This window comes from Geotrypetes seraphini, chromosome 13, assembly GCF_902459505.1.
Source record: "Geotrypetes seraphini chromosome 13, aGeoSer1.1, whole genome shotgun sequence".
Lineage (NCBI taxonomy): Eukaryota > Metazoa > Chordata > Amphibia > Gymnophiona > Dermophiidae > Geotrypetes > Geotrypetes seraphini.
In genome coordinates, this window is record NC_047096.1 from 2,667,699 (window position 1) to 2,896,948 (window position 229,250).

General features: G+C 45.1%; 2 protein-coding genes across 12 annotated transcripts; both read left to right on the forward strand.

The window, feature by feature from the left end:
• The first annotated feature begins 8,483 nt into the window (after positions 1 to 8,483).
• Positions 8,484 to 177,452, forward strand: NFASC (neurofascin). 5 transcript variants are annotated; one of them, XM_033917585.1, is made up of 33 exons: positions 8,484 to 8,660; positions 77,823 to 77,975; positions 82,699 to 82,804; positions 89,580 to 89,776; positions 90,352 to 90,474; positions 90,577 to 90,747; positions 93,642 to 93,692; positions 98,904 to 99,015; positions 101,829 to 102,013; positions 103,399 to 103,530; positions 107,827 to 107,970; positions 109,041 to 109,152; positions 109,453 to 109,619; positions 110,498 to 110,645; positions 111,394 to 111,518; positions 111,875 to 111,916; positions 112,429 to 112,530; positions 119,637 to 119,834; positions 123,141 to 123,211; positions 125,617 to 125,839; positions 126,959 to 127,074; positions 128,317 to 128,521; positions 129,580 to 129,702; positions 131,528 to 131,701; positions 134,611 to 134,628; positions 145,473 to 145,595; positions 153,204 to 153,320; positions 156,067 to 156,219; positions 159,792 to 159,923; positions 165,863 to 165,932; positions 167,071 to 167,082; positions 170,111 to 170,164; positions 172,663 to 177,452. In XM_033917585.1, the coding sequence occupies exons 2-33, from the start codon at positions 77,885 to 77,887 to the stop codon at positions 172,892 to 172,894; spliced, it is 4,029 nt and encodes a 1,342-aa protein (XP_033773476.1). In that variant the 5' UTR covers positions 8,484 to 8,660; positions 77,823 to 77,884; the 3' UTR covers positions 172,895 to 177,452. The 5 variants fall into 5 exon arrangements, with proteins under 5 accessions (XP_033773476.1, XP_033773477.1, XP_033773478.1 ...); XM_033917586.1 differs by lacking the exons at positions 134,611 to 134,628; positions 145,473 to 145,595; positions 153,204 to 153,320; ... (1 more) ...; positions 167,071 to 167,082; positions 170,111 to 170,164; XM_033917587.1 differs by lacking the exons at positions 126,959 to 127,074; positions 128,317 to 128,521; positions 134,611 to 134,628; ... (3 more) ...; positions 167,071 to 167,082; positions 170,111 to 170,164.
• Positions 173,890 to 227,273, forward strand: CNTN2 (contactin 2). Of its 7 annotated transcripts, none has more exons than XM_033917592.1 (23): positions 173,890 to 174,024; positions 191,679 to 191,783; positions 193,759 to 193,903; positions 196,934 to 197,106; positions 197,889 to 197,984; positions 199,120 to 199,329; positions 200,238 to 200,340; positions 200,671 to 200,954; positions 201,351 to 201,487; positions 203,485 to 203,614; positions 205,167 to 205,317; positions 207,666 to 207,793; positions 210,099 to 210,274; positions 210,686 to 210,806; positions 216,101 to 216,259; positions 216,342 to 216,491; positions 217,010 to 217,080; positions 217,712 to 217,946; positions 221,386 to 221,501; positions 223,092 to 223,278; positions 223,842 to 223,954; positions 224,274 to 224,442; positions 225,708 to 227,273. In XM_033917592.1, the coding sequence occupies exons 1-23, from the start codon at positions 173,979 to 173,981 to the stop codon at positions 225,800 to 225,802; spliced, it is 3,300 nt and encodes a 1,099-aa protein (XP_033773483.1). In that variant the 5' UTR covers positions 173,890 to 173,978; the 3' UTR covers positions 225,803 to 227,273. The 7 variants fall into 7 exon arrangements, 6 of the variants coding, with proteins under 6 accessions (XP_033773483.1, XP_033773487.1, XP_033773484.1 ...); XM_033917596.1 differs by having other exon boundaries at positions 200,776 to 200,954; XM_033917593.1 differs by having other exon boundaries at positions 200,241 to 200,340.
• Positions 227,274 to 229,250: the final 1,977 nt, after the last annotated feature.

The window sequence follows — 229,250 nt, forward strand, 5'->3', positions numbered from 1 at the left end:
CTTAAAGTCGGGCCTAGGGGGATGCATTAGGGGTGCAGAAACCCAAAAGAGCTGTATGGGACAGGGGGTGAGAGACTGAAATGCATAGACCAGGAGGGGGATCTCAGGGTTATAGGCAAGGTGGTAGCCGATGCCAGGCATAAGCATCAGAATAAAGTCCCTGGTAAAAGCTTTTGGAGAGTGCCAGGAACACAGGAGACTTGAAGTCTGCACAGCAAGATGAGAAAAGACCAAGGACTTGAATATCCTGGAGAAGAGGAGGGACAGATTTAAATTCTGGAAAGTTAGCCAACAACCTTTTCCAAAAGCCAGAGGACATGCAAGAAGGCAAGGCTGGGCGCAATACCATTGGCTCTGCCAACCCCACCCCTCTGCCATCAAACTTCCTGGGACAGTTCCATGCACTTTCCCACTGCCTGAAGGAGATGGGTGCTCTGGCTGGAAGAGGGGGTGCTCCATCCTGGGTCCCCCCCCCCCTGCAAGGAAGGAGACTTAAAAGCAAAATCAGGAAATACTTTTGCATGGAGAGGGTGATGGATGCCTTTGCCAGGGGAAGGGCTGTGGCTTAAGTCAATGACAGAATTCAAAAAGAGGATCTCTAGATGGCATAAAGATCGAAGAAAGGAATAGAACATTCCCACTCATACTTTAAAGGGAAAAAAGGCATAGAGCATCATTTACAACCCTAAAAATAAATCCGGGGGGGGGGGGGGATCTGTATGGAGTTATAGGTAGAATCCTGTTGTTGTTCTAGGCCGTTGTTCTAGGCCACGCTGCTGTCATTACTCTGTCACTATGCTAAAGGAATGGGAACAGGGAAACTGAGCCTGTCACCTGGAGGACTGAAAATATACCTCATGGGACCATCTTTAAGAGATGCATCCCTGAGTACTGATACAATTGAGCTTTTGTTAGTCATTTGTAACTTATCTTGAAAATCCAGCAGGATACCAGAAGACTGGAGGGCGGCCAGTTTTGAAAAAGAGTTCCAGAGCTGATCTGGGAAACTATAGAACAAAATTACCAAGCATATACTGTCACAGGGTCGCCCCTGTTCCTAGTGAGGAAGCCTTGCCAGAGAAGGGAAATAGGGTTAAAACCCTTGCAAGTATCCCAAAGTAGCCCCTAGGAATACTTATAAGCCAAGCCTTCCAACACTGAAACCTCCTAAAGCCCTGCCTAAAGCGGGCAGATCTGGTTTAGCTTTACCTAAGCCAGGTATAAAGAAACAAGTGGAAAGACTACATTTCCCAGCAGGCCTAGAGCCAGGGGCAGGAACGAGCAGGGCTGGAATACAAGCCACTTCCAATCAGTCCCAAATTGGTTTAGGCCATGTGAGGAGCTCTGTGAGAGCAGGCTACACCAACACACCTGCAGGGAGGATTAATCAGCTTCCTGCAGTGAGAGAAAAGGGGAGCTGTCTCAAAGCAGGGGAGCCAGCTCCAGAAGCAGTGGGAGCACCAGCCTCAGAGTACACACCAGCTCCCAACCCAGAGCCAGCTGCAAGCCACAGATTGCCAGCCCAAGGAATTAAGAAGCCACAGTCTACCAGACCAGAAATCACAGAGCGTGGTAAAACTGTGTGTGGGCAGGACGTTGAGTTAGCTTGAAGGTACCTTTTAGGATAAGGCCCTCCGTTAGTAGTGCAGAGACTTGAGGCAGAGACTGAAGAGATTTAAAAAGGCTTTTATTAAACATGCATATATGCTGGACTTCTGGGCAGAACTGGCTGCATAAACAGAAGACCCCGAGAATTTCGGACACAAAGGATATATAGGGTCCTAACCAGTCCAAACCAGTTCTAACCAGCTCTGACCAAAAGGTAACAGCAGAGAGAAAAACAAAACCATAAATCCATCCTATAATCTATACATCAATGGCTAGCTAACAGGCTAACATCCTGTTGCCTCCTTGCCGTGCCTGGCACTTAAGACAGATACATAGAACAGGCCTGTATGTATACGTGATTTCTCAGAGCAATAAAGTGGAGTCACAGGTTGTTCTTTGTACTAATTATGACCCACTGATCTAAATTGGAGTTTCTTCATCTACACCGTGACCCGGCTATGTCAGCTAGCTAGGGATCCTTCATTCCTAACTTTTCTTCTGTAGGCTAGCTGACTAGCTGGGTTACGGGAGGTCAGGGCCATCTGTATCAGAGGTGGGGACTGGGTGATAGGAGGAAAGGGCCAGGACTAGGGCGGTGGTACTTTAGTCAATCGTAGTCCTAATAGTACGGTTAAGGGTTTTCAATAAACATGGTAACAGGCAAGGAAGAACACAAAATATGACAGAGAATACCAGGAAAATTATGGTGAGGGCTTTAAAGAGTCCCGGTTTGGAGGCCCAATCAGTCAGTGAGTTGAGTCCAAACATATCATCATCAGCCCAAGTAGCAGGACCGTAGACAGCAATGATGCGCTCCGGGGGCCAAGTGTCTTCCCATTTACCAATCTCCAGGCTTCTTTCAGAACGGGCCCGTTGATCGAATACTGGGACAGCCAGATGTTCTCCTTCGGATAACGGGAGGAGGAAGAAGGCTGGTTTGATAGTGCCCAGAACACAAGTGCCAGTCCAATTTGAGGGTAGAGTGGGGTATGCCGTTTTCCCACAGATCCAGTAGTATCCTTCCGGTGCAGCCCAAGGGGCAGAAGCAGGCAGGTTGAGGTAGACATTTAATGTGGTAGCATTGCCAGTAGTATTCCATCGTCTGGGTATTTTTAACTTAGGATCTCCGGTCCAATAAGTCCAACCGGGCTGAGAGGTGCTGTTTTTAGTCCATAAGGATTGGCACTGCAGGTGTCCAACATGAGTGGTAAAGGATGGTCCGAGACGCTGTATGCAGTGTTTTGCCAGAATGGAGTTTTTCAGAGGCCAGCTGGGTGCCCCCGCAGACATAACAGTTTGTCAGATTTAAGGTGGCTCCTATGGCTTCAGCGAACTGTATGAAAAGGTTGCAGGTGGTGACAGAGGGCACAAAGTCTTGTTGGTCAAGTTTCATAAAAGTCTGGAAACACAATGCTGTGTTGTTCAGGGATTCGGTGTCTCTCAACGAGTTTGATGTGCAAGACAGTACCAGGGTCTGTGCCCTTACCGTATATCTGTAGGCCCACAAGATAGCGAGCTTTCCGGAGGCTATCATCGAGGTTCCATTTAAACGGCTGTAGGATAGTGAAGTTAAGTGGATTACAGTTCTGGAGGCCACAGTCAGAGGTAGTCACCACTTTGGATAATATGGCTCGGGTGGTGGGCAGTCGGGTCATACCCCAAGTAGCCCAGGATACACATTTCCAGTAGTTACAGTAGTAGTGTTCGGAAGACCCTTCACAGTGGGACGGCTTCTGTCTCGCCAGGCACATGTATTTATCATTGTGCATATATTCCCTCCTCCATGCTAGGGCACCACAACATCCAAGGAAGGTGGGGTTCTTGTCCATGGCATGGCAAGCATCAAAGAGGACTGAGGCCGGGACATGGGGATTAGTGACCAGGGTTTGTTGAATCAGGGGGCCCTGATCCCAGACTGACCTGACCTCTATCCAAGTATCCCTATCAGTTGCTCTGGGGTCAAAACAGATCTGTGAATCTCCATTATTACATATAGAATATTCAACCTTGTTATATATACATACAGGGGTCACTAGTTGACCCTTACACTCATAATTAGTTTGAAATCTAATAACATTTTCCGTTTTGCCCCCATTGTCCACTAGTGCCACACAAGGGGCACACCCAGGCATGGGAGGGGTAGGGGACATGGACAATGTTGGCAAGACGTAAATCACAAGCAGTAAATATACAACAGAGTTCATATTAAATATCTTGTCAGATCTCCGGATCAGACGTGCGTGATTACTCTTCCAGAGTGTGGGGCAGCCGTGTGATTTTCAGTTGAAGGTCAGTAGGCCCTTTTCACAAATATACTCAGCAGCGGGCTTCACACGGCTGTAGTGAATCCAAGACTCGTGGCGGGACAATTTGACAGCTGTGGGGGAAGCAAGTAAGACAGTGAAAGGCCCTGTCCAAAGGGGTTTCAGCGGTTCTTTCTTCCATACTTTCAGCCACACTTGATCCCCAGGTTTGTAGAGGTGGACAGGGGTTGTAATTGGTAGCGGGGCTCTAGAAATGACCCAGTTCTGTAATTTCATAATGGTCTTTCCTAGCTGCTTTATCTCTGCGTCTGTGATAGCGTTCCCTATCTGTTCAAGAGACTCAGGGTCTGGGCTGACTATCGGCGGGGGTCGGCCATACATGAGCTCAAATGGGGACAACTGATTGCGTTTACCTGGGGTACAGCGGATGCGAAATAGAACAGAAGGGATCAGTTTGGGCCATGGCAGGCGGCTTTCTTCTGCTGCTTTGCCGAGGAGGGTTTTAATAGTTCTATTGATGCGTTCAACTTGGCCAGAGCTCTGGGGGTGATAGGCCGTATGTAATTTCCAGGTGATTTGCAGAGCCCGAGAGACAGCTTGTGTGACTTGTGATATGTAGGCGGGGCCATTATCGCTGCCAATCACTAGGAGCAGGCCATAGCGAGGGATGATGTCATGGAGTAAAGCCTTTACTATTTCCCTACTTTTCTCTGTGCGCACTGGGTAGGCCTCTGGCCACCCAGTGTGGGAATCAATGAAAACCAGGAGGTAACGGAACCCATGGGAGGTTGGCAAGTGGGTAAAATAAGTAGAGAGGACTTGCATGGGGTGTGAACCGATAGGCTGGTGACCAGGAACGGGGGATCTGACAGAAGAGGGGTTGTGTCGGAGGCAAATGACACAGCGGAGCAGGACATGGGAGATGAGTTGAGAGAGATTCGGGATATAGAAATTCTGTCGGAGAAGAGTGCGGAGAGCTGGGTTACCGGCATGAGAAAAATCGTGTGCACGTTGGACAACAGTGAGGGCCAGGAGTTGAGGGACGTACAGGAGGGGGGTGGATGTGTGAGAGGAAGGTATAGTAATCCATCCAGATGGGAGGGTACAATGGCCAGATTGCTGCACGGCCCACTTGCGCTCGGGGTCAGTGTACTGGGGGGAAAGGGAATGAAGGAAAGGTTGAGGGGAGGAAAGGGATAACAGAAGAGGGGGTGTGGGCGGACCTTGGAGGGCCGCCTGGCGAGCCAAGCGGTCAGCCAAGGCATTACCGCGGCTGATGAAATCATGGAGGCGACGGTGGGCCCGGCAGTGCATGATAGAAACTTTGGAGGGTAGCAGGATAGCATCCAAAAGGTCCAGGATGAGTTGGTGGTGTTGGATAGGGGATCCAGAGGAGGTGAGGAAGGAACGCTGGCGCCAGAGGGCAGCGTGGGCATGAACAGCTAGAAAGGCAATTTAGATAGGAAAAAAACAAAAATGCAAAAAGGGAGAGAAAAATCTCCAAAAATGGCCAATGGTATGGTTGGTTTCCCTGGGGTACCCCACAAACCAAACAGATAGACAGCACAAAGATTACAGGGCATAAACAAACATAGAAAACACAAAAGGCGTGGAACTTTTCTTCCAGCTGGCAAGGATTCAGAGCTGAACTTAGATCTGCAGAGAAATGCACAGTGATACAAAAACAAACATCCATCATAGCACGAATCATAATTGGGTGCACACAGTGGCAAAGTAAAGTGCGATATAACACATGGCATAATAATCACATAATCATAAAAGGCATCTAAATGGTTACTGGAACGTCCGAAAGAGAAAACGTAAGAATGTTATCACTCTGGCTTGGTGCCCTGCCAATTACATTCATAAGGCAGACAGGGACGCAACTGCTAGGGTGTGCTTCAATCTTGAAAAATAAGCAAAACTTACTAGGTACAGTGTACAATGTTAAATATAGAGGTATTCTGAAGTATGGCAATGTCAATTCAAAGGAAAAAAAAGAAACATGTTAAATGTTAAGTGCAAGGTCATTTCAAGGTTACTGAAAGCAGAACATTGTCCTCCTTCTCTGGGTAGAAAAAGACTCATTGTAACAGGTCCAGAACAGCTCTGTATGTATGACTGCGAAGACAAAGAAGAGACATTTTAACGTGACACCACCCCTGAGGTCACTTAGCCATGTTCCCTGCAGGCAGACCTGGAACTCTTGTCTGCCATCTGGGTCCCACTACACTCTGAGGAGTGGGCACTGCTGCAGACTAGATGTAGCTACTTTACTCTGCACTGTCCTTACATAATAACTACCCCCTTCCTCTGGAGTTTGAGCTACCAAGTTTATTTGAAAGGTATTTCTGTTTCCAATTGTATTTAGATTCTGATTGATAATAACACTTTATACAAACATGCATGGGAAGAAAGAATTCATAAAGAACACCAGGATAAAGACACAATACGGGAAAGCAAGGGAGACTGTTAGCACAAAAGAAGTAATCTCAATCCATCCGTTATCAATAAAACTCATTCATAAAGGAAAAAAAAAAAGTTGACCACATTACACCGCTATTGATTAAGTCCCATTGGTTACCTATTAGCCACCAAATTACTTTTAAGATATTATTCTTGGTTTTTAAAGTTCTAGCTTTCAATGAGCCTCAATTCATGTCTAGAATGATCATTCCTTATTATGCCCCTCGTTCTCTACGATCATCATCACAAGACTTATTAACTGTCCCTTCCTTAAAAATTGTGGGTACAAGAAGAAATGACATGTTTTCTGTTACAGCGCCACAAACGTGGAATGCACTGCTACTGTACATCAGAAAAGAAAAAGATCTTATCTCTTTTATAAAACTCTTAAAAACTTTGTTATTTAACTTTGTACTTGTGTCTTAAAATTGTTTGTCCTCTAAAATATTGGTTTTTTGTTGTTTTTTTTTTTTTTGTTCAGCGCTTAGAATGTTTGTATAGGCGATTCATCAAATAATAATAAAACTTGAAACTTGAACTTGAATTATCAAGCCCATGTTTAGCAAATATTTCAATTTTCAGAAAAATATGGATACTTAACCTCTATCATTGTTAGTCTTGTACTTTAAATCCCCCAACACTGGGATACAAAGGCAGGGTGTGCCCAACACAAACCCCACATGTCTGACAAACGGTTGCTTTTTTTTTTTCTTCTTTTTTTTTTTTTATTACCAGCAGACACACTTTGACAACTGCGAGAACACGTAAACTATCTGGCTCAACTTTCTTTAAATTACTCACTGTCTGTAACAAATCCACTGCACGCAACATATATCTAAAATCACAGTCTTTATTCTCGTTCATCAGTGCGAACTCACATTCTTAATTCTGTCTTGATCCACATGCATTTTACCCTGTTAAGCAACTTACACTATCCTGTCTGCAACTTTCGGCAAAACAATCATGCTGGCTTGCTTTACCAACTTTTCCCAGGTTTCCAACCTAAATGCTATTTCCATCTCCCCGGGTAATTTCTCAACATCACCAATTTCTCGTTCTCTGTGTCTTGTCAGGTGTCCCCAGAGCTTTTGTTTTATTAATTTGACAAGTATGACAAAAAGTTGATTAAATTCCAAATACTAAGCCTTTGACAACAATAAAAATAAGGATGAAGAAAACAATAAAAAATCTTAGGGTCGCTATAATCGCCAGAAAAGGCAGTTGTAAAATATTTAAGCATGATCTGAAGGGGCTCGATGGTGTTCTGACCCATATTATACAATCTATATATGCACCCAACAAAAGTTCCAATTTCCAGAAACCAGAATCCTATATACCTCTCTGTGCTTCACAACAGATTAAGAAGTTACTAGACAGAAGAGATAGAGACAGGATAGAGAAGGAATCAACTTCTCACTTACCAAGACAGGTCCGGTACCGGCACAACAAAACCAGGAGCCAGAAATCTCCACCGATTCGTTCCTTCTCGAGGTGCAATCCGTTGTCTTCGACGAGAAACCGTTCCTGGTCAACCACCAGGTTAATGCCGGCTATTACGGGTCTCGTAGGAGGCAAGGTTTGAAATCCTCCGAGGGAGACGATCGTGCCAAACAGGCTCAAGTCTGTAGATCAAGTCCCTGTTCGGCTGCGCCAAATGAAGGTACCTTTTAGGATAAGGCCCTCCGTTAGTAGTGCAGAGACTTGAGGCAGAGACTGAAGAGATTTAAAAAGGCTTTTATTAAACATGCATATATGCTGGACTTCTGGGCAGAACTGGCTGCATAAACAGAAGACCCCGAGAATTTCGGACACAAAGGATATATAGGGTCCTAACCAGTCCAAACCAGTTCTAACCAGCTCTGACCAAAAGGTAACAGCAGAGAGAAAAACAAAACCATAAATCCATCCTATAATCTATACATCAATGGCTAGCTAACAGGCTAACATCCTGTTGCCTCCTTGCCGTGCCTGGCACTTAAGACAGATACATAGAACAGGCCTGTATGTATACGTGATTTCTCAGAGCAATAAAGTGGAGTCACAGGTTGTTCTTTGTACTAATTATGACCCACTGATCTAAATTGGAGTTTCTTCATCTACACCGTGACCCGGCTATGTCAGCTAGCTAGGGATCCTTCAAGCTGATGAAGACTTTGCACATGATATGGAGATAGAGGAAACAGAGCAGCCCATTATTGAAAGTATGGAAACAAGCTGATCTTTTCCTGTTATGGCAGCTGGGAGAAAATGTGGAATGTGGACTACCTTAAAGCAAGGCTGGAAAGTTTTTGGGTTTGAAGAAAGCTTTACATTAAGAACCAGGTGGGTTTTTTTGGTTTTTTTTCTCTTTTGAAGACAGTAAGCTGGGAACTGCCAGGAGACCAGGTGATACAAACCTGAAGGAGCCTCTTGGAGGTTTTGTTCAATAAAATATTCTTGAGAAATTGCACCTCTGACTCTGAACTGGTGGCTCTCCTCTATTTCAATACCAAGCTACCATTAGAACCTCACATAACCGCTCAGCTCAGGTTTATGTGCATTGGGTAAGGCCACTTGCTGAGCCCAGCTTGGCCACGCCCGGTCACAATACGTAAGCATGGATCAATGAGAGAAAGCCAACAGGGATTTAGTCAAGGGAAATCTTGTCTCGCCAATCTACTGCATTCTTTGAAGGGGTGGATGATCATGTGGCTAAAGGGGATACAGTCGAAATTATGTATTTGGATTTTCAGAACACATTTGATAAAGTACTTTATGAAAGACTTCTGAGGAAATTAAAAAGTCATGGGGCAGGAGCTAATGCTCTATTAAGGATTAAGAACTGGTTACAAGATAGAACCATTCTCGGTGCAGAAGGAGGTTCCCCAGGGTCTGGGCTGAGACCGCTGCTCTTTGACATATCCATCAATGGTCTCGAGATTGCAATAGCTAGTGAACTAATCACATTTGTTGATGACACAAAGCTCTTCAAAGTCGTTCAAAACTGGGAGACGGGGCAGACGTTTAATGTGAGCAGTGGCGTAGTCTGCCCCAGGTGCCATGTTGATGGGGGTACCAGCACCTCGCCTCCTCCCCAAGCCACGCGCATGCCCCCTTCCCTTTAATGTGCTCCTCATGATTGCATCATCTCTCCCACTGATGTCACTTTCGGTTGTTGCGCATAGGAAGTGATGTCAGAGGAAGAGCTGATGGGGGTGCATATCCAGCAGGGGGGATCGGGAAGGAGCGGGGGAGGGGCAACTTGGGAAGTGGTTAATCATGGTCTTCTCATTCAGCTGGTTTAGATTTTTAAAAGTGTTGGACTGGTACAAAGCGAGGATAAACTTTGTCCCCCTTGGACCTCTAATTGTGGGGTTGTTATCCGAACAGAGTCAATTTATATTTGCACAGAGGATATTTTCACCTGGCATCTAATGTTAATTCCTGCATCTTAAGGATTCAGGATTAGGCATCGTTAGTCCGCATGAAATGAACGCCACCAAAACAAAACGTTTATGGTTTGGTCCGAAATTGGAGTTTACATCTAATATCCCAAGTTAGTAATGTAACAAAAAAAAATGTTTCTTCAGTCGCAGAATGCTTAGACGGCTCCACCATTTGATTTTCCAGTAGCATTTTGCAGTTTTGCTTCAGGGTGCAGAAAGGAGGGGGGGGAGATGTTTATTTTAAAAATTTATTACCCACTAGATGCACTGGTTCTGCACAGTAATAACTACCACGTAAAAGAAAAGGGAAACCCCCCCAGATTTGAATCCCAAAACCCACCAATAAAAACGCTCCAGAAGAATTATGTTCTAACGTCTACTGGCAGCTCATTCCACAGCCATGAATCGAGAACGTCGTGTGATGATTAGTTAGTAGGCAATTCCGGTCCTCGAGAGCCGGAGCCAGGTCAGATCTTCAGGATCTCCACCATGAATATGTATGAGATGGATTTGCATGCACTGCCTCCTTGAGATGCAAATCTGTCTCATGCATATTTATTGTGGATATCCTGACAACCTGACCTAGCTCTGGCTCTGGCTCTCGAGGACCGGAATTGCCTACCACTGAGTTAGATGTTTCAAAGCTTTGAATGATTTTACTTCCAACCACAACTGCAAGGACCAGGAAGGCTGCGACATGGTTAAACGTTCAGAATCTCCAAAATGTCCCTAATGTGCCCCCCCCCCCTTTTTTTTTTTTTACAAAACCGTGAAAACAGTTTTTAGCGCAGGCTGGCATGCTGAATGCTCTGCGCTGCTCCCGATGCTCATAGGAACTCTGTCGGGAGCATCGCAGAGCGTTCAGCACGCCAGCCTGCGCTAAAAACCACTTTTGCTGTTTTGTAAAAGGGGGGATGGATATTGCTCAGAAATAAAAACGATTTTACCATTTCCAACGGAAGAAAATTCCAAATGACGACTGATTTGAAATACAAAGGAATTTTTGTATCTAATTGCTCAAGTTCATATAGTTCTTATATCCTAAAAGAAGGCAGAAAAAGGTTAATTAAATATTGCGGGTCCCAATCATGATAGATCATAAACAATCATATGCAAAGATAAATACCCGTCTTGGATAGCTCACCGTGAAGTGCCAGGCCGGTTCTAGGCAAAACACTCCCAGATTCACCCTTGCTTAGCAGGTAGCTGTCACTTGCTCAGGAAATGGGCTGGAAATCCTGCCTCCGAGGTCTTCTCAGACAATCTATTAAGTCTTCCTGTAATGTAATTTGTTTCTTATATACCGCTAAACTCCGTTAGGATTCTAAGCGGTTTACAGAAAAAATAGACAATAGGGTGCATTAAAATTAGTTCATCTTTTTTGTTAGTTGTTTGGAGGATATTTTCTACACTTGCAAAGTCTGCTGGTGTGGCCAACAGAATGATCTCTGATGTCAGAGATCATTCCATGTATCATTTAATTCCAAATGCTGCATCTGGAAGAAGCATGCTGGCTGCTGTAATGAGGCAATTTCCAGGGTAATAGCATTGACATTTGTGGGGTAAAATGATGAGGGAAAGAAAATGTCTTATGAGGCAGAGACGCACACGAGAGAGGGGGGGGGAAGGAAGGAAGCGCGGTGCGATGCTTTTCTATTTATCGGGGTTACCATGGCAATAATACTTCACCTTCTGTCCTCTTCTTGTTGTCTTAACACACAAACACACACACGGTATTGTATGGAATTCCTTATTTATTGTTCGCCTTATACAAAGCGAATCACAGATCCAAATACATCATGAATTTCAATATACAAACAGCAAAATAGATGACACAATAAAATAATGTCCCATACAGCAAAACCCAAAGAATCGGGCGCCCTGCGCCAATCCAGCATTGTACCTTCATCGCACAGAAAAGACGACGCTTTAGCAATTTTTAAAAATTCCATTCAATCCACTTGTCGTATGCACTGCGGAAGCCTGTTCCACGCCTCGGGACCAACGCAGGAAAACACTCCCGCCCACATGTTGCAGACAAGCTCAGTGTCCCCTCTATTGTCCCACAGCAGGGGTTTCAATTGTGCCACGTTATATCCCTTAATCCAAGAGTTTTCCTAGGATGCAAAAGCCACACATAGGTAGACCAATGAAAACTAATTAGGGCGTTGCATAAATATACTTATAGATGGCGTCATCTGATGACTCCCATTGATGGGAGAAGCTCTCGAATAGCTCAGAGGTTTTGTTTTCTCTCTCAGAGCGTGCCTGGTGATTTCCCCCCTTTGGTCAAGCTCAGGCATGTCCCCTTCCTTCCTCAGTCTCCTGCTCTACCCGTTGGCTGCAAATTATACTCTTCACCGTGCAAATTGGTCTCATGAATCCAGCCAGAAAGGTACCAGCACACTCGGGTTCAAGTTTTTACCTTGTTTGTTACTACAAATCCAGCCAATGTTGGACTCGGTTACAAATTTTCACCGTATTTGAGAATGACGGTACACTCGAGTTCATGTTACCTTGTTCACTTCTAGTAAACCAGTCAAGCTTAGGCTCAGTTACTGCAATAAAAACAGTTCCTAGAGCATAATTTTCAGGTGCACAAGTCTCATTTCCTAACACTGGCTGGCTCGACCGTCCACAACCATGCAAGATTAACCTGGTCAGACCAATGGTCCATCTAGTCCAGTATCTCGTCTTCAAAGTGGCCAATCCAGGTCACACGTACCTGGCAAAAACCCAAATAGTAGCACTGATCCAGGGCAAGCAGTGGTTTCCCCCATGCTGTCTCAATAGCAGACTATGAACTTTTCCTCCGGGAACTTGTCCAGTCCATTTTTAAAACCAACTACATTAACCACTCTTACCACATCCTCTGGCAACACGTTCCAGAGCTTAAACTATTCTCTGAGTGAAAAAATAGTTCCTCCTATTGGTTTTAAAAGTATTTCCCTATAACTTCATCGAGTGTCCCCTAGTCTTTGTAATTTTTGATGGAGTGAAAAATCGATCCACTTCCATCCTACTCCACTCAGGATTTTGTAGACTTCAATCCTATCTTCCCCTCAGCTGTCTCTTTTCCTAGATGAGGAGCCCTAACCGTTTTAGTCTTTCCTCATACGAGAGGAGTTCCATCCCTTTTATCATCTTGGTCGCTCTTTGAACCTTTTCTAGTTCGGCTATATCTTTTTTTTTTAGATAAGGCAACCAGAACTGAACACAGTACTCAAGGCGAGGTCGCACCATGGAGCGCTCCAGAGACATTATAACATTCTTGGCTAGGAAGTCACCTGTAACATAGGCTCTCTGTTGACAGCAGGATAAGTCAGCTAGACTAGCTGCTCATCTCCCCTTATGGCCGACCCAGCCCTGGCTAGAGACACCCTAAGGAAGGAAGGGGAAGTGTCTGGATTGAATAAATACATCTCTTCCACAGTCTCATTTCTGTTTTCTCCTTTTCACTGTGTTTTCCCTCTCTGTCCTGGAACTGTTGGGTCTCTTTTGTTGCTGACTGAGAATGATCAGACCTGGGCGCTCCAAACCCCCCTTCAATGACCAGTGTAAAATGGGGAAAATAGGAACTAGAAGGAAGCTCCCAGCCCTATGGATCAAAGCACTTCAGACAGTTTCTCTCCTGATACATGTTGATATGACATCACTGTACCCACAGAAATATCTTAAGCGTCAAGTTCTCTATTATGTTCCTGACTGTGGGTCTGAAGGAAATTCAGCGTTACGCAGTCAGCCATGGAGAATATAATAGCCTGCCTCTCTCCTTTTATTTTCTCTTTCAATTCTTTGGTCCTGTCATTGGGTGAAAGAACAGCCCGAGATATTTACTACAGGCAGTCCCTGGATTAAGAATGAGTTACATTTTTAAAGCTGTTCTTAAGTCAGATTTGTATGCAACTCTGAACTTGTAGATTTTAAGATTCTTGCTGCTCCCAGATGACAAAAAGGCCAACAGTCCCTACCAGTGTTCCCTCTAATCACACACTGTTCGGAATATTCCCTTCTATCATTCCGGATTCTGCCACTGGAAATACTGCTCGGTGAAATCAAATGAAGGCACAACCACGTTCTTAACTACGAGTCGTACTTAAGTCGTGCATCTGTAACTCGAGGACTGCCTGTACTTGACTCATATAAGAACATAAGAGTTGCCATATTGAAGGTCCCTCGAGTCCAGTATTCTGTTTCCAACAGTGACCGACCCAGGTCCCAAGTGCCTTGCAAGATCTCAAGGAGTAGCAACATTCCAGAGCTCATATTGTGATGTCATAAAGTCTTATTTCACCAATGCCTAAGAGCCATCCTCATCAGTGATGTCACAATGGCCTGATTCGCTCTTCTTTGAACCTACTTAAGAATGCCATCTCTTTTCCAAGCTGAAGAGCCCTAACCATTTTAGTCTTTCCTCATACGAGAGGAGTTCCATCCCCTTTATCATCTTGGTCGCTCTTCTTTGAAACTTTTCTAGCGCCACTATAGCTGTAAACTTGCCTTACTAGATCCCAAGAAGAGAAAGTTGCAGTAATCCATAAGAACGTAAGAAGAGCCTTACTGAGTCATAGCAACAGTCCTTCACGTCCAGTAGTCTGTTCTCACGGTGGCCAATCCAGGTCCCTAGTACCTGGCCAAAACCCAAGGAGTAGCAACATTCCACATAGAATCTCAAAGAGTAGCAACATTCCGGAACCCTAAATAGTTGCAACATTCCATGTGGAATCCCCAAAGAGTAGCAACATTCCAAGCTACCGATCCAGGGCAAGCAGTGGCTTCCCCCATGTCTTTCTCAATAACAGACTATGGGACTTTTCCTCCAGGAATTTGTCCATACCTTTCTTAACACCAGCTACGCTTTCCATTCTCACCACAATCTCTGACAATGTGTTCCAGAACTTAATTATTCTCTGAGTGAAAAAAAATTTCCTCCTATTGATTTTAAAAGTGTGAAGAAGGTTTATGATTTTTTCTCATGTTTAATCTATGGTTTAAAACTTAATTATTATCACAGCAAACTCCCAACGTGGTTGATCATTTGGAGGAGAGGGGCAGCAACCAAGTGCCAACCCTGGGCAGAGTTGTGAGGCATCTGGATTTACGTGACAGCAAAATGGCAGCAGATTTTTCAACACTTTTCATTAAAATTGAGCCTAATTTAATCATGATTTTCTTTCATAAAGATGATAATCATATCTGATGTAAAAAGAAAAATCAATATTCCAGGTGTCCAAGAACCTAGCCAAAGGTAGTAAATACAAATGAAAAAGAACAGATGATAAAAACGACCCCTGAAGGACTCCGAATTTTAAAACTTTTCGAAGAAAGTTCATTGTTCAAGATGAGAGTGTCCAATGGGAAAAGTAAGAACCGAACCACTCTAGCACTGCTGATCTCAAACCAACGTCTCTGCTTGCGGTGAGACACTGTAGCCAAGGCAGCCATCGAAACCCTGGTCTGCTTTCTCCAAGATCTCGTCGGTGATTTCAAGCAGCAGGAACTTGGTGTTATGATTGCTGCAATGACCAACACACAGGGCATTGATACGGTAGCGCCTAACGCCGTTGTACTTCAAAGCAAATTACCCTTCTCTCGTCTTTTTCCATATGGATACCCTGCATTGGTACCCTTGTGAAGGCCCCCTGAGGAAGGCATAAAATTGCTGAAACACCATATGTTATCTTGAACTGGGACCCTTTTGGAATTTTCCATAGGGTTCTCGTTTGGATTATGTTACATTCCATTTGGAATCAATACCAAATCACTTTTGTGACTGAATCAACTGCTTTCATCCAGAACACTGGCTCCATTGGGTTTGTTAATATATCAAATGCCAGGCCACAAGTATCTTTTTATTAATCAAGAAAAAGTCTGGGTAAAGATACAGAAAAGAGTGTACGAGGGAGGGCATATTCTCCTCAAAGCCATGTCAAGCTGCAGCACAGCCCGACCGCACTCACTCCCCCCCTCACGATTCAGCACAAGCAGTGTTCCCTAGCGCTCTCTTCTCTCATCCCAACAATCTCCCCTAAAGTTAAATCAAAAACCTTCCCTACTTTCATAGCCTGGAGTATGCCCTGACCATGAGATACACAAGCTCTGTTTGTTATTTTGGGTATGACAAGGAGGCATGACAATGTCCTTGGCTACAGATCTCAGCACCCAGGCCTGCTCTGGGTTGAATGCCAAGTGGATTCTGGCCCAGGGCATGGAAGAAAGTGATGAGAATAATAATCCTGCGGTCTCTGTGAGAACGAGAGACATTAGGCATGCATGCAGCAGCAGTAATTAAAGCGCTCCCACTGTGGGACCCGATGTCCTGTGTTTAGATATGGAAGCCTCACCAAGACTCCACTTCCGTTTGGGGGTTTTTGCCATCCAAATTCATCGTGAAATCTTGTGACATTCTCTACCTCTCATCTGGCAGGCAACGCTGTCTATATACTGACATCCCACAAATGTCTGTGGTACTGCGGAGGGAACAGTGAAATGGTGTGGTGGCCATTATATGTGCCCACTGGAAGTGCAGGGAGGGGGAGGGTGCAGGGCAGAAAAGAGGTGCATTGGCAGAGCTATGTGTGAGGGTCTCAGAAAAACCGCGAGTGGTGGTGACAGGACAAGAAAAACTACTAAGATATTTTGACCCTCATCCCCCGGACCTTACTAGGAAACCAAGAGTTTCTGTGCCCTAGCTCCTTCCAATACCCAGACTAAAAACAACTAAGGGGCCTTCTGTTCTTCCAAACACAATTGCAAAAACTTGCCAAAAATGGCAGTTGAGTAACTGGACAAAAAGAAAGGGGGTCCAAAGGGTTTATTTATAAGCTCTTTCTTCAGCAAGAGTTTCACAATTCTCTGCTCAAGAGAGGCTGAAAGGACGCTGCTTCCAAAAGAGGAATTCATCAAACGCTTGGTTAACAGAAAACCAGTCACTGAGGCCCAGCACTTAACCCAATTAATTGGGACTGGGTTCAACTACCAGCAGGAAGACTTAACACTGGGCAGAAACAGTGCCCAAGCTGTGGGAATGGAATCTGCAGAGAGAACCAGTTGAGTGAGCCGAAAGAGAGGTGGGCCCTGCTACCACACAACATAATTGCGTTTAGCTTGATCTATAAAATCAAGTACGAGGGATGTTCAATAATTGATCTGCCTGTGCATGAGTGAAAGTAGCAAGCATGTTGAAGTAAGTCTCTGCATGTTGTGACATGTCTCAAGGTGACTTACGCCCAGTTGCAACTCGGTGCGAGTCTAACATTCCAAGAGACAGGATGTCAGGAGAGTCCTCGTGCGAATCAAGTAAGAAGCTGCTAGATTTGGAGCACCCTTCAGTGATATAATTTCTCACAAAAGACGGGAAAAGCCAAAGGGGATCCATGAACGCATGACTGCAGTTTGTGGTGAGTCTGCCCCATCATCCTGCAAAGTAAAATTTTGAAGTAGGCAGTTTAAGTGGGGTAGAGGCCATTGAAGGTGACCCTCACTGGACAGCCTGTGGAAGCAACTTCCATAGAAAAGTGCAAGAAAATTGAGGATCTAATTTTGTCAGATGACTTAGGGGTCCTTTTATCAAGCTGCGGTAGGGGGTTTAACATGCGTAATACTGCGCATTAAGCCCGCTAGCGCTTGCATTGAGCAGGCGTTCATTTTTTAGCCGGCCATGGGGGTTATCGTGTGATGAAATGTCTGTGCTAACCCCACTAACGCGGCTTGATAAAAGGACCCCTTAAAGTTTCCCAAAATAGCTGAAAAAATGGGCATCTCAGCAGGTACAGTTTGGAAAATAATTCATGAAAAGTTGGGCATGTCCAAGGTTATTGCTGCTAGGTTATCAATTTGTCTATGCTGCTAGTTAAATAATTTCTTTCTGTCATTCTTAAATTGTCTTTAGTTTATAATCTTTTGTAAACCGCGTAGAACTTATGGTTACGCGGTTAAGAAGCACGATGTTATGTTATGGGTTCCAAGAATGCTGACACCATATCAGAAGGCCACGAGACTCTAGTGCTGTCAAGAGAACTTGGAGATGCTCCGTGAAGGCCAAGTGAATTTTTTTTTCATCTTTTGGTGACTAGAAATGAGACTCGAGTCTATCACAGAGATCCTGAGTCCAAAGTGGAGTCAATGCAGTGGAAGCACAAGTCATCCCACACCCCAAAAAAGTTCAAGACAGAAAAATCTGCAGGCAAAGTCATGGCAACTGTCTTCTGGGATGATGAAGGACGTTTGCTTCTGGAGTTCATGCCACACAAGAGAAGTATGCCAACACAATGATCGCTTTGTGAGAGTCAATCAAGGAGAAAAGATTAGGAAAACTCACAGACGGTGTGCTGATTCTTCACGATAATGCACCGTTGCACATGTCACGATAATCACAGGCTGCCATCCAAGAAAGTGAGTTTCAGCAGCTGAACCATCCACCTTACAATCCTGACCTGGCTCCCTCAGATTATTTCCTGTTCTGGGGTTTGAAGAAATCTCTCCGTGGACAGCAGTTTTCAAGTGATGAAGATGTCAAGGAAGGTGTAATGTCCTAGTTTGAAGATCAAACAGAAGAATTCATTGCAGGAAAAATGGATGAAGTGTATGTCCAACAGACCAATGGTCCAAAAGGCTAGTTTGTGGAGTTAGAAAATTTGACCATACCTTGGTTGAAGAAATTGCACTAGCTACCTGTGTGATTATGCATCATTTTCAAAACATTAACTTTGATATTTAAAGTCATTTACCATGGGATTCCTTGGTATCTATCACAAGCTATGGTAATTTACCGCCACTCAGAACTTTGCGATTGGCTATGACAGTTTTCTCAAAAATATATTATGAGAACACAAGAACATCTGTCATTTCTATCGTGGAAGTAACACTTGGAACAAATTAACTAGACCGCTAAGAGCATTATCAGATATTCAAAAGTTTAAAAAAATTCTTAAAACGACATTATTTTTAGAAGCATTTCAATAAAGTTGAAATGTTGAATGCTGGTTAAGATGAACTGTACTGTGAAGATCTATTTAAAATGTGATTATTCACCTGTAACCCAACATGTTTGTCATTCTGTACATGTTATTACTGTAATGCCACCTAGATATGGGCGGTTGATAAATTTTTAAAATAAATCAAACAGTGATTTGAGTACTAAATGGAAACGGCTGAGATCGAATCCCCATTGAGCTCCAAATCTTTACCAACAGGGATCTCAAAGTCCCTCCTTGAGGGCCACAATCCAGTCGGGTTTTCAGGATTTCCCCAATGAATATGCATTGAAAGCAGTGCATGCACATAAATCTCATGCATATTCATTGGGGAAATCCTGAAAACCCGACTGGATTGTGGCCCTCAAGGAGGGACTTTGAGATCCCTGCTTACCAACAATCATTGCTTCCAATAGAGCAGGGGTAGGCAATTCCTGTCCTCCGAGGGCCAGAATCCAGTTGAGTTTTCAGAATTTCCTCAATGAATATGCATGAGATCTATTCAGGTTTTTGGGTTAACCCTAATGAATATGTATGAGAGAGATTTGCATATAATGGAAGTGACAGGCATGCAAAACTGCTCCATGCATATTTCTTAGGGCTATCCCGAAAACCCGATTGGCCTGTTGGTCCTCCAGGACAGGGTTTGGAACCACTGCTCTAGAGCTCCTGCTGCCTGATAAACCTCTCCCACATGGACTGAACTGGGGTCCTCTCACCCAGAGGTGCTGAGCATCTGCCTGAGAAACTTCTTCTGCACTCACAGGTTGTATTAGCTCTGTGGTACCTTGGTAGTGAGTATCAGGAGGCAGGATTGAACAGCCTAAAGGGGATCTCAAGTGATTTATGCAATAGTGCATTTATTGTGTATTCCCTAAGTGTCCCAGCTTCTCGAGTGCCTAAGTCTCACATCTACATTGTACTAGCCAACCACTGTAGCTGCCACTTGTTACAGGAATAAAATATTTTATTTTTATAATACACAGCCTGGTTTATTGCTTGTCAGGTGTTGTATTGTTCAGGGGTTAGACTTGGATCTATGTGGAAAACATAGGTAAATAGTTATATCCCAGAGAGCCAACATATCATACCATTTCACAGTTATCCGTGTTCCCCTGTGAACTGGTTCTTAAAATGACCAGGAGCAATGGAAGAGTCCCCTGAGGCTGGTAATTCACTTACAACAAAATCAGCTGTGCCGATGTTATATTTTATTTACTCTCCCAAAGAAGACCCTTAATACAAAGACTTCCTTCCACACTGGAATCCTATCTCTCAGTGCTTGAATTTTGCTATATTAATTTTACAGTTTAATATCTTCTTGGGCTCTTTAATTGTCTTCCACAGGGCATCTGAAAGAAAGGTGTTGCAGGGCAAGAACCAAGTTCACTGGGAGAGCTGGCTGCTGGGAAATGTGCAATTCCCTCTCTTTCTGCAAATTGCGCTCACTGTCGCTATTGTAATGATCCCCAGCAAAAACCGGAATCTCTTGGAGACTTGGCTTTGGGTAAGATAGAGGTGGGGGGCTGGATGAGTCTTATCCACCATGTTTTTCCTGTTCCACCTTAGGTGGCTCTGCTCAGGGAATGGACTAAGCAGCTGCATTGAAGAAAATGTTCTGGTTTGTAACTAGTCACCTGGGAGATGTTGAAGATGGTCTTATGAAGATGTCAGTGTTTGGAAGCAAAGTCCAAGGAGGTGGGGGAGGGAGGCATCGACAATGAAATAGGAGGAGAACAGCCCTGAGAATCCCTTCATCCCAGTGTGTACTTATTTTGAACAGAGTAGCCTGGGATGTGCTGGGAATCCCCCCCCCCCAACTGCATGGCTTCCATCGCACTCTCTCTCTTTATTCAGTCTACCACATCATTGCAAAAACTCCCTTCCGGCAGAGAGCAGTTTAAAGGATTACCACAGTGGTTAGGAAGGAGTCCGATCCAGTGTGGTAATCCTGCAAACCTCCAGAAGGTACAGACCACGACTCCCTCTGGATCCCAATATACTCTACAGGGATGAAGTGTGAAGTAATAAAATTCGCAGACGACACCAAACTATTTAGTGGGGCTAAGACTATAGAGGACTGCGAAGGTTTACAAAGGGACCTGAACAAACTAGGGGAGTGGGCAATGAGATGGCAGATGAAGTTCAATGTAGAGAGTATTGGAGATAGCGGTGACCCTTGTGGTACATCACTGTCACAAAGTGCTCTTGCGTTTCTCATTCATTGCATTTTATATCCTTTTTAAAATAACAGCTCATTCAGGCACTTTCTGCCAGAAACCTATACAGTCCCATGGATCTGCATCATGTCACCTTTTATTGCTGGACAGAATCCCAGCTCGATTGTACTGCCTCCCTCAGTGTCCAAATTCATCATCGTTCCTCAGCATTGTTTAAATAAAGACCAGAAGTACAGAGAAGAGTCAAAAATAAGCCAAGCGTAAAATGCATCAAGCAAAAATAATTGCAGATTACAACAATCAGTTGGAAGCATGTAAATCGCCTCTGGGTCGGTATTAGACATGGTGTTTTCTGGCTCAACACCCCACACTCCCTCTCTGAAAGAAAAGGCAGCTGTGGGCTCCATTCCTAGTCATGACAGCGATTAAGTGAGAGAAATGGAGGTGCTTTAATGCAACAGAAAACCTTTCACACTGCTGGCCGTCAAGATGCTTCAGAAGGTCTGAGGAGCAGCAACAGCTGTTAAATGCATTTTGCAGGTTCAAGCAAAGTAAATGAAAGCATTCATCATTTGTAAAGGCCGAAGGATTTCTTCAGAAGAGCCGAGTCTGTGCAGAGAATGACTTCCTGTGATGGTGGTGGTGGTGGTTAACCTCAGGAACTCCTGAGATGGAGGTGGATCTGGAAATAAATGGGATAGAGCAGTGGGTCTCAAACCTGTCCCAGGGAACCCCCAGCCAGTCGGGTTTCCAGGGTATCCCTAATGAATATGCATGAAAGAGATTTGTATATAATGGAAGTGACAGGTATGCAAATCTGTCTCATGCATAGTCACTAGGGACATCCTCACAACACCTGCTAGATGAAGGTGAAGCAGGAACAGAATAGGATAGAGACCCCCCCACCCCCCCATGCGTTACTCTTGTTATTTGCTCTCAAGGACTTTCTGTCTTATGGAGTTTGTCTACTGTGCTTTAGATCAGGGGCTTTTAACCAGTCCTGAGGACACACCCATCTATGACTATGCATGAGACAGATTTGCATACAATTTTTTAGGTTTTATTATTTAAGTAGTTATATATCACTTATAGCCTAAGTGGTTTGCATTCAGGTGCTCAAGCATTTTCTCCTGGTGGGCTCATACTCTATCTCAGTGGTTCCCAACCCTGTCCTGGTGGACCACCAGGCCAATTGGGTTTTCAGGATAGCCCTAATGAATATGCATGGAGCAGATTTGCATGCCTGTCACTTCCATTATATGCAAATCTCTCTCATGCACATTTATTATGGCTAGCTTGAAAACTCGATTGGCCTGGTGGTCCTCCCAGGACAGGGTTGGGAACCACTGCTCTATCTCATGTACCTGGGGTAATGGGGGATTAAGTGACTTGCCCAGAGACACAAGGAGCAGTGTGGGATTTGAACCCACAACCTCAGGGTGTTGAGACTGTAGCTCTAACCACTGTGCCACACACTCCCTCAATGAAGGTAATGCATGCAAATGTGTATCTAATGCATATTATGGGTATCTTGAAAATCAGACTGCCTTGATGTATCACAAGGACTGGCTTAAGAACTCCTGCTTTAGAGTGAGAGATTTAAGTCAAATTTGCAGATCAGACCTGGGTACTAGGCAGAGTTTTTAAAAATTCCCTTGCAGAAATATCAGAGGGGCTGTGGGCTGATTCCTGTACTAGGAAGACACCTAGGGGCAAGTTTCAAGTTTATTTTTATTTTGATATACTGCCTATCAAGCCATCTAGGCGGTGACATGGGTGTTCAGGGGCCTCAAATACAAGCGTTAGAGAGAGACTTTGTACAGGAGGTAGGTGGGGAGAAACTAGAATAAATGCCTAATAACCAACACAAGCCACAAAATGAATGATACGATAGGAAGGGGGGGGAAGTCTTTGCAGAAGACAAACGAAATAGTCGAGACAAAAAATAGGGACATGAAATAGCGAAAGCATCGTTAAATTTCAAAAAAAAAAAGTCTTAAGATTAGATTGAAAGCTGTTCAGGTTATCTTCCTTTCTAAGATCATTCGGAAGGGGGTTCCATAAGTTGGAGGCCGTAACAGAGAAAATTTCTGGGAAGCATCGTAAAAAATATTACAAACTGACAGAACCGTGAGAAGATTTTGATCTGCCCAGCAGAGCGAAATAACTGGAGAGTATGGTATTAACAGACATTCGATGAATGCTGGTGTGTGTTGAGATTGCATTTTAAATGGTAACAATAGAATTTTGGATGTTATCCGATGGGTAATGGGGAGCCAGTAGAGGTGTGACCGTGGTCTTATGAATAATTTGAAGTCTTCTCATCAACTTTTGAGTAATCCCTTGGTATAGGAACCTAGAACATCTCTGGTCATATCTCTGCTCTTCCCACTGCTGTGGATAGGGTGAGTCCAAACCTCTTCCTAGGGCAGGGGTAGGCAATTCCGGTCCTCGAGAGCCGGAGCCAGGTCAGGTTTTCAGGATATCCACAATGAATATGTATAAGATGGATTTGCATGCACTACCTCCTTGAGATGCAAATTTATCTCATGCATATTTATTATGAATATCCTGAAAACCTGACCTGACTCTGGCTCTCGAGAACCGGAATTGCCTACCCCTGTCCTAGGGTTACCAAATGATTCCAGAAAAAGGAGGACAGATTGAGATATCCAGGATTTACTTCCATTGCTTTCAGTAGAAATAAAACCCGGATGTCTCAATCCGTCCTTTTTTTTTTTTTTTTTTTTTTTCTGGAGCCATATGGTAACCCTACTTCTTCCATCCCTAGCACAGACCATGAGTGCTGCTGAGACTGGAACCCAGTATCCTTCAATGCAAGAAAGATAATCTTCCAGGGTCTGCCTGTCTTTGGGAAGGGGTGGAAGGGAGGGCAGGATCTGGCATTGCTCTGAACTCACCTGAAGACATGCCACCCCCAGCCTGCACGTTTTTCAGCCCAGCTGAATTAGATCTCTGTCATTAGTGAATATGCAACTGAGCATCTCGAGATCATCCAGAGTCTGGGAGAAAGATGTAGGGAAGGCTTTGCAGGGCAATTACTGCTGAAGGGAGGATTTGGGGATCAGTGCAGCAGCCTATAAAAGTGGATTTATTCTTGTGCATTAACAAATCTCTTCACCAGCAATTGGTCTAGGAACTGAAATGGAAAATTCTCCAAAATATCATGAGAAAGAAGACAGACATGGAATATTGTCCTCACGTCCTACTGAATATTTGATAGTTTCTTCATGTTCATTAGAAATTACTTCCAGGCACTGGGCATGGGAATGTTTTACAGAATAGAACCCCCCCTCCCCCAATTCTGTGTCTGAGCCCCCTCCTCATTTCAAAATCAACAGAGAAACACATAAAATGATGAAATTCCATATTATCGTCTTTATCAGATATGGGGAAGTCACTGCTTGTATTGTTGCTACAATATGGAATATTAGAATCTTGTTACTCTTTGGGATTCTGGAATCTTGCTATTCTTTGGGATTTTGTTTGGAATCTTGATACTCTTTGAGATTTCAGAATGTTGCTACTATGGGTTTTGGCCAGGTACTTATGGCCTGGATTGGCCATTGTTGGAAACAGGAGACCATTAGTCTGACCCAGTAGGGACATTCTGATGTTCTTATCATTTTAGAGCACAAAATGTCTCTCTTTTTCTTTTTTTTCTAGGTCCTCCTCCATTTATTGAACCCCACACACATCCTCTGACCACTTTTCAGAGCAGGAAGTCAGAGGCATAGACTTAGCTCCTGCCTCTCTCCACGTTCAGCAGTCGCAAACCACTCTAGATTTGGAAATCTCACAAGAAGAACTGTGTGATATTTGGCAGTCACTTGTCTCCTTATTGACGTATCGCTTCATTTCTACGGCATTTTCAATAGAAAGTCCTGATCATAAGGTCCAAAAATAAGTCCATCTTACAGTCATAAAAACATAAGAATAACCTTCTTGAGTCAGACCAATGGTCCATCTACCCAGCAGCCCATCTTCATGGATGCCATTCCAGGTCAAAAGCACCTAACTTTCCATGCTATCAATCCAGGGCAAGAAGTGGCTTTCTCCATGTCTGTCTCAATAGCAGACTATGGACTTTTGCTCCAGGAACTTGTCCAAACCTTTTTATAAAACCAGACACATTAATTGTTTTGACCACATTCTCTGGCAATGCGTTCCAGAGCTTAACTATTCTCTGAGTGAAAAAATAGTTCTTCCTATTTGTTTTAAAAAGTATTACTATTGGTTTTACAAGTAACTTCATCGAGTGTCCCCTAGTCTTTGTAATTTTTGACGGAGTGAAAAATCGATCCACTTGTACCCGTTCTACTCCACTTAGGATTTTGTAGACTTCAATCCTATCTCCCCTCAGCCGTCTATTTTCCAAGCTGAAGAGCCCTAACCGTTTTAGTCTTTCCTCATACGAGAGGAGTTCCATCCCCTTTATCATCTTGATCGCTCTTTGAACCTTTTCTAGTGCCACTATATGTTTCTTGAGATAAGGAGACCAGAATTGAACGCATCATTGAGCAATACAGAGGCACTATAACATTCTTGTTAAAAAATTCCTAGCATCTTCTTTGCTTTTTTGGCTACCGCCACACATTGGGCAGAAGGTTTCATCGTATTGTCTACAATGACACTCGGATCCTTTTCTTGGGCGCTAATCCCCAAGGTGGGCCATAGCATCCTGTAACTAATTCAGGTTATTCTTCCCAATGTGCATCACTTTGCATTTGTCCACATTAAATTTCATCTGCCACTTGGACGCCCAGTCTTCCAATTTCTTAAGGTCCGCCTATAATTTTTCAAAATCCGCATGTGTTTTAACAACTTTGAACAGTTTAGTGTCATCTGCAAATTTAATCACTTCACTCATCGTTCCAATTTCCAGATCATTTATAAATAAGTTAAATGGCACCGGTCCTAGTACAGACCCCTGTGGCACTCCACTGTTTACTCTCCTCCATTGAGAAAACTGACCATTTAACCCTACCTTTTGTTTTCTATCTGTTAACCAATTCCTAATCGACAACTGAACTTTGCCACCTATCCCATGACTCTCTTTAATTTTCTCAGAAGCCTCTCATGAGGAACTTTATCAAAAGCTTTCTGAAAATCTAGATACACTAAATCAGGCAGCTCACCTTTATCCACGTTTATTCACAGTTTCAAAGAAGTCAAGCAAATTAGTGAGGCAAGATTTCCCTCGACTGAACCCATGCTGACTCCGTCTCATTAAATCATGTTTGTCTATGTGTTCCACAGTTTTATTTTTTTATAATTGTTTCCACCATTTTGCCTGGCACTGAAGTGAGGCTTACCGGTCTGTAATTTCCCGGATCTCCCCTGGAGCCCTTTTTAAACATCGGTGTAACATTGGCCACCCTCCAATCTTCAGGTCCTACAGACGATTTTAGCGACAGGTTACAGATCACTAACAGCAGGTCAGCAGATTCCGGCGAATATGGTGAAATCAGTTAGCTTAGCGGAGATGGGGGGGGGGGGGGGGAAGGTTAAAAGGTTTGGATAATTTCCTTAAAGAGAAGTCCGTTGGCCATTATTGAGAAGGCTTGGGGAAATTCACTGCTTATTCCTAGGATAAGCAACATTAAATCTGTTTTACTTCTTGGGTTCTTACCAAGTACCTGTGAGCTGGATTAGCCACTGTTGGAAACAGGATACTGGGCTTGATGGTGGCAATTCTTATAGTCTTATGTCCTTACACACATACAAATATATCTTTAACTCCTACGTCTGCCTGTTTCATGCTGGTCACTGAAGAGACTCCTCCAAAGTCCCTTCAGCAGTGATCGATTAAACATCAAGGTCTTGACAGGGTAAAGACATGGAGTGCAGTCTCACCCAGTTGTCGGAGGTAATTTTGATGGTAATTAGCTGAATCTGGGCTTAATTTGCTTCCAAATCAAAAGGTCATGGAACAGATTAAGGATGTCAATAGAGAGAATGCTGCGGTCACCAGATCTGGAGAGAAGCTGAGACTGGAAACACCCCAAGCAAAGGGGGGGTTACATTTTGTGCTAGGGTTAGACCTAGAGAGAGGGGCTCGGCCAGTCTGCTGGTGCCAGGGAGAGGGTCTGGAAGAAAATCCATCGAACCCTCAGATGCAAAGAACAGCTTAATGAAAGACAAGGATGGAGAAGCGTCTTTGGGGTGATGAATTGCATTTTAGGCTTGGGTGTATATTTGAGATTCAAATTTAATGCTGTTAATTTAATGACACAGGTTTTATATATATATATATTATGGTCTTTACTAGTCTAAACTGTGGTGGATTTCCCTGAGCCAATATTTTACACCCCCAATTCTGCCACATAGACGCTAAAGCCGATTTACTTGAGAAATCGGACAAGCGTCTGGCATTCAGGAGATTAAGTTTTGATTTATCGCTGGTAACACAGATTTATTCTAGGCAGAGGAGCGACTGTACATATCTGAACACAGTGAGAGATAAGCAGGAAGGGGGGGGTCCCTACTTTGACACATTTGGTCTTCTGGGGAGTTGTAGGACCCCCTGCTCAGCATTCACAGGCAGAGAGTGAGAAAAGATCTTTTCCTGGCAATTCATATGCATGACAGATACAATATAAAGTCCAATTCCTGGCCTGAATAAAGTGGCACCAATAAAGGTTTCTGGATTTGTGGGCATTCCAGTTTTACAGAGCATGGGCAGTTTCCAGAACAATCTTGGGCTTCTCAGGCTCCACCTTCATAAACAGGAATTGTTAAGAGGAATGAAACCCCTTTTCCAGGCCAGGGACTCTCTTTTGGAGGAGGAAGCTATAACTTGAGAAAAGTATCTTAGCCCAGGTGTCTTCCAAGCCAATGGCAAATGAATCCAGCGCAGGGTATAATAGTGAAATGTCAACGGCATATGACAAGATATATAGTCCCCAAGAATTTAAATGACACATGTTGAATAGCAAAGGAGAGATTGGAAATCCCTGTGGCCCCCCACAGCCTGGCTGCCAAGGGTCCTGATGAAAGCCACAGCATGGCGGCTAAAATGTCAGTTTCTACCTGACAAAGACATAGCGAGACCCAGAAACTTGCAACAAGAGTCCAAAATTCTCTATTCCCAGCCAGTCAGGTTTTCAAGATATCCCTAATGCACATGTACGAAGCACCTCTATTATATGCAAATCGGTCTCATGCATATTCATTGCTGTATATGATCATTTAATGTTAAGAGGGCAAAGCTGCACAGGGCTGGAATTAACACGGTCCTTCCAGATGTTAACAGAAGAGGAGGAGGAGGTCAGCTGCACCTCAAGCCATGTCCCACCCCTCCTGCAGGTGAACTGAAGTATTTGAACTAGGAGGCTTTACTCGAAGGGTAAGGGAAAATATTTGAAATCTGTGGAGAGGGGGGGGAGAGAGGGAGCACTGCGGGGCTCTGTGCTGGAGGGGTGTGCTATGGCTAAGTCTATGGGGGTATTGAGAGAGCTTTGGGGGGGGTCTGAGAAGGAGAGGGATAGATAGAGGAATGTGGGGGAGTCTTGCTGGAGAATGAGGATGTAGAGAAAGAAAGCTGGATGGGGGGGGGGGGGTGATCCATTCTCAAGAGTGGGCAGTGAAAACAGAGGTTGAACCAAAATCAAGCCTAGGATGGAATTCTAGCTTTACGGAATGAGACTACTGAGGGGTGGATCTAGCCTAAACAGGAAGAAAGGAGACTTGGGATAGGGAGATGGAATTCTAGTTTAAAAAAAAAAAAAAAAAATTGCAGAATTTTCAATGCTTTTGCATAGAATTCTTCCAGGAGTGCATAAGAACTGCTTTACTGGGACAGACCAAAGATCCATCAAGCCCATCATTCTGTTTCCAACCATGGCCAATCCAAGTCCCAAGTGCCCAGCTAGATCCCAAGGAGTAAAACAGATTCTAGGCTGCTTATCCTAGGAACAAGCAGTGGATTTCCCTAAACCATCTCAATAATGGCCTATGGACTTCTATTTTAGGAAATTAGCCAAACCTTTTTTAAACCCTGCTATGCTAATTGATTTCACCATATTATCGGGCAACCAATTCCAGAGTTTAATTACACGTTGAGTAAAGAAATATTTTCTCTGGTTTGTTTTAAATCTACTACCTAGGGCTCCTTTTACGAAGGCGCATTAGGGCCTTAACACGCGGAATAGCACACGCTAAAATGCCGTGCGCGCTAGCCGCTACTGCCTCCTCTTGAGCAGGTGGTAGTTTTTCAGCTAGCGCAGCTTCGTACAAGGAGCCCATAGTAGCTTTTTCGCATGTCCCCTAGTCCTAAACTAAACTAAACTAAACCTTGGGTTTGTATACCGCACCATCTCCATAGATGTGGAGCTCAGCACGGTTTACAGGAATTGTAATGAGAAGGAACTCCAAGGAAGGGCTAGATGAAGATCAGAGGGGAGAAGAATGATTAGAGTGTTAGGTTTTGGAGAAGAGCCAGGTTTTCAGATGTTTACGGAAGGGTTGAAGAGCACTCAGGTTTAGAAGAGGGGAGGTAAGGTTGTTCCAGAGCTCGGTGAATCTGAAGGAGAGGGAAGTCCCCAGTTTTCCTGGGTGGGAAATGCCTTTTAATGAGGGGAAGGATAATTTCGATTTTTGGGTAGATCTGGTAGTATTAAGATTTGAGGAATTCCAAGTCCTAGTATTTCTGGGAAAGAGTAATCAAGCGATTCACTTCTACCCTTTCCATTCCACTCATTATTTTATAGACCTCCATCATATCACCTCTGAGCCGTCTCTTCTCCAAGCTGAAGAGCCGTAACCGCTTTAGCCTCTCCTCAAAGGGAAGTCGTCCCATCCCTTTTATCATTTTCGTCGCCCTTCTCTGTACCTTTTCTAATTCTGCTCTCCCACATTCCCATGTCCCCAGTGTGTGCCTTCCTGCTTCCTCCCCTTCACCAGCACTTGCTCGCTTACTTCCTCCTCCAATATTCATGGATCCTGCCTTTCTTCAGTCCCTATTCCTACGCACCTTCCTCTCCACCTTCTCCTAAATATACCTTCTCTTCTTCCTTCCTCCCCACCCCCCCAGTGTGTCCTCCTCTCCCTTGTCACCTCGGCATCTACCTCAGTCCCTGAGACCCTCCACTAATCCTTCTGCATTTTCTGCCCTTTCTTAAAAGGCTTCAGTGCCAGCTCTAAAAGGGTTTTGTGTTAAGGGAAATAGGCACCAGAGCCCTATCACTCTCTCCCCTCATCTTTACGATCATGTCTTCTCTTTACTGTTTCCCCTTTTTCTTCCCTCATCTCTATCCCCTCCCCCCCCCATGCTCTCTGGTTTCTATTTATTCCCCTCCCCCCTCCATGCCCTGTGTAGTAATGTAGCGTGTTTTCATTTCTCTGGGTTTGCCTTCAAAATTTGCACCACAAAAACAAAAGAAAAGCAAATTTTAAGAGGAAAGTATTTTGGGGACACTTTTTCAGGCACAAATGATGCTGTTTGGGTGTGTGTTTTGGAAAATAGCTCTAGTGAAGCAGGCATTTTGGTTATCTTCCCTGGAGAGTGACTTGCCCATTAGAGACGCTGCCCCCTCTGACTTGACACTGCAGTAGGAGCAAAGCTGCAGCCTCTCCTTCCTATGCAGCAGCAGCATGCACTCCCCCCTGCTCCGCAAAGAAACCTGGTTCTCTACTGCCGCCTAGTGGGGACCAGCTGTATCAGCCTATTTGCCATGGTTCAGATGCCTGACTGTGGACGTTCGGTTGCCTGGAGACGATTAGCATTGAGGGGTGGGGTGGGGGGGGGTGTTCACTTGTAGGCACTAGAGACAGACAAAAAGGGGATGCAGTCTCTAGTTCGAGCTCTCCCTTCTGCAATGAGACCAACCAAGAGCTGAACTTCTCCAGGTACAGAGTGGCATCTCCTAGGGAGGCTGAATGTCCATTTTAAATGAGAGTGAAGTTACTTACCTGTAACGGGGGTTCTCTGTGGACAGCAGGATAAGTCAGCCACACATTGGTGATGTCATCCCTCAAGCCCCAAAGTGTGGATTTGCTCTCCTAGAGGGAGGCCTTTGGGACCTTCCGCTGGGCATGTGCCAATGCCTACTAGCCCTATATACCCCTGTTTGTTTCCCTCCAGCCTCAGAAGTTCCCTTAGCTAGATTCTGGGGAGTAATCCCTAGGGGAGGAGGGTGGGTCTTGATGGCTGACTTATCCTGCTGCCCATGGAGAACCCCTGTTACTTCAATTTCTCCATGGACAAGTAGGGATGCCATGCCATGGCACCCCCAAAAATCTCCCAACTCTCTGCTACCACTGTAACAGCAAAACAAAACATAAAGGCATTGCAGGGTCACTGTATTCATCCTCATGGCTGCCGGCTCTGCCCTGGAACTGAAAGTGATGTCAGATGGGGTCAGGGCCTGCAGCCATGAGGATGAATGGAGTTGGCCCTGCGATGCCTTTATCTTGGTTTTGCCACCGCTGGAGAAAGGGGGAGAGAGGGGGGTAAGCAACGGATGGAAAGGGGAGAAGCAGACACTGAATAGAAGGGAGGAGAGGGGGCAGATTCTGGATAGAAGAAAGAAGAGAAAGGAGTCAGGCACTGGATAGAAGGGGAAGAGAGGGTGAAAACACTGGATGGAAGGGGGAGAGAGAGGGGGCAGATACTTGATAAAGGAGGACAGGTCAGGCACTGGGTGGAAGGGGGAGAGAGGGAGGGTATTGGATGGAAGGGAGGAGAGAGGGGCAGATGCTGGATGGAAGTGGGAAACAGGGTCAAATGCTTGATGGGGGAGGATAGAGTTAGTGAGAGACTGGGAAATAAGAGAAAGTGAAATAGGAGAGCCAGAGTGAGAGAAAGAAATGGCAACTGGAGGCAGGATTAGCAAAAAAAAAAAGAAAAAAGAAGGAAACTGTATAGTAGGAAAGAATTAAATCTGGACAGAGGCAGAAAAAATAAACCTCTTCCTTTACAAAGCCACGCTAGTGTTTTTAGCGCAGGCCCCCGATGCTCATAGAATTCCTATCAGTCCGCTACAACCGGCACAAGAAACACTAGCGCGACTTTGTAAAGGAGGGGGAAATTGAAGGAAGCTGAGTGGAAAAGGAGAAGAAAGAAGATAAAAATGACAAATTGGTAGGAAATCTTGGCAAAAGAGTTAAGAGAGAAAGAAGGAAAGCAGAAACCAGAGACTGGGACAACACAATTAGAAAAAAAGTAAAAGACCAGACAACAAAGGTAGAAAAATGAATTTTAGGATCAAATAGTGTGGCAGCTGTTAATGGAAATAAGATGATATTTTTTTATTGGACTAATTTTAACCCATTTTTGATTAATGTTTGGAGACCAAACTCTCCTTGCTCATGTCAGAACAGGATACTATAACTGCTGTATACCATCCTGACCTAAGGAAAGAAGTTTTAACCTCTAAAAGCTAATTGCCGTCATATTACCCACATTTACCTCCTCTTCTATTAAACTGCGCTGGCAGGTTTTAACGCAGAGAGCCGCGCTGAACGGCCTGCACTGCTCCCAATGCTCCGAGGAACTCTATGAGCATTGGGAGCAGCGCGGCTCCCCGCGTTAGAAAACTGCTAGTGCAGTTTAATAGAAGAGGCCATTAGTTTTATTTGAATGTGTTAACCTATAGCGTCATGATTGGAATATGTCAGTTTTGGAGACTGATTTCTGCTATCTTTTCATTTTGCACAGTATAGGGGAAAGTGCATCATTTGTTCTCTTTCTCCAGTGTTGCACTGGGACTTATTGGGAGAGCATCAAGGAGGGGAATGTAGAGCATTAGGGGGGGACCCAAATGTTGTTTACAGCCTATTATCAGTAATAAAAGAAATATTTTAGGAGCGTGACAATTTTCATTTTTCAGGTGCCGCATGTGCAAAATGTACACATTGAACGGTGAGACCTTGACTAGAACTGTAGCAGAATGAGATTTAGGGGTGATCATTAGCGAAGACATGAAAACTGCCAATCGGTGGAGAAGGCTTCATCCAAGGCTAGACAAATGCTGGGTTGTATCCGTAGAAGTTTTGTTAGTCGGAAGCCCAAGGTCCTAATGCCATTATACAGAACCATGGTGAGACCTCATCTGGAGTACTGCGTGCAATTCTGGAGGCCACATTACTGTAAAGATGTGCTGAGAGTTGAGTCAGTTCAGCGTATGGCCACCAGGATGGTCTTGGGGCTCGAGGATCTCTCGTACAAGGAAAGGCTGAACAAATTGCGGCAATACTCTCTCGAAGAACGCAGGGAGAGGGGAGACATGATTGAGACATTTAAGTATATCACGGGTCGTGTCGAGGTGGAAGATGATATTTTCTTTCTTAAAGGGCCCTCGGCCGCAAGAGGGCATCCGCTGAAAATCAGGGGCGGAAAATTTCATGGCGACACCAGGAAGTACTTCTTTACTGAAAGAGTGGTTAATCATTGGAATGGAGTGATCGAAGCCAGCAGCGTGCCAGATTTTAAGAATAAATGGGATGCCCATGTCGGATCTCTAAGAGGGTAGAGTTAAGGGGATGGTCATCAGAGGGTTAAGGGGGTGGGTCAATAGAGTGGGCAGACTTGATGGGCTTTGGCCCTTTACTGCCGTCATTTTTCTATGTTTCTATGGTTTGTTTTCTAGATAAGGAATGGTACAGCTGAATGTAATATTGTTAAACTATTAGATGGAATTCCTATTAAAGGAGAGGCATTTTAAATAGAGGTAGAATGGGGTGGATTAGCCTTATTGTATTAGCTGCTTTAAGAGAGAGAGGAACATGGCATTAAGGAATGCAGATGTGTTCGTGTGCTTTGTGTAGTTTAATTTTGTGGTTACCATTATATATTGTTAATAAGATTTAATTGTGTGAGTATGAAGAATAAATGTTAAAAAAATGGCATTACAATTACTACTATTATTATGGGGGTGGAGTCTAGGGCAGAGCTTGGGTGGAGTCTAGGGCTGCCCCTGACCATACATGTATTTTTATATTTTGGCAGAGCTAATTACATATTAACCTGCTACGTAATGACTGTTTTATCCTGTTCACAGTGCCAGGGATCCCTTTTGCCAGCTATAGAGTGTAACTGCCTGATGGTTATCATGCCTTATCTAGGACTGTGTTTGTCATTTCCTTCTCATCTACCCCACCCTGTCTGGCAGTCGAGCATGTAAGAACAGGGGTAGACAACCACGGTTTTCAAGAGCCACAACCCAAATTTGCACAATGAATATGCATGAGACCTATTTGCATACAATGCCAACAGTATAGGCAAGTGAATCTCATACATATTGATTATGGCAATCTTGAAAAAGACTGTGGTTGTCCACCCCTGAACTAGAAGATCCTTCAATAATTCAACAAGCCACCACTGACCACACTGGACAGTCAACAGATGGAGGAACCAACCTGCCAGCCAGACCTGGTTCTTGTGTTTGGGGCAGTGATGGAAGAGAAGCTCAGTAAGTAGTTAGAGTACCAGGGTTCAAATCTCCTTGCTAGAGCCGTTTCATCCTCCATTGACTCTGGTACAAGAGGATTTTACTGCCTGAAACTCAAAGCGTGTGTGGGGTAGGACTTGCATATTGTCATTTTCTGGTTTGACCAGAAGATGACAGTATAGTCACAGATAAAAGGCTTTGTGTGTCAAACAAACAGTGAACACGTCATGATGCTTCTGCACTTCAGGATAGAAAGAGTAGGTTTGAAAAATAAAAGGATGACACAACAGACTTAGAAAAAAAGAAATGTATTTTTAATTTAATGATTGAAATTTATCTGGTAAAAACATAATAGCCTTACTGTGCTACCAATGCTGTCATGGGGGAAACACCTCACTGCTTCTGTCTCTCTGGTATTGCTCTATATGCAGTGTCTGGCTTCTTGGGGGGTTCAGATTTTCTTTTATACAGAAACATGGTGGCAGATAAAGGCCAAATAGCCCGTCCAGTCAGCCCATCCGCAGTAACCATTATCTCTACCTCTCTCTAAGAGATCCCATGTATCCATCCCAGGCTTTCTTGAATTCAGTCACAGTCTCTGCCTCCAGCACCTCTTCTGGGAGACTGTTCCAAGCATCTATCACCCTTCCTGTAAAAAAGTATTTCCTTAGATTACTCTGGAGCCCATCACCTCTTAGCTTCATCCTATTTTGTGGTTTCTTATTCTGTACTCGGTGAAGGTCTATTTGAGTTGTGCATTTGTGAAAGAGGCCAGCTATTGTATGTGTGTGGTGCAGTGGTAAAAGCTACAGCCTCAGCACCCGGGGGTTGTGGGTTCAAATCCCATGCTGCTCTTTGTGACCTGGGCAAGTCACTTAATCCCCCCATTCTCTGTGTGGATAGAAGCTCCATCTTCTCTTTCCCAGCTGGTCAATATTGCTTCCTCCTTATTCATTTTAGTTAAAAAAGTTTCATTCTGCTCTATCATAAATTTCTACACAGAACACAATTTGAAGACCAAACTTATAAACTTTTCCATAAATTTTTCATCAAAATGTTTTAAGTTTATTATTAAATTGTTTGATTAAACGCTTTTCCAATTTCAAAGCGTTTTACATAAAATAAAACAGAATTTAAAATGGACTCACTTATACATAATATTCTACTAAACGAACAAGGGTTACATCCTTTAGACAAGAAGAAAACTGGAAACAATGGGAAAGCGGGGAAGAAATACAATATTTGTTAAAAGAGTACATAAAAGGGAAACAAATTAGGGAAATAAGGGGAAAAAATAAGAGACCAAGAAAGGTCATAAGAATGAGTATTTATAGTCTATATAGGAAAAAGAAATTAACTGATATTATTGTAAAAGTAAACTATCGGTTAAAGGCTTCTTTAAAAAGAAGACACTTCAAATTCTTTTTAAATATTTGCAAATCTTGTTCTAATCTTAAGTACAAAGGGAGAGAGTTCCATAACATAGGTGCAGTAACGGAGAAAATTGAAGCACGGCGGGTTCCGATAACTTTTAAAGAGGGAACATTTAAAGTAGATTGTGAAGCTGACGAACTATATGGAATCAGGAGCCTATCTTTACACCTCATCCGATCCAAATCTAAATGGCTCATAGCTTTGCTTACAAAGGTGCCGTCAGTCATTTTGCTCTTGATAAATGACTCCATTCAGACACACCTGTCATTGGACAAGGCGACATTGTTGAGCGATTGGGAGCCGTAACCTTCACGGAATGAGTGAGTTGGAAAATAGGGCTTTAAAAATACTGTAAAGGAGGAGCAGCTCTAGACAAAAGTCTTTGGACCAAACAGTGGATGTTAAACTTCACTTTCTGACAGAGAGTAAGGCCCAAATTCTGTAGCCAGCGCCTAAAGTTAGAGACCTATTTCGGAGGCGCTTATCTAAATGGTAGAAGAAGCTTGATTGAAACCTAGGCGCCTATCAAGAAAAGTGCGATTCTGTAACAAGGCGCCTCTAAAAATTTGGGCGGCCTTCAAAGAAATAGGAGCTCTGCATGTTAGGCGTGGGCGTGACTACGTTTTAGGCGCCTTCATACAGAATCGCTGCTCTTAAGCATGCTTAAGCGCTCGCATGGGTGCCAAACTTTTAGCTGTGCCTGGAGCTGGCCTATTTAATGGTCACCTCCAAAATAGTTGCCGCTCAGCGTGATTTCACTAAACAGCAGCCAATTTTACTTGAATCGCGCTGAACGGTGCCTATATCGGCGCTTCTTATAGAATTTGCCCTTAAGTCAATAATAGAATGACAAAAGTGGGCTTATTTGGGACAGTAAGCGAAGAATCCGGGTACTGGAATGGATTCCAACTGAAATTTTCACCCGCAGACACAGTGGCGTAGAAGGGGAGAGGGGTGGTCCGCCCTGGGTGCCATCTTGGTGGGGGGTGACAGAACCCATCCTCCACCCCACCTTTAGCTCTTCGCTGGCGCAAGCAGCAACTCCAACCGGCTGTTCACACCAGCGTTGGCTCTCCCTCTGACATCACTTCCGGGTTCCGTGCCCAGGAAATGACATCAGAGGGAGAGCTGACGCTTATGCAGGCAGCAAGCTAAAGAGGTATAATGCAAGGGGCACATGCGTGTTGCAGGGGGGTGAGGGAAGGAGAAGAGGGCCATCACTGCCCCGAGCACCGCTCAACCTTGCGATGCCACTGCACCTAACCTAGGCACCATTTGTAGACTTGGGACCATTGTGCATTTCAAGTTTCAAGTTTTATTTAAAATTTGGTAAAACGCTTACCAAGCAAATTTCTAAGCGATTTACAAAAGTAAAATATACATTTAAGACCATAAATGACGGATAAACACCAGGGAAAAAAAAAGGTGGAACGACAATTTGTCAGGTAAAGCACATAGAAAGGGAGGGGTTAAAAACTGCCAAGAGAAATGGTTTCCCTGAAAGGACCTAAATGGAAAACATGAAAAGAAGATAGGACTTACTGGAAAAGACTCATTATTTTTCCAAAAGCGGCTTTTGAGAAAACCTTTGAATTTCTCTAAATTAGTTTCTGGGTCAGTAGATAGTTCCACAGTTGGGGAGCGTTAACCGAAAAGATTCCAGTCCAGTGGTGGAATGGATAAGAGGTGTTGGCTCATTGATCTGAGTGGCCTTGGGATTGCGTGTGGAATTAAGAGTTTATCTAAGAATGCGGGACGTTTGGGCTGTTGGATTTTAAAGGTTAGGAGGGCAATTTGATAGGAGATTCTGTGAGGGATCGTTAACCAGTCTGCTTTCTTGAGAAGAGGAGTGACATGATTAGGCCTCCAGAGCACCTCTCCGAGCCAGTGGGGCTTGGGAATCCCTGCCCAGCCATAACATAAATGCCAGCGTGTTGAGTGGGCCAGGACTATGCCACATGACCTATGTATAGGAGTGTAACAGAGCCTTCCAGCAGCTGGGGCTGAGAATTATAGATTATGTGGCCCAACTTCTCTCCTCTCCTTCCTTTTTACTCTTGACCTGGGCCACACTGACCGCTGAGTTCTCTAGTGAAGGAGCTTCCTAGGTCCATCAAGTCCGGCGATCCGCATATGCGGAGGCCCCGCCAGGTGTACCCTGACATAGTTTTAGTCCCCATATCACTCTAAGCTTCTCATGAGATGTATATCTAACTTACCCTTAAATCCTAGAACGGTGGATTCCGCAATTACCTCTTCTGGGAGAGCATTCCAGGTGTCCATCACTCATTGCGTGAAGCAGAACTTCCTGATATTTGTCCTGAACTTGTCCCCACTTAGCTTTAGTCCATGTCCTCTTGTCCGTGTCAAATTGTACATTGTAAATAATTTTTTTTCCTGCTCTATTTTGTCGATTCCTTTCAGTATTTTGAAGGTCTCGATCATATCCCCTCAGTCTACTCTTCTCGAGGGAGAACAACCCCAATCTCTTAAGTCGTTCCTCGTAATCCAGGTTCTCCATACCTTTCACTAGCTTCGTTGCTCGTCTCTGCATCCTCTCCAGCAGTTTTATATCCTTCTTTAGGTATGGAGACCAATGTTGGACGCAGTATTCCAAGTGTGGTCTGACCATCGCTCTATAAAGCGGCATTATAACTTTCTCCGATCTACTCGTGATTCCCTTCTTTATCATGCCTAGCATTCTATTCGCGTTCTTCCCTGCCGCCGCGCATTGCTCCGACGGCTTCAGGGTCCTATCGATTAATACGTCCAGGATCCTTTCCTGTTCGTTTTTTCCCAGAGTTGCACCTGACATACTATACTTATGTTCCTTATTTTTTCTGCCTAAGTGCATGACTTTGCATTTTTCCACTTTAAACGTCATCTGCCATTTATCTGCCCAGTTCTCCAAACGGCTCAAGCGGCTCTGGAGTTCCTCACTGTCCTTCTGCCATTTGATTGCCATAGTTTTGTGTCATCTGCAAGCTTGATGATCTCACTGGATGTTCCATCCTCTAGGTCGTTGATGAAAATATTTAATAAGATGGGCCCAAGTACCGAGCCCTGTCTGAGAACTTCCCATTTATGCCCACTCTCTGCCTTCTGTTCTCCAGCCAATTGCCTATCCATCTTAGTATATCTCTTTCTATTCCATGGCCTTGCAGTTTCCTGAGGAGTCTTACATGTGGAACCTTGTCGAATGCTTTCTGAAAATCCAAGTATATAATATCCACCGGTTCTCCATTATCAATTTGCTGTTCACTGTCTCAAAAAATTGAAGTAGGTTCGTCAAACATGACTTCCCTTTCCTGAATCCATGTTGACTGGCTCTCATCAGGTCGTGGGTGTCTAAGTGCCGGTTTATGCTATCCTTGATCAGCACCTCAACCATCTTCCCAGGGACCGACGTGAGACTCACAGGTCTATAGTTGCCCGGTACTCCTCTTGATCCTTTTTTAAATATCGGCGTGACGTTCGCTATCTTCCAGTCATCTGGTATCTGTCCTGTTTTGATTGACAGGTTGGAAAGTTTTTGCAATAGTTCTCCGATTTACACTTTTAGCTCTTTCAAGACTCTCGGACGAATTCCTTCCGGTCCAGGAGATTTGCCACTTTTGAGTTTGTCAATCTGGTGGTAAATCTGATCCAAGTCCACTTCTACTGTGGTAAGGCTGTCCTCTATTACTCCTTTGAACACTTTCATTGCTTCTGGTATTGTTGAGGTGTCCTCCTTCGTAAAGACAGACGCAAAGAAGGAATTTAGTCTGTCTGCAATTTGTTTGTCTTCCTTGATGTACCCTTTTCTTCACTGGTCATTCAGCGGTCCCACCGCCTCTTTTGGGTTTTTTTTCCCTTTTATGTATCTAAAGAAGGGCTTGAAATTTTTGGCCTCTTGCGCTATTTTCTCCTCATAGTCCTTTTTGGCATCCCTCACCGCCTTGTGACACTTCTTCTGATCATCTTTGTGTTTGTTCCAAGCTTCAGTCATTTTCGTACGTTTCCATTTTTTAAGAGTCCTTCTTTTCTTTTAAGTCTGTCCCCCTACACCTTATCATGAAGACCACACACCATTTTAGTAGCCTTCCTCTGGACCAACTCCATCCTTTTATATCTTTTTAAAGGTGCATCTCCAGAATTGTACACAATATTCTAAATGAGGTCTCACCAGAGTCTTTATACAGAGGCGTCAATACCTCCTTTTTCCTACTGGCCATACCTCTCCCTAGGCAACCTAGCATCCTTCTAGTTTTCGCTGTCACCTTTTCAACCTGTTTGGCCACCTTAAGATCATCACATACAATCACATCCAAGTCCCGCTCTTCCGTCGTGCACATAAGCTCTTCACTCCCTAAACTGTACTGTTCCCTCTGGTTTTTACAGCCCAAATTCATAACCTTGCATTTCTTAGCATTACATTTTAGCTCCCATGTTTCAGACCATTCTTCAAGCTTTGCCAGGACTTTCTTCATATTATTATCCTCATTCTGGTCATTATAAGGTACAACACAACAACGTGTACTTTAAATAAATTTGGTTCAAATATTTTTTGCTAATATATTTAAAAATTCTAAGTTGAGAAACATTTTAAAAAATTTGTGTGACATGAAAAATTTGAGTGACATGAGTGGAATTGTGAAGTTCAGTATAAATATCATTAATGTGCAATTGATTGGAAGATGTCTCTTTGGAGTAGCCCCCAATCTGGAATGGCTCCCTGAAATTCTTTGCTTAACACAGGGGTATCAAAGTTGGCCCTCGAGGGCCGCAATCCAGTTGGGTTTTCAGGATTTCCCCAATGAATATGCATGAGATCTATTTGCACATTCATTGGGGAAATCCTGAAAACCCGAGTGGATTGCGGCCCTCGAGGATGGACTTTGACACCCCTGGCTTAACACAAGATTAACTCTACTTCCAACTCCTCCCCTAGCTGAGAAAATATCCCAGCACCCGTCTGACCTCATGGGCAACTTCCCTTATTCTGTGACTCCAGTTGCTCGGTCTTATCTATCTATATGGTCCACCTTTGCTTACATTCTATACCAGTGGTCTGAAACTCGTGGCCCGCCAGGTACTATTTTGAGGCCCTCGGTATGTTTATCATATTCACAAACGTAAAATAAAACCGTTTCTTGATCAAATGTCTCTTTAGCTATAAATGACAATATTATTATTAAGACTCAGCCAAAAGGAAAGTTTTACCTCATTTCTTTAATAAGACATAAACTATTTTTTCCTGAGGCCCTGCAAAGGGTTGGAGTTGGAGACCAGGGCTCTATACTGTCCATTAAAATGCTTTATTGCATATTGTATTGACATCGTAATGTGGCATATTAAGTCCACGTCCAGGATTATTGATTGAATATTTAGACTACTGCAATTATCTCTTCTTTCCATACACTTGCTTGACTGAATTCCTTCAGAAAGCCGGTAAATAAATCCTACTATCAAATCCATTTCTTGGTGATTTTTAGAGATTGTCATGGGAAAGGAAAACCCCAAATCAAAGCTGCTTTGCACATTGACTCCAAGCTTCACAAGTGTGTCAGTTTATCTCCCGCCTCTTCACAGCGAATGTCCTGAAATCTTAGGGAAGGTTTAAGAACCTCTTCCTGTTGCAGAATTTCATCTCACGAACATAGTGAGACATCGAGAATCGTTTATTAAATGTCTGTACTTGCTCCATAGCTCTTTAAACAAAAATTGTATTTCTTCCCTATTTTCCCACTGTTTCCAGTTTTCTTTTGTCCAAAGGATGTTACCCTAGTTTGTGTAGTATAACATTATGTATAAGTTAGTTTTGTTTTTAAACTCTGTTTTTAATTTTGTAAAACGCTTTGAAATTGGAAAAGCGTTTAATCAAACAATTTAATAAACTTGAAACTTGATGAGTATTTTGTTTTTTTCTTCTTATTTACCTACATATGATGCAATCATGATTGTAGATATCTGGTCTCAGACGAAAAGAGAAATGGGATCCCTGGTTTTCTGTGTTTACAAATATTGGGGTTTAAGTCATTGCAATACAAAGGATTCATAAACAGAGAGAGAACAATGAACTCTTCCAAGTTAATTCAGGAGCTTGCGCGCGCTTCCCCCTTATGCTGGAACTAGGCGCCTAACCTGGAGGCGAGGACGTCGCCGTTCAAACCCATTAGCGAGAAGAACGGGAGCTCGCGCTGCCTAGTGCGAGGCCCACCCCTCCCCCCCGCTACCGCCGGGAGCGCGCCTGGGTGGTGCCTGCGCGCACGCTCGGTCGGCTCGGAGGAGAGCCAGGCTCGCGCACGGTCAGCCGCAAGCGCGTGCATCTGGCTCTGTCCTAATGCGGAGTCCCCGGGAAGGTACCAGAGAGAGCGGACCGGGACTGGAGCCCAGGTAGGGGTCGGGGGCCGCGTGGCCCCCCTTCTTGCTTGGCCTTGTGGTGTCCTGAGCATCCCTCTGCCTCCATTGTGCACTGCGACCAGGCCTTGCCCATCCCCCATCCCATCCTCACCTGCCCAAGCCTTTTGCCCCCTCTCCCCATCCCTTTGTTGCTAGTACTCCTTACCTGCCCAGCCCCCATCGCCTTGACTCTCTCTCCCTCCCTCTCTTTTGTCCTTTACTAAGTGGCATTAGAGGAATTTCCAAAGCCAGTTATCTCGGACCTTCTGGGAGGGGCTGGAAAGGGGAGGGGGGGTCTTGCAGCCTGTGCACTTGGCATTTGCAAAAGTACCCCCCTCTGCTGTTTCTGTGACAATTGATAATGCAAAGCTGCCCGAAGCTGGATTAGCTCCTTGGTCAGGAGTGGTGGGCAATTTCAGAGCCTTCTGCGGTCCTTTCTGTCCTCTTAGCCCTTCCTGGTACTGCTTTCATTCCTGGCACTGGTCCCATTTTATGCGTCTCTCATCCTTTCTCATCGCTCTGCCCTCCAAGTCTCTGCTTCATACAACCAACAAAGTGAGGGATTTGGGCAGAAGTGAGATTTTGCTCTGCGGAGCCCTTTCTGGATGAGACAAGGTAAAGCACTGTGCCAGGCCTCGTGGTGGGACGGTGTGGTGAGGATGGGATTATAGGTGGGACTTGTGGTGTGGCTTGGACAGAGGAGATCTAGTCAACCTTCATATTCACAGATTTCCTGGTAGATGTAACTTCTGTCTTGACTCTGTGTTTGAGTCACTAAGTGGGTTCTTAAGTGCCTTTGTTATTAATTGCAAATGGGTGGTTTTTTTTCCTCTTTCTTTCTTTTTCTATTTAAAGAAAATGTATTTTATGGTACTGTAATTTCGTTTTAATTTTAGAAATGTAATTTTGTTTTATACTCTGCAATTATGTATGTTATATGTATGACAGAGGAGTGGGAATTGGGTGGGATTGTATGTGATGATCTTAAGGTGGCCAAACAGGTTGAAAAGGCAACGGCGAAAGCTAGAAGGATGGCCAGTAGGAAAAAGGTGAGACCTCATTTAGAATATTGTGTACAATTCTGGAGATGCACCTTCAAAAACATATAAACAGGATGGAGTCGGTCCAGAGGAAGGCTACTAAAATGGTGGGTGGTCTTTGTGATAAGGCGCATGTGGAGAGACTTAAAGATCTCAATCTGTAGACTTTGGAGGAAAAGCAGGAGAGGGGAGATATGATAGAGACGTTTAAATACCTAAGTGGCGTAAATGCGCACGAGTCGAGTCTCTTTCATTTGGAATCAGAGGACATAGGATGAAGTTAAGAGGTGATAGGCTCTGGAATAATCTAGGGAAATACTTTTTTACAGAAAGGGTAGATGCATGGAACGGTGTCAGGTCAAAAGTGCGCCGGGACAAAGGCGCGCCCAGACAATTGAGCGCAGCGCGGAGGTGTGCGCCGCTCTAAATTACTGTTTTTAGGGCTCCGATGGGCGTGGGGGGGAACCCCCCCACACTTTACTTAATATACATCGCGCCGCGTTGTGGGGGCGTTGTGGGGGGTTTGGGGGTTGTAACCCCCCACATTTTACTGAAAACTTCACTTTTTCCTTGTTTTTAGGGAAAAAGTTAAGTTTACAGTAAAATGTGGAGGGTTACAACCCCCCAAACTCCCCATAACGCCAGCGCGATGTGTATTAAGTAAAGTGGGGGGGTTCCCCCCCACGCTCCTCCGTCAGAGCCCTAAAAACAGTAATTTAGAGTGGCGTGCGCCTCCGCGCTGCGCTCAATTGTCCGGGCGCGCCTTTGTCTTTCGCGCCGTTGTCTATGAACCGCATGGAACAGTCTCCCGGAAGAGGTGATGGAGACAGAGACTGTGTCTGAATTCAAGAAGGCGTGTGATCTCTTAGAGAGAGGAAGGGATAATGGTGGGAAGGGGTAAAACATGGACCTCACGGACCTGACGGACCTCGCGGGTCTAAACCCGCATGTCCATGCCACTTGTAGTTAGTTTCTGGCTCTGACAGACCTCGATGACGGATCCGTCTCAGCATAGGGAGGGAAAAGTATTAGAATCCGTCAGCGCTAAAATGTCATCGAGGTCTGTCAGAGCCACGGACCTCAGATTTTTATGGACGTGCGGATTTAGATCCGCGAGGTCCGTGAGGTCCACGTTTTACCCCTTCACGATAATGGTTTCTGTGGATGGGCAGATTGGATGGGCCATTTGGCCTTTATCTGCCATCATGTTTCTACGTTTATTTTTATGGAAACCACTTTGTTTAAAGGCAGTATATAAATTATTTAAATATAATTAAATAAATAAATAAGATAGGTACTAAAGAGCAGTGAGTCAGATTTTGAGGAACTCCTAATGAACATCCATGAGAGATTTGCTTGCTTACTGCCTCCATTGTATGCAGATCTCTCTCATGCATATTCATTAGTTGTTAGTGGGGTTTGAGAGTGAAGACCGAGGGAATGGGGGAAGACTGACGCTGTTTGTATTGACTGGTGTTTAGGTCTGACCTGGCTGTGATATTTTTGCAAGCAAAGCAATTTTATGTATCATGTTGGTTTTATTTTTTTGTACATTGCATTTGCTATTAAATCTTCTTTTAGACTTTAAGCCGCCCTGAAGATTTTCCTCAGGGTGGGATAGAATATTTTAAAGAAACTTGGAAAAGATGAATCATTTCACTGCTCATGTGCAGATCTTGAAGGGCTGCTGGCATTTTGGGGGGGGGGAGGCTTATACCAGGGATAAAGGACCAGCAAGTGCTAGCCTCCATCTGTTCTCTTATATCCAGGGCAGGTTGAGGGCTAGAAAATACCTCCCCCGCCTCTCACGTCTCCTCTTTGGATTTGGACAAGAATTTGTTTAAAGAATGGGTTGTGTGTATGTGAGAAACAGCAAGAAACTGAGATGAGGAACCAGATCTGCCACTTAATTGTAGCATGGATACAGAGGGACTTCTGTTCATCTCTCTGTGGCCAGAGCAAAGTTTTGCAAAGCCAAGACGGAGAGGGTTACTGTTGTTCTCTGCTAACATAACAGCAGATGACGAAATAAGTCCACTCTGTTCACCATTCGTCTTCTTTACCATCTACCTTAATTTATTAGGATATTACACTAAATTCACAGCAATGTATAAACGACAAGGCAACTGGAAACACAGAAGAAACCAGCCACCAAAGAAAGAGTCTCATTCAAAGAAAGAAAGAAAAGCCTCTTCCATCTAGAACCTGTGAGTGGGAGAAAGACCCAGCTCTGAAGAAGAATGAAAAAGAACTGACAGGAACTTAGTAGCCTCTTAACTCAGTCCTTATTTGAAGCAGTTGACAAAGTGGGCAGACGTGTCTCGTCGCAAATCTCGGCAGTTCTTCAAAGCAATCAGTTCAAACAGAAAGAGTTTCGGATAAACCCAAACTCAACAAAACTTTATTGAGAGGTATACAGTTTAGGGGGTGAAGACCAATAGTTGGCATAAAGTAAGTAAAGGGGCCGGGTAGATATTGAAGAGTAGAGGGGAGAGTATTGGTCCTTGTGGGATGCCAAAGTTATTTTGGAAAACCGTTGATGATGTGTTGTTGAAGGATACTACGGAGGTACAATTTGAAAAATAAGAAAAGAACTAGTTGAAGATTTGCTCAGAAATTCCATCCACGGCAAGTCTTTGGAGAAGTAATGAGTGGTCTATCGTGTCAAAAGCGGCTGAGAGATCTAAAGAAACACGATTTGTTCTGGTCCAGAAAGTATTGTATAGAAGTGGTTAGACCTAGTAATGCATGTTCCGTTGAGTGGTTTTTGCGAAAACCAGTTGGATTGGGGTGAAGAGCTTGAGTCAACCCAAACAGTAGCAGCAGTCCATGTCCCATGTCCTAATGGCTCTAAACCACGAACTATTCTCTGTACTCTTTTGAAATCTCTAATATTGTAAAGCTATATGGTGCCTGTTTATATATATATATATATATATATATATATATATATATATATATATATATATATATATATATATATATATATATATATATTATATATATTAATTCTTTAGTTTTTCATTTGTATGAACCTTCGGATATCAACTGGACCATGAATAATGCCCAGCAATCTCTTGTCTTCTTTATTTACTCAAAACTCTAAAATTCATTTCATATCATTTCATACTTATTCTTAATTTCATAATTCCATAACATTTCCTTACTTAATGTCTTTTTCTTCTAACTTAATCTTATTACTTAGCTACTCAAACGTTCATCAGTGCCACCTCTCCCGACATGCGTGTTTGAAACAAGGTTTTTCTTCAGGGTCGAGGGGAACAATCGAGATGAACATTTGAGAGCTAACCTCGAAGCTAAGTAATAAGACTAAATTAGAAGAAAAAGATATTAAGTAAGGAAATGTTATGGAATTATGAAATTAAGAATAAGTATGAAATGATATGAAATGAATTTTAGAGTTTTGAGTAAATAAAGAAGACAAGAGATTGCTGGGCATTATTCATGGTCCAGTTGATATCCGAAGGTCCATACAAATGAAAAACTAAATAATTAATATATATAATCTCTTTACAGTGTATATGGGGCCGCAATATATAAACAGGCACCATATAGCTTTACAATATTAGAGATTTCAAAAGAGTACAGAGAATAGTTAGTGATTTAGAGAGAAGTGGACTACGGACTACACTAACAATTGGTTCAGATTTATCAAGCCATGTCCTAATGTGACACACACTAGGTATGATCCATCCCTCTGGCTCTCAAGCCTTATCATGTTCCCATGCACACAATAAAGGACACGGAGTAGAAACATAGAAAATGACGGCAGAAAAGGGCCACGGCCCATCCAGTCTGCCCACACCAAAGACCCACCCCCTATCTACCTCCATGAAGAGACCCGACATGCCAATCCCATCTTTTCTTAAAATCTGGCATGCTGCTGGCCTCAATTACCTGTTGCGGAAGATTAGTCCAGCGATCAACCACCCTTTCGGTGAAGAAATATTTTCCGGTATCGCCATGAAATTTCCCACCCTTGATTTTCCACGGATGCCCTCTTGTCGCCGTGGGTCCTTTAAGAAAAAAAGAGATCTTCTTCCACCTTGCCCAGTATAACTCCATCATTGACTTTAAGCCAGGTTTCAGTAGGTCATTTAGTATTATGTCATCGTTATTTCCCGGTCTGGTATTCAAGAGGGTGATAGATAGGTTTGTAGTTGTGGTGGTGTATGAGAAAATGGGGATTCATTCCTCTTAGGTTGTGGGAGTTGAGGGGAGTTTTTGGGGTCAGCGTATCTGCCCTGTTTGATGACTGGGATAGGAAAGCACATGATGGGTAAGGTTATTATAAGTGGTATTGAATTATATTTTTAATTTTGTTACCTTTATTCAGTGTAGGTTGGATTTGGCTGGGTAACAAGTGGAGGGGGTTCAGGGTGATTGGTAGGTGAGTCTAGGGGTGGATGAGGGGCGGGTGGGCGGGCCTAGGCTGTGGAGACTATCTCGAAAGATCTTCTAGACTTTAACAAGAAGTAAGTGTCCCTGGTAGAGAGTCAAAGGTAGCAAGATGAGAATTGCTTTCCAGGTGCAAATAGTTGGCTTTCTATTGTTCAGTGTACAATAATGGTGTTATTTTCATTATCTGCCATAAAGCCATTGTATATAATAGAACAGTAGATAATGTTGTTACGCCTTTGTAAGGATCAGTAAACAGGGGCTACTGAGTGTTATCTCAGGAACTGGTGGCCCCGTCAGTGTCCATCTGAGCACACGGATGACCATATCAGTCTCTGCATTAGTTCTCATGTTTCTAGGTTCAAGGTTTATTAATATTTGATTTATCGCTGAATCTGTTTACAAAGCGATGTACATAAATAAAAGAATAAAATATAAAGATACAAATTAAAACTCAGTAACAACAGTTTTAAGACAAGACAAACTTGAATTGGGAGGAAAAATGGGGGAAAGATTACATCTGTTATATATAGAAAAACAAATACGGGAAAAAAACATAAGGGAACAGGGATAAGTAAAAGATTAAAAATTAAAAAAAATGTTAATAATGAGTATTAAAAACATCTTTAAAAAGGTGAGTTTTCAAAATTTTTTTAAAAGAATGAAGATCTCTTTCGTTTGTGATATGTTGTGGTAGAGAGTTCCACCATTGTGGACCCATAAGAGAAAACGTATCTGCTCTTCTTGTTCCTATTGTTTTAAGGGAAGGTATAACGAATAAGTTTTGAGAGGATGATCTAAGTGAGCGAACGGGATTATAAGGAATTAACATCCTTGATATAAACAGAGGCTCGTTATGAACTAGGGTTTTAAAAATGAGCAACATAACCTTATATCTCTGGTAGTAAAGTGCCCCGAGAGGAAGATTCTTGAAACTTACTGGGCCCTTAATGATGATCTCTGACTCTGCCTTGCAAATGTAGTACAACCAGGTTATTACTATGAAAATGGGCTCATCAGTATTCAAAGGAGCACTCCAGGTGATTCTCTATCATCGCCGGGTGATTCCCCAAGCGCGCTGTTGGCTTTTGGCAAGTGAAAATCACGTCTCAGGCATGTGTTTCTGGCTGTGGCTCAGGATAAAATTTGACCTAAAAACAATTGTTTGTGAGCTGCGTATGGCATTCTAGATGGTGCTTCTTATCTTCACACTTTCCATGTTGTCCTGATGAGATCTGAAGATGATGGTGATGACGGTGTTGCCTTTTCTGGCACATGTATACATTGAAGCCTCTTTTCGTGGTATATTCTGCACATGTGCCGATCGCTATCACCAGCGACTTATCACATGTAAATTTAGCGACCCTTTGCAAAACTCATTTGCATGCACATTCTTTTGAGAATGACTCGTCTTTTTGAAATCATTACAACAGCCGCATTAGCAGCCTATCAGATTTTTTCTGGCGATATTAGAGAATCTTCCTCTGAAGTAGGTCTTTTTGAGACACTGATACTGGCTTGGGGGTCTCAGGGGGTTTAGAGATGCCAAAGCCCCTTTTGCCCAACACTCTTAATGACCTAGGGCAGGGGTGGGCAATAGTCCTTCAGGGCCATACTCTAGTTGGGTTTTCAAGACTTCCACAATGAGTATGCATGAGATTGAAATTTGTATGTACCGCTTCCATTGTATTCTAATAGATCTCATGCATATTTGCCATGGAAATCTTGAAAACTCAGCTTGGATGTGGCTTTCAAGGACCAAAGTTGTCCATCCCTGTCCTAAAGCCAGCTGATATTTAATTTTTCATTTATTTATTTTAAAATACTTATATTTAGCCCATCCAGTGGATCACAGTGTAACCTAAGAAATAGCTGCCTGTTCACTCTTAAAGATTTGTTATATGATCTTTAAGATCTTGTGAGGTTTCTCACTTTACATCTCTGCTGTCAAGTTGCATTCAAAATCTCATCTTTTTCGATCAAATGACTGTCAGATCTTAAGCCACTGACAGTCCTCGAGGGCAGCAATCCTGTTTGATTTTTCAGAATTTCCTCAATGAATATGCATGAATAGAAATACAAAGGAAGCAGTGCATGCAAATAGATCTCATGCATATTCATTGAACTAATACTCGTTAGGGGACTCGCACTCAAATGTTTAGTAGCTCAGCTCTTAACCTTACTAATGACGGAAAAATTGATTTCCTGGTCCTATCGTATATTATATGGCATGATGATGGAATTGCTAATTGCTTGAGTGTAGTGAATGTGTAGGTGTAGATGGAGTAAGGTATCTATTAACGAATCCCGAGGAAGTAGCATGTTATAAGTCATTCGATGAAATATGGGCAACCAATGCGCTTTGATTACATGATCAAATTTTTATTTTTTTTTTGCTTCGAATAAAAGTTTTACGGCAGTATTCTGAATTATTTGGAATCTCCCGAGTTCTTTTTTGGCTAATTCCTTGGGAAAAGGCATTGCAATAGTCCAACTGAGAGATGACTAAAGAATGTATAAGGATATTTAGAGAGGAGGTTTCAAGGGGATTAGAGAATGGCTCTTCTTTACGGACGAGGTAATTCCTATTCTGTGCCCACTGTTGGTGGTTGACAGAGTCAAATGCTGCTGAAATGTTAAATTCAAGAAGGATGGCTTGATATTCTTTGCTTAGGGGTCCTTTTATCAAGCTGCGGTAGGGGTTTAACGCACGTAATACCATGCGTTAAACCTCCTGCCGCGCTACCCTCTAAAGCGTTAGTTTTTTAGCTGGCCGCGGGGGTTAGCACATGATGAAATGTCCGATGCGATAACCCCACTAGCTCGGCTTGATAAAAGGACCCCTTAGGGTTTGCTTGACTTTGGTAGTTTAGGTCAGTAGAAGCAGTTTCGTAAAATCCGAACTGCTTTTCAGTCTAGGCTGAGAGCTGTTTACTTCCATGTGGTATTGGGATGCCAGCTATAGGCCTGTAATTTGTAGGATTTCTTAGATCAGTCTTTGAGAACTTGGGAATGGAGGTGGTCCGAGACTAAGCAAGCTACTGTCCGTTCCATGTCTGCTTTTGTGGAACATCCTCCCAGGCAACGTTCATCACATCTCCTCATTTCTATCTTTTCATAAGTGTTTGGAGGCCGAGGAAGCCTTTGTGAAGTGAAAAAATAGTTTGTTGTATTAGAATTAATTGAAGAGATTTGTGATTAGATTGGTTTTACCTATGAGGTGATAGCATTGATGTATTAGGTTGTTTGTCTAATCACGGATATAAATGTTTTCAATAAATAAATAAAGATCAGTAAAGGGAAATCCTGTTCAGTTGGGTGAAAAGCTTCCAGGGAGCAACATGCTTTTCTCCCTTTCTAAATGGATCTGAGCCCACCGAAGTTGCAAAGGTCAGACCCAGTAATGGTAAAAGTGATGCTTTGGTTTCAGCGAGATGATGTCTGTCTTCCACTGAAAGAATTGCAATAACTCTCTTCTCGATTGTGGAGCAGATGAGCTGCTTGGTCTTTGTCAGACTAAAGGTTACATCCGATGTTTTGGCTCAGAATTTCAGGATCTTTATTTTGTGGTTGGGTGATTGAGTTCCCTGATTGAACTGTGCGTTCTGGACCAGAAAATGACACGGGGACAAATTTGTCCCTGTTCCTGCAGGAACACAATTTCCCTGCCCCCCATCCCGCAAGTTTTGTAACTGATTCTGTCCCTGTCCCATTCCTGTAAGCTCTGCCTTAACCACACAAGCCTTGAACACATGATTTTAAAGCGTTTGAGGCTTGTGCAGATGAGGGCGGAGCTTAGGCATTGGTGGAATGAGGCATTATGACATCACAATCTGAGCTCTAGGATGTTGTGATTTAGGATTTTAAAGCGTTTGAGGCTTGAGCGGATGAGGGCGGAGCTTAGGCATTGGTGGAATGAGGCATTATGACATCACAATCTGAGCTCTAGAAAGTTGTGATTTAGGATTTTAAAGCGTTTGAGGCTTGAGCGGATGAGGACAGAGCTTAGGCATTGGTGGAATGAGGCATTATGACATCACAATCTAAGCTCTAGAATGTTGCCACTTATGATTTTAAAGCATTCCAGGCTTGTGCAGATGAGGACAGAGCTTGCAGGAACGGGGCAGGACAGGAAAAGAACTCAAGGGGACAGGATGGGAAAATGAGCTCCCACAGGAACGGGGAAAAATGTGTCCCCATGTCATTCTCTGTTCTGGACCCCATAGCCCTGGATGGCTCCTGTGGCTGTAGCTGCTGTCACTGCCATGTGTCCTGATGTGTGGCCAGGTCCAGTAGACACTGTTACCGCCCGATCCACAAAACACAGAGTGTTCCCAGAGGCACTTAACAGCTCCCAGGGCATGTCGGACAGGGAGGCAGGAATCTTGGCTGCCTGCACAAATAAAGGTAAAAGACGGGTCTCGAGCAAAACCACAGCATGAGAAGATATAGATACAAAGCAAAATTGAATGATGGAGGCTGCAGTTAATGCAAGAATTAATATATGATAAATGATACAGTTTAACAGAAAATGTCCTTTCTTAATTTAACCATTTATTTAATAAATCTTCTGTCCCGCACCATCCAGTGTTCTGGCCAGCTACAAATAACATTCCCACTCTGTTAATACACCAGTTATACGAAATAAAGCCTGCTGTAACCAAAGTCCTTCACTCCTTCTGATCAGTGCTTATAAAAATGCTTGGTGGCAAAAGAAAGTCTTCACTTGCTTCCAAAAGACAGTAATTACACTTCTCCCTCCGTATTCGCTGTGATAGGGGATTAACAGAACCGCAAATACAGAAAAAACTGTGAATAACTTTTCCGCTTCCGTGGAGATGATGCGGTATATAAACTTAAGGCTTAGTTTAGTTTAGTTTAGTTTAGTTCATATGTTATTCGCTGTTTTCTATTAAAAACCATTGTGAATATGGTGAAACTGTGAATAACATGGTGGGAGACCTGGCCTGTTCCTGAAGGAGAGGCGAAACACGGTGAAGAAAGTGCTGGGAATCGGCGATTTCTCTATGCAAGCTGTCGTAATTTGGGGGGAGGAGCCAACATGCTAAAAACCGTGAATAATCGAACCGATCTAAGAAATCCTACAAATTGCAAAACACCGGACCAGCAATCCAAAAAGTGGTCTCTGTGTATCCATCCAACCTCGCTTGCCTGAGTAGGCTCTGCTTTTCTCTTCTAACATTTGCTAGTCACGTGACCCTTGGCCACTCGCTGTCCTTTTCGTCTGTCTTGTAATTGAGCCTGGATGACTGGAGCTTCGGACTTTAATTATCAGACCAAGCTTGCCAGATGTGACCTTTCCCCAAGGAGCCAACTCATTTAATGCCTGTCTCAAGCGATCAGTATCACAGGTTGTCATGGAGGGTCAGGGTAGTGAGGAAAAGGTTCCTGAAATATCCCTACAGAACAACAAGAGGTGTGTCACGTTGTTTCAGTCCAAAGGTCCCATCAACCCAGTGTCCTGCAGCAGAACCCAAAGAGTAAAACCTTTCCTTGCAGGTCTCTGCCTGGGTTGACTGGCTAATTATTGTTTAAGGAATTTTCCTGTAAGAAATCGTCCAAACACCATTTATGTATTTAATTTCTTATACACAGAACAGCATGCAGGCTATCAAAGGTGCCAGAGGTTGTGGGTAAGAGCAGATAGCGTAGCTGGTTTTAAGAAGGGTTTGGACAAGTTCCTGGAGGAAAAGTCCATAGTCTGTTAATGAAAAAGACATGGGGGAAGCCACTGCTTGCCCTGGATCAGTAGCATGGAATATTGCTACTCCTTGGTTTTGGGCCAGGTACTAGGGACCTGGATTGGCCACCATGAGAACAGGCTACTGGGCTTGATGGACCATTGGTCTAACCCAGTAAGGCTATTCTTACGTTCTTATGATTTACCAAAACACCCAGAAGAGCAACGGATTCATATGAGAAATTGTAAATGAAAATTTCACGTATTCAGTCATTTGAAAAAAAAGAATTAGTTAATTTTTTTGTCCCAGTCCATAACATGAATGCATCATCTATATATATCTAAACCAAGAATGCAATTTCTCTTCAAATAGGGATTTGAAGATCCAAACTTTTTCAAATTTATTCATAAAAAGACATGCTACTGAAGCAACTCCAGCAGCTTGTAAATATAACTCTTCTTTGTATATAAAAAAAAATTATTTCAAACAAATTCTTGCTAAATTTAGAATGAAATACGTTGGTACTTTGTGAGGTCTCTTCCTCTGTTCCAATCCTTCAGTCAACACCTCATTCACCTCCTCTTGTTTCTCTTCTTTCTATCCAGCCTCTGCATTCTTTCTCTGTACTTTCCATCCACTATCTGCCCTCTTCTCTCTCTTCCACCCACTGTCCACTCTCTCCCTCTTCCATATGACATCTTCCCTCTTTCGATGCCCCTTCCATAAATTGTCTATCCTGTGTCTCTCTTTTGTACATTATTCATTTCATCTTCACTCCCTCTCCATTTTGCTCTGTCTCCACCCCCTCCCCTTTGCTCTGGCATATCTCCTTCCTTCCGGTCTCTCCCCCATGCCCTGGAAATGGCATCTCTCTCCTCTCCTTCCCTTCCATCTCTCCCTCCCCCTCCATGCTCTGGTATCTCCTCACCTTCCTTTCCCCTTGGTCTGGCGTCTCTGTCTCTTTCCCTTCCCTTCATGCCCAGGCAACTCTTCCTCCCCTTCCATGGTCTGGCATCTTCTTTCCTTTCTTCCTTTCCCTCACTCCCTTCCCTGGTCTTCTTTCTCCCTCCCTCTCCCCAGTCAGATGCAGCAGTTCTCTCATCCTCTGCTCCCCTCCCTCCCTTTCTCACAGCCTGCCCGGTCAGCAGTGCAGCGGTCACAATTTGCTGCTCTTGCTGGCATCAGGCCTTCCACTCTGCCGTGTCCTGCGTTTGCAGAAACAGGAAGTAGATGGGACTGGTAGAGAGGAAGGCCTGAAGCCGACAAGAGCAGTGAATCGTGAATGCAGCTGCCAGAACAAGTTCTTGACACTAGTCTTCAGAGCACCCCCTGGTAGCCACTGCGGGAAGGTGAGGGAAAGGGAGGGAGGTGCACGGGTCGGAAGGGGAAGAGATTCCCGGACCTCACACCAGCACTGGTCACGTGAGGTCCCAAAAATATTGGGGGGGTGCTTGCGTACCCACAGAGCTAGTGCCTATGACTTATATAAAGGTGTAATGACATTCTCAGTTTTTCCATCGCTTTGCACATCTTCCCCATGACTCTGTTTGCTTTTTTGGCTGAAAATTCCAGTGAGTCCTAATACAGAACCCAGCATTTTGCACCTGTAATTGTGTGGTTTTTCCCTACTTGTCCTGTTAAATTTTATCTGCCATTTCATTGTTCACTACTTCTTTTTATTAAATTTTAAATTAATATCTCATTCAGGAAGAAAAAAAACCTCCCTGACCGTCTACGTTACAGAGAGAAAGGCACTAGCTGTGCTTCGTGTCAGGTGTAAAAGCTAACAGATACTTCTCTTCCCCTTGAAAACTACACCCACCCTGGCCCCTCCTCCTCCCCTGCCATCTACCATTTAAATCTCTGTGTCTGGGGCACTTGCTATTTGTATGGCGATGCCATCTGTTGTCATTTACACTCCTAGATGCTCCTTACTGTGGTGTGATGGTGAATTCCCCGTTTCCACCATTCGCAAACTCCAACCGTGGCTTAGCAGGGTGCAAGGGATGTGTCGGTGAGGGGTAAGTAGTGGCTAATGGTGTATGTGAGATTTGTTTGTGGGCCAATGTCTCTACGTGCAGTCCGATCTCAGTCTCTCAGATTTTTTTATTTCAGTATTTATATAAGTGGCTTACATTCTGGTACTCAAGCATTTGTCCCTATCTATCTAATGTACCTGGGGCAAGGGGCGGGGATTAAGTGACTTTCTCAGGGTCACAAGGAACAGTGTGGGATTTGAACCCACAACCTCAGGGTGCTGAGGCTGTAGCTTTAACCACTGCACCACTCTAGAAATCAAAATGTAGTAAAAGTGAGCCAAGTCTAGGACAGTCATGTCATTGTGACATCACTGATGAGGTTGGCTCTTAGGCATTGGTGGAATGAGGCTTTATGATGTCACAATACCAGCTCTGCTTATCAGAGGCTGAAACTTCACACTATGTATTCAATTTTCTGTACTGTTCTCTCAAGGGAGCTCAGAATGAGTTACATGAATTTATTCAGGTACTTCAAGCATTTGTCTCTATCTGTCCCAGCAGGTTCACAATCTGTCTAATGTACCTCGGGCAAGGGAGGGATTAAGAGACTTGCACAGGATCACAAGGAGCAGTGTGGGATTTGAACCCAGTACCTCAGGGTGCTGAGGCTGGAGCTTTAACCACTGTGCCGCACGTGTGACATAGTGCCTTTCTGTGCTAAAACCACAGCAGTGTACATACTACAAAGAGGTTACGGTAGGCATTTTCCCTGTCCCTAGTGGACGTACAATCTAAGTGGCGCGGTAAAGGAGTCGCTGGGTATTTTAACACAGTGATAAACTGGGTGACGCATTTTAGTGTTATGGGCCTTTTAAATATCTTTTAGCCTAGAGAAATTAGACAATGCAGCCCTGTCGCTCCAGGTATTTTCAGATGTAATGACACACCATCGTCTCTGAAAATAGAATACCAAACTCGCTGTGCCACAGCTGCCAGTTCTCAGGAGTGTGAAGACCCAGTTAGAAAACTCTCTGAAGTTAAAAGCTGGAGCAGCCCTTCCCATTCAACGCTGCACCAAGTCCCAGGCTTGGAATCCTGGAGTTGGTGGCCAGGGGCCGCGTGGGCTGGGAGGAATAGTTTAAAGCCCACACGATGGACTATTCTGAGAATTCTGGCTAATCTTCTGCAGCCAGGGGAAGTTTTCTGAAGTCGAGCAGGAGGGTCTCATGCTGAGAAACAGCTCCGCAATGATCCATTGTGAGTTGACAGGGGAGAGGCCGGGGACATTCTGCGTGCGTCCGAGGTCTTCCTTTGTTCACGGGATCAAGTCCCAGCTTCTTCGGCTCAGTGACTTGTCTAAGATTTCAGAGTTTGTTAAATATTTGATGTACTAAGTTCAATTTATTTGATATGCCGCAAATATAAACCCAAAGGTAAATCTAAGCAGTTTACAATAAAATTTAAAAATCTTTTTTTAAAAATTAAATAGGGTGGGGAACAAATCCCCCCCCCATAAAATATAGTTAAAGAGTCAAACCAACAAAGAAAACTAAGGAAAGGAGAGAATTGATGAGATGATAATAATGATAATAATAATAACAGTTTATATACCGCAATACCGTTAAGTTCTATGCGGTTTACAGAAGATTAGTGGAGTACAAGTTGAGTTGACGTACAAGTTGAGTTAACTTAAGGGATGTGGGAACAACGGGGAGAAAGGGCAAGAGAGGGGAAGGAGGGAAGTGGGTCAGCTGTCTAGGTATTTCAGGAATAGGTGAGTTTTGAGGCGTTTCCTGAATACCTCATAAGTGGTGGGCAATAGGAGTTGTTCTAGGTCTTTACCCCATAGATGTGAGAGAAGATGCTCATGGTGTTTTTTTAGTTTGCATCCTCTAACCGGGGGAGAAACGAAGTGCGAGTGGGAGCTTCTCTTGTGTTTGTTGGCTGAGAAGGAGAATAGGTCAGTGATGTATTTAGGGGTTAGACCGTAGAAAACTTTAAAACAGAGGCAGGCAAACTTAAACTTTACACGAGCTTCCATCGGCAGCCAGTGTAGCTGTTTGAAGTATGGTGTCACGTGATCGAACTTCTTTAGACCGAAGATTAGTCTGACCGCAGTGTTTTGCATTAGTTGTAATTGTCGCATATTCTTTTGGGGAATTGCTAAGTAGGCGATGTTACAGTAGTAGATACAATAAAACAGAAAAGGTTTGGGGAAATCATTGATAAGGTGGTAAAACAAATTTTTAATTAACTTGGAAACTTGGAAGGAATGAACAATATGGTTAGGGGAAAACCTAAAATTTGTTCTGCCACATTAGTTGAGATAAATCCAAAGATAGAACTTTAGAGAAAGGTTACCTAGAAAATGAAGGACAGAAAGCCAAGGAGAAGTAATATTCTTTTAATTGAGTCTTGACATTCGCAAATGATTTTTCTGAACGGAGATAGAAGGGCAGAGAATTCCAGAGAGTGGGAGCCATGACAGAGAGAGAAGAATTCCTATGAAAATCAAGGAAAAGTTGTTGGAATGAAGGAAGATCGTCATATCGCCCGTCGGCAATATCATCTGTGCGGTTCACAATCAAATGATATAATCTTTAAAAGCCCAAAAGGAAGTAGAATATTTATTTATGGAAGAGAGCAGTGCTTGTGCTGTGTACGGTGACCACCTTTGCCACAAGCCAAATGCCGAGCACCAGGAGGGGCCACAGTGTTAACCATCATATGCAACATGTAAAAAGTGATGAGAAAGATGATCCAAGCAATCGAGGCATACAGGGTACGAGAAGGCAGAATAGAAAGAGTTTATTTATCTACTAGAGACTTGTTCTTTTACACTCGTTGGTCCTCAACTTTGGAACGCTCTTCCAAATCACATTCGAATAGAAGGTTACTAAAAACATTCCTGTTTACAGATGCATATGATCAATGAAACTTTAAGGATGCAAGCGACGGGTCAGAATATGATCAGAAATGGCTTTTCTTTATAATTTTCTTTTCTTTACTACTGAAATTGTAGTTCCATCTTTTAATAATTTTTATGTAACACTTATATGTAAACCGCATAGATGTTCTTCGTTTGCGGTATATCAAGTGTAAAATAAACTTGGAAACTGGGGTGTATTTTATGTACCAAGGTTAAAATGATGTGGGGAATTGTGGCAGACATTTTGAGTCAGGGTTCGAGGTGAATCTTGTTCCCAGTGATGGGCTCCTGGGATCATTTTAAAAGTGGTGTTTTGTATTAGTTGTAAGCGTTTCATGTCGAGGAGTCAGAGACCCGTGAATAGTGCATTACAATCGAACGAGAGGTAGATACGGTGACTGCTGGTCTTAATATGCTCCATGTTTTGTAAATGTGCTCAGTGAAACGAGTTAAAGGGCCCAAATGAAGATTGTAATGTATTTGTCGTTCTCCCCTGTGCATATCTAGTTTTTAAGAGCAGTTCAGCTGCTCCTCCTCCTCCCATCTGTGCTGTGTGCAGGGTGATAGCAGCAGGTGTAGGGAGCCCGGTCTGACCCCAGTGTCGGGAGGGGGACAGCACCTGGAGGAGACTGGGGGCAAGAAGGGGTGATGACTAGGTGAGTTCAGTGGTTGGCTAGAGAAGCTTGCTTTCTTCTTTGCTAGATAAGAGAGCGTCTGCTGCTGGGAGGATTGAGGGTCTCTTTGTGTCTTTCCCCGGCAGCTGTGAAAGAGACAGCTGAAGGCGTTTGAACACAATGGACTTCTGCTCTCTCTTCGGCACAACCTGCCACGTTATTGTGTTATAATGCCACCATAATGGTGGGGAGGGGCAGGATAAGATTTCCTGAGCATACAACAGGCCACCACCGAAGCGACTGCATTGTACTGTGGGATCAGATAGCACTGCCTCATTTTCCGTTGTTGTTCTTGGCGGCCAGGGATCATCCCTAAGTTTGCGGTGCCTCTGACCCCTGAGTCACCTGCCTGTTAGTAAGTAAGTGGTGACCCGTCAAAAGCGCACAGGACTTTGGCGCTCCAACAAGGACAAGCGCAGCCCTGGCTCTTGCGCTAGGGTCTCTGTAACTGCACAGTAAGGAGTGAGGGAGAACGGAACTTCTCTGTCGTGACGCATGAAAAGAAAACATTGAAGTGGCTTCTCTGATGCAAAATGTGATGCACAAGGAGTAGAGAAGACTCTGCGAGTTAGGTCTTCAGAGCGCCAACCGCACAGTCTCTTGCGTGCATCTGGTAGCGCCATAGAAATAATAAATCGTAGGGCTGGTAGCTTGTGCTGTGCCTGTGAAGCTGGCTGGCTGTCAGTGGCGAGGCAGCCTCTGCACGTATGTATAAGCATGTGCACGTGTGTAGTGGGACGCTTGAGTTATGTTGATTTTTTGGTGTTTTCTTTTCGTGAAAAATGGACTCCTTTTATATCCCGATACTGTTAATTCAGCAGATAAGACAATAGCAGCCCTCCTGAAGTATTTATATTACCAAAAACTAGCAAAATACACAAAACTACCACTGGCGATGACATGGGGTTAGCGCCAGATTTGCACTCATTAATGCAATTGTTACCCACCCTGCATCCTTGTGATCTAATGCAGCGGTTCCCAACCCTGTCCTGGAGGACCATAAGGCCAATCAGGTTTTCAGGTTAGCCCTAGTGAATATGCATGAGAGAGATTTGCATATAACGGAAGTGAGAGGCATACAAATCTTCTCCATGCATATTCATTAGGGCTAGCCTGAAAACCCGATTGGCCTGGTGGGAAGCACTGGTCTAATGGCCCCTCCTCACAACCTAACCTGTAGTTTTGAGCGTCTGTCCAAACTCTCCCCTTCATTCCCTCCTTTCCTCCAATATAAAAAAAAATTGCTCTGGTGGTCAAGTAGCCTCCTCAGCCCCCTTCCCCTCTTAGCCTCAAACATGCCTACTCCCTCTGCCAATTTTGGGAGGGGTTAGGGGAGCTGTGGCTCTGGGGTGCCTGGTGCGGGGGGGGGGGGCATGGTATGGGAGTGTTCTACGTGTCAGGAGGGATTGGGCATCCCTCCTGCTATTTGTTTTGGGTTCGGCAGGGGGGACTTTGGCTCGGGGGCGCTGCATTTGTTGGGGGTCTTTGGGGAGGGCCATCAACGGTGGTGGGGGACTTTTTTTTTCATTTTTTTTTCAATGGCACATTGGAACATGGGCAATCGAGGGGAAAAACATATGGTGGGCTGTTTTGTGCATCTGGCTGGTAACAGCGATCATCTCTAAAGCCGTGACAACAGGTTTAGCAATGATCGCTGAATTTAGGGCATCTAGCCCAATAAGTCTTAGTGGTTTTAGGGTAAGAACATAAGAATTGCCGCTGCTGGGTCAAAGACCAGCGCCCCAACTGAGACTAGCTCTACCTGCGCACTTTCCGGGTCAGCAGGAACTTGTCTAACTTTGACTTCTCCTGGTACCTTTCCAGAACCATGGGGTGGGGGAACGCTGGACCCCCAGAGCATTTACAGGATTTTTATTGTTTGAGGAGAAGGGGTGAGGTGTGTGTGGCCGCGATGGGTACCGCTAGACACCAGGGAGATTTTGGGGAGGGATAGAGAAAGGTGTTGGTTTGGGGCTAAGAGACTGATGCGTGTGTCAGAGGGTTTTTTTCATGTCAACTTTCCAGTCAGGAAAGTTGACATTTGGCGCTGAGCAGCAGACGATTTTAACACGGCATTAATTTGCATGCTCATTACTTTGAGCGTGCCGCAGCAATTCTTCTCCGCTAGTTTCACGGTAGAGTGAAGAGTGCCCCTGAAGCAGCTGCAATTGAAGTGTTGATTGGGGGTGGGGCAGAGAGCTGCGTTTGGGCCTATCTTCGTTTAAGTCACCATGTCATGTAATTAGAAGGCTGGGTATAAACAGCCTTTCTCTTGTGGCTTTCAGGACGCTCTCCTTGTGTGTGTGGAGGCACAGAGAGATGATTGTTAGCTTGGATATGTCGAAATGCCAGTGAAGGGAGGAGGTCTGTCCGCCGTTGCAGTAGGTAGGCGAAGGAAAGAGAGGGGGGGGGGGTTACGTAACGTGTTTGTATAATGGGAGCAAGGGGCTTTATCCATTATGTATCAGTAAGCTGCAAAGGGTTCAGTCGTTCATGTATTTCACAAGCAAACCAGTGCTATTCTGCGCGTGCCGACCCCTAAGCCAGCTTTGCTGCTCCTGCAGAATCCGGCTTCATAGCAGACCTGCTCTTTTTTTTCACCTCCATTCCCCTGACATGAGCGAAACAGCTGTTTCAGCATGATCTTGCTGGAATCCTCAGCCTGTACGTCCTGGAGTTCATCTGAGTCTCATCTTCAGTCCTTAGTTTCCTGGCACTGGGGTTTGAGTTGCAGAGAACCTCAGATTCGGGACTTTAGCCTTTGCCATTGGTGGTTATTGGAACTCAGAGCCTGAATGGCTGTCAGAGGAGGGTCCTGCACATTTCCTGCTGCTGCTTTCAATGGTCAGCAATACCACACACACTGTGTTTTAGGGAAAAAGTGAAGTTTTCAGTAAAATGTGGGGGGTTACAACCCCCCAAACCCCCCACAACGCAGCGCGATCTGTATAAAGTAAAGTAGGGGGTTCCCCACACACACACCTCCTGTCGTAGCCCTTTAAAACAGTCACTTTCTTCAGCGTGTGCCTTCGCATTGCGCTCAGTTGTCTGCGCAAGCCTTTGTCCCGGCGCGCTTTTGACCTGACACCAACCCTAATTGTAGCCATAAGCTGAAATCTTCTGCCCAGTGTGTGGTGGGAGCCAAAAAAAGCAAACGGAATTATTAGGAAAGGGGTGGTAAATAGAACCGCAAAAATGATAATGCCTCAGTGTCTTTATCAGATACGGGCATCACGCCGATACCAACAAACCACGAATACAGCACGGAGAGCTGAGCATCAGGTCTTCTCAGAGTCCCCGTATTCAGAGGGATTTTCTGAGTTTGAGGCACGGAAAGGAATAGCACGGGGATTTCATTTAATCCCCACACTATGCATCTGAAGCTGAAAACTCCCCACTATCAGGCTGCAGGATGTTGAAAGGAAAAGTCCGCAGGGTGTTTGTCTTTGAAAAGCAGCTTACAAGGTACAGATATATTGTTCCTGAAGTCCTGCTTGCTGAACATGACCTTGGTAAAGTAAGAACACAGCACGGATGCCTGAAGTGCAGATTTGGGGATGAAGCACAAAAAAAAAAAAAGCCCCACTATGGAAAAGGTTCATAAAAAAACAAACATTTTCTCTTTCCAAAATATTAAAAAGAATTGGAATGAATGGAAGACTTACTGCAGTGAACCATTTTTTGGGAAGTGATATTGCTGAAGAGCTGTCTGGTAAGATTTGCCTCTCTGCAATAAGAGTAGATACCCTGGATGGTGTGGATCATGTGAGAAGAACCTAGCAAAGCTTAAGGCAGCTAGGATTTAATGCCAAGAACTCATTTTCCCATCCTGTTCCTGTTCCTGCCCCATTCCTGTAAGCTCCATCCTCATCTGCACAAACCTCAAACACTTTAAAATCATAAGCGACAAAACTCATGAGGACAAGGACAAATTTGTCCCCGTGTCATTCTCTAGGAGGTTTTGATGTCCCTGTATAAGACTCTGGTGATACCTCATTTAGAATATTGTATACAATTCTGGAGGCTGCACCTTCAAAAAGATATATAAAGGATGGAGTCGGTCCAGAGGAAGGCTACTAAAATGGTGTGTGGTCTTCATCATAAGGCGTATGGGGACAGACTTAAAGATCTCAATCTGTATACTTTGGAGGAAAGACGTAATGTAAATGCGCATGAGGCAAGTCTCTTTCAGTTGAAAGGAACCTCTTGAAGGAAGGGGCATAGGATGAAGGTGAAAGGGGATAAACTCAGATGGAAAGGATGGTGAATAACTGGAACATCCTCCTGGTGGAGTTGTGAAGACAAAGGGCCAAATTCTATAAATGGCACCTCTATCAGCGATTTCTACAAAACTGGACGTTGGCCACGTGAACATAAACAAGACGAAGATCATGAACACGGAAAATAATGACGATTTTGAGCTTGAAGGCAATAGAATAGAAGTTGTAAAGGATTTCAATCTTCTGGGCTCTTTTGTAAACAAAGAAGCAACTAGCAGGGAGGAAATACTCTGCAGAATAGCACTTGGTCGCTCTTCAATGAAGGTTCTCGACAAAGTATTCGAAGGCAAGGAGGTAACACTTCAAATGAAGATCAGACTTGTCCACGCACACATTTTCTCAGTGGTCAGTTATGGATGCGAAAGCTGGACACTATGGAAACAAGACAGAAAGAAGATTGACTCATTTGAGCTTTGGTGCTGGAGAACTACCAAATCGATTCTGGAAGAGCTCAAACCGGCTAAGTCACTTAAAGCCCAAATGATGAAGTTATGACTGTCCTATTTTGGTCACACCATCAGAAGAAAGAGATCACTGGAGGAGGACATCATATTTGGGACAATCGAAGGAACCAGGCGAAGAGGGCGACCTGCAATCGGATGACTGGACATGTTGACAACAACCATAGGGATGACGCTGGAGGTCCTTTCCGGACTATCACCAAACCAATTTCTTTTTAGATCTGCAATTCATCAAGTCAAGCACGATCAATGGCACCTAACAAGAACAACATCATTTCTTAGAGTAGTTACAGTTTGATTACCTTCTTTGTTTCAGTTGGATCACTGGTGATTTATATTCTCTCTTTAGTTCACACTTTATTCTTCTAGATAGAATCAAATTGGGTCAATCCTTTCCTTTATTTAGATTGCATTTCACCTTCATATTTCATCGAGAAAGCTATTTCATATTCTATTGTCCACATTATGTCTTTGTAATCAACAACACATTGTAGGAATCTTCACAGTCTTTTCCTCTCTGCATTCATTGGTTAATTGCTGCCATCACTGAGGTGCTTCATAGTCACATTAAGGGCCCCTTTTCAAAAACCACGGTATTGATTCTCCCAAAGCCCGTTCAGTTCCTTTGGGCTTCGGTGCATTTGCTGTGGGGACATCTTGATTTTTCTTTGCTATTTGATTTTATTTTTCGTCTGTAGGCTGGTTTGTACTTATTTATTCATCCTTTTTTTCCTTGTATGCAATACAGTGGTGCCTCACACAACGAACTTAATTGGTTCCAGGAGCAAGTTTGTTATGCGAAACGTTCGTTATGTGAAACGCGTTTTCCCATAAGAATACATGTAAAAAAAAATAATTCGTTCTGCAGCATAAAATATGCTAAGATGACATAAAAAAAGATAAATTTTTGGTTATTATTTTTATTTAGATACATCTAAAAACATAATTGTTTTTTAAAACAACACACATTTTTTAAATTTAAAGACAGACTAAGTAGAGTCTAATTTTACAGTGAGAGAGGGCAGAGTCTCAGCGGCAAAAACTGGGACTTAACTGTTCATTTTTTTTTTTTTTCTACCGTGTTTCCCCGATGATAAGGCAGGGCCATCAAATAAGACAGCCCCCCCTTTTTAGAAAAAAATGTAAAATAAGGCACCCCCCCGCAAATAAGCCACCCACCGATACCTGCGCTTACCCGAATCGGGTGGTACGGTGGGTGACTCCGTGTGGTCCCTGGCACCCCCGACACGATCGGGGCAAGAGGGAGCCCAAGCCCTCTTGCCCCCCGACTCCCCGACACGATCGGGGCAAGAGGGAGCCCAAGCCCTCTTGCCCCCCCCGACTCCCCGACACGATCGGGGCAAGAGGGAGCCCAAGCCCTCTTGCCCCCCCCCCCCGACTCCCCGACACGATCGGGGCAAGAGGGAGCCCAAGCCCTCTTGCCCCCCGACTCCCCGACACGATCGGGGCAAGAGGGAGCCCAAGCCCTCTTGCCCCCCCGACTCCCCGACACGATCGGGGCAAGAGGGAGCCCAAGCCCTCTTGCCCCCCCGACTCCCCGACACGATCGGGGCAAGAGGGAGCCCAAGCCCTCTTGCCCCGCCGATTCCCCAACTCCCCGACAATATCGGGCCAGAAGGGAGCCCAAGTCCTCCTGGCCACGGCGACCCCCTTAACCCCACCCTGCACTACATTACGGGCAGGAGGGATCCCAGGCCCTCCTGCCCTCGACGCAAACCCCCCCTCCCCCCAACGACCGCCCCCCCCAAGAACCTCCGACCGCCCCCCCAGCCGACCCGCGACCCCCCTGGCCGACCCCCACGACACCCCCAACCCCCTTCCCCGTACCTTTCTGTAGTTGGCCGGACAGACGGGAGCCAAACCCGCCTGTCCGGCAGGCAGCCAACGACGGAATGAGGCCGGATTGGCCCATCCGTCCCAAAGCTCCGCCTACTGGTGGGGCCTAAGGCGCCTGGGCCAATCAGAATAGGCCCGGGAGCCTTAGGTCCCTCCTGGGGGCAGGGCCTGAGGCACATGGTCGGGTTGGGCCCATGTGCCTCAGGCCCCGCACCCAGGAGGGACCTAAGGCTCCCGGGCCTATTCTGATTGGCCCAGGCGCCTTAGGCCCCACCAGTAGGCGGAGCTTTGGGACGGATGGGCCAATCCGGCCTCATTCCGTCGTTGGCTGCCTGCCGGACAGGCGGGTTTGTCTCCTGTCTGTCCGGCCAACTACAGAAAGGTACGGGGAAGGGGGTTGGGGGTGTCGTGGGGGTCGGCCAGGGGGGTCGCGGGTCGGCTGGGGGGCGGTCGGAGGTTCTTGGGGGGGGGCGGTCGTTGGGGGGAGGGGGGGTTTGCGTCGAGGGCAGGAGGGCCTGGGATCCCTCCTGCCCGTAATGTAGTGCAGGGTGGGGTTAGGGGGTCGCCGTGGCCAGGAGGACTTGGGCTCCCTCCTGGCCCGATCGTGTCGGGGAGTCGGGGGGGCAAGAGGGCTTGGGCTCCCTCTTGCCCCGATCGTGTCGGGGAGTCGGGGGGGCAAGAGGGCTTGAGCTCCCTCTTGCCCCGATCGTGTCGGGGAGTCGGGGGGGCAAGAGGGCTTGGGCTCCCTCTTGCCCCGATCGTGTCGGGGAGTCGGGGGGGCAAGAGGGCTTGAGCTCCCTCTTGCCCCGATCGTGTCGGGGAGTCGGGGGGGCAAGAGGGCTTGGGCTCCCTCTTGCCCCGATCGTGTCGGGGAGTCGGGGGGGCAAGAGGGCTTGGGCTCCCTCTTGCCCCGATCGTGTCGGGGAGTCGGGGGGGGGCAAGAGGGAGCCAGGCGGAGAGAGGGCAGTTAAGCGCAGTGCCTGCGCGGAAGGATGCAGCTCGGGCGACTTCGTTGTGTGAAACGAAGTTCGTTGTACGAATCAAGACATAAAGTTCGTTGTGCGCAGCGTTCGCTGTGCGAGGCGTCCGTTATGCGAGGCACCACTGTATGTAGATAACTGTGACTCCTGCGGCAGGCATTCGTGTTGTAACCCAGATCTATGTTGGGTTCATCTGTCAATGGTGCTATCTTCTGATGGACATTGTGACCTGAATTTATATGTTTCATTGTACCAATTTTTGACTGACATTAGATGAAATCGTTAGGCCTTTTTATTGTGATATGATTTTATTAGCAAAGTGTTGAACTTGGGGAAATCCGCTGCTTATTTCCAGGATAACATCTTTTGTACTCTTTGGGATCTTACCAGGTGCTTGTGAACTGGGTTGGCCACTGCTGGAAATGGGATGCTGGGCTTGATGGGCCTTCGGTCTGCGCTTATGTTCCTCTCTCCTTTTTTGTGGGAAATCCATGGTCCGTCCCTACTCTTGTTATTTGTTTTTGTCCCTCAAGGAAAACCGAAGAGAACAATAGTCAGGAAAATCCAGTCTGGGGTGTTGTTGCCTCCATTACATTACATTAAAAACGCTTTTTATATTCCGCCAGAGCCCTTATGAGTTCCAGGCGCGTTACAACAAACCCCGTTAAACAGATACCCTCTTTACATTGAAGGAGTTTTTCTGGACTCTTGAGTTTGCTGAGGCTGGTACATTGGCAGGTGCCCTTCGTGGATGGTATCTGGAGATGGTCATTTCTTCAGGTGTGTGTGTCTGAGTCACACAGGTGGGCTGTGGATTTCCATCATTTTTGGAGTAGCTTGCTGTGGACTTGCAAATTTAAGTTACTTATAAATATTTAAGGTATGGGCTGAAAGGTAATGCGATTGCACCCATTAAAATGCCCTCTCCGTGTGGGCTTTGGGTCCCTGCAGTGGTCATTATGGATCTGAGTCTGGACTGAATTGAGAGACACTGTTGAAAATGTTCAGTCCTGCAGAAAACCTTTTTCGCCGCTTTCCTCCATTACTGCTTTGTGCCTGGATTTCAGCCTATAGACATCGGTGAGGGGGATGAGATGGAGAGCTGACCTATGTGATAAAGTTGACCTCGGCTATTGTCCAAAGGGTCAATATTCTATTAGAGGTCAGAGCAGCTCCTCCCCTAGCAGCCAGGGTTAAATGGACCCCGTTGCCCCCCCTCTTCACACATGGCAGATGGATGCTCTGGCTTGGAGCTGCTGGAGATGTGTTAGGATGGAGAGTGCAGGAGGGGGGGAGTGAGCAGCTGCAGAGCTGTGACAGGTCCCCCCCTTCCCCACATGGCTTTCATTTCAGAAAACACTGAGGCTCTCACATCCTGTAGGAGGTCCAGTGAAGCAAACTGCATCCCTCTGCCAGAAGATCTCCTCTGCCTAGCATCTGATCTTACTTGCAAGTAGGTTTTCTACTTTCTATTTTGCTCGTTCATCCTTAAAGTGGAATCACTGCTGTATCAGATGAGCCTCAAGAATAGATTTTTTTTTTTTCCCTTTTGCTGACTGTGCGATTTATGCCTGGAATCATTTTTCTCTGACGTGTATGACGGATTGGGGGGGGGTGTGAGTGAGTTAAAGCATGGATCGGAGCAAGGCCTGGTGCTGTCACACCCTCCTGAGCAGGTAGGACCAGGACACAAAAGCCTGTAAGGAGAGAGTGATTGCACCTGTGGAGCTTGATTGTTCGATTATCACACAGTGAAATATTGAAACAAAGGGTGAGATGTACTAATGTCATGAACTTGCATTTTTAGTAAATAAGCATCATTGTGTTTTGGTAAATTATGCGCATTAATTGTACAACAGCGCATTTTAGTAACTGTAGCCCAGAATGAGTTCCTACATGTTTTTCCTACTTGAATATTTATTTATTGGGGTTTATTTAATGGTCTCACAGGATAGTCTACATTAGAGAATGACACGGGGACAAATTTGTCCCTGCAGGAACGCAATTTCCCTGTCCCGTCCCTCTAAGCTCTGCCTTAAGCGCACAAGCGTCAAAACACATGATTTTAAAGTATTTGAGGCTTGTACAGATGAAGATGGAGTTTGCAGGATTGGGGCAGGGACAGTATGGGAAAATGAGTTCCCACGGGAACGGGGAAAAATTTGGCCCCATATCATTCACTAGTCTACATCTGAGCTGGAGTCCCAGGACAGATGGGCTTATAAGGGTCCCTACATTTTTCACATGAAGGGACACAGAGAATATTTTGGCTCTCCAAGAGTGGCAGATGGTGGCAGGGTCCCCCTTGGAAAAGAGTTTGCTGAGGATGGGAGGTTGGGGACCATGTCTGGCCCTTTCACTGATTCCAGTGCTGGGGAAGGAGGAGCATTCCTGTCCCGCCCTCCACATCATGGCTGAGCAAGGGAGGCTAGTGGACGGGGTGCAATTTTGCCTCCCTCTTCTTGCTTTGCACCCTGTGTGCCCGTGAGTATAGCTAGGTACAGCTTGAGGCAGGGGACAGGGCTCCGAGGTGTGTGGCAGGAAATCTGACCTCCCCCTTTCCCCAGGTGGAGTTTGTGAATGACGCACTCTCCTACTCACTCCCTCCCCCCCATACACTTTTCTCTCTCTTGTCCCTCTCTTTCCCTTCCCCTATCCTGCAGTTCTGGATCCACACGCATTTCCAGCTCTGGATTGCTGAGGATGCAGCGCCCTGACACACAGCTGCATTGGTGTCAGGGCCAGATTAAGGCCAACTGATGCCCTAAGCACAGCCCAAAAACAGAGCCCTTCAGCCCTTCCTTTGCTTAACTGACATGACATTAAGACTCAATAAGTGCCGAGAAATTCCACTACTATGAATTATTTCTATAGAGCTACCAGACGTACACAGCACTGTACAGAGTCACAAAGAAGACAGTCCCTTCTCGAAAGAGCTTACAATTAGACAAAGACAGACAAACACGATGTCGTGGATACAGTTAAGGGGAAGGGTTAATCTGCTGGCTGGGTTGGGGGCAGAGGGGAGTCCAGGACAATCAAGCCATGGTGATATCACTGATGAGGTGGGCTCTTATTGGTGGAATGAGGCATTATGACATCACAAGCTCAGCTCTGCTTCCCAAAGACTAAAACTCTTCACTCTACTACCGTGAATGATTTCTATAGCGCTACCAGACATACACAGCTGTTCAGAGTCACAAAGAAGACAGTCTCTGCTCAAAAGAGCTTACAATCTAAACAGACAAGAGAGACAAACAGGATGATGCGATTAGAAAAACACTGAAATTCATGTTGGATAGTGGGGAGCAGTGAAAATGTTGAGGGTATGATAGGTAGGGGGAAAACTCTATAATTCCCCCTTCCCTTGGTTTCCTAAGCACATGCTTATTTTGCTTAAAGGGGAATCAAGGGCTGATTTGTGCATCCCAAAAAACCATAAGCACTGTGGCCAGGATCCCTTACCATCAAGAGCAGGGATCACCCCTCTTCCCCCCTGGTAACAAGGGCGTCCAGTGAGTCAGAGCTGAACTGTGGTCATGAGGATCTTCGGTGGATTGGCTTCTGGCAATTTCAGTGGCTATTCCAGTCAGTTGTTCTCTCACCGAATTCCCAGGACCAGGGGGAATCTGAGCACTCGGCAGAGAGATAGAGAGGGACCTTCTTGAAGCTGATTCTGGACTGCTGTCATCTAGCTCAGTGGTTCCCAACCCTGTCCTGGAGGACCACCAGGCCAATCGGGTTTTCAGGCTAGCTCTAATGAATATGCATGGAGCAGATTTGCATGCCTGCCACTTCCATTATATGCAAATCTCTGTCATGCATATTCATTAGGGCTAGCCCGAAAACCCAATTGGCTTGGTGGTCCTCCAGGACAGGGTTGGGAACCACTGATCTAGCTGGCTTAAATCACTGAACTGCAGGCTGGATCAGATTCGCAAGAAACATCATTTCCAAGGACTGGATGAGCAAGACAGACATGGGACGGTAGCATGGAATGCTGCTACTATTTGGGTTTTTGCCAGGTACTTGTGACCTGGGTTGGCCACTGTTGGAAACAGGATACGGGACTTGATGGACCTTCAGTCTGACCCAGTACAGTATAGGATAATCGAGCTATTGTGACATCACTGATGAGGTTAGGCATTGGTGGAAAGAGGCATTATGACATCACAATCTTAGCTCTGGAATGCTGCTACTATTTGGGTTTTTGCCAGGTACTTGTGACTTGGATTGGCCTCCGTGAAGATGGGACACTTGGCTGGATGGACCATTAGGCTATTCTTATGTAAACCCCTGGTCTAGAGCAGTGAACAGAGGTTCAAGGAAAGAAAGGCTGGCAGACACTGTGTGTGGCCTGGGCAGGGGCCTTTATCTCCCCTTGCATCAGGTGCATCTTCCACTTCAGACTCTAAAGGATGGACTTATCATACCTTTAAGACTTTTTTTTCTTCTTTCTTCTGTAGCTTGGTTGGAACTGGAACTGGGGACTGAGTGGAGTAGAACGAGTACAAGTGGATCGATATTTCACTCCGTCAAAAATTACAAAGACTAAGGGACACTTGATGAAGTTACAGGGAAATACTTTTAAAAGCAATAGGAGGAAATATTTTTAAACTTAGAACTGGAATGCATTACCAGAGGTTGTGGTAAGAGCGGAGAGTGTAGCTGGTTTAAAGAAAGGTTTGGACAGGTTCCTGGAGGAAAAGTCCATAGTCTGTTATTGAGAAAGACATGGGGGAAGCCACTTCTCGCCCTGGATCAGTAGCATGGGATGTTGCTACTCTTTGGATTTTGGCCAGGTACTAGTAACTAGGATTGGCCACCATGAGAACGGGCTACTGGGCCAGTGCCCCCACCAAGACAGCGCCTGGGATTGTCCACCCCCACCCCTCCCCTTTACCATTCCACTAGGCACATTTAACCTATTAGTACCACTGAATATCTGCATTTACCAGTCTGGGGGGCAGAGTTGGCACCTTATATGCCAGGCAAATTGGGCTGCATAAAACCCAGTCCTAGCTTTATCCTGTTTCACTCAGGAAGTTACGTGCTGAATATTACATTCACAAGAAAACAGGCGATGATTACTTCCCAAAACTCGGAAAGTAGAACAAACAGCAAAGACTCTGGTGCTCAATACCTTTTATTGATATGTCGTGACTCGATCGTGTTTCGGTCCAACAGGGCCTGCCTCAGGAGTCTAGTATTAGAAAGATGTAATATCTTCCTAGAAATGGCATAAAAACTTTCTCATACGGCGTAGCAAATGGCTCAGCAAGCTGACGCAGCAATTCGTAGTGGAAAAACTGAAACCACACTTTTCCTCCACGGGAGCAAAATGTGCGGAGCCATTTGCTATGCCGTATGAGAGTTTTTATGCCATTTCTAGGAAGATATTACATCTTTCTAATACTAGACTCCTGAGGCAGGCCGAAACACGATCGTGTCGAGTCACGACATATCAATAAAAGGTATTGAGCACCAGAGTCTTTCTTCACTGTTTTTTCTACTTTCCGAATATTGCACTCAACCAGATAAGAAATAGTTTCAAGTTTATTATAAAATTTGATTAATCGCTTATTCAAAATTCTAAGCGATGAACAAATCAATAAAATTACAAAATAGGGGGAACAAACAAAAGTAACAAAAAAAACAACCTTACAAAACAAATTGAAGACTAACTTAACAAACATAATAAAACGTGAGGAAAGGATGGGGAGAGAAATACAATTTGGTTGATAGAAGAAAAGACAGTTATGGAAGGGAAGGAATGAAGAATCTCAAAGAAGTTATGAAAATAAAATGAAGCTTGACCTGGGGCTAATGACGGCCCCCCAAAAATGCTGGCTGTCGCCACCTGAATATTCAACCTACTGTGTTTCCTCATTGGTTTTTAGTGAGGGGATGCTGTAGTCTGGTTCCTAATTTAACTTCTATTGCATTTTTTCTGTTCTTTTTAATAAAGCACACTGATTGGAGCCCTGGGTGTTTTCCTGTCTCCAGATCTGCGTTTTTTTCTACCTGAGGCAATGGGGGGGAGGGTTAAGTGACTTGCCCAAGGTCAAAAGGAGCAGCAGTGGAATTTGAACCTGGCTCTCCTGGTCCTCAGGCCACTGATTTAGTTACTAGGCCAGAATCAAAGCCCAGATGTACGGACGGTGCTAGGGACTTTTGGGTCTGCCTTGGACTGGTTACCACTCACCAATGTACAGTGCTGTGTACTGTACATGTAGCACACTATCTAGCAAACAATGCATATTATTCTTATGTTTGGACAATCAGGGTTATTTTTTGCTTTTTTTTTTTTTTGGGGGGGGGACTTTTCCTGCATCTCCACACATAGCTCTTTAGCGTTGTTCTTGAGAGGCTGGAGTTGTGCTCTGATGCCCTTCTCCAAATGATACAACCAGGTCTCTTGCTAACAACAGAATGTCTATCAGAGTCTGACAGCTGGCAGGGGAGCACACAGACCCTTATTGTCACCCTGACAATGAGTTGATAGTGATGGGAAGGCCAGATTCTCAAGTTAAACTTGTCCTGCCTGATGATTTCACTGCATCCCTTCAGGATCCTCGAAGCATGAACTGCTGAATCCCTCCCATGTGTACATGGAGTGGACAGGCCCATTGTGCACTCATGCTGAATGTCACGGTCACTCATAAGTGTGTGTGCACAGCTAAGTCTGGCACTTTCAGTTTGGGGCCTAGAGGATGGCAGTTCCTGTTGCTGAGGACGTTTGAGGGCCTTGTGCAACTTTAATGTTCAGGGAGATAGATGGAAGGAGGAGGGAGATCTGGCTCTGTAGTTATCTTTGAGTTCAGGAAAAGTGGGCTTGAGGGGTTCTCGACTCCAAATTTTTTTCCCCACTTTGGGCAGCTGAAAGAAGGGATTGTGTGGTGTTAGTCTGCATATTCTGTCTTATTTGACTGTTAGGAAGGAGAGGTGAGGCTGACCCCGCCCACATCCTAGGAATCAGATACACTATTATTTATTGGAATTTATTCTGTCATACTTCAAATTAATGTCGGAGCAGTTTGCAAATGTGAAGGACGGGTGCCAAAGGGTTCACAACCTAGAAATGTAAAAAGCCAAATCAAAAACCCATGTCTTACCCCATCCTGAATTTCTCTCTTTCCAAATATCGAGCGGAAGAACATTTCAAACTGATGAGGCCAAACAGCAGGAAACTAGGCAAGTGAACAAAACATAGACACCACCCCCCCTCTCCAGAAAACTTTTCTAACTGAACATTAAATCTTAGCTACCAAGTTTCAGAGCATTCTTCAAGCTTCGCCAGATCCTTCCTCATGTTCTTCACACCATCTGGGGTGTCTTCTCTCTTGCAGATTGTGGTATCATCCGCAGAGGCAAATCTTACCTGACAGCCCTTCAGCAATATCATTTAGAAAAATGTTAAAAAGAACAGAACCTGGTAACATCCCTTTCATCAGAGCGATCTCCACTGACTACTACCCTCTGTCATAGGATTACCAGATTTTCCAAACAGAATCTCAAAGAGTAACAAGATTCCAGAATCCCAACTAGTAGCAACATTCCAAACAGAATCCCAAAGAGTAACAAGATTCCGGAATCCCAAGTAGTAGCAACATTCCAAACAGAATCCCAAAGAGTAACAAGATTCTGGAATCCTAAGTAGTAGCAACATTCCAAACAGAATCCCAAAGAGTAACAAGATTCCGAAATCCCAACTAGTAGCAACATTCCAAACAGAATTCCAAAGAGTAACAAGATTCCAGAATCCCAAGTAGTAGCAACATTCCAAACAGAATCCCAAAGAGTAACAAGATTATGGAATCCCAAGTAGTAGCAACATTCCAAACAGAATCCCAAAGAGTAACAAGATTCCGGAATCCCAAGTAGTAGCAACATTCCATGCTACTCATCCAGGGCAAGCAGTGGCTTCCTCCATGTCTGTCTCAATAGCGGACTATGGACTTTTCCTTCAGGAACTTGCCCAAACTTTTCTTAAAACCAGCTATGTTAACCACTCTTACCACATTCTTTGGGAAAGAGTTCCAGAGCTTATCTATTTGTTGAGTGAAAAAATGTTTCCTAAAGTATTTCCCTGTAACTTCATCGAGTGTCCCTTAGTCTTGTCATTTTTGCTGGAATAAAACAATGTAACACTTGTACCCGTTCTACTCCATTCAGGATTTTGTAGACTTCAATCCTATCTCCCCTCAGCCGTCTCTTTTCCAAGCTGAAGAGCCCCAACCATTTTAGTCTTTCCTCAAACGAGAGGAGTTCCATCCCCTTTACCATCTTGGTCGCTCTTCTTTGAACCTTTTCTAGTTCTGTTATATCTTTTTTGAGATAATGAGACCAGAATTGAATGCAACAGCATGGAGCAATATAGAGGCATTATAATGTTTTTGGTCTTATTCAGCATCCCTTTCCTAATAATTCCTAGCATCCTGTTTGCTTTTTTGGCCTCTGGTGCACATTGGGAAGAAGGTTTCAGCGTATTGTCTATGATGACGCCTAGATCTTTTTCTTGGGCTCTGACCCCTAAGGAGGACCTAGTATCTGGTGCCTATGATCTTCCCAATGTGCATCACCCCTCTACAGAAACTTTTTTTTATCAAACGAAAATCTTTCATGCTAATTTGCATCGAAATACACATAATAAGTACAATTTTAGGCTATCAAACACGTACAGGGAAGCAGCGAGAAGTCTCCCTCTCAGCTCTCTCTTCCCCATGCATCTGTACCTTACTCCTATCCCACCACATCAAATATTTATTTCTCCCTCCCTAAGCCCAACAATTCTCCTTTCTTCATTTCCCCATGTGCACATCCCTCTTTCCTCTCACTCAGACACCCAATTCTCCCTTTCTGTTCCCTCCCCATCTCAGCATCTCTTTACCTTACTTCCTCCATTCTTTCATCCTGAGTCCCAAGTTCATGCTCCCCTCCCTCCCTCCCTCCATTCTGTGTCCCAAGTTCATGCCCCCTCCCTCCTTCCTTCTTTCCATCTTTTCTCCAAAGTTTGTACTTCCTCCCTTTCTTCTGTGTCCCAACATGCCTCTTTTTTCTCATGTCCTAACATGCCCCTCTTTGTCCTTCTCTAATCTAATCTAGTCTTCAATTTATATACCGGGTCATCTCGCAACGGAGCTTGACTCGGTTCACCTGTAATTAAGACTAGAGTGCATAAAAGAAAGAGAGGATAAAAGAAAAAAGAGCTGGATTATCATCAATTCTTTGATACTATAGTTAAGCCATTTAAATGTTGTGTAAACAGCAGAGTTTTCAAGGCTTTACGAAATTGTTGTAGCTGGCCTGGAAGTCTAATGGAGTCAGGAAGTCCATTCCACATCTCTACCAGTTTGAAGGCAAAAGATTGACTAAGCTTTCCTATAGATTTAATCTCCTTAAAAGAAGGGAAAGATAGTTTATACCTCTTTGTCCTTCTCTCCTTCTATTCTGTGTCCCACGTTCGTGTCTTCCTCCCGCGGGTGTTTACCTGTTCTGGTCAGCTCCCTCCTTCCAGCCGCACTTCTCTTCACAAAGCCACAGCTGTGGTTCCTACCCATGGCCTGACCCGGAAGCCTAGAGGAAAAGTTTTCGGGGCAGCCGTGGGCAGCATGTAAGAGCCGCTGTTCACGGCTTTATGAAGAGAAGTGCGGCTGGGAGGAGGAAGCCGGCCAAAACCTCAGGGACTGCATGTAATGTAAGTACAATAAAAATTTATGTGCATCCCAGTTCAGCATAGCCCACGGCCCGGTGGCTGGATACCCCTGTCTTAAATAATCTGATTTTTTTCCTGTTCAGTTGAAAGAGTAATCAAGAGGTAAGCCCTTGTAGAAATAACCTGGACATATCCAAAAATCTAAAGATTCACTGGCTGCCATCCCTTGGGCTTCTTTAACTGGTGCAGTTTGAGATATGTATATCAGCAACTGGAAAAATTCATATCATCTACTTTATCAGGCTATAATATCTCCTTCAGACAGAAGATGAGCAGGAGGAAAATTCAATATACAAATAGTTTTATCATGTAATTGATTTTGAAAAAATTCTAACTAGCTTTGCAAAACCAGGTTCTCCTGAATGAAAGATGTTGAGGCATTCTGCAAATTAGACTCTAAAAGATGGGTCTGAGACAATCTGGAGTCCATAGTAGGAATCTTATTATCCAAATTAGAAAATTGCTTACTGTGCTAAGGGGGAGATTTAATCCAGTCTTCAGTCTTAACTGCAACCTTCCAAATCTTTTATTTGAATTCATCATCTGAATTTGCTAAGTTAGGACACACCTCGGCTGTTGTGTAGGAACAACCTGAGGATATATAGAAGGGGTTCTATGGGACAGCCACACCTCAAATATTGGGTGCAATTCTGGTCACTTCATCTCAAAAGAGATATAGCAGAATTAGAAAAGGTGCCGAGAAAGGCGACGGAAATATAAAATGGGATGGGATGACTTCCTATGAAGAAGTACTAAAGCAATTAGGGCTCTTCATCCTGGAGAAGAGATGGCTCAAGGGAGATACAGTTTGATAAGAGATCTATAAAATTCTGGATAGAATGGAACTGGTAGATGTGAATCGCTTGTTTACTCTTTCTAAAAATACGAGGACTAGGGGGTATGCGATGAAGCTACCAAGTAGTAGATTTAAAACAAACTGGAGAAAATATTTCTTCACTCAACATGTAATTACGGTAAACTCTGAAATTTGTTGCCAGAGAATGAGGTGAAAGAAGCTAGCTTAGCAGGGTTAAAAAAAGATATGGATAATTTCCGAAAACAAAAGTCCATAAGCTGTTATGGAAATGGGGAAATCCACTGCTTAATCCTAGGATAAGCAGCATAAAATCTGTTTTACTTGTGACCTGGGTTGTCACAAGAACATAAGAGTTGCCATACTGGGAGAGACTAAATGTATGGCGACTCTTATGATAGATAATCACAGTGCTGGGAGGTAATGCCAACTTGGGAGGACCACCCGAGCAGGGGAGGATGGAGCGGAGTGGACCACCCCACTCAGAGGTTCCAGAGGTAGATGAATCATCAGGAGGGAGGAGCCTCTGATCTTCGGGATGCTAGTACCTTCAGCTTTCCCCTTGGGCTTGACCACTAAGAGGAAAATAAACAGGAGGCCTAGGTCCTCCTTGGCTCCCAGGGGACACACCCTGTAGCTGTATACCACAGTCCTGGTACTGCTTTTGTAAAGATTCCCCACCGGCAGCTGACAAATCCAGACGCCAACACATATCACATCCATATGCTCCAAAGGGGGTCCTGGCAAGATAGGGCACAGCTGCTCCCCCCTTATTTCAACTCCTCATTGTTCAACAGGCACTCAGGTTTCTTTTCTTTCTCTTTCAGAGCGAGTGAGTGACGGTCTGAAGTAACAGAAGCCAGGGAGAGGCGTTCTCTCTGCCTGCAGGATGGGGATGTGGAGGTTCCCGCTGTCACACGCAGGAGCGTTGCTGTTCTGCTTGTATCCCCTCATCACAGCCATCGAGGTCCCTCTGCATCGTAAGTTCTCTACCAGGCCCCTCTTGGCTCCTGCCAGCTGCCACATCGCGCCCATGTCATAAAGGTTGGACTTCTGACCTTGCGGGAGTAGTGGTCTTCTGTCCTGCCCCTGATTCCTTATTCTACACAGAATTCCTTCTCCCCCACCCCCAAACCCAGTGACTCGCCAGGCATGTTTGTACAAAACATAACAAAGGCTTCTGAGAGCCCCCAAACCACTGGTCTTCCCAAATAAAGTGCAGCTGTCTGGCAGTAGACCTGGTTTGTAATGAGTCATTTGGGTTTTGGAGAAGGGTTTTAACGCTCTGCTTTGGAATAAAGACCAGAAAGACATAAGCTGGTAACTTTTCTTAGAAAGTCCCTCTGCATTATTGAAAGTACACCCCAGGAGCTCAAAGGACAAGAGAGCAAGTTTACTCCAAGTAGAGACCTGCTCTTTTTCACTTCAAACACCTCAGGGATAGTGGGCACTTTAACTTATTATGCTAATTCATCCTAAAGTGTTATAGGGTGTTGAATCAGTAGATGGGAACTCGTTTAGCTAAAATCAGCTGGCAACCCATAGACTCAACAGCGGTCAGCAGACTAAGATAAGTTCCTCGACTTAAGGCTGAAAAATGGGATTGAGTATCACAGGAATAAGATAAATGATGCAAATTCAGAAGCGATATTAAATTATTGATTTTGAATTCTTCAATTTTATTGTTACAACACCAGGGTATTTTGGGCCAATCAGTAAGATTTTGTACAAATACAGATAAAAAGGAAAGAAAACTTAAAAAATTTTTTTTAGGATTATTAATTATAGATCTTACAATTAGATTGGTTTATAGGGTGTTCTAAGTGATGTAAGTGGGTAATGTCTGCCGGGCACTTCTGTGCTACTGGCGGTATTGAATCCTGGTGTACTCGTGAAAATTTTTTTTTGCTAAACGAATTCCCACCTACTGATTCAACACCCTATAACACTTTAGGGCGAATTAGCATAATAAGTTAAGGTGGCCCACTATCCCTTAGGTGTTTGAAGTGAAAAAGAGCAGGTCTCTACTTGGAGTTTCCAGACTTTTTTTGACCCCTCTTATTTAGAGTAAGGCTCGTATAAATTTGAAAGTGCCAGTTTATCTCTGCAAATGAAATTGACATTTTCCCTCTTAATGATCAGGTTTTGTAAACAAGTATCACCTTCATTCCAAACCACCTGGTTTTAGCAGCAACTCTTCTCTTGCCAATGTTGGTCCACCTACAAGCAAGGAGCAATCTCTACCGGATTCGTATTCCCACAACCAGTAAAAGCGCTCTGTTCCCTCAGGGCCCTGGCACGGCCTTGCTGCTCTTTTCACTTCAGAAGCATGACTTCTGTCTCCCGAGTCTCATTTTAGGAGTCTCATGCTGTCACTGGAGCTGGCAGGATGGCATATCTGCTAGGTTGTTCATCTCTGAATGCTTCTCAGCACTTCCAATCCTGCACGCTCCATTTCGGGAGGATGCATTAGTTCTCATACACTGGACCCCGATATTCAACTGACTTAGCCGGCCAGGAACGACTCCTGACTGGCTAAGTCCAGTTTGATTGGCTATCCGTCGTATTCAGTAAGAGACAGCCAGCTATCTCTCACTGAATATCGGGCTCACTGACTGGCTATGTTGCTCGATTTTCATCGCCTAGCCAGCTAAGGCATGCAGCCATATTGACCCGACTAAAAAGCAGGCCTGTCTTTGGCCGATAGCTTTAGCCAACCAGCTGATGAAAATCAGTTAAGTGCGAGCCGCTGAATTTTGACCTGGATAGTCAATGCCCCTGACCCCAGCATTGAATATCCGCAGTCACCACCAGGCTGCCTCCCGTAGTTTCAGCATCAGACCCCGGATATCTGTCTGCTTTTCATTTCTGCATTTTTCTTGCTCTGGATCTCTCAAAAGTGCAGCCATGGCTGGGGAGAGGGGGTATGGGGTGATAGGGAAGGGAGTGTACACTTTATATGCGTACTCGCACACTGAGCTGGGGAGGGTACTAGCAGTGGGGCTCATCTCTGCATATTTTGAGCCTTGGCAGCGCAGGGGTCATAGCTGCCGTCCTGCAGGCTGTGGTCAGCCAGAGGGCTTTGAGAAGACAGATGAAAGGTATGTGGTGCTTCTTTAGTGCAGTGGTTCATTGGTGGTATGGAGAACTCGAAAGGCAGCCGGTAGGTCCAATGGGGGGTAGTGCTGAGGATAGGCACTGGGAGAAAAAGCTGAGGTGTTAGCATTAACCGTAACCTTCAGGCCCTCGAGCAGTCTTCAAATCCACTTGTTTTTGAATCTGCTTTCAACTCCTAACTCTCACTCCTGCTGTCAGATACCTTGACCCGTTGTATCTTTTCCTCTTCCAGAATCGCCCCAACCCTGAGATGTCCTATCTTTGTCTGTCCAAATTAGATTGCACGCTCTTCTGAGTAGGGACTGTCTATTGTACGTGAAATATACGGCACTGCTTAGGCCTTTCAGCACTCTAGAAATGATAAATAGTAGTGGTTGTAGTGGTGGTCGGTGTCCAGCCCCCCCCCCCTCCCACTGTGCATCGCTTGTCACTCTGGACAGAGTTGTAGAGCTGTGCACTGTTGGGAAGTGGGATCCTTCGATGGTAGGATGACTGCTAGTGCAAGATTTCAGATCACCCCCTTTTCTGGTTGCTGGTTGACTGGGGTTCACACCCAAACTCTCATCACATTTCCTTGCCTCTTCCATCTGGGATATCGGTGTTTTCTTTGCCACGTCCACTTTTCGCTTATGGCTGGCGCTAGAGATATGCTCAGTGACTTTTGACAGGGCCAAGCTTTTGGTGGACTTGGCGGCCTTTTTCTTCATTCTTCCTGGCGTAGATGTTGACACCCTTACCCACCATGATCAGGATCAACAGGTGCTTCCAATTTGCATTCTCCATCAGAAGTCATCTTGGCCACTGTTTGCATGGCCTTGCCAGCAAGGTTGGCTTTTGGTGGAACCCTGAAAGGGCCCTCCAGAAAGATGGCTGGCAGTTGGCAGGTCGGGTACAAGTGGATCGATTTTTCACTCAATCAAAAATTACAAAGACTAGGGGACACTCGATGAAGTTACAGGGAATACTTTTAAAACCAATAAGAGGAAATATTTTTTCACTCGGAGAATAGTTAAGCTCTGGAACGCGTTGCCAGAGGTTGTGGTAAGAGCAGATAATGTAGCTGGTTTTAAGAAAGGTTTGGACAAATTCCTGGAGGAAAATTCCATAGTCTGTTATTGAGAAAGACATGGGGGAAGCCACTGCTTACTCTGGATTGGTAGCATGGAATGTTGCTACTCTTTGGGTTTTGGCCAGGTACTAGTGACCTGGATTGGCCACCGTGAGAACGGGTACTGGGCTTGATGGACCATTGGTCTGACCCAGTGAGGCTATTCTTATGTTCTTATAGACTCGGAACTCTTCAGGCTCAATGCTTTGTCACTCACAAGATGGCCACCCTCCAACCAATCCAAGATCAAAAGCAGCTGCTGGGGAAAAACCTGTCCCAGGTGCTCATGGCCTATGCATGAAATATCTGCCATGCTGCAGATGTGGAATCAGCGGTCATAAGCGCACATTGGGAGCAGCAAATGGGGGCTCTCAGTAGAATCAAAAATGGGAGTGGGTTAAGAAGTCGTGGGGAATTTGCAGAGGTGGATGATCAGGAAACAGCAGGAAATCTTCCTCCTGGAAAACCAGGCATAATAAACCACAGCAGGAAAAGAAGCTGATGAGAACATAGGTTGTGCAGGGATGCCGCATACTTCGGGTGGGAAGCTGGCATGAGTTCTTTAAACTAAGAGATAGGTGGTGCCCTTGCCATCTGCCGAAAACTTTCAGCTTTTTCTGCATCTGACTGCCCGGGATGGCTCAGTGATGACAAGGCCACAGTGACAAGCTGGATCACGGCTCACCCGTTCCACAAGCCCAGGCAGTGTAAAAGACTGGTTGGGGATGCAAGAGGCTTAAACCCTGACAGCAGGATGCCCTTTGCCACAGAGGGAGCAATCTTCTTGTCTCCTAGTGGCCATACTATTTGAGGGTCATGGGTTGGGGCACATTCACGGCACCAAGTTAATGGTTGGGAGGGGGTAATATATTTTGCCTCTTAACCCAACTGCTGGCGTTACAATGTGCCCATCCTTTTCTTGAGGCACAAATGTTCTTCCTTTAGTCTTTCAGGATTTCTCCTACACACGAATCAGGATGACATCGTCCTGTCTGCACAGAAACCGCTGCACCTCATGTATACTGGCTGAGAGGTGCAGAGGGGGTATATATGTTGGGGGATGGGGTGTGCTGGGGGGTATTTAAATGATTAATCTTTTTTCTTTTTTTCCTCTTTCATTTTGCTCACGTTGGAACTAACAGCAAACATTCAAAATGACTGTAAGTTTTACTGAAGTTTTCGTTGTGCAAATTATAGAGCTCTGACCCCGCATGCAGAACCACAGCGCCCTCCTCAGGCAGACTGATTTCAGTGCCCCATGAGAGGGCTTTAGGTGTAATGAATCCACAGTGCATGCAGCGTGTTGTTCTTCTCATGTTTCCCTCGACAATCATCTGCTGGAAGTGATCCCAGCCCAAGCTGTTCTGTGGGTGCCAGCTGTAGGGGCAGTTGGTTGCTGCAGGGAAAGCTGACAGGGTGTGAGGAACATGATTCCGTGCTTTCTGTGTGCTCACTCTTTTCCTTTCTCTGTTCCACAGTGAATCAGCCTCCAACCATTACCAAGCAGTCAGCGAAAAACCATATCGTAGACCCCAGAGACAATATTTTAATTGAATGCGAGGCAAAAGGGTTTCCTTTTCCCACGTAAGTAGTTAATCCCTCCAGCCCCACTCTGTTCCCCACTCTCAAAATGTATACATGCCAGAATTTAGCCTGTCGGCCAGTGATCTTAAAGGTGCTGACTGTGTCTGATTTCAAGAAAGCCTGGGATAGGCACGTGGGATCTCTTAGAGAGAGGAAGAGATAATGGTTACTGCGGATTGGCCATTTGGCCTTTCTCTGCCATTATGTTTCTATGATCATAAAGCTCTATGACCTCACAATGCAGGGGTAAAGAGCCTTAGCCTATAGGAAGAGGAGATGCAAATGTTAAGAGCCTTAGCCAATAGGGAGAGGAGGAGATAGTGGATGTGCGGATGGGCCATTTGGCTTTTATCTGCCCTCATGTTTCTATAACCATAAAGCTCTATGACCTCACAATGCAGGTATAAAGAGCTTTAGCCTATAGGAAGAGGAGATGCAAATGTTAAGAGCCTTAGCCAATAGGGAGAAGAGGAGATAGTGGATGCTGTGGATGGGCCATTTGGCCTTTATAATAATAATAATAATAATAATTTTATTCTTATATACCGCCATACCCGGAGAGTTCTAGGCGGTTTACATCAGTTACAGTAGTATCTGCGTTAACACGCAGATTTACAAACAGTTTGAACAATTTTCAACAATTTATCAGCAATACACAATTTATCAGATAGAAACAAATGTTAAAGCGGGGTTTACAGCATTTTATCATGTAAAGATAATTTATCCGATATAAATAGTTTATCGGATATAAGCAGTGTTAATCGAACTTAACAGAGGATGACTGGCGGAGGGGAGCTAGGGGAGAGGGGAGCAATTAAGGGGAGGAGAAGAGCGGGGGTGGGTGGGGGGGCGTGTAGTAATGTAAGCGGGGGGGGGGGGGTTGTTAGGGGTCTTGTTTGCCGAATAGGTAGGTTTTGAGTGATTTTCTGAAGCCTAGGTAAGTGGGGGCCTCGAGTATCATTTGTGCAAGCCATGGGTTGAGCTTTGCTGCTTGGAAGGCGAAGGTTTTGTCTAGGAATCTTTTAAGGTGGCAGAGTTTTAGAGACGGGAAGGCGAACAACTGAATTCTACGGGATTTCTTGTTTGTGTTGTAGAGGCTAAAGTGAGAATTGATGTAACTTGGTGCTGAACCATTTATCGATTTGTAGCAGAAGCATGCGAATTTAAAGAGGACTCTAGATTCAAATGGCAGCCAGTGAAGTTGGTGGTAGAAGGGGGTGATGTGTTCCCATTTCTTAAGGCCGAAGATGAGACGCACTGCGGTATTTTGGATTATTTTTAGTCTCATGGTGGTTTTCTTTGTGGCGTTGAGGTATATGATGTTGCAGTAGTCAAGGATGCTGAGGATGGAGGATTGTACAAGTAGGCGAAAAGAGGTGTCGTCAAAGTATTTTTTTATGGTGCGGAGTTTCCACAGTACGGAGAAGCTTTTCCTGACCATGAGATCGGTGTGGTTTTCTAAGGATAGATTTTTGTCCAGAGTGACTCCCAGTATCTTTAGCGTGGGCTCGAGGGGGAAAGTTTGTCCTTTTAGTTGAATTGAAGTGTCCTTGATTTTGTCCTTGGGGGTGGCTAGGAAGAATTTTGATTTGTCGGGATTGAGTTTCAGTCTAAAAGATAACATCCAGAGTTCGATCTGGTTGAGAATGTTTGTAATGTAGTTGAGTCGTTCTTGTGAGAAATTGGTTAGTGGGATGGCTATTGTGATGTCGTCTGCATAAATGAAAGATTTGAGTTTGAGGTTGTGTAGAAGGTTCCCTAGGGAGGCCAGGTAGATATTGAACAGGGTGGGTGACAGGGGGGAGCCCTGGGGGACCCCGCAGGTATTGTCCCAACTATATGAGAACAAGTTGTTCTTGAGCACTGTGTAGGATCTATTTCTTAGGAACCCCTGGAACCAGTTGAGGACCTGGTCGGAGATGCCGATGTGGGCCAGGCATTCAAGGAGAATGGAGTGGTCGACCAGGTCGAAGGCACTGCTCAGATCAAGTTGTATAATCAGGGCGCTTGAGCCCTGGCTAAAGAGGGTGTGGAGGTGGTCGAGAAGGGAGGCTATGATGGTTTCAGTGCTATGGTCTGCGCGGAAACCTGATTGATTGTCGCTTAGGATGTTGAATTTTTCAAGATATGCAACGAGTTCCGCCTTTACCATCCCTTCTGCTATTTTGGTAAATAGGGGGATGCTAGCAATTGGTCTATAATTAGCAGGGGAGTTTGATGGTTCTTTCGCATTTTTTATAATTGGGGTGATCATAATATGACCATGCTCTAACGGGAAGTTTCCTGTGGATAAAAGTGAATTGACCCAGATCATCATGTTTGCTTTGAAGTGGGGCGGGGCGGCTTTCATGATGTTTGGTGGGCATGTGTCCAGTTTGCAGAAGGAGTGTGTGTATTTGTTGTAGTAGGTATTAAATGTATGCCAGTCGATTGTTGCGAATTGTTTCCAACTTAGGTCTGTTCTAGTTCCTGTGTCTGGGTTCGATATGTCCGGGTCCAGGAGAATGGGGAACAACTCGAGTGGGTTGGGCCTGGTAGGTAGTGTTAATCTTAATTTTTGAATCTTGGTGTTGAAGAAGTCTGCAAGGGTGTTGGCGGTTAAAGTGGATTCTTCTTGTGTGTTTGTGAAGGTCTCGATGTTATATAGGTCATTAACCAATTTGAAGAGGTTACTACTGTTGGTTTTTATGTTACCAATTTTGTGGGAGTAGAAGTTTTTTCTTTTTTCGTTAATGAGGTTTTTGTAATTTTTTAGTTTTAGTCTCCAGGCCAGTCTATGTTCTAGGGTACCAGATTTTTGCCATACTCTTTCTGCTTTTCTGAGGTCCTTCTTTAATAGCAGCAGTTCTGAGTCGAACCAGCCCTCTTTGTTTGAGGTTCTTATTCTGCGTGTTTTAATGGGGGCGATCTCGTTTAATATGTTGGTACTATCCTTGATCCAGGAGCTCATGAGCTGGTCCGTTTCTTCTGTTGGGTTGGTGTTGATTTCAAAACGGGACCAAAATTCAATTGGGTCAATCTTTCCTCTGGTAGTGTGGGATATGGTAGTTCTGGTTTTGCTGTTTTGGGGGGGTTTATGTTGGCATCCTATGGTGAAGGTACATAGACGGTGGTCAGACCAAAGCGAGTCTGACCAGTTGCCTTGTTTCCAGTAGAAAGTGGGGTTGGTCTGATCCTTAGATGAGAGAGTCACCAGGTCTAACTGATGACCTCTTTGGTGGGTTTTGATGGGGGGGTGTTTGTCATAGCCTAGTTGGGTGAGGAGTGACCAAAAATCTAAGATTTCTGGTTGATCGGGTTGCTCGAGGTGGATGTTAATGTCCCCGCATAGGAGGTTGTAGGGACTTGTTAGAGAATTGGTTAGTAGGGTTTCTGCGAAGTCCTCTTTGGAAGTGGTCCATTTTTTTGGAGGGATGTAGAATAAAGTGATGGTTAGTGAGGAGGGCAGTGATTTTGATGTTAGGGAGATGGTTAGAATTTCTGAGTTGGGCGAAGATGTTGTGTTGAGAGTGGTGCAGTTTAGTTGGTCTCGGAAGATTATTGCAAGACCACCTCCTCTTCCCCATGTTCTGGCTAGTGAGAGAATTTTGTATCCTGGGGGTAGGCATTCTTTAATGATGATGTCTTTGTCTGATAGCAACCAGGTTTCCGTAAGGAGGACGAAGTCGGGGTTAGTTTCAATCAGCCAATCTTTGATCAATGTCGCTTTATTCCTCATTGATCTGATATTTAGGTAGAATCCAAGTAGTATTTGGTGGTTGGTGTGATCGAATGGGGAGTAGTGGGAGTGGGTCAGTTTTTTTAGAGTTCGTGGTTTTTTTGAGTGGGGCTTGGTTCGTTTGTGTGGGGGAGGGGGGATGGTGGAAGGATTGGTATGTGGATGGTCTTGTGAGGTGAGGAGGGTGTGTGTTGGGGTTTTGGGGTTTGCTGGTCGGTGTGTTGTGAAGTGGATGGGGATGGGGGATGCGTTAGAGTTGTCTGCGTTGCAGAGCCTATTGAGGAACAGGTAGAGTAGGAGTAGTGCAGCGCATTGGTGCGTGCTTGGCCAGGCCATTGTGAAGGGCTCGTCCTATCAGAGTGGGTGGAATTTGGGCGTTTGCGGGGGGGCGTTGAGGGGCGATGGTTGGGTGGAGGGTGTCGCAGTGTGCGTTTGGAGTGTTATTTCTTTTGGCTTGTCTCTTGGCTAGTAGGGGGTAATACTAAGAGGTGGGAAGAGGTTGGGGGATGTGGGTTACGTAGTTCGAGACCAGTGTGGGAAGACCAGTACAGTACAATACATTAGAATCTCAAGTTGTATCATACAGTGCAGTGTAGTGTCGTACCAAAATAATCCAGTGCAATACAGGACAGTATCGAGACAATGCAGTACAATTAACGAGTTAAAAATAATCCAGTGCAATACAGGACAGTATCGAAACAATGCAGTACAATTAACGAATTAAAAACTGACACAGTATCTAGGTATCTAGGTAGTAAGGGGGGGAAATGAGTTAAATTATTCCTATCCTTCGTATATTGAATATGAGGGTATGTTGGCTGCTGTTTTTGAGGATATGTTGGCAGCTGTTGTGTGGTGTAAGAGTACTGGGTGCTGTGTGGTATGACTGTATGCAAAGGTCTAGCAAAGAAATGCGGCAGCGTAATTAGGCAGCAGTTATACTTATCCGGTTGGACTATCAGGTCTGGCTCCGTGAGGGCTTGGCGACTAGAGAGTTCGGCCCTGTTGGGGTTGGCCCATGGTATGGAAGTCTCTTGTTGATTGATCCGGCTGTGTCTCTGTCCAGCTGCAGTGCCTATGCCTGTAGAAGGGATCTGTGGTTGGCACTGAGTTATCCGCGGTCTGGACTGTGTTTTCAGAGGTCTTGGCTGGGGTTGAATGGATTTGGATGATGGGGGTTCCGCGGACACCTGTGCAGTTGCCTCGCGCAGGTGCTTCGCAAAGGCGCGAGCTATACAATGTTTCTATAATCAGAATGTTCTATGACCTCACAATGCAGGTATAAAGAGCCTTAGCCTATAGGAAGAGGAGATGCAAATGTTAAGAGCCTTAGCCAATAGGGAGAGGGGGAGATAGTAGATGCTGCGGATGAGCCATTGGGCCTTTATCTGCTATCGGGTTTCTCTCTTTCTATGAGAGTCGTGGGCAGAAATTGAAATGATGCTCAGTGCTCTGCTTATTCTGGGCATCAGCATTGAACATTCGGGTCTTGGCTGGCAGCTGTAAGTTGTCAAGTGCTGACCCACATGTAGGCAGTGCCTGGATGGCTGCCAGATAAAGTTAGCGGAGCCTTTTTGCTATCCTAAGCTTGACTGGGCATTAGATTGGCTTGTGGTCTACAAATCATTAAGTGGGTAAATCCTAGCTCTCAAACTATCCCAGCATTAACCAGGTAAAGCTGTGACATCTTAGGGTTTCCAGATATCCGGGAAAACCTGGACATGTCCTCTGTTTAGAGGACTGTCCAGGTTTCTGGACAGACTTTCCAAAACCTGACAGTTAGTCCGGGTTTTGGAAAGCCCTGAGCTCCAGCCACATCTGGAGGGCCTTCAACAAGCGTGCGTGGATGACACGGTCTGGAGGTCAGGAAAAAAAGAGATGAGGCTTTTTGGGGGCAGGGCTGGAGGCAGAATGGGGCGGGGTCTGTGACGGAACAAGGCGGGACTGGGAGTGAAACGGGGCACAGCCATGCGTCCGAGCTTGTCCGTTGTTAAGTATGGTAACCCTATGGCATCTCCTCAAAATTTCAATAGCACATATTGAATTAAGTTCCACTGAAAATCCCCGGATCACCCAACCAACACAATTGAAGTGGGAAGGAGCGTTTCCTGCATGATTTAAGCATTTTTAAATATTGGCTCCAATACGTTTTAACAAAGGGCTTGAGGCACTGCATTGACATTGGACTTTGAGTAACTGAGGTTCTAAAGGGGATGGAGTTGGTTCAGAGGGTCGTTGCGCATTGGTCAGTGGTCTTCATCATAAAACAATTTTATGTGGTTAACATGGCTGGATAAGAACTGAATATTAGCACTTAACCACCAGCTTCTGGCTGTCCCTGGAACGCTGCCAAAATAGCCTGGTTTCAGATCGGTCCTGCTGAAAATTAGTGCTTAGTCCCAAACAGGCTATTTAACCAGCCAGGAGCTATTAATGGCTTGAATATTGACCCTTGAATTAGGAATTTAGAGGCACTCAGCCCCTCTGTACTGGGACAAATCCCTTAACTGGTAATTATTTAAACCTTTCATGGTGCAGAGAAATGAGACATCGTGTTGTCAGAAGTCGTCAAGAAAGAGGGATGTTGGAATTCCCATGAAAATCTCTTAGGTTGGACTTAGGAGGCTGTAGGGTAGGTTTGTATCATGTGGGACATTGGGAGCACTGTGGAGCCTTGTCTCATAGGCTGGTTGCACACTAGAGAATGACATAGGGACAAATTTTTCCCCTTCCCAGTGGGAACTCATTTTCCCGTCCTGTCCCTGCCCCATTCCTACAAGCTCCGTCCTCATCTGCACAAGCCTCAAACACTTTAAAATCATAAGTGTTCGAGGCTTGTGCGGTTAAGGCAGAGCTTACAGGAATGGTGGAGGACATCGACAAAACTCATGGGGACAGGGACAAATTTGTCCCCGTGTCATTCTCTATTGCATACCTCAATCTCTTCTGGTGATGATGATTTCATGCTCTGAATGTGTAAATAAACAATAATGGAAGAAGCTGTGTAAGAGTTTGTTGGCTTTGAGCCTTTTGCCGACCTTGAGCTGTGCTCCACAGATTCACCTGGACGCGTAACGGGAAGTTCTTTAATATTGCGAAGGATACTCGAGTATCGATGGCCCGCAGGTCTGGGACACTGAACATTGATTTCCGCAGTGGGGGGAGACGAGAGGACTATGAGGGGGAATACCAGTGCTTCGTCCGCAATGAGTTTGGAACGGCCCTCTCCAACAAAATCCTCCTCCAGGTCTCACGTGAGTAATCATCTGCAGGTCAGTGTTTCTGGAGAGGAAGAACCATAAGAGGCCAGGGCTGGATGAGGGTAGTGGCGGGCAAACGGGACAGGCCACATGGTCTTTATTTGCATTATTTTCTATTTCTGGTGTGAGGGGGGAGGAGATGGAGCCATTCAATGTTTAATTTGGGAAACAAAGTAGTCAACTGGGACTTTGACACCCGAAGCCAGCTTTTGCAATCGTACACCGACAAATCCGCTCCAATAAATGCACCCCGACAGTTGCACGAATGGACAAGTGTGCGCATGACAATTGTGGCCCATGAAGGATATCTGGAAGGCCCTGATTTGCTCAGACTCCTCAGGCCCCGTCCCTTGGGAGGAGTCTGAGCAAATCAGGGCCTTCCAGATATCCACTAAAAGGGTTCCCATAATCATGATTAAGCCTAACCCTAACCCTCGATAGGAAGTGAATGTTTTAAGTGTAGTGGGGGAGGGTAATTTGTTCACTGTTAAGGGGTTTCTCTTGATTCTCACTCAGATGCTCCTCTAATCACGACATGTCACAATTTCTTTTCTTGTGCTGTAATGTAGGGTCTTCCTTATGGCCCAAGGAGACCCTGGACCCTGTTGTGGTAGAGGAAGGATCTTCTCTGGTTCTGCAGTGTAACCCTCCTCCGGGACTGCCTCCACCAGTCATCTTCTGGATGAGTAGCGGTAAGTTGCAGGAAGCTCGGGGAAGGCTGGGCTTGTGGGGTGGTGTCTCAGTGGCTCTTTGTCGCCTCCCTGGCTGATCCAGATTTCTGTGCACTTTTTCAGCCATTGAGCCCATCCACCAGGATAAACGGGTGTCACAGGGTCTCAATGGCGATCTCTACTTCTCCAATGTCATGCTGCCTGACTCCCGGACAGACTACAGCTGTAACGCACGCTTCCACTTCACACACACCATTCAGCAGAAGGTCCCCTTCAACCTGAAGGTCCTGTCAAGTAAGTTTGTCTCTTGATGTTTTGGTCCAATACTGCTCCTAATTTGAGATGCGCCTCCCAGAACCCATTTCACACCTGCGCAGACTTCTGCTAGTGTATCACTGGTCTTTGCTGGACCAGTAGCGGGTGGGCCATCCTACCCAGAGATCTGTGTTTTCCAGGACCCGATACCAGAACTCTGCTCTGCCTGGCAGTGTGCTTTGTTCTGCTTTATTAAGTGTGGCTCTTCTTTTGTGGCGCTGCTGGCTGTGCAAGTGTATCTGATCCACTTTTCAGGTAGCAATTCATGAGCTCCATTAGCTGCTCTGTTCCACTTTGTCTTAAGTCCATCGTGTGAACTGTGGCAGGAGCACCTTGACCTTCCCTTCCCTTCCCTTTGCTTTTGGCTCCTGCTCTTCACACTGGGACATCTGTCAAGCTTTGCAGCAGGATGAGAAGGTGCGTCTGGGAGCGGGGATTATGTCAAATACAGCTTGTGGCTCATTAGGAAACTTAGACTGTGTCTGAAATGCACTGAGGTTAGACCAGAGCAATTCCAAGCAGGAGTAGAGGATGGTGGGGTTGGAGGGGAGATGCCTGGACCCTCTCTGAAGCATTGTGTCTGTGGTTAGTTAAAAATTGCCCTAAGCTGTACCTTGCAGAGTAAGCCTTGGTGGGAGATAGTGAAGAGTGCAGGAGGGCTCTTTTAAGGGACGACCCTTCCCTACTTCTTTACTGGGGCTCTGAGAAGGACTCTCTCAGCTTCACAACCCTCTCTTGGCCCCTGGTGCAGGCAGGACTCTCTAAGTGGCTCTCTTAAAACATGGATTAAAGCAGAAGTTTAGTTGTCTAAAAGGAGTCATCAGGGACCTGACACGTACCCATAACCTGTCAGTGCTAATCAGCCATTTACGTAGGAGGAGCACCGAGATTACACACAAACACACACACATACTTACAAACATGCACCCACACGCAAATACATGTGCACATGCATGCACATAGACACTGATATGCATGCACACATATACATGCAAGCACACATACGTGTACACACACACACTCTCTCCTTCACACAGGTGTCTTTATGCAGTGCACTCAAATCCCAGGACCAGAGGGATCACTAAGGGACCCCCCAGCAGCCAGTCTAACACCAGGCCACATATGTGTAAAAACGACTTAATCAAATTATCCTGTGTCCATTTTCTCCATCTCTTTCTCTGTTTTATTTTTCTGCCTTCTCTCCCTCCACCTCTCTTGTTCCGTCCTTTGGGCTCTCTCTCCCCTCTTCTCGCTGTCCCGTCTGTTTCATCCTCTTTTCCTCTGTACATCTCCACCCCTTCAGGCCCAGATTATACATAACCCAGTGCCCCCATCCCGGTGCTGGAGTCTAGTCGCATGTTGGATCTGCTACAGCAGCAGTAACATATTGCAAGAGTTTAAGTGGGGGAGGGGGGCTTTGGAGCCAGCAAGCGGTCTTGTTCGCTATGGAATCCCTGCTCCCTGCTATTTATGGGGTTCCTTCAGGATGGGGCTTGGAGTTGCACATGGTTTAGTAAAGCGCATTTGAAAGGGGGGGGGGTCAGTTATTCCACACAGTGTGATTTATGATCAGTAGCGTAGTAATGGGGGAGGGTCCACCTTGGGCGCCGTCTTGGTGAGGGCACCGGCCTCTGTCCTTTCCGCCCCAATCCTTCCATCGTACCTCTTTAATTTTCATGGCACGAGCAGTATCAAGAACTTGCTGCCCACGTCAGTGTTGGCTCTGTCTGATGTCACCTAGGAAGTGACATTATAGGGAGAGTCAACACGACGCGGGCAACAAGTTCGTGATGCTGCTTGTGCCAGGAGAATTAAAGAGGCACGAGGGAAGGAAAGGAGGGGGGTGCCACAGGGGTGGGGGTGCCACTCACCCTCACTATGCCACGTTTATGATTATGAATGCATTTCTTATAATCCGTCTAGAATATTAAAGATAGAGTAGAGAATAAATATTGAAATAAATAAATTTTGAATTATGTTACTGCTGATATAGCAGAAGAAGGAAGGGAAATGACAAAGCAAAAATCTGTGCACAGTCAATCCAAAGAAACAAAACAGCAGAGAAATGGACCACTGAAAGACCAGTCGTGGAATGATCATTAATCTAAACAAGAGCTGTGTTTCGGTCGTAAGGCTGCATCAGGAGTCGAATAACTTCTACAAAGCAAATTCTGCGATTTAGCAGAAGCCGGTACAACCGAAGACTTCTGTGTCATCTTCTGTGTGCTGGATGTGAACATCTCAGAATTTGCTTTGTAGAAGTTATTCGACTCCCGATGCAGCCTTACGACCGAAACACAGCTCTTGTTTAGATTAAAAGACGTGATCGTTTCACGACTGGTCCGTTTCTGGCCTTCTCTGCTGTTTTGTTTCTTTAGAACAGAATTTTTCAACTCGGACCTAGAGTCTCCCCTTGCCAGTCAGGTTTTCAAGACATCCACGATGCATATGCATGAAAGAAATTTGCATATAATGGAGGCAGTGTATGCAAATCAAGTTTATGCAAATTCAACGTGGATAGCCTGAAAACCTGACTGGCAAAGGAAGGGAGCCATATTTCCTCCCCCCCCCATACACACACTATTTTTTTGAGGGGGAGCACCCTGCCCAATGCCTGTAGGCATCCCTGCTCGTTCCTCATCTTTATTTTGATCATTCCTCTCTCTCTCTCTCTCCGTCCCTTTACATATCTGACAACTGGCGCTTACGGTCATGATGAAGAAGGAACTGTGGTGTTTTTAAATCCTGTTTTTGCCTCCGACGCGCTCCTAGGGACTGTCTGCATTGTCAATGGTTTTGAAGCTGTTCTTTGCTCCCCCCCTTCTCTCAGGTCTTGGCTTGCTTCGCTGTTCATCTTTTTTTGTTTATTGCAGAGAACCCCCGTAATGAGTCCTTCTTTCTGAATCACACTGACATGTATAGTGGTGAGTTGCCGGTGTGGCACCTGCAGGTTTTCCTGCCATAACCTAACCCCACTCACCCTTGCGCTAACCACCACTGCTGGGGAAGGCAGCTGCAGAGTTCATCGGTGGCATCAGGGACCACAGCAGCGGCTGCACGGCCACAGCGCACGCTCTCTTGCCTAGGTGTGCTCCACATTGCGTTCACCTGTGTTGCTGCTTGTGCAACACAACAGCGCTGGCTGTGCCGTGTTCTGCTTTGTGCGCATCTCATGCCCTGGGGATGAAGGTTTGCATTTCTCTCTCTTTTTTTGTTTTTTTTTATTTATCAAGGTCTTTTATTGATAACAAATGCAGCATGATTATTACAATACTGGGATCAAGCAATCATGAGCTCTCTCATATGACCACAGAGATCCAAGACATGTAGCAAACTTCTAACATAGCAATTGGTCTTAAAAAACTAATTCTGAGCTCCTAAAACTCCAGGGCATGGCAGCTCAGTATACTGTACAAGGAACAGGACCTGTCTCCTTTCTTCTCCCCATTCCTGCTCTTTTCTCGTAAACTTCCCTTTTCCTTTTCACTGGGGTTTCTCTTTCCTAACGAAGTGCACACTTTAGCTTAGCTTTTGCATTAATTGTGTGTGTCCTTTATATAAAAGTGAGTTTCCTGGGTGGATATTAATGCACTGCGCCTTTAAATCCACGCTAACGAAGCGATGAGCAATTCTGTGCAAGGCAAGAGAGCTGAGCACAGTGCCGGAGCTTGAACTGTGATGCCTTACTCAGTGTTAGAAAAATGCTATAGTTTGTGGTTTAGCTTATATATTTGGATAAAACTCTGTTCCTCATCTTTGTGAGGCAGCATTACAGAAGGCCTTAGAGGTAGGCAGCGAGTCCGATAGGGAAGCAGATCCAGCAGGCGTCTCCTGCGTACCCTGTAATGGAAGTGTAAGATAGGCTGGTCACAACCTGGCTACGTCCTGGGACCTACCCACAGCCTAAAAAATCCCCCACCTCCTGTGAGAAATGAGAAAAATCATGCCCCTAAAGGCCTGAACAACAAATTAACCCTTTACCAAACACTGCTTCTCTCTCTTCACCTCCACTGAGAAAACCCTGAATGGAAGGCAGAAACCGAGAAGATAGGCACTTGCCTTGCTTTGCTCTGCAGGCCTGACCTGGAAAATCAACAAGCATTGATACCAGTGCAGAACCATTTACTACCTACAAATGAGAGGACATTTTCTCCAGCTGGAGTGTTATGAAGTTTCAGATGAGATCCATCTCTGTGGCTAGATAATTTCATGCTCGTCTTCTACTCTAATCTAATCTAATCTAAGGCTTGGCTTTATATACCGAGACATCAGTCCAAGAAAGCTTGACTTGGTTTGCAATAATTAACTTAACAAATAAAAACCATAAAGAATAAGACTAAGTTTCGGAAGATTAATTTTCAAAGTGTTTAGCAAATAGAATGGTTTTTAAAGATTTACGAAAAAGTTGGAGTGAACCGGAACTCCTTAAAAGGAGTGGAAGATCATTCCAAAGTTGAGAGAGCTTAAAAATCAGAGATTGAGTTTAAATCTTGACTCCTTTTATCCTTTTCTTGGAAGGAAGAGATAATTTAAATTGTTGATTACCTCTTGCAAAGGAAAATCTGTAAACGTTCCAAGATAAAGGAAGGAGAGGAGTAAAGATACCATGTAGGATTTTAAAAACAACAACCCTAAAATAAACCAGGAGCCAATGGAGCCACGGAGTTGCGTGATCAAATTTGCGTTTCCCAAAGATCAATTTCGCAGCAGTATTTTGAATCAGTTGCAGTCTATGAAGACAAGTTTTTGTGATACTGAGGTAGATGACATTGCAATAATCGAGACGAGATATAATGGACTGAACTAATATGGAAAAATGTCGATGATGAAAGAGACGTCAAGTTTCAAGTTTATTAGGGGACTTGATCAATCGCTTAATCAAATATTCTAAGCGATGTACACTTTAAAATTTACAATTATTAAATATAAAAAAATAAAACAAACAATACAGTACATACAATTACTTAAAAAAATGGGTAAGAACTCTAGATTTTAACATTGATAAACATGGGAAAGGAGGGGTGAACTACAATTCATAAAGTAAAGAAGAAACATTGAGGGAAAACACAAAGGGAAATAGTTAACATAGGGCTCATATAGGAAAACATGATACTGAAACTAAAACTATGTTAAAAAAGCATCTTTAAAAAGGAAGGTTTTAAGTTCAGTTTTAAATTTTCCAAGCTCTTTTTCCTCTCGTAAACGCAGGTTAAAGAAGCATTTTTTGACCACAGAGTTGATTTGAGCGCACTCTGTCTCCAGGTCCTTCTCCGCATCTGGAGTGTTTGTTCCTTGCCAGGCTGCCCGAGTCGGGCGACGGGTTGGAGATATTTTTAGTAGGCCTTGTGTTGAGTAGCCCACACTAAATGCCGAGCCACCCATTCTTTTCCTAAGGAGAGACATGAACGCGTCAAATACAAGGAGACACTGCTAGAGATGTAATATTTGTGGAAAGTGGAAGCAATAGGAGACAACCACTTTTTTTGATTATTTTTGCATAATTGTTTAACTAACTTTACTGTTTTTAAAACACAAAAGGACCCCTTTACTAAACGTTAGCACAGCAATTCATATTTAGCTGATGCTAACGTTTAATAAATATAATATACCCCCAAATTAACAATGTGCAGCTCATATATAAGATTTTTCTTTTTTTTTTTCAGCTTCTAAAAATATATTGCCCCTGAAAATGCAGAGAAAAAGCCAATAAACATATATAGGAAAAAGAAACAAGAAAATCACAACAGCTACAGAGGACAGAGCAACAAAATCCAATCCAATCCTTAGGTTTATATATCGAATCATCTCCAAGTTTACATAATTAGTGTAAAGGAAAAGGAACGTTAGAGACGAAAAAGGGAGTCCAAATTAATTGGCCCACCTCGATACTAAGTAAACGGTTCAATTTTTGCAATCATCTAGAGACTGTTGGAAAAGATAAGTTTTCAGGGATCTCATGAGGAAGTTCTTTCCAGATAGTCACAAAAAATCGAGAGATATATTCCATAGATTTAACACTCTTAACTGAGAACCCAGTTGTCCTATATCCAGGTACCAAAAAAACTATCATCACATAACCCCAAACCCCTCAAAACCCCAAACCTACTGCAGGCAAAAAAAAACCAAAACATAGATCACAATGTCTTATCAAGCAGAAATGTTTCCAAATGACTGGGATCCTCAAAATATAGCCGTTCCGTTGGTGGATAACAGTACATTTACAGGGAAACTTCAGCTGAAGGAAGGATATGCTCCAACATCAAGAAAGAGCAGAATTCTACACCCACAAAATAAGGCCTCCTAGATTTGCACAATATAGTTATGACATTTCAAACTATAAATGCCTAACATTTATTGCAAATATATCCAGTGCTAGAGATCGACCTTCAAGCTGAAGGCTACCTATCGGAACCACAGCTGAAATTAGGAAGTAGAATTGTACAGGGATGGGATTTGAGATCTAGTCAAAGTGGTTTTCATGTTATACAGGTCCTTGTTTTGTACCTGGGGCAGAGGAGGGCTACGTGACTTGGGAATTGAAGCCAGTCCCCTTGGTTCTCAGGGAGGCTAACCCTCCACTCCAGTGATACAGCAGGGAAAATGCAGTTCAGTGTAAAGCACACTGGGTGAATCTCTTAAGCGCAGTTAATAAATGTTAGCCTTTGTTATCTAAAGTCAGAAAGATTTCCTGAAACCAGAATCATATTGATAAAAAGAAGGAATCCTTTCTTTTCTGAGTTCTCGCATTTCTGCAAAATTTACTGCTTTTCCATTTCAGGTCATGGGGTGAAACTTGAACAAAAAATGTTGGTTTCCTGAATTTTCCATTTCATCTCGAGGCACTGCAGGGTTCAGCTTCAGGCCCAGCCCTCGGTGATCAGGGTTACTGAAGGAGATTTGGGGTGGGGGGCTGCCAGACAAAGAGAGAGGAAAACGCAAGTGTATTTGGTCTCTGATGAAGCAATTCTATAAACTTAGACCCAACCTGTAAGCGCCCAGTGTCTCCGTAAATGTTCGCAATTCTCGCATATACAAGTGAGCCCTTTCACACGCTTGTGTCACTGTGCCCCCCTAAGTGCCATTCTGCAAATACGCAGCTACTTTGCATAGCGTGTATGAGCAAGTGGCATGCACCCATGGGCCGGGCTCCAGAATACGATAAGTTACTTGTGCTGTTGAGCTCCTAAATGTTAGATGCAGCAGTACTGGGTTACACCAACGTCCCTTTGTTCCCTGGTGGAATCGGCTCCTGCTTCCCACCCTCGGGGCTGTTGATAGAATTGCTCCTCAGTTAGTGGCTTATTAACAAATTACCAAACTAACACTGACTGGTCTTGCTTCCCGCTGGCTCCTCCTAGCTGAATTTCGCTCTCTGCTTTTGTTAGCGCTGGGTTGTTCTGAACTGGGGGACCCTCCTCTTCCTCTGTGGGATGTACAGAGGAGCATTGAAGCGCCCGTGAGCTCTATAGCAGGGTAATGTGATTGGACTTGAAGCGTCCCTGCCACTTCCCTCCTTCCTGAGCCTTTGGGATGAAAGTGAGTAACTGGACGAAGTATGTCTTCACTGAAAGGACGGCAGTCTCCTAACAGAGGTGCAGGAAAAGAGGGAAGTATCTGCTTTTAAGCAAACATGGAATAAGCCCAGAGGATCTCCAAAGGATAGCGGAGCAGGCAACATAGATGGACCTTCATCTGCTCCTCTCGTTTGCATGCCAAGTCCATTCCCTTTAATGCTCTTTAATGTCCTTCTTTGATCACATCACAGGGACTAAACTCAGGAGCGCTGCAAACGCATCTATCTCTTAGGGGCTCCCATGGTCTCTGGATTAGAGAATGACACAGGGACAAATTTGTCCCCATCCCTGCAGGAACTCAATTTCCCCATCCCTGCGAGTTTTGTCTCTGTCCCTGCCCCATTCCTGTAAGCTCTGCCTTAATTGCACAAGCCTCGAACACTTAGGATTTGAAAGTGTTTGAGGCTTGTGCAGATGAGGACGGAGCTTGCAGGGATGGGGCAGGAAAAGAACTCATGGGGACGGAGAAAAATTTGTCCCCGTGTCATTCTCTACTCTGGATGTCTTATTTGTCATTGGAAAAGGAAATTTACAAGCACTTGTATCTTGTTGCATTTCCAGCCCAGGGCATTACGGAGAAGATTCCCAGCTTCATGGTCCCCTCTGGGACCTCCAGCAGAAAGGTGGCTCTGCGAGGAGAAGACCTGCTGATGGAGTGCATCGCCTCGGGAGTGTACGTAGCCTACCTTTCTCTCTTCCTGTGGCGTCTTGAGTTTCAGTTGTCAGGGTGAGCGGTGCCTCCCACCCCCCTCTGCCTCGTACATACCCCCCTTCCCTTTCATCCGTACCTTTTAAACTTCTCTGGTGTGAGCAGCATACCTACATCGGTGTAGGTCTGCCCTTTGACATTGCTTCCTAGGCACGGGTCCCAGAAGTGATGTCAGAGAGAGAGAGCGCCAATGCCGATTCGGGCAGCAACCTTGCACCGGGAAAGTAATAAATGTACGGGGGAAGGCAAGGGGGCACGGCAAGGAGAGGAGGGGAAGGAGAGGGAAGGGGAGGATGGAGAGGGATGGAGGGGGAAGGAAAGGGGCTGGAGAGGGATGGAGGAGGAAGGAGAGAGAAGGGGAGATGGAGGGGGTGGAGAGGGATGAAGGGGGAAGGAGAGAGAAGGAGGGGATGAAGGGGGAAGGAGAGGGATGGAGGGGGAAGGAGAAGGATGGAGGGAGAAGGAGAGTGATGGGGGGATGGAGAGGGAAGGATGAGATGGAGGGGGAAGGAGAGGGGGGTTGGAGAGGTAGAGGGTTGCCACCCCCCTTACTATGCCATTGGTGAGAGATGACTTTTCCTTTCAATGATATTCTACAGGACAATAGTTCACTAACTTGTCCTGCAGAATTGCCAAGGGGGCCCAATCATTGAGAGGAAGGCTTTAAGCTATTTTGCCTGCCCATGCTTCAACTCCACCCAATCCAAACACACCCCTAGACCTGCCCACTCCATCTTCTGACTCCACCCTTGGCAGAAAATTCAAAAGAATCGGCAACAATATGAGGAGAGGAATGGGTAAGGAAGAAAGAAAGAGATGAATGGGTAAATAAAAGAAAAAGTGCTTATTACGGACTTACCTTACATAATCACAAACGGATCCAGTTTTTTAAATTCAGATAAGTTGGACTTTACCTGTGTTGTTCTGCATTGAACTTTCATGATATTTATTGCTACTTGTGATTTTGACACTTTTTTCTTACTATCTACACATTTGAACTTTGAGGATGCGTTGAAAGAGGGAGATGAATGAGTTAATTATTATATAGTACCGTATTCTATTTTTTCACTCTTAAGTTTGTTCAAGCACACTTTCAGCACTTAAGAGACAATATGATGTATCGAGCAAATTCATTGGGCCTTCAATAGCCATCACGAAGCTGTCAGCCTGGGGGATACTGTTTAAGAGCATTACATTACGTTACAGTTCCCCGATACTGAAGTCTCTCAAGTTTCTTCTTCATAGATTTTGCTTATGTAGTTTCCTTTATAGGCTTTTTATTTATAGTCCTTTTTGAGTACAATGGAACCTTGGTTTACGAGCATAATTCGTTCCAGAAGTATGCTCGTAAACCAAATTGCTCGTATACCAAAGCGAGTTTCCCCATAGGAAATAAGGGAAACTCGCTTTGATTCGTTCCACCTCCTCCCCCCCCCGAGGCTACCGGCGCTGCTCCATCCCCTCCCCCTTGAGGCCACCGACGCTGCTCCATTCCCCCCCCCCCCGCGATCCGGCATCCCCCCTGCGAACCAGCATCCTCCCCCCACTCGCGTCGCCCCCCTCCCCCACGATCCTACATCTCCCTTGAGCACCGCAACGACATTGCTTACCCCGATTGAGCACCGGCACCAGCACCAATGCACAGGAGGTGCCGGTGCCCGAAGATCCTCCCTCTTCTGGCCTGGGCTGGGCTGGGTGGTGCGACGGAGATCCAACTTCTTCCCTGTGCTGGGCTGGACTGGGCTTTGAGCATTTGCGCATGCTCAAAGCCTTCTGGTCTCGCTCTCTCCGAGATTCTGAATCTGAGAATCTCGGAAAGAGCGAGACCAGAAGGCTTTGAGCATGTGCAAATGCTCAAAGCCCAGTCCAGCCCAGCACAGGGAAGAGGGAGGATCTCCCTCGCACCGCCCAGCCCAGCCCAGCCCAGGCCAGAAGAGGGAGGATCTTCGGGCACCGGCACCTCCTGTGCATTGGTGCTGGTGCCGGTGCCCAATCGGGGTAAGCGATGTCGTTGCAGTGCTCGGGGGGGATGTAGGATCGTGGGGGGGATGTAGGATCGTGGGGGGGGGGGGTTCGCGAGCAGGGGGGATGCCGGATTGCGGGGGGTGGCGCTCGTAAACCGAATCAAACTCTGTTTCCGAGGCGCTAATTTTGCGAATGTTTTGCTCATCTTGCAAAACACTCGCAAACCGGTGCACTCATAAACCGAGGTTTGACTGTACTTGTGCACTTTTTCTTTTATTTACCCATTCATCTCTTTCTTTCTTCCTTAATTTATGAGTAGAGGTGTCCCCCTCTCCTCATATTGTTGCCGATTCTTTTGAATTTTCTGTTTGACATATGGCAGACTATTTGGTTTTTTCCTCCACCCTTGACAGACATCAGCCACAGCATGCCTGGGACCATAAGAGCTCTGAAATGTTGCGGTTCGTATTGTAAGGCTGGTCCCAGGGCAGCAGGAGATGACATCTTATTAATGCATCTCCTACTGCTGGAATGTTGCTACTACACCACAGACCCTGTATAATACGGCTCAGTATAATGCAGAACTGTTTACAATTTAGTCAAGGAGTGGACTTTTTTTGTTGTTGTTATTAATTATTCTTTGGACTCCCGTATAATGCAAATTCACTTAGAATGTGGTCAGATATGTTGGACCTTAACATCAGCGTTATATGGGGTCTATGGTGTATTTGGGGTTCTGACCACTGTTGGAAACTGGGCTAGATGGACCGTTGGTCTGACCCAATATGGCTATTCTTATGTTCATCCCTCAGGCCGGCACCAGATATAATGTGGTTCAAGAAAGGAGGTGAATTGCCATCTGGCAAGGTCAAGTTTGAAAACTTCAACAAAACGCTTCGCATCACAGACGTGTCAGACGAAGATTCAGGGGACTACTTCTGCATGGCATCCAACAAGATGGGCCTCACCCGCCATCCCATCTCTGTGCTCGTGATGGGTAGGATGGGGAGGGTTTGGTGGAGGGGGGGAGTGGTATCTCTTAAACTCAGGCTCTGGGTTCCTGAGCAGCATAAAGCGCTAGGCCCTGCTCTTAGGTGTTCAGGAATAATGACAATTGCACATATATTACCAGTCCAATATTGTTTATTAAAAATTAACAGAAATTCTCACATCGAAAGGCATATGTGCAATGGAGACCCGTCAGGCGTGAAAATTGCACCTCTCCTTAAGCAATACATGGTCTCATAGAGTCTATACTGGTGCGTTCCTTTATACCTTCACACTGACCAGTATGATATCACTCCTCATCGACCAATCAGCCAACAGAGGCTGTCCTTAGGTTTTTTGAACAAAGAAATTTCTTTTAACATAGTTACCAGCTCAAAGAAAAGTTTTACAATTTATACACAGCAATTTCTGAATATATAACACATTAGAGGAAAAATTTGAATCCAAACCCAGCTCTCTGTCAGGAACTCGTGCTTTGGAGAAATCTGACAGCTTCAAATTTCACTGACACACACAAGAAAAGAAAGACCCAGATCCCCCTTACTGAGAATTTCCTAATATGGGCTTAAAGGAGCCCTGAAACAGCCAACAGGCCTCCTGAAATGTCACAGAGTAGAGAGAATTGCCTAGCTTAAAGGTCAGATAGGTCAAACCGCAGATGCTGCCTCGCATGATTTCTCTAGGTTTAAAATATATAAAAATAATATTTTCAAAACCCATTCTATGTTTAATGTACATTCACTCACATAATCAAAACACTTGCTCATATACATCCTTGGGATCCCAAACATTTATACACAAGCAACACTCATATTTCATTCATATTCAATAATTATTGTTAAAACACATATAAATTATCCAATCATGTGAAACCCTATATCTTCCCTCCAACTGCCACAAGTCAGACTGAGAGGTCTGGCATTAATTAAACCATGAAGTCACTAACCAGACAATAGCATGATGGTCAGAGGGAGATAGACAACATCACTGCCCGGTTAAGTGCTACTAAATACCCTTCCTATCCTGCTGATAGGGGTTGAAGCAGGCAGGAGCCTCTCTTTTCTCTTTAAACCCTTGTGATTATGTCCCCACTTTGAAGGTGACTTATAAGGTCATAAGAATAATTCTGTCCAGTCCTGGCACCTTAAACATTCAAGAAGACATAATCGCATGCCTGAGAATCCCAGTGGTTGGGAATTTAAAAAGTCTAAAGGTTATTCTAAAGGGAAGTCTAAAGGTTATTTTTCCAAATTTCCTCAGCATCAAATGTTATTGGGGCCACCAGAGCCTGATACTGTTGTAATAAGACCATGCCAGGAGCCCACTTTGGCTTGTTAAATTTCATTTGTGGTGCATTCTTGTGTTTTATTTAAGCTGCCCCTTACTGGCTGGATGAACCCAAGAACCTGGTGTTGGCGCCGAGTGAGAGTGGAAGTCTAGTGTGTCGAGCGAACGGTACCCCCAAGCCGATGATCCAGTGGCTGGTGAACGGAGAGCCCATAGAAAGTAAGGAAAGCTGTGCTACCCTGCAAGGCCTTGGGGGGGAGGGAGAGATCATAATTCAAAAGGTAGAGAGAGTTCAGGGCCTCAAAAAAGAAAAAATGAATTTGTAGGCAAGACGGTGAAGGATGTTGAGTGTTGGTGTTTTGGGGTGGGGAGGAGTTTAGATTTGGAGTAGCAGTATGGTTAAAAGTCTTAAGTAGGAATATATTTGGCCCGCCTGTGTTTTGGCCTGATATAGTGCTGCTTAGAACAGGGCTTCGGAGGCTTTGAGTGCCAGCTGTGACATCGCATGCAATGGGAGACTCTCGGAGTGTAATTCTATACTAAACTAAACTAAAACTTAACCTTATATACCGGGTCTTCAACCAAAGGAAGCTCGACGCGGTTAACAATAAATTTTTTTTTTTAGTTCAAGAAAATTTTATTGGTTTTAGAAAGCATAACAATACAAAAACAAAAAGAGAGCTTCCAATGAAGCCCAGGTTAAGCCGGGTGAAGACACCCATCATGTATATGCCATCCAACTCATTTTACATAATTGGAAAGATTTTACAAAATTAGATTTCAATCAATGGTGGAACTCCGTTTGTCTCCACAGTAAATTTGAACGACATATGGCTGAACGCCATAACTCGATAACAACGTTTGACAAAACTTGGTCGATTTTGGCAAATCTCAGCACTTAGACCCTTGACCAACATACAGATCTTTACTTAGTTTTCTGGTTGACATATGTGTTTACTCTGTCCTCTATATCATATTATATTGGCATTTTAATGTCTGCTAACACTATAACATATCTACATGTACTGTTATTAGCATTGAATATATAATACCATTCTCTTTCTCGACATACTTTCTTCATTCCTCTTAGTTATTTGTATATTTCATTTCCTTACGTATTTATGATTTGCATACATTGATGATTGTTATAATGTTTTCTGCTCTTATAATTTCTGCTACTACCACTTCTACTTTGTAATAAATTTTTTAAAAAACCAAAGTAAACTGAAATACAAGAGAGTTAGTTTTTCAAAATGTTTAGCAAAAAAAAAAAAAGTTTTTAGAAGTTTACGGAAGAGTTGGAAGGAACTGGGAATTAGGGAAATTTCATTCCCTAATTGGAGAAATTTAAACGCCAGAGAGCTGCTAAAATTCTTAACTCCTTGAATTCTTTTCCTAGAAGGAAGAGAAAGTTCAAATCGACGAATGCCTCTCGCATATGAAAACCTATAAACATTCCATAGCAGAGGAACAAGAGGAGCAAAGACACCATGTCAAATCTTAAAAACAAGACATAAACACTTAAACTGAATTCTAAAATAAACCGGGAGCCAATGGAGAGAGAAAAGCAAGGAGAATAGGGCTTCGGAGGAACACTAGCCTGATAGGTCAGATGCGCACATAGAATTGAGATAGAACATGGTGTAAATGCTTGCTAAACTATAGGATTCTCTCATTCACCTGAGCCATAGTGCACCATGTCTACGCTCTGCCCCTGTGTCTTCAAAAGACACGCTATCACATTGAGGTCCCACGTTCTAGAATGGAATGTAGATATTTGGTCATTTACGCACACTCTGTGTGCCTCTTTACGAGGGGGTACTGAAAAGTTCTCAGTCCAACCAACTTCCTAAATTCCAACCATTATTTTGCCACTGTAGCCGAAAAGAGGGATATTTTATTTTGCAAAGTGCCAATTTGCAGGATTGTAATGCTATGATTTGGACATTGCTTCAGCACAAACCAAAGAAATGGAGTCCCAAAGATGTTTCAGCCAGGGAATTGAAGAGAGCTCAAAGTCATTAACAACTGAAATTAAGTCCTTAATGGTGTTAAACAAAGAGATCAATTCAACCCAAAATAGACCCAACACTGTCCGTGTTTCGGCTCAACAGAGCCTGCATCAGGAGTTCTGCAACAGAGATACCTATATATTTGATTGATGAAATTTAATGGCGACACCAGGAAGTATTTCTTCACTGAAAGAGTGGTTGATCATTGGAATGAGCTTCCAGTGCAGGTGATCGTGGCCAGCAGCGTGCCAGATTTTAAGAGTACATGGGATACCCATGTGGGATCTCTAAGAGGGTAGAGTTAGGGGGGTGGGTCATTAGACTGGGCAGACTTGATGGGCTATGGCCCTTTTCTGCCGTCATTTTCTAGGTTTCTATGTATGTTTCTATGTGCTTGATTGATGAAACTCTGATCTCAGCTACTCAATCAAATTCCAAGATTGGGGTTTCATCAATCAAGCATATACGTCATTTCATTGATTTTTGAAACTTGTTTTCATCAATTAAGTTTACAGGTATCTCTGTTGACACAATCCTTAACCCAGGCTCTACTGAGCCGAAACACAGACTATGTCGAGTCTATTTTGGATGAATTGATTTCTTTGTTTAACACCATTAAGGACTTCATTTCAAATTTAATAAAAATTTGATTTGATCGCAAAATCGTAATTCAATGCGATTTACAAATAATGATAAAATTGGGGTAAAAAAACCACATTAATCAAACCAAACAGTTAAAACAACTTTAGACCAGCCAAACTCAGAAGGTTAATGACTTTAAGCTCTCTTCAATTCCCTGGCTGAAACATCTTTGAGACTCCGTTTCTTTGTTTTGTGCTTGGCTATTAGTGTGGAGACTTTTTTTTTTTTTTTTACATTGTTTCAGATCATTGTTTGAACCATGTCAACAAAGTGTGTGGAATTTTCAAGAGTGGAACTCCAAGCCATCATGACGTTCCTTTTCCTGCAGAAGAAAACTCCAAAGGAAATTCATGAATGTATCAACTGAAGATCCCCTTCCCCTCAACAAGTCCACTGAAAAAAGATGTTCGACTCCACTTTCGAATTCCAAGCTCCATACATTTGCAATAAACTCCCTACATCTCTACGACAAATCTCCTCTGCTTCTGGAATTTTCCTTATAAGACAAGGTTTCTCTAGCCAATACATCTGTCTCTACTGATCTCTCTCACTTCATGCACTGTTTCTTTTGTTTAGCTGCGTCAAATCCTTGTTGAAAAATTGCAGGATATAAGACCTGTATAGTATATAGTATAGTATGATGCAAACATTGAGTGACAAATGCCCATCATACTCCACAGTGAAGAAGTGGTGTGCAAACTTTCAGCCTGGAGATTTCGAGACTGAAGATGCAGCAAGGTCTGGGAGGCCTCAAACGATGTCAACTCCTGAAATTGTTGACCATGTCCTTGAACGGATTTTGTCAGATGGGCAAATATTGTCTAAAACAATTGCTGAGACACTATAGATATCCAAGGAACGTGTTGGGTGTATAATCCATGACAGCTGGGTATGCAGAAGCTGTCAGCAAAGTGGGTGCCTAAATGTTTGAATGCTGACGAGAAACGACATTGAGTTACTGTTGATGAAATATGGTTAAACCACTATGATCCCGAGACAAAACGTCAGTCCGTGCAATGGTAGCACTTAGGTTCTCCAAGGAAATTCAAGTCACATGACCACAGTGTTTTGGGATCACATGTCACATGACCACAGTGTTTTGTATCTTCCAAAGGGCCAAACAATTAACTTGTGGTGCCTATTAAAGGAGGCATTGAAAGAAAAAAGGAGAAAGAAGCTGTGAAAAGGGGTTCTCTTTTTGCAAGACAATGCACCTGCTCACAAGGCCAAAGCAATGGTTGTTTTGATGAAGTTGGGGTTTCAGTCACCGGATCTTGCTCCATCTGACTGTAAAAGAGTTTGAAAGGTCGATAATTTTCAAGTGATTCAGAGGTGATTGTAGCAGTGGAGGAGTATTTCAGTGACTGGCCAGAGTATTATTTGGAAGGGTTACAGAAATTTTACACATGATGTGCCAAGAGGTGAATATGTGGAATAACTTGTAAGTTTCATGGCCGCATGTCATTCCCTTTTTGGTTGAGCTGAGAACTTTCCAGCACCCCTAGCAGTACCTCATAAAGCACCCCTGATCCCTCCCCCCCCTTCTTTTTCCATGACCCACAGAATCGCATGTGACCTTCTGCAGCTTAGAAGGACACGGTACATCTCCCAAAAATCTGAGGCAGTGCAGTTCTGAGGCTGTTCAGCAGGTGTCGCTATTCTCCCTCTTCTTGTCAGCCCGTTCATACTTCAGTTACTGAAGGTGACTCTGTTGGGATGGGATGTAACTGAATCCTGCAGCCATATTTTTAGCCCGTCCTAAAGGAGCTCAGAACGGCTCGAGCATAAGTGTGAAAACCCAGTGATGTTGTAGCAAGCAGAAAAGGGAGACTCAAAACCATTTTCCCTTCTTCTCTTTCAGTTGCCCCTGAAAATCCGAACCGGGATGTGGCAGGTGACACGCTCATTTTCCGAGATTCCCAGATTGGCAGCAGTGCGGTTTACCAGTGTAATGCCTCCAATGAACACGGCTACCTGTTGGCCAACGCCTTTGTCAGCATTCTAGGTAAGGGGCCATCTAGAGCAGGGGTAGGCCGTTCCGATCCTCGAGAGCCACAGGCAGGTCAGGTTTTCAGGATATCCACAATAAATATGCATGAGATAGATTTGCATCTCAAGGTGAAAGTGCATGCAAATCCATCTCATACATATTCATTGGGGATATCCTGACCTGCCTGTGGCTCTCGAGGACAGGAATTCCCTACCCCTAATCTAGAGCATCTTTTTCTGCTGTTGGTTTTATTTTTTTGTTCGTTTGTTTGCTTGTTGGTTCAATAAATGACTTTGCAGTTTATGGTACAGCAAATTATTGTTTTGGAGCTGAAGATAGGAATTCTACACAGGCTCAGCCAGCACTGAGTTCTAAGTACCTGTAGTTTATTGTAAACCGCTTAGATCTGTAATATGCTTATATCAAATGTTAATGAAACATAAACACTGGCACATCTTATGGCTATAGCTGACAGGGATTCCCAAGCCTCACCAGCTAGAGACTCACAGCATTTATCCCTCCCCTCTCTCGCTGGCAATCTCAAATGGCATCTGGTTTGTCAGCCCCTCAGCCAGCAGTGACTCACACATTCTGTCCACAGCCCCACCTATGCAAAAGCAGGAAGTTGCATCAGAAGAAAGGCTTTGGAGTGTGTGCGTCACTGCTTGCTGATGGCAACCTCTGGAAGTTTTTAAACTTCCCCCCAGGTGGGGGATGGAGAGGGGTCTGAGAGACCAGGAGAGATGCTGGACTGTGAATGGTGAGAAAATGTTGTGCCTACTCTCTTTGGCCATCTGGCTATGTGACTTTTTCCTGTTCCTTTGGGGTGCTTGCTCAGTCAGAACTAGTCTTTATTGGGCTACAAAGCCAAGAGCCTCTTTCATAGCAGTACCAGGTTTCAGTCACCTTCCCTGCTTCTGCCTTCCATAAATCTAGTCCACTCACTGCTGCAATGGTCTTTGCTGGGGGTCACGGACTGCGGTTCCCTCTGGTATGTGGGACCCCCTTCCCCCCCCCCCCCCCAACGAGAGTAGAAACACAAATGGCTGCTACTGATCACTACAGACAACATTCTTGTGTTTCAGACATGGCTCCCCGCATGTTGGGTCAGCGGAACCAGCTCATCAGAGTGATCGAGACCAACCGGACGCGGCTAGACTGTCCCTTCTTTGGCTCACCCATCCCCATGCTGCGCTGGTAAGCTTCCTGGTTGTTGGTGCTTGCTTGTGTAAAGCACCCCTGACCCCCCTTCTTTTTCCATAGCCCACAGAATCACATGTGACCTTCTGCAGCTTATCTCAAAAATCTGAGGCAGTGCAGTTCTGAGGCTGTTCAGCAGGGATCGCTATTCTCCCTCTTCCTGTCAGCCCATTCATACTTCAGTTACAGCCATATTTATTTATTCGATCTTTTAGCCCATCCTCATAAAGGAGCTCAGAAGGGTTATAAATCAGGTGCCACTGGGATGCTACAACTCACTTCTTCCTATTCCTGCAGGTTTAAGAATGGCCAGGGGAGCAATTTAGATGGGGGCAACTATCGGGTTCATGAGAATGGTAGTCTGGAAATGAATAGCACCCAGAAGGAGGATCAGGGAATCTACACCTGTGTAGCAACAAACATTCTGGGCAAGGCAGAAAGTCAAGTTCGTTTGGAAGTCAAAGGTAAGGGCTAAGTGCTTGTCAATCATTTTGACCCCATAATAGCAGCCAAATGAAATGGTGTGACTCTCCCCACTGGAGGTGCAGAATGATCTTGCACCTATGAAGAGCCCACCAGATTTGGGTTTTGGGACTTCAGTTGGGGTCCAAATCAACCGTCAGAAATGTGCACTCATCAGGGTAGTTAGCCTTACAAATCTCACGTACATAGGGTCTCTCTCGCCATTGGCATATGATGGAACAGATGGGCTTAGGGGACTCTGCAACCCTCACCTCTAATATACAGAGGGGCAGCTGCAGTTAGGAGACCCCTAATAGACCAAATTCTTCCAGTCCAAACAACTCTCTCCTCACTCAGGGCCACAGCTTTCATCTGTTGCAGCTGGGTTCCTTATCATAGGGACATTGTGCATCTTCCAAAGATGGAACTGCATTACACATATTCAGGGGGGTTTCCAACCCCACTTTACCCTTCTATGACTGCCACGTCTGTGTTTCCTGTATATATGCAGCCAAATCACTTTCTCATAGCAACAAAATAAAATTCATTCCTACAGCTATGATTGTAATCTTATGAGCAGAACATATATTAACATGCTATGTACCAATTTCTCTGTACAGATGTGCTGTGAATCTCATTGATATCCTGTTATATTTACTGTTCTTTTTATATTTTTCTGAAAACTCAATAAAATTTCATGGAAAAAATAAAAACACAGAACTCCTTCATATCAGATCCATCTCCAACTATTCAAATGTGGGCTGGTTCTAGGAGGGGCCAGGGCTGTGGTGTGGGGGTGTGATTAACTTTTAGAGGTGCCTGGGAGAGGGAGTCAGGGCTTCAGCGTTGGTCTTTGATAACTTCTGATGATTTTGTATAGATGGAACCAGGATTATGAAGGGGCCTGATGACCAAATCGTGAAGAGAGGTTCCACCACACGACTTGACTGTCGCATAAAGTCTGACCCAAGCCTGAAGTTGACTGTGTCCTGGTTAAAGGATGGCAGCCCATTGTACCTGGGAAACAGGTGTGTACTAGCAGGTACTGGTCATCTCTGATTGGGCCAGTCCTTTCTCAGATCAAAATGAAAATTGTTAAATCATGGGAGCTGGGAGAGCTAACATAAGCATTGCCATACTGGGACACACTGAAGATCCATCAAGCCCAGAATCCTGTTTTCAACAGTGGCCAACCCAGGTACCAAGTACGTAGCTAGATCCTAAATAGTAAAACAGATTTTATGCTACTTATCCTAGGAATAAGCAGTGGATTTCCCTAAGCCATCTCAATAATGGCCTATGGACTTCTCTTTTAGGAAATTAGCTGAACCTTTTTTTAAACCCTGCTATGCTAATTGATTTCACCATATTATCTGGCAACGAATTCCACATTGAGTAAAGAAATATTTTCTCTGGTTTGCTTTAAATCTACTACTTAGTAGCTTCATCACATGCCCCCTAGTCCTAGTATTTTTGGAAACAGTAAATAAGTGATTTGCATCTATTCTTTCCACTCCACTCAGTATTTTCTAGACCTCTATCATATCGCCCCTGAGCCATCTCTTCACCAAGCTGAAGAACCCTATCCGCTTTAGCCTCTCCTCATAGGGAAGTCGTCCCATCCCTTTTATCATTTTTGGCTAAACTTATGCAGGTACTTGTGACCTGTATCAGAAAAAGGATACTGGGCTTGATGACCCTTTGCTCTGTCCTAGAATGGTACAAATGACAGGAGTCGCTGCTGCTTTCCGAGGAACTGATCCTTTCTCTTTGCAGGATGAGGAAGGATGAGGGTTCGCTTACCATACACGGGGTGACAGAGAAAGATCAGGGGGTATACACCTGTATAGCAAGCACAGAACTGGACCAGGTCTCTGCATCTGCCCACCTCACAGTGCAGGGTGAGTCCATTTAACTTGTCAATACATCGCACATGCCTTTCTTTATGCTGTGAAAAATGTTGTGGTTCAGGATATTGTGATGAGTGTGATGTCACATTCAATGTCATTGTGCTTTGTGATGTCATTGTGATGTTCTGGTGGTGAGGTCATCTGGAGACCCTTCCCCTCCCCATATAATTCCCCCTGCTCATAACCTCACTGCAATTATTTTTCAGCTAACTGTAACTAAACAAATGATTCTAATTAAGCCTGGATTAATACAAAGCCAGACAGATTTTTGTTTTTGTCTATCCTTTTAAGTTCTTAATGACTGGATTAACCTTGTTAACCTCTAACCCCTCTGACTTTCCTTACAGCAGCATCTGCTCCAACTAGCCGCATGACCTCCTTACCGAAAGGTAACCAGTATCCCCTCACATTCCCCCAGCACCATTAAGGATAGTGGGGTTCTGGGGATCAGATCAGACTTGAAAGCTTTTCATGAGATAGATACAATGGAAACTGCTTTCTGTACTTTTCCTTCCCAGAAATTTATTGGGCAGCCCAGATTTGATAGCTGGGGATGAGGAATCTCACATGCCAGAGGGAAGCACAGTCTGTGTCCCCCGGCAAAGATCAGTGCAGTAGTACTTGGGCTAGATTTTTGGAAGGGAGGGTGATTGATACCTGGTGCTTCTGTGATAGAGGCTCGTGGCTTTGTAGCCCAGTAGAAACTGGTTGTGACTGAGCTGGAAACCAAAAGGAGCAGGAGGAAGTCACAGGGTTAAGAATCAGTGGCACATCCGTGGGCTCTGAGGAAGGACACAGCAGGTCTTTAATTTCTCTGAGGGCAGGAAACAGTGTAGTTGAACAGGGAAGCTCATGGAGGCAGAGACTCACTACTGACCCTTCTTTGTTGCATACTGGGCAGATAAACCTGATCCGCCACGAGACCTGGAGCTGACGGACCTGACAGAGAGAGGTGCCAGACTCACATGGGTTACTGGTGATGACAACAACAGCCCCATTACAGGTGAGCAGGAATCAGGCACAGGGGGGGGGGCAAGGGGCCCACCAAAGTTCCCTGGCAATTAGGAAAGGATTTAAACAATGCATAGTAAATGACAGCAGATAAAGACCCGGATGGTCCATCCAGTCTGCCCAAACCATACTCTGTATAATTTAATGATTGAATTGAAATTGTTCTTTTCTTGTGTTTTAATATTAATGACCTTATTTGCATGGCTGGATCTGAAAATAAGTGATTGCGCGGAAAAACACGGTGAGCCGTTTTGTGCATCGGGTCATAGTTCCTTTTTTTAGGGGGGGGAGCATTCAGAAGCTTTTTTTTTTTTTTTAAATCCTAAAATGATCACATACAGGGCACCAGCACTGAATCCAACGTACAAATGTTCTAAAACTTATCTGTTTCCAAACATATGCTTGTCTTTATCAAAAGCAATATACAGCATCATCTGATATTCACTGAACATCACTGTGGCTGGGGTGGAACTTAGGCCAAACCTGGTGGGGGAAGACAGTATTTAACCAGTTAGTTGTGATATTCACACCAGTAACTGGTTAAAGACTTCTGGTGGAGCAACCTTCCAAGATGGCTGCGGGTCATTGGGGCTCCATGCTCTCCCTTTAGGATTCCCCTCAGCGAAGGGGAACTTCAAGACCCCTTTGCCTAGACCAGGGGTGTCCAATGTCGGTCCTCGAGGGCCGCAATCCAGTCGGGTTTTCAGGATTTCCCCAGTGAATATGCATTGAAAGCAATGCATGCAAATAGATCTCATGCATATTCATTGGGGAAATCCTGAAAACCCGACTGGATTGCGGCCCTCGAGGACCGACATTGGACACCCCTGGCCTAGACGAATTAGCAACTTCTTGCATGAGAACCATGGGTGAGCAGTGTCGAATGGTGAGTCCCTGTCTCAGGAGGTAGGATGCTGCGACCGCAGTGAGACCTGGTGCTCAGGACCAGAAGCTCTGAGGAGGCCAGCTGTGATCTTTTTGGCCGGAATCCACACGGCCTGTACCGGGGAAGCAGAGCTGGTTTTAGGATGCCATGGGTGGCTCAGAGTAGTGCTGCCCGATTCAGGGAAAAAAAAGATTTGATTCGATTCAGCCTATTGATTCGATTTTTCGATTCGATTCAATTTTCCTGCCCAGTTGGGTGTTTTTTTCAAACATCCTGGTGGGTTTATTTTATAAAGCAAGGAGTGGAGATGTCCAATCAAGACTGGTGGACTCAATTTATTTCACCAGTCTCTTTTATTTGTTCAAACTCAATGACTCAACATGTACATGTTTTGGCCAAACCGGCCTGCTTCAGAAATCTACAGTCTTAAGAGACACAACTAATAAATGAAACAAATATATAAATATATGCATAAAAATCAATAAAATTGCAAATATATCATAAGCATATAAAAACAATAAATAAAATGACAAAAATTACAAAAATAGCAATAAACATATATGTATCAATGAATAAAAGAAGAAAGAAAGCACCAATCAATTAAAAATATATATAAAATCATACATATTTAATGCCTAACCATATTAATAACATGCAATAAAATGATCAAAAGATATGCATATAAAGAACCAACACCTCATATCAAGAAATAATGTGACATATGTATAATAAGCATATTTAAAACATTGCATACAAAATAAAAGAACAGCACTAATAAATTACTAATTGCAACAAAAATGCACACCAATCATACATACTAATGTGTAAATATGTTCAAAAAGCCTTCAAGATAAATAAGAACAGAATAAATCCATAACAAATAGGTCATATACTCTGAATATAAAATTGACAAAATAAACAACAAACCTAAAACCAAATAAATCAAATAGCATACCTTAAGAGTCTGTACAGGTTATAAAAGATTTGCAGGTCACTCAAATTGTACTCTAAATAAAAATAAAACATATCATGATATGCATTTCCAAAACGAAACGGAAAGCATCGGGGCTTTCATTGCAACCAATAGGTTCAGGTTCTAAAAAGTTTGATCATGTCACACCTCTATTACAAAATGCTCACTGGCTGCCTATATCTTACAGGATTACTTATAAAATAGCTCTCCTAGTCTTTAATACATTAAAAACCAATACTCCTGCTTTTATAGATAGGCTCCTGATTCCTTACAGTTCGTCCAGAGTTCTCAGATCAGCCTCTCAATCCACCCTAAATGTTCCTTCTTTGAAATTCATCGGAACCCGCCATGCTTCAATTTTCTCTGTTACTGCCCCAATGTTATGGAACTCTCTCCCTTTGTATTTAAGATTAGAACAAGATTTGCAAACTTTTAAAAAGAACTTAAAGTGTCTTTTTTTTAAAGAAGCCTTTAACTGACAGTTCTCTTTTATAATAACATCAGTTAATTCCTTGCATAATAATATCAGTTAACTTCTTTTCCCTTAAATATAAACCATTATACTTTTCTAATGACCTTTTTTTGGCCTTTTTATTTTCTTTATCTCCCCAATGTGTTTTCCGTTCATGTACTCTTTAAACAAAAATTGTATTTCTTCCCCATTTTCCCACTGTTTCTAGTTTTCTTTTTGTCCTAAGGATGTTACCCTTGTACGTTTAGTAGAACATTATGTATAAGTTAGCTCTGTTTTGTTTTTTTTTTAAATTCTGTTTTTATTTTTGTAAAACGCTTTGAAATTGGAAAAGCGTTTAATCAAACAATTTAATAAACTTGAAACTTGAATAGAAACTGTATGTCTTCTCTAAAATCATGTGCAAAACAACACATTTAATAGGCTCCAAAGTACTATACAGTGGAAAGTCAGTATAATCTCTGAAGAGATAAAACAATACAATTAATCTACTCAAACCCAGACGAGACTACATGAAGCCAAAACGTTACAGACAAGTGCTAATTTAACTTTAAAAGACAACTTGAACGAGCTGAAGCACTTACTAATGCTGGCACACTTCATCAAATGAAATTAACAAAACGATGCATGATCGAACTACAGCGCTAAAAATACTGGAGCGGTTAATAAAAATACTAAGATGGAGTAAAAAACTGAAAGTACCTTGCCTTTCTTTTAGTGACGAGACCACAGCCTTTCTACAGTCTGAACCAATACTGTGTGCCCAGACCCCAGAGAATGAACGTATTTAATTACAGGCATAAAGGTGCTCAAACTTAGAGAAACATAATGTAAGGCAAAATAGTCTCTTGAACAAACAAAACAAAGACAATAAATTACTAAAACACAAATGAAGCCGCATGAAGTAAAAGCGTTAAGGAAAAATACTAATAAAACTCAGGCACTTACTGTTACAAGAGCACTAATTGAATGAAGGTAAAAAAAACGTGAAAAAACATGAAGGCAAAAAAGACATCCTCTGCAGCACAGTCCCGCCCCTCTGATGTCAGGGGCAAGATCACAGCATAGGGAACATGCTGCTGTAGTGATCCTGTAATTAGGTAAAGATAAGATTGGGAGGCCACGGGGGAAGCTTGAGGATGCTGCAAAGAGCGCCTAAGCGCTGCAGCACTTCCTGACTGACACTCCCCCACCGAATCGGCCAGGCCGATTTATTTAGAAAAACAAATCGATTTGAATCGATTCACCTGAAGTGAATCGGTGAATCGATTTGAATCGGAAATCGGGCAGCACTAGCTCAGAGTAGCGGTTTGCCACGGCAGGTTTGCAGTAAAGGAGCACCTCCCCATTTTTTTTTTTCAGGCCTTGTTAGATAGTGGGGCCCCTGAATGCTCGATAGTCCCCCCCAAGAACTCTATATCCTGCAGGGGGCTACACTGGAGACATCATTAGAGCTGTGGTTATTATTGATTTTAGATTTAAAGAATTCTATTAAGGAAATTTAGTGGGGAAGATTGACTTATTTGTTTACCGCATTTGATAATATTTGTTTGTGCTTGAAATTGTGGATGTAAATGTTTTGTACATCGCTTAAGCGATTCATAAATTTTTTAAATAATTAAATACCCAGAAGAGGCTCAAGGACTCTGGCTTTCTGCACAGAGCTTAGCCTGAGGTGTCTTCTTTCCTATAAAGAATGTACTTCCTTTCTGGTTCAACTTAGTCTGTTTATCATCTTGTCCTGTATGTATGTTTATGAGTTTTTATTTTATGTATGTTTATGAGTTTTTAATTAATGTATGTTTATGAGTTTTTATTTTTTGTAACTCGCATAGTAACTTAGAATAAACGATTGAATCAAGAACATAAGAATTGCCGCTGCTGGGTCAGACCGGTGGTCAATCGTGTCCAGCAGACTGCTCACGCGGCGGCCCTTAGGTCAAAGACTAGTGCCCTATTTGTGTCTAGTCTTACCTGCGTATGTTCTGTTCCAGTAGGAATTTATCCAACCTTGTCTTGAATCACTGAAGGGTGTTTTCCCCTATAACAGCCTCCGGAAGAGCGTTCCAGATTTCTACCACTCTCTGGGTGAAGAAGAACTTTCTTACGTTTGTACGGAATCTTTTCCCTTTTAACTTTAACGAGTGCCCTCTCGTTCTCTTCACCTTGGAGAGGGAGAACAATCTCTCTTAATAAAACTTGAAACTTGAACTAGGGTTATATTCTCTCCCTGCTTTTCGCAAGAGCGGCTTTCTTGTTACTCAGAGCCTATGGGGGTTATGGTTTGGCCTCTAAACTACCTTACAAAAAGTGAGAGAAATCTCATATTGACATTGAGATGACTGACACCACAAGCTCCCCTGGTCCTTTGGGGAGCTCTCTGTGGGCCTCTGAAATCTCATAGGAAGTGGCTGCCCTCAAGGATAAGAACGGGGGAGATAAATTCCAGAAATTGTTTGATAAAATGGATTTGGTGGAAAGCAGGCTGGAGAATCTAAAGATGGACTTTGGCACTGTTGAAGTCAGATTGACAGAAGTAGAAGAAACAACCTAGGCAGCGGAGTTGGGCCAATGGGAGCTTACTGCATGAGTGACTACCTTGGAGGAGAAGATGGACAATTTGGAAAATTGCTCTCAGCGAAGCTATCTCCGCTTGATAGGCATTTTGTAAACATTTACAGATGCTGGGCTGGAGGGATTTCTGGAAGCTTTGTTTCCTCAGCTGTTGGAGCTTTGTATTGAACGAGCTCACAGATTAGATAGGCTCTTTGGTCTTTTATCTGCTTTCATTTGTCTATTTCTGCATTTCTACACTTGGATTAAAAAGACCTTGTGACCAGTGGACCGGGGTAGTTATTATATGACTGGGGAAGTTTGCCCATAAAACTATTATTTGCAGTCTCAGGGCTGGAATACAATGGCCATAACCTCCTGCCCTAAAGTTTTTGCTCAATGGTCAGAGCTTGCAATGCTCTGCTCTAAACTGTTTCAACAACCTGTGAGTGGTGGACCAAAGACAGTTCAAGATCTTTACTATAGTGCAAGAAGCCAGTACTTTTCTGGATTGTATTCTCTGGCCTTCTGGAGACTCTAAGCCAACTTACATGGGAGGGGGGAGTTCTGGATATGGACTTACTACACCCATATAATTTGTCTTTCAGCTGGGACTTCTGTCTTTGCATTTCTTTAACTTAAGAACATAAGAATAGCCTTACTGGGTCAGACCAAAGGTCTATCAAGCCCAGTAGCCCATTCTCATGGTGGTCAACCCAGGTCCCAAGTACCTGGCAGAAACCCAAAGAGTAGCAACATTCTAGAGCTGAGATTTTGATGTCATAATGCCTCATTCCACCAATGCCTAAGAGCCAACTTATATCAGTGATGTCACAATGGCTTGATTGTCCTAGACTTGGCTCACAGACTAGGCCAGACCGAAGGTCCATCAAACCCAGTAGTCAACCCAAGTCCCAAGAACCTAGCTAGATCCCAAGTGGTAAAAGAGTCCACCCATCGTGTGAGCAGTGTTCTGCCATAGATTGGCCATTAGTCATTTGTCACAACATCATGATGCAAATGTACTTATTGATCTGTCACTATCCCACTTGGTGAAGCATTTTACTAATAGTATCGGTATAAATTCCAATTTGTACCAATGCATTTAAATAATTATACTTTTCAGGGCATGTATGGAAATTCTTTACATACGAGTTCTTCTCGTTGAAACTTTTCACTCAATGATTTCATTAAACTTTCAGTCTCTGGGCTCTTTGGAAAAAAATCCATTTTTGTTTGAGCTGAAGTAGATTCTTTTTTTCTGTCACTCCCCCTCATATATCTTGGATTAGGATATAAGATAAAACGCTTTGAAGATTGTTTGTTTGAACCATGAAACAGTGCTCTACCATCAGAGCCTCAGTCTTTCCTCGAGCAACACCAGACTTTTGATAAAATTATTGGTTGTAGTCCTGTCTGTATTGTTCCATGGGCAGCTAATGACGCAGGTCAGAAAAATGTCCCTGTTTATACCCACAGGGTTCAAGAATTCTTTATATTACGATGTAACCTCACACGTTTGACACTTTCCAGATATAAAATCTGTTAGATCATGGGAATAAGACCAACCTGGGGAAAGGACCAGAACCCTGGAGCTCCCCTTCCTCTGATGGAAGATCTTCATTGTCTCAATGGAAATGTGGCTGTAAATAATGCTTCATTGTCTTAGAATTGATATGAGGTTCAGTGTAATTAATCATTTGCATTTTCTACTATGTATTAACTGCCATGGAAAGTTTTTATTGTAATCAACAATTATTTTATTGTTATCTGCCTTCAGCTTCTTTGGTATAAATTACTCATATTAAAATGAGCCGGGACTGGTGATGCATGCAAAATGCTGGACCGATCTTGTTTAATATCTAATAGAGAAGGGGGGAGGGGCTGTCATTTTATATTTTTATTCCTAGTATGTACAAAACCCATATCGTCCTGACCTTGAGATACTCCATTCCTATATTGAAAGCACAGCATTGTTATAAATTGACTGGCGCCATGTGTGTGGGTTTGTTTTTTTAATTATTATTAGAGAGTAGCAGAGTGAATTGCAGTTATAGTAACAGCGATCATTTTGAGGTATCTCTCTTAACTCCTGCTGGTTCTGTCACTGAAGGGTTTTGCTTCCATTAGAGATGTATGTGATGTGAATGAGGAACTGGGATGTCGATTCATGTCCAGGGCCTAACTGTTCTTGCTTCTCCCTCTTCTCCACAGATTTCATCATTCAGTTTGAGGAAGACAGATACCAGCCCAGGACGTGGCATAATCTGTCCACTGTCCGGAGCAATGTGAACTCTGCTGTTCTCAAACTCGCCCCCTACGTCAACTATCAGTTCCGAGTCCTGGCAGTCAACGAGTTGGGAAGCAGCCTTCCCAGCACCCCATCAGAGCGCTATCAGACCAACGGTGCCCGTGAGTTATTTCTGCATTGTAATGACATCGCTCTCTGACACATCCCCACCAGCCCAGTGACACGCATGAACAGGATTTCCCAATCCTAAATGGGAGTCGTGTGCTTCCTGTGACATATAATTATCCAATGTTTGTTGTGGTGATCCGGTTCTTGCCGCATCTGAGTAAGTGGAATGGACTTTTCAGCCAGTATGCTCCTGGTCAGATCCTGGGCAGTTAAATAGCACTGAGCTGGCTAGCGCTAATATTCAGAGCAAGATGGCTGCTCAACATTAGCGGCTAATGGATAGCCGCTGTCCGCAAAATTTAAAGTTCTAGCCGGCTAAGTTTAGTGGCCAAAAATAAACTGGATATTCTCTTCTGGCCTAGGATTCAACATCTATGCTCAGTACCAATTATGGGAATTAACTAACTCCCATGGTCTGAATATTGGCCCCAGTCGGTCCTCAAACCCCAGCCAATCAGGTTTAAGAACATACTTTTAGGGGCATTTTCCAAAAAACTAAAACATCTAAATACTGGCATAAATCAGCACTTGGCCGTCCTAATCACCATCTTTGTGCCAAAAAGGTACCCATACTGACCAGCTGACCACTGGAGGGATTAAGTAATGACCCCCCCCACACTCCCCCAATGGTCACTAAACCCCTCCCACCCCACAAAGATCTGAACGAAACAGTACCTACCTGGCTTTAGAACAGCAATACCTAGTATGGGAAAGCCTAGTAGAGCATCACATAGGTGTCTTCAGTAGCCTAATGAGCCATAGAGAGGAGGACCTAGGCCCATAAGCCACTTGAACCACTATATTTATGGTGGAAAGTGTGAGACCAGCAAAACCCTACTCTACTGCCATATAGGTGCTACCTACAGCCATAAGGAGGTGGTAGACAGGTGGATATAGTAGGCTTTGGGGGAGTTTTGGAGGACTCAACCATAAATATAAGGGGGTTATGGTGAGTTGTACAGTACATCCAGCACTCTTTATGTGAAGTTCACAGCATTGCCCTCTAAGGTGCCCCACTGCTATGTTGGCATGTCTGGGTGGCCAACCCATTGCAATGGTGGCCCCTCCCATGTCCAAATGGTCTGCATTAGGGTGTTTTGTACTTGGATGTTTCTGTGGTTGAAAATGGCAAATAAAGTTGGATGTCCTAGCAGCCAAGGTGTCTAAGTAGATGATTTAAAAAAAAAAAAAAAAAATTTAGATGTCTAGTATTGCCAGTTTTGAAAATGGCGACTTTGGAAGTTTTGCAGGAAACGCCTAAAGTTGGACTTGGATATCCTATTGAAAATGCCCCTCTAGATATATATAAAGAAAACCTACAGACCTCATAGCTTCCCCTGAAGAAAGCCACAGCATGATGGCTAAAACATTGGTTCCACTTACCCAAACAACTGCAACAATGGTGACACCAGCCGCAGAAGCCTAAGAAGACCTAAGCATGCTGTGTCCCCCCTCTCCTGGTTTTGGTAGCAGGCCCAACTCTTTGGAACTCATTCTTGAACTTCACTGAGAAGGGAATTATCTTTTGGGTCAATATTGAGCTGGCAATGAGCATCTAAATTAGACTCAGCTGTTCAGTGTAGGGCCACATCCTGTAATTCAGAGCCATACTGAATGCGCAGAGCTGACCAGGCAACGATAGGATTCCTCTTTAAGCTATTTAAGCAGCTCACCTTGCTTGGTTAGCTATACTTTGAATATCACTGGTGCCCTCGTAACTCCTGGCTCCACCCAGATACCCCTGGCCAGAGGGGATAAATGCCACCGAATATCTATTCCTGACCCGCTTAGTATGATTTAATTGAGCCAGAGTTAAAACATCGTTTCCCTTTCTTTCTGCAAATATGTTATTGCTACACTGAGTTATTTCTTTAGCGCTACCAGACATATGCAGCGCTGTACAGAGTCGCAAAGAAGAAAACAGTCCCTGCTCAAAAGAGCTTACAATCTATACCAGTGGTTCCCAAACCTGTCAGGTTTTCAAGATGAGAGAGATTTGCATACCTGTCACTTCCATTATATGCAAACCTCTCTCATGCATATTCATTAGGGATATCTTGAAAACCTGACTGGCTGGGGGCCCCCCAGGACAGGTTTGGAAACCACTGATCTATACAGACAAGACAGACAAACAGGATGTTTCAAGTTTATTTGGACTTGATATACTGCTTTTAAAATGCAAAGTGGTTTATAATTATACAGAGAATTAAAAAGTACTTAAAAAAAAATTTTTTAAAGTAGGAAACAGACTGACATAAACAATAACGGACGTAACATCCTACGTAAGGGTGAATGGGGAGGATACATTGCGTGAAACTAATAGACAGGGGAAGGAAAGAACGGAAGGGGTAAAGGGGGTCTTAAATGTTAAGCCAATAGTCTGAGTCTCTTGGGTGGTAAGTCCTAGGAATAAGCATCTTTGAAAAGAAATGTTTTAAGACCAGCTTTGAAGTTACTGAGTTTAGTTTCTTGTCTGAGGGTCAGGGTAGGGCATTCCAGAATATGGGGGCAGTTACTGAAAAGATTGTGGATACATTTAAGGGGAACGGTTAATCTGCTGGCTGGGTTGGTGGGCAGTGCGGAGTAGGGTTATGGATTGAAGGCTACGTCAAAAAGGTGGGCTTTCAGTCTGCTTTTAAACAAGGGAAGGGGCTTGGCGGACAAATTCGGGTCATTTATTCCAGGCGTAGGGGGCAGCTAGATGAAAGGAACGAAGTCTGGAGTTGGCAGTGGAGGAGAAGGGTAACGCTAAGAGCAGCTTATCTGAGGAACGGAGTTCTCTGGGAGGGGTCTAAGGAGAGAGAAGAGTAGGGTTACCGTATGGCTCCAGAAAAAGGAGGATGGATTGAGACATCCGGGTTTTACTCTCGGTGCTTTCAATGGACGTGTAATCTGCCTAGAACTGCAAGGTAAAGGCGGAATAAAAGTCACTAATGTAATGTAAAGGAAAACCTGGCTGTCTCAATCCGTCCTCCTTTTTCTGGAGCCACGTGGAAACCCTAGATAAGAGAGGAGAGAGACGGAGGGACTGCGGCATGAACACACTTGGAGGTTAGTAATAGGAGTTTGAACTGCATGCGGAGGTGGATAAGGAGCCAGCGAAGTGACAGCTTAAATAGCTTAGCCGTCATTTGATTCAGACGTTTTGAATGTCCTGTGTTGGTTGTCACATGAACGATTTGATGCTGTTGATCGTTTTCTGCCTAAAAGGGGGAATTTGGTTGGTGGACTCTGTAAGTCAAAATAATCATGGCAGAAAGGTTTACATTTTTCCTAAAATACATTTTTCTGGATTCTAGCACCTGAAATAAACCCTTCAGGAGTGCGAGGAGTGGGGAGCATCAAAAACAACATGGAGATAACATGGACGGTAGGTGAGGGGGGGTCACTGATTTTTCATGGTTGAATAACTTTGTTCTTCTTCTTTAATGTTACTAAGCCAGCACTTAGGAGTAGGAGCCATCTGGCGATCCAGGGAAGCGTTCTGGGAGGCCAGTGGCTGATAGGACAGAAAACCAGTCAATGAAAGGGCCAATAACGTTTCCACGGCTAGAGATTTTCCTTCCCTTCCCAATCTCTTCTTTGCAGAAAGGACCTTTATTTTGCCTCTGGAGATGATGGTACAGGTACAAGATCCTTTATCCTAAATTTTAAAAACCGAAAAGCTAAAAAAAACTGATTTTTTTCTGTAACGTTGTTGCATCACTAATTTGTACAAAAAAGCTTATTTTTAGCATCAAAAGTGAAACCTGGCCCCAAAGTCACTTTAAAGCCCTCACTCTGTGCTGAGAGCAGTTCAGTTTTTTCATCTTACTTCACCTTTGAGGTGTTACCGGTGGCCGCAGCGATTCATCTTTGTTGCCCACATGCTTTTCTCTGTCGTGTCCAGCCAGGAAGGAAAGAGGAAGTGATGTCAGCAAGGCAGGAAATGGCAAGTGAAGAATCTGAATCGCTCTGGCCACTGGCGACACCATTCCAAAACCTGAAAAATTTTAAAATCCAAAGTGTCTCTCATCCCGAGCATTTTGGATAAAGGATCGTGAACCTATTCTAAGATCTGGTCATGGTGGGAGGCTTCAGCTGCAGGGCTGGCCACAGACTAAGTCAACTTCGGCTCTGCTCTCGGGCCCTGCTTTCCGTACGGAAGACAAGAAGGAGAAAAGGTTTAAGCCAGTGGTCTTTGCTCATTTTGGAGTGGGGGCCACTTTGGATTCAATTGAGCTGAAGGAGAACCACAGGATTGCTGACCTCCGTATGTCAGTGACATCCATCCTCAGTAGCCTACATCTCTCTCAAAAGCACCCCGATACCAAGCCCTACACCACAACTCTCTACCAAACCTTCCCCGTCCTGTACCTAAGTACCACCAGCCTCTCTACCTCAGATTCCTTGTCTGACTCCCTCCCAATCCCCAACTTGTAATAAAACCAAAAGTATGTATTAATGCATCTTTTATTAGAAGAAAAAGGTATTTAACATAGTACCAGAATAAAAATCTTCACAAAACAACATGTGATACAGCTGACAAAAAAGAACCACAAAATAATTAGTACTTGCAAACATTTCAGCGCCAATTAATGAACCGCAAAGCGCATCAACAACAATCCAAATGCTAAAAGCTATTTGTCTCTTTTATAGTTGTACTCAGAAGTTTACATCTCTCTCTCTCCCCTATCCCCCTCCCCAGAGCAAGCATCTCTTTCCCTTATAACCCCCTCCCCTGATCAAGTATTTTTCTCTCTCACCCTGTCCCCCTCCCCTGATCAACCAGCCACCCTCTCTTCCCCATCCACCTCCCCGATCAAGCATTCCTCTCATTCTCTCCCCTATCCTCACTTCCCTAAGCATATCTCTTTCTGCACTAACCCCTCCCCAGAGCAAGCATCCCTCTCTCTCCTCTATCTAACCCCCCCCCCCCGATCAAGCCTCAATGAAGATAAGGAAAGTTGGTGCTTAAACTGAGGTCTTTCTTCTTGGAGCAGAAATGTGCAAACTGTTAATAAGGGAACTCTCCCCCACAATCCCCCCTGTGATTCTCTTCCACCGACCCCCCCCCCCCCCCCGCCTCGCAGGAACCAGTGCATGCTTAACCTTTTCCTTCCACTCTTTGGACCACCAGCACGAAGAGTGAAAGAGAAGCTGATAGGAGGAGAAGGTGGAAGCAAGTATCAGATCTTGCCAAGAGGGGTATGAAAGCCCAGACAAGTGCACAGGCTACCCACAAGGGCTGCCATTGGCTCATGGGCCTTGCAAAGAAGACCATTGGCTTAAACACTGAGCTGCTGCCACTAGCCACGGGCTGACACCAGCTGAAAAAGGTCTGCAGGAAGAGGCTGGGAAGAGGAGGAAATTGGGATTAGCACTCACCAGTGTGAAGTTCTAGCCTACATATTCGGGCCAGACAAAACATTTCATCCATCTCCACTTCGAAAAGATTTCTTTCTTAGGAAAACTGGATGAGATGTTCATGGTTACACAATGATTACGGAATCTCTACCATTTCTCCGATGTTTTTTTGAAATATAAAACAAATAATGTAAAGTAAAGCTGTATTGCAACTTTGTGGAAATTTTCATCTCTCCTCTCCTGACAATTCCAGTCAGATCAAGATTCTCAAAAAGAGCAGACAGGTGAAGTGCAGGAGAATACAGAGGCAATGAGCGGATACAGAAGTTCATTTTGAGTCACTAAGGTGGCTCTGAGGTCTAATTCTGAGTGAATGTTTCTGTTGGCCAGTTCTAAGTGACTCACTGAAGTCTCCTGTTCACCCTGCAGCCTCTGAATGCAACCCAGGCCTATGGCCCGAACTTGAGGTACAATGTCATTTGGAGGCAGAGGAACACGGGAGAAAGCTGGAAGAACGTCACAGTGAGAACCTCCAAACATGTGGTAGTGCAGACGCCTGTCTACGTTCCTTACGAGATTAAAGTGCAGTCTGAAAATGACTTTGGCAGAGGGCCGGAGCCTCACGTGATCATAGGTTATTCAGGGGAAGACTGTGAGTATTGCTAATGCCGCAACATTATCCCATAACATTCTCCAGTACGTAACCTGCTCCTTGGAGGCCAGGCCAACAGGACCCTCTGTTGTGTTTTGTCCACACTTGGAATCAGCCACAGAATAAAAAGCTCAGAGGCTGTGTCTGAATTCAAGAAGGCGTGGGATGGGCTCCTGGGATCTCTTAGAGAGAGTGTGGTAAAACCCCGGACACGTGGCTTAGCCCTGTTATGCCCCACCGCCACAAAGCCTCCTCGCATCTTCCCCGACAAGCTCCAGCCGCATCTGGAGGGCCACCGAACTTGTGTGTGACGTCATCCGCGCATTCTCAGTAGCCCTCCAGATGCGGCTGGAGCTTGTCGGAGCTTTCCAAAACCCGGACAAACTGCCAGGTTTTGGACAGCCAATCGGCTAAAAAGAGGACATATTTGGATTTTCCCAGATGTCTGGTATCCCTAGTGTGGTCTCACTGACATCGGGATGGTACCCTTAGCTCGAGGAGAGGCTAGGGAACGTTTTTGTTTTTTTGCATTTTGGTGTCTTTTCATCCCTGGATGTTTGGAAAGCTAGAAGTCCAGATGTATCTCCTAAAGAATTTTTTTTTGCAGGCTATACGGTACCATGCCTATGTCTATATTGTATTTATTTGCATTTCGTGTACAACCTTTCTTCCCTAGGAAGAACAAACAGGTTTGTGGTGTCCAGTGACCCTACTTCCTGGTCTTGCCTTTAGTTACAAGGATGACTGGCCACAGTTAGGAGTTAGGGGTGCTGAAGCAGACCTTGTCTGGTGTGACGTGAGACCTAATGAGTAACACAGGGGTTACCAGACTTTTCCTCTCTTGAATATTCATTATGGATATACTCCAACCTGTCCTGGGGTCTCACTCCAGGATGGGTTGGAGAACCACTGGGCTGTGGATGGCCTGAGTGGAGGTGGGAAAGGGCTGGCAAGTTCTTGAGTAATTCCAGTTTGGGAGAGGAGAAGGTTTTTGTCTTTGGTGTAAGATTTCCGGGAGCCGTGAGGTGCATCTCCCAGGTCTATAACGTCACCTGCAGCAAGACAGAGCACTGATCCTGTGAGCCAGACCCTAACCTGTGCTTTTTTTCTGCTGCTCAGACCCGACGGCAGTGCCCACTGACATTAGAATCAGGGTACTGAACAGCACGGCTATCGGGCTCCAGTGGACACGAGTATCCGCCTCCTCCATCCACGGACAGCTTATAGAATACCGAGTGAGCAAAAGCAGCGCTTCCTGCCATCGCCCGTCTAACACAGCTAACCACGGGGTGCAAGTCCTTATACACTGGGGGTGTTATAGTATCCAGGAGCTGAGCAGTTTAGTATCCCAGAGAGTCAACTGACTCAGGGGTGTTGGAGGAACCTACTTAGCACCTGAGCCACACTCTCCTTGACCCTGCTTTACTCCGACCACCAACGATAATATTCTTTACATGTTAAATCTGACTTTGTGGCTTTCAGCAGGCTTTATAGGGCTGGAACAGCTGCATTGGTTGTTTCATGCTTGGGAATACTTTCACAGGTGTCCTTTAAATTTTGGTGGTGGAGAAGAGTCGGGACAATATAACGATATGTGATATTATGGCATCCCCTATGCTCTCCCTTGCCTTACCTCCTGTAATAACTGCACATCTAAATATTAAACACCTGAAGGATTGCAATTTGACTGGATCCAGCTGGTCCCTCCTGCTTTGCACCTCCAGCTCATTTGGAACCAGAGCTGGGATCTGACACCGTCAGCGTTCACTCACCGATCCCCGGGATATTTTCCCCCCGTTTTATATCTCTCCCCCATTCTGGGTCGGCAAATGCGCTGCACTTGTATGATAACAGTCCTCGGCTGAGCACCTTCTGGAGCCCTTGAATCCAGTTTCGCACATCCCTGCCCCGGGGTTTGGACCTGTGAACGCTGTCTCTGTAGTATCCCCGCCTGGCCCAAGTACTTTCAGTGGACTAACGCAGGACTGGCTTTCGTTTAATAACAGAACCTCAAGGGGCCTAGGAGCAGTCACACACTGACTCTGCCTGGGAGATAACGTCTCTCTCTCAGCTCCAGGCCTGGCCTTTGGATGCCGCTAACTCTCTTATAAGCCCAGGTCTCTGTCTTAACTGAATTAAGGGTGTACGCGCGCATGGCCAAATCCAGCTAATTCTAATCCTGTACTAATGCACAAAAGTCTGGACTTGGCCCCGATAGGAGAGGTAAGGTGATCTCCCTACAATGTGAGAGCTGCTGAAAGAGTTACGGGTGCAGCTGTGGTGGGTTTTTTTCCAGAAGTGGGTGAGAAAAGCAATATTTCCCTCCTGGGACGGGGGATGTTGTTTGATTCTGGGAATCCTGAGCTGTTCCAGTCCAGACTTTACCAGCCAAAGCCGTACGCACTGACTTTCCCCCTCCTTCGCCCTCACGTCCCCCTGCAGAAAGGAGCTTCATATGCTCTCCCTGTTTCTCAAAGGCCTATTTCTGGCGGGAGAGTAGTTTGTTGAAGAACCTGTGGGTCTCCCGGAAGAGGCAGCACGTGGGATTCGTGGGGGACCGAACGCGAGGTGTAGTGAGCCAACTCCTGCCCTACAGCAACTACAAACTGCAGATGGTGGTAGTGAATGGGCGAGGAGATGGGCCCAGGAGTGAGACGAAGGACTTTACACTGCCTGAAGGAGGTAAGTGTCTAATTTTTTTTTTTTTTTTGGGGAGGGGGGGTGAGGGGATATGCAGACGTGCAACATACATCCTTAGTCTGACTGTATTGGAAGTGCTGCCAAAGTACAGGGAATGCTTTTAACCCTGTGCAGTCCGCAACAACTGCCCTGGAAATGCGTGTGTTGGAGCTGCAGTAAATGAGAGTTGGCAATTAACTGTGAGACTCGATGACAGCTGGTTACATTTCCTCCAGGACTACAATCCCCACAATGCACTGGGGTGCAAGTTTGAAAACCCGGGCTGCTTCATCTGTCTTTGGGCAAAATGTTCTAACAACCCACGTTGCTGGTGACAGAGGGGTCTATTCCTTTCCCGCTATTGAGGTTTTAACTCACTGTGTGGAAGATAGACAAAACCTGAAAGCTGGGGTGTGATATTATGCTTTCTTAGTCCTGTAGCCTCTCTTCCCTCCTGGGCCGTGGATTAGTAAAATGTGAGTGTCTTTCAGTTGCTGGCCGGAGGTGAAGTGAATTTAGAGACGTGGTAGTCTGCTGCATTAGCTACTTAGCAGGAAAAAGATTGAATTTTTAGCCCTGATGTTGGGTTAGGTGCTTGCGTTCTGCCAACTCCCTTACTGAAAGGTTGAAAGCAGATCAAACACACAAAAAAAGAATCGCTGTGCAAATATTTTTCTCTGCTTAAATATTCCTTTCTCTCCCCTTTGGTTCTTCTTTCTTCTCTCTGTCGCTGCTAAGGCGGAGGAGAGGTATCAGTGTGAACTGCTCCCACTGCTTACCTCACAAGCTGTCTCTCTTTGCCTGTGATGTCACTGATGCTGTCGTAGAAAAGAGAGGTCAGCGGCTTAGGAGGCAGCTGTTCAGGGGTTACCTGCTTGGGATCTTGTCCCTCTTACTTCACCCCTCTCAGTACCATCTGACTGTCACTCGGAAGATATTGTGCTTTTTTCCCCAGCAAACTCCACGTCTGTTATTTTGGTGGTCTCTGGCTCGTTTAATTTTCTAGTTGTTAAGATTGTTGTAAGGTTTGTTCTGTGTTATCTTTTCTTTCTCTTTAATAGTACCCAGTGCCCCACGGTATCTCAGAGTCCGGCAGCCTAACATGCAGTCCATCATCGTGGAGTGGGGTCCCCCTGAGCACCCCAATGGAATCCTCACTGGCTACAATCTGCAGTACCAGCCATGTACGTTCATTGGGTCCCTTTACTTCCTCAGTATAGGTCACAGAGCGAGAGGCTGGCGTGTTTTCCCAGCTCACTATGTTTTTCTGGGCTGGTGGTTTATCGGGGTGCCTGAGATGGATCCCAGAGTCCTGCCATTGCAAAGTTAAAAGGCCCTCAGAGCTCTATTTATGCATTATGACACTGGTTGTTTCCAAACTTGAGCCAGAACTATATAAGTAGGCTTTTATTCAGGTTAAAATTTACTCCTGGGGGGGAATGCTGCCCACAGTATTTTAAAGTTCTGCAAAACTCTCAAACCGTTCATCAAAATAGTAGTAATTAGTTTAAATTTGGACAAAATGCAAGATTTTAAAAGGGGATAGATTTCAAACAAACATAAGGAAGTTCTTCTTCACCTAGAGAGTGGTGGAAAGCTGGAACGCTCTTCTGGAGGCTGTCATAGGGGAAAACACACATGTTCCTGCAGGTAAAGCTAGTCTCAGTTAGGGCATTGGTCTTTGACCTAAGGGCCGCCGCGGGAGCGGATTGCTGGACACGATGGACCACTGGTCTGACCCAGCAGCGGCAATTCTCATGTACATATTTTTGTGTATTTAGTGTTTCACTGCTGTTCCAGTCCGATATTAGGGAGAGATAGTTGTGGTCTCTGTTATCTATCTTTTCCTATTGGGTTCTATATCATTAAAATCCTGTATGGACTGTATATATACACATACACAGACAGACAGACATCCCTACACACATTCACAATGGCTACTACTATTTATCATTTCTAAAGCGATACCAGACGCTTGCAGTAGTGCTGCCCGATTCACCGATTTGAGTTGATTCGCCGATTCTCTTCAGTGAATCGATTCGTTATCTGAGAAAATCGGGCTCACCGATTCAGCATCCAGCACTCCCCCCCCCCCACCCCACCTCCAGTGAGACCTGACATACTTCTGAGGCTTCCTAAAGCAGCATCAGTGGCTCTCTGGTCGAGCCGCTTCACGGCCTTCCCCTGTCATCATCACAGAGAAATCGCCATGATGAAGGAACATAAGCGTAAATAGTACCCACCAAACTTGTGGGAGCCAAACCCTTCAAACACAGATATACCAATGTCAAGCATTTCAAAGCAATGTACATATTAAAATTAGGGTGGAAACAAGGAAGTCAAAAAACTATAAACAAGGACAAACTCAGATGACAGATGAAGAGAAACAGGAGGAAAGGGGGTAGGATTACAATGATTTGAAGAAAAAGAGGACAATGAGGGGTAAAAAGATAGGGAAGGACAAGAGTAACAGGTCATATTTAGACAAGATAATTAACGATTAAGCATTCCAATGATATGTTAACCGAATCTGATGGTTTTAATTTTCAAATGCATCCTTATAAAGAGAGGTTTTCAGGGAACTCTTGAATCTATCTAATATAGATTCTTCTCGAAGATAGGTCGAAAGTGAGTTCCATAACTGGGGTGCGATGATGTGATCTTAATGCTTGTTTTCCTGTTCAACCATCCGATCAGGAGAGTTTCCCAGCGGCATTACTGTTTGTACATCATCTGCATAAGGGTTAAGAAATCCTCTTGTCTTAAGCTTCTCACCTGGGGGCTGTAGAAAGAAACTGAACAAGAGAGATAATGAGGATCCCTGAGGAACACCCCAGTCTAAACACTCGTATTGTGAACATCCCTCTGTAAATAGGACCTGGATGAGCAGGGATTCCCACGATACCTCTCACAGAACAGAAAAGCACATAATCATGGCCTGTGAGCAATTTGTTGCTGGACAAGGCAAATGAAAGCTCCTTAACTTCTTGATCTCTATTTCTCCATCAGTTAATGGTTCACGGACAGGACGGATGATGCAAGAAACCTTCTCCCCCAATCAGACCAAGTTTACCCTGATGAGAAAAGACCCTTTGTCCCGCTACCGATTTTTCCTGAAGGCTCGGACTCAGGTGGGAGAGGGCGAGGCCACAAAGGCAGAGTCTCCAGTTATTGTCAACGAAGGTAGGTGCAGAGAACGTACGTGATTGTCTCTGGAGAAAGGGTGACTAAAGCAGCAGATCCAAAAGAACGGCTGATTTTTCATGACATGGGTCTAGAAGCAGCCTGAAAAAGTTATGTGTTTGAACATTTTTTTCACATAAAATGATGAAATTTGTTACAAGTTGTTGACCTAACATATTTCATTAGATGGTCACATATTATACGTAGATTCATGTCACTAATAGGAAGTGGAACAAGAAAAACGGACCCAACACGGCTTTTGGATGTGAGCATTCGTTGAATTAGATTGCTGCATTAGCTTATTTTTATTGTCTAATTGTTGAGTGGACAACCTGAGGACTCCTGATGCAGGCTTTGTAGCTGAAACACAGTCCGTGTTGGATCCGTTTTCTTGTTTAAGCTTCAGTTGAAAGGTCTGGTCTTTGCTCCTTTGTTTATCCACATATTATACCTAGCATGACATCAAGTCCTCAAAGACAGGCTGAGCCCGACTGGGGATTGAACTCCTGTCCCACTACACAGTGGTGTACCAAGGGGGACAGGAAGGGTGGTCCACTCCAGGTGTAGCCCATAAGAGGGTGCTCCAAATGAGGGCCGGCGACATGGTCCACCTCTGAGAACTTCCAGCAGTGGTAGCATTCAGAATTCACTGCTCTGCTGGCATTGGGCCTTCCTATCTGCCGGGTCCTTCCTTCTCAGAAACAAGGAAGTAAGTGGGACCCACCGGAGAGGAAGGCCCAACGCTGACAAGAGCAGTGAGTTCTGAACGTTGTGCTGCTGACAGGGGAGGGGAAGAAATGCACCTGATTGGGGCGAGGGAGGGAGAAGGAAGACCAAGGAAGGGAGAGGAGAGGAAAGAGATGCCAGACCATGGGGAAGGAAGGAAAGGAGATGTCAGATTATGGAGGGGGAGGAAGAGAAGGAGAGGAGAGAGCTGCCAGGGCATGGGGAGAAGGAAGAGAAGGAGACTGAAATGCCAGACCATTGGGAAGGAAGAGAGGGAGGGAAAAGAAGTAAAGGAGGTGCCAAAGCAAGGAGGGAGAGGGAGAAATGGAAGGAAAAGAAAGGAGAGAGAACCCAGAGCGTGGGGGGGGGGAAAGGAAGCAGATGCCAGACCATGGGGTGAATTGGATTGTGAAGTAGATAAGGAAAGGAGAAGAGAGAGATACCAGAGCATGGAGGAGGGAGTATAGACATAAAGAGAAAAATGGAAGAGGGTAGACACTGGATGGAATGTAGAGAGTGAAAAGAAGATGAGGAAAGCAGAAACCAGAGATGAGAAAAAGTAGAAAAAATATATTTCTTGTTGCTTTAGAATAAAGTAGTATTGTAGCTGCATTGATAAACATTTATAAATAGAAAATGGAAATAAGGTAATCTTTTTATTGGACTAATTTTAATACTTTTTTTTACTAACTTTTGGAGACCCAAATCCCCTTCCTCAGGCAGTGGGGGTGGAGGGGTGGGGAGCTATGCACCCCGAGTGCAGCTTCTAGGGAATGCTCCGCCGATCCCTTTGTATATGGGGGAGGGTGTTAAAAAATGATCAGCCTCAGGTGTCTCACACCCTATGTGACCCTTTGCAGACTGGCCAATCTCTGCTAACCTGGAGCCATCCTGGAACAAACCAGAATGGACTGCAGAGATGGGCCTGACGGCCGGAGGAGCCACAGACTGCTGGTGTGCTGCTGTAACTTTGCTCCAGATGACAAATAACTAGAACCTAGTTCCACAAGAGATGATAATGGCAGATAAAGATCAACTGGGCCCATCTGGTAATGATCTCATTCCTCTTTAAAGCGGTGATTTTGGAACCGGAAATCCTCCCTTTCCCCAAAGGCTTTAGGTCCTGGAACACCTCAAGGTGGTACTGAAACCTGTACGTTAGAATCATAGCAGTGTCAGACAAAGGCATGGAAAGGAAGTGCATGTCCTGGGCTTTGTGCACTGCTCTCCCTCCTAAAACCTGCACAGGAAGATTTACCAGTGGCTCCTCTTTTGAGGAGGAGGAGAGACGGACCCTTATTTTCTTTTTGCTTTTGGAGTAGTTCTTCTGAATTGCCTTCTTTCAAGAGCACATGTAAATACGTCCCTTTGAATGACTCCTGGAAGTTATTTATGTCTTCACTTTGCTACAAGTTTTCGAAAGTTTCAGGCAATGTAGAACAACACAGCTGCTGCTAGGAATGGATTACATGCAGTAAGTGTCCAGCAGAGGGAGCTGTGCAACAGCACACCAGCACGGCTGTCACACCTGTGCCGCCATGTCGCCAGGGAAAGCGGGCAGCCTGGCATTTCCCAGTGCTGGCTAGGAATCAGACCAGCGGAGGTGATAGCTTTCCTGCTAAGTCTTTTAATGCAGCACTTGCCCATGTGATGAGATCATTTAAAAGCAGATTCATTGAGGTTTTTACTCACTTGAAAATTCCCTCCTTTGTAGGGTTACCAGACGTCTGGATTTCCCAGGACTTGTCCTCCTTTTGAGGACACTTTGTCTGGGTTTTGAAAGGTCTCCTCTAAATTGTATCAGGCTGAGGCATAACAGGGCGGGGATGGGTAAAATCTGGCAACCCTATTTTTTGAGCACCCATAATAAAAAGAACGGTAAGGTGGGAATTCACTGAAGGGACATGTGAGAGATTAACTATCATTGCACAGCTTTTCAGAGAAACTTTATTTCCTGCTCCTGCCGCAGCGTACAGTCACTGGACCTGGCTGTCCGTCCCGTATAGGTGCTTCCTCTCTGACCAACTCCTAGAAGTGGTTATTTCCCCTCCTCCTCCTCAGGCAGTGTGTAGCTGGTGTTTGTCTGCTGTTGTGTAGCGCTGTTTCTCTCACCTGCCTTTTCTGTTTTCTTCCCCTTCTCTCTTCCTTTAACCCTTCCTTCCCTCGCTGGGCGCCACACGCAGAAGCTACTCCCACCCCAGGTAGTGTATCTGCCACAGAAGGTAACGGGAAATGGGGCATGGCTGTGTTACAGCTGTGCCACTGCACGTGGTAATTGCATGGCGTTAACCCTTTCAGAGCAGAGGGGTGAGAATAGAAGGACATCTTAGTGAGTGACTCTGGCTGTAGTCCCAGACTCCCCCCCCCCCCCTGACTAAACTCTGATTTATAGGTTCGCTGTAGACAGATTTCCGCTCACAAACCAAAAAATCACCTTTTAATTGGATCACCTTCACTAATTATGCTTCTGATTCATTTGGGGAGGGGGGTTTTCCACAGACACAGTGAGCAAAAGGTCTTAGGAAATAGAACATCATATTTATTTATTAAAAAGAAATTATTAACATACTCCTATCCCACCACTGTTGTCAGCTACTGAGAGAGCCCAGAGGTAAGTGAAGCACTTCAGGCAGATTTTATGGCTAAAACATCAGCTTTGCCAGGACACATTTAAGACGGAGGCTCTCGTTGCTAGAGGGAAACTTGCCTCTTAGGCTTCTTAAAATGAAATCCTTCTCATTCTAAAACCAACCCCACCAAATCCACATCACATCCATAAACCTCATAGAGAAAGTACAGTTACTTACCTGTAACTTGGGTTCTCCGTGGACAGCAGGATAAGTCAGCCACATAAGGGTGATGTCGCCGATAGCTCCCATTTGACAGATAAGTTCTTCGCCCATTCTATTCAATCTCTTCATCTCCTCCCTCGGCACCACTTTAGACAACCTAAATGTAACATCATTCAGCTACGCAGATGACATAACTATTCTCCTCCCCTTTGAAATCCAAGACCACACCTCAACAGGACACCTGGAAATAATTCTGGATGAAGTAGAAAAATGGATGACAAACCACAAACTGAAACTAAACTCGGACAAAACCAAATTCCTAATGCTTGGGTTTTTGTCCGTTTCAAGCATTAGGAATTTGGTTTTGTCCGAGTTTAGTTTCAGTTTGTGGTTTGTCATCCATTTTTCTACTTCATCCAGAATTATTTCCAGGTGTCCTGTTGAGGTGTGGTCTTGGATTTCAAAGGGGAGGAGAATAGTTATGTCATCTGCGTAGCTGAATGATGTTACATTTAGGTTGTCTAAAGTGGTGCCGAGGGAGGAGATGAAGAGATTGAATAGAATGGGCGATAGTGGTGACCCCTGCGGGACTCCGCATGGATTTGACCATGGGTTAGATTTCATGTTGTTTGTCTTAACTCTGTACGTTCTTGTTTTAAGGAATCCTTGGAACCAATTGTAAACCACCCCTGAGATCCCGATTGCATCAAGTATCTGGAGTAATATGGTGTGATCGACTAGATCGAAGGCGGCGGAAAGATCTAGTTGGATAATTAGGATCCTGTGTCCTTTACTGACCTGGATTGGCCACAGTGAGGACGGGCTACTGGGCTTGATGGACCATTGGTCTGACCCAGTAAGGCTATTCTTATGTTCTTAATAGCTCAAAGCACTTCCCCTTCCTTCCTCAGATTGTTCCTTGCTAGGACCGGTTTGGCCTTTAGGAGAGGAAGGATGGGACATGGAGAACCTATGCTACAGATAAGTAACTGCACTTTCTCCCAGGACAAGTAGAATGAATCAACCACATATGGGTAACTCCCTAGCCAAGAAATGCGTGACTTGGTCTTTAATGATGCGTTTTCACCGTGGCGCATTCCTCAGCTGGCTGTGGTTAACCGAGTCATTTAGAGTTAAATGTAGACATGGCTAAGATGCAGGAAACAAGTTTTAGTTTTATTTATGGTAGCACAGGTAAGGCAGTGTAACATCTGTCTCAGCCAAATTGAGGCCATAATTGGTTTTTACTTCAGTTGCTGCAGGGGTAAAGTGAGGGGGAGGGGCTAACTCCTTTATTATATACGTGGGGCCACTGAAAAGTTCTGAGCCCTGCCAAGAAGAGAATGATGTGGAGCCATGAAACTTACAAGTTATTCCACACGTTTCATTTCAATGATACAAAATGAAGCGAAACGTGTGGAATAACTTGTAAGTGTCATGGATCCACATCATTCTCTTGGTTGGGCTAAGGACTTTTCAGTGGCCCCTCTTGTATAAAAATGTAGATATAGTCCCCAGTCATGGTACATGGGCTTGTCATGCCACTGGGGCATACGCACGTCTAAGAAGCTGAAAGCTATGCCGTCATCAATTCCAATACCAGCAGGGCTTTCCAAAGCAGACAGGTTTCAGCGGATATATCAGACTAACGTAGTACCATCCATCTGGGCAACCTTGGAGGTGGAAGATTGCGTTTGATGTGACAATGGCGACAACATACTGCGCAGGAGAAGGGCCTGGCAATCTATTGTATTCTGCCATGAAAACTTTATTTTTTGGTGTGGTCCTGACAACGCCAGGGGCTCACCCAAGTCAATTTTGTGTCTCAAATGTCCAGTAAGGTGGCCCTCTAATTGGGCCTGCCCCTGTTTGTCTCTCCCAGGGGTTCAGCCCTGGTGTTATTCTGGTGTTAGGGCAGCTTGTATTACTGTTTGTTCAAATGCATTGGGAGCCAGGAAGATTCTGTCCAGACAGTAGTGTTTGGCGAAAACGTGTGTTGAGAACCACGTGGCTGCATTGCAGATGTCCTCTATTGTCGTGTGGTAGATGTGAGCCATGGTGGTGGCTAAGGCCTCTATTGTCGTGTGGTAGATGTGAGCCATGGTGGTGGCTAAGGCCCTGAGCTGGTGGGTTCAAGTTGGGTTCTTCTGTAGGCAAAGGATATGTATTGGGCTATCCAGCTTAACAGTGTGATTTGGTGACCAGGAGATTATAGGAATCTAGGGTGGGTCCTGAGCACCGCCTGGTCTTCAAGGAGTAGTGTGTAAGTGGTGGTGGTGGACCAGTGCATGGATTACGCTGATGCAAATGGCTGAGGTGACGGTGATGAGGAAGAGTGTTTTCCATACTTGAAACCAGGGATATGCCTCTCCTAACAGTTCAAAGGGTGGTAGGGAGAGTTGTCCAGGGTGAGTTCCCACACTGGCAATGGTGGCCTGACTGGTGGATATAGGTTGGAAAGGTCTTTCATGAAGTGTGAAACCATAGAGTGTGTGGATACTGGTTTATTGTTCACATGATTGTGGTAGGCTGCAATTGCACTTAGGTTGACCTTGATGAAGGCTGGATTGAGGCCTTCCTCGGACAGGGCAAGTAGGTACTGGAGGATATTTGGGATGCAGCAGGCATAGGATTTAAGGTGAGTATCTGAGCACCAGAAGCAGAATCATTTCCATTTCAGCATGTCGACTCTTCTGGTTGTCGGAATTCTGGCTGCTATTAATACCTGCTTGACATTGTGTGTGAGGTTCAACCTCTCAACATCCATGTGGTCAGTGCTAATGTATGCAGGTCATAGTGAAGGGTGGATCCTCCGGTCTGGGTGACAAGATCCAGTATGATGGAGAGGCGGAGTGGTGAGTGGATTGTTAGGCAGTGCAGGAATGGGAACCATGGTTGAGGCCAGAAGGGGGTGACCAAGATCACTCTGTCTCTGTTGAGTATCTTCCGTAGAGTTTTGGGGATGAGTGAAGTTGGTGGGTATGCGTAGAGAAACCCCTGGTCCCATGTAAGGGTAAAGCCATGAGAGCTGAGGTGGTGTGGAGAAGGCCGCTTGAGCAGGAGGAGCATTTCGAGTTCTGTTTGATGGCGAAGAGATCTATGATTGGTGATCCCCATTTCTGGAATACTTCCGCCACTGGTTGAAGGACCATTCTTGTTGAAGGACCATTCTTGGGGATACCGCTGATTCCAGTGTTGATGGAGGTGCCATTGTAATGGCTTCATGTTTAGTCTAGTGTGTTGGACCATGAAAATTGTTGCTGCCCTGTGGCCCAGGAGCCAAAGTAATGGCCGTTCTTATGTTGGAAGCTACCACTCCCCTCCCCACGCCAGGTCCGAAGAAAAGCTCTCTTGAAGACCACCTTTGAATTCCAAGGACCCAACGTCTGGAATGAACTCCCAAGCAGCTTACGACAACTTACCACACACTTTCAAGTTAGGAAGGCACTGAAAACACATCTGTTCTCTTCACTGCACTGATCTGTTACAACGTATTCGTGTACATGTGGTTTACACCTCTGTATCATTTCTAATATTATGTAAGCCGCAATGATTCCTAGTTGACATTTGTGGGATACAAGAATAAGTATGATATGATATGAACAGGAGGACGGAATGCTTTGGGTGAGAGTGTTCATGATGTCAGTGTGCTTGGCTGAGAGGAAGGTCTTGTCCTGGCTTGTGTTGATTTCTGCTCCAATAAATATGTTTTTGCTGGCATTAGGTGGAACATCTTGTAGTTTGAGGAATCCCAGCTTCTGCAGGATGGCAATGGTGTAGTGAGGCTTGCGTCTCTTATGGTGAGTGTCCTATCAGCCAGATAGGGGAGTATGCAGATCCTCTGGAGACAGAGATGTGTCGCTACCACTGCTACACACTTTGGGGGGTGGTGAGGCCGAGGATGAACTGATGGATGGGTCTCTGTGTCTGCAAGTGGTCACAGGTGCACTGCTGCTATGTGTGCCTCTTCTGTCCCATGACTCCCGATGTCTGTGATGTCCCTGCTTTGAGGTGGAGGAGTGGGCTTAAGCTGCAGTGGGCTTAAGCTGCAGTGATGCGATGGTCCATCTCTGGGGGGGAAGAGAGGAAGTCCCTGGGTTGGACCAGAGGGGCCCCAACATCACACAAGCTCAGAGAAATCCAAAAGAACCTATGAGCTATTGGAGAGCTTATCCGGCACATGGGAGTTGTCGGCTACCTCACCCGTAAGTGGCTGACTTATCCTGCTTGTCCTAGGAGAACCAAAGAATGGCCAGAACACACACATGCCCCCTTCCATTGAGCAGCAGATACAATTGCTATTCTATGCAGTGGCTCATCTGCTGAAAGGGTTAACGGCAGTGAAACGCTTCTGCTCTGCATGGCGCATGCTCTGTTGTGCATTTTCATAGTGATATCATGCAGTTCGAATACCAGCTCCCTGAGATAAGCAGAAAACGTATTGCTCTTTAATTAACCGTTCACACTGTCCTATCTTGTTTAATGATTTCAGCCAGAAATGATCCATTCAGCTTCCCCTATCTGCAAGGCTTATCCAAGTGTCTGGGCTTTGAGCATCAGTCTGAGCCTCCACTCTCTCATCCAGGACCTGGGGGGGGGGGGGGGGACGTTTTGTAAGCCAGCCACTAGGTGAAATGTTCATGAGGCATCTGTTACATGAAGGCAACCTTGGGTGCCTTTGTGATTTAGCAATGAAAACTGCTTTTTAAATTACCCAGCATGTGCCATTGTCGGTCATACCAGGGACCAAAAGTTTGCTGTGGCATAGGACTCTGGAAAATTGCAATCAAATATCCTTTAAGCAAACACCTGTGTGGGAAACACAGCCAGCAGCGGTCAGCATGTGGCTGGCTAAATTAGTCAGTCCCAATTGAAGATGAAAGTGAGGTTATTCAAACCTTAACAAGTCAAAACTCCACCTCACTCTATGAGAAAAGGGATTCGAAAGGGTTTAAACGGCCAACTCTCAAAAATGGAGATATGCCAAACCATCCACATTTGATATGTTGTGTGTTTTTAACACTTGCTGTGATCTGTCATTCTCCAATCCTTCCAGAAGTAAAACAAGTCAACAGCATCTGATATTTCAATCATTTATTGATTCTTCATAATGCAGAGTTACTAGCACGCCCCGAAGATCATTCCTAGCAGATCTAGCTCCTGAAATGTGAGGACACTAAAGAAAGAGCGCCTACTGTGAACCCTTGAGAAAGCCTTGTTGGGGCGAAACGGGTCCCGTCGGGACATGCTAGTAAAGGTGGAATAGAGAACCTGATTAACAATATCAGCTGGGACCCAAATAACTCTTTTTCTCTTTTGGAAGCCTCCCAATCCTCCTCCCAGTGCCCAAAAAATCCTCACTCCTTCCTTCTCCCCCAACCAGCCCAACACCATTCAGAACCTCCCCCCAACACTCCCCCCAGGCCTACCTGATATCCCTGATGGTCTAAGTGGGGTTGATGGGGAAGGAGTGAAGCCCACTCACTCCTGCCCCTTTTGGCTGACATAAGAAATGGATGCAGTAACCTCTTGCAGACCCCACTTGGATTGCAGGGGTGGGGTGGGTGGAGTTGAGGACTGGGAGATGTTCAAGGGGTTTAAATGGCAGCGGGCTGAGGGAAGGAGAGGGGATTTTTCAGGGGCGGGGAGGGGGATTGGGGAACTTTTTAAGCGAAAAAGAGTTATGCAGCTCCCAGTCAATATTCACTCCTGGAATCCAAATGCCTAATCCGGCCAAGTTCAGACAGCCTTGTGTGGGTCCTGGCAGTGAATATTGTCATCGCCCACGTAACCTCCAGCTCCGCCCCTTGTGCCACCTAAGACCTGCCCACTTTTAATATGGGCGGGTAGAGATGATGTCCAGCAACTGCTCACCGTGATTTCAGCCGGCCAGAACCTCTCCTGCCCATTTAGCTTTCTCTGGCTATCGGCTAGACTGCCCCGCAACCATTGCCCAATCTGAGGATGACTCTTGGGGTTAGATATTTCAGACTTTTCCTTTCAAAGAGCCTACTCTCAGGCTGTGGATGATACGTGAGGGGAGAAGTTTTATTGTCCATCCATATTTTGGTGCTGCTTGACGATCTTTCCCTCATATCTCAGCTTTAGTTTAATTCTTTTCTTGAGACATTCTGGAAGCAGGTAAAAGAGCAGCCAACCACCCTGGCATGTGCAGTTTTCCGGTCCGCTCTGCAAGGACCTAACCCAGCTGTCAGCTGTGGAGTTTGACTGGCTGTGACAAATCCACTCCTACTACTATTTATCACTTATATATTGTTTATTGAAAGCTTCTAATGACTGGGGAGTGAATTCAGAGCGGTTCACATGAGCTTCTGTAATGGTGATACTAGGGTTACCAGACTTAGGCCAACCGATCCTATGGCTTGGTCCACTTTCTGTCCTCTCCTAGCTCTGGTGTCATCTCTCCTCCAGGCCTGTCTGCTCCGAAAACCACTTCGTCCTTTTCCTCCAAGTCTTCAGCATCCTTTAGTTTTACAATTCCACTTCGCGTCTTCCTCCTTTCCTGCTCTCGTGGCCTCATATTTGCATCGTTGGGGTTCTGATCTTTTCACTTTCGTGTTGGCCGTCCCCATTTCTCTCTTTCTCTCCTTCAGCTTCACCTGACATTCTTTTCTCTGTTTCTCCCTTTTTTATGATCTTTTGTGCTTTTTAGTCTTTATTTTATCACCATCTATTTTGAAAACCATGGGTTTATTTTCCTTTTGCTTTTATTTAGCTCCAATGGCGTCGTATGGGTGGGCGTTCCTGCCCCCCCATGCCACATGCGTTTCCTTCCCTTGTACCTTTGTAACGTTCCTGGTGTGAGCATCAACCCCCGACCTGCTGCCACACAAGTGTCGGCTCTTCCTCTGATGTCACTTCCTGGACCCGCACCTAGGAAGTGATGTGAGAGGGAGAGCTGACGCAGGCGGGGAAGTAGCGTGTGGCGGTAGGGGGATGAGAAGAGGACGGGGAAGGAGCGCCACTGCCCCGGACGTCTCTCTGCCACCGTTTCGCTCCATCCCCCTTTTTATAGCTCCTTCCATTTTGGCCCACTCCGCTTCCACTTCCCTTATCCTCTCCCTCGCTGCCGGCTCCTCTTTCGGGTTTTGCTCTATTTCACTAAAGGCAACAAGTTTGAAGCCCAGACCAGACCATATGATGATCACTGCTGCCCCCATCTGGACATTAGACACACTCCACCCAATATTAGCACAATTTAACGGTTCCTGGCCAGTTAAATGCTGTGATTTGGCCGCTGAATATTAGCGCTGAACGGATAGCCGGCTAAATTTCACAGCCTAATAGGACCATGTAAATAGGTGGCCAGTGCTGAATATCGACTTAGCCACCTAAGTTTATAGTGGCCCAAAATAAACTGGATATTACCAGGAATGGCCTGGCATTGAATATCCAGACTCAGTATCGATCATCAGTCAGCCTGACTAACTTCTGTGATTTGAATATCGGCCCCACTGTCTGTGAGCATAAGATCCATGTCGTCCTTCCCTCATGGGCTCCATCACCCTTTGCCTGAGCAAAGCTTTTCAAAAGCATCCATCATCCCCTTACTACTTTCTGATTCTGTAGACCGGATGCTCTAGTCCAGAGATTTTCAACCTTTTATGGCTCAAAGCATACTTAATGTACACAGCACTACAATAACCCAGCGCCAAAACTCGCCCGTACTTTTTCAAAGAAATACCAAACACGTGGACCACCTTCTCTCTCCTCGGCCCACCCTCACAAAAGGTCCAATATCTCCCCCTGTTGTCCGCTCTTCAGGTGGCAAACGGGCATCTCTCCTTGCCTGTCTTGACACCCCAACCCACCCTCCGTGTACCTTTTGAAAGTTTTCTTGGCTTTGCAGTCCAGGAGCAGCCCTGGAACCTTCTCTCGGTCACTTCCCATGCAGAAGCTGGACGTTATGTCAGAGAGAAGGCTCTGGCTGTAAGAATCACTGCTGCCGTCAGCTGTTAAAGATAAGAGCATTTTTCAGAGGTGTGCTCCGTTCTGGGACAAATCAAGCTGGCCCTCGACTCTCGTGTAGTCTGTATCCTGGAGGCTGAAGTCTTCTAGCAGTTGCAGCTTCTCTCCCAATGGTTGGATCTCGAGGACCTGTGTGTGCATGCAAGAGCTGCCTTCTCTTTCCGTTCCCCACACCCCTGCATTTCATTCTTTCATATCTTTTTTTAGCATAAAAGTGCTGCTATTCCCCCTTTTGGTCAACAGTTTCTCTCCAGTGCAAATTATATCCGGGCCTGGCTGTATTCCTTTCATGTGTGTCTGTAATAACAGTGACGTCTTCCACTGCAGCTCTGCAGTGGTGGTGTTTGGAAGCTTTTGTTCTCATTTTCCAGCTGTTTGGGTGGTTTTGCTTATGTTCTATGCAGCCTTGTGCCTGGCTGCCATCTCTGTTTTGTTGCAGATGGGTGAGCTGTTGAATTAGCTTGTTGGACTGTTTCCCCACTGTCCTCTTGTGTCCGCTGGGGGTGACATCCAAGGCTCATACCAGCGCCACTGTCTACTTTAAATGCCTGAATAGCTCACATCGGAGATGCAGGCTGGCGTTACAATATGGACCTTTGAAAACTTCCATATGTTGCCCCAGCCACTAAAGTCTCAGGGAGATAAAGGATGACATGTTCTTTCAGCCAGTGCCACGAGCCGAGAGAAGCCCTTGCAGGAAGTTACTCACAAACCAGTCATTTGCCAAGAAATAGGGCACTGAAATGCCACTTGCCCGTGGCTGGTTTGAGTTCTATTGTCCATGTAGTATCTGAAAGAAGGAGTTGGTACCTGCCGCCAGGCACCGCATGCATGGGTAATGCCCTGACCAGATGGTAGACCTGGTTCCCTCTTCCCCTGTTGCATATTATACTGGGATTCTCAATGCATGACCCGCATGCGTTAGCTGCAGCGGCTGCCACAAGGGACACAGCAGGCCTTGGTTAGCACTGCAGGCGGTAGCCGTGGGAAGGGTATGGGGAGGGGGGAAGGGACGGTGGAGCTTTGCTTGCATGTTCCTGTAACTTGCATTATGAGTCAGATCACAGAGCGTGGTGCCCCCCCCCCATCACCTGAGCTATAACTTGCATAAGGGGACATTCAGATGGGGGGGGGAGGGTGTTATTACGACAATGTTAATCGTACTGAGACGAGCTCTAATGCAGTGACCAGCTGATGACTTATAACTTTGGTCATTTTATTCACTGAATGGCCCGAGTTGTGTGTCAGAAAAAGGGAAATGGTTTGGGGCAGGTCAAAGGTGGGAGAAAAACTCACAAGCTTCGAGCTGAAATTCAGCAGTTGAATATATAAATTATCAGGTCAATGTACTTCCCATTTTTAAAGTGCCACCTTGAAAATACACATCGGTCACTGAAGCTTTGTCCACCTGCTGAGTCTTTGTTGTGTCACATAGACTCGCGTCCCAGCGTACATTTGTACCTTGGATTTCCCTCTCTCTCAATTAGCTGGAGGAATATGGCAGACATTAATGCTTAAAAGGCAGTTCAGGGGCTCAGGGAGCCACATCCCCAGAGCCCCTTTCCTCCATGCAGGAGCTGCTTTACCAGGGCAGGTGCTGTACATCTAGGAGACGGCATTGAGGGGATTTTGGTACCAAGGAATATTATTGCTAATGTCTGCGTTTTAAAAGCAGGTTTCCCTCCTGCTCATCACAGAACCAGAACCAAAATGGCATCCCCACGAGCTCTGGCCCTGCCCCATTCCTGGAAGCTCCGCCCTCATCTGAACAGGCCTCGAATACTATAAAATCATAAGTGTGGTTAAGGCAGAGCTTAGAGGATGGGGAAATTGTGGGGACAGGGACAATGCAGGACAAAGTGTCAGTGACAATGTAGCCAGCAAAAGAGAAATCAGTTGACAAAAGATTTTTTTTTTGGGGGGAGGGGCTAAACCTGTTACAGGAAAGGATCTAAATTTGGGGAGTTGTGCCTCCCCATTGGGGTCAGGTTTCTTTTCTAGCAATCCCTTCCTTAGCTGCTCCCTCTGTCTAATGCAGCCAAAGCAGGACCGCCATGGTCATTGTTGTTAAAGGGTTAACAGTGCCCTTAAAAATTCATTCTTTTCACTAAGAAAACTAAGTGGATTACGGGCAAGGAGGACTAGGTGAGGAAGCAGCCAGTGTAAAACACGCTACCCTCCACGCTCATGTGATCTCATTTGTCTAACGATGTCTTGTGTTCTCTTTTCTGTAATCAATTCATTTCTTTTACCTTTCCTGCTAGCTATTCCTTGGGTGCCTACGACTGATGTCCTAACCACCTCTACCACCATCGCCACCACCTCAGCTTCCACCACTACCACCACCACCACCACGCTGCCAGCCATCACTAAAATCCAGGACACTGGTACTCCCTTCTCCTTTTTCCAAAATGTCCTCCTACCAGTGACACCCTTTCCCACTAGTCGAGCTCTGCCCGGTGCTTTTTCCTTTCAAGGGTGTCAATTGGAGAGTGTTCTGACTCTCCACATGCTGGAAGGAGCCATCCTACTGTGGCTAATAAAAAGAAGCAGTACTGCTATTTAGGGGTGGAAAAAGTGAGTTTACTTACCTGTAACAGGGGTTCTCTGTGAACAGTAAAATAAGTCGGCCACATGTAGGTGATGTCATCTGACAGTTCCATGAATGGATTAGCTCTCCTGAAGCTCAAAAAAGCCTTTTTTTCTAGGCCCTTCTTAGCATGTGCAGGCCATCCATAGACCCCCCCCCCCTCCCCACCCATTTCCTCTTGTCTATTGGCAGGTTCATCCTAGAGGGGAAGCAGGCAGGTTTGAGTTGCTGACTTATTCTGCTGTCCATGGAGAACCTCTGTTACAGGTAAGTAACCTCACTTTCTCCATGGGCAGGCAGGATGAGTCAGCCACACATGGGTGACTCCCAAGCTGAGGGCTGTCAAGAATGGAGTTGGTCAACTCTTCACAGCCCTTAGAGTGTGCTGGGAGAGGATAAGGCTCCCTGAAAGACATGAAAGTCTAGGGAAAACGGACCTCAAGATCCCATCTCTGTGGAGAAGGTCAAAAAGGGACAGGAAAAAGTGATGGGGTATGCATGAGTCTGGGGGGGTAGGGGGGCTGTGTCAAGGTCTATAGCTAAGTGGAAGCTGGCAATGGGGCACCTTTGTAGGGCCGTAATATGGGGCATTTCTGGCCCTAAGAATGTGAATTGGGTATACAGGGTTCAAGTAGAGCCACTGTAGACACCAGGAGATGTTTATGGTTTTTGGGCAGTCAGTTGATTGGGACCCAATGGAAGAATAGTCTGATCAGGAAAGGTTTTCAGTTTGCTGGCTGGATGGCCAAGTTAGCCAGAGGCTGGGTCTTGACTGGAATTCCAGGGCAGAATTTTGCACTCAGGTCATGGGCACAGAAGGCAAATGACCAACGGATGGCCTCACTTGGCCTTTTGATGGCTGTTACTGAAACAAATGGAATCTGAAGGGGTAAAGGTCCTACTATGAATACTTCAATGAGTGTCGGTTGTCTGTAAGTACTTTTTGCATGCAGGGAAGGCTGGAAAAGTGAGCATATGAGTTGTTGTGGCTGTGTATGTAGATTTTGCTGCGAGAACACTGTCACTTTGGGATCTGGGGAGATTGTGAAATAGCCTCACAACGGGGGGTTTTGTTCTGTTCCCTTTTCCTTTTGGTGAGGAGCATAGGCAAAGGTGGTAGAACCTTGGTCCATTGGTGGTAACAGCGCTTGGGCTTAGCAGCAATGGAGTCGCCAATCCTTGGGTGATGAGATCCAAAGGATGTGAAGGGTCCAGTAAGTTTCTTCACTGGTGGTGTTGGCCAGTTTGAGGCTGTTTCCTAAGGGCAAGACGGCGTGTGTCTTGCATGACAGAAGGCTTGTGCTGCAGGTCTTGGCTTGCTGTTGTACATGACTGGACTAGGTGTCAGAAGTGTTGGGAGCACTGGGAGGGATGTCCTTCCATGACTGTAGAGGATGTGGTCCAAGAAGGCCGACTGGCTTTGCCTTTGAAATTTGAGTCCTAGTGGTTTGGGTCCTGCGAACTCTGGTTAGGACAGAAATTATCCTTTCATCCAAAGGGAAAGATTTAGCCATGGTAACCTGGGTGTCTATGGCTTATGTGACCAAATAACACCTACTGTGTTGATAGCCCTGTCTTTTTTGGTAGAAGAACTATGTACTAGGTTGGGCAGGAGACAGGGAGCGAAAACTTAGATCAGAGAAGATGAGTCGAGTCTAAACTAAACTAAACTAAACCTTAGGTTTGTATACCGCACCATCTCCGCGTGCGCAGAGCTCGGCACGGTTTACAGAGGTTGAGAGGAAAGGAACTACAAAGAAAGGGTATAGGAGAGGGACTGAGAAGATAGAGAGGGGCAGGGAACTAGAGAACGGGAGGTGATTAGATTTTTGAGAAGAGCCAAGTTTTCAAGCGTTTACGGAAGGATTGGAAGGAGCTAGAATTTCTGAGCGGGGATGAGAGGTTGTTCCAGAGTTCCGTAGTTCTAAAGGGGAGGAATGTTCCGAGTTTTCCTGCGCGGGATATACCTTTTATAGATGGGAAAGATAGTTTCAGTTTTTGGGAGGGTCTAGAAGAGAGCGGGTTTGAGGAATTCCAGAAGAGTGGGATAACGGGAGGAAGGACGCCATGTAGAATCTTGAAGGCTAAGCAGGCACATTTATAGAGGACTCTGGAGTATACTGGGAGCCAGTGGAGCTTGGAGAGGAGTGGGGAAACGTGATCGAACTTGCCTTTTGCGAAAATAAGCTTGGCCGCGGCGTTCTGAATTAGCTGAAGTCTAAGGAGGTTTTTCTTAGTTAGGCTTATATAGATGGAGTTGCAGTAGTCTAGTCTAGAGAGGATGGTGGATTGAACGAGGATGGCGAAATGAGAATGATGAAAGCAAGATCTTACTTTCCTCAACATATGGAGGCTGAAGAAGCATTTTTTTACCAGGGAGTTGAGGTGATCGTTGAAGGAGAGAGAGGAGTCTAAGATGATGCCTAGGACTTTGCTTGAAAACTCAAGCTGAAGAGTGGGGCCGGAAGGTAGAGGGATGGAGGTGGGTAAATGATCTGAAATTGGGCCGAGCCAGAGTAGTTTGGTTTTGGACTCATTCAGTTTCATTTGTACAGATTGGGCCCAGGATTGGAGGTTCGTAATACATGTGGCTCTTTCATTTGAAAGGAAGCTCTGGAATGAGAGGGCATAGGATGAAGTTAAGAGGTGAGAGGCTCAAGAGTAATCTAAGGAAATACTTTTTTACAGAAAGGGTAGTAGATGCATGGAACAGTCTCCCGGAAGAGGTGGTGGAGACAAGAGACTGTGTCTGAATTCAAAAGGGCCTGGGATAGGCATGTGGGATCTCTTAGAGAGAGGAAGAGATAATGGTTACTGGGGATGGGCCATTTGGCCTTTATCTGCCATCATGTTTCTTTGACAATCTTAGAGTCATAAGAAGAGTCACTGGTTAGGCCATTGTGAGAACCTGAGACAGGTACCGCCAGGAGGAAGGACTTGGATCCTAATTTACTTCACTATTGATTATCATTGGAGGCAGGTTTGAAAGCTCCCAGGTGTGAACCTGAACTGTAGTAGGTTGGAACCATTACAGAAGAGTGCCTGTGGTGTTCCAGATGACATTGGGGAACGTAGCCCAGTGCTATGCCAGTGGCTGGATAGACTTTTCATGCGATGATGTGCCCAGTCCAGCATTTCTTTTGAAGACTGGCCCCAGGGTGTGTTTTTATTCACAGAGTGAGGCCCTATAGGGTACGGCCCTGTTGCTGAAAATGGAGTCTAGCTACTAGCAGATTGCATTTCTGAAAACAGCCCTTGCCAAGCTTATGTGGGCCCAAAGACCATGTGCTGGCAAGTAAACCATAAAAGATTTCTCCTTTTTTGGGGTTTGGTTTGTTCCTCTTTGGCAGTGTGTCCCCTAAGGTGTCACTAATCATTCCACATTGCTAACATTTGTCCTCCTTACACAGATCTGAGTGGAGATCCTGAGCTGCAAGTGTTGATCACTAAAACAAGGAAATCTGACCATGTAACACCTCTTTTACAGAAAGTACACTGGCTGCCCATGACATACAGAATCACCTACAAAATAGCCTTATTAACTTTCAAAGTAAAAATGGTTAAAGCCCTGCTATTTTTAGAACGATTCCTTATCCCTTACACCCCTGCAAGAGCCTTAAGTTTGGAGGATAAAAATGTACTCTTTCTTCCATCTCTAAGATTTATCAACCCACAGTGGGACACCATTTTGTCAGTCACAGCCCCCCAAATCTCGAACTCATTGCCAGTACAATTATGGGAGGAAAAAATCCTTGATAGATTCAAAGGAAAATTAAGACGCATCTGAATCCTAAAACTTCATACGAGGCCTCTTTTTAAAAATAAAATAATGCCCCAACCTTATGTCATCCCATTTTATGTTTTTTTCTTCTATAATTCATTGTAGCTCTGCCCCCCTTCCCCCCTTTTCCTTTTGTTTGGGTATGTCTTTGTCTAAGTCTTTGGTCATTAAAAATGTTGTTCATTGTTCCCTGTTTTTTAATTGTATATCGCTTAGAAATTTGGATAATGCAATTTTATCAAATTTTTCATTAAACTTGAAACTTGTACATAGCACCTCCATTCTTAAGTGGATGGAGTGGGGTGTATGGCTCAAGGGCTTCCAGGTTCTGCTCGCAGCATATTGGCCCTGGGCTGATGAAGAGGAACTCCCCAGCCCTCCTGGATTGGTTTTCTGTGCCAGTTACCCCTTATTCTTGGTGGCATGATGCAAATAGAACAATGAGAGAGAGAGAGAGAGAGTGTAACAACCTGTTCATATGCCTTGTCTGGGGAGTGAGGTTCAGTCTTGTTATGGTATGTTATCGAGGAAATACAGTGTTTTAGGGCCGATTTTTTTTCCCCTGACCAGATTCCTTTGGGGCTGGCATCCAGGTGAAGTTGCGTTCATCTTCCTATACTCATATGCAGCCAACTGCCCTAGTAGAGTCTACTGAGGTGAAAAATGCCAGTGATGGATCAGGGCAGAAGGTAACTAAGCACTGCTAGGACCCCCTGGGGCTCCTTAACGGTGCCTGAAAAACTGGCTGTTAGAGTTGAGCTCATTCAGGCTCAAAAAGGAGAGGTTTTTTGGGGGGGAGCACCCAGTGTTGGCACGTCAAGGTTCGGGTGCATTTCCCCAGGTCAGGAGAATTAGATTATTAGATTCTGGAAGTGAGCAAGGCTCCAGTGCTAACTTCTCAGTGGTAAGAGGGAACAAAGAACCCAACTACCAGGATCAGGTTTCCCTCCCCAGCTGCTGGTGCCAGATAAGGCAAAAATTAGCGTGGCAGTGGCCCTTAGGCCAGTCCATTCCACTGCCTATACAGCTATGAAACCTGGGTGGGAGTGGTGCTGGAGAAAGAGTGCCAACTGCTGGAACCCGCTCATGTGCCCAGGGATGGAAAGAAGGGCTAAAAAGTGGTCATTCCCCTGAGAAAGCATCAAGTACTGAAAGAGAAACTGGTCTTGGAACTGGGTCCTGAGAGGCTAATGGAGCACCATCAGCAGCGCCACCTTGAGGCAGGATAGGCCCTTGGATTCTTCCCCTGTGTCAAACCTGCAGGGAAGCGACTGCAGGGCAATAAACACCTGCCTGCAGATGAAGAAAGGGCAGAGGCTGCTTGCGTCCAGAAAAATGTAATGGGTGTGCCTCACTTCAGTGCCGCCTGCCGGGGTGGCAAAGAAGCCTGCACTACAGAGGCAGCTCAAACTTAGAGCCTGGAGCCCACAGACAGAGTAGGATGCACACTCGCTCCACTCCAGCGTGGGCAGTGCTGAACACCAGGGTGGGTTTTCTACCATCACAGACAGCAGAGCAAGGACCCGGAGCCAGGGAGGCCTGCATGCTCTGGACACCAGAAACCACTGCAGGGGGAGCAGATGCTGTGCCCTCACCACGGACCAGCACGAGAGCAGTGCGCACAACGTTGAAATTACCACCAGGAGTAACATTATTCCATCTTTTCTACCCTGGGCAGTGCCCAGTTCCTCTCCAGCAGATAGTCTGACCCCAGTGTCATTGACCCTGGTGATTCCTGAAGGTCCTCTTGTATAGTTTAGAGTCTGGTGGTGGTCTCAAGAGGGATCAATCTGTGCCATGGAGGGTCCCATCCCTCTACTGCTTTGCAGCTGCTCTTGAGAGGTGGTTAGCCATGCAGGAGGGCAGCATGTGAGCTGGCCATGGCAGGCCTAGAAGAGCAAGATCTCACCCTGCTTATGAAGGTCATGATTCTGTCTTTAGATGCTCGTATTCTTCTTATTGTGGGGGAAAAGGGACAAAAGCTTTATAGGCAGAAAGAGTAGAATTAAGGAGAGCAAGAAGCTCCGTGGATAGAAGTAGGTGGGGACAGGGTGTGTGGATGGCTTGCACATCCCTGGAAGGCTTTTCTAAGAGAGCTAATCTGTTCATGGAGATTCAGATGACATTGCCCACGTGTGGCTGACTCATCATGCTTGTCCATGGAGAATTACTAGTGCCAGAGATGGAGAATGAGCTGAACGATGAGTGAGACGTGAATTCTAAGGGGATGAGTGTTCAGTGATGAGGGGGAGGGTTCTTCTCCCCCTCCCCCCGGGAAAGCTATTTAGCCAAAATTGTGCTTATGTAGACTTGTGGACATATTACCGCAAGGCACAGGCGGAATAGAAATCCGTAATGTAATGTAATATTACGCAGAGCACCTGTCCTCTCCGTGGCTATGGCAGATTCAGGTGATCTCGATGACCTTCAGCGCTCATCCATACAGAGTCCAATATTCAGAAGCTTTGTCTGGGTCAAATTATCTGGACAACTTTCTCTGGATCTTCAGCCTAAATCCATGCTGTGTGGTCCTTTGACTGGTCAACCAGCACTGAACATCCAACGTGAAACTGCACCTCCGAATGTTCTCATTGCCACTTTTTGGGGAGCTGTGGAGAGGTTTGTTTTTTGTTTTTTTTTAAATGTCAGTTTATATGATTTAACAACCAAAGGGTTAGCTAGACATACCTTGTGACTCTGGGATTCTGGGAGTAATCGGCACTTTTACTCACCTTACAGAAACAAATCTTTATAACATTTTGGGGCCATGTCATCATGGGACATTGATTTACTTGGTGGGGATGGGGGATGGGGGCTTGATGTACCACTTTTCCCGTGTGTGGTTACAATCAAAGCGGTTTCTATATTTTAGACAGGAACTTATTTAGTACGTAGGGTGATGAAGTGACATGCCCAGAGTCACAAGGGCTTCAGTGGTGCTGAAGTAACTGCTCTAATGTCATCTGTCTTTGGGCATATTTCCCTCCCCCCATTTTGTCACTGCTTAACTAGCTTGACAAGTCCCTATTATCGTTTACTTCATTGGCTGCTTTTGGAGTCAAGAGATTTATTCAAATTTTCCTGTATCTGCTTTAAGCTGATATCGGGATTGTCTCCAGCTTACCTTTGTCCTCATTTTGGGTTGCATAGACCATCCAGAGAAACTAGAAACTTCTACTTATTTGCTTATCCCAAAATGAGACCACCTTAGATAGGACCCTAGCGTTTCAAGCTGGTAGGCAACAATCTTGGTTAGGTAAATGTAGTCCAAATGTCATATTTAAAATAAAACCGGAGGTAAGGGTGAGGGCACAAGAGGCTGTCATAGCACAAAGCTTGACCTCCAACTGACGAAGGTGACGGAGCTGCGGTTTGAGCAGATTCGCCAAGTCCATTTATCAGACACCACCAGTGGCTCTCCCTTGCCACATGGAAGGTGCCCTATAAAGCCCTCAGAACGAGGGGAGGGGGAGAGATAGGATTTAGGATACTGGGGGAGGGAAGGCACATAAAGCCTCTTACACTGAATCCCAGCACTGGTTTGGAGGGTCCCAGCTTCCTTTGGGGATGTGAAAGGCTGCTGCCAGGCGGTATCTAATGTCCTCTTCTCCCCCTGTTCACTAGTGAGCTTTGCCCGGTCAGTGTGGAACGTCACTGCTCTGCCCAACAGCAACTGGGCAAACATTACCTGGATGCACAACTTTGAGCCAGGGACTGAGTTTGTGGTCGAATACACGAACAGTAAGCAGCAGTTGTGCATGGAATGCGATCCAGCTGCAGGTCTGTGACTTGGGAGGGTGCTGCCAGCTCATGTGGGCTCAAACAGGCGTCTCCAGGCTCAGCCCCTGAATCTTGCCATCCCCCAAAAAAGGGACAGAGACATACATGTGGGTTGCTTCAATCTGATTTTTGGCTGATTCAAAAAGAGCAATTGATGCACTAAAAAGTTTGCATGCATATGCAAATGATTCACATGGTGGTTCTCGTAATCCCCAAGTCTGCCGTCCGATTGATTGCTGTGAGAGCAACTCACACACATGCTTAGAGCTGGCAGGGGAAGCCCCGAAAGCAGCCTTCTTGCACTCAGCTCTTCAGGGCAGGAAACCTTTTTTTTTTTTTTTTTTAAATGGGCACAAATGCTGTGTGTGTTACACACGCACAATATCTGCCTTGGGAGGGGCCTTTGGTGTCTCAGCCAATCAGAGCCTTAGGCTCTTCCCTCTGTAAACTGGGAGGCAAGGGGTGGACTCTAAGACCCTGATTGGCTCAGCCAAGCCAATCAGGGCCTTAGACCCCTCCCCGTTCACCACATGATGCACTGGGGAGGGGAAGGCCTGTTATTTTGGCCCATCTATTGTTTTTTTTCTAAGATTGCTAAAACCCTTACTTTTTTTTGTACATAGCCATCAATCGTGTGGCTAGTTTGCATGGGGTTTTAGCTCATTTGCATGGCTGGATCGGAAAATGGGCGATTGAGGGAAAAAACGCACGGTGAGCCATTTTGTGCATTGGGTCGGCAAATGCGATCATCGCTAAAGCTGGCTTTAATGCATCTGGGCCTCTGCTTCCTCCTCATCCCATATTCACAATCCAGCATAGGCAGGGATTCAGCCCCAGTTTTACAACTTCCCATGCTTGAGAACATAATAGCTATATTGGGTCAAACCAATGGTCCATCTAGCCCCGTTTCCTCTTTTCACCTGGCAGAAACCCAAAGAGTAGCAACATTCCAGAATCCCAAAGAGTAACAAAAGATTCTAGAACCCCAAAGAGTAACAAAAGATTCTAGAACCCCAAGGAGTAGCAACATTCCATGCTACCGATCCAGGGCAAGCAGTGACTTCCCCTATGTTTGTCTCAATAGCAGACTATGGATTTTTCTTCCAGGAACTTTTCCAAACCTTTCTTAAACCCAGCTGTATTAACCACTATAACCACATCTGGCAACAAGGTCCAGAGCTTAACTATTCTTTGAAGCAGGACTGTAAGCCCCAGAATGCATTAGAATATTACTAGGAACAGGAGTGTCACGGAATCATCAAACCCGTAAACTATTTTATCATTTCAGCTCACCTCAGTCACAGCCAGACCTCAGATTTTGGGTGGGTTTATAGCCAAAATGGATGAGCACAAAATACCTCTTTATACCCATTCCCCCAACATCTCCCTGAACTCAACTTTAAATAGCTGAACTGGAGGGGATCCCCAGGCCCTGCCAGCTGAAGATCTCCTCTGCACCCCAGCTCGGCAGTCGACAGCTTTCCTGAGCAACCTGACACCAGCACCTAATGCGTGCTCAGTTTTCGCAAGTGCAAATATTGGGCCACTTGGGAAAATGCCACTGATTGCCAAGCTGGGCTACAAAGCGTTCTGGGCACTTTCAAAGGAGGTCTTCCTGAGGGTGGGCCTGAGTCCAAAAGTATATAAGCCCTAGCTACACCACTGCTTGGTGCAAAGAATGTCTAGAAAAAACACTGTACAACCTCCTACCCATTTCGTCCATGTAAACTATACCAGCACCTGGTCTGCAGACTCCTTACTCGTACGACAGCTGAAGTAAGCTGTGTACGTTACCAGGTGACCTCACTTGAAACATGTGATCCTCGACACAAATTGCAGTGGACACTCGATGAAGTTACAGGGAAATACTTTTAAAACCAATAGGAGAACATTTTTTTTCACTCAGAGAATAGTTAAGCTCTGGAACGCGTTACCAGAGCTTGTAGTAAGAGCGGATAATGTAGCTGGTTTTTAAGAAAGGTTTGGACAAGTTCCTGGAGGAAAAGTCCATAGTCTGTTGTTAAGACATGGGGGAAGCCACTGCTTGCCCTGGATCGCTAGCATGAAATGTTGATACTCTTTGGGTTTTGGCCAGGTACTGGTGACCTGGATTGGCCATCGTGAGAACGGACTACTGGGCTTGATGGACCACTGGTCTGACCCAGTAAGGCTGTTCTTATGAAGGATAAACTACCCTCCAAAGGAGAAGCCATTTATTACCTCAGCGTATAGGGAGACGCCCTTTGACCTAGCAGCTGGCAGTATCCACCCGAAAGCAGGACATATGCCTGAGATTTCTTAGTGAGTGCATGGAAGCTACTCCGCCTGTCTCATCTTAGATTTAAGGAAAATGCAATCACTGATCTGTGCCAGGTTTTGTACACAGATGTTCTATCTTATGAGTGTGTGTGTGATCCATCCACATGCAGTGTAGAGGGAGAGAGGGGAGTGGAACGTATTTGGTGCATCCGTTTGTAAAGGGTTAGGGGTTACATCATCTGCTTAGAGGAAGGATAGGGTGTTCAGTTTGTGCTTGGCTTGTACAGGGGAAGGATGGGGTGTCTTTGATGTGTAATTTGTGCATGGCTTGTACAAGGGTAGGATGGGGTGTACTTGGGGTGCAATTCATGCATGCAATGCTGACGGAGTATCACTGAAATTGTCTGGTCTGTGCTGCTGCTGTTTATGTGAAGTTTTTCCCCTTCAGGCAATAATACGATACGATCTATCCCAGTCAGTGGCCAGACCCCTTCTGTTCATCTGGCTGACCTTACTCCCGGAATGACGTACCGGGTGCGTGTTTACTCCAAGGAGTACAGCACCGTCAGCAGTCCGTACCTCATCTTTGAGACCAGCTCAGGTGAGATGGCTTCGCACTCTGGGGTTATGCACGCCATTCTTACGCAGCATGTCTGCAACCGCAGCTCCCGCACGCCCGGAATCCTCCAACCCCATTTCTTTTCATCTACTCATCACATCTTACTCCATCCAAATGCAGCAAAGTGAGGAGTACCATCCCTGGAGCATCTGAGCTTTTACTTAGAGAATGACACGGGAACTCATTTTCCCGTCCCGTCCCGTCCCAGCGAGTTATTTTCCTGTCCCTGCCCCATCCCTGCAAGCTCCGTCCTCATCTGCACAAGCCTCAAACGCTTTAAAATCGTAAGTGTTCGAGGCTTGTGCGGTTAAGGCAGAGCTTACGGGAATGGTACAGGGACAGCGACAGTGGGAAATTGAGTTCCTGTGGGCACGGGGACAAATTCTCTGCTTTTAGTGTGCTAGACTATGATTGTTCACCGTGTCTCATAAGATTGCGTCACGCCAGCTGCTCTGAAGCCTAGGCAGAAATATTCTGGGAGCCCTGCAGGGCATTAAATGCAAGCCAAGATCACCTCTTGGTTTCACTTGCATTTTAGATCTGAATTTAATTCTTTGTCTTTCCAAATCTTCGTTCAAGGCGAGTTAACTCCGGTGTTTCCCTTCTCCAGAGAGCTTACAAGCTAAGAGACAAATTCTATACAAGGCGCCCAAGTTAAGCACCTGACTTAATTAGCATATTGGCTTCAATTAGGAGCTTTAAAAAGCTCATAACTGAAAAAAAATAAAATTAATTGGGTGATAGGCACCTAACTCCAAAGTAGGCATGTTTAGGGGCGGAGAAGGACTTAGGCACAGTGCTCTAAAGCAGTGGTTCCCAACCCTGTCCTGGAGGACCACCCGGCCAATTGGGTTTTCAGGCTAGCCCTAATGAAAATGCATGAGAGAGATTTGCATATAATGGAAGTGACAGGCTTGCAAATATGCTCCATGCCTCTTCACTAGGGCTAGCCTGAAAACCTGATTGGCCTGGTGGTCCCCCAGGACAGGGTTGGGAACCACTGCTCTAAAGTACTTAGGTGCCTCTAATGGAGGCTTTTAAAACCCTGGCCTACATTGTAGGCACCCAAGTTTTAATCAGGCACGAGTCTGTAATGGGTGCCTGCATCCCCAACTCTATATGTTATGTCTGTCTGTCCATGTTAGACTGTAAGCTCCTCAGAGCAGGGACCATCTATAAATGTCAGCCCACCTCTTTGAGAGTGCTTTCGACTCCTAACTCCTCTCACCTTGGGATCTGCATCCCCAACCCTATTTGTCTGTCCAAGTTAGATTGTAAGCTCTTCCAAGCATGGACCATATATAAATGTCAAAATGTACAGCGCGCATATGCCTTTCAGCGCTTTATAAGTGATCAGTAGTAGTAAGTGTGGTTGACATGACATAGGTGACTAACTTTAGGCCTCTGTCTTCTTAGGCCATGGAGGGTTAAGTGGTGACCTTGGGAAAAGCAGGATTTGAGTCTTGGCCTCTCTAGTTCTTAGCCCACTGCTCTAAACTACTCCTCCACGCCAGAATCATGCCTGAGTGATACGCCCTGTGCAATACACACCTTGCCCCTGAGGGGGGCCCCACTTCCCTTGCACCCTATACGGCCACATCACTCACATAGACCTCGGCATGGCCCCGTGTCCCACTTGTATGCGGTGGGGTAGATAATTAACTTGCAGAATGAGAATTGTCGCTCACTGTGCGTTGTATAGATCGTAAGGAAGACTAAACTCTTTCTGCGTTTCCACTTTTGCATTCATTGCACAGACAAAAGAAGAATCAGCAGAGAATATTTCTAGAGCTAAAGGAAGCAGCGTAGTTTCCACACAGGGTGAACAGGATAATATTTGCAATATGTGTATTGTAGAGCAGGAACAGAGCTCCCTCCATTCCACATCTGCACGTCAATAGAAGCATGTACAAGCATGGACTGGACCTTGTGCCCTATGACCTCTCCATCTGTGCCGGTCACTCTGGAATATAAGTGGCTCTCGCTCTTCAGTAGCCTTGGAGTAGGAGTGGGCAACCTGTGGCCCTTGGCCTGTCCCCAGCCTGCCCAGTTCCATCCATCCATCCCTGCCCCACCACACCCCAGTCCCGCCCCCAATCCTGCCCTAGCCCCGCCCCCGTTGCTTGCTCTCGTCGGGCAGGAGGGTATCCACAGATGCCTTCCTGCTCAATGGCGATTTGATAGAAGCTTTTCAAAACCTGGACAAAGTGCTCCATCCAGATCCTCAAAATGTCCGGGGAAATCCGGACGTCTGATAACCCTACCAAATGTGACCTGCCATTGAGTTTTATGCAGCCCACAAGAACATTTTGCAAATATTCTCAGAATGGCCACAGTAGCAGTTTGTCTGCATTTCTTTTAGTTAAATTGAGCTCTGGGCACTTCCTATTCTGACATTACGAAATACTGTGGCCCTTTAGGGATAGTACTTTGGGGGGGGGGGTAGGTGCTCTTCTGTTCTCAGCTGTTTTTTGTCAAGTGAAAAGCAACCCGCCTGTGTGCCTGCTGGCCAGCTTCTTGTTAATGTGTAGCAAAAAGCAGCCCTAACTCAATTCTCACTGCCTGTGAACGTTATTAACACATTACAGACTAAATGAGATCCATTACTGAATTCTAGGGTTGCACCCTTGTGAGGCATTTCTCACAGCCCAGCCATTTTCCTGTCAGTGTTTTTGGCACAGCTGAGTTTCCTCCGAGGCTTGTCCCCCCCCCTGCTCTCCTCCATGCACCAAACACGCTGTCCCTGACTCTGTGCAAAAGCTGAACCCACAGCACCAGAGCCACAGGCTCTGTCCCCCAGAAGAGAAGTAGTTTTATTTTGCTGGTCAATTCATTGACGTTTGATTTGGAATCTTGACACAATCGTAAGCCCAGGGCTTCTGTCTTTGCTTTCCCTCTCCCAATCTCTGAAAACATGAAGCCAGCCCTCCGATGACAGCTGAAAGAGGGGAGCCCAAACCACGGCTACTCTCAAGGACTGTTCTCTGACATGGGAGGAACGAGACACTCGCCAAACACAGACCTCTTGGGTAGACCCTAATGAAAACTTCATGCGGTGATTTGCAAGGGTTGTCATGCATCACTTGAGATTACGAGTCAACCCCCATCAACCTAAATACGTAACATAAGAATTGCCGCTGCTGGGTCAGACCAGTGGTCCGTAAATGGCAAATAAAATCAGTCCATTTAAAAACTAAGAACAATTGCTCAGAAGCTTAAATCCAAAGCCTTTAACGAGCGTCTGACTTCCTGGTATATAGAACAGGACCCAAAAACAGCTTTTACGTAGGAGAATTCTCACCTCCATCGCACAAATGATGCTGGCTGGGTTTTGCGCTTGATACCTTACATGGAGATTTCCTGCAGACCCAGCTTGAACATTTTTAGAACCATTTCTTTTCTTTTATACTGTTGATCATTTTATGTGATTGTGTGTTTTATGTTTGTGAATCGCCTTGATTGGTTAAGCAAGACTTTAAAAAGAAATTTAAAAAATGCTGGGTATGTAAATGCATTTATTTAACCTGTGTCATTCTGTCCCTCTCCTATGGCAGCATATACGAAGAGTCAAGTGGACATTGCCACCCAGGGCTGGTTTATTGGGCTGATGTGTGCCGTAGCTTTGCTGGTGCTCATTTTACTGATTGTGTGTTTCATCAAGAGAAGCAAAGGAGGGAAATACCCAGGTAAGGGGTAGGGAAGGGCTGTTGGATGGGATGAAATGACCTTTGCCGATAATAATGGACCCACTCTTTCCCGATGCTCTGCTCATGTGGGGTGGTTCACACTTTTTAAGATGTGCACCCTCTTTGCCAGACCTGTATATGGCACCCCAGATTTGTACACACTTCTGAGATATACTTCTTTATGTTTTTATAAAATTTGATATCCCTCAATTTACAACAGATCAATGTGGCTTACAAAACACAAATCAATTAAAAACTAGAAAAGAACACCATTATCAATAGAAAAGACCTAACTTAAATGTTAAAAGAAAGAGAAAAAAACCCCAACTCTCTATGATGTGGTCTCTTGAACGCAGTTTTCTCGTGTCTGCCAAATTTTTAAAAATGAGTTTTCAATGTAGACTTACAATGTATTTGGCTAATGAGCTGTTAACCATCAATATTGGATGCAAACAACTAGTTCAGGGGTAGGCAATTCTGGTCCTTGAGAGCCGGAGCCAGGTCAGGTTTTCAGGATCTCCACCGTGAATATGTATGAGATGGATTTGCATGCACTGCCTCCTTGAGATGCAAATCTATCTCGTGCATATTTATTGTGGATATCCTGAAAACCTGGCCTGGCTCTGGCTCTCGAGGACCGGAATTGCCTACCCCTGAACTAGTTCATGTTGTCAATTGTCACCATTTAGGATTTGCAAGTGCATCTGGCTGTTTGCTATTCTATAACGCTGGGTGCTTGACTCCCATGGGGACATGGCTATGGAGGAGCCTGGGGGGGTCATGGTGTTCCGAAAAGTTGGGAAGATAAAATGTTTGTGCAAAAGGAGGAAGCATATCTTCACAGACATTTAATATTTCGATAAGATATTTTTTAGCATTTCTTTCGCCGATATCGTTGAAGTTTTAGGAAAGTTAAGTAATCTAAGATTATTAGAACGAAAATTGTTTTCTAGGTTTTCAGCTTTCCTTCTTAAGTTGCTGTTGTCCCTAATTAGGGTAGTCTGCACCTGTTTCACTTCTAACAGCTCTTTTTCAATTTTTTCCACCTTATTTTTCATTATAGAAGTATCCTGTTTAAAACCTTCAAATTCTTCCTTTTGCACCAAAACTTTTTTTCGCAGTTCCTTTATTTGTGGGGATAATGTCTGCCCCAAACTTATGACTAAGTCCCTAAGAGAGTCAAGGGTAACCTTAGTGGGCTTTGAAAAAGCAAATTTACCTGGCAGCATTGGTTGGATTTCCCCAGTCACAGGGCTTCTCTCCTTTCCACCTTGTTCCTCTGTCTGCTCCATTGCTATTTCCATCGCAGGCTCAATATCTTCCAAAGCCTGGCTCAATGAAGCCTCCCGGGACAACGAGTTTACCTCCTCGATAGACTGTCTTCCCTTGGTGAGCTGGCTCCCTGCAGATGTGGAGGCGGGGTCCTGGCGTCGGGGCTCGGTGTTGCTTCCAGCCCAGGGAGGTTCGCTATGGCATCACTCACTGCCGGGAACTCCAGTGGGCGATTCCCCGACATCATTTTGATCATGTTGAGGAAGAAGTCAACAAGGTTCTGGACGGTTGGCTGGTTGTGGTGACCTGAGGTGCCCAGTTCGGAGGGTGCTGTTAGACTGCATTCAAGGTGAAATAGGTTCTTGTTGTCTAAGGTGTTATTTTCATTTTCTCTGGCGTGCTACTTTTTATTAGCCTCCAAGATGTTCAGTTTATGTTTGTTTATCACTGTCCTTCATAATATTTTGTGGTCTGGTGATTTGCTTTTTTGTCATCGTCTCTCTGATCGTCAGCATTCTTGTTTTTTGCCATTTTCAGTGTCTCTGTAAACCAGGGGGAGGTTTTGGTTCATTTTATTTTGTGTGAGCAATATGGAGCAAGGGATTCTAGAGTGTTTGTAATGGAGGTTTTCTAGCTTGACAGCATTGAACATAAGAATTGCTGCTGCTGCTCCGTCCAGGGGTCCATCGTGTCCAGTAGTCCGCTCCCGCGGTGGCCCTTAGGTCAAAGACCAGTGCCCTGAGTTTAGCCTTACCTGCATACGTTCTGGTTCAGCAGGAACTTGTCTAACTTTGTCTTGAATCCCTGGAGGGTGTTTTCCCCTATGACAGACTCCGGAAGAGCGTTCCAGTTTTCTACCACTCTCTGGGTAAAGAAGAACTTCCTTACGTTTGTACGGACTCTATCCCCGTTCAACTTTAGAGGGTGCCCTCTCGTTCTCCCTACCTTGGAGAGGGTGAAAAACCTGTCTTTATCTACTTTGTCTTGAATCCCTGGAGGGTGTTTTCCCCTTCAACAGCCTCCGGAAGAGCATTCCAGCTCTCCACCACTCTCTGGGTGAAGAAGAACTTCCTTACGTTCGTACGGAATCTATCCCCTTTCAACTTTAGAGAGTGCTCTCTCATTCTCCCTACCTTGGAGAGGGTGAAAAACCTGTCTTTATCTACTAAGTCTATTCCCTTCAGTACCTTGAATGTTTCAATCATGTCCTCTCTCAGTCTCCTCTTTACAAGGGAAGAGAGGCTCAGTTTCTCTAATCTCTCACTGTATTTGTACATTCAGAGAGAGTGGTCAGATATTCAGCAACTTTGTTCCAGAATTGGGTGGGATTTGTTTTTCCTTGTACCAGTTTCTCTTTGTTGGGGGCTTGTTGTTCATACTTCCTGTGGGGAAATTCAAATTGAAGTTAAGGAGGTGGTGGTCTGACCAGGGAACTGGGGTCCATTTGGTGTGGGAGGTGAGGCAGGAGGTCGAGGAGATGACCTTTTTCATGTGTTGGACTCGATGGCTTGATTGTGATTTGGCTGTCTACTAGCAGTTTTTTGAAGTGTTGGAGAGTATTGTTATCGTTGGGCTCGAGAGATACATTGACGTCAGTTTGGTGTATTGGCAGCAGGGCTGTGGAGTCGGAGTCGGAGGAAATTTCGGGTACCTGGAGTCGGAGTCAGAAGTACAAAAAACTGAGGAGTCGGAGTCGGAACATTTATCTACCAACTCCATTTTTGAACTTGGCAAACCAATCACGAGCGATTCTTTCAGCTATAGCACAAATGTTGCGAGCACAGCACAAATGTTGCGAGCACAGCACAAATGTTGCGAGCAGCTTCTGCGGCCTTAGAGCCTTGATTAAAAGCAAAAAGAAGGTGGTGTCGAAAATGCTCATTTCTCTCAACTTGACATTCCATTTTAACGATCTGAAAATTAACCAGTGCTGTGGAGTCGAAGTCGGAGGAAATTTCGGGTACCTGGAGTCGGAGTCAGAAGTACAAAAAACTGAGGAGTCGGAGTCGGAACATTTATCTACCAACTCCACAGCCCTGATTGGCAGGCGAGGCATGTTATAATTGATTATTATTTATTTTTAGCATTTATAGACCACTTATAACCTAAGTGGTGTACATTCAGGCACTCAAGCATTTTTCCCTATCTGTCCTGGCAGGCTCACACTCTGTCTAATGTTCCTGGGGCATTAAGTGACTTGCCCTAGTAAGTATCGATATAGTGCTTGGTTGGGAGTTCGGGGACTGGTTTACCAGTAGATCTCCAATGCTGTCTGTGGTGGAGTGGGGCTTGTCTTCTAGCTTACATTTTATGTACAATGGAATCAGTCAGTCGATACTATTGGAGCTGTGGTTGGAGCTACAGCCTCAGCCCCCTGGAGTTGTGGGTTCAAACCCCGCGCTGCTCCTTGTGACCCTGGGCAAGTCACTCAGTCCTCCATAGCCCCTGATTGTGAGCCCACCGGGACAGATAGGGAAAGTGATTGAGTACCTGATTGTAAAAACCTTGATAGGTGGTATATAAAATCCTAATAAACTTGAAACTTCTTGTGTACCAGTGTCTCGCAAACTTTCCGGCCAGCAGCACACTAAACCCCGTGCCCCAGCCGGAAGGTACCTGGAAGTGCACGGTTGGGGCTGAGTGATTTTCCCATGCCTTCCGACTTGCTCTGCTCCCCGATGTTCACAAGGATCGCTGCCGGGATGCTCAGAAAACGGCTACCTCCTCAACAGTCCGTGCCTATTTTCCCAACCATCACACTAGTTAGTTCATGCAATCATCCCCCCCCAATTTTTTTCTTTTGCAGCTGAGAAGTGCTGACAAATTAATGTACTTATCTTTTATAGCAAATCTGCAGTCAGCGCAAACACCCCCTGCAGTGGCTTTACAGATATTTCAGTCCTTTAAATCATCAACGATGATCGCAAGGGGTAATTTTCATTTCCATAATCCACTGTGATATCTTCAAGTTAATAAAATAGGCAGGGGCAGCTGAGGAGGGAGCCGTTATCTGAGCATTAAAACAACAGAATTCAAAACAAGAATCTGAAGTATTATTGTCTCATTATAGATGAATGAAGCATCAAGAGTTAGTCCTGGTTTCAGCTGGTTTAAGTCTGACACCAAGGTCTGGGTGCAAAACTTTTCACCAAGTTCTATCCTAGAGAATAACAGTGTCCTTGCATCTTCAGCGTTGTATTTATTTATCTTTGTTCAACATTTTCACCATTTGTTGATGTTGTATAAGAAGACTATTACAAAATAGACTCTTGGCAAAGCCGAAACAGTGTCAGTGTCGAGTCTACATTCGCTGTCATCAATGACTTCTTTTTCTTAATACGGACTTTGGCTTACGGACTCTTTTGTTTGCTCTGCCAAATCTAGAGCGTCATCTCGTAGAATTCCCCCCATCATGTACTCTTGAGAACATTCATTTTGGAATGAAAGAAAACCATCACTTGGAGAAAACCAACCCAAATCTTAATTTGGCTGCCCGTCCCTAGTAAGGTGGGAGGTGGGTTCCTCACCTCCTCCTGCTCTCTCCATTATTTTTGGGCTCCAATCAGAGTGTTTCACAAGTTACCCAACATTTGTCCAGAAGCAGAGAAGCCTATGGACACATTAAGGTAGTGTCTCGCAAGCATTTTCCACCCCGGCCAAGTCTTCAGGATCTCTGAGCATGCATGGGCATCAACTGGTGATGTCGCACGCATGTGTGTGACACCGTCACATTGGCATCCACATGTGCTCAGAGGCCCTGTAAAGGCAGCCCTGAACTCGGGGACCTTCGAGGAGAGGCACCGGTGCTGGCAGTGACCAACTTGTCTCTTATGCGGCACACCGGCAATCTCGCCAGGGCACACTATTTGTGATACACTGCATTAGGGTTTGGGGCATCACAGTGCTACCGAGGCAGTAATCAGCTTTTAGGTCAGTTTTAACCCTCTGAGTTTGTAGCAGTAATCAAATTGAAACCACGCAGGTGGCGTAGCTTACTCTCAAAGATTTGTGGGTTTTCGTTAGCTGCCTTTTCCTTGCCCCCAGGACCACCTCTGCATAGCGATGCATATTTTCATCTACATACAGGTTGGATGATCTCCAAAGCCAGGGTTGCCATGTGGTTCCAGAAAAAAGAGGAGAGATTGAGGCATTGTTTTCAGTGGAAGTAAACCCCGGATGTCCCGATCCATCTTCCTTTTTCTGGAGCTTCATTTCAGGTTATGCCGTTCAACTTTTGCGATGGGGACTTGGGTCACTAATGTTTCCACTCAAAGCCAAGAGATTGATTTCAGATCAATACAGGCCTCCAGTCTTTGAATACTGCCCATCCCGGGTAAGAACTGAGTCAGATCAGGCCTGTACAAATTGGGTAGGAGATAGAGAATTTTCTTAGCTTGCTGAATGTCTGTAGAAAATGATGGTTGTAACTATTTGTGTAGACTTTTCTCTGTATATCTAGGCTGAGACCTGTTAAGAGAAAATCTTTGAACTGTATTTATAAATGGTCTCTGTGCAATCACTCCAAAGTGATTTACAAGACTATCCGAAAAGCCAGCCCAGATGCATCAGAGGCAGTGGGACTTGCTAACTCTCACTCAAGCACTGGTTGTGGGGTAGGGGTTGCCCAGGAAGTGGAGTCATGATTTTTGCTAATTGCTTCCTTCTAGTGCGAGAGAAAAAGGATGTACCCCTGGGTCCTGAGGATCAGAAGGAAGACGATGGCTCCTTTGATTACAGGTACGTTTCTTACTCGTTTTGGTGTGCGTTACTCTGTTCCTAGGAAGTGTATACAGGAATGCGGTTCTTTCCACAATTTTTCAGGTCTTATGGGCAACAGGAAGGTTAAGGCAGTGAATAAAGCTGTCTCTCTGCTTTTTCCATTAACTTACTTTGATTTTCAGAAAGAGCAAGTAAATGCCGTATCAATATTAAAGGCTATTTTCAGACCGGACTTCAATAGTGCTTACATTAAATCCAATACCAGTCTTCCTAAGTAAGTTAGTCTACTGAAAGCATCACTTCTACACAAAATGCCAACTTCTGAGGCACCTTTATCTGTTTGCTCTTACCTCTGTTTACGCCCCTTTTGTTAAAAATGTATTAAATATTGTAAGCGCGGAGAAACTAGAAACTGCCAATATGGGCTGCCAGACATGTTCTCTGTCCGGGTGCCAGGATGGACTTTCCAAAACCCAACAGTTGACCGAGTTTTGGAAAGCTCTGGCCATGTGTGGAGGGCTTCTGAACATGCACCGATGATGTCACATGTGTCCGCGCATGCCCGGAGGTCAGGATTAATGAGATCAGGCTTTTGGGGGTGGGGCTTGGGGCAGAACAGGGAGGGGCCAGGCAATATGCTAACCCTAAATGTAACACCCTGTATCGGACACATTCAGTTTGTGCTTCCCTGGAATGGGAAGAGGGAGGCGTCTCACCAACTTCAGTTTCTCAAGGAACATTTCCTCTGGCATAGCCGTATCAGTCTTTTCAGGATCACCTGCAGCTCTTTCGGGGAATCTTCATTTTGGGGGAGCTAATCTGGCTAATAGGAGCTTGTAGCTGGAGTTGCCTTGTGTCCTGGGCGTTTTTCACTGCATTTAGTTATTGCTGTCATTCTGCTCTTGAATACCAAAGTATGGAAATGGCCCCAGGGTGGGAGGGATGCAAGTTTCCTTTCCTGAAAGTGGAAGAAATGTGAGACAGTGTTAGGTCACTGGGTGGGAAGGCCTAAGTGATCGGCTCCTGTCGGTCCTCCTGTGCTCCAGAGGATGTAATTAGATCTAGAAAGTCAATAAGTGGTGACCAGTTGCCCCCATTAACTCTCTGTCCTTGTCTCTCCCTGCCCTTTCTTCTCATCTCTCCACGGTCCATGAAGGTCTCTTGACAGGTAGGCGGGGAAGCTTCGAGCCTCCGATTTGCCTTACTGACCCTTTAAAGCTTCCTATAATAACAAAGACTATTTTCCCAGCAATTAACTCAGCTTAACAGAAGATCCAAAGACCCTTCCTCACCTAATTTTAACTGAAGAATGGCAAGACTTCAGTCTTTTCTCTGTAATGTCTTTCTTTCGTGGCTCATGTCCTGAGAGCTCAGATTGTTAGAGGCTATTTATACCTTGGACTGACCCAGGGTGGAAACTTTAAGTTAGCAATAAGAATGAATCGAGCAGTCCATTCTAGCTAAATTTTATGAGCATCCTTTTATATAATTTGATAGTAATTTATTAATCGATCTAATCTGATTTCTCATATTCTTTGGTTATTAACATTATTGTCACTCAGACTCTGCACTGATATAACCAATTGCTGAAAAATAACCATATAAAACATAAGAATTTATCTGGCTGATATTCCGCTGGTGATGGTCAATGGTTTTGTTTTGGGTTTCTTGAACCAGTGACCAGGACAGTGTAAATTCGCCATGGATATTCAGTTCCTCTGCTGAGCCATGTCCGGGCACCGGCATTGAATACCCGAGGCTAATGTACCTTGCCCTGGCCACTGGAGATTATGTGATATTCAGTGAAGACCCATAAGAAAGTGATGTGGGAATACCAGCCGGGATCTGCTTAACTATTTTTGAGTTTAAAAGCCCTCCTGATCCCCTTCCTAGACCATCAACATCAGTGCCCCCCCTCCCCCCACCCAAGGTCTAGGTAAGTTCACCTGGGCCTACGTGTTTTCCTTGTGGTCCTGGTGGGGTTGTTGGAGGCAGGACCAAGGCCCCCTTGTGGCTGCCTCAACCTACTTCTCATCATTTCTATCGCGCTGTACACCAAAACACAGAAGAGACAGTCCCTGCTCAAAAAAGCTTACAGTCTAGTCAAGACGGACAAACTGGATAAGAAGGTGCATCAATACACAGGGTTCAGGTGGGGGAATTACAGAGGGAATGATAAGACTGATATTGGAGCTTAGCAGATGGGTTGGAGTTTGGAATTGAAGCAGCTTCAAAGAAGGGGGCTTTGAGTCTGGATTCGAAGACTGCCAGAGATGGAGCTTGATGTTCCGAGTAGGGGGTTTATTCCAGGCATGTGGTGCAGCAGAGTAGAAGGGACAGAGTCTGGAGTTGGCTGTAGAGCAGAAAAGGTACATATAAAAGAGACTTATCAGATAAGCAGAGTGCCTGGGGGACGGGGGGGGGGGGGAGTGTGGGGAGAGATGAGCGAGGAGAGATACTGAGGAGCTGCATAGTGAATACACCTGTAGTTCAGAAGAGGGCTTTGAATTGTATGCGGAAACTTCTTTGATTCCAACCTCTCATTTTCTGCGCACATCCAAGAAACTGATAATAATAATAATAACAGTTTATATACCGCAGGGCCGTGAAGTTCTATGCGGTTTACAATGATTAGAAAGATGCTACAAATTGAGTGGAACATACATAGTTAGAGATTGGTGGCTAATAATTGAGAAGTAGGTTGCAGTAGTCTAGGCGAGATATGAAAGGAAGAGTCTGATTTTAGCGATCTTGTAGAGGAAAACAGGATTTGGCATTCTGTTGGATATGTGAAGAGAAGGAGAGAGATGAGTCAAAGATTACCCCGAGGTTGTGAGCCGACAAGTCAGGGAGGATGAGGGTGGTGGTCACAGAAATAGAGAACGGGGGAAGAGAAGGAGCTCAGTCTTGGCCATGTTTAATTTGAGATGGTGACCATCCATCCAGATAGCAATGTCAGACAAGCAGGTTGAAACCTGGGACACAATGTCTGTCGAGATTTCAGGTGTAGAAAGAAAGGACCTGCAAGTCGTCAGCATTGAGGTGATACTGAAAGCCATGGGAGAAGATTAGAACAACCAGGGAGGAAGTGTAGATGGAAAAAGGAAGTAGTCCCAGGACAGAGCCCTGAGGTGCACCGACCGACTGCGGGATGGCGGTGGAGGAGGATCCACCATAGCATACGCTCAAGGTGCAGAGGGAAAGATAGAAGCAACTATGTGAGAACAGCGTATCAATGATTTCCTGTGTCAAAAGCTGCGGATAGATCAAGAAGGATGAGGATGGAGTAGAGGCCTTTGGATTAGGCTAGGAGAAGGTCATTCAACTTTCGCACTGTTCCCTCTAAGCTGAGCAGGAGTCCTCCACCCACAGTCTCACCAATAGAGGGTGTTGTTTTACTGTCACATTTTCAATTGTGAGGGACAGGCAAGTTCTGCAGGACTCCAGGGAACATACCTGTTCTTAGCGACTGAAAATATTCCACCCCCTAGTGGTAGCAATGCAGCTGGAGGACACCTGCTCAGCTTAGAGGGATAGGCAGTTTCTGTAGAATGAAGAGTATGAAAACCCGATTGATGTGAGTCAAGGAAAGCTTGAGATGAAAGAAAGTCAAGACAACAGCTGTAACCTCTCACAGCAGGACCACCAGGAAGACAGGTAAGCCTAGGGGCGGGGCCTACTTAGACCTAGAGGAGGGTTGGGGGAGGGGAGGGGTGTTGATGCTCACAGGCTGGGGAAGAAAGAGGTAGGAGGAAGGAGGATTTTTAAACTCAAAAATATTTAAGTGGATCCGGGCCCATATTCACTGCCAGGGCCTGCATTGCTAAGTGGATGAAGTTAGGACAGCTTAGCACCTGCATAATCCCCGGCTCCTTCGCAGTGCCACCCCTGACTTGCCCACCTTCTGGTAGGGTGGTGTGTGGGGATATTCGATGGCAGTACCTGGTGAATCTTCCCACTTAGATGGCGGTAAGCGAGAGGCTCCTCCTGCCTGCTTAAATGGCATTGAACATCAGCTGGCATGTGTTTGTTTAAAAGGAAAAGAAGCCTTGAGATGGGCAGCTAGCTCCTTTTTTCTTTACTCTCACCACCCATAACGAGCAGGGAGCAGCCCCGTAGCTTTGTCATCCGTGTTCGTTTCATCATCTGACTGTTTTGCTTTATTTTTGAAACTGTAATCATTCTGGCCCGATCAGCTGGAAAAAAAAGATGGCCACCATGAATGCCCACCCCAAGGAGCTTGCGTTTGGGTGAGTACTTCTTGGCTTGTGCCACCCTGATGCCGACATGTCTTAATACCACTAACCACCACTGCTCGGAGAGTGGTTTGGGGGCGGAGCATGCTGGCTGAATGGTAACACAATAACTGTTCCTGTCCCACCAATGCCACAGTGTGAATCTGAGAGGATTACGCCAACAACCAGAGAGGCCCAAATGGGCCTGCTTATTCTGTATTCAAGTCTCGTGCTATATATATACTGTAGGACTGTTGGCTGGATCTGTTGTATGCTGGGACTTGTAGTCCTGATCGAGCCCTCTCCGCCTCTTTCCCTTCCCTCGTACCTCTTTATCGTTCATGGTGTGAGCAGCAACCCTGACCTGCTGCTCGCACCAGTGTCGGCTCTTCCTGTGATGTCACTTCCTAAGCGTAGGTCCAGAAAGTGACATCAGAGAAAGAGCTGGTGCGAACATCAGGTTGGGGGTTGCTGCTCACACCCAGAACATTAAGAGATACAGAGGGAGGGAAAGGGTGGAGAGGAGGACCGATGCTGGTGCCTCCACCAAGACGGTGCCCGGGGCGGACCCCCCCCCCCCCCTAACCACAACACTAGTTCTAATTTCCTAAGCAAAGCAAGACTACGTGTCTGTACATGGATAAACCCAGGACTGGATCAAGCCTGTCATATGAATCTGGATCCAGCTGACAACCTGAGTCACAAAATCAGTCGTGTAGTGCTGAGACCACATCAGGTGCCCAGAGGCAGTGAGTGCTCACACGCTAGAAGAAAAAAAGCCCTATTTTAGGGACGTATGAGAATTGGGCTTAGCATGCGGTAAAGTCCTGCGTTAAAAACACGCTTAAGCGTAGCTCACATGAACAGGTATCGGCTTTGGGAAATCCGGAGGAACAGATCATGAGGGAAAAGGGTCTGCAGAGGTCAGAGGTTAGATACTGGACTCTGCAGACCCAGACGTCATACAGCAAATCCCCAGGAACAGAGACTGTTCAGAACCCAAAGACAACGATAGCAAGGAGTGATACCCTAAAAGTAGCTATATTTGTCTAAACCAGGGGTAGGCAATTCCGGTTCTCGAGAGCCGGAGCCAGGTCAGGTTTTCAGGATATCCACAATGAATATGTACGAGATGGATTTGCATGTCAAGGAGGCAGTGCATGCAAATCTGTCTCATACATATTCATGGTGGAGATCCTGAAAACCTGACCTGGCTCCGGCTCTCAAGGACTGGGATTGCCTAGGGTCTAAACTATGCAATGGGGTGGCAGCCTTGCCATGTAACTGGGGAAACTGGGCAGGTGGGAAATATACTGGAAGAAGAGCTGAGCCAAATACCCTCCCAACGCTTAACACTAACTGCCTGCAAATTATGAGCTTTGGGAAGATGGAGGAACGTGCCTGGCACCTACGCACAAGAGCTGCGCAGTCAGCTCAGCTCTTGTGCCAGGCCAACCCGAAAACGAAGCAGACGTTGGTGCCTGTCTTCTGTGCCAAGCTGTTCTTTCAGTTTCAGGTTGGCTCTACTTCACACACATTTATTTCCTTGCCGTGGTCAGAGTTTAGGGTCTTGCACAGGCTTCCTTCAAACACCTGATCAATGATAAGAGCGGCTCTGTTGTGTGCGCTATACTCTGAGCATGGGAAGGAATAGGAAATGACCTTGTCAATGTCCGTTTCACTATATTTGCACACATTTCTCTTGCACTACAGGCCTGGGAGTTAATTGCCTCTAGCATCGGTGTTAGATTTTGAGTAGAGAATGACATGGAGACAAATTTTTCCCCGTCCCTGCGGGAACTCATTTTCCCATCCTTTCCCAGACAGTTCTTTTCCTGTCCCTGCCCCATTCCTGCAAGCTCCGTCCTCATCTGCAGAAACCTCAAACGCTTTCAAATCCTAAGTGGCAACATTCTAGAGCTCAGATTCTGATGTCATAATGCCTCATTCCACCAATGCCTAAGCTCCGTCCTCATCTGCACAAGCCTCAAACGCTTTAAAATCATAAGTGTTTGAGGCTTGTGCGGTTAAGGCAGAGCTTATAAGAATGGGACAGGGACAGCAACAAAACTTGCAGGAACGCAATGGGGAAATTGAGTTCCTGCGGGGACGGGGAAAAATTTGTCCCTGTGTCATTCTCTAATTTTGAGCATCTCCCTGCTGATATCAAATAAGCAGTTCTTTCTCTTCTGTCAAGGCGGAGGAGAAGACTGAGAGGTCAAAGGAAGAAACAGAACCACCCTTCAATTGGCAGATGGTGAAACAGCTGCTTTACATAATTTGATGTTGAACGAGGGTAACGGTGCCAAGTGAACAGGAATTGGGAGATGCAGATCTCCCTTAAGAACCATAGAAGACGCCTGTTGCTTCTGAGCACCAAAGCCAAATAAAGGGTTAAACAAATGTTTCTCCTGCGCTGCGCTTAATCCAAAGCATCCTTAGAATGTAACTAAACTCTGCTACTTCGCCTCCCCCTCCTCTAGAGCTGACCTGCTTCTTTTTCTCTCATACAGCGATGAAGACAACAAACCACTGCAGGGCAGCCAGACCTCACTGGACGGGACCATAAAACAGCAGGAGAGCGACGATAGCCTGGTGGACTACGGTGAGGGTGGCGACGGCCAGTTTAACGAGGATGGTTCCTTCATCGGCCAGTACACGGTGAAAAAGGATAAAGATGAGACAGAAGGAAACGAGAGCTCTGAAGCCACCTCGCCCGTCAATGCCATCTATTCTCTGGCATGATGTAACAAAAGAAACCCAAAGTCCAAAAACAGACCCAGCAGGGATAGCACGAGACACCGAAGATTTTCCAACTCAACACCACACCGCCCCCAGTCCAGCCCTGAGAGCACTCGTGGCAAACATGAAGACCCCAGGGCAGAGCCAAAGTGACCCATCACTCGTTTCCCAGTATGTGAGCGGAGAGGGCTCCACTACCCTCTTCAGTATGCACCATGCTTTGGTTATTCCCTTCATTGATATTTATGAAAAGTTGAATTTTTGGGGGGTGGGGAAAGATGTGTTTCAGGACTTTCCTCCAGGATTTGAGTCTCTTCCCATGGGAACGTCTAAAGGACATCAGCGGGACTCCGTGCATTTCTGGGAGGGGGAAGGGAAGCTTAATTCCTCTCTAACCCTCAGGAGATGTTGACAACAGAGGGGTTTGTTGAATACTAATACTGTTCTGATAAGTAACTTTATAACAGGAGATGACATTGGACCTTTGACTTGCAGGGTTTCTAGAACTTTTCTGAAAATGTCCATGCTTCTGAAGGCCAAGATCACAGTATTACCTGACAGGGAGTTTCTCCCTTGGACTCCTACACTAGAAGATGCTGTAAGTCAATGAAGTTAAGATCTCAGTGAAAGGGCCGATCTCTACTTTCTACAGGAAGATGAGGACAAGCAAATCATCTTCATGGCCTTAATTGAGAGGAAGAAGGAGGGGGGCAAGCTTTTGGATTTTGTACCCTTCTGGGAACAGAAGAAATATTTATTTATTTAAGGATTCTTTGGTAATTCAGCTAAATGAAAGGGAAGACAAGACAATACAGCCTCCATGTTCTTGAGTGGCACAAAAGGCAGGCAGGAGCTGGTGACAGGAAACACCATGTGCCAACCTTAGTGCTGTACTCATCCGGTTAGGCGCAGAAGCAGGACCTTTAGGCTTAGGGTCTCAGGGCTGTGCTACCTCAGGAGCAGCCAGCGAGGAGTTGAATTTGGGGCTTGAATTTTTCAGCCGCATCCTCCCTGCACACGGACTTTGATATTTAGTACTAACTGTACTGTACGCGATGCCTCACACTGCTGACTTTGTGAAACAGTAATGAGTAGCCACTGCCTGCTCCCTACAGAGGAAAGATGTGTAGCTGGTTAGTCGTTCCGAAGCTTTCTGAACTTCCTTCTCCAGAAATCTGTGTTTAGGCTGATTCACTGTGCTGATATGAAGAGAGTGCAAACCAGCTAGGACCACCTTCCCCTCCAGTAATCACAGAGCCAAAGTTCGAAGCTTTTTTGGGTGGGGGTGGGGAAGTCACAGAGCACAAAGGGAGCTGGAGCTGCTGTCTGTGATGGGAGGAAGGGGTCTAGACGAGGTTGTCATGCCTTCTCACCTTTTTGTACCATGGCAGACATCACAGTCGGCCTGGTGTCAGAGCAGAGCTACAAGTGGCTGGGAGGGAGTTCATACAGGGCAAAATTAAGTACAGCAACACCAGAGACCTCTCCTATATACGCACATCCCTTTTAGCCAGGATCCAATTAGGAAACCGTGTGGGGAGAGCAGGATAGGACATATAAGGAGAAGCCTGAATGAAGCCAATACAGAGGGATAGAAAAGTCCCCCCCCCTCCACACACACACCATCTATGACATGAGGGACAGCAGTTCTTTCTTCCCTCCCCATCACTCCAACATAGCAGAAGCTACAAGAACAGCCAGTCCCCCCCCCCTCGCCAACAATTCCAGCATCGGGGGAGGAAGTACACCCTTGCCCATTCTTTGCCAGTGGCTGCCCTGCAGCATATACCAGCTCCCCCTCCCCCCCCCCTTCATTTAAAGCAGCCATTGGCAAGGCCATTCTATACTAGCTAGGGTAATGAGATCATGGTCAGATGCCTTACTCTACATTGCAATCTCAACTGCAGATACATATCAACTTATTAACTTATGTCCTGAGGAGCCACTGTCTAAACCTCATCCACACATCTTTTCTACTCCCGGGTGACCCTTTTTGTGGCCAAGACCACAAATGTTGATAGCAATACAGTTTTTGGTAAATTCTCAGCTGGTTCCAGTTCAGCCTCCGGAAGAGAGTGTGGTACAGTGGTTTGCGCTACAGCCTCAGCACCCTGAGGTTGTGGGTTCAAATCCCATGCTGCTCCTTCTGACCATGGGCCAGTCACTTAACCCCCCATTGCCCCAGGTACATTAGATAAAGTGTGAGCCTGCCGGGATAGATAGGGACAAACGCTTGAGTATCTGAATGTAAAACCTTACATAAAAAGACTTACCCTCAGCCAGAGTTGGAAAAGTAATATATTAATCGGTTACAGCTTACGGTTTATGCAGTAGATTAATATAAGTTAATATATCATCTGTCCTGAGGAGAAAACAACGCAGTGGAACAATAGATAATCTGAGGGGAAAGAATGCCAGTCGTCAAAAAAGTCATAGCACCAGTAATATACTATTTGTAAACGTACAAGTCTCCAAAAGAAATATAAAACAGTTACTAGTCCAGGTAGCTTTCTCTGTAAAATAACATATAACTTAGTCATTTCTTATGCCCAACTCAGCTCTCACCTTCCATAGCCCAGGTCATTCTGCAAAGGGTCTGAGACAATCCATCTCGGCCATTTCAGCGTGGACTTGTTCCGTGAAACGTTCCCTGATGAACTATGGGAATTTGAAAGACACGTCCCTTCAGTTATTAAACGGAGGTCTACGTTGTCTCCCTCTCACCATCAAAGAAAATGAGAATCTGAGTTGAAGGGATTCAACAGTCGGACATTTCAGTTTCCTTGAAGCCTCAGGTACCGACTGACCCCCAGAACATCAGCCCCTTCCAACCAATAGGAAGTCGAGAGTGAAAGCATGGACGTCTCACATCAGGCGATTGGCACCAGCGCCCAAGCTGGCACTGCTCGCTAAGCACACTGGTGTGCCGTAGCTTGTGGTCCGACGCCCAGAGCCATGGGGATGAGAAATGAGACTTCGTGGGAGGGCGATGCTCCCCCACAGCTCCCCCAAAATATACCCCACAGCACCGGTGCCCACACCCGCACCACTTGCCAGCCACACCAATGCACCTTAGCTCAGGGTCCTCTCGACGCCGAGAGTCATTGGGATGAGACCTCGCTTGGGGAGGCGATGCCCCCAAACTACACCCGCTCCCCAACCACAGGCAGATCCAACCGTTCTCTCTGTCTTTCCTCGTTGTTGAACAGAGCAGCCGGAAAGCTACCAGATTGAAGAAGCGCAGCGTCTAGGACAATTCAGCACAAGCTACAATGAAATGTCTCACGATGAATCGGCTCATTCCACTCTGCAAAAGCAGGGTGGTATTATCCTAACTCACCTGTAATCTGCTTCATCCCTTTTAAATGGCCTTTTGCTTTAGCTCTTCATAGCCAGTCCATGTGCTTTTGTTTGGAAAATCATATCTTCATTCATACAATGGGATCAAACTAGAACTGCATCTGTCTGGTACCCTATTTCTCGTACTCTTGTATAGGGTGCATAGCCAGCGAGGCTCCCAACCTGTTCTAAGCCGGTGCTGCCCTGCCACATATCCCAGCATGCACTGGACTAGGAGTCTGAGCTAATTATCTGTCTGCCATTTCCTTATGTCCAACGAAACAAACGAGCCCCCTCCACAAGTCAATAGCAAAACAAGCATGATTCAACACGCATGTGTTCTGCATTGTTTCCTAAGAATGCTTGTTGGTCTAATTAGCGAGACATTTCACTCTGCAAAACACACAGTGTTAACAGTAAGACCCCTGAGGCAGGCCATATAGGCTGAAACACGTGCGTGTCGAGTCATCTTGAAATAAATAACTACACCTGGAGATTTGGGATTTCCTTGTGTCATCTTTTTTTGGGGAGTTCTCTCCCTTATCCCCTAGTGAATTCCCCCATTCTGATGGAGGGTCCTGTGACAACACTCAGCACGGAGGAGAGAAAAGTGTTTCTGTGCTATCAAAAGACTTCAGTTAAGCAATAAAAAGCAAGAGATTATCATGCGGAATAAGAGAAGCTGTGTTACTGTGGGACTCAACCACTTTAATTTGCAGAGTTATTCGTGTATTCAGAAATAAAGCTGGGAAGTTACTTCTGACCTTTGTAAGGCTTCAGCTGGCACGGCTCTTTCCTATGCAGAACTCTGTACATTCTTGGTTTATCTTGGCGTCTGATATTATTTTCATCTCATTTCACTTATGTTCTCAGAGAGCTGAAGGCTGCCCCCATCTCTTGCTTGTGCATTAAATGCCAGGACAAATAGTGACTCTTCTTGTCCTCATGTTCTGGGTCCATTTATCCGTCTTTCGACAGTTCTGTTTAACGCCTTTCCAGACGTGGGCCTGCACGAGTGGTTTACAGCAGGACAAATAGGTGTGCTGAATAACGAGGTTATATTTACTTGTAACCAGGATGCATGAATGCTGATGCAGCCAAATTGTTTGGAGATTTCCTTATTTTCACAAAACACTGTTAAAAAAAAAAGCAACAGAAGTGCACTGATTTTTTTGTTGTAGAACGCTATCACTAACTGTGGAATAAAGACATTCACACCAGAGCAAATCTTAAAATCCTTTCCACTGCACAAGTCAGGAGAATGGGGTGTATGAATCCTCACACCAGTCCCTGTTCGGAGAAGGGAACTGTGCAAGATTTTCAGCATGTCTTAGAAAAGCAGTTTATAAATGGTCCTGAATTCTAAAAAAAAAAAAAAATGTGGCCCTCCCAAAGAGCTGACAATCCCTGAGAGATACCCTAACAGTGTTTCTCAACTCAGTCCTGGAGTTGCCCCCCCCCTTGCCAGGCAGTTTTTCAGGCTATCCACAATGAATATACATAAACTTGCCTCCATTGTATGCAAATTTCTTTCATGCATATTCATTGTGGATATCCTGAAAACCTGACTGTCAAAGGGGGGACTCCAGGACCGAGTTGAGAAACACTGCCCTTGTGTTACAGTAAGAGAAGCCCTGGCCTAAGACTAAGGTTCATTTTATGAGCAGAGTAAACACAGGGAGATGCCTCAAGAGAAAGTGTTGCCTTCCTGGACACCAGTGACTCTCCTCCCTCCTCATAGGGCCAGAAGGTGGCCAGTATCGTAACACTGGCTTTGAGATGACCCAGGACGTTTCCCAGCTGGGGAGGAGAGACCTTGCAAGCTAACAGCTGTGAGATAGCCTCGCTTGGTTCGGGGTGGGGGGGGTGTGATTTAAGGGTATGGAAGAGTGATTGCCACAGCGAGAGTGAAAATGATCGTGTTTGTGGCTGACAGCTGGAAAATGGACCAAATGGTTCTCCATCAGCATAACTGATGTTCCAAAGAGGAGCCATGAGCGTGTTCAGCTTTCTTTACTGTTTCTTCCACCCAAGGCAGATTACAGAACATAAAACAAATGATGTGTTTCTTGCTTGGTGTATGAAGAGAGACGGAAGCGAAAGATTTCTCCATTAGGAGCCTTTTCTTGTTTTAATGTGGGAATGGAGGAGTTGCCGGATGCTTAGTGCAGTGGCCTTACAACCAGGGGAGTTGGGTTCAAGTCCCACCACAGCGCCCTGTGCCTCTGGGCAAGTCACTTAAAACCTCCATTGCCCCAGGTACAAAATAGCACCTGTATATTCAGTAATAGGTGAACTGCTTTGATTGTAACCACAGAAAAGCAGCATATCAAGTCCCATTTCCCCCCCCCCCTAAGATTTCTATTTAAGCGTGTGGCCTATCCCCCCCCCCTCCTCTTACAAAGCCGTGCTTGCGTTTTTAGCGCCGGCTGCGATAGTAACCGCTGGGACGCTCATAGGAATTCTATGAGCATCAGAGCTGTTACCGCGGCAGCCGGCGCTAAAACCAGTAAAGAGGGGGGTCGTTTGGGACGCAAAGTGCTTGATTGTTTGATAGAATCCAACAGGGTCATTAAAAGCTTTGAGGTTAGTGTACGATCCTTTATAATGTTTCATTAACTTCCCCACAGAGCTTTGGGATTTTGGCTTCTCTATTTTGTGGGGCTATTTGATATTCTAGTGGATTTTTTTTTATATATATCTTAGGTTTTGCCTCAATTATTGTAATGACTGGTTTGTTGTAGTTTTGTTCCAGATGTGCTAGATTTAATGTTTTCAAATTCAAATAACAAACGACATAAACCAAATATTGAACGGTAACAAAAAGAACCCCAGAATCCACAACAAAACGTAGAAAGGGGGAGGGGGTCCGCCTCAGGCCAACACCCTCCTGCCTCTTCCCATTCCCCCCCCTACCTCTAGCTGAAGTTGTTTGTGGCGATCAACAATCTGCTCCTTTCGACCCCATCGGCTCTCCCGCTGATGTCACTTCCAGGTGCCGCACCAGGGGCAGGGAAGGGAGGCTTGCGCAGCAGGCAGGATTGAGAAAGGAGCTGGGGTGGGGAGGGGAGGATTCTGGGTTTAACCTTTTTCTATCGTGTGTCCGGATGACGGGACATTCCAAAAATGGCATAGACAGTGGATAAACAGTCTGTAAGGACTAATAAAGAGCCAGGAACGCAAACTATTTGAATTGACAGACTTATGACTTATTTACATTATGTTTACAATAGCCGTAAATGAAAACTTTGCTAAAATAATTACGATTGGAACCAGCGTAACGTAAAATTTATTACGATAGGAAAAGGCTTGACTTTGAATCCCAGACTCTCAGCCCCACCACGTCCTGCTGTCCATTAGGGGATTCAGTCAATTTCCTGATGCTTTCTTCTATTAGTTGAAGCGATTCCCGTTCAGTATTAATTCCTAGTTCTCTCTCAAGCCACAGAATAACCCATATAGAGACATTGCCCCATTCCCTCCCCCCCCCCCCGACTTAGTTATGTCTCTGTACAGTGCTGTGTATATCTTGAAGCCATATATGAATGTTTAATAGCGGTATCACTACAGAGACCATTATATGAAAATCCCTCTTGAATAGCTATTACATTTCCATGCACCATTTGTTTTATTCTCGGTTTTCAAGGTTAATGGGGGGGGGGGGGGAGTAGAAAATAATATACATTTAGAGGACCCGCTTCTGCTCTGTAGCATAGCCTGGTACTGTAGATGACGGGAGACAAAGCTCTGCCCTCCCCCCTGTCCAGCTTGTTCTCTCTGCTATCCTGTGTCTTTAGAAGAACTCCAGTGTGAGCATTAGGATGAAAGAAAAATCCATTATGAAAATAATTTGTTGGCTTAATGAAATCCTAATTACTTAGAAGCTTTGCTGATACGAGGATGGGGGGCACCAGGGTCTCGTGTTCTCCCATAAGAGGCATTACGGAGGAGAAAGGCAATACAGTGGTACCTTGGTTTGCGAGCATAATTCATTCCAGAAGCATGCTCGTAACCCAAAAGCGAATTTCTCCAGAGGAAATAATGGAAACTCGGACGATTTGTTCCACATCCCAAAACCTTTTATAGAAAATACAGCACAGTACGCACTTGTATTGCAAAATCTCACTCGTTTCGAACAGTCACTACACTGCGGGTGAATCGGGCGTGATGCTTTTATTATGTTCAACCGCGATCAATGATGTGACGTGCGTATTTGACATGATGCATGTACATGTGCTCATCTTGCAAAACACTCGCTATCCAAGGTTTGACCGAATTGAGGAACTCCAATGAAGCAGCCTGTGTGGGGTAGGTTTGCCCCCTGCTGCTCTCAGCTGTATCCTCCTGGGTTTAGCCTTTCACCTTCCCAAAACACAGTGGGTATTTCAATTCGAGTGGTGGTAAACAGGTGCTTAGGGATGCAAGTCGCTGCCTTGGTCAGAATTCAGAAAATGTGTACCTTTAAACATCTGTTACAAGGATGGGGTTCTTTTAAATAAGTTTGCTTCCGACAACCATCATAAGGCTCTGTTTAACAACTCATAACGGGGGTTTATTTTCAAGAAGGCAGAGGGGATTCAAAAAGCAGTTACAACCAAAAAGCTTGAAATACTATGTTTATATCAGTTTGTGTATATATAGCATGGAAGATTAATGCAGTGGTCTCAGAACCCAGGTACAGGTAGATAATATGTCAATCATTTAGAACATAAGAACTGCCATCTCTGGATCAGACCTTCGGTCCATCAAGTCCGGCGATCCGCACACGCGGAGGCCCTGCCAGGTGTACACCTGGCGTAATTTATAGTCCACCATATCTTTATATGCCTCTCTTAAGAAGATATGCATCTAGTTTGCTCTTGAAGCCTAGGACGGTCGATTGTAACCACAGAAAGGAAGTTAACAAATCGCTTCCCCAGATACATTTATATACCGTGTTTCCCCAAAAATAAGCGCTAGTGCATTTTTTGGACCCCAAATTAATATAAGACACTGTCTTATTTGGGGGGAAACACGGTGTGTATATATATAGAGAGAGAGCGAGAGAGGATGTGCCATTTTCTCTTCATGGCCACCATGCACATACTGAAAACAATTAGGTTGGGTTACTTGCAATTACTGTACTTTACAATTAGCATGGTGGGATAAACTAAAGGAGGTGGGAAAGCCTGTGTGTCTAATTAATCCTGCTGTTGTTGCTGAGGGGGAGGGGGTGCCAAGAGACAGTTCAGCAAATGCCACCATTGGAGAAGTGTGTGAATGTGAGTTTTCCTGCAGCTCCACCCGTATCTGGTATTGCCTCCCCTTCAGGAACAGGTCAGGTCTCCCTTCATAGTCGCAGTATGGCTGCAAAGCGTAAGGCTCCCAAGAGGAAAAAAAAGGGGGACATGTTTCGTAACGTCAGCCTCCACTGTTGCTTGGTACATAAAGAAGAAGGAAAAGCCAATCCGTGAAGCTGTTGCTGCAGCTACACCGGCGGGTGCAAAGGCATTACATGTTGCACGAGAGAGCAATTTCATGCGGAAAGTGCAACATTTATGTGGGTGCAGCATTGCTATGAAAAGAGAATTCCTGTAGGCTCGGTGTTGAGAAGAGGAAAGGCAAACTCTTTGCATGTTAACTTGGATTCCACCCTCAGGTATGGCCTACGTAATGTGAAAGTGCCAACCAAGAGTTCCCTGCCACCTTTAAGGAAATGACTGAAGAGAAGGGATTCAATGCTCTTCACCAAAGGAACACATTTCAGTCTCCAAAAGCAACATTTGTGCTTCCAGCAGATTAGAAGACTTTGTGCCGGTGAACTATTGCAGCCCATGTGGTATCATAGCAATATATCTAAGTATCCCCTGCTATTTGCAGAACATGCTAAGTGGAGACTCATCATTGATTTTGTTCTATTATTAATGAGACTACATGAGGGTAAGGGGCTACAACAGATGGAGAAGAGAGAAGGTGGAGGAGCAGCTGGTCCCCAAACCATTCATGTTTACAAGCATTGATTCCTGGACAACGGGGCATCTGGACCTCTCCCATGGTCTGGAGGGAACAGAGTCTAAGCATCAAGTTTCAATGTTTGTTCTCCAACAAACTCATTAATTAGAGCGGAAGATGTCTTGACAGACCAAAGATCTGTCAAGCCCAGTATCCTGTTTCCAACAATGGCCAACCCAAGTCACATGTATCTGGCAGCACTAACGGTTCAGTTCTCACATCCTTGACAGGAGCAGAGTCATAGATTTGTCATAACCACCTTCAGACTAGGGCTTCCCAAACCTCTCCTGGAAACCCAAAGCCAGTCAAAGTTTCAGGATATTCACATTGAATAGGCATGAGATCAATTTGCACACATTGGAGACTTAGGGGCTGATTCTGGAAATGGCGTTTGCCACGATGAGCACCTACCACATGTAGGTGGGGTCCAGAATCGCGTCTATTTTTTGTACAGACGCCTTAAATGTTTTACAGGTCTACATTTACTGTGTCTGACTCACAACTGGGTGCTCCTACAGACTTCTAAGGCCACTTCCAGTGTAGGCCATGCCTACACTAGCCTTAGGTATCCATAGGCTTGCCTAGGCGCTTCCGTAGGTGTGAGTCAGACATCCCTCCATTGTAGACATTGTTCTCTGCATTTAATTTTTTTTTTTAAACCTACATCCCAATTGGTCTGTTAGATGGTGGTAGGAGTCCTACTGCCACTTACAATCTGGATGCCGTCTTGAGAATCAGACCCCTAGTGAATGCACATTGACTTCATATGTTCTGATTGGGGGATCCTAAAAACTGGATTAGCTATGGACAACTTTCCCACTAAACAGCTTCAAGCTGCTCAGGAATCCTCCACTGGCGTTCCTGCCTGTGGAGGAGGAGATGCTAAGATACCCGCATTCAAGGCTGCAAGGGAGGAAATATTTTTTCACTCAGAGAATTGTTAAGCACTGGAATGCATTGCCAGAGGTTGTGGTGAGGATGGATAGTGTAGCTGGGGTTTTTGGGGTTTTTTTTTTGGGGGGGGTCCATATCTTTATTCATTTTAAAAACCAACATCAAGTGCATCATATTATCAATGTACAAAATAAACAGCACTTAATTCCACCAAATGATAATACATACATATCCCTTCCCCACCACCCACCCACCCTTTCATACAGTATAAAGACAATCAAGAGTAATACAAATGATCAAGACAAACAAAATTGCAATTAAATAATAAATTAAAGGCATATCCCCCTCCCACCCACCCATCTCACAGTGTCAAACAATGGCCAAAGTCAGAAGGATGCCAGCCTGCATAGAGAGAGGCATAACTAGCAGAAGGAAGGAGGTGTTAGTGCCCCTAAATAAGTCACTGGTCAGGAGGCAATATCTCATTAAAAGACCAGAGGAAAGCAACCAAAATGGTCTGGGGTCTTCAGCAGAAGATGTATGGGAAGAAACCTAAGACCTGAATATGCATACCCTAGAGGACAGGAATGACGAAGAGATTTCAATAACAGATATTTAAATACTTGAAAGGTATTAATGAGCAAATAAATCTTTTTCAAAGAACTAGAGGAAATGACATGAAGTTACAAGGAGATAACATAAGAATTGCCGTTGCTGGGTCAGACCCAGCAGTCTGCTCCCGTGGTGGCCCCCAGGTCAAAGACCAATGCCCTAAGACCAGCCCCACCTGCGTACGTTCCGGTTCAGCAGGAACTTGTCTAACTTTGTCTTGAATCCCTAGAGGGTGTTTTCCCCTACGACAGACTCCGGAAGAGCTTTCCAGTTTTCCATCACTCTCTGGGTGAAGAAGAACTTCCTTATGTTTGTACGGAACTATCCCCTTTCAACTTTAGCGAGTGCCCTCTCGTTCTCCCTACCTTGGAGAGGGTGAACGGTCTGTCTTTCTCTATATAAGAACATAGAACATAAGAAGTTGCCTCCACTGGGTCAGACCAGAGGTCCATCCTGCCCAGCGGTCCGCTCCCGCGGCGGCCCATCAGGTCCGCGACCTGTGAAGTGGTTACTGACCAATTCAATAACCTACCTCAAGTTCTATCTGTACCCCTCTATCCCCTTATCCTCCAGGAACCCATCCAAACCTTTCTTGAACCCCTGTACAGAGTTCTGGCTTATCACCTCCTCTGGAAGCTTGTTCCATGTGTCCACCACCCTCTGGGTAAAAAAGAACTTCCTAGCATTTGTTCTAAACCTGTCCCCTTTCAATTTCTCCGAGTGACCCCTAGTGCTTGTGGCTCCCCACAGTTTGAAGAATCTGTTCTTATTCACTTTCTCTATGCCCTTTAGGATTTTGAAAGTTTCTATCATGTCCCCTCTAAGTCTCCTCTTCTCCAGGGAGAACAGCCCCAGCTTTTTTAACCTGTCAGCGTATGAGAAATTTTCCATACCTTTTATCAGTTTAGTCGCCCTCCTCTGCACTCCCTCGAGTACCGCCATATCCCTCTATGCAGATGACATCACCATAGTTCTTCCCTTCACAAACCTAACCTCCGAGACAAAGAATCACCTGGCTTTCGTCCTAAAACAAATCGAACTATGGACAACAGAATTCAAACTAAAACTTAACTCAGGTAAAACAAAATTTTTTCTGGCGAGCCCAAACGATAAAATCAAAGATTAAAAACTTTCCTTGAACGGTCAGGACTTCCCTATTCTCGATTCCATAAAAATTCTAGGAGTGACTCTCGACCAATACCTTACTTTAGACGCTCACACGGATCTACTGACCAGAAAATGCTTCTCAACATTAGCATCATTCCGTCTACTAGTACAATCTTCTATTCTAAGCATGCTGGACTATTGCAACATTATTTACTTCAAGAAAACCCTTCGTATTATTCAAAATTCAGCAGATTTTCGGTTTAAAAAAATGGGAACACATAAGTCCCTATTATCAAAAATTTCACTGGCTGCCCCTCGAGGCTGGAGTATTATTTAAATTCTCCTGTCTTTGTTTCAAATCAATCTTTGGTCTGGCCCCTATATACCTGGTCTCCCACTTCAACTTGGGTTGCACTACTAGGCCCACACGTAAAATCCACATATTTACACAGCCAACAATAAAGTCCTGCCGTTATAAAAGATTCCTGGACAGAACTCTAGCCTTCCAGGCAGGTAAACTGAACGATTGGCTGGGTAACATTATCATGCTCTCCTCATCCTATATTAGTTTTAGAAAATTAGTAAAAACGAAACTGTTCAACCGATTTGTCACCTAAGAATTTGTTGTTCATTATCTCTCCTATTCTGTATACTCAATCCATTGCTTCTACATTGTAACTACGTCGCTGACTGTCCAGCTCCTCTTATTTGTAAACCGCTTCAAACCACCATGGCTTTGGCGGTATATAAGAAATAAAATTATTATTATTATTATTACTAAGTCTATTCCCTTCAGTTTTTGAACGTTTCGATCAAGTCCCCTCTCAGTCTCCTCTGTTCAAGGGAGAAGAGGCCCAGTTTCTCTAATCTCTCACGGTACGGCAACTCCTCCAGCCCCTTAACCATTTTAGTCACTCTTCTCTGGACCCTTTCGAGTTATACTGTGTCCTTCTTCATGTACGGTGACCGTCCGGAAATAGTTCTTAATGGAAAGGATGGGGGATGCATGTAATATCCTCCCAGTGTTGCTGGTGGGGACAAACCCAGTGATGGAATTCAAAAAGACATGGGATAAGCAGAGAGGGTCTTGTCAAGCATGAGGATAGGACGGAAGGAAGCTTTAAATTACTTCACATAATGAAGAAAGGCATGAAGACTGCAACCTCCATTGAACGGCAGGTACAATATTTGGCATTTAGCTAAGTACTTGGAACCTGGGTTGGCTACTGTTGGAAGCAGGATACTGGGCTTGATGGACCTTTGGTCTGTCCCAGTATGCCAGTTCTTAAAAATAGAAGATGGCGAGAATCACTTAAGGGCGTAAGGAGTTCCAGAGATGTGAGGGTCCGTCACCAGTTTAATCATGTGGCAGACCCAGAGGCTGATCTCTGGGACATTGATTTGAGCTGGTCCATCGTGCCTTAGGCCCAAAACCTCCAGACAGACCAAAACACATAGTGACCTGGATTCCTGCAAAAGGAAAAGATTTTTCAGGTGGCCCTTGTGCTCTTTGAAACTGTTTGTAGATATTTCCGCCATCACGCTGCAATGCCAAAGGGAGTTCCAAGAAGTTACACGCTGTCTCTCATCTAACAGCGTTGGCCTCTCTTGCTTTACATAAGCAAAAATCAAAGCTTCTCTGCATTGATCAGTTCATCCAAATACATACATTATCTACCAACCCTTTCCAAATATGGAATAAATTGATAGGGCAAAACCTCCCTTTGATGAATCCATGCATCTGGCCCTGTCGCTAAATTCACAAGGACCCCAAAAGCTCCCTTGGCAGAATGGGTGTTCATTCTTCCAGATTTGTGCAAGCATAAATTAAGTAGCACGCTCTTAAACTCTCAACCATTGGGTGTTAGCAACTAATTATTCAAATTAACTGACACTCGTTAAAATGTGTGCACGCCGGGCACTGTTCTATAAGGCATGGCACCTAGCTCTGCAAGCATGTACCCCAAAAAGGAGGCGTGGCCAAGTCTGGGTCAGGGGTGCCAGCATTTATGGCAAGTTTCAGTCGGTGTGAAGTTGGCGCAAAAATCAACACTACATATCAGTGCGTACTCTTTATAGAATAACGCTTAGCCCCTAATTTTGGGGGCATCCATTTTTCAAAGCCATTTATAGAATTCCCCCCCCCCCCCCTCCCCATTATGCAGCAGACTTTTCAGTCCTCTCTAGGACTTGTACGAGAGTGGCATGAAAATGATGCCGTGGGCAGAATATCTTTATACGCACAAAGCTGAAATGGTTTAGAAAGGAAATACTGTAATGCGTTTGACGAGGATTTCTCTTTAACATTGCTCTGCGCAGTGATCCACCTATTTTCAGCATGTGCAAATCAGCTTTGCCATGAAATAGAAGCTAGTCTTAGAGGCTACACTTGACGCTGGAAGCTGTACGTTCTTAACCCTTTAATTGGATCAGAAGCAACAGGGGTTTCCTATGGCTCCAAATGCCACCGTTGCTCTCAATTAGCATCTGCCAATTAAAGGGTTAAGATTACATGAACGTCCATCGCTTTCTCCTCTGGGATGTCCCCTTACACACAGCCAAAGTAGGTGGAAGCTTAAAATTCATGGAGGTGGATTCAGTCAGTCAATCTGTGTAACAATTATGACTCGCTGAGTGAAAAAGTACCAAACGTGGGGTTCCATAAAGGTTATAGACGTTTGGAGAGGTAAATTAGGGCAACCTTGATTGTGTCCTAGATCAGTGGTTCCCAAGCAGGCCAATCGGGTTTTCAGGCTAGCCCTAATGAATTTGCATGAGAGAGATTTGCATGTAATGGAAGTGACAGGCATGCAAATCTGCCCCATGCATATTCATTAGGGCTAGCCTGAAAACCCGATTGGCCTGCTGGTCCTCCAGGACAGGGTCAGTAGAATAGGACTGTGCAATTTTTTTTTTTTTTTTTTTGCAACTTTGATGTTTTTAATGTGCTACAGCTTAAAAACAAATGGGATGTGTGATTTTTGGAGTTAATTACTTTATCGTTTCTCATTTTTGCAAAGCCATAGATAGTCCAACCCTGAGGCTGAAATTATGCAGTTGATATGCCTCTATCTTGTGGTATAAATAAGTCACCTACCCACTTTTGGTAACTTTTTGCTCAGTGGCTCATATGTATTACACTCACATACTTCCCAACAAACCCTCTGAAAATGTGTCGTATAGAAGAAGGATGAAACACCGGGATGTCAGTAGCGGACAAGGATGGGATGGGTTTTGCCAAGGCCAGATTTGAAGCTGAAGGAGTCTAACATGTTATGAGCACAAGGCAGTTGCTGACAGTCTCCCCTCACCTCCCTAAATCCAGCTGCAGATTGAGTGCCAGGTCTCTGGGTATAGCTGGTCCAGGGATAGTGGCAAGGGAGGAAGAGGAGGGATGGAGTCAAAGACCCACTGAAGGAGGGAGGGGGAAGGGAGGAGCTCACCCTAATGCAGTGTTTCTAAGAAGCACACACACACACACACACGGGCACTGTTAGACTAGGACCATCAGCCTGACAAGGACCAGAGGATTCCCTCTTCCGTCTCTTCTATGTCACATGTGCCGCTCCAGCGCTCCTCTGCCAGGTTTTCTGCACAGCAGCATCAGTGAGGTAGGTGCCAATCCCTCCCTGTTCCTCTGCATAGCTGCAATCTGGCCACATCAATGCAGCGGGAGAGAACTTTCCCAATCCACCGTGAGAAATGGGGGTTCTCATCCAAGCGACATTCCCAAGCCATCAGGATTAGCCGTCTCCAGGCAGCCCTGCAGTAAGTCGCTAATTCTGCTCTGCTTTTTCAGCCTGCTAATGCTGGTATGGTTCAAAAGTGGGACGTGGCTGACATCATTGCAGGCTGTTATGGAGAGCACAGCTGAGGAAGAGGGTGAGCCAGTTCAGCAAGAAGGGATCATGAGGAAGACCCCAGACAGGTTCCTGCTTACAAGGAGGAAAGCCTGGAATTTCATTTTGGGAGCAGTAGCTGCTAAGGGCCTAGATTCCCTCCCTTCTCCTGGAGATGGTTTGGGGCTGGCTCCGTGCTGCAGGGTAGGAGGGTGGCTCTGACCTGAATGCAGCAGAAACAAACAGGAGCCGAGCTGAAGTTTGGGGCACAGGTCGGAGGAGAGACAAGCTCTAGCCCTCTCCCCTGTGCTCCAGGAAGGCTGGGGGCTTCTTAGCAGGATGATCAGGGCAAGGTCATTCGGAGCTGGGAGAGTGTCACTAGCCTGTCATTTGACCAGGGAAAACATGCCCAGAGCATTAGTGAGTCAGTCGCCTCATGGCACAGTGTCAGACTGGGTACTATTTGTATCTGTCTCCGGAGCTGTGCCAATTGCAACGCTGCACTGTTAGAACACAACGGACGGGGTTGAAGCTGGCACTGGCATGACAGAAACAGTCAGAGCTGAGAAGCTAAAGGGGACTTGTATACCGCCTTTTTCTAGTTTTACAGCCACACTTAAAGCAGTTTATATACAGGTACGTCAAGCATTTTCCTTGTCTGTCCTGGGGGGGCTCACAATCTATCTAATGTACCTGGCACAATGGGGGGATTAAGTGACTTGCCCAGGGTCACAAGGAGCAGTGTGGGTTTGAACCCACAACCTCAGGGTACTAAGGCTGTAGCTCTAACCACTTTGCCACACTCTCCTCCAATAGAGTATCAGAAGTGAGCCAAGTATAGAACAATGAAGCCATTGTGACATCACTGATGAGGCTGGCTCTTATTGGTGGAATGAGGCATTATGACATCAGGGAAAGGGGTTGGGCCTTGTATGTATACCATCATTTACTATGTTATGTTATGTTACCTTAGTTATACAACCACACTCAAAGCACTTCAAGCATTTCTCCCTGTCTGTCCTGGGGGGCTCACAATCTATCTAATGTACCTGGGCATTGGGAGGATTAAGTGACTTGCCCAGGGTTACAGGTTTGAACCCACAACCTTGGAGTGCCGAGGCTGTAGCTGTAACCACTACACCTCACTGGGTTAGGGGATGTGTGGCCAGACAGACAGGGTGACACTATACCATCAGCACCACTGGAAAGCACAAAATTAAGCCCACATTAGATAAGATGATATATTCAAATATATTTATTGAGCACAACAATAGTAAGTAACAAGCAAATACCCAGTAAGGGTATTCTTAGGTTCTTATAGACTTTTCTTCCATAAATTTGTACCAATCTTTCCCCCAGATTCCCTAACTGCTTATATGACATCCTCCAACAATCAGTTCTAGAGCTTAACTCTTCATTGAGTGAAAAAAATGATTTCTTTGATTTGTTTGAAGGTAACTGTTTATTTGGGGGTTTTTGGAAGCCCTTTTTGCAAACCTGCTTTTTACCCCCTTTGTGGTTTTCATAGTGCTGGTGGTTTTTGTTTCTACATATGTAAAGCAACTTATTTGCATATCATTTTCTACACAGAAATGCTTTGGTCCAACACAGATTGGGAATAGCTGGAGGTGAAGGTGGGGAGGATGGGGTTATTTATACAGAAGGTCTCAAAGGGAAAATGGGCTCCGAGTTGGTTCGCTGGAGCCCCAGGATCAGCTGCAGAAAGAGAGAGAGAGAGCTCAGAGCATCCGTTCCACAAGGTCTATTAAGGCCCCATATCTATCTTCCCCTCCAAATTTCACATGCTTATGCTGATGGAGGTATTATTAAATATGTTCTATGCAGAACAGTCATAAGAACATACTAATAACCATACGGGGCCAGACCGAAGGTCCATCAAGCCCAGTATCCTGTTTCTAGCAGTGGCCAACCCAGGTCCCAAGTACCAGGCAGAAACCCAAATACAGGTAGTATCAACATTCCAGAGCTGAGACTGTGATGTCATAATGCTTCATTCCACCAATGCCTAAGAGCCAACCTCAGCAGTGATGTCACAATGGCTTGGTTGTCCTAGACTCGGCTCACATAAGAACATAAGAATTGCTGTACTGGGACAGACCGAAGGGCCATCGAGCCCAGTATCCTGTTTCCAACAGTGGCCAACCCAGGTCCCAAGTACCTGGCAAGATCCCAAGGAGTAAAACAGATTTTATGCTGTTTATCCTAGGAATAAGCAGTGCATTTCCCCAAGTCCATCTTATTATTGTAGAGCTGGAGTAATTTATGTTGATCCCACATGTAATAAGCCATTATAATAGGTCCCCCTAGCAGTAGCTATTAAGCAAGCTCTACCCCCAACTTGCAACTCTTCAGGGCCTCTCTCCCCTTTCTGTCTGATGCATCATTGCATGCCTGGGTAAATCACTTGTCTATGTTCTCCTAAACCGGTCCAGCACAAGTGACCCGTCTATCACCCCTAACCTCCTGTCCATTAGGCGTCTGCCCAAGAGGCCGGGGAGCACCATCTCTCCAAGGTCAACCAGACTAATGGAGCCCTTCGTGTGCTCCCCTGGGCCCTGTAATTGAGGACTAGCATCTCACAACTGTCCGCTGAGAAATGGATTGAGCTTTTTATACACAAACCCTCCCCCCCCCCCAGCAGGCAGATATAACAAGGCTGTTACTCAGACTACATGTAAAGCAGGAAGACAGCACTGACGGCTCAGGCTCCAGCTTGGACTCAGGGAAGGAGACTGCTGAAAATGGCTGTGGCCCTGATATGAAGGTGCAGAAGTTATTTCAGAAAGACAGCAGGCCTAAGGACTTAGGACCGCAAAGAAAGGGAAAAGAGCTTAGAAGGCAGGGCCAGGGTTTGTGAGAAGCAGCTGCTTCTTTCAGATGCACAATCAGCATTTCCCAAGGTTGCAAAGGCTGAGAAGCAGTCGCCTTGGGACCTGAGTGAAATACATGGAAGATAATGGGCTGCCTTTTCTCCTCCTCTCCAGGTCCTCGCTTCCCCTTCACCTTTCCAGAGAGGCCAGTAACCCTCTTCAGAATGGGACTACCCCTGGCTTGTCTTCTCTTCTCCTCTGCTGTCTTCTCCATGTCAGGTAAGAGATGAGCCTCAGGGGTGGGAGGTGAGAAGGGGTTTTCCTGTGGGGGGTTTTTATTCTTACATCTGCTTCAGTGAACTTGGGGGGGGGGGAAGCACAATTTCTTTTTTTAATGACTAAGAACATGAAAAATATATGCACACTGTCGGCACTGAGCCTTGGTCTGTAAAGGGCTCAGAACGTCCTGGCACAGCCCTTGTGCATATGTCCAGCGAAGGGGAGGGGGGAGCAAGAAAGCTTTTCGGCGTGGCTGGACGTAAGTCGGGTTACCAGACGTCCAGATTCCTTTTGAGGACATGTCTGGGGGTCCAGGCGGCTTTTCAAAACCCGGCATTTTGTCCGGCTTTTGAAAAGCCTCCTCTAAATCGCGTCGGGCAGGAAGAAATCCGCGCATGACATCACGCGCACCCTAGACGTAGGAAGCAATAGGGTACATGTATGGGGGGCGAGAAAAAGCTGCTGCCTCCGCCAGAGGAGAAGTGGGAAGGCAAGTGTGGCTGTAAAAGCTCCAGAGCCGTCAGTCGGTTTTAGTTGTTAGGGAAAGCAGTTCCAGCGCCGTTGTTCTAAGCATTGCACGGAATTGCTAAGACGCTCGTTTGGACGCTAGTGAGCTCGTTAATCTAATCGAATCTCGCTCGAGGAGCGCAGAGACTCGCTCGAGGAGCGCAGAGAGAGGGGGGACATGATCGAGACGTTCAAGTATCTTACGGGCCGCATCGAGGCGGAGGAAGATATCTTCTTTTTCAAGGGTCCCACGACAACAAGAGGGCATCCGTCGAAAATCAGGGGCGGGAAACTACGAGGTGACACCAGGAAATTCTTTTTCACTGAAAGAGTGGTTGATCGCTGGAATAGTCTTCCACTACAGGTGATTGAGGCCAGCAGCGTGCCTGATTTTAAGGCCAAATGGGATCGGCACATGGGATCTATTCACAGGGCAAAGGTAGGGGAGGGACATTAGGGTGGGCAGACTGGATGGGCCGTGGGCCCTTATCTGCCGTCTATTTCTATGTTTCTATGACCATTGGTCTGACCCAATAGAGCTATTCTTATGTTCTTATGTGAGCCAAATACAGCATAAGACAATTAAGCTATTGTACAAGTAACACCACTGATGAGGTTGGCTCTGAGGCACTGTGAAATGAGGCATTATGACATCATGATCTCAGCTCTGGAATGTTGCTACTTCTTGGGGTTTGGCCAGGTACTAGGGACCTGGATTGGCCACCATGAGAATGGGCAACTGGGCTTGATGGTGACACCAGGAAATTCTTTTTCACTGAAAGAGTGGTTGATCGCTGGAATAGTCTTCCACTACAGGTGATTGAGGCCAGCAGCGTGCCTGATTTTAAGGCCAAATGGGATCGGCACATGGGATCTATTCACAGGGCAAAGGTAGAGGAGGGACATTAAGGTGGGCAGACTAGATGGGCCGTGGGCCCTTATCTGCCGTCTATTTCTATGTTTCTATGTTTCTTTGATTTTATATACCGATTCATCTCAACTCAGTTAACAAAATATTCATAAAATTATACAGGAGATTAGAACAGTTTGGAGGGAGAAGTTTTCATTCTATAATCACATGTTGGTGCCCAGATGCCATTACAGAACTGGCACTCAGGGTGTGGCACTGGAGTGCATAAAATGAGGCACCAACTTGCAGAATTGCCCCATGCTGTCATGTTCCTTTTCTGCTTATTTCATTTGTTAAAAGCATAGGATGTGCTGTCGACATTTCCTGTGCCGGAGCAAACAGAAGCCTATCAGGTGCCCTATAGGGCAAGAACCCATAATCCACAGCTTGCCAAACTATGGTTTGGGTCAGAGAACCTGCCTTTGGAGTCATGACCTAGGCAGGCCCCTCCATAGGTTCATCATTATTCTGCACCTCCATGGGGTCATGAGCATGGGATCGCACCCACAAAAAGATTGGGGAGCATGCTTTAATCACAACTTCTTTACTCCTCTCCAGTCTGGTGTCCAATAGAATGTACCACAAGCAATTACGGACCTGTGTTCGAAGAGCAACCCGCCAATACCCTCTTTCCTGAAGGCTCAAAAGAAGAAAGAGCCAGCTTCTCCTGCCGTGCCAGAGCTAACCCTCCTGCGACATACAGGTGAGGATGATCCCGGTCCCTCCCACTGGCAGACGATCTCAGGGTAGCAAAATGGCACAGTAAAGCAGTGGCCAGAGTAGAGAGGCTCTAGGACATAGTCACTGGGGCTATTTAACATATTTAGAAATGATCTTGAAATTGGAACGACGAGTGAGGTGATTAAATTTGCAGATGACACTAAACTGTTCAAAGTTGTTAAAACACATGCGGATTGTGAAAAATTGCAGGTGGACCTTAGGAAATTGGAAGACCAGGCGTCCAAGTGGCAGATGAAATTTAATGTGGACAAATGCAAAGTGATGCACATTGGGAAGAATAACCTGAATCATAGTTACTGAATGCTAGGATCCACCTTGGGGATTAGCGCCCAAGAAAAGGATCCGGGTGTCATCGTAAACAATACGATGAAACCTTCCGCCCAATGTGTGGCGGCGGCCAAAAAATCAAACAGGATGCTTGGAATTATTAAAAAAGGGATGGTTAACAAGACTAAGAATGTTATAATGCCCCTGTATCGCTCCATGATGTATCCTCATCTTGAATATTGCACACAGTTCTGGTCACCATATCTGAAAGAAATATAGACTGCAATTAGAAAAGATTGAAAGAAGAGTGACCAAAATGATAAGAGGGATGCAACTCCTCATGTGTGAGGATAGACGAAAAAGGTTTAAATGAGATGGCTGAGGGGGGTTATAATTGAGGTCACACTATAAAAATAACTAAAAGCAGGGGCCATTCAATGAAATTATACGGAAATACTTTTAAAACCAATAGGAGGAAATATTTTTTCACTCAGAGAATAGTTAAGCTTTGGAACGCCTTGCCAGAGGAGCGGATAGCGTAGGTGCTTTTAAGAAAGGTTTGGACAAGTTCCCTGAGATTGTTAGCATGGGATCTTGCTGCTCTTGTAACCTGGATTGACCATTGTTCGAAACAGGATCCAGGCTAGAGGGACCATTGGTCTGACTCAGTAAGGCTAGGCTTAAGTTCTTTTCCTTCGTGTGATGCCTAGTCTGAAATCTTGCACAGTGCAGTTGTCATTTGGGCTCTTCTTCTCCACGTGCATCACTTTACACTTGTCCACGTTAAATTTGAATGCCCAATCTTCTAGCCTGCCAAGGTTTCCCTGCAATTCGCATGTTTGAATAGTTTTGTGCCATTTGGAAACCTTAGTAATGTTTAATATGCAGAAGAATATCTTACGGTGGTCCAAAATCTCTGGGCACAATCATATAAGCAGGAAATCTCCTCTTGCCCCTGAATGTCCCTGTAATGTCAAGTCAGAGGCTTAGAGGCTCATTTTCAAAGAACTTACTCTAGAGCAGTGGTTCCCAACCCTGTCCTGGAGGAACACCAGGCCAATCGGGTTTTCAGGCTAGCCCTAATGAATATGCATGAGAGAGATTTGCATATGATGGAAGTGATAGGCATGCAAATTTGCTTCATGCATATTCATTAGGGCAGTGATTCCCAACCCTGTCCTGGAGGAACACCAGGCCAATCGGGTTTTCAGGCTAGCCCTAATGAATATGCATGAGAGAGATTTGCATGTAATGGAAGTGACAGATATGCAAATCTGCTCCATGCATATTCATTAGGGCGATCCTGAAAACCCGGCTGGCCTAGTGGTCCTCCAGGACAGGGTTGGGAATCACTGCTCTAGAGCCACAGGTTTCTATGGTACTTTGTATGTCTAGCTGGTTTGAAAATGAGCCCCTTAGTGTGCTGTGTATTAGAGAATGACACAAGGACAAATTTGTCACCGTCCCTGCAGAACTCAATTTCCCCATCCCACCCTGTGAGTTTTGTCGCTATCCCTGTAAGCCAGGGGTGTCAAATGTCGGTCCTCGAGGGCCGCAGTCCAGTCGGGTTTTCAGGATTTCCCCAGTGAATATGCATGAGATCTATTAGCATACAATGAAAGCAGTGCATGCAAATAGACCTCATGTATATTCATTGGGGAAATCCTGAAAACCCGACTGGACTGCGGCCCTCGAGGACCGACATTGGACACCCCTGCTGTAAGCTATGCCTTAACCGCACACGCCTCAAACACTTAGGATTTTAAAGCGTTTGAGGCACCAGGAAATTCTTTTTCACTGAAAGGGTGGTTGATCGCTGGAATAGTCTTCCACTTCAGGGTAAAGGTAAGGGAGGGTCATTAGGGTGGGCAGACTGGTTGGGCCGTGGCCCTTATCTGCCGTCTATTTCTATGTTTCTATGAAGGCGGAGCTTAGGCATTGGTGAAATGAGGCATTATGACATCACAATCTCAGCTCTAGAACGTTGCTACTTAGGATTTTAAAACGTTTGAGTCTTATGCGGATGAGGACGGAGCTTAGGCATTGGTGAAATGAGGCATTATGACATCACAATCTCAGCTCTAGAACGTTGCTACTTAGGATTTTAAAGCGTTTGAGTCTTATGCGAATGAGGACGGAGCTTAGGCATTGGTGGAATGAGGCATTATGACATCACAATCTCAGCTCTAGAACGTTGCTACTTAGGGTTTTAAAGCCTTTGATGCTTGTGCAGATGAAGACGGAGCTTGCAGGAATGGGGGCAGGGACAGGAAAAGAACTCGCCAGGACAGTTTGGGAAAATGAGTTCCCGCAGAGAGGGAGAAAATTTGTCTCCATGCCATTCTCTATTGTGTATTCTAAGCAATAACTGTGTCTGTGTGAGCCTCATTAATTTTGGTAGCTGTTTAGACTGGTAAGCCATGGAACGTGTCCCCAGGGGTGAAGGGGGACATGTGGTGGTTTGCATACGAGAATTTGTGAAGTCCTAAAGTCATGCTCTAATGGCTGAAAGGGAAAAGATGGCAGATTCCCACAAATCACTGCCTGCTTTTAGTTATTAAGGCTTGAATAAAGCGCAGACAATCGGGCATATGGCCTGGTCTATTAGTTCAGCTCGTCTTTCCTCATTCTGTTTTGTTCTTGGAAGGATAACTCTGCTGCATGCACATTTGTATAGTAATCTGCCTCTTTTCCTGTATCAGTAAGAGCTACTTTTTACTTCCAGGTGGAAGATGAATGGAACAGATCTGAAGATTGAAGCTGACCCCCGTTATTCCCTGATTGCCGGAAACCTGGTAATAAACCCAGTGACCGCCAAGGACGCCGGCTCCTACCAGTGCATGGTCACCAACAGCGTTGGCAGCATCGTCAGCAAGGAGGCCTTCTTCCGTTTTGGCTGTAGGTCACCTGTTAAGGGGTGCTCCGTTATGACCGTAATAAAAAGTGCAGGGAAGGGAGGACAGAGGTTCTGGGTCAAATCCCCAAAAGAATGTCAAGAAAATAGAAGCAGGCCAGTGAAGGGCTTCCAAAATAATACAAGGCTACACTACAGGAGTTACATTAGAGATATTGAAGTACCTCAAATATATAAATGCACAAGAGTACAAGATAAGAGGCTGAAAAAGGGGTGGACCAAGGAACATGAGAAAATATTCACAGATATTGGTAGTGGAAGTAAAAATAGTATTAGAAAAGCCTGGGATAGGCATGCAGGAGCCTTAGATAATTAGAGGGCAAAGCCCGGGTTAGAACATAAGAGATGCCTTAGTGGGACAGACCAAAAGTTCAAGTATCCTGTTTCCAACAGGGGCCAATCCAGGTCACAAGTATCTGTAAAGATCGCATAAGAGAAAAACAGATTTTATGCTGCTTTTCTTAGGAATGGGTTTATTAAGACAATCTTAATAATAACTATGTTCTCTTCTTTTAGGAAGTTATCCAAACCCTTTTTTTTTTTTTTTTAAACCCTGCAAAGCTAACTGCAAGCCTTCTCCCCCAAAATGAATAGACCCATTTTGAAGTGTTTGCAGCCACTTTAAATCTGTGGCAAAAATTCCCACATATATATCCCATTACAACAATCGAAATGAGAAATTAATAGAGAATACATAAAAAAAAGAATGTTCTCAAAGGCGCTTCTTTATTCTCCATATCATGCTCACTCTGTCTTTGTGCCGCAGTCTTACAGGAATTCTCTTCTGAACAGCGAGATGCCATAAGGATGACGGAGGGATGGGGAGTGATGATCCCTTGCAGACCACCCCCTCATTATCCAGGTAACCTAAGCCTGAGCGTGGAGAGGGAGAAGACCACTTCTACAGATGTGTCAGGCTGTTTTTCTCCCACTCCCACTTACTGGTTGTTCCATTCAGCCTAGGAGAAACATTCCTTCCTTATTGTGACAAACAGAAAACTTTTTAGAAGCCCATAGTAAAAAACATTTCTTCCTTCTCAACTTTGTATATTTTTCAAATATCGCATTTTTAATATCTTGTTTTTTGAACATTGTTATTTTAACATTTGATTTTTTTTTTTCTATTTGTTATTTTGCCCTCCTGCAAGTAGACAGGGCAGCCCCAATTTGCAGCTGCACCAGCTCCTCCTAGGCTCAGATCAGGCACATGTTTTTCATCCACCAGGAATTTTCCACCCTGACCCCCCTTTTACAAAACTGCAGAAGTGTTTTTTTAGCACAGCCTAGTGCGTTAAATGCTCTGGGAGCAGCACAAAGCATTCAGCGTGCCGGCCTGCGCTAAAACCACTTCTGCGATTTTGTAAAGAGGACGGGATGGGGGGGGGGGAGTGGTGAATGAGGTTTTATTATGCGTTTTCCTTTTAAAAGTTTTTTTAAAGAAAAATATTTTTTTTATTTAGAAATGGTTGAACACAAACCTCCCGTTCTCCAGTATCCTGTCCCTCTCTATCTCCTTAGTCCCTCTCCTATATCCCCTCATTGTAGTTCCTTTCCTCTTAACACTGTAAACTGTACCGAGCTCTGCGCTGCGGAGATGGCGCGGTATACAAACCCAAGGTTTAGTTTAGTTTAGTTTAGTTTAAAACAAAACCACAACATTCAGAAACAGAACCCAAATAGAAAACAAGTGATAAGAAAGTCTGTCGCGTTGTTCTTCGCGCAGACCTTAAAGACTTCAAAACAGAACGCAACTACCCCCTACCCCCAGCACTCCAGTGTCAAAAGTTCAGGAGAGCACTTTGAGCTCTATGGGATAAATTGTCCCAACTGTTTTAAAAGCTTTTATTGTTTGGGGTTTTTTTTCTAGGACTGTAAGAAATTTGTTAATATTTATAACTTTTCTGCCGCTCCAGGAGATACAGTTAGTGACATTTCTTGAAGACATACTGGACATCTCTTGCTTTAAGGTTTTGTGACACTAAACCTTCTGTTTCCAGGCTTGTCCTTCCGCTGGTTCCTGAATGAATTTCCCAACTTTATAGCAGCAGACAGGAGACGCTTTATCTCCCAAGTGACGGGGAACCTGTACATTGCCAGAAGTCAGAGCACTGACCAGGGCACTTACTCGTGCTTTGCTACTAGCCATATGGATTTTGCCATAAAAAGCGTATTCAGTACACCCACCTGGCTAAATGTGACCGCAGAAGGTGAGTCCAGAAGGAAAGCTCCGACTTCCTACCCAGTTCAAGAAGCCAGATCCTGAATTAGCAATTAACCCTGAAAGTCTGACAGGGAAATGACAGCCCATGGGTGCATATTAAGGCAGAGTAATGTGAGACGACCGACAGGTGTCTGATCCACAGCAATCCTATGATGCTGTAGGCTCATTAAATAGATTTTGCTCACCTTAAGTTGGTACAACTTCCCTCATGTTTAGAGTTTATGATTAATCTAGCCATAATTCCACGTGCGGGCAATAGGGAAGAAAGAGGAAGAGGCCACGAGAGGTCAGACCCTGCAGGATCAGAAAAGATATGAATTCCTGCAACTTACATACACGTGGGATCTATTCACAAGGTAAAGGTAGGGGAGGGTCACTAGGGTGGGCAGACTGGATGGGCCGTGGCCCTTATCTGCCGTCTATTTCTATGTTTCTATGTTTCTACTGAACTTCTAGCCCAACTCATTTTAAAGGCAGCAGACGGAGAAAATCCCAGCCCCAGAACCCCCAGTGGATTGTGATAGCATGTAGCGGCCCAACACTAGAATTCTCCAAACATGACGCTGCTTGGGGACTTGATGGAAGTGCATATAAGTCACGCTCGTCTCTAGTGGTTCCCAACCCAGGCTGTCCTGGAGGACCACCAGCCAGTCAGGCATGAAAGAGACTTGAACAGAATGCAAATCTGCCCCCTGCCTGGTGGGGACCACTGCTCTAGTGAATTCTTATCTTAGTCCATTTCAAGCTCTCAGAGCCTGGAAAGAGCCCCGTTTAGTCCAGGACCAGCACAGACTGTGTTAATACTTCCTCAATATCTTGCCCCACAGCACTGACCAGCCAGGTAGGACACAGCAGTGCTAGAACTTCTCCTCAGTGTTTCCCGGTTTCTTGCAGAAGACCCAAGGCAGTATGCACCCAGCATTAAGGCACGGTTCCCTGCAGAGAGCTACGTCCTCACAGAACAGACGGTGACCCTAGAATGCTTTGCATTTGGAAAGTGAGTCGGCGTATTTTGGTTGTGGGAAGGAGGGAGGGACGGGGAGATGGAGACAATGACGGGGGTCTCCTACATGCCTGCTGTTGAGGATGGAGATTTCTTAATGATGCACTGACTTCATCCATAGCACTACGTTACAAAGTAGTGCCAGACTCTTGGAGGGGGGAGGGGGGAGGGGAGGAACACACCTCTACTTGTTCCAGTACAACCAAGCCATTGTCTATCCCTTGCACAAGGGCTCACACTACAGGGAAATTCATTTGCCCATTCCCTGACTCCGATCCCCGGCATACGGAAAGCTCTTGTGTCTGTTTTCATCACACTGTACAGATGTGCCACTGTTTGCTGCAGCATGGAACATCGCCACGCCTTTCCCCACCACTGCCCTTCTTTTCTCTCTCTCCCTCTCTCTCTCTCTCTCTTAATCTTATCCAGTCCTGTCCCTCACATTAAGTGGCGGAAAGTGGATGGCCCCTTGCCCTTGAAGCTGACTGCAACTGAAGAGCCTGTCCTGCAGATCCCAAATGTGGCGTTTGAGGATGAGGGGACCTATGAGTGCGAGGCAGAAAATGCCAAAGGCCGGGACTCCTTCCAGGGCAGGGTCATAGTGCAAGGTAAGGTGGCAACCCCTAGGAATGGAAGCATGGAGCAGGGATGGGTGGCAGTTTGAGCTGGTTTTCTCCCCACCACCCTTCAAAATACCAGCGACCCCTTACACATCTCAAAAACCTACATTTCTCCTTTAATAAAACAAGGATGAGGGGCACGATTTACTTATTTTGACTCAAGCTTTTGCCTTTCTTTACAATGTCATAAATCATGATATATAACTACACTTGCGAGTTGCTTCTCCACAAGTCACACAGCAATGGACAAAATACACCCCAAAGCAAGAAACCATCTATAGATATAAGAAAACAATAGTGTAACCTTCCCAGCAACGCTGCAGCGTGACAGGACCTGAGCTTCCTGTGCCGACTTCTCACCTGCCGCTCTCCTCCTCTCTGCAGCTCAGCCAGAATGGCTGAAAGTGATCAGCGACACCAGCGCCGACATCGGGTCTCGTCTGCATTGGAGCTGCGCTGCTGCCGGCAAACCGCGGCCAACAGTCAGGTGGTTGAGGAACGGGCGGCCCCTGACCTCCCAGGTACAGTTTCAGCACCCTCAGGAACCCCACTGGAGGGAAGGGATGGTCTCTATAGACACACTGAAGGGAGACCTGGCTAGAAGAGAAGCAGAGCCAGGGCTAGTTTATCCTCAAAGCTGGCAGATGCCCAAACATTATAATGGGCCCAAGGAATGGAATAATCTCTACTACTATTTATTATTTCTATAGCGCTGAAAGGTGTACATTTTTAGCATACAATAGACAGTCCCTGCTCAGAAGAGCTTACAATCTAATTTAGAGAGGACATTTCAGGGTTGGGGAGATAATGGTAGAGGAGAGGCTGCACATGCTCCAAGAACCTCCCTTCGCCAACAGCAGAATAGACAGAATTTCAAGAGATTTGTTTTGTTAGTTGTAATTCAGGGTCTGAGATTGATGAAAGTCGGGTGCTGATCACTGAAGTATTTTATTGTCTGGATTGTTTTTCCTGTTTGTAGGTATGTTTGTCGTTGATTCAACTTGTCTGTTATATGTAATTTTACATTTTTGTATGTAAGTGTGTAAGTCGCCCTGGATAAATCAAAGAAACCAACCGACCTCTCTTAGCAGCTAAGAGCATACAGATGCTTTAGGAATCTGGAAGGAACCAACTTTCAACTTGCAGGACAAGACCAAGGCAAAATGCCAAAAAGTACGTCCGATTTTGCACACAACTTAGCTCAGCTGTGGGAACGCCATGTTAAAATGAGTTTTGCACACGAGCTAATTGTGGACAAAGACTCGCCAAAGGCTGCATATCAAATCCCTTTCCCTGACATCATTACATTACAGTCCATTTAGTGACCGCAAAACCTTCCAGATCGATGCGGTTTCCATAAGCAAGAGACTGTACAAATCAGCGAACTACAAAATTTGTGACTTAATCATTAATTTCCCCCAAATATTACAAATAAAAATGTTTTCAATAGTTTTCAGAAATGCAAATAAGAACCTGAGCAAGCAAACAAGGTACGTGACTCGGAGGCCTGACTGGCGGCCCGGAATGCAATCGTTCTAATTCAGATCCCAGGCTAATGACAATATTAGTTCTTCGATGCAGAAGATCAGGTGGCCGTGCGCAGAGCTCTCGGGAGGAGTAGAGGGTTGGCTCATTCCCCCGAGGTACCATTAGGGAGCATTTCAGGCCCTTCTGGCTTCCCTGAAGAGCACGGGTGCAAAACGACAAAAAGACAGCTGAGGAGGAGGCGTAAAGTGCCGGACAGTTGACAAGGAAAAATGCCGCCTTCCTGGGGTGCAGGAATAAAACCCGCATGAACAGAACAGCATTCCAGCACACGTGTACAGCTGCTGCTAGACTAGCTCTATCTGCACATGTCCAGTGTGCTTTTCCATTGGACACATCATTTTTGCATACTTATTTGCATTTGATTTGCTTGCACTATTAGGTGGTGCACAGCTGTAAAACAAGGTTACGATATTGGTCCCCAAATTTCCTCTTTTCTTAGGATTGTTTCCCTCCTAAGCTTGTGCAGAGCTCTGGGATGCTATTAAAACCAGATCTGATCTGTTATATCTAGGCTTACCAGACGTCCGGGAAAAACCCGGACATGTCCTCTTTTTAGAGGACTCTCGACTCCTGGATGGAGCTCTGGCTGCATCTGGGGGGGGCCTCTGAGCATATGCAGATGACGCCACACACATCTGCACATGCTCCTGGCCCTCCAGACGTGGCTGGAGCTCATCTGGAAGAAGAGAGGGGGCTTTGTGGGGGGCGGGACTTGGGGTGTAATGGGGCAGGGCTGGGGCAGAACAGGGTGGAGCTTGGGGGCAGAATGGGGCGGGGTCAGAAAAACATGGCAACCCTACTTATATCAGACACACAAAAATGAACAAACCAAGATCCTTGCAGCAGAGCAGCCAGGGGCGGTGGAACATTTGTCTAAACCAATATTCAGCCCAGCCCTGACATATTGGGCAACGGCCCCTTATTCCTCTTCTTAACTGGAACCCTTTCTGCTTTTCCTTCCCTCTCATAGGACCGCATTGAAGTCACAAACGGGGAGCTAAGGATCGCCAAGATAACCGCAGAGGATTCAGGGATGTACCAGTGCATCGCTGAAAACAAACACGGCTCCGTTTACACCAGTGCAGAGCTGATGGTTCAAGGTAACGCAGAACTGTTCCACCAGGGCTCACTAACTTTTTCCCCTGTGTCCAACTGAACTAGTACAAGGAATGATTCAGACAATTCATACTCTTAAGCTCTTAGGTATAACTTTTGATGATAGTCTCACCGTCCATGAACAGTTGTATGAAAGTGCTTCCACCGCCTAAGAATGATCCGTTCGGTAGCCAAACTTCTTGACCATTCTGCTTTAAACACTCTGATTCATTCATTGGTCATTTCCTGTTTGGACTATGGTAATGCTTTATACCATGGAATTACCAAGAAAGAGTTAAGACGTCTACAGATAATTCAGAATACTGCTGTCAAAGTTATTAAGGCCAAAAAATATGATCATGTAACTCCACTCTTAATCAAAGTCATTGGCTCCCTATCAATCATCGAGTTACATATAAAATATTAAAACTAGAAAAACAGGTCAGCCGGAATTTATCAATAGACTTTTAATTCATCATGTTCACTTCGATCCTCTGATCAAAATTTATTAGCAATTCCATCCCTGAGCTAAAGAAAGACCATCTTTTCTGTGGTTGCTCCAACCCTTTGGAATAGAGAATGACACGGTGACAAAATTCATCACCGTTCCCATCCCTGCGGACAACCGTCGTCATGTCAGTCTTTAAGGAGAGAGGAAAGAATCAGAGTATAATTGGGCACAACCACTGACCCGCAAGCTTTGCTCTGAAGAATGCTGGTGTAGAAGGACTGAGGTTGAGATAGACACTACAGAATGACAGTCTCTGGTATCCAGAGCAGAGATTGTGATGTCATAATGCCTCATTCCACCAGTGCCTAAGAGCCAATCACATCAGTGATGTCACAATGGCTTCATTATCCTTGGCTCACATAAGAATCAGAGTATGAATGGCCACAACCACTGACCCTCAAGCTTTGCTCTGAAGAATGCTGGTGTAGAAGGACTGAGGTTGAGATAGACACTACAGAATGACAGTCTCTGGTATCCAGAGCAGAGATTGTGATGTCATAATGCCTCATTCCACCAGTGCCTAAGAGCCAATCACATCAGTGATGTCACAATGGCTTCATTATCCTTGGCTCCCATAAGAATCAGAGTATGAATGGCCACAACCACTGACCCGCAAGCTTTGCTTTGAAGAATGCTGGTGTAGAAGGACCGAGGTTGAAACAGACACTAGAAAATGACATGGGATTATTTCCCGCGGTTATCCACAGGGACGGTGATGAATTTTGTCACCGTGTCATTCTCTACATTGGAACTCAGTACCAAATACGTTAAGAGAAATTAAGCCGTTCCTTTTTAAAGATGCTTTCCAAGTTTAACTGTCCTTATAAGGATTTTAAAACTTTTCATAGTTCATCTGTATTGGACCTACTTGGTACAACCCCCGCCCTCTTGTCTTTTTTCCTGGTACCAGTCATGTGTCTTGTTTCCTGTCCTTTTATGTACATCAAATTTTTAATAACCTTGGAAACATCAGTACTGCATCGTATGGGCAACCTTTACCCCTCAGAGTCTTTGATCTGCCCCCTCCCTCCCTTTCCCTTCCACAGCTCTGGCGCCAGACTTCCGGCTGAACCCAGTGAAGCGTCTGATTCCAGCAGCACGAGGAGGAGAAGTCCTTATCCAGTGTCAGCCAAGAGCAGCTCCAAAAGCTACCGTACAGTGGAGCAAAGGCACTGAGCTTCAGACCAACAGCAGCAGGTACAGCCGGAGCAAGTAGCCTAGGGCTAGGGAGCCCTCCGGCTACTCAGTTCCTGCAAAGGAACAACTTCACCAACGGAGTTAGTAGAGAATCCAAGTAAAGCCACCAATCTTAAACCTGGAATATAAGAACATAAGAATAGCCTTATTGGGTCCAACCAATGGCCCATCCAGCCCAGTAGCCCATCTTCACGGTGGCCAATCCAGGTCACTAGTACCTGGCAAAAACCCCCCAAATAGAAGTAACATTCCATGCTACCAATCCAAGGCAAGCAGTGGCTTCTCTCATGTCCTCTGGCAACACGTTCCAGAGCTTAACTATTCCTCCCAATGGCTTTAAAAGTATTTCCCTGTAACTTCATCGAGTGTCCCCTGGTCTTTGCACTTTTTGACGGAGTGAAAAATCAACCCACTTGTACCCGTTCTACTGCACTCAGGATTTTGTAGATTTCAATCCTATCTTCCCCTCAGCCGTCTCTTTTCCAAGCTGAAGAGCCCCAACCCTTTTAGTCTTTCCTCATACAAGAGTAGTTCCATCCCCTTTACCATCTTGGCTGCTCTTCTTTGAACCTTTTCTAGTCCTGCTATATCTTTCTTGAGATATGAAGACCAGAATTGAATGTAATACTCCAGGTGAGGTTGCACCATGGAGCGATACAGAGGCATTATAACATTCTTAGGAGAGCAGTTTCTAGCGCGGGGAGCCGCACTGAATGGTCCACGCTGCTCCCAATGCTCATTGTGTTCCTATGAGCATCGGGAGCTGCGTGGGCCATTCAGCGCGGCTCCCTGCGCTAGAAACTGCTATCACAGTTTTGTAAAAGAGGGGGTTAGTCTTGTTAACCATCTCTTTTTAAACAATTCCTAGCTTCTTGTTTGTTTTTTGGTCATCACAGCACATTGGCAGAAGGTTTCATTGATACCCAGATCTTTTTCTTGGGCGCTGACCCCCAAAGTGGAGCCGGGCATCCGGTAACTGTGATTTGCATTTGTCCACATTAAATTTCATCTGCCACTTGGACGCCCAGTCTTCCAATTTCCAGATCATTTAAAAATAAGTTAAATAGCACCGGTCTTAGTACAGATCCTTGTGGTACTCCACTATTTACCCTCCTCCATTGAGATAAATGGCCATTGATCCCTACCTTCTCTGTTTTCTATCCAATAACCAATTCCTAATCTACAACTGAATTTTACCTCATATCCAGGGCAGGATTAATTCTTCAAGGGCCCCCTGCCCCACCCCACCCTGCCCCCTCTGACGCAACTTCCGGTTTCTGCTGGATCGCATCAGAGGACAAGCTTCAGGGCAGCCGCAATCAAGTAACTAGTGCTTATCTAAGTGTTCCACAATTTTATTTTTTAGAATTGTTTTCACTATTTTGCCCAGTACTGAAGTCAGGCTTACCAGTCTATAATGTCCTGTATTTCTCCTTGAACCCTTTTTAAAAATTGGAGTAACATTGGCCACCCTCCAATCTTCAGGTACTACAGATAATTTTAGCAACAGGTTAATACAGATCACTAACAGCAGGTCAACAATTTCATGTTTGAGTACTTTTAGTACTCAAGGAAGGAAACCATCCAGTGCAGGTGATTTATCACTTTTTTAACTTGTTAATTTGGCTTAGTACATCTTCCAGATTCACAGAGATTTCTTTAACTTCCTCCAAAAACCTACCCTTGAAAACCATTAATGGTTCAAGTAGATCTCTTACATCTTCTTCTATAAAGACTGAAGCAAAGAATTAATTCAGTCTCTCTACTATGGCCTTATCCTCCTTGAACGCCCTTTTTGCTCCTTGATCATCCAACGGTCCCACGGATTCCCTCACAGGTTTTCTGCATCTGATGTACCTAAAAAAATTGTTACTATGAGTTTTTGCCTCTTTGGCAAGTTTCTCTTCATATTCTTTCTTCGCTTTCTTTATCAATGCTTTGCATCTAACTTGCCAGTGCTTGTGTCTCCTCTTATTTTCTTCATTCGGATCCTTTTTCCATTCTTTAAAGGAATTTTTTTTGGCTCTAATAGCCTCTTTCACTTCACCTTTAACCATGTCGGCTCTCGTTTTCTCTTCTTTCCACCTTTGTTAATACATGGAATACATCTGCTCTGGGCTTCCACAATGGTATTTTTAAATGACATCCATGCCTAGTTACAGTCCTAACCTTTGCATCTATCTCCTCAAAAATTAACATAGGTATAATGAACCTTCTCTGCAATCTCATTAACAGCACTGGTGGATCCAAAACATTATGAGTTGCCGTTGGGTATGTCTGACCTAGGTGGATAGAGGATAGATGTCCTTCAAGTCTAAGTTGTTATGGCGAGCTATTTTCTCCTACAGGGTGAGTATCACTGAGGAGGGGATGCTTATCATTCGAAATATCAGCCGCTCGGATGAGGGCAAGTACACCTGCTTTGCAGAAAACTTCATGGGCAAAGCCAACAGCACTGGGATCCTCTCAGTCCGAGGTATGATTACAAAACTGATTCCATTGAACGTATACAGGGTCTTTTTATTACAAGGCAGGGTCTGGGCAATGAAATAATGGTTTTACAATGAGAACAGTATTCTCTGTAGCATGAACGTTATGAGATCACCAGAGAACACAGACCATGAGAGGGGCTGATAATGACATACACTGAGCTTAAAGTTATAATCCATTTTAATTAAAAGAAACAAGTATAAAACATGACATGATCAGGTTTCAGCACAGCCGGCTTCGGGGTACAAACAAGGAAGGGATGTCTGACAAGGGACTGTGGAAATTCTGTTCCCCAGCGTTTCCAGCTCTTTGATTTATAAGTGTGGCTTCAGGGCGATTTGGCATAACTTAAAGGTCTTCTGGATAGACTGTATAGTTGATAACACTCTGTCAGACACTTCATTTTTGTTTTTGTTTTTTTGTATCCCTGAAGCAGACTCCATCAAAACATGGCCTGGTTGAGTTTTGTTTGCATATTTTAATTACATTAGATTAAATTTTTTTTTCTTTTTCTAACTGGACTGTCTTGTCACCACCTCTGGTGACCTGCTATTTTGGTTTTCCTGTGATCTGTGCAAAACTTTGCCTCTGATTTGTCTTACATTACAATGATCAGAGGCCAGGTAGAGATCTCTGTGAATTCAAAAAGCAAAGTTTCTTACCTGTAACCAGTGGTCTCTGTGGATGGTAGAATTGACCAGGCACATAGTGGGTAATGTTATTACATATCATCAAGATGAAAAACTCCCCCAGAAACCAGATCTAGTGGACAGTTCTTACTGGTTCCTTCAGTCTCCCCAGCTACTGTAGAAATCAGAACAGGTCCTGGAGAGGTGGGAGGGATTGTGTGCTTGGTTAATCCTGTAATCCAAACTCCGTCCTTTCTGCCTTGCTGTATCATATGCTTGGAACAAGCTTCCTAAATCCCTAAGGGGGGCTCCATCTCTGGCAGTGTTCATGGCCCAGCTAAGAGCCCACCTCTTTGAGAGTGCTTTGACTCCTTACTCCTCTCACCTCAGGCTCTGCATCCCCAACCCTATATATCATGTCTGTTTGTCCAAGTTAGACTGTAAGCTCTTCAGAGCAGGGACCATCTATAAATGTCAGCCCACCTCTTTGAGAGCGCTTTCGACTCCTAACTCCTCTCACCTTGGGTTCTGTTCCCCCAACCCTATATGTCATGTCTGTCTGTCCAAATTAGATTGTAAGCTCTTCCAAGCAGGGACTGTCTATAAATGTCAAAATGTACAGTGCTTCGAATGCCTTTCAGCACTATATAAGTGATTAGCAGTAGTAGTCTATGGAAAACACTTGTTACAGATATGCAATTTTGCTTTCTCCAGCAAAAAGTAGGATTGAAATCAGGCACAGAAAGATTTTTACGTTAATGTCTCAGTGCTGAGGATCTACCATTCAAATAATGTCAGAATTGAACAGATTACTAGGACCGCTTGTTCAGCGGAACTGCTTATCGAAACACATTACTTCTGATTAAAGACTAGACCAAGCAGTAGTGTGACGGTATCAAGGAAAGATCAAGTGGCTCTCTAGAAAGGTGGGATTTCAAAAGCAGCAGCTCTGGCTCTGATTTGATGAGGTTTGAGTGATCTAGCTAGAGCGATACAAGCCTGTAGCCCTGTTTCTTAAACGCATTCTGCAGTCTATCACTGGATCTAATTAGAAGTAGTCACAGTCAGGGCAGGATTAACCAATAGGCCCAGTAGGCACGTGCCTAGGGCCCGAAATGGTCAGGGGGGCCCGATGAAGGAGGGCATCAACACTGTTTTTTCCAAACGGCGATGGGCCCCTCCAGCATCGATCGGCAATGTGGCCCCCTTCCCCCCCATCGACAGAAAGTAAAACAAGCAAGCAACGCGGTAAGAAAGGCAACGGGAACTGTAATTGTGCAAGCGGTGCTGCTTGCCCATAGCTTCCCTCTGACGCAGCTTCCTGTTTCCACCTGGGTGCATGGTGGGGTGGGGCGAGGCAGGGGGCCCAGTGTACTTGTGTGCCTAGGGGCTCTCGACGAATGAATCCTGCCCTGGTCACAGTGATCATAACATAGATGAGTGCAAAAATAGAAAGATTAAAAGGAGGCATGGGAATAGCTGACATTTGGGAGGCTGATCTAAAGGGTCATGGCACTCTCTCTCTGTCCCTAATCTGCTCTCTATTTCGTCTGAGACTCAGGAACAAGGACTTGCTCTAAGGGGGAAGATGGTGGGGTCCAAAGCAGACCCTTCACCTTCCTGCTTCCTCTTTAAGAAAGCCTCCCCTGCATCTCGTTCTAGAAGCCACCAAGATCACACTGGCACCAACTAGTGCGGACATCAACATCAGCGCCAACCTTACCCTGCAGTGCCAGGCTTCTCACGACCTCAGCATGGACCTGACTTTTACCTGGGCATTGAACGGCCTGCTCATTGACTTTGATAAAGAGGAAGGGCACTACCTGCGGGCATCTGTGGTGAGTACCAGGGCCAATGCCCACCAACTAACACCCAAAAGTTTGAAAATGGTTTGTAAGAATCCATGGCGCTCACCCCAAAAGGTCAAGGGGGATTACAGCAAATATAAAATAAAAATCTTACTACAATCTAGATTCAGTGAAGGTCTGTATTCGTTTATTTGCATTCCCAATCTGTGGGGGAGTGTGTAGCGCAGTGGTTAGAGCACCCTGAGGTTGTGGGTTCAAATCCCTCGCTGCTCCTTGTGACCCTGGGCAAGTGACTTAATCCCCCATTTGTCCCAGATACACTTTGAGCCCACTGGGACAGACAGGGAAATATGATAAAGTACCTGAATGTAAAAAGCACTTAGGATATAAGTGGTATAGAAATAAATAATAATGTCCCTTATCTTCTTTCTCTTGCATTAGAAGGAGGCTGTGGGAGACCTCACTATCATCAGGGCCCAGTTGCGGCACGCTGGACGATACACCTGCACAGCTCAGACAGTGGTGGACAGCACATCCGCTTCGGCTACAGTGGTGGTCAGAGGTAAAGTCAAGGGAACGAGGGCAGATAAAGGCCAAATGGCCCATCCGCAGCATCCACTATCTCATCCTCTCCCTAAGAAATCCCACGTGGCTGTCCCATGCTCTTTTAAGGTGGCCAGACACCCAGAAGGTCCGCTCATATACCGAGTTTCTCTTTATAGGGACTTTGCAATGTTCTTTCCATTGAGAGTTCACCATGCTGTAGTTATCTGGAAGTCTGAATTCTAACCCAGGAATGACATTTTCTCTCAGCCTCTTATTTATTTATTTTATTTTTAAAAGGTTTTGGAAACAAAAAGAAACTCCAAGAGGACAAGGTGAGGTGTCACTTCAGCTCCTGCCTGATGGTCTCAGTTAGGGAATGGAAAGAAGAGAAAGGGCACAGGGTGGGCTCAACAGTGTACCAAAAAAAAAAAAAAAAAAAGCAGGGCTCCTTTACCAAGCTGCAGAAAAAGATGGTCTTAGCGCACCCTAACGTGGGTTTTTTCTATAGGCTAACCGGAGAAAATATTTCTTCACACAACATGTAATTAAAATCTGGAATTCGTTGCCAGAGAATGTGGTGAAATCAGTTAGCTTAGCAGGGTTTTAAAAAGGCTTGGCTAATTTCCTAAAAGAGAAGTCCATAAGCCATTATTAAGACTGACTTGGGTAAATCCACTACTTATTCCTAGGATAAGCAGCATATGTTTTACTGTTTAAGATCTTGTCAGGTACTTGTGACCTGGGTTGGTCAGTGTTATACACAGGACCCTCGGCCACAAGAGGACATCCACTAAAAATCAGGGGCGGGAGATTTCATGGCGACATCAGGAAGTACTTCTTCACCGAAAGAGTGGTTGACCATTGGAATGAACTTCCAGTGCAGGTGATCGAGGCCAGCAGCGTGCCAGATTTTAAGAAAAAAATGGGATGCACATGTGGGATCTCTAAGAGGGTAAAGTTAGGGGGGTGAGTCATTAGTGTGGGCAGATTTGATGGGCTAGAGCCCTTTTCTATGTTTCTAGGATACTGGGCTTGATGGACCTTCGGTCTATCCCAGTAGGGCAATTCTTATGTGAGCCAAGAATAGGACAATCAAACCATTATGACATCACTGCTAAGGTTGGCTCTTAGGCATTGGTGGAATGAGGCATTATGACATCACAATCTCAGCTCTGGAATGCTGCTACTCTTTGGGTTTCTGCCATTGTGACATCACTGCTGAGGTTGGCTCTTAGGCATTGGTGGAATGAGGCATTATGACATCACAATCTCAGCTCTGGAATGTTGCTACTCTTTGGGCTAGATTCACTAAGCTTACCGATCATGTCCCTATTGGTTTGCAACCACTTTGTGATCCTCACTAGAGAGTTGCGCAGGGACAGAAATCCCACTCATCCCCGCCCGTCCACGCCAGGGTCCTCTCCGTCCCCACCAGGATTCTCTCCGTCCCCACCCATCCCTGCAAGGAATTACCTCCATCCCTGCCCGTCCCCATAAAAAGCAGCAATTACTTCTGACAGGATCATCAATTCCACAGTTTCTTTTGTGTTTGCGCTGCTGTTTTCCTTGTGGAATCTCTTTGGTGGAACCCTTTTTTTGTTTTCTGTTCAGGTAATTAACTTATAAACCCCCTCTTTTACTAAGGCTGATGTGTTCATCATATTATATGGACAAACCCTGCTTCCAAAGCCTTCCATCCCCATGGGAGTCCCGTGGGCCAGAGGGGGGTCCTCGTGGGAGTCCCTTGGGTTAGGGGGGGATTCCCATGATCCCCGTTCCCGTGCAGACCTCTAATCCTCATCCGATCTGATCCACACATGAAAATGAGGGGAAATGGCATGCAAAAGTAGGAAGGCAGTGATTCACTAAATAAATTCAGGAACACCAACTGGGCTGGCTGATCAAAAAAGAAGCAACTGCTGAGGATCAGTCGCTCACGTCCTTTCTGACTGAAATAAAACATCTCCCTTGTGCAAAAACCCTGTCCGCTGCCACCCTGCCTCTTTGCCGCCTTTCGAGCCCGTGTTCTGTTCCTGGCTGCAGCAGGGCTCTGGCTAAAGCGTATTCTGTTTGCTGCCCCCCCCCTTGTTTTGATCTCGCAAGCGCATGAGCAGACCGCATCTACAGGCAAAGAAGATGGTCTGCGCATGTATCGGGATCGCTCTGCATCGATCCGTGGGGTCTTGCCTCCGATCGCGTTCATTTGCATAAGGACTAGTAATGAAATGGTCGCCCGGCCACGGATCGCCCTTAGGGAATCCAGGCTATAGACTTCAAAACAGGGCAGTGAAGTCCGTGACTGCTTTAAAGATCCTTTTTCTCCTCCAAATCGATATTTCCCTCATAGTGGCCGACAGTAGAAGGCTGGAAGCAGTAAAGGGGACAACATTTTTTATTAGTTTAGGATATTTTTCCAATTTTGAGGCATTTATGGTTCAGAAAAAAACTACTCGTATATAATTTGATTAACATCCATCAAATTTGACTAAAGGTTAATGCAAGTAATCTGCCACAGGATCCAGATCCATTTTATTCCTATGCATCCAGCTGCAGATTACGTGTAAAAGGCATCCTAGATCAGCTTTGCTCGAACTAATTTGGAAATGATTTATGCATGTGAAGTGCTTTAATTTAAAAAACCATAGTGCGGGTTTTAGCGCCGGCCACGGTGCTATCAGCTTGAGTGTTGGAGCTCTTATCACTGTGGCCGACACTAAAAATCGCTCTGGTTTTGTAAACGGGGGTTAATTTATTAATTATCCGCTTGATAACTTAAGCAGTTTACAATAAAAACATTCGCAATCATAAGATGAAGAAGAAACAATTACACTGGCCGGCCCTCATTCTGGTGCCTCAACCGTTAGACCTGTTTCTGGGTCTATTTGACCTGCTCATTCCAAAAATGGCACCAGTTTTCTCCCATCAGCTCTAGTTTTTGAGATACTGAACATGTGCCATATACCAGTCTTCACTCTGCTCGCCCATTAAAAGATCAGGATATTTTAATGTAGGGTTTAAATTAATATCTTTTAAGCATGAAGGAAACATATTAAAAATATTTTTTATATCGGCAATTTTTGGGATAAGGAAAAATCAATAAACCAGTGTGCCGAGTAGGCCTAGTCGAACGCTACCATTCAAAATGAGAGAATAGATATAGCGGAGCTAATCCAAAGAACATCTTATAGCAAATACAGCCAAATTTGAAAAGTACTTGTATTTGCTATAAGATGTTCTTTGGATTAGCTCCGCTATATCTATTCTCTCATTTTGAATGGTAGCGTTCGACTAGGCCTACTCGGCACACTGGTTTATTGACTTTTCCTAATCCCAAAAATTGCCGTTATAAAAAATATTTTGATCGATCTTTGGCTTATCAAGCAGGTAAAGTTCAAGTATGGTTCAACAATCTGCATCTTATTGCACCTTTAGAAAATTAGTTAAGACCTATTTGTTCAAAAAATTCATTACTTGATTGATGACTATGTCATAGTTTCTTATTGTATTTTTCACTATTGAAATCTTGTACACTTTCCCCTCTGTATTCGCGGTGGTTAGGAGCAGAGCTGGCCCGCAAATAATATTCGGGCCAGTTCTGCCCCCAACCACCGCTTCCCCTCGGCTATTTTAAGCCCTACCTGGTGGTCTAGCGGGTTTCAGGCAGGAGCAATCTTCCCACACTCTCGAGACTACGACGGGAGCTCAAGGCAGCCATTTCCTGTGAGTGATCTGCACGGGGCAGGAGCGTGGGAAGATCGCTCCTGCCCGAAAACCTGCTAGACCACCAGGTAAGGCTTAAGGGGGGACTCACAGGGTTAAAATAGCCCAAAAAATGAAAATGATTTTTTTGGCAGAAAATCACAAATAATTGAACCCGTAGATACGGAAACCGTGAATATGTAGGGGAAGTGTACTGCTTTTCTGTGTGCTTTGTATCATCGCTGGAATGTCCAGTCCTCTTTATTTTGTGAACAGCCTAGAACTTTTTGGGTGTTGGAGGTATAGAAAAATAAAGTTATTATTATTATTAATGTTTTAAATAGACAAATAAAATAAACTCTGTTGGATTAGCTGATTTGCCCCCCATCAATAGCAGCGCCACGAGAAAACCAAGGGCCTTTTGGACTAATGGCGGTTTTTAGCACAGGCCAGGGGGCTGAATGCTCTGCACTGCTCCCGATGCTCATAGGAACTCAATGCATTGGCCTGTGCAAAAAAATGCTTTAATGGTTTTGTAAAATGGATTTAGTGCGTTTTAATCTGGGTCTTTCTTGCACTCGAAGCCCATTTTTAAGGCTGCCCTAAAATAGGCCTTTTTTCTTTTTCTGGTAGCATTGATGCAGGTGCACGTACCAACCATTTTCTATTTTGGTGGTGCCACACGAGCTGGGTAACCCAGACAGGCCTATCCCCGCCCCCAAAATATTTTCAAAACTTCATAAATGTGCACATAGCGCACGGACAATGCTAAATTACCACAAAATACTTGAGCAGATTTTGAAGGAAGCATTTCCCACGTATTAGGACTTAAGTACAAGGGCCCCTAAGATGACCAAATATTTATTTCTGTGTACATGGAAAGCAGGATTCCTCTAGGCCAGTGGTCTCAAACTCGCGGCCCGCCAGGTGCTATTTTGCGGCCCACGGTCTGTACTAGTGCTGCCCACTCTTTGCAGCATCCTCCAGCTTCCCCCCTGGCCTCCTGCTCTTACCTTCAGATAATTACCACTACCCGCAGAGAGGATTGCCAGGACTGTAGCAATCCTTTCAGGCAGCCGTCATCCTCAGCAGTACGTTTCCTCTGCTGCGATCCTGCCCCTGATGTCAGAGGAGGGGTGGGACCACGGTAGAAGGAACGTGCTGTGGAGGCCGCCTGCAAGGAACGCTACAGCACCGGTGATCCTCTCTGTAGGTTGCGGTAATTAGCTGAAACTAAGACTGGGAGGTCAGGGGGGAAGCTGGAGGACACTGCAAAGAAGGGGGAACATGCAGGACTTCGGGGGGGGGGGGGGAAATATTTATAAACTACAAAAGAGTTTTAACTTATGCAAAATTGTCATTTCTTTAATAAGACATTAACTATTTTTTTCTGCGGCCCTCCAAGTACCTACAAAGCCAAAATGTGGCCCTGCAAAGGGTTTGAGTTGGAGACCACTGCTCTAGGCCCTTCAAGATCAATTGACAGGATTCGATTCACACTCTCCAGTCTCAACTGCAACTACAGCCACCTTTCATTATTTGCTGCAAAGAAGATTCAGCAGCAGTGGTCTGGAGCCCGAGAGTCTGATATTAATCTTTATCTTAACACAGGTCCTCCCGGCCCTCCAGGAGGCGTGGTAGTGAGGGACATCAAAGACACAACAGTACAGCTCAGTTGGAGCCGGGGCTTTGACAACCACAGCCCGATTGCAAAATACACAATTCAGGCACGCAACCTTCTTTCCGGCACATGGAGGCAAACCCGAACCAGTAAGGGTCACCAGCAAGCACAGTTCAGTCTGCCTCCTCTCTCGACCTTTGCCTAGCCACCTTCTCTTATTGTTTTGTATAGATCCAGCCACTGTGGAAGGGAATGCTGAGAGTGTGCAGGTCATGAACCTCATCCCGTGGATGGACTATGAGTTTCGGGTCCTCGCCACCAACATCCTGGGAACTGGGGATCCTAGTGCACCTTCCAGCAAGATACGAACTAAAGAAGCAGGTAGGGATAGCCCAATAAAACTGAAACAACCCACAGGACACCACCACAGTGCACTAAGAAACAGAATTCAGGGGCAGAAGATGGCTCTAGAGGAATTTAAATTGTACATATTAATTTTGGATACATTCATTCTCAATAAACTGCCTCTAAATGATGATATACAAATTAACTCCTGCCATTTTTCTCAAGAAAAGTACTGGAGCGAAAAACCTCCAGTCTTCTTGAATAAGTTCTTAATAACTAATGCACCAATCACCCAGGAGCTCATGAAGTTCACAGCCTACCTGGTAATTGTTCTGGCACCAAGAGAGCACAAGCACCAGTCACTGAGACAGACCCAGGGTCAAATGCTTTCTCATCACCAGGCAGTGTGGAATTTCAGAGGCTTCAGCTCCCACTGAATTCTGGGGCTTGTGGTTCAGAACTAGGACTAGGAGAACGCTGTCTCTGCTGATCCTCAATGTACGAAACTTCTGCATGTGTTGCTAACTAGTGGCATGTTCTTCCCTTGTCCACAGCCCCCACCGTGGCACCAGCAGGACTCAGTGGAGGAGGAGGAGCCCCTAATGAGCTCATCATCACGTGGACAGTGAGTGGCACAGGGCATGTGGTCATTTCAGTCAGTGGTGTAGTAAGAGGGAGGATGGTCCGCTCCAGGCAGCATGATGGTGGGGGCACTGGCAGCCTTCCCCCTCACCACACCTGCACCCATCCCTTCCCTGTACCTCTAGTTCTTCACCAACTTCAACATGCTCCTCGCGACTACATCGTCTGTGCCACTGATGTCACTTCTGGGTGCCGTGCATAGGAACTCACATCAGTGGGAGAGACAACGCGGTAGCTAGGAGCACGTTGAAGTTCTTGTTGCTGATGGTGATGAAGAACTAGGAGGTATGGGGGAGCTGGGGGTGGGGGGCACCTCTCAAGTCCCAGATCAGAACGAAGAGCTGAGTCCATCTGGATGTTCAACTCCTGCTTTCAAGAGTTGCTAGACATAAAAATCTTTGAAAGGGAAGCTAAATCAACATAGAATGGGCTGATCTGTCCAAAGAACTGGGCTCAGCTACCCACCTAATTCTACTGGTGCTCAAGATACTCTTCCAGGCACAGTGGATGGGTAAAGAGCAGTAAATTATTGTAATCTGTTGAAGCATTGCTTACAAACCATTTTGGGGCATCCCAATAAAACTATTTGCTTTTCTCCTTCTAACTCATGGCAGCCAATGATAAGGGAGTATCACAACGGAGAGGGTCTTGGGTACCTGCTAGCATTCCGATGGATGGGCACGAAGATATGGCGGATGGAGAGAGTTGGTGGGGCCCAGTCCTCACATTTTGTCTACTTCAACAAGACCATCGCACCCTACACGCCCTTTGAGGTGCAGATCAAAGCATTCAACCAGAAGGGTGAAGGGCCCTTCAGCCTGGTCAGTGTGGTTCACTCAGCAGAGGAAGGTAAAAGAAAACTGCCCTCTTCTCATCCCTTTGCTCCAAAACATATGATACTGGCTAACTCCCCCCCTACCCCCAAGGCATCATGGAAGTTAATAGCTTTAATTTCTATATGTTGTGGGAATTACAGACTATTGGTTCATATTTTGATGTTTCTTCTTTCAGATTGTTGGTACAGTCTTTAATTTTAGGTACTTTGGATTATTGTAATAAAATTTACTTAGCAGGTTATCAGAAAAATCTTCAGACTCTACATTATACAAAACACAGCAGTCCGATTAATTTTCAATCTGAAAAAATCAGATCATGTCACACCTTATTACCAAAGACGACATTGATTACCAGTCGAGGTTAGAGTCAGATTTAAGTTTAGTTATAAATGCTATAAAGCACCTGATTATCTTGTGGATCATTTTTTTATTAATTAATTCACAATCCCCAAGACAAAATTGTAATTTGTTTGCTTTTCCATCGGTAAAGAGTCGTTTATACAAGAGCTATTTTCAACAACTCCTATCTTTCCAGGCAGCTTCTTGTGATAAAGAGTTTGTAAATCTGTTAATTAGCTCTGACTCTTACCAGCAGTTCAGGAAATTATTGAAAACCTATTTATTAAGACATTTTTGTAATTTCTAGGTCATTTGTTTTTACTGTCACTGTTTCAATGTTCTTTCGTAAACCACATAGAACTCCTAAGTTACTGTGATATATAAATACACTTCCCCCTCCGAATTCCTGGTTTCAGCATCCATGGATTTGGTTATTCGCGATTTTAAAACAAAAATAAATTTTAATTTTTCGGGCTATTTTAAGCCATGTAAGCCCCCCCCCCTAGTGGGTTTTCGGGGCAGGAGCTCTCGAGACTATGACAGGAGCAAGGCAGCCATTTCCTATGAGTGATCTGCACGGGGCAGGAGCATGGGAAGATCGCTCCTGCCCCAAAAACCCACTAGACCACCAGGTAAGGCTTAAGGGGGGGGGGGGCTTACAGGGCTTAAAGTAGCCGGGGGGAAACGGGGGTTAGGGGCAGAACTGGCCCAAATATTATTTGCGTTTTTTTAATATTCGCGGGCAGGCTCTGCCCCTAACCCCTATGGATACGGAGGGAGAAGTGTACATTTTTATGTTATGGATATACAATGGTGCAAATGCAGCTCTGGCTCAGTCTGGCTCTGATGAGAAAGCACCATTGAGTGGACCAACCACCTGCCCCCTTTCCTGCCTCATTAAATTGCTTTGAATACTGGGCTCAAGGTTTTTTTCTACAGCCATGAAATGGAGATCAGATATACAGTAAACCCTCGCAAATTCACGGTTCGCGAATCAGACTCAGTCTTTCACGGTATTTTCCGACTGCCTCTTCCGGGACCTAAAGTCAGCATGTCAAAGCAGCTCCTGATTGGTGTAGCCTGACTTTAGTTCCAGGAAGAGAGAGTCAGAAAATACAAAGAACGATCCCGCACCTGATTTTCAGCCACCACTGCAGCCCTCTGCCTTCAATCCGCTCCTAAACCGCATTCGCAGTTTTTCAAAATTTGCGATTAATCCTGGTACGGAACCCCCATAAATTTGAGGGGAGTACTGTACTACTTATTATCATATGCCCGTGCTGAAGGGAGATAAAACCATCTTATGTTTCAATCATTAATCAACACTGCGCCAGTTTTCTTAGGATTCTTCTGGTCCTGGTCCATTCTGGATTTGTATCTTGAGTTAAAAGAAAATGAATCCAAAGCATAGAAACATAGAAATAGACGGCAGATAAGGGCCATGGCACATCTAGTCTGCCCACCCCAATGACCCTCCCCTGCCCACCCCAAAACCAATTTGGCCCCATGTGTCTCAGGTACACTTTGAAGTCTTCATGAAGTCAAAAAGGAAATAACAGTCTTCATTTAAAAATCTCAGTAGAGAAGCTTAGGGTGTGAAAGAAGGATGCATTCTTTAGAGAGATTCAGCAGTACTGTATTTCTCTGGTAGATATACCGCCCCATTGTATTAGCCCTGGTTTATCTACCAGTAACTGGGGTGGCCTATACAGTTTTTCTCTCGTTCATCCGATTTCAATTCACAATGTTCCCCTTCAATTAGTTAAAAATATAAAAATTTTAGGTGTAATTTTTGATGATAAACTAAATTTCCATGATCATATCAGCAACATTGTGAAAATCACCTTTTATAGATTACGTAAAATTTGTTCTATCTCGAAATTTCTCTGTGCTAAATCACTCACTATATTGATTCACTCCTTGGTGATTTCTAAACTTGATTACTGCAATTCTTTATTCAAAGGAATTGCCCAATATGAAATAAAACGATTACAAATTATCCAGAATACAGCTATAAAATTAATAAATAACTCTAAAAAATTTGATCATGTAACACCACTTCTCAAAGAGGCTCATTGGCTTCCTGTTAACTACAGAATCACTTATAAGCTATGTTTAATTATTTTTAAAACTTTAATTAATAAGACCCCTGCTTTTTTATATAGATTACTGATTCCATACTCTGCAAAGAGAATTTTACGTTCTAGTGAACAAAATCTGCTATCGATCCCATCTTTAAAAATTATTAATACAAGAAGACAACTTATTTTTTCTTGTACGGCACCTCAAACATGGAACGCCCTCCCTATTTCTTTACGGGAGGAGAAAGACCTTGGAAAATTTAAAATGGAGTTAAAAACTTTTCTTTTTAAAGATGCCTTTTCTACATAATTTTATATATTTCATGAATTAATCATTTGGTTGAACATGTTTTAATTACTGTATATCCTTTTCGTATATGCCCTTAATGTTTCTTTTTTATTTTAAAATTATATTTCATCCCTCCCTTCCTAGTGTTTTATATTGTTTAAATTTAGAATATTTTAGCCATTATTTAAATTGTATGTATTATGTATTGCATTATTATTGTTCTTTGATTTTACATTGTAAATTTTAAATGTAAATCGCTTAGAATATCCGATTAAGCGATTTATCAAGTCCCATAATAAACTTGAAACTTGAAACTTTTAAAAAATCATCCCCCCTTACCTCCCTCGCTGGAATCGCTGCTCCTCAAATCACAACCATCGGTGCAGGGCAGGAGAGATCTTTTCAATCTCCAGCCCGGCCTCACGCTGCTTCCTGCATGCCTTTGCCGTCAGTTCTTGGCAAAGGCACACAGGAAGCAGCATGGGGCCGGGCTGGAGATCAAAAAACTCTCTCCTGCCCTGCACCGCTGGTCGCGATTCAAGGAGGCAGAGATTCCAGGCAATCCAGCAAGGGAGGTAAGGGGGGGATGATTTTTTTAAAAATTGTATAGGACGCCCCCGTTTTGCAAGCCGTACCCACTGTGCCGGCTTGCAAAACCCATATCTAGGCCACAGCCTATATCTGGGGAAATACGGTAATTACAAAATTTTCAAAGTCCTGCTGTTTTCGTCTTTTCTCTACAGAACCACACTTGGCTCCATTTCATATTTCAGCCACAGTACTGTCAGCCTCGGAGATGCAGGTGGCCTGGAATGCTGTACAACAGCAAGACCTCAATGGAGTCCTCCTAGGGTATGAGGTAAGACAGTGTTAAAGGAAGCTGATGTGGTCCCTTGTAAACTGCAGATTTGGACGAGAACTTGGCAGTTGATCAAAACTGCTTGCCCTGGATCGGTAGCAGGGAATGTTGCTACTCTTTGGGTTTTGGCCAGGTACTAGGGACCTGGATTGGCCACCTTGAGAACGGGCTACTGGGCTTGATGGACCATTGGTCTGACCCAGTAAGTCTATTCTTATAACACAAAATGATTCAAAGTTTTTCAATTGCATGACAATTATGAAAAAAAAATGTAGAAGACCCTTTGAAGACCAGAAGCCTGGGCATCCAAATATGGATAACCCAAATTACAACTAAAATGATACTAGGTTCCACATCAGCAGTCAACACCCAGGAAAAGGATTTAGATGACCTTATTAATAACGCATTGCCAAACAAGCAAACAGAAGGTTAGGAATTATTAAGAGAGGAACAGAGAAAAACCAAAATGACGATCATTTTGCCCGTCTTGTTACATGCTATGACCTCCTCTGGAATATTGTGTGCAAGTCCAGTTGCTACATCTCAAAAAACATGTAGCAGACTTAGAAAAGGTAGAAAGAGCAACCAAATGGCTCAGGGCATGGAAGGACACACACGAGGAAAGGCTTAAGAGTTTAGGCTTCTGCAGTGGTGGAATATGATAAAAATCTACAAAATCCTGAATGGAGTGGTGGGGCTCGTTTACTGTTTCAAAAAGTGCATAGAAGTTATGCAGTAGCACATTTAAAACAAATAGGAGAAATCATTTTTCACTCAGCACTCATTGCTGGAGGATGTGGTCAAAACAGCAAAGCTGGGTTTAAAAACGGTAGACCTGGGAAAGCCACTGCTTATCCCTGGTGGTATCATAGGACCCTGCTGTTTCTTACGATCCTGCCGAGTATACGTAGAGCATCACAACAATGTGACCTTAGAAGTGCAGGAGTCTAGGCTCGGTGAAATCAAATGAGTCCGCAACCGTGTTCTTAAGTACGAGTCGTACTCAAGTCAGGGACTGCCTGTATTGCGATTTGGACTGACCAGTGTTAAAACAAGATGCCAACCTAGGTGGATCTTTGGTCTAAGTCAGTATGATAATTCTTATGTTATTATGTTCAGTGGTAAGACAACAGAAAGAGAGTTTATGCCTCAAATTGTAGCACACAGAAAAAGAAAGGCAAGCGAGTTGTTTAAATCAACCAACAGTTCCTTTATTGACATTTCAATGCAGGTTTGCTTGTCTCATAAATCAAGTGTGAAACTAAGGTCCCAACTAGGATCCCAGTTCCACGTAGTAGGGATAGCAGTAACAATGCGTCTTCCAACTGAATGCGCGCCATTATGTTCAGTGGTGTCAGTGAATCGTGTGAGCTTGGTGGACACATCGTCCTGGCAGGGTCCCGGCCTCCTTACACAAGTGTAGGTAACAGAAGAAAGATGACTCCCAGGACACTGCCAAAGGGATGATCACTTTAAGAACTGACAAGCATAACTAAGAACAGGGGGTTGGGGGTCATTCCATTTATTTCTAGAACACAAAGAGTTATAGAAACACATCAGCCTAATGCGCTACTTCCTCTGTGTGACCAGATCAGATACTGGAGGGCCGGCGATAAGGAGGCAGCGGCGGATAGAGTGAGGACGCCAGGGCTGGACATGTCAGCCCATGTCACAGGCCTAAATCCCGATACAACTTACTATGTGGCAGTCCGAGCATATAACCGTGCTGGGACGGGGCCTCCCAGTCCTACCACCAATGTGACCACTACAAAATCACGTGAGTACTGTGACCCACAAATACTAGAGAAGTAAGGCTCTAGATCAAGGCCATTTTAGATCTAATAAGCTGAAAGAGAGCCGCCAAATATCTTCCCTTGTGAGCTCACGAATTGCGTCAATGACATCCACCCTACTAGCCCAACTTCAAACTGTTTATTGGGCATATCAAGTAGGTGGGCATTTCCAAATACATCTTCTTCACCTAATGAGAAATGCCTCGTCTTTCAAGCATGTGGATCTTACTCTCGTGAACTTAGACAGAGTGGCAAAGTATTTGGAAAAAAGCCAGAATAATGATGAGGGCTGCCTTAGAGGTCTCCATGGCCTTGCATTGAAGCACACTGCTCTAGGTGCTGAACCCAAGCTGCCCATCCCATGAACAGATTGCCCACCTTTCCTCATTTCTTAGACTTGAGCTTTCCCTGTTTGGAAATTCTAATTTTGACTATAGACGATCCTGGTAAGTAATGCAGACCTTCCCTTCCCTCACTCACACAGTTCAGTCACTGCAAGGATTATCACGCTCTCTGTAGTAACCTACCTCACTGCTTTGTGTCCCAGCACCAAATCGTCCTCCTGGAAACATCTCCTGGAAGTTAGCTGGTTCCACTATCGGCATTAAATGGGACCCTGTGGTAGCGCTGGTGAATGAGTCATCTGTTACTGGGTACAAGGTAAGGCCAGACTGATGGGGAGAACAGGTGAGCAGTTCTGAGCATTTTTATGAAAATGTGGTCTGTAATCAAAAATCAATCAAGGGGCATGATAAGTAAATAGAACATTTTTTTTAAACAGATCCTTCAAGCTGGTGAGAAAGGGAATGGAGTGATTTGGGGCTTATTTCAACAATGCTGTTCTTTGGGTTTCATCATGGAACCCATCAGGACAGGTGTGCTGCCACGTCAAGCACTTGGGAGGGGCTACATGATGTTAAATGTTCCCCGAGTCTGGTGAAATGCAAAAGTGATTGATAGTCATCTCTCGTCTTCCCAGATGCTGTACCACTTGGACTCACAAGTTACACCTACACTCTATCTAACCAGCAAGACGCAGATCGAATTCCCAATACCTGAGGATGCTACCCATGCAGTGGTGCGGATTAGAGCCACGGGGCTGGGAGGCGATGGGGTTCCTGCAGAGATTCATATAGCCAGAGATACAGGTACCACCCACAGCATGACACTCCTAATCTGCTTTCATTAACATTATTCTGCATATGGTTGGGTAGGAATCATATCAAAACTCAACTGAGCAGCAATATCAAAATGCCACAGGGATCGGTTCTTGGTTCAATTCTTGTCAAATACCACCAAAATCTTCAAAAGGATAAGACACTTTGGAAAGCATTGATATCATGAGAAAGAAGCTGGTACATCTTAAGAGATCTAGTGTTGACAGCTAAGATTTAATGCTAAAAACCACAGGCTTCTGCATGTTGGTTTGGTTTGGCTAAAGGACTTCTGTGCACACACACATCTAATCTGGAGTTGATTATATCTGTTGATCTTAAGGTGATCAAACAGGTAAGGGAACATCAAAAGCCAGAGGGATGCTTGGGTGCATAGGGAGAGGAAAAGGAGGTGATGGTGCCTCTTCAGAGACCACACCTTCAAAAGGATTTAAACAGGATGGACAGCTACCAAAATGGTCAGTGATGTTCATTATAAAGCGTGTGGGGACAGAGTTAATATACTTGGGAAGAAAGGTGGGAGAGAAGGTAAGAGATGTTTAAAAACCTCTTTCAATTGAAAAGAAGCTCTGGATTGCGGGACATAGGATGAAGGTGAAAGGAAATAGTCTCTGGAGTAACCTAAGACAGCATTTCTATATGGAATGGCCTTCCGATGGCGATGAGGACTGTTTCTGATTTCAAGATGAGCACAGAACATCTCTGAGAGAGGAGGGGATCATAAAGAACGGACTGGATAGCCTAAATCAGGGGTGTCAAAGTCGATCCTCGAGGGCCGCAATCCAGTCGGGTTTTCAAGATTTCCCCAATGAATATGCATGAGATCTATGTGCATGCACTGCTTTCAATGCATATTCATTGGGGAAATTCTGAAAACCCGACTGGATTGCGGCCCTCGAGGACCGACTTCGACACCTGTGGCCTAAATGGTCACGTTCAATATTTCTAGTCAGACTGCTCCAGGTCACAGAAAACAAGATGAGCCAGTCCTGGATTTACTAGTGGTTAGAGCAGCTGCCTCAGCACCCTCAGGTTGTGAGCTCAATTCCCACTGCAGCATCTCATGACTCTGAGCAAATCACTTAACAATTCATTGTCCCGGGAGCTCAAAATAAGTACCTGTCTAAAATATGTAAACCCCACAAAAAAAAGTCCCATCCTCTTTCTCCTGCTGCATCTGTGCACTTTTACTTCCAGCTGATTAACAAAGTAACCCTTTCATGTCATTTCTGTTCCAGGCACCAGCATGATGGTAGAAAACTCTTCACCGAGGCTAGAAGCTGACACCATTACAATGGCACTGCTGACCCTGATATGCTACCTAACGCTGTAATCCTGGTCAGGGCCACGAAGGGTCACTGGGAAAAAACGGTTATTCCTGTGGAAACCATCCTTTGGTGCCGTCACATTCCTAACCACAAGGGGGCGCTGATAAGGATGGCAACATTTTGGTGGACTACGATAATTTTCCTTTTGTAGCAAATATGGATTCCTAGTGGATGGCAAGATCACCACCAAATCAAAAACATTTTTTAAACAAACAAAGGCTGAAAAAAGAACTTACTGTGGAAGTGCAAGGAGTCGAGTAACATGTTTACAATCCAGGGATGGGAGGGAAGGCAGCTGCTTTATTAAGCCATGTATAAAAATAATTTTAAAAGTGGAGATGAGATTTCTTTTAAATATATCAATATATTTTTTGTTTTCTTTTGCACCGACTGCTCAGTCCATTTCAACAGCTATAATGCTAACAGATGGAAGCTGGGCTTGGGCAGGAAATGGTACAAAATCTGACTGTAGAGACTTATTTGATTGCAAACCTCTAGTGCAGATACAGCAACGATGAGAAATTCAAGGACCAGGTATTGTTTTAGGAGGGGAAGAGCTAGCAGTCACCAAGCAGGAAAGAGCTTTTTGTTTTGAGGGGGGGGAGGACCTCAAAGTAGCCTGACAAAGCAGTTAGGAAGCTGTTAGTGTATTTGGATGAACTGTCTTTGTGCCTCTAGCGAGACCCCACCTCATGGGTTATGTTCCGTTCTAGACTGGAGATTGACAAGTTAAAGGCAGTCCAAGGAGAGCCAACTGAACAAAGCAAAGAGACCGCGAAGGAGCTAATTATGAACTCTAGAAGAAAGGACAAGATAGGATTCAAAAGTGAAATATCTAGGAGGTTCATGGATAAGGGCTTCCCGGGAGGTCGGAGGGATCAAGATCGTGGCAGGGCTCAGGCTTGATTGGGAGCTTACAGATTGCCACACCTGGAGTAAGTGCTGACAAGCACAGTGGGGCTCCTGGGTAGGCCACATGGCCCTATCTACCAAAATCTTCTGTGTTTCCATGCAGAGCTTAGCACTCAAAGATACAAAGAGGGGAAAGCTTGGCTCAAGGAGCAGAAGGACAGCAGCACAGAGCAGGAAAACTGGTTTGGGTTACCATGTAGCAGTAGTGGGTGGCTACTGGAGGAAGGACTAGGCAACTCTATTTATTGGTATATTACCCTCCTGTAAATCAGGGGCTCTATGTCCATTTCCACATCACACACTAGCCCACAGATGCGCAGGTTTGGGTCTCGTGCCTGTGGCACCACCGTAACATACTGCCCACATGACTCTCAGCCCCCATTAATTTTATCCAAATTTTCTGTAAGAAACTGAACACTAGGATGGGCGGTGCTGGAAACACCATTACCTCATAAGAATAGCCATATTGGAATAGACCTAAGGTCCATCAAGCCCAGTATTCTGTTTCTAACAGTGGCCAACCCAGGTCCCAAGTACCAGACAGAAACCCAAAGAATATAAACATTCCAGTGCTCAGATTGTGATGTCATAATGCCTCATTCCACCAGTGCCTATGAGCCAACTTATATCAGTGATGTCACAATGGCTTGATTGTCCTAGACTTGGCTCACATAAGAATGGACTTACTGGGACAGACTGAAGGTCCATCAAGCCCAGTATCCTGTTTTCAACAGTGGCCAACCCAGGTCACAAGGTTTGGACAAATTCCTGGAGGAAAAGTCCTTAGTCTGCTGTTGAGACAGACATGGAATGGTAGGATGGAATGCTGCTACTACACTTCCCCCCTCCAAATCCACGGTTTCAGCATCCACGAATTCGGTTATTCATGATTTTAAAATCATTTAAATTTTTCAGGCTATTTTAAGCCCTGTAAGCCCCCCCTTAAGCCTTACCTGGTGGTCTAGCGGGTTTTCGGGGCAGGAGCGATCTTCCCACACTCCTACCCTGTGCAGATCACTCATAGGAAATGGCTGCCTTGAGCTCCCGTCATAGTCTCGAGAGACTATGGGAGCTCAAGGCAGCCATTTCCTGTGAGCGACCTGCACAGGGCAGGAGCATGGGAAGATCGCTCCTGCCCCGAAAATCTGCTAGACCACCAGGTAAGGCTTAAGGGGAGGCTTACAGGGCTTAAAACAACCGGGGGAGAAGCAGGGGTTAGGGGCTGAACCGGCCCGAATATTATTCTCGGGCTAGCTCTGCCCATAACCCCCGTGGATACAGAGGGAGACGTTGATTTGGGTTTTTGCCAGATAGTTGTGACTTGGATTGGCCTCCGCAAAGAGGGGATACTGGGCTGGATGGACCATTGGTCTGATCCAGTAAGGCTATTCTTATGTTCTTAAGTACCTATCTAGAACCCATGCAAATATTTCAAACCCATCACTTGAGTGGTTAAGAACAGACCAAAAACTCCCCAAAACATCTGAACACTCCTATGGGGTCTGTGTAGTGTCAGGTTCTGACTGGCTGAAGAAAAGCAATGTATTTCTAATTTGTGACATTTGAATTCAGTTCAGCAGAAACAAAGAGTACAAAAAATAAACCGTTGCCTTGAGTTGAAGCGACCTTTCATCATATTATTTCCACCAGTAACAGACATTTGGGATCACCCAGTAGGCAATTCCGGTCCTCGAGAGCCGGAGCCAGGTCAGGTCTTCAGGATCTCCACCATGAATATGTATGAGATGGATTTGCATGCACTGCCTCCTTGAGATGCAAATTTATCTCATGCATATTTATTGTGGATATCCTGAAAACCTGACCTGGCTCCGGCTCTCGAGGGCCGGAATTGCGTACCCCTGTCTAGGCGATAGCTGGTGTTTCAGAGCCTCTGCGGAGCTCATCTAACATGAGAAACAGAACACAATCCCAAACTTGTCTGCACAAAGAAAACCTGAGGCCTAGCAGGGACTTTGGTCTGAAAGTGCCTTGCATGGCATAGTAACGAGAAACAAAGGATATGCAAAGGCAAAATCAAATTAGGGGAGGGGAAATGGGGTTCGTATACACTTCCCCTTCGTATTTACAGATTCACTTATTCGCGGTTTTAAATGAAAAAAATTACTTTCATTTTTTGGGCTATTTGAAGCCCTGTAAGCCCCCCTTAAGCGATCTTCCCCAGCTCCTGTCCCGTGCAGATCGCTCACAGGAAATGGCTCGAGAGACTATGGGAGCTCAAGGCAGCCATTTTCTGTGAGCGATCTGGGATTCGATCTCAGCACCTCAGGGTGCTGAGGCAGCAGCTCTACTACTAGGTCACTCCTCCCCTCTGTGCTACAGCTAGTCAGTGGCAGTAGCCAGGTAGCACTCCTGAACATTTCCTCTGGCCACTATCTGGACAATGGCGGCATCAGAGGTTATCCAGTCACTGGCCACAGTCAGACAACTAACTAGATAAAGTTGAAATAGCAAAATAATTGTCTTAACCTGATTCAGTTAATGATCTAAGTTTCAGCACTAACTGGACAGAACTTTCAGGTC

Coding starts and splice junctions, on each gene's coding strand:
- NFASC (XM_033917585.1), top strand. CDS start 77,885: ATGGGGATGTGGAGGTTCCCGCTGTCACACGCAGGAGCGTTGCTGTTC. Junction 127,075..128,316: donor GACAGCTTATAGAATACCGA/GTGAGCAAAAGC, acceptor TGTTTCTCAAAG/GCCTATTTCTGGCGGGAGAG. Junction 170,165..172,662: donor CCCAAGGAGCTTGCGTTTGG/GTGAGTACTTCT, acceptor TCTCTCATACAG/CGATGAAGACAACAAACCAC.
- CNTN2 (XM_033917592.1), top strand. CDS start 173,979: ATGAGTAGCCACTGCCTGCTCCCTACAGAGGAAAGATGTGTAGCTG. Junction 205,318..207,665: donor CTTCAGACCAACAGCAGCAG/GTACAGCCGGAG, acceptor TTTCTCCTACAG/GGTGAGTATCACTGAGGAGG. Junction 217,081..217,711: donor AGCTCATCATCACGTGGACA/GTGAGTGGCACA, acceptor AACTCATGGCAG/CCAATGATAAGGGAGTATCA.